We start from the raw sequence: 262,380 nt of genomic DNA on the forward strand, positions 1-262,380 counted from the left end.
GTCACGTGCTGGGCAGTGTTGACAGGAGTGCCGACACCCTCTCCTCGAAGGCAAAGGGCCAGCCCGAGGCCTCAGATGCAAGGTGCTTAAACGTCGTGAAGAGGTGACAGGAAAGTCTGTGGTGCTGAGGCTGCTTTCTGCAGACCAGCTGCTCTCCTGTGCTTCCGAGCTGACAACCTGAGAGAGCACCGCTGTCCTCGCCAAAGCCAGGATGATGAGCGCTGGACACAGGCGCTGGACCACACGAGCGTCCGGTCACAGCCCCCAAGCCTGCCTTCTCTCCCTGGGTCCTCCTGTCCTAAGGGGCTCTCTCCAGCCCCCGTGTCCTCCCATCAGGCTCCTCCCACGCCAACTTCTCCCACAGGCTCCGTCCGTCCAACGCCCTTGATGTTCCACTTTGCTCCTGCTTCCCGGAAAGACTTGTCCCCAAAATCTGTTCCATCAACTCCAACTCTACCCCTGAGATCCACCGCATGGGGGTCTTTAATTATCCAGGGCCGGGCTGGTCCTGCCCTCCTCTGTGTGTGATGCCACACACCAAGGGCCCCACTAGAACGTGACCTCCCCAAGGGCAGGGAGGGACCCGTCTCGTGTGGGTCTATTTACCCAGTGTGTGGCACACACAGTGTGGGTACAGTCTGGTGGCAGCTGAATTAATAAATTAATGTCTCCTAATGTTTCATCCTTCCCATAGGCCAGGTAAGATCTGACCTTAATGGCTGTGGAGTATAACACAATTCAGGTTTACTCGAATTGGGGACAGTGGTTTTCAGGAAGTGCGCCCACCTTCCCAGGACAGGGCCCTCTGCTCTCCTCTTTCCTCCCTGCGGGACTTCTTTCCAGAGGGCATTTCAGGCATTTGTGGAGCTGGCAGACGGGCAGAGCAGGGCACCAGGACAAACCACAACCACTTAGCCGAGGGGCTGTTCTCCTGGGAGTCAGGACGACGCATCTGCCTTCCTGAGAGGCGATGATACCTCGCAGGTATCTTCCAGGAGGGTAAGACCCCTGGTCTCAGAGACAAAGCCCAGTGGGAGGGAGTGGGCCTATGCAGGCCACTGGGCAGCTCCGTCCTAGTCCTGGACACATCCAGCCGGCCGGCCGGGCTACCTGGGACCACACCTCTGCAGGGGGCGTGGCCCGTGTGGCTACTGAGCACTTGAACCCAGGAGGGTCTGAACGGATGGAGAAGTGTGAAGTGCACACGCGATTTCACAGACGTGGTACCAAAAAAGAACATGGAATAGCTCATTTATCATTTTTTAAATTGGTTACACGTTAATATGATAATAATTGGATAATCGGAGCTGAAATGATAGAACCGGGTAATTGCATTAAGTAGAATAGATGATTAAAATATCAAGCTGTCACCTGTTTGTTTTACGGTGTCCAGGGCGACCAGCAGAGGATTTTAAAATACACAGCCGGCGCGTACCGTGCTCCCTTTGGACTGCGCTGGGCTAGAATCTTGCCGACCACACAGGGCTGGCTCCTGTCAGCATCAGGGAGGGACTCGGCTCGCCTGGCTCCAGCCGGACACTCTGTGACACACCACGTCCCCTCACAAACATGAGAAGGAGCCAGGTACAATCTCCTACCGTGCCCTGTCTCCAGGGAAGACACCAAGGACCTTGAAACGTCCTCGACACAGGGGAGTGCAGCCTCACTCCGTGTCCAGCGGGATTTAGCAGGAGAGTCTGCGCGTGTCATCTTCCCCCTGTGGACTCAGCACGCATGCTGCGTGAGTGTCCCTGAGGTGCCACGTGACCCTCTCCCGGGACCGAGCAAGGAGGGGACCTGGTCCGGATAAGGAACTCGCCATGGACCCTCTCGAAGCTGCCACGGGCCTGGCCTCCCCACTCTCGCCTGCACATGGCGGGGCCAGCCATCCGGCCCCGTTACTGGTATGTGGAGCACGGCCCCTGATAACTGGAGAGGCTGGCTTCTCATGCTCACTCACGGCCGTCGGGTCTCCTGGCCTGAGAACCCGCCCTTCCTAACATGTGCCCAATTCCTCTGGGTTTTCTGTCATTTTCCTGTTGATTTGCAGAAGTTTCTCCAATCCCTGGTCAGTGTCAGACTCTGTAGCAGCTTCTCCCAGATGTCTGTCTGTTAGCTGGGTCTGTGACATCCTTTCCCCAAAAGACACACTTACTCTGGTGTATTTAGTCCGTTTACGTGAGGGTGGTTTTCACATTCTCCACTGATTACTACACGTCTCGAATAAGAAACCCCAAACCCGAGAACCGTTGCCACCCGTCCCTGTCTCCTCAGCCCTGTAATTATGCCTTTCACCCCATGTCCGGCCCCCTCAGGCTTCAGAAGGGAGCTGCCTTTGTCCTGGTTCCATTGGTGCAAACCAGAAACCCCCACACCCGGCCACTAGGGAACCAGCCCCCCCACCCCGACACTAGGGAACCAGCCCCACCCTGACATGAGTAGGGGCCCACCCATAAGTCACCCCTTAGCATAAACTGGGTGACATCCAAGGGTCTCATGAACAACAGACTCCTGCCTACCACTCGGGAAAGGCCAAGGATTTAGAGGTGCTCTCCCTGACCAGCGTGCCACACACCCTACCTGTCAGCAGCAGTCACAGGCCACAAGCTTGGGAGGGTGTCACTCACCGGAGCCACCCGGAGTCCGTTCCCTGCTCCCAGCAGGATTTCTTGCTCTTGCCAGCGTCTCCAGGGCAGCTGTCCCCCAGACGGCTCTGACCTCACGGCTCCAACACCTACACTCATGGCTGCTGGCTGCACAGCAGGGCGGGCGGAGCTGGGGGCTGAGCGCTCATTGGAGGGGGTTTGCCCTGTGGGGAGTGTGGTGGCCGTGACTGGCCCAGTGACCAGCCCTGCTGGTCCCCGTTGTCTCAGGGCTGTTTTTCCAACGATTTGGCCTGCACCCCGCAGCCCCATTGTGCCAACCTGGCAGCGTCTTTGCATCTCCCCTGCTGGTGCCACATCTAGAAGTTCTGTGACTGTCTGGAAAACCATTTCTGTGTTGGTGAGGTCAGGATAGGCACACAGAGCTAAAGGTGACCTTGAATTCTCAGCGTGTAACCCCAGCAAGGTTAATTTCCCATCTCACATCCAGGGTCGGGCGGCCCCAGGCAGTTACCCTCCACGCAGGGACTTGTACTCCAAGCTGCTTTGCTCTTGGGGGCCTTCCAGGCTGTACAGCAGGAAAGGACACACTGGGGATTCGTGCACCAGCTTTTAAATGCTCTGCCAAGAAAGGACCCCTCTTAGTGCCAGAGGCAGCCCTGTGGTTTAGCCGCACGGGCTGGGACAGGTCAGGAAGCGGCGGTGACCCTGCCTAGTCGCCCATATCCAGCCAGGTGCAGCGTGTGAGCTGGTTCAAGTGCAGGCAGAGCTGCCAGGTCAGGCTCTGGTGACCTTGGCTTTGCAATGGTCACTCCAGCAGGTCTGCCGAATATAGCGATGGTTGTCTAAGTCACGTGTCCGTTTCTGTGTCCACCCAGGCGGAGCGGCCTCACGGTGACGGGTGACTTAGAAGTCGGACCTGCGGCTTGGGGCTGGCGTCCAAGAACTGCGGGCAGCAGGAGAGTGGGCAGCTCATGGTCAGGGTCCCGCTGTTTCCTGACAATGTCTCCCTCAAAGAGCTGGGGGCTCAGCCACGTCACCCGTACAGGCCACACGGCAGCCCCGGACAGAGGGCTCGTGAAGCTCCGCTGCTGTGCCAGGTGCCGTGACTGACGTTTCTGAGGGTCAGCATTTATCTTCTCTCTCCACCTCCACGAGGTCAGCACTCAGCTGGGCTTTGAACAGACAATGGGCTTTGCTAAGAGAACACGGGGACGTGAGGGAGAGAGAGAGAGGGAGAGAGAGAGAGAGAGAGAGAGAGAGAAATGCATCTCTACATCTCTGTATGTAGGTACATATGTGTACGTGTAGGTATCTACCGACTATCTATCTATCCATCCATCTATTTGTCTATCTATCGTCTAGAGAGAGGCTGATTCTTCCAGCCAATGGTGATTTAGAAGTAAAGTCCTGAGAGCCACACCCTCCAGTCCTGACTCCATGGTGACCCTGGAAAAGGAGGGGGGAGGGTCTCGGAAGAACCCCACTGATGGTATCTGAATCCATAAAAACACAAAATCACGTCTGAAATTTGGGGAAAATAAATAGAGAACACAGATGAATGATTAAAGACGTGTTTAAAGGTAAAAAACAAACTATTAATTTTAAAATAAATTAAATAAACAAGCTGAAAATAATGCCTTCTTTTTCCTGAACTGTCATAGATGAGGAATGAATGTTTTGTTTTAAAGAATGCCTCTCAGTTGACACTATAAATTCCGTTTATATTCTAGTGATTAAACCAAAGTGATTTATTAGAGTTTTATGAAGGCGTTTCCCCCCCGTATCTTAAAACAGAGGCTGCATCAAAAGTACCCATTTACTGCCATTATTTCAGTATGAATGTATTTTATTATCTTATTTTGTGATTTACACTTTGTGTTTCTTGAGATTCTAATCTTCATACATACCGTTGGATCTGTGTGGAAAGCGGGATGCAATATCCTCTTCCGGCTGTATGACAATGCATAGCTCTTCCCGTCTGGGATGCCGGGTGGTGTCCCTACCCTGACGTGGGCCGAGCCCCAGTGGGGAGGGGCCACCCCATGCAGGTGGCAGAGAAGTCTGTTGTCTGAACGCCAGGGGAGGGTGAGATGGACCCCAGGCACCCGTCCTGAGAGGGCAGCAGGCAGACACGAGATGAAATGAGGGTAGTCAGTAAATTCACCCACCTGGCTGCTTCCTGCAGGAACAAGTGCAGCTGGCGAGGCGTCCACTGGCAGCTTTGATCGTTGACTCTGTTCTGGTCTCGACTCATAAACCGATGGACTGACCGAATCAGCCTGAGCACCACTGAGGCAGGAGCAGGTGTGTGTGGGCAGAGGGGGATGGTCAGCTGTACTAGTTAACTCAGTTTCAATAAGGCGCAGACACACACACCCCAGTGTCAAATACACACAAGTGTGTGAGGGTACACACACACACACAATGACTGTCAGGGAAGGCAGCCCCGGCAGTGATCCCAGAGCTGGAATCGCTCCTCACACAGCTTCCCTCTGAGACCGTGATGAACCAGCAGCTCCCGGCCGGCTCCTGCACCCCACAGGTGGCCCCCGGGCTGTCCCGAGGGCGGAGCATGAGGACAGCTGCTATCCCGTCCCATTTCAGGCCTGTTCAGACAGACTTCGCAGCCAGCCTGGCTTCTGCTGCCTTTGCCTCAGTCCCCAAGGTGTCGTCCAGATTCTGTGATGGCCACAGCCGCCTGTCACGCACCCCTTGGCCAAGCCAGTGGGCATCCCCAGCTGCTCCAGACAGCACGAGGCTTTGGGCTCCGCTGACCAGGGCCCTGTCCACACTGCAGGCACCGAGCCCCTGGGGTCAGCGCGGGCTCCCGCCCAGAGCCCCAGCCCTGACTCCTGCCCAGGAAGCTGTGGGCGGTGACTGACGGGGAGCAGCCGGTCCTGCCTGAGCCGTACCCCTCCTTCCAGAAGCCCCCGCGCTGCTCCCCGTACCCCTACGTTTGCAGGAAGCTCTGCATTGGGCAGCCGGCCCGGAACCACTCTCCACACAACAGCGCCGTTGCTCTCAGGATAGGACAAGAGATGGTCAGGTGGGAGGACATGTGGCGGGGGTTCCATGGGGGGGTCCGGGGGGGGGGTCCACAAAGACCCACCCGCTTGTTTTCTTTGGTAGAATTTTTGTGAAAATGAGGTAGGTGCATTCAAAAAATTAAAATATGGGAAACCAAATATCCCCAAACGTCATCATTTTCGAAGAGCTGGTTTTCACACACCAGAAACAGCCTCAGGGAGCTGTGAGGACACACACAGGAGGGAAGCCCAGAGGCCAGACGTCATGCTCGGCACACGTTTTCAGTGAGCTAATTTGATTTCAATTAGAGGTAATACGGAATCATAATTTGAAGCAAAACAGAGGAAATTGCTCACGTACAATTCTTTACAGCAGCAATGTTTGTTCTTTATTCCACACTTACACGTATCGTAATCCGCGCACACGACTGACACGACTGGCATTTTTACCAAATCTCCTTCCGTCACTGATTTCTTGTCGTTGTTTGCTTTTTCACCCAACAGGTAGTTGGCTGGATGATGCCATCGGACGTTTTCTCCAGAGTGGCTTATAACTGCCTGAACTTTCGCTTATGCAGGATTTTATTCATCTTGAACATAGGACATCTGTTCGTCTATTTACCTTCATATGAGAAGGAAACCCGGCTGGCTTTAACATGATCATGTCACATGTCCTGCCCGCGCCTACGCAGGTCACCCCGTGACATCCGGTGACAAGAGCACGCCAGAGGGACTGCTGTCCACTGTCCCCTGCAGCCCAGTATGTCCCTCTTTGACCCTCGCTAAGGCTCTGGGGTGGGCGCTCGTGCCATGCCCTGCACAGGAGGGACCCAGGGACATGCCCAGCCCCAAGCTGGCAAAACTCTAGAGTCTGAGCTCGTCATCTCTAAGCCCATCCGTCCCTTACCTAGACATCAACAACGACCCTTACTTGGTGACACTTCATCATAAAGTGGTGCTTTTGAACAGGATGCAGGGTTGTGCACATCTAAGGTCTGCCATTGGCTGTGCAGTGAACGGCCCTTGGCTCAGGGAACTCTGACACCCCCTCCGCCCCCCACCAGGACCCGCAGACATGTCTCCACTGCCTCAGCAGGAGTGATGCCTGGGGAACAACGGAACAGACTCTCCTGAGAGTCTCCTCCCTGCCCCACCTCCATACCTGATAGTTTCTCTGCCATCCTCCACGGACCATATGGCCACTGGGATGTCTTGCTGTCAGTCACTCTACATCAGCAACTCCCACAGCTCAGCGTTCTTTTCTGGTGAGTGACTCACGTCTTTACTTCGGGGGAGACTTTCTTCTCAGATATCTTTGAAGACATATTCTGTGCCTCTAGTTTATTTCAATCATCTTGGATTGCCTTCATCTGTTTCCAGAGTTATCTTCTCTCCTAGTCTCCGAATTCCCCACTTTATCTGCCTTTTCATTCACTCTGAATAGATCTCCGCAATTTCCTGGGTCAATAACTTAAATTTTCGTTCAAATCCCTTCTTTACGTTGCTCTTTTACATTAGGATTTGAGTTTGGAAACTGTGGCACTTCTCACCTCAGTTTTTCTCCAGAAAAACTCTCTGAAATCTTCACTGTCACCTCGTGTTTTAATCTTCTCATCCTGAGCTCTGGTCTTGTGGAAATTGTGTTCTAATTAAGTCTTTTTTCTTTCATTGGTTACATTTTCTTCCAGTTGTTTTTTTTTCTAATGTTTCTTTCTTATTTTCTTCTTATGTTTTCAATCACTTTCACTTTCTCATCCTTTCTTTTGCCAATAAGATTGTTCAGTTGCCAGACTCTTTCTTTTTCAACTTGACCTTCCTGAAAGGGAGGTCTCTTTGGGCGCCCCGTTTGCTCTGACTCAGTGTGGGGGGCTTTTCATGCCCCTCAGCCTGTCTGAAGCCTGTTTGTTTCCCCTGCAGGTGCACAGCTGGGTCCCTGTGCGTTTTCTGTGTTGGTGTGAGCTTCTCCATCTTGAGCAGACCAAGAACACACAAGACCAAGCAGTGTTCCTCGGAGGGACATAAACTTTTGTGGGCAACCTAAACGCTCACTTCCTTCTAAGAGGTTTCTAAATGACCTTCCCAGGTCTTACCCCTCTACCTTGGTTGGCGTTCATTCTACCTCTTTACGTAAATCCCTCCATCAGTTCAGTATGGAGACGTGGAAAATGGTGAGCCCCAGTGTTCCTTCTGCCACCACTGGGATGGATGGATAGATGAATGGATAAATGAATGGATGGGTGGATGGATGGATAGAATGTGTGGGTGAATGGTTGGGTGGATAGATGGATGGATGAATGAATGGATGAGTGGATAAGTGGATGGATGGATGGGTGGATGGATGAATGATGGAAGGAAGGATGGAGAGAGGAAGGGAGGGCTGATGGAGGGAGAAGCAGAGGGATGGATGGATGGATTCCTACCAGGCAGGCAGGCTCCATGTCAAGCAATGAGAAAACAAGTATGATGCGTAAAAACTGACACACTCTCCATCCTCATGGAGTTCACAATACAGTGGGATAAAAAGGCATTCACATAACCACACAAACAAATGTAAAATTGCAACCTGACATGTGTTGTGCAGGAGAAACACAACTTTATAAGGCTCCATCCCAGGGGATCTGACCTGGTCTTTGAGACCTGAAAAGGCTTCCTTTCATGCAAGATGACTTCAGGGGAAACGTGTGTAGACAAGGAAGGAAGGTGACAGCATTTCTGACTTAGGTTTGGCGTCCCCAGCGTCTCATGAGGGAGGGGGACCAATGCGGCTAGAGCAGCTGTTAGGACATGGAAGTGGCCAAACGTGGTGGTTGGCCAACTGTGGAGCCTGTAAGAGATGGGGTGGGGTCGGGGATGGCCCGCAGGCCCCTGGCATTGTCTGCAGGACAGTGTCGGTGCCGTTCCCTAAGAGGGGGAGGGGGTGTCAAGCTGGGTTTGGGCACGTTGAGCTGGGTGCCACAAGACGTCCATGAAAGGTACTGGAGGGTGGGGCTCAGGCCTGACGAGGAGCTGGAGCCGTCTGTGTGGTTCACACCTGCAGCTGCAGGTACCAGGTCACTCAGAGGGAAGGTGTGGGAGAGACAGGAAGGAGGGCCTCCCGTTATCTTCGAGGAACTCCAACACCCAGGGCTGGACAGAGTATGAGCCAGACAGAGGGAAGAAACCCAGGTGGCAGGAAGCATAGGGGCGTGGGGACGTCAGGCTGTCTCAGGGACGAGCGAGCAGAAGACATGAGGCTGGAAGGAGAGGAGGCAGCGAGCGCTTGCCATGTCCCCATCACTGCTACTCACACACGCACACGCACACACGCATACATATGCACGCACATGCACACACACGTGCAATTTGATCCTTCAGCCTAGTCACTCACTTAAAAACTGTATTTCAAATTGACCTATTGTCAAAAGTCCTCTATGTTACTAGTACAAAAATAATCGCCATGATCTCCATAAATCACGAGGGCACAACTACCGTGGTGAGCGCTGAGGGAACCATGGTTCTGCTGACATGGATGGCTCCCTGCCCACTGGGCCTGGGGAGCGCCACAGCCCTTAGCGGCCGCGCCCGCCCTCGTGCTCCAGAGCCGGCCTCTCTGGCGCCCGGAGGCCATCTCTCCGCCCTCGCCCAAGGCAGGGCCTCGGCCACGCGTGCCCCCCCGTACCCCTCACAGCCTGACCAGCCACGCTGGGCCTGCACGTCCCCTCCGGGCCAGGAGCTCCTGAGAGTGGCATTCCCAGAAGGGGAGGGCTGGGGCTGAGCTCCCACTTGCTCTCTGAGGTGCCCCTGCCCCGTCCCTGCCACCCCAGCAGCGGCAGCACGACCTGCAGCTGTCACCCCCTTTCCAACCATGATTCTGCTTGGGGTCACCCCTGTGCCAGGCCTGTCTCTGTGGCATCACTGTCCACGTTTGGCCCCTTCTGATGGTCCCAGCTGGAGCGACCACTTCCCACACACACTCAGTCCTGGGGGTGGCCCTTCTGACCTGGGCCAGGCAGACAGCCCCCCCGCTGCCCCGGGTTGAGAGGAGGAACAGAAGTTCTGGCGAAAGCTCTGAGCAAGCGATGGAGGAAGGGCTGTGCTGCTCCCCGAGCACCTGCCCCTCCACTCCCTCCTTCCCACGCCCGCTGTTGCCCTGCGGTGCCATCCCAGCTGCCGTGCCCCACCTCTGTGCCACAGCAGGGTCCCTCCCCAGCTGGCAGTGAGGGGACCTGGGAGGAGCAGGGGCTCACAACCAAACCAGGGAAGGCGTGACCCCCACCTCGACCCCTCCCTTCCTCCCTCCCCCGCCCACTCTCATGCCTGGCTCTGCCACTTGGGCTCCACATGTCACAGACTCGTGCCCCCACCCTCTATGGGGTGACAGGCAGGGAGCCCCCACACTGCAGCTGGGCCTCCTGGTGTCCAGAGGGCGTGTGCTGCTGGTGGGGGCCCCGAGCAGGCAGGACTACGGCCACGGCCCTGAGCTGGCAGCTGCCCACTCTGGCCTCTGCTAAGCGAGGAATGGCATTTCTCCGCTGGCCCAGAGACAGTTGGCAGGGTGGTTCTGGGGAGTGTGTGCCAGTTCTCTCTGGGCAGGAGGTCCTGGCCTAGCTGGCTACTGCCCGTCACCAGTGGCCAGGCACGGGCTGGACGCGCAGGCAGGACGGCAGCAGCGATGGGCACATGGTGGCTTGGTGAGGCCCCAGGACCCCAGCGGCTTCTGGGCCTGGGCCCCACGCACCACGTTCTGCCCGCTGGGCAAGTCTTCTGGCTAAAGTCACAAACCCCCCAGGCTTCAGAGACGCAGGGCTGGGGGACCACTTTCCTTTCTGTGCACTCGTCAAGGGGTCACGTGATCTGGCACAGGCGCTGGGAGGGGAAGCTAGCGGCGTTTAACCACTAGGGCTGACAAGTGCTGACATCCCAACGAGGCAGGGCCTCTCCTGGGTAGCAGCCACCGCTCTGCTCCCAGCAGGGACCCTGTTGGTGTCCCGTCATTAACCGTTTACCCTCCCCGCCCTCCAGGAGCGCAGGCCTACGCGGGACCGCGGCTCTGTGCCGGCACAAGCGGCCGTCACCAAGGCCTTGGACCGATGAGGAGAAGTCTTGGCTTCCGTCCTGGGTTCTCCCGCTGCCTGAAGCTGTCCCTGGGGCACAGGGAGCCTGGGGACAGGGAGGGGGCTCTGCAGGCTTGTGCCTTCCGGGAAGGACAGCTGACTTCTGCTGTCACCCAGCACTTTGTCTCATTCACAGAGCTGCCGTCTTCTCTGTGTTCAAAGGTGTGACAGGACACTTGCCTGGCTGACAGGAGGGAGCTGCCTTGGGGGGGGACACACGCTGATGCTTTGGCGGGTCCCTCCCCGTGCTGTCCCCACAGGGGGAGAGCGAGGGGCGGGCTGGTGGGCCGTGAGCGGTCGGCGGCTGCCAGACCCATCCGAGGGTACGTGGGCGTCTGTCAGCAGGCCCTGACGAAGCTTTGATAGGGAACCCCCTCGAGGTGGCTCGGGCCGGCCCTGTTCCCTCCTGGCACCCCAGCTGTGATAACAATAGGAAGGGACACATCGATTTCTGCTGAAAGAACATTAAGATTTATTGACCCAGAGGTTTCCATTGATTCCGGGGAAGCAAGGTCAGATGCCTCCCTCTCTCCGGGACATGAATCGGCCTCTTGCCCGAGGAGCGGGGTCAATATTTGCTCTTTCAGGCTGTCACTCAGTGGCCTGGCCACCACTGTCCATTCTCAAGGTTAGTCCAGCAACAAGGCAGGGAGGCCACAGTCAGAAAAGGAAGCAGCTGCGTCTGGCTGCTGCTCACAGCCACACCCACGGAGATGAGGACGCATGGCCCGGAGCCCAAGGTCCGCCCAAGGTCAGAGGCGCTGTAGGCGGCACAGCCCAGTTTCCTTCTGGACTCAAAGGGCCCCTTCGGTGGACCAGAGGCCTCTCCCCTCACTGCCCACACTTGCTGTCCCCAGCAGACCAGGCCGCATGGATCGCAGGGCCGTATGTGCCCTGACACTCAGGAGGAGCTGAGAGGGCGGCGGGCTGACGGGGAGTCTACTCCCACGTGTCCCCCTCAGGCTGGCACAGGCCCCTTACTCGCATTCGGGAAGATCTGGCTGAGGCCTAGCCAGCACCCCCACAGGCAGGAGTCTTGCTGCTCTCACTTCACCTCGACCATGCCCACCTCCACCTGCTCTGGGGCTCACGCCCCTGGCTTCCGCTGATGCCCGAGGAGTAAACCTTAGGAGTAGGGTACGATGACCACAGGGGGTGCTGGCGCACAGTAGGGGCGCGGAAACTCCCTCTCCTCCGTGCCGTCTCTATCTGAGTGTAGGATGGACGCAGAGACCCCAAGGGGATGAGGGCCCCCTTCCCCAGGCCGGGCCCAGCAGAGCTGAAGGAACTCGTGTGGGGACCAGGCCCGTTGGTGGCAGCTCGAGCTGGACGAGGGGAGCAGGGGCCCGGGCGTGGGCAGCACTGGTGAGTTCACGGAAGGTGCACGGACCGATTCGCTGGTCCAGTCGGGCGGGCGGGGAGGGGGGCATACTGCCTGTCAGAACAAACTGGCCAAACGGCACAGGAAGCCCGGGGTGACTGCAGCCCAGGGAGGGGCCCACGTGGGCTGCCCTGCCAGGCGTCTGGGCCTGGGCAGCCGCTGTGAGGCCTGGGTGGACAGGACTTGTCAACAGGGTGGGCATTTGGGTCTTGCCCCTCACCAGTCACTGCCACTAACCAGCTCTGGGGCCCACAAAGTACTGTCTCCCCTCTGGGCCTGACCTTGCCCACGTGTGAAACAGGCCCCATGATCCTCTCCTCGTGTGCGTCCCCGGTCAGTCTCAGCATACACGTCGGTGTCCGGCGACCTCCCTGCCCTCTCAGCACCCCGTGCGACCCCAGACCCTGCTGACCCCGGGCGCCCCACCCAGGGCCCCTCGAGCTGGTGGTGCTGCTGACGTATCCGCTTGCTCACAGCTGTTCCCCAAACACACGAGCTGACATCTAGACAGCAGCTGGATGGCCTTGGATGGCAGTGAGAGGCTGGACGGCGTTCCATACACCCAGGACAGAATGCACCCCACCTTCCTCTCAAGGGCTGTGGCCCACAGTGTCCAGGATGGGGCCCAGAAGGTCCACTTGTGGGGTCACATCTTCCCAGAGCTGCCTGGGCATCACATGGCTGCTTCTGCTTTCCAGGGACCCGGGGAAGAGGAACCTGTTTGCATAACCGTGGCAACAGCCAGCGGGCACGGCTTAGGCTCCTCTGCTGCTGACCACCCCATGGTTAGCCCGCATGGCGCCTCCCTCACTGAGCTCTGGGCCCCCTGTGCTCCAACCTTCCCTCATTCGGGGCCTGGGCCCAGGGTGCCACCCACAGGCAGAGCGGGGACAACCTCCCCAGGACCAGACACCAGGAAACTGCAGGGGTGGCAGCGCCTTGGCTGAGCCGACCTGGACATTGACCGTGACCCTGTGCCCGGCCCAGCTCTCGCCCTGCCTCTCCGTGCTCCGGCAGCGACGTACAGGTGTGTGTGCACAGGCCCCTCTCCTCCGTGCCGTCTCTATCTGAGTGTAGGATGGACGCAGAGACCCCAAGGGGATGAAGGCCCCCTTCCCCAGGCCGGGCCCAGCAGAGCTGAAGGAACTCGTGTGGGGCCCAGGCCCGTCAGTGGCAGCTCGACTGTCAGCCCGGGAGCAGGGCCTTCCTTGTCCTCCTTCTCTTCTCCCCGGGCCTGGGGCCGCCCGGGCTTTGTGAATATTGGAACAGCTTCCCCCAAACGCTCCCGAAGAAAGGCAGCTGTTTATCCAGCTTCTCCTCACTGCATCCCTGCTTGTGAAAAAGTACTTCTTGTCAGTAAGTGGTTGGAAACTCTAGAACCCTGACAGTACCTCTGCTTTTGATGAGGATGTGTTTGCTAACAACAATGAAAAGAGAAGCCGTCATTACTGCCAACCCCAGGGTGAGCCGCTCCTGGCATCTCAGGAGATGGTTCTGTAATCAAGTGAAGGGCCCTCTGTCTCAAAGGGCAGGACGACAGCCGTGACAGGGACAGGAGACGTGCATGACGTTCTGCTCAGCCCACGGGTGTTCCAACTCCCTCTGAACCAGTCAGCTGCCAACCTTCTCCAGCAGAAGGAGCTTCTCGGACGCCCCGGCTGGGCCACGGCTGGACAGGGCGGCACCTCCCCTACGCCTGAGAAGAGTGGCCTCCATCAGCGCACCTCCCACCCGGAGAAGAAAAGGTTTCCCTTCCTGGTGAAGGCATTCCAGGCGCCCGGGTTTGGGTCAGGCGTACTGAACAGGTGTCTGGGGCCTGAAGTGCCAGCGCCCTGCCTGCCATGCCAGGCACACGAGGGGTCTCTGCAGCTCAGCTCAGCGGTGGGCACTCAGGCCCGCGGCCCACGGCATGTGTAGGAGCGGAGCCAGGAGCTGCTGTCCCCACAGGACATGGGAGACTCTTCACAGGACGTGCGACCTGGTCTGCCCAGACACTGGCCATGAACTAAGGTCTTTATCCACTGCTGGGACCCGAGTGAGCCCTCCTCCTGCTACTCACGCCCAGTGTGACACTCCCCTTGAGTGTGCAATGGACCTGAGGACTCACTTCTAACAAACAGACATGGGTGTCACTTCTGCAATGAGGTTACAAAGGGTCACCGTGGTGGAATCAGCCAGGTGGTAAAGACCAGAGGGGGCCCCTGGCCCACGGCGGGAGAGAGGGGGGTAGCAGTCGAACCTTCAGATGAGACAGCAGCTCCAGCCCCTCCAGGGGTGGGGTGTTGTGTGGAGGCCACGCTGAGCCCCTCACAGAAGCACAGTGTCCTCCTGTCCCGTGACCTCACTCCCGGAAGCTGACCCTGGATTCCAGCCTGAGAGGAGTGAGACTTCCTGTTCCCGGGACACCAAGGAAGTGGTTCCGCCCCTCACTCTGGTTCAGGGTCCAACAGGCCTTTGTCCACGCTGAGCCCGGTTATTGGCCATTCCAGGACAAGTGCCTTGAGGAAGCGTCCGAGGGGCACTGGCCCACCCACTGCGGGGGCTGCCTGGCTCCGTGGGGCTCAGATGTGGGAGACTCAGTTTCGTTGCGCGGACACTCCCCTCAGGCCAGCTCTCCGTTCCTGCACAACACGTGCGAGCTCAGTCCCTCTGTCACAGAGGTCCCTCACGACCCCCACACCCAGTGCCTACACCCAGGGGTACAGCTGGTCAGAACCACGTCCTGGCTGGTCTGGAGGGTCTCGGTGTGTAAACTGAACTTGGCAAGGTGCCCCGACGTGGAGGGCGTGGCTGTCCTTCCTGGCTCCCAGCTGCAGAGCCAAGAAGACAGGAGTGTGGCTGATGGATGAAAGCATCACCCGGGTGCTGATGGGTCTGCAGGGGAGCCGTGCCAGCGCCATCCGGGTGGCACCGGGCAGCTCAGCCTCCTTGAGTCTCGAACCTCCATCAGCCAACGTGATGTCATGATGACACAAGACACTGGTGTGAGTGTCCCTGCTTACCAGTCAGTGGGGGGAGTGCGTGTGCAAATGCGTGACGTGGCCTCGCTGGGATCACGATTCGGAAAGGCCCTGAGAGGCAGGACTGCCCAGCTCGCAGCTCCTCTGCCACCTATCACACCCTTGCCCTGCGGGGCCCTGGGTCTGGGCTGAGAGCTGGTCTCCCTGTAGCCAGAGCCTGTAGGAGGGGAGCGCCAGCCTTCCTGACAGCCTGCGCCCACACTGGCCGGGCGAGGCCCCGGGGAGCTGGGGGGAAGCCAGGGGCGTTCTCCCCCAGGATCCCTCCTTTCTCCAAGGCCCCACCTGGTGCCAGGTCCGTGCTGTCCGCAGGCAAGGGAGGCAGCTGCCTGCGGGGAGCAGGCCCATAGGGGCCCCAGGGCTGCTCCTCCTGCCCACACAGCAGCCCACAGAGCGCTGGCTCCAGCAGCACTGCCACCCGCCTGTGCTTGCACTCCTGCTCCCATCTCCTCCATCACCCCTTCTCCTCCAGCCGACGGCCCTTCCAGCCGGCCATGCAGTCTCCTGACCCCCCGCCCTGCATCCCCGTCCCCGTCCCCCAGATCCCTCGGGTTGCTGCTCCACCTGACCAGCCCTGGCAGAGGAGGCACAGGTGGCCAACACGACCCGCATGTCCTCCTGGCCAGCACTTCCAGGCAGGCAGCCTTGGCCGGGCCTGGGGCAGCAGGTCAGCCGCTGGGCAGTCTGCGCCTGACTCCCCCAGGCTCTGGGGCTGGCGCCATCTGCACAATGCGAATCAACAGCTGATTCTGAGGGTTTTAATGTGCCCGAAGGACGCGTTTCCCTGCTGCAGTGCACGCCAGTGTTATCTGCAGACCACTTCTCGAGGACAAATGGGCTTCAAACGCCGAGGAGAAGGAAGATGTCCCCGCGGCACTCTAACAACCGCACCGTTTTCTCGGCCCTCGGAACGGCCCACGGTCGATCTCAGGCCCTTAATAAAAACGAATGATGACGTGGCCGGACGCTGCTCCCCGCCCGCGTGGGGTGCAGGCCAAGCGGCTGCCGTAGGCGCGTGGGGGGGGCCGGCGGGGGCTGCCAGACTGGGGTCCCGTGTTTGCCCGGCACTGGGAGGACAGGAGGCGGTGGTCTCCACCCCAGCGCCCAGCTCACTGCTGGATAAACACTTGACTAATGAACGAACATTGTCACATCCCAGGGGTGGGCTTAACGGCTGAGGGTGTAGACGAGGTGCACGGAACACACACACGTTCTTACGTAGCAGACGGCGTGTTTAACCCAGCTTACCCTCGCCGTCTGCCGTTATTCCGTGACCCCCAACCAGTGACGGCCGCTGGTCATCTGTCCTGCCCCTCACAGGCTCCTGCCTGGGTGGGGGGCTGCAGGCGGGAGGGAGGTGGGGAGAGGAGCCTGGAGAGGAACTTGGAGGATGCCCGGGTCACGGGGGTTCGGCAAGCTCTGTACCAGTGGCTTACGTAACGGTGACAGCAGAGGAGAAGGGCTGCAAAGGAAGACACTTTGTAAAGGGCTTGGCCACAAAGGAAGAGAGTCTGCTGTGTTGCAGGGACGTGGACGACAGGAGGCTCTAGCTCCTTGGATTGGATTTTAAGGTGGAGAGACGCATGCCCGCTTCACGGCGTGGAGGAAAGAGCCAGGAGATGCGAGAGGCTGAAGACACAGAAGGGAGAAAACTGATGGAACAAGATCCCAGAAAACAGGGCAAGACAGGCTCCTCGGCCCAGGACCCCGACTTGCCCTTCCCGGAAAAACAGCCACCAGGGCAGGAAACAGTTTTGATCCCCTATTGCATACACTGCATGTCAGGGGAGGGCGTGATCCAGCCACGTGTGGGCTGGTGGCCACGCACTGCAAGACACAGTGTGGCACAGCAGGGTCCCAGAATACTGATGGAAGGGAGGGAGGAAGGGACAGAGGAAAGAAGGGAAGGTGGGAGGAAGGGAGGAGGGGAAGGTGGGAGGAAGGGAGAGAGAGAGGGAGGTGGAAGGGAATTGACCTGGTAAATGCAGTTCTGGGCACAGTGCGGTGACATCTGGGGAGGAAGTGGCTGCTTCTGCCCCAGCAACTTGTAACCATCCATCTCTTGGTTACAACATTCACCTGTGTTGGGATGAGAGGGAGTTTCAAGTGACAAGGGAGGGTCAGGGAACCGAGGCGACAGGGCAGCTGGTGCACAGGTGTGGGGTCCTCAGTCGTCCTGTGTCCAGGGAGGTCCACCTGATTGGGGCGGCTGGAAGGAGCTACACGTGGGGAAGGGGCAGGTGTCTACACTGGGCAACATGGTGGGGAGCCCGGTAGGTGACCATACAGGGAACTGGCCAGAGGGGTGGCCCCAGAAGCAGTGTGGCCGGTGTCCAGGGCTGCAGACACCCCACAGTTACCATCCAGAGGCTGCTCTGCCCTGGCCCTGCCACTGGAAAGGACATGGGGCCCTCTCGGGTCTCCTAGGACCCAAGCTGCTCCCACTCTAAGCTCATGGGAAGAGCCGTAGTCATGGAAACCTTTCTGTTGTCTGACTAAATTCTAGAACTGGGAATATTTGAGTTAATGAAGAAATGCAATGTGCCGAGTGACATTTGGTGACGCAGGGCTGTGCCACACAGAGTCCTGCTTTCCAGGAGGTAACGGGTGGGTTGGTGAGGAGCTGAAAGTCAGTACCAGCTGCTGGTGTTCAGTAAATGAACAGTGTGTTAAGATGCTCTCCTTAGGACGTCACCTTTACTCCAAGCTGCTGACGTGTGTGTCCCTCTTTTTGACACCCCCAGGAAATGCACACACAAGGGGCCTAGGGACATCCGGTCCCAAGACCCTCTCACGGAAGGGCAGGGAGGCGGTGCCAGGTAGCCAGCCAAACGTCCTGGGCAGCTCCCAGCCCTTGGGCAGTTTCAGGTCTGTCCTGGAGCTCCAAGTGTCTGGCACGACGGCCAGCACAGGGCACGCGTCTGACCTGCTGTTCTCTGCACAACCAAGGGCCCTGGGCCCCTCCGGGCTGTCCCTGCTTTGCCCGGGGCCACCCCAGGAGCCTGTGCTCAGACGCTGAGCGGTGCAGACAGCTGGGGCCTCTGGGCTGGTGAATTTTAAAATCTGGCTGGCAGGAGCTCTTTCCAGGGATTAAAGACAGCAAGAGCCTCCGATGGCCACACTGGACACAGGGCAGCGGGAAGGGGTATTTTGTATTTTAGAAGAAGAGAGCTGGATGGACACTCCGAGCTACCAGAGGAACGGCTGGAGCTGGACTTCACCAGTGTGTTGACTTGTGAGCAAAGAAGCCAACTGTTGAGACACGTGACTGGTGGCGCAGGCCAGGAAGCAGATCGACCGGCGACCACGGGCTGAGTGAAATAAATAGCTCTTGCTTTTGACAGTGTCCCTGACACACACTGAGGCTCTGAGGTCCCCATCCCTAGAAGGGGGACCCATTCTCGGGGACAGCTCCAGGCACCAGGCTCCCCTTCTAGACGGTCACTGGGCAGAGGCCGTGTGTCCAGTTCCTGGGACCTTGGAGGCAATGCTTCTGGGTCACAGGGCTCCCCACTTGTCCCTGGGCTGCAGGAGCAGGTCTGTGGGTGCAGGCCTGATGGGGTGAGGCAAGAAGCCCCAGGAACCGATAAGGCCATCAGAGAGCTACCACCCCCAGGGACAGGGTCCCTCATTTAACACATTAGTGATCACAGGTCAAGGCCGTGGAGCCTTTGGCAAGGGCTGCAACCTTTGTCTGCATGTGACCAGTCCCTCCCGAGATTGTCAGCTCCCCGAGGTCCACCCACTGCCGTGCCCACCTGCCACAGTGCTGGCACGTGAACAGAGGACACGGCAGGGCAGTCCCATGGTGAGTGTAGGGCCCGGGCAGCCGAGAAACTCACACACACACACACACACACACACACGAGAACTCATGCTCATATGTGCACAGCACCCGCGTGCACACATGCATGATCATGCACGAGAACTCATGCTTGAAGTGTGCATGTGTGTGCACACGTGTACATGCATGCCCGTGTGCACACATGAACACATGGATACGCTCCGTGGAGCCCCGAGGACCAGCCCAGGGGCCCCCAGCCTCCCAGAGCCCAGGACCTGCCTGTCGGAGCTCTCACCCCTGTGGGGACCGTGCCTCTTGGCTTGTCCCTCCCTTCACCAGACCAAGGGCTGGCGCCAAGCAGGATGGACCGTGAGCCCCTTGCACTGTCCCCAGGTGTGAACCATGTGTAAGCGGCGAGTGTATGTCAGTGCTTGGGTTCTGCAGCGTCGGTCACAGATTAGGAAGCTAAGATCCGGCCGACACAAGCCTGCCATCCGAGACCTGACCTCCCGCTTCCTGGTCCACTCCGGAAAGACTTCTCCCTGGTGCAGGCCAGGCTCTCAGCCAGACACCAGGAGGACGGGGGAGGAAGGCGCCTTTTACAGCAGACTAACCTACGCCAGACGAGGCGTAGGCACAAAGCAGGCCACAGCCAGTTAGGGGGACAATGGCGGCAGGATTTCATCAACAACAACAAAAGAGATAAAATACCCATGAATACATTTAACAGAAGACGTGCGAGGCCTGTGTGACGACAATGGTAAGACATTCAAGGAAAAAAAAGTAAATTGGAGCAAATGGAAATTCACATGGTCAGGAAAACAGTATCACAAAGACGTCAGTTTTAAATTAATTTATTAATTTAGTGCAATCACAATAAAAATACTAAAGGGTTGTTCACTCTGGGATTAGTCGAGGTGATTTAAACTTTATTCAGAAAGTTGAAAGCAGAAGTAGGCATGAAAGAAATGGGGTAAGGAGGGGGCGGCGAGGGCTGGCAGACGTGCAACGTGCTGTGAAGACCCCACAGGAAGCCATGGGGTCCTGGCGTGTCGGCAGACACACGGGCGGGGGAGCAGAGCGGGGGCCCAGGAACACAGCAGACCTGTGCCCCGGAGCGAGCGAGCGAGTGAGCGGGTCAGTGTGCAGCATACGGGCGGCCGAGGCAGAAGGGGCACGGAGGAAAGCGACCGCCAGCTGCACATGCACGGGTGTGTTTACACATGTATGTGCATATGCATGTGTGTACATGTGTGTTGTGTATATTGGTGCATGCACATGTGTGTGCACGTGTCCCAGGCTGCCCTGGCTCCAGGGAAGCTGCTTCATGAGTGGCCCTTTCCCTCCAGGAACAGGGTTTGCTCCCAAACTCTGGAAACACCTGTCTGCTCCCAGCAGGAGGTGCTGACAGAAGCCCGCCTCCTGTGCCCTCCACCTGCCACCTCCAGGGGCCCCCCCTACAGAGGACAGTCACTCCCTGCTGGGACGGTTTCTCATGGGGGCAGTGAGTCCAGTCACAGAGAAGACGGTGCGTGAGGGGACCACAGGGCAGTCCCACTGGCTTCTGTGGCGGCAGCAGCTGCTGTCTATGGCAGTCCCACCCCTTGTGTCATAGCAGGGACATGCCAGGTGGGTCTCGGGTCACCTGAACGTCTGTGGGACGTTTTGCCCGGGAGCTTGGGCTCCCACTGTCCTCCCAGCACCCCAGGGGCACTGCCCGTGAGCTGGGGATGGCCTGGAGCTCTGGTCTAGACTGGGGTGGGCAGAGGAGGCCAGGGCAGTGGTGAGGGTGCCAGGGGGTCACACGACAGCGGCCAGAGCTCAGCCTGGGCAGTGCAGGACTCCCACCACCATCACTGACGGGTCTTGTTACCTGTTGTGGTCACGCCTCCCCAGCAGCCGCCCCTCCCACCAGAGGCCTGGACCCCACCCCCTGGGGCGTGGACCTGAGCCTGGCTGGACAGACACGCGGGCGGCTGTGGCCTGGGTCGTTACTGCCCGTGGGCTCCCAAGTCCGTAGCTTTCCTTATATTCACCAGGTTGTGCAAACATCACCTCTCTAGTTCCAGGATGTTTCATCAGCCCAAGGTCACCTGTACCCATGACCGGTACCCCATCTCCCGCCCCCCCTGCACCCCTCCCTCCCCACCCCCGTCTCTGGAAACCTGCATTCTGTCTGTATAGATTTTCTGTATATTTCATACAAAAGGAGTAACACAACAGGTGAATTCTGGTACCTGGTTTCTTCCACTTATGAGATGTTTCGAGGGTCTTCCACGCCTGTCACGTATACCAGCACTTTAGTCACTTGTGTTGCTGAAGAAATACTCCGCGATACGGATGCAGCGCCCGCCCTTCCCCGTTCTAGCCGGGATTGCGCTGCTCCTGGCAACACGCGGTAAAGCCCTCCAGCTTTCATCGACATTCTCACGTCCGCATGAGAATGACCCTCCGTGGCTGTGGGCGATTTAATCTGCTGACAGCCCCATGCGTGTCACTCTTATCACACGTTAGACGACTGGCTGCAGCGCCTTTTCACCACGACAAACAAGGCAGCGGTGAACAGAGTCACACATAACTCTGTGTATCTATCTTACATATTTTTAGGACAAAGCCCTAGAAATGAAATTTCTAGGTCACTTTCTGCCCATCTGAAGGCTTTTTATAGGACTTGCTAATTGCCCTCCTTAAGCATGGGGACCCAGGCCGCGCCTCCCACAGCTGTGTCTGTGTGAGTTTCCCTGCAGGCAGTTTTTACCCCTGTGCAGACACCACAGGTGGCCATGGGGTCTTTGGAGAGGAGCCCAACAGCTTTGCATGCGTCCCAGCTGCCCACACAGACAGCGGAGCTTGGTGGGGAAGCTGACACCACAGAGACACGCAGTAGCTTGGGTCCCAACACCAAGGCCACCTTCCTAGCTGTGTGATTTTGGTCCAATGTTGCAGCCTTTCTGGTGTGTGGGTTCACATCTGCGGTGGGTGGGTACCTCCTGCCGCGTCTAACCAGGTTGAATGAGTTAGTGCCTGGGGACGTGTCCCCTAAGCAATGAGTGACCTGACATGCCTAACAGGGTGACACTGACACCCTCCTCCCCTGCCAGCACCCTCACACCTCTGCCTGGTCTCCTCGCCCTCACACTTTCCAGCGAGAGTCCGGGCCTCAGGGGGTGACTCAGACCCCCCAGGCCGGACACGCACAACCAGCCTTTAAACTAGATCCTCACTTTCCTTCGGGGAGGGCAAGAAAATGGACATTATCATCATTTCACTTCCTTTGCCCTGTGGGTGGGTGGTTTGTAGGGAAGAGGACACTAGGGGACACTGTGGCAATGGGGCCGTGTCCCAGGCTTACGTGCGCCTCCCAGTCTCACAGCCGTGCACAGTCAGAGCTGACAACAGGACGCTGGGTAGAGTGTTGGGTCAATGCCGTGGGCTGCTCAAGGGTCTCGCTGGGCAGCGGCCACAGCCAGGCTTCCTCCCGCATCACCAGAAGGGCCAGAGCAGCCCAGCCAGTCCTGGGAGCAGCACCCCAGGAGCCCCTGGGCACCCCACATCAGTTAGACGAACGGGGTGTGGGAAGGGAGGTCCATCAACCCAAGACGTGATCGTGGCGGAGTCAGCACCCCAGAGGGAACATCCTTGGGAGTAGGGGTCCCCTGAGCACCCCTGAGCCCCAGGAAGCCCCACCTCCAGGACCTGCTGCGGCTCAGGGCTGAGGCCCCTCTCCTCCCCCGTTTTTCTCCTAATATTTATTTTCATGCTGCTATTAATAAATGGAAGTTTAACCAAAGTCATTAGTCTCTGCTTAAAATTGCCGTCGGCGAGGTCCTGTGGAAGCCGTGTCAGCAGAGCCTGCCCTGGGACAGGTCCATCAGTCACCGCTCACAGCGGGTGGGGGCCTCCCTCCTGGGAGAAGCTTCCAGAGGAGCTGGGCGGGGGAAGCACAAGTGCAGGAGGAGGAGAGCAAGCGGCTTTACCAAAATGAGCCGACCCAGCAGGGCCTTCTGGGCGGCTATCCCCTCCCACCACCATTACCCACATGGGGGTGGTTCTGGGCCCAAGCTGCCTGTCCAGCAGAGCGGGACAGAGCTATCCTTCCGTGTAGCAGCCAGCAGAGTGGGCGGGCCACCCTGTCCCTCAGAGGGGATGACACACCCAAGGGGACACTCCCCGGGCGGTGTAGGGACAGCCCCAGCAAGAGGCTGGTGTGAGGACTCCAGGAGGACCCCCTAACTGGGGTGAGCCTCGGGGCCTCGTAGGACACAGGACCTTCACGAGGCGGTTAGGAGGCAGCCAAGAGCAGCCCAGGAGTCACAAGGCCAGAAGGGGGGTAAACAGGCTTTCCGGGGTGTTTGGGCAAAATGGTGGTTCCTGGGCCCCACCTCAGAGCTCGGCTGTGGAAGGGGCCAGGAATCTGCTTTTTATCACGAATCTGTGTGAGGCCCCTGGAGCTACTGTAACAAATGTCTCCAAAGTAGGGGCTTGAAACAACATAGGTGTATCCTCCCACAGTTCTGAGGCCAGAGTCTGAAATCCAGGTGTCACGAGGCACCTCCCTCTGGGGGCCCTAAGAGAGGGTTCGGCGGCTCCCGCTGACCCTTGGCCAGTGGCTGCAGCACCTCGGTCTCTGTCCCTGACGTCACAGGGCCATCGTCTCTTCCTTCTGTCTCCTCCCCTGACCACAGAGGAAGGAAATGAGGAAACGGGACGGGAGCCGCGGCTCACCCCTCACCACGTTCGAAACAGTCCAGCGAGAAGTTCGGGCCGGATAATCGGCCAGTGCGTTTTGCCCTCCAGCCTGTGGCGGAAGGACGGCTGCCCAGACGGCTGAGGACGGGGAGCGGCTGACACGGCCCAGCCTTCTCCTCGCCGTGCTGGGGGACTTGCGTCCTTGTTTGCGGGGTGGCATTAATACCTCATTGATAACGTTTGCTATTGTGTATCTGTCTCTCTCAGTCTAGCGACAGGAGGCGACCGCTAAATCAAGTTAATTTAACCTGCAGCAATAACCTGCAATTGACTTTCCCGAAACTGATATTAGATGAGATCTCGGTCCCGCCCGGCCCGCCTGTCATTAGCTCTTCCCCGGGAAAGGCCTAATGTACAGCATTTAAACATCTCCCCTTGTTGTCAGGTTTCATAAATGCCCTCTTTTATTAAGGAATTAGCGAAGCAGCTGTGGGGCTGGCGGTACTGAGGCAGGTGCCAGGACCTTGCCCCTGACGACCGGGCTCCGTGCACGGACCGAGGCTGGGAGTGGCCCTCGGCACACGGCGATGTCACCTGCCCACAGGGCAGAAGGGTGTGGGGACCCCAACAGAGCAGAGAAGGAAAAGGATGGCTCCCCAAAACCATGGTGGGCACATGGCTGACCAGGCTCTGGGAGGGCTTGGGCTTGTCCCAATACAGGGACACCTGCCTTCCCTGGGGACGCAGGAGGGACACGCCATGCCCACCTAGCCCGTCCACCTTGACCTGCATTCTGGGCTGGAGCTGCATCACACAGATGATGTCACGATGGACATACCCACAGCTCAGGCTTGTAACTGCTTCCGGCAAGAGGCCTGGGATGCCATGTGCTTCTTCAGGTGACTCTGCATGTATTTGCTCCAGATTGGTCGGTGGGGGGACCCCGACGCCAGCGCACCACCCTGGCCCCTGCACTCTCCCAGCTGGCAAGGAGCCTGAGTCCCAGCCATCTCTAAGTGTCAGCGCCCTCTCTTGCTCCCTCCCCATGGCCACGAGTGGGCACAATGGTGGTCCAGCCACACGGGGATGGCAGGAGTCACCAAAGCGACGCCATCCCGATCAGCCCACACCAGGGCTTCCTGCGTGGAGCTTGGATTCTTACTTTCAGGTTCTCAGGAGAGTTCTTGTTGCTCTCACCTCACAGTGTCTGTAAGATGTACAACAGGGATGGGCTTATCTGGGGTCCTGCTGCTCATCTGGGCCTGAGGGGTGGGGGGGAGGGCACTCACAGGTCCCAGCCCAGCGACACGGTCACAGTGCAGTTCTCACCCTGACTTTCGGCCTCGTCTCTGAAGGATGCTGTCACGCACAGTCACCCCGCCGATGGAAGGCGGGCGCTCACCAGAGTCTGCAGGTGCATCTCGCCACAGCCCGCACTTTATCAAGAGCCCCACAGCACTTAGGCTTTATTATTTTGGAAGATAGTTCAGTATCAAAATTACATTTAACATCAACCTTAATGTTTTGAAACTCTGACTTAGCCTTGCTTCATTATTTAAAAATGTACTAGAAACATAGGCGACGTCTCAGATCTAGGGCTTAGCATAGAGCTCAGGCTCACGGGACAGTGACCCAGAGAGAACACACTCAGGGGCCTGAAACACACCTGAGCACATTCAAAAGAACAGAAATCATGCAATGTCTGCTCAGACCACAATGGAATTAAGAAAAAAGTGGCTGGGAAATCTCAAAATACTTGGAGATTAAAATACACACATCTAAGTAACACATGGATCAAAGAAAAAAAATCAAGAAAAAATTTAAAATTTTTGAATTGAATGAAAATGAACATACCTGTTAAAATGCAGAGAAAGCAGTGCTTAGAGGGGAATTTATAGCATTGAATGCATATAGCAGAAAAATCTCAAATCAATTATCTAGGCTTCCACCTTAAGAATGTACGGGGGAAAAGGTCACATACAAAATAAGCAAAAGAAAAAGAAATCATAAAAATTGAACAGAAATCAATGAAATTGAAACACAGGACATCAATAGAGAAAAATCAATGAAATCAGAAGCTGGTTGTTTAAAAAGATCAATAAAATTAATAAGCCTTTAGCTAGGCTAACTAATAAAAAATAACTAAGAAAAAGGAGAGGACACAAATCACTACTATCAGAAATAAAAGAGGTGACATCACTACAGAGCCCACAGACATTAAAAGGATAATAAAAGGAATATGAACGACTCTGTGCTGACATATTTGATAACCTGGGTGAAATGGTCCAATTCCTCGCAAAACACAATCTGCCAAAACTCACACAGTAAGAAACAGACAGTCTGGATAGGCCTGTATCACTTAAAGAAATGGGATCGATAATCAATAACCTCCCAAAACACCGAGCACCAGGCCCAGATGGGTGCACAGGTAAATTCTACCAAACATCTGAGGAAGATATTATATGAATTCTCTTCAATGTGTGTCAGGAGATAGAAGCAGAGGGAATACTTTGTAACTCATCCTGTGAGGACAGAATGACTCTAATTCCAAGACAAAGACAATATTGGGGGGGGAAAACACAACAAAACGAAAACTGCAGATCAACATATTTTATGAACGTAAAAGCAAAAATCTTCAACAAAATAATAAAAAGTGAAATCTGACATTATGTAAAAAGAATTGTATGCCACGACCAAGTGGGATTTGGCTCAGGGGTGCAGGGCTGGCTCAACATTAAAAAATTAATCAGTGCAATCCGTCAGATCAACAGGCGATGGAAGAAACATCACAGATCGTGTCAATAGATGCAGAAAAAGCATCTGACGAAACCCAGCACACACACAATAAAACCCCAGCAAGCTGGGAAAAGAGGGGGCTTTCTCAACTTGGTCAAGAACATGGAAGAAAACCTACAGCTAACACCATCCTCGTGACGAGGTGCTCAGATTGCCCCGAGATCAGGAGCAAAGCAAGCTGCCCCGTCACCACGGCTTTTCAGCATCACACGGGATCCCCAGCTAATCACATGCAGGGATGACATTCCGTTCACTCCTTTTGATACGCTGTCCACCGGAGGAAAGCTCTGATACATGAAGACGTCTTAAGTAGGTTGTTCTATTTTATGACCATGCACACTTTTCCTTATTGCGAAGTGTGATGACGACCTTCTACGCCCTTGTTCAGAACCCAAACTCTGTGCCCCAAATCTACACACCGCCACATGCACGGGTGAATCCTGCCAGTGTCATTCGAGTGAAAAGGCTCACACAAAGTGGCACGTCCTGTGTGACCGGGATGCTGTGTGACCGCTTTCAGGGCTCATTGTTAGGGGCAGATGTGCACGGTTTTGAAAAGTCAATCGAGAGTGTGCTCACTTAGGACAAAAGGAGGTAGACGGGTGAGGGGTATTTGAAGGGTTTTGGAGCAGGAAGGAGTCCCCAGGTGACCTGGTGTGATTACATAGGTGCTCAGTGGACGACATTTCATTAAGGCGCACATTGTTTTCTGTATTACGTGCATTTTATGTGTCATTCATCACACGCGAATGTCAAAAAATGGTGACATCTAAAATTTGTCATAACTAAATAGTTGAAAAATGTGATTTTCATTGTATTTCAGATGTTAAAACAAAACTATTACATTATTATTTAACGTTTTTTCAATAGAATCTAGATATATAGCAATCTGCTATTTTTTGAAGAATTCAGTAAATTCTTGTTTTAGAGTTAAAATGGAAACTGAAGCATTTATTTTTTACCTGCTTTCATACTTCCATTCCCGTCCTCCATGAAACTGCAGCCTAACATAATATATGTTAGACTTGCAAGGTTTTTGGTAGTGTTATTATAATTCCCTATCATAATGTGAATAAATATGTATATAAATGGATATTTTTAATACCCAGGTGCCATTGGGCTTTAAGCACTAAATTTCTTCTGGCTTGAGTTATCGTTCCAATTACTATTAGCAACACTAGATTAAAAGCTCATGACTGTATCATACATTCTGACAACTAATTAGTAAACATAAAAAGTTAGCTTTTTTAAAAAATGCATCCCATCACGTGATGAACGGGGCTTCTCCATATTAAAATCACGCCCCCTTAGAGGACAAACTGCTGGAATGAGGCGGCATCAGCATCAATTTCATTCCTAATTTTGATCCTTATGCTTTAATCTAAAGAACGGAGAAAGTGTCCATGTAAGATGAGAACGGAGGGAAATTTTCATCAACTGTACATCATTCTGTTGAAACTGCGTGTGGAGTTGTGTGTCAGAGAGCACGCTACCCGCCCACATGCCCCCCACACACGCTGTGTCATCATGGCGTGTCCCCACTCTCCTGTTGACCAGGGTCCATGCCCCATTCTCTGGAACCCTGCTGGCTGGGGCCTCTGTGAGGACATAGAAGGTGCTTTATACCTCCTTACCCGCACGGCTGACACCCAAAACCCCAGGAGACGACAAGTGTAGGCGACGATGTGGAGGGTCCTGATGGCAGCCCAAGCTGAGGTCTAGCCCACAGCCATCAGTCACCTGGCCTGTGAGTGAGGAAGCCACCGTGGGTCGGAGGCCGCGTGAGGGCCCCTGAGAGGCAGCCACCCGGCCGAGCCCAGTAAAGGGGGAAGGACAATAGGAACATGACCACACTTGTCTGAAGCCACCAGATTTCAGGGGTTTTGTGACGATTGAGGAACAGATGGTGTGAAACCCACACAGGAGTCTGCAATCAGACATCACGGCTTAAAAATTAAAATGGATGCATGATTAAATCATTAAAAATAAATTGTTACTAGAATGATTTTAAATTTTAATAATTTACGTGACAATCTGAGTTTACTTGAAAGGAAAGAACTTAAAACCTGCCTGAATTGGCAAAAGCATTTGTTACCCAGCACTGGAAAGTCTCACTTTTTGTCTCTCCAAAATCAACAATATTTTGAATTATCTTTGTGTTTATAGATCACTGTTTTATAACAGGGGTCAGAAAACTTGAGCCTAGTGACCAAATCCAGCTTGCTTGGGGTCTTTTTTGCATGGCCCCCCAGCTGACAGTGGTTTTGAAAGGGTTGTACCCAGAGCAAGCATGTGAGAGAGGCACGACGAGGCTGCCAGCTGGGCACCGTGCCACCTGGTCCTGCACAGAGAACCCTGGGGATGTAGGAAAATCCTTGCCCAGGGTTTGGATGGCGAATTCTCTGTTTTTGCCTGAAAACATTTTGTCCTTCCTTTTCTCTTGAACACTAGCTATAACATTATTCATTGACGTGTCTTTTCTCCGGTCCTTCCGAGATTTTACTCCTGTGTCCTCTTGCTCTGCCATTTCTGCTGCGGCCTCTGGCAGTAAAATCGTGGAGCTTTGGAGGGGGGTGTCTTTTTCTCAGGCTGCTTTTGAACTCTTCCTTTCTCATCTTATCTCATCTTATCTCTTCTGATCGGGCCTTGTCTTATCTGTCTTATCTGGGGATCTTTCAGATTGCTTTTCCTGGCTTTCTGTCACTGTGGGACTCTTATTTTTAAACCCACGTGTTTATAGTAAGTCCTCAATACGGGGGTCCACGTCTTTCATCAATTTTAGAAAAATTTCAGCCCTTTTCTCTGGTCTCTTTCTGGAACTACAACTACGTGGGGCCGTGGACATCTGTCCTTTCTGTCCTTTCCTGCCTCTCTGGGGAAATTCAGCTCTAGCTTGATTTTGCCAATTCTTGCTTTAAAAAAAAAAAAAAAAATCAATGATGATTTTGTTTTTCACTTCCTAAGATTTCATTTTTTGTACTGTTCAGAAATTCCTGGTACTTTTCTAGCAGATTTCTGGATTGGAGCCAATTTTCTGATATCCTCTTTTTTTACTTGATTAAACATTCAGACAAACTTATTGTATTCAGCATCTCCCAGCAGGCTTGTCCAGCGTTCTGGCTGCGGTCTGCATGCCGTCCGGGGCTCCCATGGGTACTTGGGATGGCATGTACCCTAGGTCTTGTCCCGCGGGATTGCGAGCTGGTGATCGGCAGGCTTGCCTGGGAGGACCCCACCCCACGCGGGTGGGGGTGGGGAGAGGGCACTTGCATTTGCTGGACCAGGTGACCCGGGACACAGCAACCGAGAAGCACTTCCACCTCCTTTCTTGTCATTTCAGTTTTGCAAATTGTGCAGGAAGCAGAGATGTAAAACCCAGCTGAGGTTGGAGCATCCGTGGTCGTTTCCTTTTGCCTTCCTGCTCCTCATGTCTCCGTCCCACCCTTTCACTGAGCTCACAGCCTTTGAGGACACCCCTGGATTTCCTTAGGCAGCGTCTCCCTGGGGGGTGCCTGCCCCCAGCAGGCCAGGCACACATTCTCATCTCCTCCATCCTTGGAGACAAAGCCCAGCCTTGGCTGCTGAGATGGACAAAAAGCCCCGGAGCCACATGGCTTCCATGGAAACAGCAATTCTGACTGCTGGTCCCTCTTCAGTTTTGGTTCTTAAGTATTTCTTTCACTTTCCTTAGAGCTCAGCCAGCAGTTACAAGGATATTTAATTGTTCTACTCTGCTTTTCTACGTTTTTGGAAGGATATGACATCCACTGCTCTAAGTGGAAGCACCCATGGTCCCCCTGACCAGGATACTGACACCCACCAGTCACCAGGATGGTGGGAGAGCCCACGCTGGCCTGGAACAAAGCCAGTGACGCACACGGCGGAGACAAGGGCTGTGCATGGTGGAGGGGACCCCCAGGGTAGAGCTCTGTGGCCTGCGGCAGTTATTGAGCACCTACTGTGTGCCAGGCTTTCCGCATGGTGCTATCGACACAACAAAGGAGAGGAAACAAACACGACACACGAATAAGGCACGTTCTGTGTTGGAGGTGCGAGTGCCTCAGCAACGCTCGGTGTGTCCTGCCAGTGACCACGTCTGTCAGCTGGCCCTCACCTGCCTGCTCCCTGTCTGTCTGTGTCCCGAGGAGCCCAGACTGCGTGTTATTCCAGCCTGTATTTGCATCTGACTCAGTGTCTGCCGTAGAGCCAGGCTGAACTGCCAGGTGAGTGAATAACTTACTCTGCAAGTTAGGAAGTGGGTCTCACCATGGGGCATCACACTCATGCTGTCATGCCATCCAGCCCCCAGCCCCCAGCGCGTGTCCATCGCACTCTGGTCCTGATGCAAAGTGGCCTGGACCCCCAGCAAGGTGACAACCTCACCACCACCACAGCGGGGCCCTGGGACCACACACCCTGTGACGCCCTCCTGAGGACAGGTAGGCAGTGCACCCTGGAAGTCGAGGGCCACCCAGTGGGTGGGGAGCCCGGGGGCTCAGGATGAGGCAGGTGGTAGAAGGGAGGCCTGGGGCTGGTCCCCAAGCCTGGCTGAACTCAGCACAAAGTACCTGCGCCCTCTGCTCGGCCCTTCCGTCTCCATCCTGGAGTGTAAGTCCCAGGGTCTGCGAGGGCTGAGGGACACAGTCCGTGCCACATGGAAGACGGTGCTGGGTTTCCACTGTGGGCTACAGTGGGGGTCTCCTTCCTCCAATGACAGCTATCTGAATCGATGACATCCCCACCTGGCAGTGCCACCTGACCCTGGGTTCTGTCCCCTCACCTGGGCGTGCCGGGCAGTGTGCCAGAACTCCTGGCGATGGTGTCATTGGCCCACTGACAAACGGGCTAGAACCGCAGGTCCACTGCACCCTGCAGTCTTTCCAGGCACCCCTTTGACAGAACACCCCCAGTGAGTGGGGATGCCTGGCTGTTCACAGCCCTCACCAGGGCTGTGTCCGACCTGGGGGTTGCTAGATGTGCCGGACACGGTCAGGGCCGGGGGGCGGGGGCGGGGAGAGGTAGGGGCAGAAGGGCGGCCTGCCAGGGACCTCCCCCAATCTGAGGTCTGCGGAAGGCCCAGGCCACCCAGGACGCATGGGTGATGGCAGCCGGATGCAGACGGAGGGGGCCTGAGGACGGGGGCCAGGTTAGAGGAGGGGAGAGTCCAGGCAGCAGGTGCTGGGTAAACGGCCCCCAGAGCATCCAGCCTGGGGGTGGGGGGCAAGATGGCCCAGCGAACCCCACCTGCCTCTGCCCTACACTGCCTCCGGCGAATGGGGCTGTCCCAGGACACCTCCAGGAGAAACAAAGACAGATATTTAGGAAAACAAATCTCCCTTCTAATCCCTCTGTGCTCCTAAAGGCACTCAGCGGGCAGGCTTTCTCCCGCTTTAAATAATTCACTCCGACAGCAGAAAACAACAGTCAATGTACTTTCAATGGCCAAAAAAGAGCCCACGAAGCCTCTGAGGTTACAGCCAGGAGGATGGAGACCGTCTGCTCGGACCGCGGCCTCCAGCCTCACACCACCCTGCCCACTGTGTGGTGGCGGCCACTCTGGGAAGACGCCTGAGCTTGCAGACAGGTTAACGGAACCTTTCTCAGGTGACCCCAGCCCAGCCTGTCCTTTGTCTCTGGGGACCAATTCCAGAGGACCCTATGGCCTCATCCATTAAATCTGCAGGAGCCTGGCTGAGCCCACGTGGTCTCGCCACGCCCTTGGCTGCCCCAACCCCCAGGCCGCCCTCCTCCAGCTCCCTGTCCCCCATGGGGCCCTGCACCAAATCCCATCAGACACTCAGGTGCCGGGCCCAAAGCTCAGCTTCGCCTTGGAGCTCCCTGTGACCTGCACCCGCCTGGACCTCACAGAATCCCACCCAGTTGAGGACCGTCCCTGGCAGGCTTGCCAGAAGCGGCCCTCAGAGCCCAGTCCTGCCCAATCTCTGCGGTGGCCCTGCCCTCCCTCTGTGCCGAGCCGGCACAACTCTCACAGCCTGGGCCACACGCAGCCCTGCTCAGAGCCCCACAGCGACTTCATGTCACAGAGAAAGAGACCAGGATCTTTGCATCACGGTCGCAGGGCCTGCCTGACCCTCCCCTGCAGCCTCCGGCCCCTCCCGCCCACTGGCCTTCTTCTGGCCCTCGGGAAATAACACGCTCCCCAAATTCTCAGGCCCTGTACCCCGAGCCTCTTGTCTGGGGCTCCCTCCTCCCATCTAGTCATGTGACTTGCTCTTGCATCTCCATTAGGACTTTTTTCAAAAGACACCTCCTTAGAGAAGCCCTCCGGGTCTATAGGATCTAAGCCAGCCCCCCACCCCCCGCCCTGCTGGGCCCCTCCCCTACTTTTTATTTCTTTCCACACCTGGCCCCATCGACTCCTCACCTGCCCTTCCCTTACTGGTCCAGCCACGCCGTCCCTGCCCCACAGGCTGCACAAGCTCATGGGCCGTCTGCCCTCCTGCCCACTGCGCTGGGGATGCCAGGGGGCCCACAGGTGCTGCCCAGAGTGCGCGGTGGATGAACTGAGGGCAGGCTGCAGGCCACCATGGCAGTGGCGACACCACACCTGAGCCAGGCTCTGCCTCCCTGCGGGAGCTGCAGGGCCCCAAAGGGCGGGGAGGCCCTCCCTGTGCCCCACACCCATCTGGGAACCTGGGTGGAGGCAGGTGAGAAACTCACAATCCTCGGCCACCTTGTGCCCTCATGACACATCTGTCTTCGTATCGCGGTGCCCACAGCCATCCCAATGTCCCCCAGGGAGGCAAACAGGACGCCAGGCTTTCGTTGCTTCGTGGAATCCATCATCCCCCTGACGTGCATTTTACCTGCTCAAGTCATCAGTAACTGCTCGTTTGCTGCCTGGAGATAACACGTCTAACACACTCTGCAACGTGCAGAGTATAGAAAGCGCTTACGGACAAAGCTGCGACAAGGGGTCACCGACCTGGACGGAAGCTGATGAAGAAACGGCCTCCGAAGCCGAAAGAGGAGTCCGGCAAGTTTGTTTATGCAGAGGACGTGTTTGTAAATCTCGGAGAAAGGAGGATCAATGAATTTGCATCTTTCTCTCGCAAAAGCCCACCCCACCTATGTTGTTCGACAGGAGGCACATGTGTCATCCATCACTTAGGCTGACGCACACAGTCGGTCAGGAACCACCAATAATTTAATCTCCTAGACGCACATTCGATGCCAATTTCTAATTACAATTAATGCCAATGTCAGCTGTCAGCTTCGATGAGTGACTTAATAATTGTCACTCAGGGGCGAGGCTGGAAGGCAGAGGCCACTGGGGAGCGGTGGTCTGGATTCTGACTTCACACTCACACACGTGACTGATGACTCTGGAAAGCCTGGGGCTTGAGGCTCGGCTCCCACACTCTGCGCTGGCACTGCTGTCACCACCTCTACCCTCCACGCCACGCCCTCGTCCCTCCTTGCACACCTGCCCCGCCTCCGAGGAGCTCGCGGCCCAGCCTGGTCCCCAGGAAGCTGAGGGGGAAACTTTGTGATGCCGGCTTCGCTCTGATTCCCTGGGCTGGGCCACACCCCCAGGGACTTTCATCTCCGCCTGGGTTGGGTTCCTGCTCAGCCCCAGGGGCTCTGCCATCACAAAGAAAAATCCAGGAACAAAGTCCATTCAGAGCCCCTCAGGTGGTCCCTGGAAGCCCCCAACCTGAGAACGCAGCTGGCACTGGAACGGGGACGCTTGGGGTTGCAGGTGGAGGCGGACGTCTTACCTGTCACTCTGACCGGTGAAAAGGGCCATGACGTAGTGTGGGCGGATGGTGGCCTGGCAGATGGTCACCTCCCTGGAGGCTCTGCTCGAGAGCTGGAGCTAAGCCTCGTCCCCTGGACGCTGCACCTCCCTCGTGACTTGTTCTGACCCCTGGGACACTGAACGAAAGAGGCCATGTCAGTCGTCACCTCGACTATGACAAGCAAGGGAGGTCAGGGTCTTTGGGGAGCCCTGACGCCTGTGCAGACCGTGGAAGACACAGGCCATGTGCAGGACGACCGTTCCCCAGCCCAGCCAAAGCTCCGGGCCCTTCCTGGACTTTCCAGGACAGCCCAGGGGCAGCTGGAATGAGGTGCGACCAGCAGAACAGTGGGGCCAACCCCCAGGGCCATGGGAAATGACAAATTGCTGCTGTTTTACGCCACAATGTCCGTGGGTGATTTGTTTCCCATAACTGTAGAAAAAGCCTGAGAGTTTCGCCCCAGGCCTGGGGCTGTGCTCCTTCTGCCCAGACTCCTGCAGGCACACGCAGGAAAACCCTCGATTGGGGAAGACGCAGGGCTTCTGGCCTTTGCCTCCAGGACAGCAAGGAGGGAGGGGGCAAAGATCTGCACCCCACTCTTATCAGAGCTGTGGGCAGGAAGGGTCCGAGAGCGCTGGGAGATGGCGGGGCTGCAGTCCTGCACCTGCCACGTGCCACCCGCCCCCACACCAGGGGCCTCACCCCCAAGTCCCCTTCAATGTCTGCAGCTCTGCTTTATAATGGGAGCTGACAGAATGCAAATGAATTTCTAAAGGAACCAGCAAAAGTGGCAATTTTTCTCATTTAATCTTCAGATGAGCTGTCTGTCTCTGGGTGCACAGTCTCATTAGAATTTGGGGACTAATTTTCTCCATCAACATGAGATCATTGGCTTAAGTAGGTCTGGGGGGCGTCCTCTGAATGAGGCTGGGGCTCCCCTCCCATCCGGCGCTCTCCCCAGGCTCTCTCTGCAGCCATGTGGGGGAGAAGCGAACACGGTGACCCGGTGGCCTGAGGGACAGCCAGCACAGAGCCCCCTGAATGCACAGGAGGCTGGGGGCCTGGCTACCAGCAGGGGTGTCCTGAGAGATTTCAGTCCTGCGTGGCTCTAGCGACACCATACAATGCGATACCCGGTGTCCTCTAAGTCCCGGCAGAGCCGCTGCGTGAGCAGCCCGAGGAAGGGGAGCCCTGCAGGCCCCACCAACGTGGGGGCCACGGAGCCCCTCCAACAGGTGCTGGGGGGCCCGAGGGGGGGGGCCCGGTGCCAGATCCATCAGTCGCGCCTATGGCCTCTTAGCCTGGCACGTGGTAAACATATCGCTTCCATCACCTCATTTTAGCCGCAGAAACTCCCTGGAGGATGGAAGTCACCCCATTTCCCAGAAGAGGAAACACCGACGCAGACACCTCGCTCCTTCAAGGCCCTTCGCCATGTGAAGGAGCTCGGTGGGACTCGAACCCACGTCTGTGTAATTCTAAAATCCACATCCTGTCCCTTAGGTGTGATTCCTGCCACCAGTGCTGCGGGACCCAAGAGGAGCTGTGAGGAGGACCCGGGGCAAAGACCTGCCCAGCAGGTGTTCCAGGCAGAGCTGGAGGAGGGGCTGGTCAGGCAGCGAAGACGCCACAGGGCCATGCACGGACCGGCCCGTCGGGGACGGAGCGTGCAGCCTCCGCGCCCCCGTACGACACGCTCGGACCCATCCTGAGAGTCACCTGCAGTCAGCGCAGCAGCTCCAACGCCAGGACCCCACACTCGGAAACTCGGAAATCAGCACCATGGGTGGAGGGCGGAATTCCCAGAAAGCTTTGGCACTCTCGCCCCTTCCGCTCTTCCTAACACGCCCCGACTTAGAGACGCCAAGACTGGAGAAGACCAGCAGCCAGGGCAGCTGCAGCCTGAGATGAGGCTCTTGCAGAGGCTCATAGATCTGGAAGCCTGGAAATGGGAAAGAATGCTGCAGACGAGACAACGCGCGGCTGTGCCCCAGGACCAGAAGCCCGGCCCAGCGCTGAACACACTTCCCGTGTCATGGAACAGTCTGCAGCCGCGAACGTGTGTGAATCACAGCTGCTCGCCTCAGTGTGATGGGTCTTGGCAGCATGATACCTGGGGAGAGAAGCAAGTCCCCTGGAAAACGCACAGTAGGACTCCATACCATAAAGTTCAAAATAGGCCCCAAATCCATCGTTTAGGATGATAGTCACAGCCTGCGAGGCCAGACACGAGCCTCACTGAAGTCAGGAGACCATGTCCTCTGGGGTGGGGGGCTTGGAGCCCAGGAGGGGTCGTCAGGAGCCATTAACACAGCGGGGTGCCCACCCCGCCGGAACCTGAGGGGCAGCTGCAGGCACTTATTTCTAATTCTATGAAACGGATGTGTGTGTTGTATCCCCCAGCGTGTGTGAGAAATATCACCATCTTACAAAATAGCATTGGAGCCAATAAGGAGTGAATGTGGAATCAAGGCTACCCAGGGAAGGGACGGTCCAGCTTGAGGCTTCTCGAAGGGCAGAGGGACGTGGCTCAGCTCTGGAGACTCGCCGGCACAGACCCCACCCGGGTCTCTAGTTCAAGGAGCTCGTTCACCACAAATCACACAGTCATCGTCTTACTGATGAAGACAAAGGACATGACAGCTTACAATACATTTCCGTAACACAAACATTCTTATTCGTCTAAGAATAAAAGGGAGTTTTCTTAATTTGATAACGGGTATCTCCCCCCCAAACCCCAATAAACATCACGCTTAGTAGCGAAAAACGTGAACTGTGCCCCTGCGGTCAGGGGTGACACAGGCTGCTCTTGACCAGAACTTCCAGGGGCCATTGCACGGGCTGTGCTGGCCGGTGGGACGTGCCTTGTCCCCAAACATATGCAGATTACGTACGCTCATGCAGCATAATTGGCATTTTATTGTTCACTATAAAACACAGTGGTGTATGAAAACAATTCTCTAGATACACAATTATAAGTAAATCTAAGGTCAATACAAAAATCAATGCTATTACTGTCCACCAGCAAGAGTCTGGAAGTAAACAATTTTCATGGGACAATCCACAACCGCCGGAACGCGGCGACGGCAAAGGGGTGGGCCCTTCAAGTGAAACCCTGCCTCCGCTAACCGCTCCGGGACGGGACGGAATAGACAACGGTGGTTTACAGATACTGGGGAGCGCCTGGTGGGGGGCAAACTGTGTCCCCCAAAGTGATGTGCTGACGTCCATCCTACCTGTGAACGGGACCCCCTTTGGAAATGGGCCCTTTGCCGATGTGAGTAGTTAGGATGGGGTCCTACGAGGGCCGGGGCCCCTCCCATATGAACGGGGTCGTGGTGAGGAGACGAGAGACGTGACAGAGCGGAGAGGCCGTGACAAGACAGGGCGTGCAGGCCGAGTCAGACGGCGTGATGCCACCAAAGCCCAGGACCCGGGGGCCACCAGAAGCTGGAGGGACAGTGCCTCCACTCGTGTCTTTGGAGGGAGGTCGGTCCCACCCACAACCTGATTCTGGACTCGCGGGTTTCGACACTGAGAAAGAATAAATCTCTGTTGTCTTACGCCACCCAGTCTGTGACCATTTGTTCCGACAGGAAACTAGAAGAGGCATCTAGCCCAGTACTGCCCTCCTGGAGAGATGCCCCGGGGAAAGCAAATGCTGGCTCCCAAAACAGTCCCCGTGACGTGAGCACAGGGACAGCGGCACACATCTCAGAACCGGCTAAGTGACGCCAGACAGGACAGGAGAGTGAGTGGATCTGGGCCGCGCGGGGGGAGGGGAACCGGAGCTGCAGCCGCACAGCACACGAGGGCCTCGCCAAGACCGTGTGGACGAGAGCAGCCAGGCACGAAGGGAGGTCACCGCAGCGTTCCACGTCTGTGACGTGCGTGTGAATCCTGCTCACCTACAGTGGGCGGGGTGCGGCCTCCTGGGGGGAGACAGAGGGGCAGCCATCGAAGGAGGTGAAAACGTTCTTGTCTTAACCCCACTGATGGGTGAATGGGCACGTTCACAACAGCTCACCAAACTGTGTATATCACCGGGATGTATTTGCTTTACTCTGTTATACTTGGGTCACACATTTGGACACACAAAAATGAGAAACCTGAAAAGCACCCTGGACGTACCTCCTCCCTCACTTCCCTGCCCACACGGTCCAACAAACCGCCACGCCTTTTTACTACGCCGCCTAAAAATCTAACCTAAGTGTCAAATGAAAATATGGGAAAATTTTTCTAGGAGAAAATCTAAACCACCATGTACTTGGTGATGAGATTTTAGATATAAAACTGAAACCACGGTTCATGAAAGAAAGAAAAGTATTAAGTTGGACTTTATTCAAATTGAAACTGCTCTGCAAAAACATGGTTAAGATACTGAAAAGATAACTAGAAACTGAGAAGGAATGTTTGCAAAACACATATCTGATAAAGAATTTCTACCCAAAATGTACCAAAAGTCTTAAAACTCAACAGTAAGAAAACAACCCAATTAAAATGTGGGCAAAGGATGTGAACAGACACCAAACCAAAGGAGACACACAGACGGCAGATAAGCACATGGAGAAACCCTCCACCCGTGTGTCCTCAGGGAATTGCAATGTAAAGCCACCGTGTGACACCACTGCACGTGTGTTTGGGTGACGAGGTCAGAATGTGGTGGGAGAAACTGGCTGCATCATGGGTGCTCGGGGCAGCAACGCTGAGGGGCCGGGAGGTGGAGCCAAGCAACAAACCACGGGAACCCCAGGGTGTGCGTGGCTCACGGCCCAGGGGCTGACACACCCGTCCTCTGGCTTCCACTGGTTCCCCTGGGGCGAGGCTGAGCGCTGAGCCTGCTGATGTGCTTGGTCACTGGACCATCCAGGACACGCAGGCGGCGGAGTTCCAGGCCGCTCGCTGTCGCAGGGCAGGCTGGACCGGTGACGGAGGAGCCGGGGTGGCCCCGGGCTCACACATGCGGCCTGGAGACTCAGCCAGAACTTGCGCTCGGCCTAGTACAGACACACTGGCCGGCCTGCACAGATGTGTGGACACACTGCACGCCTGCACACGCGCTTTTCCTTGCTCTGTTAGCGGACAGGACCTGGAGGCAACGAGGCTCTTGCAGCATCAGGCCCCTTCCCTGGATCTAACATCTCTGACTACGGAAAGCCGGGCTCCTTGGGACACTGGCAGGTTCTCGGACGGGGGGTTGGGGAGGGAGTACACAGTCTGGAGCATCTTTAGTGCCAGACGGTAAGGAAGTGCTCAAACAAAATAACAGGACAGAACAAGAAAACCCAGGGATGACAGGGAGGCACAGGGACTCACAGGGCCAACTGGAGCTAAATTACTACAGATTGCAGCCCGAGCTCCAAAGTCAGCGACAGCGAGTACGAACTGATGCCAGGAAATGACTGAACAACTACCTAAACAAAAGAGACAAGTCTCTGCAAAACAATGACGAATGATTCACGCAGCGATCTGCCCTAAAGGAGGTGAAACTCAGTGTCACCCCTCAGCTGTGGGCCCTGCAGCGTGACTTCCTCCTGAGGACAGGGAGGGAAGGGGAAGGACAGGAGGTGCCAGTGGGAAGCCTGCAGGGGGTCCAGGTCAAGGTCGCACTGACCAGTCACGTGCCCTCGCCTTGAGCTCCCTCCAAAATAACAGTAACGCCAGTGAAAACGTCCAGGAGAGGGGCGGCTATGAAACTCCCACCCAGTTCTCCCCAACCTGCCAAGGTCATGGAAACAAGGAGAGTCTGGGAAGCTGTCCCAGCCAGGAGGAGCCAGGGACACATGTCGACTAAATATCGTGGGGGACCCTGCATGGGGTCCTGGGACAGAGAAAGTCCCTTCAATAACACTACGCCATTCTGAATAAACTTGGACTTTAGCTAGTAAGAGCCTATCTGTAAGGTCACACGAACTGTCACCATCGTGCTGCCCTAACGGAGGATGATAACAGGGGACCCGGGGCGTGTGGTATGTGGGCCCGCTGCGCCACGCTCACAACTTTCCCGCAAACCTAAAACTGTTCTAAGAACAAAGTCTATTTAAAATACCGAAGCCACGATCCAGTCGAACAACAAGCACCATCTGTCTACAGAGCTCTACCCTGGGTGATGTGGGCCGTTTCCGGGCCTGCCTCTTCCTCCTCAGCGCACGTTTGTCCCCTTGGGACAAGTGAGTCTGTGGCTTCAGGGCATTGCTGCCCCTGAGCTCCTGGCCCTGCTGTCCCACCACCTAGGACCCCTCAGCTCCGGCCTCCCCGCCCTGACCAGCCCGCCCCAGCCCCAGGGCCAGGTGAGGTCACAGACACCAGACCAGGGGCCCACCGGGCACAGTGCAGGCCGTTGGGTGTTCCCAGGAGTGCTGCCAGGGACCACCGACCCCCCGGGGGTGCCCGTTTCTCAGCAGGGTCTCGGGGTCCCATGGAGGAATGGAAGGAGCTGCCTTACCGCCAGGCCCATGTCCCCATCATAGCTACCGATTCCAAGTTCCCGTCAGCAAGACCCTCGCCAACGGCAGGGTTCCCTCGCCCGCCGCCCCCGCCCACTGAGGACCCACCGAGTCTTCCTGCTGCATCAGCCCCAGGGGCCCGCCCGCCCTGATCCGGTGCCACCCACCGGCCTTGGCTGCCTTACTCACCCCTGCCCCCGCACAGCCCCTCCTGCCTCCCTGAGCACCGCCCCCGGCCCAGCAGTGTCCAGTCCCCTCCGAGTGCTTCCACCCGGGTCGGGGGCCCAGCCACCACACTCCTCCCCTCACCCCTTGGTGTGCACTTGCCTCTGCTCAGCCACTGTGTCCCAGCGACACCTGGGCAGGTGGACGGCCTACTGCTGCAAACACATCAGAGCACCTGGCCGCAGGAGGACCCGAGGAGGCAAGTGGACGCCTCAGCTGCGCCTCCAGCGGCCCCCACCCCGTCCCACATGGTGGGGTCTCCGTCCCTCCCCCTGCAGGAGACAGAGCGTGCGCAGCCTGTGCACCGGGCACTGCAGCACTAATGGCAGAAACGCACGCCTTCCACGTGCCACACAGAAATGGCACCCAGTGGCGTGCGCTGGCCGGGTCCCCCAGGGAGGCCCCTCCGTCGTCACTAAGGGTCTGAGCGGTAGCAGGGAGCTATGGTCAGAAGCAGCAGCCAGGCTCGCCGTTGGCCACGGGGACCATGCCGTGCTGAGGACCATCTCCCGGCTGCGGCTGGCTGGGCACCACGGGGCTGGGAGCAGGGGCGGGCTGTGGACGGGGATGGCGGCCCAGCGCTGCGGGGTGGCTGCCCTGAGAACGCCCCCGAGGAGAAGCATTTCTGGGGCCCCTCCCACGCCTCAGACCACCCTGAAGTCCACATCCGGGGAGAAGCGGGTCACCTCACCGACGCTTGTGTCCCCAGGAGGAGAGGAGTGGAAGCCAACGACACAGCACCCACACCGCTGCCGACCCGGCCGGGGGCCCGAGCTGAGGGCGGCGTGAACGGAGAAGGAAGGCGGGAGGGAGCTGCCGCAGGCACCCTGCAGCTGGACGGGGCCTGGCGGGACCCTGTACCCTCCCCTCCCAGCCGCCCCGTCCACAGCCGCTTCGCCAGGGCCTGGATTTCATCTCTGAGGCAGACACTGGGGGAAGCCATCGACCTGTCCTGCAGGTGACTGTGAGCTGGATGACGGTGATGGGCCTGGGGGGCGGGGCAGAACACGTGCCCAGGCGCAGAGAACCACCGTGGGCCCCAAAGCCAGCGGACATCTCAGCACAGGGTCGGAGAATCAGGTCAGCCCTCATCCGAGGAGGAAACCCCTCCCGGCACCCCCCCTCCCCAGGCTGTCAGAACCTCCAGCACACCCACACCCCGGGCTCTGCAGACGGTGCCTGTTCCAAGACGGAAACAGATTACATCTGCCTGGAATGGCCCTCCCTGGGTCCGTCCCCCCTGCTCAGAAAGGCCCTGTTGGATGCAGCGGAAGGGAAGGTGAGCCCCCAGGACCTGCACGCCCCTCCCAGGAGCCTGGCCCCAGCGGTGGTCACAGTAGGTCATGGGCCCACACGGGCAGCTCCTGCAGGAAAGCTTCCCTCCAGGAGGCCCGAGGACTCAGCTGGACCTTCGCGGTCAGGTCCAGAGACGAGATGGACGCCTCCTCTGGGATCCCTCGGCTGTAAACCCACTGCTTGAGACGGTGCATTTTGTGAACAGACAATGCACTTCATGGCTGGGATTATTACTAATTTTGGAATTAGTGATCCAAGACCCCTCTACGTATTTCATGAGAAGCTCTACGTTCCATTTAACGAGCTCCGTGTGACTAATCAGAAAGTGACGCGATTTAGCTGCGGGACGAGAATGCAGGGGAAGGGCGTCAGGTCAGGCGCAGGCGGGCTGATGTGGGCACAGCTGCCTGGGGAAGGTTCAGGGCGGAGGGTCAGCCTGGGGGAGAGGGGACATGACGGCGTGATGCCCGGAGGCGCTGCTTGTCCGGCTGGTCAGGGGCCAGCCTGAGTCCCAGACGCCAGACCCAGCACATGTGTAGGACGGGCAGGTGTCGTGACCCTGGGCCGCAGGGGGTAGGGCACAGTTCATGGCCTAGAGCCACTCAGATGCACCGAGTACCAGCATACGGCAGGGGGTCCATCGTCGCCTCCCCAAACCACACCTGCCAGTGGAGGAGTAGGTGACAAGCTGCCAGCCAACGGGTGTTTGTTGTTGATGTAGATTTAAAGGCTCCAGAGCTAGTCCCCAGCCCAGGTTGGAGGCCTTCCTTCTTTAGCCTGGCACAGAGCTCCCTCCACATGCAAATCTCTCCAAGCTGAGGCCTCGCCAAGCTGCTGTCATCCATCCCAGGGCTGCTGAGACCAGAGGGAGGCTGCTAGGAGACCCGAGGGGACAGGAGCCTGGCACTAGTGACATCCTTGAGGGGCTGCTGGACCGGCATCCAAGGAGCCGTGCCTGGCGTCTGCCCGGGGGCTGGAGCCTGGCTCATCCCGCTGCCCGGGCCCAGGTTCTTAGCAGCCCTGATGTAGGGGGCAGCCTGGCAATTTAAATGGCTTCATAAATGGCCACTTATTTACATAAATGGCCCATAAATGGCCCATAAACATATGAAAAGATGTTCAAACTCAACAGTAATCAAAGATATGCAAATCTGAACAACGAAGGCTGAACTGTATACCCCAAAATCCACATGGTGAATCCCTCACCCCCAAGACCTCAGAATTTGACTGTATTTGGAGATGGGTCTTTAAAGAGGTGATTAAGGTGAAATGAGGTCACTAGAGTGGCCCTAACCCCATAGGACTGGGGTCCCTGTAAGAACAGGAGATGACACAGATACACACAGAGGGACGACCACGTGACGACACGGGGACACGGCCGTCTACACGCCAGGGAGCGAGGCCTCGGGGACCAGCCCTGCCCGCAGTTGGACCTCAGACGTCCGGCTTCCAGCCCTGGGGACCATGAATGTCTGCGGCACATCCGCAGCCTGTGGCATTTGTCACAGCAGCCACAGCTGACAGACACCCCAGCATCACCTTCCCTTCAAGCATAGCCTGATTCTTAGTGAACTCTTTCTGCTTTGGGTCCCAAAATGGTCCATTCTCTTCTGCTGCTTTCTTTTCATCCTCAAGGGGGTCCCATGGCCACTGTTGTGTGATGGTTACTTTTATGGGTCACCTTGACTGGACTGAGGGGCGCCCTGAGAGCCAGGGTGTGTGTGTGAGTGTGTCTGCATGAGGTCAGCATTTGAATGAATGGCCTGAGTAAACCAGGGGGCCCCCCGTGTGCTGCCCTGGGGTGTGGGCGCTGCTGGCTCTGGGCTTCGGACTCACGCTGAGACCCACAGGCCTTCAGATTGACTGAACTACCCCCACCCCCGCTCTCCTGCGTGTCCAGCTGGCAGACAGCTGGCCGGACTTCCCGGCCTCCACAGCCGTGGGAGCCAATCCCTGTAACGAACACCTTACGTGCATGTGTGCACGGGCCCTGCGGCTTCTGCTTGCGTGGGCGACCCCTGCTGACACAGCACTGAGTCATGGGGCCTTCTGCCAGAAGCCCCGTTCCCTCAGGCCAGGGCAAGATCCCGAATCTTCCTGCAAATCGGCGGGGCTCCAGGCTGGCCGCGTGGCCCGGCGGGAGTCGCTGCGTCTCTCTAAGCCTGTTTTCTCCTCTGCAAACAGGGCACCCCCTGGAAGGGTGCCATATACGGTTTAAGAGGTGAGCCCCGAATCCGGCCACACTGCACATACTCCTGGCCTTCACGGCCCTCTTCACCTGGCGAGACTGGGCCACCTCCAGTGTCTTAAAAGCAAGAAGGGGAGCCAGCCAGCCCAGCACCAGCCCATCTTGGGGTGTGTGCACGGCCGCCGGAACCCATGGCAATAGATCAGTGGACAAGAAAAGAGGGGGCCAGCCTTGGGGCCAGTGAGCGCCGCTGAGCTGGACATTGTGCTGACGTCCAGTGAAAATTCAAGTAAGTTGCTCAGAGAACTTTGCAAAGTCCAAGGTTATATGAAAATAAAGGCAAATGGCCCATTTTACGATTTTACATCTGCTGCCATCGTGGGGTAAATGGCATCAAATTGCAGAAACGCGTGGATGACCCTCCCCTGTGCCCACTTGTGTCTTGGCTTGGGGGCAGCTCCCGGCCCAGGCCTTTCACGGCTCTCTTGCCCCTGGTAGGGGTTGGGGTCCCTGTCCCTGGTGGGTGATAGCAAGGCCCTCTCTGAGGACCGTCCCCTGACCGGTCAACAAGTACACAGGCCCCCACCTTGTGCCACATGCTGGTCCGGCCAGGATCCCACCCTACTTCCTGCTGCTGCCGTCCTTGCGGGGTCTGGTCCCTCAACAGCAGCAAGTGAGCCTGGGACCCCCAAGCCAGAGCAGCTGCTTCTGGGCTGCAGCCGCCCTGGCCCCCGGCCCCTCTCCCATCCGTCCTCTGACCTCGCCCCAGCACCCTCCCTTGCAACCCCTCCGTCCATCAACTGCCGTCTCCTGGGTGCACCTGAGCTCGGGGTCCCTCCTGAGGGCCAGTCTGCAGTCATCTGTCCCAGTCTCCCTGGAGCTTTCCTGTTGTCCTCAGGTCTCCTCCCTCGTGCCTCCGGGTCTCTGAGTAAACGCCCGCCCTTAGCTCCGCACCACCTTCCTGTCTCAGGCAGCTCTGAGCCCACCCCACACCGTGTCTGTCCCAGCTCCCCGCCCACAGTGCCCTTTGTCATCGGACACCCATGTCAGCCGCAGAGGGCGTGGGTTTGCTGCCTCCTCGGTGCCCAGGACAGCGGTGGACAGAGGTAGACAGAGCCGACCTGGGTTCTTGCTCCTTTCACGCTGAGGCCTGTGACACCTGGCCCAGGCCCAGTCACCTCTTGGAGACACATAAACACCTGTGACAAGTGTCCTGCACTGTGAGTCACAACAGTGGCAGCCTTCTCTGCTGATGCAAAGGAACACAAGAAGGGAAGAGAAGCGACAGCACCATGCAAGTGTTGACTCCATCACAGGAACTGTGCTCAGCTGCCCCGTCCTCACACGGCAGGTAACAGAAAAGCAGGGAGAAACAGGTGAACCCACCCCCACTCTGGAAGATTCCAATACAGCTTTTGCAATAAGTCAAGAAAGCAAAAATATTTATAAGTGTATAAAAGACTCACATGAGACAAATAACAAATAGATCACATGAAAACAGACTGCAGGACTCCTCACCTCAAAACTGCAGGACACTTTTTTGTTAAGTGTACAGAGAACCCCAGAGACTGACCTGTACTTAGACCATGAGTCAAATCTCAACACGTTTCAAAATGAAAAACAATTTTACCATGAACAGAATATATTTTGTGAACATGATTACATCACAAATCAATGACAAAAAGGTCACTTAAAAACGCAAACATTTATCAATAGATTTGTTACACAGACCGCGGTCTGTCCACGCCATGGATCTCCTCTCACAGACACGGCTTTGCTCACCCAGTGGATCTCAGGGCCCTGCGTGAAGCAAGAGCCAGGCCCAGAGGCTGTGCGCCATCTGAGTCACGTATTAGTGATGCAAAGGAGAAAGTTCAGGAATGGAAGGCGGGTTAGTGTTTGCCAGGGGCTGGAGAAGGAGCAGGCTGGCAGCTGAGAGAGGGCGACTGAGGGCGGCTGGGGCGTGCGCCTGTCTGGTCTCTGACTGTGTGGTTGGTACACGAACCCACACAGGGAGTGTTGTAGTATGGAGCTTGTACACACACACACACACACACACACACACACACACACAACTGAGCACAAGTAAAAGCAGAGAGAGCAGAACAAGGTGGGACAGTGTCACCTGGTTGTGACTGAGCACCTCAGTTCTACGTGATGTCTGCACTGGGGACATCAGGGGAAAGGGCGCGGGGACTGTCTCTGTACTGCTTCTCATAACAGCGTGTGACTCTCCAAGTAGCTCAATAAAAGTTTCAACTAAAAATCCTGCATATTAAGAGATTGTAAACCCACTTTAAAATTACTTATGGTTTAGCGACTACATTGTAATGGAAATGATACAATATTTATATCTGAATAATTAGAAAATACTATGTATCAAAACATGTTAGATGCAGCTGATACAAAGTTTCACAAAAGTTGACAGCAACCAACTGAGTGATCCTGAGAAATCTGAATCCCAAGCAACAATCAGGATGTTAAGAACCACACTGACTTCTCTCAGCCAGAAAATTCAACGGAGGGCGGGAGGGAGGGACGGAGGGAGAAAGGAAGGAAAGAGGGAAGGAGGGACAAGGTTCCCACGGAGGGAGGCAGACAGGTGCTGCGACCTGGCAGCACTACCTCTGACTGGGCGTAAGCACTGAGGCAGAAACTAGAAGCCTTGTCTGGTGACACTGTTTGACACCAAGTGGGATTTCTAGCTTTCCTCTCCCACCTCACAGCTTCTCTACCCCTGCTGGAGAGGTAGTTTCCATAGTTGGCAAACTGAGATGTCGGTACTGCAGAAAACAACTAAAATACAAACTAGAAAGCACCCCATCCCTTTTAGGCATAAAATGAGAAGCCTAATTTCAGGGGAATGTTGCGAACCTAAGAGGAAAGACCTAGAGAACTGCCACCAGGTGGGGATTCCCCAGAAATGGCCCCTCCCAACGCCCTTGTAGTAAAATTCAAAGCCAGGGAGTTTTACCAGGAGCAAAGGGCTGTGCAGACCCCACTCGTCCCAGTGACCCATCAATCAGGGCCCTCAAGCACAAAGCTTCTCATATGGAGGGAAAGGTCAGAGCAGCGAACAGAGCAGCAGCATTCAGAGCAAACGAGGGCTTCACAGACACTAGAAACTTCAAAAAAAAAGTCTTGGAACACCTCAGAATAGTAAGAAAAATACTGAGATAAAACAGGAACAAGAAGGTATCTACTGAACAAGAGGAAAGGCAGAGAACAACTACAAAGTAGCCACTGGAAATGGAAAACATGGCAGTCAAAATGAAACACTGTAGCAAATCTGCAAGATTAAGTGAGACAAATGCCCCGTGTGCCTGGCCAAGGCTGTTCTCTGTGCCATGTGTTCTCTTGGCCATGTGTTCCTTCTCCATCCCAGAATTCTGGGCCAGCCGAGGGTCTGCGTTCACCCCACAGATGTGTCCGCTTTCACCTAATCCTGGGACCGGGACAAAGACATGGCCAGCCAGAGCAGCCTGCACACGTCCTCCTGGCCGTGCAGCCCTGCCAGGGGCCCAGCCTCGTGCACGACCTGCTCACAGAATTCTGCAGGAGGCTCCAACGAACTCTCCAAACCACAGAAGCCAGGCTTCCGCCCACCGACTCTCTCCTGCTTGTTTTCCTTGGATGCCTCCACTTACCTAGTAGTGAAAATACTCATTCCTTATAAAGCTGCTTTCGTCTGTAGTACTCACATTTTACACTACGTGATAGAATGCTTTGGATGCACTGGTAGACCACAAAACTCTAAAGAGATGCAAGAAAATGATTTTCACAAAGTCAGGGCAGTGATAACGTTGGGGAGAGGTGTTAGAGGAAAAGCCTGGGGTGGGAGCATGGGGGCTTCGCCCCATGAGTGTGACTCAGGCGCTGATTCTTAGCAGAGGTGCTGGAGAAGTGGGTGTTTTATGTTTTACTGTTCTTTAGACTGTTCACATACAATGCTGTGTGCATGACAAATTTCATAGAAAAGACATTAAAGAAGAGAGAACAAATCTATAAACAAATCTGTATTGATAAACGTGCAAACTTAAGTAAACTGCAAACATTCCTAGAAAAGTGTAACTTCCAAAAAAGACACAGAAAGTAATGCAAGCCTACAGAGACCTATAACCGTTAAAGAAACTGGATTGGTATTTTAAAGTCCACCCATACTATATTTTCAATTTAAAAAGAGGCACGGATGGTTTTATGGGTCACTTCTACCAAATAGTCAATGAACACATCATTACAGTTTCATAAAGAATTTTCCAGACAATAAAAATGGAAGCACTCATTTTATGAGTTGAGTATAATTTTGATCCCTACCAGGCAAGAACAGTGTAAGAAAACTGTAGGTCAGTATAATTTATGAGCATAGATTTTTTTAAAAATCAATCAAAATATTAACAGTTCAAATGCAGTAATCCATTAAAAATTGCTCACGCCCAAACAGAGTTTTCTTAGGAGTAAAGGGCTACATTAATACCACTTGCTGTAACTCACCACATAAAAACCATACAGTTATTAAAACAGATGCAGGAAAGTGCTTTTAAAAAAAATTAACCCCATTCTTGTTAAAAGCTGGGAGAAAACTATGAGTAGGAGAGTACTTCCTGAATTTGATGGAGCCTATCTATAAAAAATGACAGCAAATATCAGACTTCAGGATAAAACTTCTAGACACATTAAAGTCTGGGACAAGTTAGGATACTTCAATCTAGTGGAGTAAGACAGGAAAAGTAAATAACATAAAGAATAAAAAGAAAAAATTGACATCATTGCCAGACAATTTTTATTGTATCAACAGACATATTATTCAAACGAATAGAAGTTTCCCAAAGTCGCTTTGTGTAAAAATAAAAGGAACAAAACCTAAGGGTGTAAATAGCCAAGACATGGAAACAACCGAAATGCCCATCGGTAGACGACTGGATTAAGAAACTGTGGTACATTTATACAATGGAGTATTACGCAGCCATAAAGAAGAAAGAAATCTTACCATTTGGAACAACATGGATGGACCTAGAGAACATTATGTTAAGTGAAATAAGTCAGACAGAGAAAGACAAATACCATATGGTCTCACTTACATGTGGAATCTAAAGAAAAGAATAAATGAATGAGCTAATCAGAAACAGTCTCAGAGACATAGAGGAAAAACTGAGGGTTGCTAGATGGGAGGGGGGATGGGGATGAGGGAGAAGGTGAGGGGTTTAGAAAGCACAGTCAGTAACCACAAGATGGCCAGGGGATCACAAAAGTCAATTTGGGGAATGTAATCAATAATGTTGTAAAGATTTTGTAGGGTATCCGATGGACACTTGTCTCATTAGGGAGACCACCTCAGGGAAGATATAGATGCCTGATCACTGCACTGCACACCTGAAGCTGAAGCTGAACAATAATGAATGCCAACTACAATTTTATATACTTATATAGTTACAAGAAGCGGAGTACAGCATTAGGAATAGAGACAGTGGAAACATAATGGCTGTGTGCGATGTCAGAGGGCAGTGGATAGGGGAGGGGGTTATCACTGTATGAGGGATATAAATGATAAATGTCTAACTAAAACAAACAAACAAACAAACCTGAGGGTGTAAAACTGTATTAAGGAGAAAATAGTACACATTATCAGAGGACAATAAGAAGATCTAACTAAATGCAGAGATCTGGTCTGTCCTTTATGTAAAGTCTCAATACCTTAAAAATGTCAGTTTGCCACAGTAATTCATAAATTCAGTGCAATTCTTTATTTGGTGGAAATGGACAAACTGAAATTAAAACACTCCTGTTCAGATATGTGGTATTTATAAGAGCCAAGCCTCAAACTTATGGACCTGGAAAATAAAAGGAAAGTAAAAGGATAGAAAAATGACTTATCAGAACAATGCTAACCAAAGAAACCTGGTATACCTACATTAATAACATCTAAGAAAAAACTGAAGACAGAAATATTATTTGCAATACAGAGGGTTACAACATAGAGATAAAAGTTGTAATTTAATGATAAGATATAACAATATTGATCTTAATTGCTAGCTTAAAATAAAATTTCTCTTTAGAGAAATATATCAGAACCCAGAGTCAATACAATATAATATTTTCAGTGTCTGGGATGAAATCTAAAATTAATTTGGCAAGTAACAACAACAGCAAAACAAAATAGGAAAATGTGACACATTCTCAAGGGGAATTAATATCCTGACTTCAATATCCTGAGATGAACATGATATCTGAATTATTAGGAAAGAACTTTTAAAAATCTGCTATTTTATCTATACTTAAAACTAGAGGAAAATATATTTGAAATAAATCAAAACATAGGAAATCTTATCAGATAAATAGCAAATAAAAGAAAGTGAAAAGTCTAGGGCTGAAAAATACAGCATAGGAAATAACTCACTGGATGCACACAATAGCCGAACAGAAATGACAGAGGATATAATCAGTGAACTTGAAGATAAATCCATAAAAAATAAGAGAGATTAAAAGATTTTTTAAAAAATTGACAGTCAGATATTTGAGAAATATCCAAAGTTTTGATATACACATACTTGGAGTCCCAAAGGAAGGAAGAGAGAGACATGATGCAAAAAATGGTATTTTAAAATTCAATAGCCAAAAACTTCCCCAATTTGATGAAAGACATAAGTTTATAAAGTAAATCTCAGCAAACTGCAAACAGAATAAATTAAAAAAAAAAAAATGTCCAGACACACCAAGTCAAATTGTTAAAAACCAGAGATTAAGAGAAAATCTTGAAACTAGAGAAAAATGACACATCCAACAGAGCACAATTCAAGTAACAACCCTTTTCTCTGATGAAGTTGGAAAAACAACAGATCAATATCTCTAAACTCTGTACAAAATAAAACACAAAAAATGTGGAAATCTATAGCCTTCAAAAAATAATCTTAAAGGGAGAAAGATTCAAGATGGCGAAATAGATAAACACTGAGCTTGCATCCTTCCGTGAACACACTAAAATTACAATTAAATTAGAGAACACTCAACCTGGAGAACCAGGTGAGGTCTAGCTGAACAGAAGTGTTATAACCAAGGATAAAAATAAGAAGCCACGTGGAGACTGGTAGGAGGGGCAGAGACACGGAACGGGCCGCGAACCTCCGTGTGGGGGTTGAGAACCCGCAGGGATAGCTCGGCCGTGGGGTCTCCCCAGAGGAGCGAGGAACCCCAGCCCCACACCGGCCTCCACAGCCCAGAGCACTGGTGCCTGGAAGAGGCGGCCCCACAACATTTGCCTGTGAAAAACAGTGGGGATTCTGACCATCCAGGGGGACAGAATGTGGCAGAAAACCTAGACGTCCTCTCAAACGGCCCGCGCACAGACTCACTCACTCGCAGGCACTCACCTTGGGCTCCAGCGACGGGACGGTGACTCGGGGGAGGTCAGAGACATACGGGGGAGCAGGCTGAGAAGTGTGGCTTTGAGGCGAGGGCTGGAGGACAGTCGCCATTGCCCTGTGAGGACGTCCTCCTCCCACGTAGCCGGCAGGCAGGCGCCATCTTTCCCGCATTGAGCCCGCCCCCTACGCTTGCGGCCAAATCTGAATCTGATTGGTCTGGTGAGCTCCAGGGCTCCACCCTGCTGGGACCCCGCCCCAGCCAACTCCCCCAACGCTGGAGGCACTTTCTCTGAGAACAGCCAGCCCCAACTGCATTGCATTCTGCCTTGGAAAATGGCGGACTCCATGGGCCTCAGAGGGGCAGTGACTGATCTCAGTGAGTTCTGTCTGAGACTTTTGCTGAGTCACTCCAGGCTCAGCACTGGCACTGAACCAGAACCTACATTAACCTGGTGACCACCCTCCTCCCACTTTCGTGACTCCCTGAGACCCTGCTCACCCAAGTTGCACACCACACGAGGCTTTGTCAGGGGCTGAGCCGGCAGGTGGCAGCAGGCCTCCGGGTGTCCTGGCTTTTCACAGAACTACCCCAGGCCCGGGGCTGGTGGCAGGCATCCTCGGTTCACAGGTAAAGAATTTCATCATCACCAATATTACGAGACATATTAGAGGGATTTCTTTAAGATGGAGAAAACAAAATCAAAATTATGAATAATGAAATGGCAATAGCTACATATCTATCAACAATTACTTTCAAAGCAAATGGAATAAATGCTTCAATTGAAAAATGAAGGGTGGCTGAATGGATATGAAAATAAGACCCTTACATGTGCTGTCTAGAAGAGATTCACTTCAGATTGAAAGACACACAGAGAATGAAAGTAAAGAGATGGAAAAAGATATTTCATGAAAATGGAAACAATCAAAAAAGCTGGGATAGCCAACTTATACCAGACAAAATAGACTTTAAAACAAAGGCTATAACAAGAGACAAAGAAGGACCCAGTAATTCCACTTCCTGGTATTTACCCAAAGAAACCCCAAATGCTACTTCGAGGGGACGTGTGCATCCATATGCTCATTGCAGCATTGTTTGCAATGGCCAAGACGTGGAGGCAGCCTGGGTGTGTTGATGGAAGAATGGATAAAGAGGTGGTACATATATACAATGGAATATTGCTCGGCCAGGGATGAGAATGGGTTCTTGCCAACTGCGGTAACATGGATGGACCTGGAGGGTATTGTGCTGAGTGGAGCATGTCCAACAGAAAAAGACAGATGCAATGTGATTTTGCTTATATGTGGAATCTAAAGAACAAAATAAACAAACAAAACAGAAACAAACTCATAGATACAGAGAACATTTGATGGTTGCCAGATGGAAGGGGACTTGGGGGTGTGGGTGAAAAAAGGGGAAGGAATTCACAAGTGCAAATTGGTAATTACACAGTAGTCATGGGGATGTAGGAATATAAGGAATATAGTCAATAATATTGTAATAACTATGTATGGGTCAGATGGGTACCAGTTTTGTTGGGGTGATAGATGGGAGGGGGCTGAGGGGCACAGGGTGAAAAAGGTGAAGGAATTAAGAAGTACAAATGGTAGTTACAAAATAGTCATGGGGATGTAAAGTAAACATAGGGAACAATATGGTAATAATTATGTATAGTGACAGGTGGGTACTAACTAGACTAGTCAGGGGGATCACTTCTTAAATTATACAAATGTCTAACCACCATGGTGTACACCTGAAATTAATATAAAATAATATTGAATGTCACCTGTAATTGAAATATTAAAAATGGGTGGAAAAGATGAGGGGAATAAGAAGTCCGAATTTCCAGGCATAAAACAACTGTCACGGGGATGTAATATACAGCAGGGGGAATATAGTCAGTAATATTGCGACAGCATGGTACAGTGTCAAATGGTTGCTGGACTTATGGGGGTCACTTCTTCAGGTAAATAAATGTTGAATAACTGTGGTGTAAACCTGACACTAATATAATATTGTATGTTAGCTGTATTTTCATAAAAATGTTTATAAAAAAATGTAACCTTAAAGAATAAAGGCAAAATAGCAACATTTTCAGATAAAGGAAAACTAAAAAAAATCATTGCCAGTAGACCTTCACTGCAAGACATGCTATAGGGAGTTCTTTGGACTAAAGAGGAGTGATATCAGAGGGAAATTTATATTTTTCAAGAACAAATGAAGACCACTGGAAATGGTACATATCTGGATAAATATAAAAGACTATTTTCCCTTTAAATTAATCTGTAAAACTATATGAAGCCAAAATTTTTGCATTTCTTAAGGGGATTATAATGTTTGGAGATGTAATACATAAGTCACCTATAAGATAAAAGTCTCTGGTGGGTGAGAGAAAAACAGAATTGATATGGCTGCAAATATTCTAGGTTTTATATGAAGTGGTTCAATATAGACTTGAAGTAGAATGTGAGATGTTAGCTATGTATACTCTGATCCATAGAGCAACCTCTAAAAAATACTAAAATAAATAGCTAGAAGCGAAAGGATAATTAAAATGAAATACTTAAAAATGTGGTTTTTAAAAAATATATGTAAAATAATGGAATGTAAAAATAAACAAATTAATAAAATATAAACGAATGTAGGAGATGAACAAGTATGGAATGTTCAAAAAACACACAAAAACTAAAAACAGTAAAATTGGAGACTTATATGTAGGCATATCAATAACTACATTATATGTTAATGGTCTAAAAATTCCAATTAAAAACAGAGGTTATCAGAGTGAATATTTTAAAAGCCAGATCTAACTATATTGTGCCTAGAAAAGAAATAATTTAGATCAAATGACCCAGATAGGTAGAAAGGAAATGGATTGAAAAAGATATAGCATATAAATGGTAAGCATAAAAACACTGGAGTGGTTTCATTAATACCAGATCAAATCGACTTTGATAATATTACCAGAACTAAAGAGGAACGTTTCATTAATGATAAAAGAGTCAATTTTTCAGGAAGAGATAATAATTAGAAATCTGTATGATAGTAATGTAAGAGGCTTTAAATATATAAAACAAACATATAATTAAAGGGAGAAATATACAATTCCACAACAAAGTAGGAGACTTAATACCCACCTCTCAGCGATTTATAAAGCAACTAAGCAGAAAAACAGAGAAGACATCTGGGATTTGAACAAGGAAATCAAACATTTTGACCTAATTGCTACTTATGTACATTAAGCAAAAAATATCAATGTTAAAAGAAATATGAGCAATTTCATATTCATAGAAGATTTTGATACCTGTTCTTTTAGCAATTCATAGAAAACTTTAAAAAAAATTAGTAAAGACAGCATATTTAAACAACATCTTCATCCACCTTGCCCTCATTGATATTTATAAAATTCTACACCTAACATTTACAAAATGCACATTTATTTCAAATTAATATAGTACATTTACCATGATGGATCACATGGTGGGGCATAAAACACTTAGCCTCAATCAATGTGAGAGGATCGAAATCACACAGAATACTTTCTCTGACTACAATGCAATTAATTTAGACATCAATAACACTAAAATATCTAGAAAATCCCAAAATATTTAGAAATTAAATAACACATTTCTGATCAATTAATGGTTTGTTATTTCAGAAAAAAAATAATCAAGGAAATTATTTTAAAATATTTTTAAATATGATGATAAAGAAAATACAACAGATCAAAATGTGTGCAATGTGACAAAACCAATGCCTAGAGGAAAATGTGAAGCTTTAAATGCTTATATTAGAGAAGAAAAGTCTAAATGCAACCTGTCAACTCTCTCCTTAATGAGCCAGAAAACAAGAGCTGGGTAAACCCAAAGGAGAAGAAAGAAAATAATTAAGAACACAGATCAATGAAATAGAAAACAGGCAGATGGGGGAAGGTGTGGAGGGACAGGCGGATACTTGGGGGATATGTTCTTCACCGTGATTGTGGTTGTTACGGCCTGAATTGTGTCCCCTCAAAATTCCCATGTTGAAGCCCTGCACCCCAATGGGTACAATGAGAGGGAGCCCTTGGGAGGTACCCAGGGGTGGATGAGGTCATGAGGGTGGGGCCCTGGTCTGATGAGATCAATGCCTTTATCAGAAGAGACACCAGAGAGCTGTCTCTCTCCAGCACGTGAGGACACAGTAAGAGAAGGGTCCTGTGTGAGCCAGGCACAGAGCCCTCGCCAGGAACCTAATCTGCCAGCACCTTGACCTCGCACCTGTCCAGCCACCAGACGGTGAGAAACCAAGTCCGCTTCTTTCAGCCACCTAGTTCCTGGCAATTTGTGTAGTAGTCTGAGCACACTAAGACAGTAGAGATGGTTTTGAGAGTGTGCATATATGTCAAAACATGTCAAATTGTACTTTTCAAATATGTACAGTTAGTTATATGTCAATAACAAAGCTAAAGCCATTTTTAAATGAGCTTTTGGGTTAATTGCTTTTCTCTATTAATCACTGTCTGTTTCACTGATATCTGCTCTTATCTGTATTAGTTTTTTCCTCATACTTACACTGGATTTACTCTGCTCACTTTTCTAACTTCTTAAGGTGGAAGCTTACACCTATTATTGCAGACTTTTTGTCCCCGCCCCACTACAAGCTTCTAAAGCTATGTATGCATTAGCAACATTGTACAGATTTTTACTATGTTGTGTTTTATTATCTTTCAAGTCAAATATTTAAATGAATTTAAATATATACAGTTTTAGTTTCCCTTTTTTCCTTAATGCATAGATTATTGAGAAGGTATTTCCAAATATTTGGGAATTTACCAGATATTTTCTTATTGATTTCTAATTTAATTCTGTTGTGATCAGAGAAAACACACTGTATGATTTTCATTCTTTGAAATTTTTTGAGATTTGCTTTTTGTCCAACATTTGGTATATTTTGGTTCATTTTTCACGTGTCTTGAAAAGTTATATACAGTTGAAACTATAAAGCTGAGACTCTATATCCATTGAAATTGTTAAAATTAATAAAGACTGATCAGACATGGTAGAATGACTCCTGGAAAGATTTTGGTAATTTAAAACAATATAAGCATACCCATGCCATATGTCCCAGACATTCCACTTCTAGGTGTTCATTCTTGGTTGTTTGGAAAGTTCTAGAAATGTCAGCGATATTGACTGATATTGTCCAAGTTTTCTATATACTTACTGATTTCCTGCCTACTTGTTCTATCAATTACTGATGGAGGAGTAATGAAATCTCCATTTCTAATAGTTAAATTGTCTATTTTTCCTTACATTTCTGTCAGTTTTTGCTTCATGTACTTTATATTTATTTGGGGGGCACATATACATTTATTATTCTTTCATTTTCCTGCTATAGTGACACTTCCTTATTATTAAATGTTCCTTTTGTCTGTAGTAATACTCCTTGTCTGAAAATCCATCTTGTCTACCATTCACAAATCCACTCCAGATTTCTTAGGCATACTGTTTTTTATGGCATATCTTCTCCATTCTTCCACTTTCAATCTACGTGTGTCTGGGTGTTAAAGGGTCTGTTTAAAGCATGTATTTTGTTCTTGCCATTTTATCCCATCTGTCAATTCCTGTCTTTTGACTGGCATGCTTATTCTATTTATACGTGGTGTGACGGCTCAATGGCTTGCATGAAGTGACCTCTTCTTTTCTATTGCCTCATCTCATTGTTCTCTCTATAAACTTCCTTTGCCGTCTTTGTCTGTGGTCATCACATATTTTTAGCATACCACTCTAATTCCACTTCCAGGTTTTCCAGTGAAACTTCTGTGCTATGCACTATATTACATTATCACAATCAACTTAAGGTCAATATTAAATTACTTCTGAAAAATAGGAAGGTTGCAACAGGACATTTTTTATTTGCACAGCTCATCCTTGGGGCTATATGCCTTTATACAGAGATAAACAAAACCTCCGCACATTTCAAACCAACAGCGCAGTGTTGTCATTTTGGTTTTAAACAACCATAGGTATCCTACAGACGTATGAGACTGTGCACGCACGAATTTATTGATATTCATATACTTTACATTTCTTGCAGTGTGGTCTTATGGTCAGTGAATTTTCTCAGTTTTGTTTTACTTGAAATGTCTTTATTTCCCACCCCATTTTGAAGAATAGTTTTTCTGGGTATAGAATCTTTGGTTGACAGATTTTTCTTTTCACCCTCCACACTTTAGATATGTCTCTTCAACATGTCTGGCCTCCACTGTTTCTGTTGGGAAGTCAGCCACTAATAACATTGTCCCCTGAATGACATGTGTCTTTTTCCTCTTGCTGCTTTCAAGAATTTGTCTTTGTCTTTCAGACGTTTGACTATTACACACCTACTTGTGGTTTCTTACACTTCTCCTACTTTGGGTTGTTGATCTGTATGGATCTGTATGTTAATATTTTCACCCAAGTTAGGAAGTCTTGGCCATCTTTCTTCAGATGCTTTTTCTATACCACATTTTCTCCTCTCTCGTTCCAGGGCTCTGATTCCACCTAAGTTGGACTGCTTAATATTGTTCTACAGGTCTCTGAAGCTTTTGTGTTTTTCTTCAATCACTTTTCTATCTGTGTTTCAGATTGGATCATTTTTATTGGTCTATCTCCAGGTTCACCGATTCTCTCTTTTGCTATCTACAATCTGCTGTTGAGCCGATCTGGTAAATTTTTCAATTTATTTTCTGATATTATATTTTTAACCTCTAGAAATACCACTCTATGTTTTTACAGTTTTCATTTCTCTGTTGAAATTCTCTATCACTCTTTAATACCACATTTTTCTTTAATTATTTAGACATATGTGTAAGAGCCTGACACAAAACATTTTTGCCTTCCTGCAGGCTAAGATGACAAAACTGAAGCTATCTTATTTTGGGCCCATCATGAGAAGGCTGGGTTCTTTGAAAAAGACACTAATGCTGGGGAAAAATGAAGGCAGCAGGAAAAGAGGAAGACCCAATATGAGATGGATTGACTCCATAAAAGAAGGCACAGACTGAGTCTCCAGGAGCTGAGACGGGCTTTTGGGGACTGGACACTGTGGACTTCACTCATTCATAGTGTCCCCAGGAATCAGAGCCCACTCAATGGCACATAATACACATTAAAGCTGCTTTGACATCTTCGCTAAATCCAATGGAAGGGCTGACTCAAGAGTTGGCTTCTAAGCCTGAATTTTTTCCCCTGAGTACAGATTACATTTTCCTGCTCTTCTGCATGCCTAATAAATTTTGGCGGAAAACTCATCTTTGTAAGTAATATGTTATGGACACTCTGAAACGTCTTATTTTTCTGAAGGTGGTTGGTTCTTGTCACAGTAGGCAATTATTTTGCCTGCGCTCAACTGTGAAATCTGTCTCGCCTGAAACGTGCAGCAGCTGATGTCTCTGCTTAAGGTTGTTGTTTTTTTCGTTGTGCTTTTGGCTTCCAGCTGTGCTTATTTTTTATCCTGACTGCATGTGTGTGTGTGTGTTTCCTGCACCTGTGTGGTTTACTGTGCACCTGAGTACTTGGACAAGGTTTATAGTTAGATTTGGGGCCTCAACTTTCTAGATCTCTTGCTTCTGAAACTAACATGAATCTTCAGTTACTCTGGCCACTCTGTCTTCCTTCTGACACCTCAAGCTGGGACAACTTCCTTTCTCGGCTGCCGAGACTGTGCAGGGGGGCAACGTCCTTGGGCAAAGGCACAGGATTCTGCACAGAGCAGCAGAGCATCGCCTCTCCAGTGTCTGCCTCTTCTCTCCACTCTCCCATGGTCCTGTGTTCTTGCTGGTCAGCCAGGAATTTGGGCCAAGTTTCCACTCAGATTTTGGATCTTGCCCCGTGTGAGCCTCTGCGCTTACAAACATTCTCCTTCCACTTCCAGCAGCCCTGCTGCTCTGAGCTCTGCCACCTGATGCCTCAAGCTGGCAGGGCTGTGTCTTCTCTGTCACCACAGCTGGGGTTTTTGGGAGCAGCCCCAGGTAAGAAAGCCAAAAAATCTGCAGCTCTTACTTGCCATGATAACATTCTTTCAGAAGTAAATTCTTCTCAATTTCTTCCTGCCTTCATTCATTTTCCAGTGCCTTCAAATAGTTGTTTTGTAGAATGAGGCTCAGATTGTGTAATTGTTATCTAGGGAAGACTTGTCTAACTTCACCATCTCTGTTTGTTACCAGCATTCCCACCTTCCATCGCCCCTTGTCCCTTCTGGAATCTCCAAGATTTCCCATTGGTTCCTTTATTTTCTGTCTCGCCTTTTAATATGTCCAGGAGTAAGAGTGTTTTGGGACTCCATTTCTCAGTTTTTCTATTTCTGCAAGTATCTTTATTTTACCATCATTTTTAAAAGTAAACCTTTTGCTAGATATAGAATTTTAAGTTGGAAAAGGTTGATTTTTCTCCCCCAGAACTCTCCAGATATTCTACTGCTGTCTGGCTTTCATTTCCTGCCAGCCATCTACAAGAGTCACATATCTATCACGTGAGCCTGACACGGGCGGAGCTTGGCTGACTGTTTCTTCTGCTGAAATCAGCTGGGCTCACGATGAGTCCAGAGAGTGGGCGTGGAATGTCAGCCGGCCTCGTCTGCTGTGGTATTCTCCTACCGCATCTCCCAGGCTGGTTCACGTGGTCGGTGGGTGTGAGTACATCAAGAGTGGGCAAATTCCGTAATAATAAGCCAGCACTTGCAACTTACCTGCCTGCATCACGTTTGCTATTGTTTGATTGGCCAAAGGATGTCACATGACCAAGCTCAGAATCAGTGTGGGAGATACAAGGGGTGTGAGTCCATGGGGCCATTACTGCCACAACCCACCACGGCACAGCCCAGCACAGTCGCCCCAACAGTTCATATCCCCCGAGTCTCCTTGCAATAGAACATCAGCTCGTGGTCTGTGGTCACACCCTGCCCCTCATATGCCATGTTGATTGTCTGCCAGTGTCCAGGGTGCGACAGCCATGCTCTGCTGCTCCATAATTAACATGAATCTGCCGTGGTGTATGTGCTGTGGAACCTCCCAGAACACACTAGCTGGCTGGGCAGTGTGAATAGAGAGGGATTCACACACGTTGCTCCCTGGGGATGCCTGCCCTTCACCCAGAGCCCTGCCAAGGATTGTGGCATCCCTCCCACAGAGCCTCCAGCTCGGAGGTCTGAGATGCAGAACCTGGCTGTGCCACGGCCTCCAGAAAAATCCCAGCACCCCAACCATCACACCGTGCTGGTCACGCCCATGTTCCTGCCTGCAGGTTATTCCAACAACCTCAACACTGGAACACACACTTAGCACACACATGACAGGAGCTGACTGTTCCCAAGCTCTGGAGATGCAGGAGAGTTGCACTCCTTCCTGTGGGGCCGGATGTCCCGGGGGAGAAGAGGGACCTGGGAGAGTCACCTGACCGACCGTCGGGTTGGGCAGAGGGAGAGAGAAGAGAAGCCTTAGGGAGCGGCATTGAAAAGCAGCCCCAGATGCAATCTGACAGAGAATGGGAGCATCCTGCCAGTGAAGCGAGAGTTTAAAGAGGATGAATCTGAGCCACACGAGGGAAGGGGCACTGAAAGGGCACCGACGTTGCCGGGCTCTGGTGGCTCTCCCTGCTCCAGGCTCACGTCTGCCGCTGCTCAGCGGGGCTGCGTTTTCTCACATGTCGCGACACCACTCCAGTTCTCACTCAGGGAGGCCCCGTGTGACTTTGGGTTCACAGGACACAGCCTGACACACACGCCTCACACGTTCCATGCCTTCCTTTCTCCAGGCCTCGGGCCCTGGGACCTGGGCACTTGGGGTCTGAGTCTGCCTGCCGGGCTGCTCTCTCCATAGGTGGGAACACAGCCTTCTCTTGGCAGTTCTCGTTCTACGCCGGTTGGAGGAGGAAATGGAACAGAGACCAGACGTGCTTTGGACGGTCATCTCGTTTGCCTGAACCAGCCATCGATGTTAAGGTGGTCACACGAGCACGGCAGAGCTCCCGTGGGTGTCGGGAGGCTGAGGGCGCACCCATGATGTCCTGCCTGTGCCCTGCACGGGAGGGTGGCCGTCCTGAGGGCCCCATGCCCCAGAGGTGTCCCCTGAGAAACGGGTCATCCCCTGGTGCCGTGGGCCTGGGTGACCCTGGTCACTGGCAGGCAGGCCACATGGCAAGCCTCACAGGGGACGTGAGACCGGATTTTCAAGAAGCTGGAATGGACAGGAAAGCAAACGAGAGCCCCAAACTTCTGTCCCCAATGGTCCTAAAGTGGGATGGTCCAGGAGAATGTCCTCTCCTCAGCCAGGTAGGGTAAGTTACGGGTGACAACAGCGACCTCAAACGTTTTGATTGGAGGCTCCAACAAAACGATGTGCTGCCGGTCCCTCTCGTCCCCCATTTCTACTGCTTTTAGCACAGGCAGCTGTGCAACGGCAGGTCTTTGCCAGGTCCCCTTCTGCTGCCCTTTCCAGCTCCGGGCACAGAGCTGTAACTGGGCTGCCCCAGGGCTGCCTCGTCTTGTCCTGGAGACCGGAGTCCGAGGAAACCACACTCAGCCTGTGTTCCAGCGCCAAGGCCAGGGCCAGCCCGCAACCAGAAAGCAGACACACAACCATTTTCTGTCCCGGAATCCACGGCGGGGACAAGCTGAGCACAAGATCTGATGTGTCCCCTAATGCCAGCTGCCCGCCCAGGGAGCAAAGCCTGGGTTGTGTCTATAACCAGCTCCAGGGGCTTTGCTCAAACCACCCCAGCTCCGCGCTCTGCAAACACCAAAGATGACATTGTTTTATCCCCGGAAAGGACCATGTAGACATTTATGAGCAAACGAAAAAGGATTGCTGTGCTGGAAAGCAGTTTCCAGCCTCATCGCCATCCGCAACCCGTTTGCCCATCAATGGCACGTCCCTCCTGGCTGTGAGGGTGCCAGGCGAACCGCGCACTCAGTAATGAGCAGTTTCTCCAGCTCAGAGCCAGACGAGCAAGACCCCGTGGGATGCAGTGGCACCCCGCCCTCACTGTCAACCGTGTCACACGGCTTCCTGTCACTGCAGGCCCAGCCCCCGGCCTGCCTCAGGCCTCCACACCCAGAAACAATCTCCGGATGTGCCCTCCAAGCCCTCATGTCACTCCAGATATCACTGGTCACCGCGGCCTTCCCTGGCCGTCAGGTGCTGACACTCCTGCCCCAGCCGTCTTGCTCTCTCCCTGCTGGAGACTAAAGCTGCGGGTCCCTGGGCGGGGGTGGGGGTAAGGGGTGGGGGGTGGTCTGCCTGTGGCCCCCTAGCCACACTGCATGGGCTCCTGAACTCAGCAGGCCGGGTCCACTGTCCCACACGCCTCTACCAGCCTGAGGGCCTGTCACAGGCTCCTGGGCCTGAGTGAGTGCACGGCGGTGAAGGCATAGTTCCCACGATCAGGGACCTGCAGGTCCCTGGAAGCCGCAGGGCAGGTCGAATGGCAGCGGCTGCTGGTAAAGGTGAGAGGGGAGCCCGTCGGGGCGGGCTCAGGGGAGCAGGGACGGCCCCTCCTGCACAGCAGCCACAGGCCAGAGTTTGGTCCGTCCCCAATGTACCTGCTCCTTAAGAGTATTTTTTCCCTTTTTCACATTTTCTTTCCTTTAAAAACAAATAACAATGTCTTTGGAAGTTTGTGTCTGACAAACCGCCACCCGTATCCCAGGGCTGACTGTGAGGCAGACCCCCTCCCCAGCCCCTGGTCTGTGGGGATCACGTTTGGGGGACGTCCCTGCAGAGGGATCCTGGGCTGTCTCTGCCACACACCCCGGGACTGCATTTATGTCTGGAGCACGTTCCTGTCACAGCCCCGAGGACACACCATGCCCCCTGACAGTGGGGGCCATGGTGACTGCGGGACACCCGCCTCCTGGGGACACAGCTGGCTGGACAGACACTTACACGCAGACACAGACGGACACACAGACGCCTCCCAAGGTCAAACAGCCATTTCACGGCTCGTCTGGTACAACCAGGTCATGGATACAGACCCCGAATTTCCTGGCTGAGCACTTTTTTTTTTTTTTAACAAAAAACAACTCTTACACAGTCTTACATTTCAATTTTTTCTTTAGAAGGAGTGAGTTGTGTACAGCAGTGTTAAATGCTTTATGGAAAAGAAAAGAAAAACTACGCTAAAACTAACTTATTCATCTTCATCTTCTTCATCTTCCTCCTCCTTTTCCTTATCTTCCTTCTTTTCCTTGCTCTTTTTGGCCTTGACAACTCCCTTTCTGGCTGCAGCAGGCTTTCCTTTAGTTCCGTCTGCAGGAGTCTTCGTTTTGTAGTTTTCCTGCAGCTCAGCCACCTCCTTCTCATGAGCTGTCATTGCATCTTTGCAACGTCACCGATGGATGGGCCGGGGTGCGCTCCTTTGATTTGGAGGCGACACTCAGAACAAAATACGTAAAGGCCGGAGGAGGCCTCTTGGGTGCCTTGGATCCTTGAACTTCTCTTTCATTTCCCCTGTAGGAGGGATGTAAGTCCTCATTCCTCTTTCATAACAGGCTGTGTCCGCCTTTGCCAGGTCTTCAGATTTTCCTTTCTCTTCAGCAGACAGTGTCCCCCTCTCTGAGCTCCTCTAAGAAAACTCTGAGAAGAGGACTGAAGCAACTGGCTGCGGGTTCTGTGCTCCTCCCGGCAGCTTTGCACAGAGAATGCACGTGAGGGCAGTCTGCTCTCGGCCTCTTAGGGACTCCTCTGCCCGTGTTAATTATCTGTCCTCAGCGAGCAGTCTCCCAGGCCCGTCTGGCTGGCACTTGCCCCGGTGCTGTCTGTGTGGAGCTCTGTGTCCTGCGATGGCTGCTGAGGACAACCTTGGACATCTGCATTTGCATTGCTTCCCTGGACCAATGAGGGGCCACAGCCCGACACCCGCCCCCTAGACAGAACCCAGGGGGCTGTTTGCCGACAACGCAATGCGGAGCAGACAGGGCACAGGAGCCCCTGCCCCCCTCCTCTGAGACATCATTTCATCCTCACGTCAGTGAACTTTGTCCCAGAGTGAATCACAGCCCCTCCTGGGGGCCGAGCCCACCGCTGGCCCCCATGAGCTTGTGTTCCCCGCCTCCTATGTGGGGTCCAAGGGCCCATAGGGTGGGGGACTCCAGGCCTGAGGGCTGGGCCACCTGAGGCCTGAACAAACACCCAGGGTCCTTGTCCGAAGCCTTTGACCTTGACTATGACACGGAATGCCGAGGCCAAAGCACCCCTGAGCAAGGGCAGAACTCTCTGGATAAAAGCAGTTGGTTGAGAAGTCCCTTGGCCTCCTTCTATAGGGTCACAGAAAAGTCTGGAAGGACCCACACAAGTATAGGGGCAGCACCAGAGGGAAATGTCTTCATTCCATGTTGCTGACGTTTCTTTCCCTTTCACGCGTGGGGAGCAGACAGGCCGGCAGCTGATGGACGGCGCTGTGTGGGGGGTTGGCTGAGTCCTGCACTGGCGGCCGCCCCACACGTCTTGGGGTGTCTGCACCTGTCCGACTTCCCCGTGTCAGGACCCCTCCCAACTTCTCCCCACTCGGGGGCCGCCCAGGCCTCATCTCACCCGCAGTGATTTACGGGCCCTCGCAGCCATAATTAACGCGAAGTTTGTGAATCCAAAGCAGAAAAGTCAGTTTAATTATTTGAGAGTCAGAAGGCTCCTTCTCTCCCGCTGACTTATGACGTCCAGCCGCACAGCCTCGGTCGCCTACGTGACAGTAAAATTGGGTTACATTTTAGGAATTAAATTGATAACTTGACGAAATCGATTTCATTAGCGAATGTGTCATATCTGCAGTTAATGATGGCCAGTGCTGGAACAGGACCTGACGACAACCCTTGAAAAACGGAGCCGATGGAGATGAGATCAGGCTGGCGGTCATGCATTTTAATCGTCCTCACTCTGCAGGACCCGCTCCCCGTACCCCAGGCATCTGCCGTGTTCTGTTGTCCTGGGTCCCCGGGTCCAGAGAGGGAGTGTGCCCACTGTCCAGATCCACGGCAGGTGTCGGGGACGGTGACAGCTGGGGCCACCAAGAGCGGTAAGGGACATCTTCTGGACGGAGTCAGCCAGGTCCCAGGTGCTCCTGGGGGACGAGTGGGCCCTAGAATACTAGATGCTCCTTTAACACCTGTGAGCCCTAAGGCCCCAGCCCTCCCTGCCGGCCTCCCTCCAACCACTGTGGCAGAAGGGGTCCCACGAAGGTGGAAGCAGAGGCCCCCTGCGGGGGTCCGCCGTCCGCAGCCAGCAACACCCTGGGTGCTGGGCCTCATGTGGCCCCGTCCTTCTGAGCCAGTTCGAACATCCCCCAGTGAGTTGTGTGCTGGCAGCCGTTAGCTGACGCCACTCGCGATGCACTTGTCTGGGACAAGACCACGAAGACTCACGTGGCCAGGACTGTGCCCCTGCAGCTCGGGCTTCTGCAGATCTCCAGGGAAGGAGCCCAGAGCATCCCGTCTGCTGGCCCTGCAAGGCCTATGCCTCAGGCTGGGTCCCGGGAACCACGGGCAGGGCGGCCCCCGGAGCTGAAGGTGTGTGTGGGGCGTGTCTTTGGGGTCTGACTCTGGCCACAGCCCTGTCGTTCGTGGCCAGAGTGCCTCCCTGCCCTGGTTCGGAAGGGAAGGGCTTTACGGCCAACCTCTGGCCACGCGCCGACCTTCCCATTCTGGGCAGTATCAGACGGGGTGTGACCCTGCAGGTGGCTTCAAACGACGGCCGTCCTCCGGTCCCCTCTCAGAGGCGCGTCGGAACACCAGCCCTGACCACGGGCTCTGGACAAGTCACGTCATCTCCCAGGAACGAGAGTGTTTCCTTCTCCGTTTGTGATCTGAGGTGAGGCTGGGCTCAGACGACAGGGTCGCTCTGTGGACTTTTGTGTGGAAGGTACCATTTCAACGTTCAGAGAAAATTCGTGGCAAAATGCTTGCCTGGGCTCAATTTTAGTCAGGCCCCTGTGAGCCTTCCGCGGGGCTCGGCCTGACCGTGAATGTCCCATCCACCCACGCGGAGTCCAGTTCTAGGAAGAACCTGCTGCATCGGTTTAGAGAGGAATCCCAGTCTGGATATGTGACCAAGTTCTGCAGCCCCACCTGGGACGTCTGAGCCCCCGACCTGCCTTCAGCAAGGATCCTGCGCCGTCGGTTTGGTGAGAAACCCCCACTCATGTTGTCCCCACTCGCAACTTCCTGCCCACTGGCCACTCACTCTGCTCATCGGCTGTCGGTGCCCAGCTGTCTTGGCTGCATTCGGAATGGAGCCGGTCTCGCCCCGAGTGCAATAGTCCTGCATAAAGTCTGACCATTTCTCAAGTGTCAGAGGAACGTTTTCTCTAATGCTCACTGTGACATTGGATGCCTCTGCAGACTGGACGGCAGTCGCTTCCCCAGGCTCAACTTTCCACCTTTATGAGAGGACCAGGTGGTGTGGCTGGCCCAGGTGGGCAGAACCAGTGAGAAAGGAGGGTCACACCACGGGCAGACCCTCCAGGTGCTGCCAGCTGCGAGGGGCCACCTAGCCACCCACTCACCCACCGAGGAAGGAGACGAATGCCCTCCCTGCTGTTTTGGCTGAAGGAGTAAGCGAGATGACATTCATAAAAGCAGGAAATAAATGTGGTTATTATTGCAGAATAATTCCATGACTGTGGGCACAGAAGGAAGAAATAAAAGATACTTAAGATGCAGTATCCCCTAAAGCAGCTAACAACTAACTGGGGAAAATACACACAACCACAGAACCGGACAAGCCAGCCCAGGAAAGGAGTGTGAGCACGCAGCCTTCACAACAGGAGACCACAGACACCCACCCCGTGCCCACGGCTGGAGACCCAACGGGGTGCTGCTGTGGGGAGGTGACGGGCTATGTGCCAGGCACTCAGACTCCGTGCTTGAGGCCTGAGTGGGGGTGGGGGTGGGGGCGGCTGAGGACAGAGAAACATGCTGACCTCTGGAAACAGACCCCAAGGGGCTGAGCGCTGACCCCGCCTGGGGCTGGCTTGGAATCCGGGACGGTGTGGACACACCTCTAACAAATACGGCACCACAAAGGGCCTGCACACAGGAGGTGCTCCGTGTCTGGGAACGGGTCCAGCCGTGTCCCTGTCTCCCAGTGGCAGCCACCCCCCGGGGCCAGGGCAGTGCAGGGAGCAGCCCCCACAGAGTGGGTGCCCACACGAGCTTTCACTGTAGTGGTGAGACAGTGCAAGGTGGGCCGGGGGACACCTGAGACGGACACTTCAGGACACGAGTGCATGGGGGTGGGCTGCCGTCCCCACCTGGATCCCGTGCCGAGCACTCAGCCCGGGTGCCATGCAGCCCTGCTGCCCCATCCCAGCCGGCATGGCACCCCTCGCCCCACCGCGCTCTGAGCCCACTTCCTCCCCTCTCCCAGCCACCTGCTCCAGTCTGTCCACCTGTGCTCCCCTCCCCTGGCCCCTCTGTCCAGGTGGCCAGTGGCCCCTCTCGCACATCAGTACAGTTTCTCCCGGGCCAGGCTGACCCAGGAGGCCCAGGAAGGGAACAGAGGCAGTGCCCCCTGGGTCCTCTCCACAGCCACACGGGGCCTGGTACCAGCTCGGCCTGGGGTGTGGTGCCATCACCAGCTCAGATCAGCACCACCTGAGGCTCAGCCTGCAGAGAGATGTGCGGGGGCCCCACCTCTTCTCACTGAGCCGAGCACCCCAGAAACCTTCAGGAATCTCCAGGTCCTTACATTCCATGGGCTATTCAAGAGAAGCACACTCTCCATGGGTGGCAGTTTCTCGGGGTGACAGCTTCGGACAAGGGTGCCAACGTGAGGGGTTGCTGTGGCCCCTGGGACTCCCAGCAGGAGAGGACTTGGGATGCAGGGGAGGGGAGGTGCCTGGGGGGCTGGCAAGGTCCAGCAGGACAGCCCGGGGTTTGTGGGTGCCAGCCCATCTCAGTCGCCTCCCGACAGACACCTGAGCGTGACCGTGAGGCCCCTGGAGGTGAGGAGCCGTGTAGGGCTGCTCCTCGGACCCCACTTAAGTGCTCAGCACATGAGGTGACCGTGAAACAGGCAACGTGCACGCATGCCACACGGCACTGAACATACCCTACAACACAGCTGCCCTGGGAGGCTGAGCTGGTCCCTCACCTGGACCGGCCGGACCACAGCTGGTCACAGGAAGGCACACCTGAAGGCTGTGGCCGTGACGATGGGGACCCTCGCTCTGCACCTGGAGCTTCACCTTCCCTGGACGGGGAAACGCTCATAGGATGCCAACCTCCGGCAGCCGAGGCTCACGTCTACACCTCGTGGAGGCAGAGCGAGAACGCAGGCCCACGCGGGGCCTCCGTGAAACGCGGTGCTGTGAGCTGGAGCAGTGTCGGCGGGTGACATGCAGAATCGCCCCAAAAGGGCTGAGGGGTGAAGGAAGCACACCCGCCGCTCTTCACAGGCAACCTGTGCCGGGCCTGTCACGTACAGCGGCCCCTAGACCTTCCGGAAAGACAGCTTGGCACAACTCTGCCTTCCTCCAATGGAGAAGCTGAGGCTCAAAAACGCGGTGCGACTTGCTCATGCCACACAGCTAAGACACGATGACCCGAGTCCCACCCCCCTTATACAGCAGCGTGACCTCCACCAGGCCGGGCCTGTCCTGGCTGCCAGAGCCCAGGCTCAGGAGCCAGGCTGCCCTGCTGGAGTGGCCAGTGGGCGGCTCTGGGTGCAGGGCTGGTGTGGCTGGGGAGGACCGAACAGTCTCCTCTCCCCTCTGGGGGCAGCGTCCACGCATCTGTCAGCCTCAGTGCACAGTATGGCCAGGACAGGGCACCGCGGAGGGAGCAGGAAGACGGACCTCACATGTCCGTCATGCCTGGGAGAGCACTCCAGCCCACAGAGGACTCTTTCCACAGCCTGGAGGCCGGCAGCCACGATGCCCGCCCGTGCAGTGGGTAAGGAAACCGAGGCCAGAAGACCAAGTCAGCAACAGGCAGAAGCAGTGAGCGGGAGCCTCTCAGGGACTCGTACCCGCCAGCAACACTGGCCTGTGGCACGAGGGGAGCCATGTTTGCGGAAGGCCAAGCTCCAAAGGAGGGGCTGTTTGTCACGCAGCGTGTCCCAGCCCTGACTGACAGCCCCGGCTCTGGGTGGCGGCAAGCAGCCTTCCTTCCATGAGTGCCGTGGTCATAGAGCTCTTAATCTTTTTCTCCAGCTTCATGATGTATTGGTCCCTCCGATAAGCCCAGAAGACTCTGGAATAGTGACTGGGGCCCCTACAGACTGGGCGGGCCGCTCTCGGACCGAGCCACCCAGGAGCCCTTGCTTGCACAGCCTGACCCCTGGCACGCGAACACCGCCTGCCCCTTCCAGCCTCTCATTTCTCATGTAGACAGAGAAAGGATCAGTGGGTGGACCCCTGTCCAGGTCACTCGCCCTGCTGTTTGCGCGCTGACTGCAAAGCCCCAAAGCTGTTCACCAAGGTGAGCCCCCCGCACAAGACGCCTGGGCGACCACCGGGGCAGGGGAGCGGCCCTGCTGGGGTCTCTGTGGCAGCTGCTGCCTTCCCTGCCTCCCAGGACAGGCTCAGCTCCGTATCAGTGGGCAGGGGCAGGACTGCTCCAGTCGTCAGTGAAGTCACCTTGAAATCAAACGCAGACTTCTCATGGCCTACGGCTCACCATCTGACCACTTGGAAACTGCTTGCCCTTCGGTGGGGGTCTCTGAACTCCAAACTGCTCCTCAAAGATCTGAGCGGATTTCCCCAGAAAGGGGGTCCTGTGGATGTCGGTCTCCGTCGGGAGTCCCCGAACTCAGTGCTGCTCCTGGGTCGTGAGGGGACAGGTGAAAGCATGTGGTCACTAGCCTTCCCACTGGCACGACCGAGGAGTCCTCGGCCCCAGGAGAGGAATGAAATAGAGTGAGGTGCCTTTTCTCTCCCGTGGCCGCACGCGGACGAGACTGAGGCCCAGGAATCGGCCTCTGCCTGGGGGAGGGGGACTCACATGCAGGCCGAGGGAGGCCCGGTGCCCGGGAAGGACGCCCTGCGGCCAGGTGTGCTCTGAGCCCCTCCCGCTCCGGCCAAGCGGGCTGCAGCCCCTCTCCCAGGACACCACGGCCAGCGAACAAAAGCCATGCTTATCAAAGGAGCTTTTTCTTTATTTTCATAATTTAGCTGAATCAACACAAAATTGAATACTGTAAAACAAGAAAAAAAAAAAGCCGTAACATCTTAAATCCCCCGGTCTCTGCTCTGGAAGATGTCTACACTTGCTGTCAAAAGACACAGGTGAGAGGGAGGTGGTGGGGACGCTGACGGGGTGGCAGAGGTGTGCAGGGCTGGGGGACCCTCCCAGGGCTCCTGCCCGCTGCCTGCCGGAGCGAGGCCAGGCCGTGGAGCCCGGGACTGGCGGCTGGGACAGCACCCTGTGATGAGAAACCAAGATCCCAGGCGTTTCTTTTACTGCGAAACACACATACCTCTAAATCTGTGGTGACTGGAAGGTAAATTAAATAGTCATGGACATTGGAACGGGCCTTAAATAAGTGGTTTTTCGGTCCTATCTTTAGTCTACGGGTGCTGGAACAGTTGCTATATAGTTATTATTATTATTACTTTTTTTTTTTACTTTTTTTTTTAGTAGCATAGAACTAGCATAATATTCCTGTTAATTGGACCCTTAGGTAGTATACTGCATCGGAAACTCAGGAAAACGAAGGAATCTGGCACTGGACGACCAGGGGAGTGAAAAACACAACCGGCCCTCTATTTGCGGGGCCTGGTGACCCCGCTGTACCGGGAGGGACGTGGGCTGGCGGGACGCCTGCCCTTGCCTGTGGCCCAGGCCCCTGGTCTCCACTTTCTCCGTGAAGGCTGAGAACGAGAGGGCCGTCCAAGCGGGGCGCAGAGACGGGCTGCACAGAGCTGTCAAGGTCTGCGAAGGTGACAGGGGTACGAAGAAGGAGACAATCGACCCGAAGAGGCGACATCGAAATACTGCTCACTTGGTGGTCACCAGCCAGAGGCCCCGGGGCTGGACCACCCGACCCAAACCACATGCACAGACACGGCCTCCAGGGGCACTGCCAGCACACGCGTGGCATCACGGCCCTGGCTGTCTGCGCTCGGCTCCCCTAGGTCTGGGGGGGCCATTGTGCCCATCCTGGCAACTTCAAGGAACACCCGGACTCGCCCCGCCTCTCAGGACGGCCGGGGCGACCACAGTAATTGTTAAATAGGATTTTCTACAAATATACAACATATAAAAACTGTTAAATATATAACTTTAGGCTTTGCAAAATACATTTAATGATCTCTTTCAAACAAGTGTTACTTTAGTTTTCTTTAATTTGCTTTCTGGAGCTAAATGGCGAATCGGATGAGACAGCAGTCACGGGACACCCTACATGCTCTTGGCGAATACTGGATTATCCCACTATCGGAAATGGAGCGTGGAGAGGCGTGTTGAACTGGTTAAAACTGGGAGTGAGTTTAGTACGATCGAGTCCATCTAAGTACAGAAGGGCAGGGCGCACGCGTCAGTCTGTGTCCCCAGGGCGGCGGGCTCTGCGTGGGGACTTCGCCGGCCGCGTCCCGCGGGGCTGGCCGGCATCCTCGGCCCTCCCAGGGCGCGCCGCAGTGTCCGTGGGGTGGGGGCCTCTGCCGGGCCGCCCTCTCCGCCCCGCAGGGGCCACCAGCATGTCTCTGCCCCTGGGCCCCCCGTCGACCGGGGACTCTGCCGGCGGGGGCGCATCCGCGGTAAAATAGATTTGTTCTTTGGTCTATTGAGTATATACTGAAAGGATAAGAAAATAAAAGCAATTCGGACAGTCTGGGGCACAAGGAGAGGCCACTTCTTCGCCCAAGAGTCAGTCCTCCCTGGTCCAGTGCCGTCTGCCTCTCTTGCTGGCTCAGCTGCGGCCCATCCGGCCCCCTCCTCGTCCTCTTCTTCAGGACACACAGCCAGCGCCCAGTCAGGGAGGGCGGGCGGGGCCAGGCCCCCAGGGACGCCCGTGCACCCCCACCGTGTCCGGGGCCAGACTCCTCGGTGATGCCGGACAGACTCACTCAGGAGGCTGAGGACACAGGATGAACCTGTCGGGCAGCAGAGAACCGGGGGGCGGGCGGATAGGGAAAGGTGGCGTCCACTGCGGAAGGAGGACTGTGGCCCTGGCGTGGCCTCTCCAGGGAGCCAAGGCCCCTCCCTGTCCCCTCTGGGGCTGCGTTTGTCAGGAGACCTGAGGAGCAAAGAGAAGAGAGCGGTCAGCTCTGCAGACACGAAGCGTCCTTGTCAGGAATGGTGTGAACCCAAGAAACGTCCCCATGGCCAGCCTGGCCAGGATGGCGCCCTCGATACATGTGACCCTCTCTAGGACATGAGCAGATCCAGACTCAAACGCTGGGGGGACATCTATACCTGCCAGTGAGCTGCCCCGAAACACCCAGCCCTCCGTGGCCGGTGGGCACATGGCTGAGCACCGTCCAAAGCAGGTGTGAGCATCCTGGCCAGGGGGTCGGGTCTGGGCCCCCCCCCCAGGTCTCCCTAAGAGTGCCTCCCACTGCACCCCGTACACAGCTGGCACTGAGTAATTACACAGAGAAGAGCGATGGGTGTGTGTGTGTGTGCAGCCCCGGGGAGCCCCTGGGAGGCTGCAGAGCTGGGGGGCGTGCACGTCCCTGGCCCAAGAGGCCCCAGCCCCTGTCACCATCCCAGAGTCCCAGCAAATGTGACAACACACCAGCTCACGGCCAAGGTGGGGATGGATTATCTGCAACAGGCTGTTGCAGACCCAGGGCCACCTACATGTTGGTGGCAGACCTGGGACAGAGCCGAGGGTGTCCAGGGAGAGTCAGAGTATCTGTGCCCCCGGCCCCAAGGGTGGCTGGGATCCACAGGTCCCTGTGCCCGAGGAGGGGCTGTGTGACTGTGGTGACACCCAGGCTGTGAGTGCCACCCTCTTGGCAGGCCCAAGCCTCCCATCGGGCCTGCAGAAGCAAGGACGGCCGGGGGACTGGACTTGGCCGCTAGCACACGTGGAAGTGACCAGGAACCTCTGAGGAAGCCGTGGCTCCTGTCTCCACGTGGATGGGGCTGAGCCTGGCGGAGAGGCCTGTGGGGCAGAGCCTGCATCCCCAAGAGTGACCGCAGGCCGGCTCTTTGTTTTGGCAGAAAACCTGGCAAAGCGCCTGAGCTGGGATAGACAGCTGACGGGCCGTCCGCCCGTCCTCCCACCACTGGAACCCCTGCGACCAGAGCTCCCCCAGCCCCAGCCCTTGGGCCCACACTCCAGGCAGAAGGGGATCAGGTGGGGCCCGTGTGCCCTGTGCCACCTCAGTGCCCGCCTCGGCCTGGGCCATCCTCTGCCTGCTTGCCGTCCGCGCAGCTGGGTCTCAACTGAAAGGCCATCTCCCTTCCTGGAACCCTGTAGGATTCTCAGTGACAGCACCTACCCCACCTGCTGTCCCTACTGGGCTGGCCCCAGGGTAGGTCTGTGCCCAAGTCACCTCGGCCTTCCCATCACACACGGGTGCTGGGGGACGGGCGGCCCACAATGTAGGGGATGAGGAGGGAGGTGGCATGGTCTGGAAGCTCCCCACATGCCCAGGCATGAGCCCCGGTCCTGGGAGTCACAAGGGCACAGCCGGCCGGGCTGTGTCTTCTCAGGCCATCAGCTAAGTGACCAGAAGCCCACTTTCAGGGACACGAGTGCCTGCACCTACTGTGCCAACATCAGCGAGAGGGGCTCTGGGAGGATGCCGGGGCACCTCAGGCGCCAGAGCACATGACAGAAGGTGACGGAGGCACCGCTGGCCCTCAGCCCCGACCCAGACGCAGCTCTGGGCTCATGTCACCAAGGGAGGGGCTGGTACTGACCGGGGCCCCCTGTCCCCTATAACGTGGCCGAGCCCTGGGGGTCAGCGTGGCCTCCTCCAGGGCTCCCCCAGGACTGTACATCGGGTCCCCCCACGGCAGTCCTGGACACGGGAGGTGTGTGTGACGGGATGATGGGGACGGTCACCAACTACCCTGAGCAGTTCACCAGCCAAACCTCATCCTGGAGAGACGGGTGGTGGGAGCTCTGGGGCCCCGCTTGGGGCCTGCCCAGTGCTCAGAAGGTGGTTTTGGGCGATGTGAACAGATGAGACGGCGGGGGGTCTGGGAGAGTACAGACCCTGCAAGTAAACCCCAGAAATGCATTATTTGGTGGCATCTGCTTTCAAAAGAAATGCATTGTTTTAATTTGCTAGGAGAGTGGTGTTTTCTTGCGGCTCCATCTTCACTCTTGGCGACGGCTCGGGAAGTAGATTTCCGCACGTTCACCGGCCGCCCGTAAGTGGCTCCTCTTCTGTGCCGGAATCCGCTTCTCACCGATGGCAATGACAGCGCTGTGCCCGGCGTGTGGTCCGGGCAGCTCCTGTGGGGCCGGCGCCTGCACACTCAGCTTCTGCATCCGGTCAGTCTGGGCAGGGGCGTGTAGCCCGGGCACTGGAAATCCACCAGCTGCTGGACAGTGTGCCCACATGGGCTGAGCAAGTGGGGAAAGCGTGGCCAGTGTCTCAGCAGTGAGCAACTGGGAGACCCCAAGGCCATGGCACCTCTGCCACGGGAGCCGTGGGGGAAGACGGATGACAGGGCTACTGTGAGAACCTGCAAAATGTGCTGTGTGCCTGGCGGGACAGGGGACACGGCCTCGTCCTCACCAGGCAGGGGCCAGCATATGCTTCCGGTGCCTCAGACATGGCCCGGACAGCGCCTGGCCCCACGGACCGGAGGGCCTGCACGGCGTCCAGCGGGGTCGTTCCTGGAAGGGCAGCCTCTGGACGGCCCGCGGTGAGCCACAGCCTGTGGCACTTCATTCTTCAGCCTGAGGATGAGCCTGGACGCGTGTCCTGCAGGCCTGCGGACTTTGTGGTCAGCAGAGTCCGGGTAGAGAGCTGGGATCGCTCCTGAGCTTTCTGGAACCCCCTGAACCCCAGCGAGCCCGTCAAAAGACACGCTGTCTTCACCCTGGACCAAGGCTGGATACGGGCGGGCTGGCCTCACCTCCCCGGGGGCAGGCAGCTGTGGACGTGGGTCCAGGTGACTGACGCCCTTCCTACCCGCCAGTGGATACTGGCTGACGGACCTGGGTGGCTGCGTGCGGGCGTCCCACGTCCAGCTGGATTCTGTGAATCTCCATCGAAATGGGCAGCGTGTGGCCGAGAGGGCTCGCCTGATACACCCGAGAGAAAACGTTCTCCCGCCTGTGAAGCGGGATGCCGCTGGGCGTGGCCACCGTGGGGATGCTTCCGGAAAGGGAAGGCCTGTGGGCGGAAGGATGGCAGCTCGGCGTGGGACCGCCCGTGACCGGGGACGCCTCCGTCCAGCCTGTCCATAGGCCCAGTGCACTGGCCCCGACACCAGGGTCACCCAGCCCCAGGGGTCCACTCCTCCCTTCGGACGAGGGAGCTGGGCTCCCAGGCTGCTCCTGGCCGTGCCCGACCTTGGGGCAGCACCTACCCCCCAGCCCTCTTCCTGGACGAAGAACTAGGAGACGGCACCCTTCCTGCAGGGACAAGAATGGGTAACACTCCTTGTCGGGGGACCGGCAGGTGGTTGGTGACAGTGGCCAGCATTCCTGGGGCCTCAGCACGGGTTCCTGCCCTGGCGGCTGAGCCTTGGTCTCGGACACAGGTGGGCCCACACCCGCTTCGCACTCCTTAGAAGTTTCCACTTGACCGGAGGGTCGGGTGAGCATTCTGGACGAAGGAGCACAGCCTTCTGGATTGCAAACCCAGCAGAAAGCCCTAATGAGCAGCACAGAGCTGGCCGCAGCCTGCCTTGTGGGAGGCTGGGGACCACGAAAGCTGTTACCATGGAAAAACAAATCATAACCAGGGAAGAAGCTTCCGGAAAGCCCTGGCATCATCCTCTCCACGTCCAGCCATCTGTGTGGTTTCTTCTGAGGGACCATTTCCTGATGTTGCACCAGGTCCCACTCAAGGAAACCCTGCTTCCTCCCCAATCCCAAACTGACGAGAGTGGCTGGACGGCCGTTGTCCACTGTGAAATAACCAAAGGAAACATTACGACGCGGCCTGAGCTTGCTCTCTCTGGGAACCAGGGGGTGCGTGTTCTCGGGACCCCACCCCGGTCCCACGGGGCCCTCTGTTCTGCGTCTGAGCCTGGGGAGGTGTGCTCGCGTGACAGACACCCGATGTGTCTCCAGTTGTGTGTGCTCAACACGTCCACTCCCCCGCCTGTCTGGCCGTCACCCATCTGTCCTTCCAGGCAGACACTCACTGCTTCCTGGGCTCCAGCCACCTGTAGCCCACTCTGCAGAGCACTGGGAACGAGGTCCCTGTTCCCAGCTGCTCCAGGGGTCAGGGCTCCAGCCCCGTCAGGCTGCTAACTGATGACACGCTGGTGGCCGGTCGAGCCCGGGGCACTCAGGCCCTTGTCTGGAGTCGACACAGAGATGCAGCCATCAGCAGCCACCTGTTATCTGGGTGACAGACCCTCCCGTGAGCTCTTCTAGGTCGCAGCTCCTGCTCCTGCATAGGTGCCAGCACGCATCCCGCCCTGCAGTGAGTGTTGGGGTGTCTTGGCGGGATTCCCGGTACCCTGTGCCGCACGGCTCCGGCGAGAAGAGGTCTGTCCGACAGGACGCTGCAGCTGGGCTCGGATGGGCACTATCTGTGCCGTCACTGGGCCGTCCCAGGCATCCTTGGGGCTTCCCCCACACAGAGCCTCCTGCTGAGGACACCCTGTGGACCATGGTCCACGGAAGCTCTGTGACTCACCCAAAAAGGCACCCACCGCCGCTGCCCCCAAATGAATGGTCACTTGCTGAGATGGAAATGCAGTTAATCCCAGGACTTGGGGTCATTTCTGCAAATGCCAACACACAGGTCCACCAGGCAGGACAACTGAAAAGCAGTTTCTGTGACGTTTCTGTGACGAGCAGTTTCTGTTTCTGTGCAGTTTCTGTGACGAGCTGCGCTGTGAAGCGCTGTCAGGAGCCCAGGCTCTGGGTAGGGCCGCCGAGTCCCTCACCGGTTACCAGAGCTGGGGCCACGGCAAGACTCGCGGGAGAGATGAATACTGTGAAGTGCTTCGAAACGCGCAGATTTATGTCATCAGAACAGAAAGCACTTAAGTCCACTTCCCTCCCATGAGGACGGTGCCACCCCAGAGTGACATGGTCTATGGCCCCCAAAACGTATTTACTCAAGGCCTAGAGGGGAAAGGTGCCCTGGGGGGGCGGCGGACAGCAGCCTGGACAACAGCTGGTCCCTGGACCACGCTCTTCCCACGGCCTCGGACGTCAGAGAAGTGTGGGGGTCGGGGAGGGACAGGCAGCATGAAGTGGTCAGCCCACCCTTGTGACCAGAGGGCAGACGGGTTCTGCTATGTATTGCCACCCTACGCACAGGGCGGGTCCCACTCTGGGAGCCCTCAAGGTCCCCACAGCCAGGTGACCCCCCGGAGGCTCCTGCCACACTCAGCTGGGCGGGGCTTCTGTGTCCCTCACACGTCCCTCAGGTCAGCAAAGCCTGTGTCTGGGGTTGTGTGTAGAAACGCGGGAAAGGCCGCCTCTCCCAGGGCTGGAGAAGATGGGCCTGGAGTGGACCTTCCCGCCGTGCTGGCAAAGCACCGGCAGCCGGGTGGGCGGCCGCGACACACTGCTTATCCCTACCCCAACCTCAGCAACCCGAACAGGAGGGGCGCGCGTGGATTTTAAAGAATCAGCACATTTGGCCGCTGGTCACACTCCCACTTGTGGTCCGAGGTGGGTTCAGAGGCCGCCCCTGGAGCGGACGCTTCACCGACTCTGTGCTGTTCACCCCCCACCCCCAGGGGTGTGAGGCCGGGGCCACAGATCACACAGTAACTGAAGGCGTGGGAGGGAAGGGACGCACGCAGCAAACACGCCTTAGACCCAGGGACACTTAGCAGAGAAGGGGGATGGGGAGGGGATAAGGGGCAGAGAGGAAGCGAAAACACGCCCACTCGGGACAGGCTGGGGGTGGACAGAGCCCCCACAGGCCCTTCTCCCCAGACCTGTCCCAGAGCCACTATGAACCTGAGCGGGGAGCTCGCAGGTCAGCGGTCACCTGTGGATGCCACTGGCTGCCGCAGACATCTCAGCTGTCTCAGGCATTTCCACGCCTGCTACTCAGCCTGGAGGCGAGGCTGCGGCAGCCGGATGCGCGTGTCCCGGGGGCAGCGGACTGCTCCACCCAGAGAAGCAGCAGGAGTGGATGAGCCCCGCCTGTGCAGCCCTGTGTGCCGCGAGGCAGAGAGCTGGGAGGAAGGGGAGGCGCGTGCGGCCCCACGGAGCTGCTCGCACAGCCAGACTGCAGTCTCGTTATCTGATGCAAGTTGATAGCTGTGAGAATATGTATTTATTAGTTAGCTACACAGTCTTGCTTCTCTCTCCAGAAAACAATGCTTCTTGACTCTGATGTGGGAGAATTCTATTTCTGTCTCTGCAATGCTTCACCTCCCCTCTTTGGCTCACAGCTGTCCTTCCTGGAGTCTGTCTTCCGAGAAAGCCTCCGGGACGTCTGGACCAGGTGGGGCCCAGCGCGGAGGGTTCTCGGGAGCGCTGGACGGCGGTGACGGCAGTGAGCTGTATCTACTGAGAGGCGCTGTTCCGGAGAAGCCCCGCGGTCTCCCCCGCGGGGAAGGGAGCACAGCATCATCCAAGCGCCTGGGTCTGGGTCACTGACACGAGGGTCCGATGCTGACACAGGGGGTGGCTTGGGGTCTCAGTCCTCAGTAAGAGGGGGAGGTGGTGACAAAGAATTTATGCCATCAAGGTGGAAGCCTCCTTGAGCCTTGGCTTCTGAGCAGGGACAGGTCCGTGCTAGGCTGTCCCTGGGATGGCTCTGAAGGGCGGTCAGCCAAGTGGTTGTGACGATTCAGACCACATTTACTCAATGCCACCTGGTGAGCGACCGCCTGGCACCTCAGAAGCACCATGACCTGACCCCCAGCTTTTCTGTGACGAGCACCCCAATTTTAAATAGAGAGTCACTGAGATCTCCAATGGCGGGGACTGACTGAACGCCCGGAGACAAGAGGCTCCGGGGAACATGACAGCCGCCTCCAGAGGCGTTTGCGAGGCAGGCTGTGCATGTGCGTGTGCCTGTGGGTGGGTGTGTGTGCAACGGACACCCCCACCCCTGGGCCTGGAGGGCCTTAGGAGGACGTCCTGACTCTGGGCTCAGACAGGGCGAGAGTGCTGGCCGTCCCAGGACCGGGGGCAGCAGGAGCCTCCTCTGGAGCTACCCCCTGTGCCCTTCCTGCCCCGCCAGCACCCCTCCCTGCAGATCTCTGCCTGGGAACAGCTGGCTGTGCCCTGGGGTCCGTCGCTGGTGAGATTTGGAGTGTAGCAACGTGCGCGGTCACAACGGGCCTCAGCCGTGAACCTCAGCTGGGCTCTTCCTGGTCATCGGACTCAGGAAAGCGCTGTTCCCCGAGCCTCAGTTTCCACGCCCACTAAATGGGGTCTGGAACAGGGCCGGCCGAGAAGCCTCAGAGCAGGCCACAGGATGGTCCCCTCTCCACGAGAGGAGAGAATGTGAACGGCTGCTACCCCGCCGCCGCCCGCCTCGCTGCTCGTCCTCCTTCGGGCGGCTGTGTATCTGCGGAAACGACTGTCCAGGGTTTCGTCAAGGAGCCGTGCTCCCTGGTCCCCACGGCACAGACGACACTCGTGATAGGATGGCACCACAGCAGAGGTTTACCAAGCAGGCCATTTCTGCACAAAAAGTCCCTCCCGAGGCCAGGCCTCCCGTCTCTCGGGAACGGCCTCAGAGCGGCTGGGGGTCCCCGCCGAGCGCACTCTGCCCACCTGACATGGGGCAGCTGGCGAGGGGCTGGTAGTAACAACACGCCTGTGACTATGGGCCAGGAGGCAGGAAGACAGCGAAAGATGGAGAAGGTTCTGCGTGCACATCACTTTAAAGTGTCTCTAGGTTCTTATTCTTACTTTCTAACAATGGGAAGCGGAACTCAGTGGTGGTGCCAACGCGAGAAAGTCCGAGGGAGACCTCAAGGCAGCATGACGAGTGATGTCCTGGGTGAGGCCCGCCCTCCACGTCGGGGGAGGAGGTGACCTCCGGGAGTGGGTAGCCCCTGTGGGCAGCCGCCAGGGAGCAGGACCTCAGTCCTACAGCCGCCAGGACCTGACTTCTGCCACCAACCTGAGCAAGCCTGGAACGTGACCTCTCAGAGCCTCCAGCGAGACCCAGCCCTGCCCACACCTAGGTTCCCACCTGAGACCCTGAGCAGAGAAGCAGCCACATGGGACGAGCTGTGAGACAACACATGTTTTAAGTCACTAAGTCTGTATAACTTGTTACGTAGCACAGAAAACTACTAACACTGTACGTGAGAAAAATCAGCTAAAGTGCATTTAGCGTTTCAGTAAAAGAAGCAAGTTTAAGGAACACGTGTGTCACGTTGCTAAGGCCTCTGCATTTGCCTGCCTTTGTCAGTTAATGGATAACCACCGCGCAGATGTCCCCCAGGAGAAAGTGTGTGACGTGCTTCCCTCAGGGGCCTGCCAGAGGGAGTGAGCTGGGAGACTGTGGGCCCCTGACACACGCCCCCGGGGGCAGTGCCAAGGGTGGGACCCCGGTGGGGGCAGAGCTAAGGGTGGCAGGCCTCGTGTGCGGTCTCCCTGGGGACAGGGCTACCTGGGGGCAGAGGGGCGCCTGCCGGGCGGGAAAGGCTGTGTCTTGCCCTGGGGGTGGTGACGTGGGATTGGGGGGGGCATCACAACCAGTGGAGCCAGACTCTTTAAAAACGTATGCTTTCCTGCTGAGTTACACCCCGATTTAAAAAATGTGGGCCTTCCGGAAAGTTCCTTGCTTCTGGAACTATGATAAGCCCTGTCCCTCGCCTGCCTGGCCGACTCCAGGACGAGTCCTGTACTCGTGGCCGTGTTTACATCCACTCTCGATGCTTCCCCAAGCTGGGCCCCTAGCACGTCTCCCAGATGACCACGGCCTTCCCCTTCACAGAGGGTCTTTCAAACTCCGCCTCTGCCCCAGAAGGGAACCCGTCACTCGGCATCTAGCAGGCAGGGGGCATCCTCCACCTTGAGAGCTTCCCGATGCCAGGCCCCCCAGGGACCACTGGCTGTGTCTGCTGCACAGGCGGGTCTGGGCAGCGGGTCCCTGGACTCAGTCTCACTGCGTCCTGGATTAGGGACCAAGCGGAGAGCTGCAGCCAGTGCCCTGCAGCTTCCAGGGCAGGTTCCGCTCAGCCCCTCTGCTGGGCGCAGCCCCCCCCCCCCACCGGAGACGGCCCCCATCCCCTCACGGTTCAGCCCACCCACGATCTTGGGGCAGCACGAAGCCGCCACCCTGTGTCGATGCCACCATGCCATGTGCCCACCCCAGCCCGTCACCTCCAGCTCTGTACCAGGGCGGGTTCCCAGCCTGCCTGAAGGCCTGTTTGCTTTTGGAGCCACACGCCTTGCCAGGCAGCTTTCCAAAGGGATTGTAGACAAGTGCGGGACGGGCTGTGCAGCCTCTGAGCGTGTCCTCTCCTCTTCCCTCGCCAGGGCTCCCAGGCCAGCACCCTGGCCTGCGCCAATCCCGTGTGGCACCAGAGGACCACAGCCCTGGTCCACGGCAGCTCGCAGCACACTCCTGGTCCCAAGTTCACAGGCTGTGTGATCAAGGTGCCCGGAGGAGACTGTGGGCGGCAGGCAGCTCTTCAAAGGTGGCCTCAGAAATGCTCTGGTGACACCTCGCCGCCCAGTGACCCCAGGATCAAACCCCTTTCCCGTCTCCTTCCTGTGTCCCCTTTCAGGGGCACGGACACTCGGGGTGGGGAGGTCACCTCTGTGCAGCCGGCCTGGGCCTCTGAGCTGCCCCCAGGCACTGTCCTCCCACCACGTCAGCAGGGGCTGCGGTGGCCCCACCAGGTCGCTGTCAGCCAGAGGCGTCCTGACCCCAGGCGGGGACTCTGTCTGAACCTCCATCTGTCGGCTTACAGCAGCTTCTCCGAGATGTACTTCACACACCACGCAATCCACGCTTTCAAAGGGTCAGTTCCGTGCTTTGTAGTCCACTCAGAGCTGTGCAGCCATTGGCACTCAGTCTGGAGCATTTTCATCTCCCGAAAAAGAAGCCTCGCTCCCATGCCTCCCCCAGCCCTGGCCACCGCTCCTCTACGTTCTGCCTCAGCCGGTAACCCGACACCTCACGTCAGTGGGACCACAGGCAGGCACCTTGCGTCTGGCTTCTGTCACCATGCACGACGCTGTCCAGGTCCACGTGTGTGGGAGCGTGTCTACGCGTCACTCCTTTCCCTGGCTGGGTGACTGTCCCCTCAATGGCTGGACCCGTCGGCCACTCACCAGCAGATGGCCACTGGGCTGAGTGGACACACGCTTTCATTCTGTTGCGGACATGCCTGGGATCGCAGGCCACAGCGTGATGCGGGCTTAGCTCTGAGCACCTGCCAGGCGTGTTCCAAAGGGGCCGTGGCGTTTATGTCCCATCTCTTGACGTTTATCACCTAAGCGCTTTCCAGAAATCCACATTCTCCCCAGCACCCTCAAGACGGAGGTAAGTGAGACTAAAACAAGCCCCGACGAGTGACCCCTCGTCCGGTCCCGGTCCAGGTCTTTGGAATCCTCCGGCCCTGGGCTGCAGGCCTGTCATGTGCTGTCCCTGACACAGGCTGGGATTCAGCTCCCGAAGCCCGTTCCCACAATGTCCCCACCTGTGACCTGCCTCTCAGTTTCCGTGAAGGCGTGTGAGACGTTAGGAAGTTCGGGACGCGGAGGTAAGTCAGGGCTGCCCCTCGGGCGGGGCCTCTCGGTCACTGGGTGACCGCTCCTCTGGCCGCACGTGTGGCTGTCACGCACATGCTCCCAACAGTGCCTGGCGTGTACTGAGTGTCGGGCGGGCGTCTCATGGGCACCACGCTCAGACTGACCCTACATACTCGCCCGGCCTTCCTCTCCGCCATCGCCGAGCCGAGCTTCAGGTGTCAGATTTTAGTCTGAAATCCCTGAGGGATTTAATGTGGAACGCAGTGTGACGTGAGGATCCAACTTGCATCGTCACCCGCATACGAAGCCAACTGTCCCAACGCCTGCTGTTGGGGACACATCCCTCCCCCCGCTGGGCGTGTAACGCTCACTGCACCCCACTCCATTCTCATGTGCACCCGGGTTCGTCTCAGGGCCACGTGGTCTGCTCGAGCATCAGAACGGGGTGGTAAGGCAGACACCATAGTCATTCCTCAGAAATACATCCACGGAACAACAGCATTTTCTCAGGTTCAGCTGTCTCCGCGGGACTCTGCCAAACGTCATCCTGTTGGCTCGCAAGGCGGGTCTGGGGTCACACACTCGGCCAGGCAGCCAGCCTCCCTCTCTTACTCACCCACTATTATTTCACTTGGTTACTTTAATTAAAACCATTGCACGTTCTAAACCTATCTGCTCCGAGGAGCACAACTGCCTTCAGTCTACGGTGTCTCTGTAAGGGCTGCCTGCTAACTCACCCATTGCACCTAAGTGGCTCTGTTTGTGACTGCTAATCCCTCCTGGCTGGCAGGGCTGACCCAGTCCGGGGCTGCTGAAGCTGTGCTGGAGGGCCAGCTGGCACACACTTGCAGCCTTGTGGGCCACTACGCCCCTTCTGCAATTCCCGGCTCTGCTATTTCAGCTCAAACACATCCCTGGACCATATGTGGGTGAACAAGCAAGGCTGTGTTCCAATAAAACTTTATTGACAAAAAGAGGTAGGGGGCCGTATTGGCCAGCAGGCCTCGTAGCTAGGCCAGAGCTTGTTTGGATCTATGGAGCGTAGAGTTGAGTACCCGTGGAGAACCTTCCATATTCCTAATTGGTCCAATTTAATGAACCCCTTAATTAGTTTTCATGGCATTTCAGCTGATTCCCCGGAGTTTTGGAAGTACCTGCTCACCTCGTCTGTGAGTAATAATGACTGTATTTCCCTACGTGAAATATTTACGATGGCAGACCTGTCACATAACAGCCGGCCTGGGTTCCAGGACGGACGCCGGGCCGACCTGAGTGCCCTGTGGGCTGCTGGGTTTCAGGGGGACCTCAGGTCTGGGGGGGCCTGCCTTCTCCTCCCAGTTAGGGGGAGGTGTGTGTTCTCCATGCTGTTCTTCCGTTGATATATTTCTGAGGAATGAATATGGTGGCTGCCGGCAATGTTTGGAGCATCTACTGAATTAGAACACATTTTTCATTTATCTCCTTGCAGGGTTTGTTGTTCTACTGATTCTGAAATATTAAAACGTACTTTCATTTCTCACATAAACCTGTGCAGTGGCCACTTTTGGTTCTTGTACAGGACTGCAGGATGCAGTGTGCTGTTATTTTGGGCAGGTACAGGTGATGGGTGTCCCTGTCACCTCTGCCACAGAGGAATGCATATTCCGGGGCAGGAATCCCCGAGGTGTGTCTGCAACTCCAAAACAACGCCGGGTACGGGGCCCCAAGAACACTTTGCTGAGTGACGTCAGAGGCTGGCCTGCTTCTCAGCCTCAGTCTCTGCTGGAGAAGACGACTGGGTTGTGAGCTTGTGACGCTTCTGGAAGGCGGGTGTCACTAGTCGCCACAGAGAGCTGGGCAATGTGCCAGGATTTCGGGAAAAGCTACCTGCCCAGTAAATGTTTTAAGAACATGCCCGTTAAACCTTCACAGTCTGGAATTTTTACTGGAGAATATTAACGCTTTTCTACTTCGTTAGTTATTTTTGTTACTTTTCCCGCCAAAATCATACGCTGGATCAAAATTTCCAGATTCAGTGGCCAGTACACCAGGTAGGCGTGTACTCTTGAGCAGAGACCCCAATAATGCTGACTTTCCCTTCTTCCTTTTAGATGTATTTTATATACATATGACAGAGGTAAAAATGCATTTTTATAGTTTTGCCAGAGATGCAGTGGTCCATTCCACGCCTTACCTCTTAAAATCCGTGCATTTCTTTTTCATCTTTAATAGTTTCCTTCTGCTCTTTTTTGAGGGTGTCTTTTTCTATGGCTTATTTATTTTCATTCTTTCTGATTTGAAAATAAAGTTACTTAAAGGCATCCTTCGCTGAACTCACACACAGTGTGTCCTGCTCATTATATTCTGAAGGGATTTAACAATACCTAAAATACATACGCGTAATTGTCCAGCACTGGCCGGCTCCTCTCCAATTGTGCTATCTCCTTCCATCCTCAAAGCCGTCCCAGGAAGCAGGGAACAGCACTTGGCCCACTTTACAGATACAGAAACTGAGTCATAGAGAGCTACGTGACCTGCTCTACCCAGAGCGGCACCCCCACACACTGACTTCAGACCCTGCACACACCCCCTGCACGCGGGTGTCATTTCCTCTTCCACCGACAAATTACAAGAAGGAACTGGTGGCTAGGATTGCTATTATTTTTTAGGATAGTCTTAAACATACTGTATTATGACAGGAAAGGAAGGCTGGCACGTTTCTCCCCTTAGGGAGGTTTCATTCATGACTTGGATCATGGATGTTTCGGCCGAGATTTCATAAATGACAGAAAATTGGAAGCAGCCTGTTTGTATGTTATAATGTTCAGTATGTCCCTGCAGATTCAATCTTGGTGATTCTATTTTTCAGGCGATCTCTGCCCTGGTTCTTTCTATTGTCGCCACTGGAGGTGTTGACTTGACCTCAGCACGGAGTGAAGAGTTGTTTAAATTTCTGACTAAAAACTGTGTCCTGGTAATTTGTAACGTTTTAATCCAATCGCCTTCGTAGATACTATGCTCGTCAGCGTGTAAAGGTTTCCGAATGCGACACTTGCATTAATTTGAATTGTAACGTATCAAAGCTTGTCAATCACACATGCATCTTATACATATTGATACGTGACATCATGTTGTTTCAATGTAATGTATTTTACCCACTCATTTCCTCTCCATTTCAACTGCTCGCCAAATCTTTCTTTATGCTTTGCTTTCAGTTGTACTGCCGGGTTGTAGGAGAGCTCTTAGAAGGCAACACGTATGGGGCTATTTTATAAAGTTATTTGATAGCCTCTGCTTTCTGGTGGAGGTTCGTGAACGCGTTTACATCCACTGTCAGCGCCGATGCTGAGTTTCCGGCATAACCAGGAGGCTCCATGTTGGTTTCTGGCGAGGCTCCTTTCCTGGTTCATTGCTTTAAACACAAAACCCAGGATGACGGCTTTTCCTTCTGCTGCAGTTTAGAAGGAATCATGTATTTTTCCTACCAGTGCTGGCCTGTAGGTTAATCAAGTGTGCTCTTAATAATTAATCCCAGTCTCTAGAGACCCAAGTCCTTATGGTTCTTTCTACTCCACGAAGACGCAGGACGTGCCTTTTTCTTATGCTGCAGCAGCCCCACCCTCCAGCTTCTGGTAACTTCACCACAGGTGACCAGTCAGCTCATTAGGACACAACGACAATCTTTCACCATATACAGAGTGTATTAAGTAACGACGGTGTGGATTTTGTGTTCCATTTTGTAACCACAGTCACAGCAATGATTTATTTATACCCAGCTCCGTGTGGTACCAGCGGTCCCCAGTGAATCCTAACATACGACCTTTTCCATCGTCAGCTCCTGATTTTAATGTCTTTGGCTCGAGTTCATCTTTTATCCTCCTTTTCAGGAGAGGTATGTGGGTGGCATGCTTTCTGAATCCTTGCAATTTTAAAGCTGTCTTGTTTGTTCCCTTTTCCAAAACAGCTAGAAATAGGACTGGGTTTTAAGTAAAACTATTGTTCAGTCAAATCACTGGAAGCCTCCTCCCTCCCGTTTTCTGGCTCTGGGTCTCGCTGAGTTCAGAGGGCAGCGTGTCTGGGCCTCCGGAGGGTCTGTGGTTTCTTGCCCCCGTGTGTTTCCTGTTTCCTCCACTGTGACCGGGACGATTAAGCAGTTTTCCTTTAGTCTTCCAGTTCTCAGATGTTGCCACGGGATGCTCAGGTACAGGAGCCTTTGTTTTAAATCGGGGGTTCTCACGGCTCCAGAGAGCTCCTAGCCGTCTGTTTTCTCCCTAATCTTATTATTCTTTTGTCCTCGCCACAGAGGCTCCCCTCAGGAGCACCCCAGCTTAGACGCCCATCCTCCTTCCTCACACCTGTCGCTCCTTTCTCCTCCGCTCCATTCCTTCGCTTTCTCCTGCAAACTGTCCCTCATTTAAGGTCGGTCCGTGTCACTGAGCTGATTTTCTGCCGTGACATTTCTTTCATGTGCAGCTTCCAGCCCATGCCAGTCCCATGTCACTGTGCTTGCCCTGAAATTCACCCAGCAGCACTGGATGTCATGCCGGGCCGTTCCTCTCTGTGGTCCCTTGTCCTGGATCGCAGAAGCCACAGCCTCCTGGACTCTGGTACCAACCAGCGATGTTCTTTCTCCAGAAGTCCCACCTGCTTCCTGCACAGAACTATTTGCAGAGCTAACTCTACCCTTCCAGCTTTGGAAAGACTTCCATAGACAGTGATTATATTTTCACAGAATCATGTATGAGTTCTGGCTTTGATGCTTTTTAAAATTATGATTATTTCCTTTTAAACAAGCAGAGGCCAGTCCTGGCCCAGAATTAGCCAACAGGCTCAGCGCGGAGCGATTCTCCATCCTTCCTTTCAGTTCCTGGGGGTGTGGGAGGCTCTGCCTGCTCCAGGCTGGCCGGAAGGTCTGGGTGTCATCTTCATGTGACACCTACCAGGCTTTCACTAGCAGGGGGCGGCTCCCAGTGGGGTCTTCTGTCACCTCCGAGGCCAGTTCTCTGCCTGAGCAGGATGGAAAGCTTCATGCTGGTTGGGAAGGGAGAACGAGTGAGTACGAGGCCTGGGGAAACCGCATCGCTCTGCCCAACAGGAGAGACTCCACCCACCGCCTGTTGCCCTTGTCACACTGTTGCACAGCGTGGAGGGGCTGCCGGGGCACACGCCACTTCTGCCTGCTTGCTTCCTGAGCACTGCAGCCGCCGCAAGGCCCTCTGTCACGGCTGTGTCTGCGTTCTGGGAGGTCGACGTCACAGGTGGAGCTCAGACAGTGTCCCATATTTGTGACATGCCCAAGGGGCTTTCCGCGACCTCAGCACACGCTTCTCTTTTCTTCAAGCCACGAGGCCGTCGCCAGCTGTCCTTTGCTGGGCAGCGGCCACGCAACATGTGTCTGCTTCCGTTTTAATCCAGAAAGCCACGGCCACCGCTCTCGGCCCCAGAGTTGGCAGAAGGAGCCGGGCTTGTCGTGTTTCCTCCAATGTCCGGGCAGCTGGTCTGCTCGTGGCGTGGCTGGCCACGGTCGTGGGGACGAGGGGCGCTGCAGACTCACACTCGTCTGTCCCCTGTTCATTACTCGCCAACCTGCTTCATGAGAGCCTGGAGCCCGTGGCCCATGACCACACGAGGCCACGTGCAACCGAAAACCAGACAAAATCGAGAGACGCAGCCGTACAATCAGGCCCGGGATTTCCTGCTCTGCAGCACCAAGGACCAGATGCCCTGGAGGCTGGCTTCCCAGAAGGGGCAAGCGTATGGCTTCCTTCTGATGCAGTGGGAATATTCCGGAAGGTGCCACATGAGAAAAATAACCATCCTTTTACGTACACAGACTCCCCTGGCTTTTCAGAAAGAACCTGTGAGGTCAGCCTGGGACCCTCTACAGATGAGAAAACTGGGTCTCAGAGAGATGAAAGTGACTCTGCAAGGTCCCCTACCACGTGTATATTACACTGTCACCCTGGGGGGCAACGGGAGGACGACTGGTCCAGAAAGGACAGGACAATGACCCCAGCAAGGGCTCGTCACTGTGGGAGGCCGTGCGCCATCGGATACACACAGAGCCGGTGAGGCCGAGATGCATGTTCTGGTTTGGGGACAGCTGGCACAATGGGGACCTGGGGACAGACCGCAGTGACGACACTGCTGGGTGGTACCACCCCAGAACCTACATCACTGGTACAGCTCGGGCTTCACAGGGCGTTGACACTTAGCATGATTTGGATCGAGACACAAACCCTCCTAGTTCCTTCTTAAAGGCTGGTCTCTGACAAACATCTCTGCCGATGCCACGTCTGGTTCCCACGGTGACGCGCCTAAGCCATACAGACGGGTCGCCTGGTAGAGGCCCTGCCCCACGTGCTGCTGTCTCTGCGGCCGGCGGAGCTGGGCTGAGGACAGGGGTCACATCCGGGCACACTGAGCGGGCAGAGTGGGCAGACACAACCACGGGACGGGCTCGGAGTGACCAGCACCTGGGGGTAAGGGGCCGGCCGGGCGTAGGGGGAGCGACAGCCACGGCCCGTCTGCTCTGGAACACGGAAGAGTGCCGTGTTTGGTGGGAATCGCCGCCTGCCACCGACACCTCTGCTCTGTGCACGTGGCCTTCGTCTTCCGGCTTGCAGGTACAATCTTACTTTTCACAGTGCAGGCAAGGACAAGCTAATCCACCGTTGCCCTTTTACGAAAAAAGAAACCGCTAAGCACAGTCGTCTGTCAGAGCACAGCACAGAGCAAACCAAGAGCACCCAACCTGGGTGCCAGCATGTCCATCAGGACATTCACCAAACCTGGAACCAGAGACAGAGTTAGTTCAAATGACTCTACCGGGAACTTGGGGTCACCTCCTACTCTGTCCGTCCTTGTCACATGCTCACTGTTCGCAGGTGACAATGCTGGTGCTTACAGGATTGCAGGGGTACGCTCATCATTCCGAGTCCGGCATCCCAGGCAAAGGCTCAGGACAAAGGGAGGTGGCAGGCCAAGGACAGCCCAGAGCTGCGTGGCAGGCAGGCTGGCACGGGCAGTGTTGTGTTGGCAGCATGTCTGCTGGCCCTACAACGTCTGTCCCACTCAGGAGCTTTGAAGATTCCTTAGGGGGCATGTCCTGTGTCCTGGGCGGGGCCCAGCCTTCCCGTGGCATAGCTGATTGGGGACCAACAGGCAGGCTTGTGGGACACGGGAAACTGGCCGGCACCCCCTACACAAGTGTTTTCTCCTATTTCTTCAGCAAACGCTTCGGACCTCACATTCTCAGCGATGCACCTGAGCCTGGGGCCATCCTCGTAGGCCCACCGGGCACCCAAAACAGTCCCTGCAGGGCCCGAGATCTGGAGGCCGCGTGGGCTTTGTCCTGCACCCAGAGCACCCAATGTGGAGACAACCAGGGGTGGGGGCGGGGCAGGGTGCGTCTGCTGTGCAGGCCGCCCACCGGTCATTGCTGTGGCATCGGGGCCACCCCCATTGTGGTGGCCGGTTGTCCCCATCACCGGGCCCCTCCCCAGGCGCGTTTACTCCATTGCAGCCACTCCCCGTTTATGTATTTAAAACATTCCCCGAACAACTGCTTTAGGGAAAATTCCGACGAATGCAGCACAGTTGCCGTAAGTCACCACCGCCTGCAATGTCTCCGATTACGGAGCCAAAAGTACCGGCAGAAATAACACAGGCTGGCCCGGCCCATTTTTTTGTGTTTGTTTCTGGGCTCGTTTCTGCCCAGAAAATGAAGAATGTCACCGCTCACGATACTAGCTGATGCCGCGCCAGCCAGATGCGTTTCTGTTTACACACAAAATCTATTAAAATGTCCGGCTATTATTGTGGTGATGAATAGCAGTGATTCAAAGAACACAGAATGGATTACAGCCGGAGCAGAGTAACGATCGGTGCTGCTCCCGGAGCAGGAGAAGGAGCCAGAAGCCGCAGCCGCGCCCCCTCTGGGTGAAGCCCCCCGTCCGCTCCGGCCCGTCCACACCTCCGTCCTGGGCCTGGTCCTCGGGAGGACATCGCACTCAGAGGCCCCAGGTTGCCCCGTGGTGCCACTCGGAGAACAGACCACAGGGTCTATTGTGGGTCGGGGGCCACCGCCGTCTCAGCTGTGTTTGCCGGTGAGAAGGAAGGCGGTTCTTCCGTCTCCTGCTTCTTTCGGCTGTTTTCCTCTGGGTGGCCGCCCTGCCATGCCTCATCCTGAGCCCCACGGCCCTCGTCCTCTGGCCCACGCAGCCATGGTGTCGGGGCTCCAGCAGGACCCGCCAGAAACACCCTCCGGTCAAGTGCTGGGGGGAGGACGGCAGCCTTGGGGCCGCGCCACAGACACAGCACAAAGCCCGGCACCCCCACCAGGACGGACAAGGTGTGTCAAGGAGTCTCCCTGCAGAAGGAGCAACCCCACATGCGGCCACCGGCTAAGTGTTTCTGCTCGTCGGAGCGCTCCACATGGGAAAGGAAGCTTCCGTGTCCTCCCAGGGAACGTCTGGAACCCTCCTGGCCGTGGTCCCACCTGGCACGGGCCGCAGACGGTCCTCATGGGCTTGGCTACTTGCCCCACAGGCAGGACTCAAAGAGAAAACCCCCAGGTGAAAACCCCGTGTGTCCATTCCAGGCACATCCGTTCTGCCCACTGTGACGCTCAGAAGTAAAACCACATCCTGCGAATGGCGGCACGTCGGCTAATTCCCTCCGCGGGACCCACTGCATCTAACGCAGGAGTCCCTTACCGGCCCACACTGGACGTGGGGTCACCTTGTCTCTCCCTGAGTTCCGACGACAAACTCCCTTGAGCCCCAGCCTTCTCTACACCATCTCTGTCCTTCTGCTCCGCTGACCTGCCCAGTGTGGACCAAGGAGGACAGCACAGTCCTGGCTGGAGACATGAGCCCCTGAGGCCCGTTTCCTGAAGGCCCAGCTGGGGTTTCCTCTCCTGCACCCCAGCTCCCTGGGCAGGGGGCCAGGTGTGACACGGCCCGATGTGCCCATAGGGTAAACAGATCAACACAGAACCCAAATTCCCTGTCTGCTATCGTCCGTTCCAGGTACTTTTCCAGGAGGCCCTGTGCCATCTGGACTGGGGGCCAGGCTCAGAGGGCGCTCAGGGTGCACGCAGTGTGTGTTCCTCTGAAACAGGAGAGGCGGGAGCAGAGGCAGCCTGTGGCTGGGCGTGGGAGGAAGCCTTGTCTGCCCTGAGGGGCTGACCAGCCCTGCCCTCCCCATGTAGCGAGGGGAAACCAGGCTGACAGGAGCTGGGCTGGGAGGGGGACAGGGTACATGAGAAGCCCCCAGAGGCCGGGCAGGCTCAGAAGGCCCTCAGCAAACTGGGGGCTCTGCCTGGGGCCCAGGACCGCTAGCTGGCAGGATGATGGCAACCTCCCTGCTCCCCAAGGCGATAAGCAAAGGCAGGTCGGAAGGCGCCGGACTGTGGCCTCCGGTTAATAAAGCCCCACGCTGCCTCATTTGGGCTCAGAATCATTTTTCTTTATTGGTTTTCAGAGTGAGAAGTGGAACACAGCTGAGACTCAGTGCTGTAATAAAAGCTTCTAACTGCTGGGACGGCTCGTTCCGGAGAAGAGATGAACCTCACGTGCCCACTCGCCTGGGAGAGGCCCAGCCCTCCCGGCGGGTGTCCGGATAATCCCGCCTCTGCGGCTCCTTCCCGCTGGGGACAAGCCCGCTGCGCCCTGTGCCCGGTGCCCGGGGGTGGGCTGGCCTGAGCGGGGAGAAGACGAGGCTCAGAATAGGTAGCAGGAGTGATGGATGGATGGCCAGGTGGTGGAGGGGAGAGAAGGGACAAGAGTGAGACCAGGAGGGCGTGTCATGGAGGAAGTGACAACCTGGTGACCACCTGCACCAACATTCCCCAAAGACCAGAGGCTCGGGAAGGAGGAGCCCCTGGCAGCCTGAGCATGAGGGGCACCATGTTCCCAGGCACAGGCAAAGGGAGGAACACATGACCGACAGAAACCCTGGACCTGTGACCCCAGGTGCTGCAGAGGCACCAATGCAACTAGGGGCCCAAAAGGCTACAGGGATCCTGGGAACCCAGGGGCCCGGGAGGAGCCCCCACAGACCAGGGCACTGGCTGCAGGAAGAGGGGAGCCCGGTGCCTGAGCTTGGCTGTGCTCTGGGGGGGAGAGAACCGAGGCTGGGGGCTGGGAAGGGGGCACCCACGGTGCCAAGCGGGGCTACACAGGTTGGCTGCCAACGGCCCCACTGAGGCCAACCATCCAGGGGCACATTTCACCTGCCAGGTCAGCTCTGGGCTTCCCGCCAGGACCTCAGCCACCATCCTCCCCACTTGGGGACCTTTAAGTTGCTCTGCCACACTGCGTCCCTTTGTCTCCAAGAAGGGCTCCCTGACCCCGCTGACCTCTGATGGCCGCTGCAGTGTGGTTCAGTGCCGACCGTGTGCAGGGTGGGAGGTGGTCACGGCATCTCCAGCAGAATCAGGCCAGAAACCACGAGTGCACCCTGACATCCCGCTGCCCTCCCCCTCCCCCGAGCCACACCGTCTGTCACCGAGTCTCCTCAAGTGCCCTGCACACCATCCTGAATCCCGTTCCTGCTGGGACCAGTGTCTCATCAGCAACCTGACGGGTTGCCCTAAACTCCACAGCCCAAACCGGCCTCGAAAGGGCAAAGCTCACCCTGTCTCTCCCCAAGTCCCCCCGTGGCCCCCGGGCCCCTGCCTCAGTCACCCTGGGTGACACTTAGCCCCCTGAATGCCTCAGGAGCCAGTCTCTCGGGAGCTGGCCCTGGGACAGGTCCTGTGTGGACCCCTCTTGGCTGACTGTCCTCTGGCTGACTCAGCTTAGCCGTCACCTCCCTGGGAAGCTGTCCCCAATGACCCAGGCAGGGCCCGGGAGGCAGGGCTTCCATCCGTCGTCCTGTGTCACCTCCGCAGTGGCAGCCACATGCCCATCAGACAACAGGGGCTTAATAATCCGTGTGGAGCAAACCACGCAGTGGATATGTGGGGTCAGGCCCAGAGCTCCCGGACATCCCCATGTCGTATCCTGGAAGCTCCTCAGGTGTTTCTCTCCCTGATGTCCTGGGTATTGGGATTTACCCAGCAGCTCTTCCAGGAGCTTCCAGCAGGGGGCTCCACATGGCCCCGTCCCCTTGGAGAAGCCCCTCTGTGCAGACCTGCCCTAGGTCTCCGTCAGGACACCCCTCACTGTCCTGGAGCATTTCATCCATGGCTCCCTGACGATGGCAGAGCGAAGAGCAGAGCCACTGGTCCCAGAGCATGTCCTCCAATCACTCGGGTATGTGACGCCTCCAGTGACGCAGCCTGGACTCTGGGAGACGTGGCTCAGTGGCTTCCAGGCCCAGAAGCCAGAGGCACTGTGACGTCGGAGTCCTCGCTTGTACCTATTTTTCCCTGAGATTTTAGAATGTTTTCACGTCCAGGGGCCTGCCTCCGAAGTCTTTAGTCACTCGTTCCCGGCCCATGGTGACTGCACTCACACGGGAAACCCACGTCTTCGAGTCCTGGTGTTCTTCTGGAAAACACTGCTTTGAAAATTTCTTCGTTTTTCTCTATTTTTGGATTTTGTATTCTTCAGACCTCCCAAACTGATCTCCTAATCTATCTGTTTCCCTTTCCAGTTTCCTACTTCTTTAAAAACATTCTACTTTCTGGCTTTCTGAGCGGTTTCCTCAATTCTATATCCCACACATTCTACTGGATTTTTAACAAATCCTGTTACACACACACACACACACACACACACACACACACACACTCCTGTAAGTGTATAACAGGCATGCAAATATGTGTGTGTGCGCATACATTCACTTCCCCAAACTGCCATAACTTCTCATTGCAGTCAGCTACTGCTGTGTAACAAACAGGCCCCAGCTCAGTGTGTTGGCACAACCGTGATATGTTACCTGTCACTTGGCTGTGCTACTCTGTCAGATGCTTTTCTTCTGCAGCATCAGTATCCCTGTTTCCTCTGAATTCCTGGCCCCTTTTCTGCGCTTTGTTCCTGTTTTGTCCTCTCTTCAGTGGCCCTGTGCTGTCCCCCAAGGTGAGGAGAGAGGCACTGAAGCATCGACAGGTAGGTGGTGGCTTCACAGAACAGCCTCTGGCACCAACTCACAACACCCCAGTTTCTGTTTCGGGCTTCGTAAGTCCATGGGTGGGATAGGATCTCCCAGAATTCACGTCCACCTGGAACCTCAGAATGCGATCTTGTTTGGAAACTGGGTCTCTTAAGATGTAATTAGCGAAGAACCTTACGATAAAATCATCCTTGATTTAGGGGGTGCCTTAAATCCAAGGTCTGATGTTTCTATGAAGAACAGGATGGGGTCTGGCACCCGGGGGAACAGACGTGTGATGGCAGACTGCACAGCTGGGCCCAGCGAGCACTGCAGGCAGACGCGAGGCAGGGAGGACCCTCCCTACAGCCTCGGGAGTGTGCACGGCCGTGTCCACACCTTCCTCTTGGACTTCTGGCCCCTGGACGGGGAGGGAATGAATCCCTGTCGCTGTGCGATACCCAGCATGTGGCCACCTGCTTTGGCAGCTGCAGGAAACTACACAGTAGGTTTCTCCAGAAAGAAACCCCCTGTCCTGACTGAGCCCTCAGGGCGCTGAGGGGGTCTCCTGACTCAGGACCTGGGTTTTCCCTGATCTCCCGGTTTTCAGGAAACTCCTCCACGGGCGGTGTCCTGGGCCACTCAGCTTTGGCTCCTCTCCGGCCTGAGCCTCTAGTGAGTGGGGACGGGGAGGGGACTCAGGTCTGTCCCACAGCCTTTTCTCTGGCCCCACTGTTTCCGCCTCGCCTTCAGTCCACACTCGGGGGCGCCTGCACCCCGCCTCCTGAGCACCAGGGTCAGAGGGCAGCATCAGCGGCTCCCAGGGGCCCAGCTCTGCCCGGTCTGCCAAGAGCACCCGCTTCCAGCATTCAGGCCCGCGATGCTGCTGCCTGCTCTCCTGCTTGCAGCACGTGGATTGTGCCATGTCCCCTCCTCACGCCCGTCACTTCTCAGGGGTTTCCAGATGGCAGAAGTGGGCAGCACGGGTGTTCCATTGCTTTTAACTGGGAGCCTGGAGCAAGCAATGGCCCCTGAGAATGTGAGTGCCAGTGGGTGCGGCTCACGCTCCTCTCTGGGCACGTCCAGCCCAGGCGAGTGCCAGGCAGTGGGAGGCACTCCTGAGCCCTGGCCTGTCCTCCTCACGGGTCTCTCAGCGGGGCCACATCTGACACACACTAGGCCCTTGGGTGGCACATTTTGAATCCAAGGATGTCGAGACTCCTGGTTGCAGCTTGTTTCCTGCTGACCTCCCGGGCCCGTTAGCTCCTGAGAGCAGAGGCCGCTCCAAGTCAGCAGCCAGTTTAGGACATGGTGGGGGAAGGACAGGTGCTGGCCGGGCCGCTGAGAGGCGGGCAGACCTGGGAACGCCTCCTGTGTCTAACGGAGGCCCTAGGCCACCGCGTCCCTCCACCCCCGCCGCGCTGCCCGCCAGGGTCCCTGGGGCCCAGCGGAACTTGGACACCGGTGCCAATGTGATCACAGGCAGCTGCTGTTTCGCATCGGCTCGGAGTCTGTGCTTTGCTGTAGGGAGTCTGTGAAATCCAGCTGCTGAACAGAGCGTTACCGACTCCCCAGGGACACCCCTCGCCCACAACCGGGTCCGCCAGCAGCAAGGAACTCACAGCTAATTGGAAAAACTGAGCTCAAACCAGCCGGCTGCTTCCGGTTTAGGACACAGCATGGCAGCTCACTGTTGGGCACCTTGCAACCCACAAACGTGACACAACACAGCCGAGTGTGCCCTGATTAGAATGTTCTGGAACGCCAGCAGCACGCACGCACAGCCGCTGACATCTGTGAGGGAGGTGGTGAGTCTGCAGGGGGACGTTCTGCTCACTGTGTGGCCCCGGTTCCCCGCTTCGGGCCCCAGCTGCCCTCTCGCCTCCCACTCAGTGAGCCCTGCTGCAAGGGGCGCATCCCTGGCCGGGCAACGGACGGCTGAGTCTCGGCTCCCAGCCTGTCTCCACGAGCAGGAGAGCCTGCCGTGCCCACCCTGGCCTCACTGCCTGATGCAGACTGAGGCCCACAGAGCAGAGACACAGCGAGGGGACACGGCCTGCAAAACCAAGAGGGACGCCAGGGTCTCCCGAGACCCCTGGCCGGGGGTCCCTGTCACACTGCCACCTCCCTGCGTCTCACGCTGTGACCACATGCATGTGTCTCAATGAATGGCATCCAGCCTTTGACACAGGATGTGCTCTAATATTTTTATTCTGTTTCTTCTTCCTTCTTTTAAAAGCTGGTCACGAACCACTAAATTAATTTCACGACCCACTAATGGGGTGACAACCTGCACTCGGAAAAGCGTGGTCTAGGAAGTGCAGACGTCAGCGTGTGTCTGGGGCTGCACTCAGTTCATCTATTTATCACACGTGTCTCTGGGGTCCTGGGTGGGGGAGTGGGGGTCGCGGGACCCTAAGGCCCAGTGCCTTTCCTGGAAACGCTCACAGCTTAGTGGGGATAGAGAAGTGGGTGGCCACAGCCCCCACGGATGAGGGTGATGAGGGAAGGGGTGACTGCCGCTAACAGACGTGGCTATGGCTGAGGAAGTGCTGGGCTGAGCTGGAATTAACAGCCATGTGGCCAAGTAATCAGGAGGTCTCTTAAAGCCCATCTCACAGAAAACCAATTTGTGGAAAGATGAGAAGCCCCACCGTGCTAATCCACCAGCTATGAGAGCCGAGATGCAATCGGGAAGTGGGGTTGCACGTTCCAGCTCGCCGGTGTTTGGGTCAAGAGCTCCGCGAAGCTTTTAAGAAAGCTTTGAAAAGAGGTCACCGCAGGCCAGGGACTCTGTTAGAGCCACAGGCCCGTCTGCAGGTACTTGGGAAGGCACCAAGCACATCAAGTCCCCGAGCGTCACCGCAGCGCAGCTCGGAGGGACCCACACCCAGCGTGTAGGTCAGAGGTCGCCCAGCAACGCTGCATTCACTTGTCCAAGAGCGAGCAGTGTCCCCTTCGGGGAGTCCAGGGCCCTGAGAGTGAGCCCCTCTGCTGGCTGCCCAGGTGTGGCAGGTGTGCCTCCTGCACCTGGACCAGCAGGTCCACCTGTCTGCGCACCCCCAGCGAGGCTGATCTACGTGTAAGACCAAGAGAAGCTGAGCGTGAGCAGAACAGCCAGCTGCTGAGGGGCGGACCCAGCAGACTGAAAGCCCAGCTCCTGGGCGCATTGACCACCGGCCACCAGCGGCCTCTCAGCCACCCCAGCTGCCGTTTTCACAGCTGTAAAGCAAGACGATGGTGCTGAGGTCCCAGGCCCGTGAGCCTCAGCAGGGTCTGGGAGCAAATGAAGGAACTGATGAGCGTGCATGCAGAGAGGGGGCTGGGCCTGCTGACGGGGCCGTGGGACGGGGTGGGGGCACAGGGTGCCGGGAAGGGCTCGGGGGTCTGATGAGACAGGAAGCGCGACTCCCCGTGACAACGGCTGGTGTCTCCCTGTTCCCAGAGCCACACTGAAGCCTGCAGGGCAGGCCTGACCCCAAGGCCACAGCCCCAGGCCGTCTGCAGCTTCTCTCTCTAAGTCTCACTCCTCCAGGTGTTCAGTCAAAGGTGTCTCCTGCCCTGGACCCCACTAGGCACCCCACACTGACTGCTGCGTCCCACGGGTCTGGGGACGGTGGCCCTAGCAGTCCAGCAGCACACAGACGGGAGCCCTGACGGATGAGCTCCAGGTGGCCCAGGCACACCTTAGAGCGGCGAGGCAGGAGACGAGCCGGCAGGTCCCAGCACACCTCGCAGGTGTGAGGACAGAATCACCAGCCCCCGTGTGGAACACGGACAGACAAGCCTGGCTGGCGGCTCAGACAGGCGCTCGGGGCATAGCTAGAACAGCTCAGTGTGGGGTGGCTGGCGCCAGCCCGGCTCCCACACCTGTCAGACACCATGCTCTGGCCGGAGCGCCCAGGCCCGGCCATCCTCAGGCCAAGCGGCCCGAATTTTCACAAACACGAGAGGCCTCCGGGAAATGAAAACCCAAGGGACAGGCTGGGGAGCACCTGCAGCCAATGTCACGACTTCACAGCTCTGTCCTCAGCATGTGCCCCAGCGGCCTGAGTCCTGCTCACCCCCGGCGTGCCTGACACCTGGGGACTCCTTGTGGCGGCCACACCACACTGGCCTCCTGACCCCATTGCTAGGACGGCCCATGAATCCTCACACGGAGGCTGCCAGGCACGAAGAGAGCAGATGTTGCTGGGGGGGGGCACTCGAGGGGCCGCGGCCCCCAGCTCCCCAGGCCCCCCCCACCCCGTCCGACTTCTCACGTGGCACTGAGGCGGGAACCACGGCCAGGAGACCAGGAATCTATCGGGGTCTCTGCTATAAACGGCCACTTCGCAGTACGTGAGGCAGGAGCAGATGCCCGGATGAGGGCCACCGGCCCTCCCCCTGCCTTTTGCCTCAGGGGAGACATCGGAGGCCAGTCTGCGGGGTTCTAGCGTTTCCCCAGAAACAAGACAACTTCCATCCACCACCAATCTCCTGTGCGTGGGCACTGATGTAGCTTCTGGGCTGACAAGCCTGGGGGCGATTCTGTCCAGCTGCGTGGCACCCATCACACTCAGTGGCCATCTGATGGGCCAAGGACAGTTGGGGACAGAGTGACCTAGCCCCAGGGAGAGGTGGAGAGGGCTGGTGGCCTGCTTCCTCTGACCCTGTCACTGATGGTGTGAGGGCCACCTCCCCGGGCGTGCTCCCCCCCCGGGCCCCCCACGGCCAAGGCGGCCACGTACGTACCGTGGTGGTCTTTATCCGCCCGCCGGGCTGTGTGCACGTCCAGCCTGACCGGTTGATTAACAAGTCACAGCCTTCCCCCTCCAGACAAGGAAGCATATCACACCACTGCTTTGTTCTGATAATCCGTGCTGTGGGAGAGAAGAGAGCCAGTCAGTCGCCACTCGCCCGGGACACGGGAGGCACCCAGTGCAGCTGGGCCAGCAGTGGGTGTTGGCGTGGGACATCCGGGAGGGGAAGCCTGGTGTCAGTCAGGGCGGCCTGGCCTCCCTGGTCGCAGAGGCCCAACCAGAAGGGTGGGGTGGGAAGAGGCCCCAGGGGCTCAGAAGAAGGCACGTTTTGTGCTCTCAGGTGTCCCCCCAGGCACACGGGGACAGTAGAGCGTCACTGGCTCAGACCCCTGTCACCAGGGAAGCCTGGGACCCAACAGCAGTGCTTGTCCCAGGAGCCAAGAGCAGCAACTCGGCTGCCCCAGGCGCAGGCACGGATGGAACGAGGTTCTGAAGGTGGCAGGCCCAGCTCAGCAAGGCCACCACGGAGACCTGTGTCACCCTGAACAGGACGCACAGGGCAGGGCCACCCAGCGAGGCAGCCTCAGAACTCAGGTCCTGACGCCCGCACGGTGCTGGCTGGTCTATGCGACATGCTGTGACGTGGTCAGCTCCAGAAGCTAGCGGGCCAGCTGGGGGCCCACAGGCCTGGGTTCTAATCCTGCACCATCGAGCGCCAGCCAGGGGACCTCGGGCCAGAGGTACTCGCGCTGTGGGCTGGGCCCGCCCAGGGGGACTGAGGAGAAGGCGCAGACTGAGTGCCTGGCAGCACAGGGCTCAGCTGGTCAGTGGCCACATACACGTCGCTCACGGTCACTCGTGGTTACTCGTGGGACTGTGGGGCTGGGGACGGTGGACCAACACCTGGGAGAGCGTGCCACCCTCCCCTGCCTCCCACAGGCTGGGACGCGTCCCTTTGTCCCACTGTGGCCTCAGTTCAACGTGGCTCCACGCCCTCGGCCAAGGCCCCCCTGCCACACGCTGCCTGCGGCCTGTTCCACGTGGGTCCCATTCACGTCCGGAAGCCCATGTGGCGACGGCTGATCCCTGTCCTCCGTTCCCTCCTGCTGTCACACAGTCAGCTGTAAGAGCTGGGAGATGTGGGGCAGGGGACACGTGGTCCCCATGTCATGGGGAGACAGCCCTGTGAACATGTGACACCATGTGACATGGTGCTGAAGGAGGAAGGAGAGAGGGCTTCCGGGTCCTGTTCAAGCTGCAGCCAAGGTGCCTGGCCCCACACGTGTGCACACACGCACATAAACACACACACCAGCTTGTGAAACAGCATGTGTGTGCACGCACACACACACATGCGCACACGGGCGCACAGTGGCCAGGTGGACACGCCTGCAGAACGCGCAGACGAGCAGGTACTGGGGGTCGCCACCCCATCCCCACACGGCCGTGGCCTGGGTGTGCCGGTGCCAGCCCTGCAGAGGGCACTGCAGGCCGCGGCTGAGCACACACTGCCTTTTGTTTCCCGAGGGAGCTTGGCTCACCCAGCCCGAGCCCACTTCCTGCTGGAGGCGGTTGGAGGCCCCGCGCCGGGCCACCACGTCCCAGGGACAAAAGGGCCTTTCATGCCCACGTCACAGCTTCATCTCCTCTGGCCCCTGACAGGGTGGCAGCTCTCGGCCTGGGGACAGCGTCCCCCAAGGGCTGATGGTGCTGAGGAAGCCCGAGTGACAGAGGCTGACAGTTGGGGACACTGGTCACAACCTGCTCACGTGTCACCACCACGGCAGCTCCTGGGCTCCCGGTGGGTCAGAGGCATAGGGTCATTTATGGCCACTCGTGCCCGTCCCCAGGCAAGATAGAGAGCAGGTTGTCCAGACTGTGTCTCAGAGCCGGAAATGGACCAGCTCAGCCCACCTAAGCCTCTGAGGGGACGATGCAGCCCTGGGACCCTATCCGGCATGGCCTTGGGGTGGCACAGCCCCTCCCTCTCCCAGTCTCCCTCCACCTCACCCACACACACCTGTGCACACCCACATGTGCACATACCTGTGCACACGCACACATACCTGTGCACACCCACATGCACACTCCTGTGCACACCCACACACAGCTGTGCACACCCACAAGCATCTATGCACACCCACACTCACACAGTGTGCAGCTACGGTGGGCTTCACCGTTCTCTAGTGGGTGGTCCCCAGGGCCCCGGGCTCCAGCCAGCACGGCCTGCTCCTTTCCCGCCTCTGAGCGTCCCTCTGCCAGGACGTTTAGGTGCTTCTGGGCACACATCGCCAGAATGAAGCCACTGCTGCAGCCTGGACATGTGTGAGTGACAGAGCTGACAAAACAATTTGCAAACTGTACTGGGGTTAAGGCCAGATCGTGGCAGCCACAGGTGACACAGGCCTGGCAGAGGGTCAGCGGGGACACCTCCAAGAAAAGTCGGGGGGCTGGGCTGCACCAGGGCCAGAGCAGCCTCTCCCCAGGGGAGCAGGGCCACACCAGACAGCGGGTGGGACCCAAGGGAGGGTCTGCAAACACCAGGCGCCTCCTCACCCATGTCAGGCGCCCGGGAGGAGCGTCTCCTCCTGAGACAGAAGGAGACCATGTGCTGGAACCCTGGTGGTTTTTATTAGATGAGGACGGACGACGGCGGCCACTGAGCTCTGAAGTTCCAAGTCCTTTCTAGAAAAAGCTAGGGACCTGCCGCTGCCTGGGACCAGCCCGGCCATGGCTTCTTCAGGGAGCGTTCAGAGCCCTAACCGTCTGTCCCTTCTTTCCTCAGGCTGTGCATCCGGCATCATGTGAAGCGATTCCAACAGGAACATGGGCTGGGGCCCAGGTGCCGCATGTCACACTCGGGCGGGTGACCCAGGACCCAGGGACACACACTGCCCCCCTCCCGAACGCAGCGCTCGCTCCCTGCCTCCCTGCGCCCTCCTGGTCCTGGAGCAGTTCACCAGCAAAATGTGCGGCAGAAAACACGCATGCTTCTTTCTGTCCCCAGCCCCCGCCATGACTGGGCCATTCCCTTTAAGGCAGTGGCTGATCACGCTGCAGGACGGAGCTTGACTTCACGGGGACCAGATAGCATGGGGAGATATCAGGGTCCCCATGCGAAGGGCCTCCCGGCCAGCTCTGGTAAATACAAAGTCTGTTTATACCTGGGCAGTCAGCAGCCCGACCTGACACGGCATGCCGCCTGCGGGGAGCTGTCCTCAAGGTCACGCTGTCCCGTGAAGCACAGGAGGAAATGCGACACGGGCGAGCCAGCCAGCAGGCCGTGTCCCAGGGAGCCCACCTCTGCAGCGTGTCTGCACACCTCTGCCTTGCCAAATTAATGCTGCACATCTGAATGCTACTTGTCTTGCTGTTTGTTTGTGTTTACTTTGTAATGAGTTTCGGTTTATTCCAGTCTCTCGTCTAAAGAGGCTCCCACTTGCCGTCTGCTTGTATTCCTGCAACGTTATGCTACAAACGGTCTGGGGCAGCAGTGGGGCTGCAGGCAAGTATCCTTCCCTTAGAAGGAGTTTTCACATGATTGATGTCTCAGGACCGCTTTGTCCACACAAGGCGAGGGGTCAGTGGAGCAGGAGAGGGGCCCGGCCAGGGGGACCTCCGAAGTGGGGGACGCAGCCCTGGACATGTATGGGGCCAGCAGGACCGAGGGGGACGCCCGGGCTGCACGAGGCCCCACCTCCCTGCCCCAGCCAAAGGGGCTGCAGCGTCCTGGGACAGCCTGCTCTGGGGTCGCCCACTGCGGCCCCAGCCCAGAGACACAGGGATCTGGACACAGGCGTGCGCAGTGACCAAGGTGTGGGGTAGCCTTTGATGTCATTTCCCACTGTCCCTTTGGCCCCGCCAAAGGGCCTCACCCACCCCCAAACCTGAGGAATCAGACGGAGAAATGGGACGGCCCTAAGGAGCCCCCGAGTTTGGCCTGGCACGACTTCCACAGACAGCAAGTACAGTGACAGACATGATGCCAGCTGTCGCCTGGACAGAGGGACAGGGACGAGCGGCGGTGACCCTCCTGGAGAGACCATGCTGCTCGCTCGGTGCCCAGGCCCGTCGCGGCTGGTAAACTGCACAGCCCCCTTTGGAATAAACTGTTTCTTCATTTCCATTAACACATGAATCTGCTTACTTTATCAATAGTGTGGAAAAATGAACCAGAACGAGACCAGTTGGGATTCCAGGAGAAGCTCCGGCTATATTTTCAGACGGCATCCAAGGGGCCACGTCCATCTGAGATGGGGAGGTGACTCTCTCTGGTAGCGTCTGGCCCAGAAGTACATGTCCCCAGACCCTCCCAGATACGGCTGGTGACAGAGGGGTCAGGCGGCACCCAGGGGCAGGGGTGGCTGCCATTTAACACGCATGCACACATGCGAATTACATATGTACATTTGTCGCCACACACAACTACATGCACACACTGACCCACAGCGTCAAACGTGAGACGTCCCCCGGGTTCCAGAAGAATCTACCGCATGAAGATTGAGATGTGGCACATGGAGATAGGGTTCCCGCAGCGAACATTTTACAGGACCCAGGAGGCCTGGACTCTCAGCTTCCTGCTCCATGGGGGTGCGTTAAGGCCCCTGTGGCGGGGTGCCCGCTCAGGCAGAAGGCCTATGGGGCTGGGAGGTCAGAGGCCCCCCCAAGCCAGCCTTAGGTCTAGTCTCAGCACCGCTGCTCACAGCTGGGCCCTTAGGCGAGGCACCCACCCTCTCTGAGCCTCCGTTTCCCCATCTGTCAACTAGGGTGACTGCATCTACATGGGGGGCTTTTGCAAGGGCTGAGTTGGTGTGGCCGCAGACCCAATGTGCCTGGCCGAGCGGAAGCCCCACTACGTCATGGCTTAGGGTTTCGTGCTCATGCACCAGGTCAGCGAAGAGCTGAAGGTCACCCAGTGAGAGGCTACTGCCATCAAAGTCTGGCCGAGGCTGAGGCAGGCCACGGGCACGCTGGGGACAGCAGCTGGGTGACAGAAGACAGACCCCGGCCCTGCAGCTCCCGCTGTGGTGGGGCCACAACACAAACGCCGCCTGGCACCAAAGACCCCGGCTAACGGCTCTGGGCCGCTCCTGCCTGGGGCCCACTGGGCCTGGGGTCAGTGCCCAGAACACGTGCCCACCTCAGACTGACCTGCCTGGGAGCACACCCCTCCCACAGCCCCCACAAGGGTTTCCAATGTTAGAACAGATACAGTTATAGATGATATAGGTATGAACATAGTAAATTCTAAAGCTTCTAAATTCTCACACGTTCTACTTAACTTCTAGTAGTTACGATCCCTATTGCGTGTGTCTGCCTCGTCCGGGTTCCAGGGCAGGTGTGTGACACTCATCACAATTTATAGGATTCACTCCATGCCCTCAGCCTTCCCCCAGTGTCAGGCTGAGACTGACTCCTGTTTGGAGAACTGGGTAAATAAAATTGCCCCCAGTGGCCCCAAAATATGCTTCGGATCTTCGCCGCGGGCACGGTCCCCGCTGGCATGGATTAGGGCTGACAGCCAGGCACGGGGTCCGAGGCAGAAGCCTGGCCTGGAGTCATGGGAGCCACGGCTGCTGACCTGGTTCCAGACGCCCAGCTAAGAGCTTGGCACGGATTCTCGTGGCAGCTGGGAGACAGCACGGGGTCCCTGGGGAGAAGGGGCAGAAGGAACCCAGAGAGCCCCTGAGGCCAGATCGGAGCAGCTCTGGGAGGAGAGCCCCCCCCAGGGCTGCCCTGGAGTCAAGGGGGCCTCAGGAGAGAGGCAGCTCCAGCTCAGGGAGCCGTTCTGGTAACGGCCGTGCTGGGTTACGGAGGCCCAGCCTCCGCTCGCAGCCCCACCTGGGATCACCCGGACTTTAGCGTGGCACCGGGACGGAAGGGCATGCAGCCAGCGTCCCCTGTGGGGGAGGTTCTGCTGGGTTGAGTCAGAGGAGGAGAGGTGACATGGGATTGACAGAGCGTGTGTCCCGGGCAGGGGACGCAGCACGAGCCAAAGCAGCCACACCTGGATACTGAGTCCTTTACCCGAGAGCATCTGCTCCAGGGGACAGTGGAAAAGCTACTGCGCCGGGCCCACAGTGGGAACAGGCCCCACACGGCCCCAGGCCCCACGCACCCCACCCTCAGGCAGCAGTTTGTGGGCTGTGGACCCCATTCAACGGGGGCTCTCTAAGGGTTCCAGTATATTCCGTTGCTTCTGCTCAAGGGGTCTGGCAGCCCGGAGTCATTCCCGGAGCAGGCGGGGGTGGAGGTCGGGGGGGGGCCTGGCCCGAGAGCCCGGCCGAGAGTCGCTCCTTGTCAGGGAGAAGGGCCTTCATTTGGCCAGCTCCCCAGACCGCCAGCCTGAGGGCAAGAGCACTGACGTGGCATCGCAGTGCCGAGGGGAGGTGGGGGTGGACACCTCCCTGCTACTGTCAGGTGAGCCCATGTCTCACAAGGAGCTGGGACAACAGCGGGGGAGGCGCCATCCTGCCACGGGCAGTGCCTGTGGGGAAACTGGCCTGGTCCTGGGAGGACCCCTTTCTGACGGACAGCCGCTTAATGGGACAGTCTGCCAGGTCAGCGATGCCTGTCCCACAGTCCTGGAGGGACAAAGAGAAGATGAGACGCCTGAGCCAGGAGGGAGAGGGAGGCACGCAGGAGGCCTGCAGGACAAAGGCTGGGTAGTGTCACCCCCCAGACCGGCCCTTCGGGAAGGAGGATAGAGGCCCTCGGCCAATCACAAACAGCCTGCCCCCACCCTGGGAGTCCGGTGGGAGGGGGCCAGGCCATCTGTGTCTCCCAAGCGCTGCTGGAGGCTCCCCTGAGGCTCCGAGAGGGGGTGGAGCATGAACTCAGCTCAGACTTGGCCGGACAACAAGGCCCAGCCTAGCACCGTGGTCACAGAAAACAGCCAGTGACCGAGCAGCGCTTCTCAGAACCTGGTGTCTCCATGGAGCCTGCGTGTTCTTTGTTCATCAGGAGCGTGGACTCTCCATGGCATTTCCGGCCCTACGACTGGGCTTTGCTGCCTGAACGTGGGTCCCACATATTGGGATGACCAATCCCTCACTACGGAGGTGGAAGGCACAGGGCTGGCAGGCCTGACAGGTCTGGCCTAGCCGGGGTCGAGGAGCGCTCCATCCCGGCACCAGGTGGGCCCTGAGCTAATGCCTGCTGCCTGCCGCACGTCCCACCCTGGAGAAGGGGGCACCCGTGGAGGAAGGGCTCCCATGAGTCTCAGAAGCTTGTGTCCCCCACACAGCACTGTCTGTCCATTGTGCGAATTTGCAGCCGAGAGCATCTCTGAGCGCCGGGTCCTAGGAGGGACATGGGTGGAGGAGGCAGGAAGGACAGGAACCAAGGTCACACACGGCCATCTCCTGTCCTACTGACAGTTAAGCTGGGTCATCTGTGCTCCGGAAACTGGGGACACCAAAAATCTCCTTTTTGCCCCATATACTAAGAAACCCACCCAAGGAGGCAGCCAGGGACCCCGCAGCTTCGGGGGCCCTGCGCTCGCTCCAGGGCGGGTCTCTGAAGGAAGCAAAGGCTGGCTGGGCTTCACTCCCAAGACCCCGAAAGCAGGAAGAAAGGGCACCCCTTTGTCTTCTCAACACTGCACCCTTAATCACATACGAAAAGAAAAATCTGCAAAACCCAGATTACGTCTTAAAATTAGACAAGATATTCTTCCTGCAACTTCCAGACAGCATAATTTAGTGAGAACAGTCTCGATAATTATTTTTTCTTTAAATAGTTACAGTAGAATGTATTAATTTTCAAGTTGGTTCTCTGATTAGTGTGATTCATTAGCTGCCTGGGAACTGTCCCCAGTGGCCCTCAAGAATGGAAAAGTCTCGCTTTGTGATCCGTGTATGGCACCATACCGGTGGGAAACACTCCAAATGTGAGTAATCAAATTAGACTGAGAGAGCGACCTGTTTCATTATTTCATTAGAATTAAGAAATGGAAGTAGAGGGGGGAAAAAAAGAAAAAAAACAAACAAACAATCGTTTTTCTTGGGCAAACTCCCACAAATTGACAGAAGCCACTTGAGAGAAAGCCAAGAGGGCAGCCAGTTTTTAATTTTAATATATGGAGGGAAAGTGTCCACCTCTGGTTCTGGGGACGCCGGGGCCTGCGTGCTGGGGCACGGGTGGCCACTGGGAAAGTCAAGCCTTCAGGATGTGGGCACAGCCACACCTTCCCTTTTTCAAAGATGGGGCATTCCCTCATTAGAGAGGCCACCCCTCAATGAAGTCACCCCCCGCGTGCCCTTGGAGGTGGGGGCTGCGTTGTGGGTCAGTCTTGGGGGAACCGAGGGGCGTGGCTGTGCACGAGTGTGTCCCTGCCTGTACAGGGCAGACACGGGCCACGGCACAGAGACACTCAGGCCAAGAATGCTGAGTGCTCCTCAGGGATTTCAACCCCACCAGGACTTAGAACTATCACCGCTCACACAAGGTTTCACTGTGAGGCCCAGGAAATATGCAGAAAACTACCCCCGTCCATTGATCCCTCTGTCTGTCCATCCATCCATCTATTCATCCATCATCCATCCATCCATCCTCCCATCCATCCATCTATCCATCCATCCATCCATTCAAACCTTTGGGTGCTCGGCACCAGGAAACTCTGAACTTGCCTGAGACTCCTGGTAGCCTCAGACAGTCATGGCTGCTGGGAAGGACCAATGAACCCTCTGCTCAGGGACCCCTCCCCTCCCCCTGCCTGAAACAAGCTTCAGGAGAAGGGGGGGGCTGAGGTGGGTGGCTGTACTGACCCCACACAGCCTCCCTTCTGACGCCCGCAGCATGTACAGCCTACGTGCCGTCCAGTCTAAGCATCCTTGCCCTCCTCTGAGCTTCTCATGCCGTCCACAAAGGTCAGCGGGTAGTGGAAGAGGGAGCCAGGGGCAGCCTGTGGGTTCCAGAGCCTCTGCCAGGGGCTCTTTCTGACCCACTGGGAGTGGGACTGCAGAGAGACAAGCTGTGAGCCCCTCTCGAGAGGTGAACGGTGGGGCAGACGGGTGGGGGCTGTCGCCATATAAATGGGGGAGCCATCCTGTGTCCATGGAACTAGAGGTCCCAGCGGCTCTTGGAGGACTTTCTCCACATCTGACCTCCCTGTCTTCCTGCAGCTCTGCTCTCTCCCCTCCCTGACCAGAGCACCTGCTGGGCAGACCTGATGGCCTCAAGAGCTCATTCCCGACCCGCCCTCAGGCGGAAGGGAGATGGCGAGGCCCATGGAAAGGGAGACAGGCATCTACCCTGCTCCCACGGGGCGTTCGGGGCGTCCAGACTTCTGAGCGGGAAGTGGCGCCGTATTTCTGCACTGTAGTGACGTCTCATTATGACATGAGGAGACTTTAGGCAACCGTTACCAGAAAGTTCCAAGAATCCGGCCCTGCTCTCCTTCCCCAGGAAGGCCGGGAACTCAGGGTTTCTCCAGCTGACACCTCTGATTCCGTGTCCCTCAGAACCCAGCAGCCCCGTCCTTGGAGGCCCCTGTAGGTCACTGTCCCCTATACATCCCTGTCCCCACACAGAGGCCCAGAAGGGCTCATGTCCTGTTTCTCCCCCCAAGAAAGTAAATGCTGCCTTGAACTCACTTAGCGACCTACTCTGGATGAGGAGTGGCTCTTGGGAAAATTACAAAACGTCTGAGAATCTAGTTACTTCAGAAGTATTCTGCATTTCAAAGATTTGGATGCAGTGCTTGGTCCAGCCTGGGGCGTGGGGATGGGCACGATGCCACCGGGCTCCTCGGCAAGATGACACCGAGCATGTGGAAAAGGGGTCCTGGGTGTGACGGGCACTGTCCTCAGGGACTGGGACTCAGGGGAAACCGAGGCAGCTCCGGGAGCCACAGGTGCACGTCCTGGAAGGTCTGGAGCAGCCCCACCATCTCCGGGGGCTGGGTCTCCTCCCCTCGCCGAGCCTTGCCTCCCTTAGTTGTCCAAACACACAGCACATCTGGGGTTGGCATAAGAATGAGACGCAAGAGGGAAGGATAAAAGCACTTCTCCTGCAGAGCAGCTCCACGCAGTGACCCCCGCCCGAGAGGCCATCGGCAATGAGAACCAACGAGCTGGGTGGTCACTCCATGCTGGTGTCTGACGAGGAGAAACGCAAGGGACATAGACAGGCAGAAAGGAGACGCCCTCAGAGGGCACTGTGCAGACCCCAGGGTCCAGGGGCACGAGGGACGCCTCCATCCAGGACGGCCTCCAGCAGTGGCCGCACGGAGCCTTGGAGGGAGGCGCCAAAGTGAGGGCTGCCACCGAGGAGGACGACACTGACCGGCCGGGCTTCCTGCTGACACCCTGCTGTGCACGTCCTTGACCCTCTGTGACCAAGATCCACAGGTGGGTGGTGAGAACAACATCCTCATATCCTCCCACGGTTCTGGAGACTGCAAGTCCAAGCTCAAGGTCTCGGGGAGGCCGACTCCGTCGGAAACCTGCGGGGGAGGGTCCTTCCTGCCTCCTCCACCTTCTAGAGGAGCCAACACCCTTGGCGCGCCTTGTCTGGCGGACCCATCACTCACGTGGCGTTTCGTCTTCCCAGGACCCTGGTCACTGGATCAGACCCCATCCCGATGACCTTCTCTGAGCTTCATTACAGCAACTGTAAAGACCCTATTTGCACCCAAGGCCTCATGCACAGGTACCAGGATGAGAACTCCAATGCCCGTTTCTGATGCCCACCACAGACGCCCCGATGGGGCACGGGGCACATCACACCCCATGTTCTGTGTTCTGATGCCCACTGCACATGCCCTGCATGGAGCACAGGGCAGGGGCCACATCCCACACTCAGGAGTGACCAGCAAAAGGCCTGCGTCTCCAGGAGAGTGGCCTAAACTGTGCAGGGTTGCCCAGAATCCAAGGTCACACGAATTCCACACTGAGCCCCTGTCCCGAGTGCCGCTGGTGGGTGGTGAAGCGCGTGAGAGAGGCTGTGTTTGGACATTGCGCCAGGATCTGTCGTGTTTGCAGAAAGGACGAACTGCTTCAAACTAAGTCAAATAGTTGTGCACATATAGGTTACCTTAGAATCGGAAATGGGTGTCGATGGGAGCTTCTGGCATGTTTTAAAGTTCGCAAAGTTTGATTGAAGTAACGGGAAATAAACATCTCATTCACCCAATTCTCCTCGTTTAGAAAGAGACGGACAGAAGCAGGGCTGGCCTGGGAGGAAGCCCCAGCAGAGGGGAGCAAGCAGAAATCGGACAGCAGAGGAAGCGGACACACCGGTCAGCGTGTTTCAAAGAATACCCTCAGCGGCTGACAAGAAGGTGCTTCCACTAAATGAGGGTAGGTTTCTTCAAAAGGGCTGCAAGGAGGCAACGTACGAGTTCCCAGAAGTTAAAAGCGGGAGGAGAAGATGTGCAGAGTAGCACAGACTCGGCAGCTGAAGACCTAACGCAAAACCCAATGACAAAACTGACACCATCTTCTCTGGGTGGGGTGCTACCAGCCTTAGGGCGTCCCTGGTCCCAGGCACCAACGGTCCTTATGACAGTTACAGACGCTCCACACGTGGCTGGACATCAAGAGTCTAGTTCCACTGAGGACAACAGACCTCACAATAGTTCCCAGGACGGTGCAGACAACGGCGGGAAGGAAACGGAGATTGCAGGGGGGAAGCTCCCTGAGCTGAACTTGAGTGTTCCATGCAAAGTGCCCCTGAGTGTCCACACAGCGGCTTACAACCCACCACCGCTGAATCCGAAATTCCAAAGAAACAATTGACAGGCTCTGGGATGGGATGGGAGCAAAGGCGCGTGGGGAGCAGAGGCCACTGGCCACGGAGGGAACCGTCACCCTGGCGTCCGAACACACAGCCTGGAACGATGTCCTCACAGCTCTGAACGAAGTGACCCTGAGCTGCAATTCACGTGGCACAAACCACGCTCTGAGGAAAGGTTTACCTGACATCCAGAAATTTCTTCAATCTTGGCTTTGTTGTTGTTGTTGTTGTTGTTGTTCCCTGATACATTCAAGGGAAAGTAATGTCTTCAGAAAAGCTAACGGTAGTTCTCTGTGGGTACGAAGAATTGACTTTTTCTTGACGCTATTGTTTTCCACTGTCCAAATCACCTACCACAGACATTTAACATGTGATGCTAGTTTTAAAGATGAGTGTGAAAGTGGGAGGTCCTGTCAGAGGCAAAGGCAGACAGGCCGCCTCTCCCAGGGTCCACCAGCGAGGACCCGATGAGCAGAAGCTGACACCCAAGCAACGGGTAAGCAGTGATGGCGCTCGTGGTCCAGGAGAGGGACGTGTGTGGGGCGGAAGGCTCCCCGTCCACTGAGGGCAGTGCAGACCGTGATTCATCTGCCTCTTACTGATGCTGTCTCGGGTCCTTGAAACAAGTGCTACACCCACTTTACAGATGAGGGAACTGAGGCGTGGACAGGGTAAGGGTTGCTTCAAAGACGCACAGTTACTAAGTGGAAGGCTCGTGACTGGAACCCCAACAACAGGCCCCACGGCACCAGTCATCCTAGGGGCACTGGGAAGCGGCAGCTTGTGTTTTCCTGCAAACGTGGGCTCTGGGCTCTAGGACTGAGTGGCGAGTGAGCCATGTTCCCGGGGGCCCTCCAGGAGGCCCCCCGTCCTGCCTGCGCGTCCAGACCTGGGTCTCAGGCTTCGCACGGCCGGTGGTCGTCTGACGGGCCTGCCCGCAGGTGTCCAGCCTGTGGCGGGTGTCCCCGGAACCTACTCTGCCTCGACAGGGTGCTACCAGGACATGACACTGAAGGTTCAGCTGGGCCGAGAGCTGAAGGAGGAAGGGGGTGCATTCTGACTCCCCCACCAGTGGAGACTGCCCCAAGGCGACAGGTCATCCCCACCGAGCTGCAGGCTTCCACCCTCCTCAGTGGGGCTCCCTGGAAATCAGAAACGCCCCAGGTGGGGTGGGGAAGGCAGCCTCTCCACAAATGTGACGGGTGCGAGGGGCATGTGGGCCAGGAGAAGGGGGCGCCTGCAGTGCAGGGGGGAGGGCGGCAGTGCCCACGGCCCAGGGCCTGTCGGTGCTGTTGCGGTTTTCTTGGCTCCTCACGCTCCTGGGGGGCTGGGGTGACCACTTCACCACCTGGTCGGCACGGAGGGTGAGGTTCTCCATGCTTCTGAGCAACACAAGTGACAAAGGCATGACTTATGAAATGTGTCCAATCCTGGGCGGGCGGTGTCCCCAGAATAAACGGGACCGTCTGGCGTTTCCTGACACACAGCTGTGGGCCATGTTTCGCCCGGCCCCTAATGTATGGGTGCTGAGCAGTGACAGTTGGACTTAACGAGGTTCAGGTTTTTCATCCAAACAGATAAGTCAGTATGACTGTCTCCGACTTTGGAAGTGGCGCTCCCTGCGTATTTATGGCTCAGAATATAGTCGCCGGGGGCCCGTAAAGCCCGCCGCGGAGTAGCGGCCGTTCGTCACTGTCCCCCTGGTAAGCCCCTCCTCCCACACAGCCGGCGCTTCCTTGCCATCAGGGCCCTGGCAGAATGCGTCCACCCAGCGTTCCCTCTGCCTGGACAGGCGGGCAGGTGTGCAGGCCGTGAGCTGCCTCCTACATCACTGTGTGCTGCCCGGAGCTTTGACCTTGGGTTCACCTCTGCCCAGTCACTCTGGCTGCCCCCCACCATGGGCCCCCTCTGTCATGCGGGGTGTCAGGCGGGGTCTCAGCTCCCACTCACCACATAAAAACACGGGACATGGTGAGGCCAAAAAGGAACACCCACGGAGCCACAGATAGGGGAGCCATACCACTATAGTCTCGATAGCGGCTGGTCGAGACACAAAAGCAAACATCCGCAGTACGCCAACAAGGGGTCTTCCTGTGCCCTAGTCTCGCTGGTGACGGGCAAGACACAGGAAGTAGGATCCACACAATCTGCAACCTGCCGCCTGCTTCTCTGCCAACCAACCCCACTTGCTGACTGCACTCCGCACTTACTAGCTCAGCCACGGCAGTTATATCAGTGGCCAGTGGCTCACTGGTTACAGCTGACGGCCAACTAGTCACAGCTGATGGCCATCTAGTACCTGAACCAGCACCTTCCCACGTGAGGCCGAGAGCCTGGAAACTGCTCTCTGGGACTCCGTCCCACACCCTCCATTCTCAGGCCCCGAGGTGCATCCGCGGTGCTGACCCCAGCCAGCCAGGCCTGACCGGAAGCTAACAGGGGCTCATTTATCAAGTGCCCACGAGGCACAGCCTCCCAGCCTCTGAGTGGTCACGCTCAGAGCCTTCCTCCAGCCCCTTCATTAGTGTTCCAAACCCCCGTATACCAAATCGTAACAGCCTCTTAAGAGAAAAATGTCCTCTGATGAAGAACTGTAACCAATACCCATTTATTTGCCATAAAAAACACAATTAAGGACCCAAAAAGTGCAGGGCGGTCGGCAGCCAACCTGGATGATGGCCCCTGGGCACCTCGCAGCCCTAGAGAGGTCACAAAGGGACCCCGAGCAGCTCCTCTGAGAGGATTTAAATGCTTAACCGAAGGCCAGGTCCATGCACCTCACTTGTAAACGCCATCTCCGCGTTTCTGTGGTTCGTACAGACTCAGACACCTGACGGGGACAGGCCCAAGGACACGAAGGAGCGGCCAGAGGCCATGCTTTTCCATGTCTGATCAACTGCACGGGAGAGGCCAGCTCAGGCAGGAGACAGCTGGCCCTGGGGTCGGTGAGATCTGGGTTCAAAACCTGCGCTTTGTGATATTGTGCCAAGCGGCCCGCACAGAGCATGGCTGACTCCTGGGAAAAGGCAGGACGGCTCCAGGGAAGGTGGGCCCAGGGCAGGGTGCGCTGGCTGTCACAGCACGGGCGCCACAAAATGGCCCCCGACCCCCCGGTGCCTGATCCTGGGCCATGTGAGACCATCCTGGTTCGGGCCATTGTGCTAACTCAGTCCTGGGGGTGCCGAAGGCCTGCAGGTTCCTCTTCAAGGAGCCCCCTGCATGTGGCCCTGGGAGTCCCGGGTATCGGGGGGCACTTCAGTGAGACTCACTCTGCTGAGCGGCCCTGAGGCCCATAGGTGGCCGGTGACGCCTCGTCAGGCTGGTGGCGGGAGCCCTCCCCACTCAGGATGGAGCCAGTGTGCAGGTCCACTGAGGAGATGGGCACAGCCACCCTTCCAGAAGTGACACGCTGGAGGGAAGCAAGGGACAGGGCCTGAGGCGGCACCCGGAGGCCCCTTCAGCCTGAGTGGCTCTCGGGCTCCCTGCAGACAAGGCCTGGGGCTGAGCTGTGGGGCCTGCTCCCCTTGTGCAGGGTGTTGGAGATGAGTCAGTGCCCACCTGGCCCCGTCTCGATGATGGCCAACTCCGGACCTCTCTGCAGGGCCTCCGTCAGGCCCGGGGGTGGGGACATGGACCGGGCATCGGGTGGTGTCCTAGGCGCCACCCGGAATCCTGGTCTCACACAGGAGCTGGGGACCACGGAGACGCCTCCAGACCCAGGCTCTCGGTGGAAGCTCTGTGGCCCAGGGGACGTTTGCCAGCAGAGTCAGAATATAAGAGAAACTGAATTGAAAGGGTGGTGAGTTACCAGGCAGGGTGGGTGCTCTGAGGACAGTGCCGTGAGGTAAATCACCGCCGGCAGGAGAGCAGCTCAGGACCCGGGGTCTTCACGCTGAGGACGGCCGCTGACAACAGTACCCGTGTCACTGCCAATAAGTCTGCGGGCACATCCAGGTCACCTTATGCTGTCTCGGGAAATGTAATTTTATTAGCAGTCCTCCGATTTTTCCCTCTGCTTCCGACTCAGGCGCTGAGTCTCAGAGGCCACGTCCCTCTTACCGCAATCGCGCTCAGCTCGTGGGCACAGGTGCCAGATGGATGCAGAATGACACCACTAGGCAACAGTAACTGGGCAGACAGGTGTGTCTCTCACTCGCAGGCAGACTCAGCTCCGGGACCCCCGCTTGCCCTCTGCACCCCAATGTTTGGGTGTCCTAGACAAGACGAAGGCGTCTGGAGGAGCTAAGAAGTCCTTTCCAAGGAGACGCCGGGCAGGACTGTGCCGTGTGCCTCTCTGGTCCCACCTCTGGGGTTTAACCTCGCCCCCAAGGGGTGGCAGCCAGTCTGCGGGGTCTCTGGATGCATGAGGTCACCCTGTGCTTGGATTTCCTGCACCAGCTCTGGCCTGACGACAACACACACTGAGCCCCCTGCCAGGCTGCCTGGGAAGCAGCTGCTCTTCCAAGGCTGGTTCATTCATGGGGGGCTGGTTTGGGGAGGGTGGCCTGCCCGTGGGGGCACAGGCGGGGGCAGCTCCTCACCTCTCACCTCACCGTCTACCTGGCCTCATGAAAGGGAAGAGAGGCAAGAGCTGACTTTGGTCCAGCCTCCCTGCGGACCCAGGGGGAATGACCTCAGGGCTGTCCTGTATGGAGCCAGGTGCCCGTGGCACCCATGTGTGCTCTCAGGCAGGAGCCCCTCCCACCTGCCACAGGGACCCTCTCCCCAGGAATGGCGCCCAGCGTGTCTGTGGGATACCAGCCCACTCCCACTACGGGTGTTAGGGCACTGCAACTATTCTGTCAGATATTGTCATGGAGGGTCCAAGACATGAGGCACTCAGCAAAACCCGTCACCGTCCAACAGAAGGATGGAACCCTGATGCAAGCATGGAATCTGCTGGCATCTGGTTCATAACAGTGTCTCAGTCAGAACAAAGGTAAGACGCTGACAGTCGGGGGAGGGTGTGTGGGAAGACTGCGTACTCGGGGCTGCTTTTCTGTAAACCGGAAGCTTCTCTAAAAGGAAAGTCTATTAATTAAAAACAGAGAAGCAATGCCACTGCAGCCAGACATTGAGGAACAAGACGTGTGGCCCGTCTTGCAGCAGGGATGGCAGAGCAGGTGCAGCCTTGTCAGCACAGAGATGGGGCGACATGGCCTGGGGGTTCTCTGCCTACCTGCCAGACCACCCGGGGCAGGAGAACCCCCCAAATGACCGTGGGGTGCAGCCTGGCAGTTGTCAGCAGGTGCAAGTTCCTGCGAGGGACTGACCATGCTGAAACAGGCTGGACCCGCCTGCTGCCTGTCTGCCTGGCCCTCACCTCAAGTGTCCAGATGCCGGAGTGGCTGCAGGGGCACCACAAGGTGACCAGCTCCCTGGCCTGTGAAGCCAGGCCTGGGCTGGACACAGAGTGGGGGCAGCAGGGGTGTGGGGGGCATCCACTACTCCCTTACTGCAAACTGCACCCTGAGACATCCATGAAGGTGGAATGGAAACGGGGAACAGAAATTCTGTGAGTTCGTTCACAGGCCGGGGGAGGCTCAGCACACACAGGAACCTGTGGGGCCGCAGCCCCAGCTGTCAGCTGACAGGACAGCAGGACACGACCAGCTAATCAGCTATAAGATAATCAAGGAGGAAACCATTCTCTTCCATTCTGCCCCCAAACGGGCTGTAGAACTTTACGGAAAATCATTATGAGTAAATAAGGCTAGAACTTGCCAAGAAGTGACGCCGGACCTGTCGGAATCCACGTGGGGACAAACAAAGGGAACCTTGAGCTCAATCTCACACCCCCTGGAACATTAATCAGAAGGGGGCCCTAGAGCTAAAGGAGCGAGACAAGGCGGAACTCAGAGGACGTCCCACGACCTTGGGATAAAATGTGATTTCCTGCACAATGCGAAACACGTGACTTCAAAAGAAAAGACTGATCAATTTGACTTAGATAAAGTTAAGGATTTCTGTCCATCCAAACACAGCCCTGAGCAAACGAGAAGACCAGACTGGGAGTGGACGTGAGCAGCACAGGGGACCAGCATGGGTCTCAGACGCAGAATACAGAAAGAGCTCCTGCAGTCATTTAAAAAAGACAAGCAACCCACTGAAAACGGGCAGACGGCCTGAACAGACACCCCACAGAAGATGCTGTCCTGCTGACCGACAGCCTGTGGCACCGTGGTCAGCTTCGTTCCCTCCCACCCCCACCCCGAGAAACGCAGCCGACACCCCAGGACAGCAGCACTGCACACCCAGTGGGGTGGCTAAATGTGAATGGCTGACACGAACAAGTGCTGACGAGGACACAGAGCAAGCTGAACTTTCGAGCACTGCTGGGGGCAGGTCCCACGGCCCCGCCCCTGGGAGACACGCTTCGGCAGGACGACGTGCTGAGTCGCCGGTGGGAAATCCCGTGTGCCATCTCGTGCAGGCTGTGCGTTGTACCGTCCCTGCATTTACTCGCAGCCCACACCAGAATGACACTGGGTGCTCACGCTCAGACGAGCATAGAGCAGGGCAGGGGAGGGATGGGGACAGCTCAAGGTCTCTTGGGCAGGCTCAGGACCTGTAAGGGCCAGGGCCAGGGTTACTTAACCACAGTGTGCGACCCCTCAGCCTCCAATGGTGCCCCAGCTGTGACATTCAAGAGCAGCAGGCTTTTCAGGAGTTCATGCATTTAGAACATGAGTGTGTTTACCCGATTTTAAGGAAACGCTGTGAAATCAACTGACTCGCCTACGAGCCAGACACACTTAAAATGGCAAAAAGTGAAAGCCAGGCAAAAACAGCCGTGGCCCCCACAAGGGTCCTTCCGCTGGTCCCGAGAGCCAGCCTGAGCCAGTCGCCCGGAATGAAGGCCCTGGTCCCCCCGCGGCTCCTCCTGATGCCCAGGCTGGGGGTGTGGGGGGCACGGCCGCCCTCCTCTCCCATCTGCCAGGTTCTGTCACAGGATCCCACCAGGCCCTCTGAGTAACTAACTAAAGGGGAACTTTATTCCCGTCTCAGCTTCTGCCCTGGAGGCCTCCTCCTTCCCCACTCAGCCTCGGAGAACAAGGAGGGGTGCCACTGACACCTCAGGGCTTTGCACCCCCACCGCCAGGCTCTGGGCAGCAGTCACGCCCTGGAGGCTGCCACCTGGAGGCCGCATGTAGCCTGATCAGAGCACGCAGCCCGTGCTCTGTCCTGAGCTGCTCCTCCTTCTCCACCGCTGTCACTCACGTTCACGCCCATCCAGGGTGCCTCCCTGCCTGGGGTCCACCACCCACCCCCACTGGGCACCTGTGAGCAGGTCCACAGGTGAGCTTGCACCTGCCAGTGCCTCCAGAATGGCTCATCCCCGGTCACCGCTGCTTCTGTCACCAGCCCCATCTCACCAGCATTCACTTGCTGCTGCCCTGAACTTCCTGTCCAAAGAGCATCAGAGAGAGCTTTCTAGAAGGCTGTCAGATAGCGCCTGCGCGGTCAGCACGAGGGACCCGTCCCTGCCCGGCTGGCCAGGGCACAGACCTGCTCCCAGCTCCCCGCGCCGACCCTGAAGGCTGCGCTGGCCCCTAGGGACATGAAGGGGCTACTTGCAGTGGCCCTGAACGTGACCAGAGTGGCCCCTGTGTCACTCCCAGGGCCGGGAGGACGTGGGACAGGCACACTCCCCAGCACCCCATGTCGCCTGATCAAAGCATCTGCCAAGACAAAATGACAGTTTTGTCCAAATTTTCCTGGCTTGTTTCCCTGGATTGCTTTTCTCACGTTGTTTAATTTACTTTGAAATCTCAAAGAACATCAAAGAGAGCATGAGATTTTGCGTCCATCAAAGGGCCTCCTTTCAGGACGTGCAGATGTGGCTCAGTGGCCAGCAGGTCTGGACCCCAGGGCCGGGTGCTCTGCCCCTAACTGCAAAGGCCTGGGGGTGCCATCCAGCCCCAGGGCCTGTCCCGCTGCACACCCAAAGACCATAGCCGGGGACCTCATGTCAGGAGGACAGGGGGATCACAGGGAGGACAGCAGCACCCCAGCCCAGCTGTGCACCCCCTCCCAGGGGGTCCCACCCACACCCACTTCCTGGCCCGGCCCTGAGCTGTAGCAGTAACGGTGCCCTAGGAGGGGGCTTTGCATCCACTAGAGGGACGTGACCGGCAGTGTCGAGCATCCCGGCGTCGCCCCCTGAGACTCAGCCTGGAAGGGCCGGGACGGCGGCTTGGGCTTCCTGCGCTCTGCCCTCTCCACAGGGTCATCCGGTAGCTGCCTGGGCAGGGCCTCGCAGGGCCAGACCGTGGCAGCTGGGGTAACCTCTCCACTGGCCACGGCCCCATGATGGACCATGGCCAAAGGCAGTGCCAGCCACGACGCTGAGCTTGTGTGACCCTAACTGGACACGTATGTGCTCGGGCCAGAGCTCAGACACGAGGAGGGGACCCTGCCTGTGTCCTTCCTGTGCAGCCACCTCGCCCAGGAAGGATGGGGAACCTCAACCACAGGTCCAGAGGGCACTGTGTCCTCAGCATGGCTCTCAGAGACTCTGCCCAGGATGGCGCCTGCTGCCCAGGGGCTGGCAAGTCCCCTGGACGCACTGCCTGGTGAAGCCCTCCTGCTCCTGACAACCGTGGGCCCATGACGGGCGTGGATGTCACCTCCTCCAGGAAGGCCCCCTTGGACACCACAGCCCGAGTCCTTAGTTTCCTCTGATGGGCTTGTCTCCTGCTCCCTCCACCCCCACACACTTCGGGTCACCACCTGGACCCTTCACCCTGTCTCCACAGGGGTTGTCAATGAGGCCACAGGCCCGGTCCTTTCTCACTGCACCGGCCATGCCAGGCCTAGGCTGGCTCAGAGATGCAGGGGCAATTCCAGGAGGGAAAAGCAACTCCCTCTGTGGCACCGAGACCCCCGTACCCCTGCTCTCTAGCCGTGGGCTTGGGACGAGCCCCCCCTTCATGTGGCCCTGTTTTTGAAGGGGGAAGGTCATAACCCTGCTTCCCTCTAGAGTTTTCTGAGAAAACAACGTGAGAGATTCATTCAGAGCTTCAGTAAGGACCTCGCCACCTTGTGAACTACGTACGTGCTGTGCTGGTGGCTAGTAACCATGTGCAAAGTTGTCACCTCACGTCCACTGTGGCTTTGCTTTGGGGCTGCTGAAAGCACCTGCATTTAGACACCATCCAGAGAGCAGGGCTCTGCAGGTGACACCCTCTCGCTCTGCTTCCCGGAGGCCACCAAGCACCTGCAGTGTCAGGACAGGACCGGCCCCCACCCTCCCGAGCAGAGCGGGCCCCTGACGGACCCTGGGGGCACTCAGTGTAATGGATTTCACTGCCCCCAACGGGGTGGGGGTTCTGCTAAGTCCCTGAGCTACGGACGTGGAACAGGACAGACGCAGCACTGACAGACAGACAGACAGCAGATCTGACCACCCTCCCCCGCACCATTCCCCAAATAATGAGTGTCACACGTGTCCCCACAAACCATCACAATGAGAACACACGCTGGGGTGCATCAGCTCCCGGCTTCCTGGAGAGAATTTCCTCAAAGATGTTTCCAACATGTTCCTTCTCATACAAGCTGATTATTCTCAAAAGCTGATTAAAATGTATACGACGAGGGAAGCGACACGATTAGCACAGCAGGAACTGGACACTTTAAATGATTACCAGGAACCTGGACGGCATCGCAGATCCAGGGGCAGTGGCGTCCCCGTCCTCCCCCTCTGTCCCCACGAGCTTGGCAGGCTCACGGCTGGCTCCACCAGTCTCCAGGTGTCAGGACTCAGTGACAGGGTCTCCGGGCACCTGCCATAGTCCTGGCAGTGGGCTGAGTCCTGGAGACACTGGATGAATGAGGCCGACCCCATCGTGTGGGGAGAGATGCCGGGGGCAGGAGTTTCTGCGAGGCTGGAGAAGCCACACAGTGTGACAGGGACGGCCCCAGCTGGCCTGGCAGGAAAGGGCTCTCCAGCTGATGGTGCCCCAGCTCCGTTTCTTACACGTTTACCGTGAGAATCTGACACTTCTCTCGTTCGGTTTATTCTCGAGTGTTTGGCTCGTTTTGAGGCTACTGTAAAAGGAACTGCTTCCCTAAGGTCACCTGCCACCACTGCAGAGAACTGCAGTTGACTTTATATATCGCTCTAGCAATCCTGCAACCTCGTCAAACTCCTGTGTGAGGACTCCTTACGACGCTCTTTATGAAACACCACGCCACCTGCGGACAGTTGTTTGTCTTCCTCCAAAGTCAGGGTGACTTTTCTTTATTTTTCCTGCCCACCTGCCCCGCTCTAAGCTCCAGGACCACGCCGAGTGGCAGTGTGGAGAGCAGACGTCCTCGTCTTGTCCCTGATCTCAGGGCAAAAGCACCCAGTCTTCCTCCCGTGCCTACGATGTCACCTTTCGGGGCTCCTCAGAGACCTTTGTCACGCTGAGCAGGTCCCTCTTCTCCTAGCTTGCTGAGTGTTTTTATCATGAAAGGGTGTTGGATGCTGTGAGCTGCTGATTCTACAGCCATTGAGATTTCATGACGTGATTTTTGTCCTTTATTCTCATACGACATTCACTGGTTTTCGTGTGCTGAGCAACCTTGAGAGAAACCCCGTTTGGTCGCAATGTGCTACCCTTTAATATGTGGCTGGATTTGTTTGCTAGAATTCGGTTGAGGATTTCTGCATCTATAGTCGTAAGGTCTGTGGTTTTCTTGTGAGGTGTGTGCCTGACACGGGTGCCATCGAGGTGATACGAGCCTCAGCGTGAGGTAAGAAGTGTTTCTTCTTCTACGTTTTGGAAGACGGAGAAAGACCGGTCTTAATTCTTCTTTAAACTTGGTAGCCTGTTCTCGCGGAGAGGTTCTCCGGTCGCCAGCTCACTGTCTTTACTTGTCATAGGTCTGCTCAGACTTTCGTTTCCTCTTGAGTCAGTTTCTACGAATGTGTCCATTTCGTGTAAGTCAGGTAATACGTGGGCACACAGGTGTTCACAGGATTCTTTTAACCCTTTGCATTCTGTAGGGGGCACAGTAACCGTGAAGACGGTGGTCCTTCAGTCCTGAGCTAGTGATTAATCTCTCCCTGTCTGTCTGTCTGTCTTTCCCTCTTCCTCTCCCCATTTCTCTCTCTCTCTCTCTCTCTTTCTCTAGTCTAGCTAGAGATGTCTTCATTTCCTTTATCTTTCAAAGACCTAACTTTTGGTTTAGTTAATTTTTATGGGTTTTCTAGCCTCTGTTTCACTTAATTCCATGTTAAACTTTAATAGTTTATTCCTTCTACTTGATTTGGGTTTAGTTGGCTCTTCTTTTCCTAGTGTCTCAAAGTGGGTCACCTTTGTTCTTAAGGTAATTCAGTTACAGGCAAGTTTATATACAACTTAATTTTTAATAATGACTGTGTTTAACAATCAGCTCACGAAATTTCTGAAAATTTAACCCACGACGCTCGGAAGTTACTGCAGGCTGGCTCCAGCACACCTGAAAGCAGGCAAGGCCGCCCAGGATGTCACCGGCGCAGGAAGCCCGGCCGGCTGTGCCTTCTCACGCCCTTCTGCTGCCTCTGTGCCCACAGCTCAGAGAGCGCAGTGACCTGCTGGAGGCCACACAGCTGCAGAGGACACACACACGCTTCTAAGTGCACACACGTACACACGCTGCTCTAAGTACCGAAATACAATATATTCGAGCTTTGCCCTCAAAAGAGTGAGGCCTGCTGCCCGCCCCTTCAGAGGCCTTTTCCTCTCCGATGGTGGGGCCAGGGGCCTTGGCAATGTCGGGCTTTGGGAGCTTGAGTGGACACGAGGAACCATGTCCCCCAGGCCCGGTGGGGGGGGCGTCCATCCAAGGTCCTGCTGTGCCTGGCCCCCTCTCCAGGCAGCCTGTCCAGCGAGAATAAGCCACCATGGGCTCAGAGGCCCCAGAACAACACTTCACAGGTGAAAGGACGGGGAGTGGAGCAAGGGGACGACCTCCAGCTCCTCCAGCGAAGCCCCACGTGGCTGATGTGGCCAGAGGACCAGGTGTGCCCACCTGTTGGCTCAGCTGTTTCAGACGGCTCCGCCTACCCTCAGACGGCTCCGCCTACCCTCCCCGCAGCTCCTGGAGACGGCAGGACTCGCTGAGCGCAGGGGGGCTCCGACGTCTCCACGTCCTCGCCAGCACTGTGTCGTCTGATGGGCAGACCCTCCCGGTGCTGATGGGTGTGGGCCTGATGGCCTTTTTTTCCTAAAGACGAAGGACACCTGGCACCTTCTCACGTGCTCACTGGCCATCCCCACGCTTGTCTCCTTTGGGGAAAGGTCTACTCAGATCCTTTGTCCATTTCTTAGTTGTGTCATTTACCTTTTCACCGTCAAGTTATATGAGCTCTTCAGATATTCTAAATACCAGTCCCCCATCAAAAGCATGATTTAGAGGATTTTCTCTCATTTCGTGGGCTGTCCTTTCACTTTCTTGATGCGTCCTTTGAAGTACAGAAGTTTTTAGTTTTGAGGATGTCCTGTTTACCCATTTATTTCTCTTGTTGCTTGTACTTTTGGGGTCACCTCTAAGAAGCCTTTGCCAAATGCAATCTTGTGAACATTTACCTGTTTTCTCCTGAGAGTTCTGTAGTTTCAGTCCTTAACATTTAGGTCTTTGATCCACGCTGAATTAGGTTTCCTAAAGAGTGTGAGGTAGGGGTCCGACTTCCTTCTTTTGCACAACGTTCAGTTGTCCCAGTGCCATTTGTTGCAAAGACGGTCCTCTCCCCATGAACTGTTCTGACAGCCTCGGGGACTGCAATGTGGGCGTGTTTCTGGGCTCTTAGTTCCCTGCATCCCCTTCTCAACGAGGACACACCTCAGGGCCCACCCTGTACCCGTCCGTCTCTCTGCTTCCTCGCTGAAGGGCGGGCACCCTTATCCCGAGTGTGGCAGCACCTGAGCACAGACCCACCAAACAGGTGCCCCTTCTGCAGCCCCTCCAGCCGCGTCTGGGACGCCACACCTGTGTCTCATGTGTTGGTGGGAAAACGTCAGCGAGGAGAAAAGCAGTTCCCTCAGCGGCTGCAGCAGGTGTCAGCTTCAAAAGGGCCTCTGGACCTCGTAGGTCACTGCAGGGTGTGATGACGTCGTGACTGCCATCTGTGGATGAAGAGGGCTCGGCCCATGGACCCCCCGCCGAGCACCTGTGGGGTTCGTGGCCACGGCTTCCACTCCACACCCTGTGACTATTTAAACCCCCAGCTCCGCGGGAACGGAAGGCCTGTTCTGAGTTCTAACCCCAACGTGCCAGCACGCGATGCGGGGGTAGTCCCTGCTAAGGGATACAGGCACGGTCACCTAGCAGGCAGGCAGGTCCCAGCAGGAGCCTCCGGTCAATTGCATCAGCCAGGGGGTCCTGGCAAGGTCTTCAGAGAGCCTGGCTGACCATGCACAACTTCCCGAGGCCTCTCTGGACCATGTGCCAGCCCAGTTCCCCTGCCCCAAGCCAGCTCCGCCCTCACCAGGCCTCGGGGAGCTCGCCCACGGCCTGCCCTCCCCCAGGGCTCCCAGGGTCACCAGCCTGGCCCTGGGCCTCAGTCTGTCCTGCCTTCCACCCAGCGAAGCTGCTGCAGAAACAACCCTTTCCTCTCCCAGCTGTCTGCACCTGGCTCCCAGGCACCATGCTACTTTCTCTACTTTGATTTATCACAAAAGAGTTTCGTGGGAACTCAGCTGGTGGGAGGAAGAACCCCCATTTATACAGAAAGATGCTGGTTCAGCAAGAGGAGAGCCGGCCGTGGATGGCTTTCTGGGGCCTGCTGGGCAGGGTCATAGCTGGGGACAGGGCCTCAGGCCTCACGGTGGCGTGCGGAGACATAGGGCAGTGTCTGCTGCGGGCAGAGGGCAAGCGGAGCTCAGAGCTTCACACGGCAGCGGGTGTGGACGAGGCAGCCTTCGGCCGGCCCGCCGGACACTGTGGTGTCTGTGGCTGGGGCGGCCCTAGGGTGAGGAGTTGTTCCTGGATCTTGGGAACACGGAGCCCTGAAGAGACGACTGCAGCTTGTTTCACAACCTGTTCCCCGATGGGTCTCTAAGGTGAAACAGCACCATGCTGCCACACACAGGCTGGGGACAGTTCACCCAAAACGCCTCAGGCTCAGGGACATGACCAGCAGGTCCCCTCCTCTTAGGAAGAGAAGCTTCCTCTTCATCCCTCAATACCCTGCTGAAACGCTCCCTCCTGACGCAACTCTGCCAAGGTCTGGGCAGGAAGAGACAGCTGCGCTCGGGGTCCCACGGTGCCTGCCCCACGCTCTGGACCCCAGCCCCACAGCACTGCTCGCCCTGGGGGTCTTACAACTCACTCTCCCCTTCGCCTCTCCTCCACCCCTGTGACTGATGAACAAGCGAGTGGGAGAATGACTGAATAATAAGCCAATTACTAAATGGATAAACCGGTGCACATATGCAGGTGTGCTCCCGCATTTCAGGCTCATATTTACCAAACACAGGGAGTCAGCATGAAGCACCCCAATTTACACCCTGCTCCCATCAGATCCCACCCTACCTGACGTGACACAAGTTTTCTCTTTAGCAGACAGAATCCACACGCGAGGAAACTTATTATGCACACAGAGCAAGAAAACAGAAAAGCAAAAATTAAATTAGGTGGCAGCCTAGAAAGTGCCCACTGTGCAAAAAACGCAAGCTAGCTAATTTGTATGGCCTCCCTTGAAAATGGCCAGGTTTTAATTTGGGTCTCTGGGACCCAGCTGCTGGGACACCAGCAGGCTCGTGGGGAGAGGGGTGAGGCCCCGGTTTCAGATGCGCCGACCCACATTCAATTATTAATCAACTGTGACCCCACAGCTCCTGCAGGCTCCTGGAGCAATGAGGACACAGAGAGGGGAGGCGGCTGGGAGCTCGGGGCCTGTGCACACTCTTCCCTCCCATCTGGGGAGGAATCAACCCACGTCAGCTGTGGGCACGGTCGCCATCACTCGTGGGCCCATTCCAACCCCAGGGAGCTGGAGACACAGGCGGGCTGTGGCCAGAATTCCTTCAGTTCACTGGGAACCAGGACAGATGCCCCCATGGCCCGAATACACTGGGATGCAGCTTGGCGGGGTGGGGCTCTGGAGTCGCGAGCGGCGGTGGGCGGCTGTCAGCCGGGTGCTTATGGGACACCAACTGATACGAGTGACAGAAAGACTTTTAATAAAGACGGACAACGTTTCCTTACAAACAAATCCAGCTCCACAGCGGCTGCACCACTTTCGGAAGGAAAGCAGACTCGAGGGTGAGCATGCAGCGTACAGACAGGGAATTGTAACGTCACACACCTGAAATTCATACGCCTTACTCACCAATGCTACCTCGATACACTGGAAACACCCCAAAAAACCAGCTGCAGCAACCTGTCCCACATCCTCCACACACCCCAGCCCCCCGATGCTTCCACTCGCCCCCAGCCCCCCAGGTGGCATGGTCAGCCTCCTTCTCACACTCTCCTGAATGGCCCCCAAGTCCACAAAGAGCCCTTGAGGGCTGACAGCACCATGCAGTGGCACCTGCCCAGGGGCTGTGGGGAAGTAAAGGCGGGGCTGGGGGGTCACCTGAGAGCCCTATGGGGCCCCAGAGTACTTCCGGTCACCCCAGGCTCTGCAAGTGAGGCCCCCACTGAGTGGACCTAGGCTTAGCCCCCAAGTGCACAGGACACGTGGGCCCGGAGTGGTGGTGGCAGGGCCTGCTCCCCCCGGCCAGAGCCCTAGGCGCACCCCCATTCTGTCCCTTTCCTGCTGGAGGCCTGTGGGGTGAAAGCTCCTAGCCTTGTCCCTGACAATCCCAGGACACGCTCATCAGTGACACTGGCGGGGTCCCTGAGCCAATCAGCCCCACCGCCAATGTGGCCCCAAGGCTCTGCTGGGTCCTTCCTGGGGGCCTTTCTCGCTTTGGGGGCTGCACTGGGACCCACCCAGCTCCTGGGCAAGCTTCCCTGGTGACCACAGTGCCCTCACACTCCACACGGCCCCCTCACGTCTGCCAGCCTTGTTGAACGCCCAAGAACTCAAGGCACACATGCGGCCCCTCCACCGTGGACGCGCCACTGTCCACGCCCCTGGCCGCTGCAAGGGCCTCCCTGCCTCCTGTTAAAGACCTTTGCTGACCGTTTCCAAAAGGAAGCCTGAAGGTACCACCTCACACAGGTGCCTCCCAGAGTTAACTCCGCCAGGACGCTGACGTGTATCTCACCCACCGACAGCCCGACTGCAGGTGGCCATGAGGAGTTCACCACCGGAACCTGCACAGCCTCGGGGCCCGTGAGGAACAGGGCCTGACGCCTGCCGGACCCCGACGGGGAGGAGCCCACCGCCTGGCTGGCAGCTGCACCAGAAACCCCACGTAACGGACTCAGCGGGCGTACATCTCAGGGCTGTCTGCAGATGGCACAGCTCTGCTCCCCTCTGTCCCCAGCCTCACCGAGGGGCCGCAGCCTCCGGGCCAGTCAATCCCTGTGAGCACATGGGGGACCCCAACCCTGCCGCCTGTGGCACCCTAGAGATCACTCCCATATGCATAGACAACGCTGCCCGCCAGAGCAACAGCGCCGGACAAGACTGCCCAGCCCGAGGCCTGACCCAGAGAGCGCTCTGGAGAGGCTGTGTCAGGTGACGCCCAGCTTGCCGCCCCGTGGCCTTCGCAGGGGACCCAGGCTCTTACCGTCCACACAGGCGGGCCGGGCTCTCGTGGTGCCCGCGATCTGCCCCTTTCTGCATGCACAGCGAGCCGTCTGCCGGGCAATCGTCCTCCGAGGCTGGCTGCTGTCCCGGTCCAGTGTCACAATCTCACAGGTGCCAGCGGCCAGCTGACCTGCAAGAGAGGCACAGACGTGGGCTGAGTGGCCCGGCCCTGGAGACAAGCCACCGGCCACCCAGCCCCACAGCTGGACGCCTGCCCAGTGCCCGCCCGCAGAAGGGCCCAAGGAGGCCGGACGCTGCCTTTTTCAACACCTCAAATGACGCCGTCAGAAACATGCCCTATAAAAGCCAGCACACCAGCTCAGGCCAGCGACCTCCACTTTCACGCAGCCTGGGGCTTGTGGCCCTTCCTGGGCAGACAGGAAATGAAAAGTGGCCTCATCTCAGTCATGGAGGAAATGAAGGGCCGGGTCGTGGAGGAGGGCCCAGTCAGCCGCCAGGCAATGTGATCGAGGGACCTGGGACTGCACAAAGCACGCGGCTGGAGTCCGCGCGGGGCCCCGGAACTCCGTGCCCAAGCTGGCCGAGGGCACTGGACACCAACACAGACGCTCTTACAGAGCTGAGAGCGGTGGGGACCCAGCTGTCACCCTCCACACTGGGCCGTCCAGGTCTCCTCTCCCCTCCACAGGCCACTGCTCACACACACGCACATGAGATGTGCACAGAGACACGCACAGCTGCACAGAAGGCACAGACGTGCACATTCCACACACCTGGCCAACAGGTTCATACAGGTGGGACCCAGGTGTGACCACACCAAGGCCAAGCAGCATAGACTCACAGCTACACAGGCACACACGGAGACGCCCATCCATTGTACACGTGTCCCGTGCAGACACACACGGAGACGTTCACACAGTGCACACGCGTCCTGTGCAGACACACATGGAGATGCTCACACAGTGCACACGTGTCCCGTGCAGACACACATGGAGACGTTCACACAGTGCACATGCGTCCTGTGCAGACACACACGGAGACGTTCACACAGTGCACACGCGTCCCGTGCAGACACACACAAGCACTCACAGGGACCTGGACATGCCCCTTTACTCCTGCTGTGCCATGTGGACGCTGCCCCTGCTCCCCAATTTCGGCCGCCCCAGGACACAGGAGGGTGTGTGGCAAGGCCCCCGCCTTGGTTTGGTTCTGGGCCCAGTGTGCACAGAAGTGACACTTATAGTTTGAAGGTGTCGGCTCAGCAAGGTTGATTTCACAGGCTTCCTCATCCCCCATTTGTCTCCTATGTTCCAGGACAGATGGGACCAGGATCTCAGCAGAGGGACTGTCCTGCGTTCCCTAAGGTGTCACGGTCTCCACATAACACGGCTTGGCCCCCAGCGATAAGCACGGAATATTAACACTGACAAAAACGGCACCAGTGCTGGGCGCAAGGCGGGAAACGTGAAACCTGGCGGTCTCGCCCGGTGGGAGGCCGGAGCTCTTCCCCAGCCCGGCTGGCGCAGCCCCAGCCTGTGCAGAGCGGGGACCCAGGCCCCTCCACGATCCCGGGGACCCCAAGCCGCCCCGCAGCTGGCCAGAACCACCAGCCTGCACCTGGGCGCCCACCCATGGGGAGGCCCCACTCACTCCCTGCCTCGCTCATTCCTGTCCTCAGCCAACAGTACGCACCTACTGTGCGCCAGCCTCGGTGTTGGGCCCTGGGACCACTGTGGGAGCAAAGCAGAGGGCATTCCGCCCCGGGGGCTCCTCCTCGCTGGGGGAGATGGCCTCCTGCAGATGCCCAGAGGCTGGGATCCCGCCCACCTGTCACGCGGGGACACAGGACGGCGAGGGTGGGGTACACGCTGCAGCCCAGAACAGGAAGGAGGAGGAGGTGACACCAGAAGAGAGGCAGGTACAGAAGGACAGCTGCACACGCTTGGTGTCACCACAGCCTTCTTCAGCGCTGGGTACCCTTCCTTATCACACAGCTGCCTCACCTCAGGCCCCCTCCTCCAGGCAGCCCCCTGGGTCTTCCAGGCAGCTCACTGCACAGGGCTGCCTGGACCCTTTGTCATTTGTGTTGGCCCCAGGTCCCCAGCCCAGCCAGCAGGATGAAGTGTGTGGCTAGCTGCTCACTCTTCAGCTCGGCATGGCCCAGGCTGACCCTTGACCCTGGGGTGGGGGTGTGTCTGGGTGTGCCGGCAGTGGCTCCCACGTGCCCGGCCCCGGTGAACCCCCATACCCACCCGGGGCCTCCTGTGCCCCTCCCCCACTGAGCAGAACCCCGTCCCAAGGCCAGTGTCCCCGTGCCACCTCCCCTGAAAGCTTAGGCTGCAGATTCTGACTCACACCAGCTAATTACACACAGAGTCACATACTGTACTAAGAACAAGGCAAAAATAAATAAAGAGACACATAAATAAATAAGCAGATAAATGCAGCAGAGGAGAGAGTCCGGGACAGTGAGGCAGTGGTTTCCTGGTGACCGCGGTGCTTCGGGCCCCACAGATGTGCTTGTGGTAACTGCAGCTGACAGCCCACGAGTGCAGGTCAAAGGTGATGGGTGACGCTGACTTAGAGGGGTAGCTGCGTGGGCTCCGGCTGGCGGCTGTTTTAGGCTCCGTGGGTGGACTCGGGGCTGCCCTGCTATTCCCGGTCCTCGCTGACCAGACTCCTTGGGCTGACGTCAGGGGCCGGTGGAGGCATGTCTCCTGGGGACCGGCTCAGGCTCTCCGGGCACCTGGAGCCCTGCTCGCTAGCTAAACCCACAAGCAGCCCTGCGACCCCCACCTAAGGCATCGACTGACCAGCGTTTCAGGTTCAGCACAGAGCACCCCCTGAGCCTGGACCCCCTGTGGATGTGGATGGCCAGGCAGGGCCACCGCCAGGGCACTGGGGGGTTCTATGTCCAGTGAGCCCCTCTCCCAGGCCACCCCGACCCTAGCAGCTGTCAGCCCCACTCCATCACCCCAGCCACCACGATTCTGGACCACGCCCCGTGGGTAAGACAGGACAAGGCCCCCAACGGCCCCCAAATGTCTCTGCATGTGCGTCCACACTGAGACGCGACTGAGAGCAGGTGCCCCTGACAGCGTGTTAGCGTCCTGGGGCTGCAGGACCCGCAGACTGGGGGGTGGGGGGGCAAAGCACAGCACCTCTTCTTCCCTCGTTCTGGAGGATGGAAACCAAGGGACATGCAGGGCGCGCTCCGAGGCCCAGGGAGGGTCCTTCCTGCCTCCGCTGGCCACCAGTCACGGCGTTTCCTGGCTGTGGCCACAGCAGTGCCACCGCTGCCACCGTCACCGCCTGGCCCTGTCCCACTCTCTCGTCTCCTAAGGTCACAGGTCACACGCGACTAGCAGCCACCCGAGTGACCTCACCTAACCTGACCACATCTACAAAGACCCCCTTTCCAAGGAAGGTCCCATTCACAGCTAGGGTTTAGGACCTGAACCTACCTTTTTGGGGAACAACATTCAATCTATGAAAGGAAAAAGAACAGCCTCGGAGAACAGGGGAAGCCCGACCTGGAACGAGCCCGCAGGTCCGATCTGTGGGGTACATGCCCACACAGCTCCGTGCTCCGGGGATGACATGTCCCAGTTTACTGATGTATTAGCAGCTGACACGATGTCCGGGCTTCAGCCGAAGCGCCCAGACCAGCCCCTCCACCCTCCCCACCCTCATTCCCACGGCTGCCCTGGCTGCTCCTCTCCCAGGTGCCCACCCTTATTTTTCACCCTCTCAATTCCTTGTGTTGGGTGGTTTTCAGCAGACTCCGACTGCTCACCCCTCCGCCCCCACGCCTTCACTCCAGCTGCCTTCACGTCCTGCTCACCCTGCCCTGTGACCATCGACCTAGGCTGGGCAGGGCTGGGGACGCTGTCCCTGCCTTCTGGGGGAGCCACCAGATAACACTCCGAGCCCACCCCGTGCCTGCGGCTCCAGCGTGCTGTCCTTGGATCCAGGCATCCAGCACCCGGGACCACGGTGCTCGCAAACAGCAGGTCTCCTGGCGCCAGGGGGCAGAGCCAGGACGCTCGGAGCACATGTCCAAGGTGAAAGGCATGGGGGTGGGGGGGCAGCAGATCAGCAGACGGGCCCAAAACAGAGGCACAGAGAAACCCGAAGCCCCCAGGGGGCTAGGAAGAGGGAGCACACTGTGACACTCGGTGGCAGGTCACACGGCTGAAGACGGGATCAGGTACCACATGGGTGGTCACCCCGAACGGTGTGGGCGCTCAGTGTCAAGAAGAGCAATCAGCGGGGTCTCAGCGGCCTCCAGGCCTCCCCCTGCCCCGTCCACTCCGGGGCCAGGCGCTGCCGTGGGCGCCACGCCCACCCTGCGGGACCAATCCCTTGTACCGTCTGCTGCTGACCTCACTAGGGACGTGGCGAAGCTGTCACTCGAGCTGACCCACCCCGTCTGTCAAACCTGCCCCACGGCACCAAGCCCCACTCCGCCTGATGGGACCTGCGGCAGCTTAGTCCACTGTGTCCAAGTTCAGAGCCACGGGGGACGGCCAGCCGGCTGGCACTGGGCACAGTGGACACGCTGGCCACTTCAGACTCAGAGCTGAGGCCCGGAACATCACCCACGACGCCCAGCTCCAGGCAGGTGCTCACGCCGGCTCAGACATCACGGTTCCACATGTTTCTAGGTTGTTGTAAAGACCTTACAGCCTCACCCCTCAGCTCCCCTGCCCTCTGACGGGGCCAGTGGCAGGCTGACAGTCCCCAGACCGAGAGCCCATGGCATAGGGCTCAACTGCAGGCCTGGCCCTGTCCACCCAAAGTGGAGGCCGGTGGGCCCCGCAGCTGCCCAGGCCTAGACCCCCGGGCACCGCCGTCCCAGGCCTGCCAGCCCTCCCTTCACCCCCCACTCCTGAAGCTGAGGGCAGCAGGGCGGGCCCAGCTTCGTCCCAACAGGGCTGCCTGTCAGTCCGGAAGCAGAGGGCACATGGGATGGCACCGCAGGTTAGATCCGTGAGCACGCAGCCTAGGGGCTCAGCCAGGGCTCTCCGTGCAGCTGGGGCACAGGCCTGGGAGGGGAGGGCAGGGGATGGATGGGTTCAGCTCACCCCCTCACGAGGTTTGACAGTTAAGGTCGTGCACTCGCCACCGTGCGCTCACATCGGCAGCACTGTGCAAACAACTTGATAAGGTTTCATAACCTTGGCATATAGTGTCGCACAGCTGTGCTCATGTGGACGTGTGGCGGTGTCTTGCTGGGTGGCGTTCATTATTGTTGTTTGTTTTTGTGTGCTGTTGTGAGAATGTCTGAGCTTGAATTAGAGCAACGAACAAACATTAAATTTCTTGTTAAACTTGGCAAGAGTGGAAGTGAAATCAGGGACATGTTAGTCCAAGTCTATGAGGATAATGCCATGAAGAAAACGGCAGTGTACAAATGGATTAAACATTTTTCTGATGGGAGAGAATGTGTCACTGATGAAGAGAGGTCAGGGCAGCCAGTAACCAGCAGAACTGATGAAAACATTGCAAAAATTCATTGAATTGTGTGTCAAAATCATCGGCTGACTGTGAGAAGCACAGCAGACCAAGTAAACATTAATAGAGAAACAGGAAAATCTTAACTGAAAATCGTGGCATAAGAAAGGTGAGTGCAAAAATGGTCCCGAAGGAGCTCACCGATGAACAAAAGCAAAGGAGAGTCAAAGTTTGCCAAGGCCTTTAGGAGAGGCAAGACGATGTTTTGGGCCGTGTTATCACTGGTGATGAAACATGGGTGTACCAATACTACCCTGAAACAAAACATCAAAGTCCACAATGGAAGTCAGCCACTTCTCCACGACCAAAAAAGTTCTGTCAGTCTAAATCAAGAGTCAAAATGTTGTCGCTAACCTTTTTTGATATCAGAGGGATTATTCATTATGAATTTGTACCAAATGGACCAACAATTAACGAAGTTTATTATTTGGAAGTGCTGAAAAGCCTGCATGAAAAAGATGAAAATGACCTGAACTTCTCACCAACAATTCATGGCTCTTGCATCACGACAATGCACCAGCTCACAGGGCACTGTCTGTGAGGGAGTTTTGAGCCAGTAAACAAATAACTGTATTGGAACATCCTCCCTACTCACCTGATCTGGCCCCCAATGACTTCTTTCTTTACCTGAAGATAAAGGAAATATTGAAAGGAAGACATTTTGATGACATTCAGGACATCAAGGGTAATATGACGACAGCTCTGATGGCCACTCCAGAAAAAGAGTTCCAAAATTGCTTTGAAGGGTGGACTAGGCGCTAGCTCAGTGCATAGCTTCCCAAGGGGAGTACTTCGAAGGTGACTGTAGTGATATTCGGCAATGAGGTGTGAAGCGAACTTAATTGTCAAACTTAAAGGAGGATGAGTTTGTGAACTTAATTGTCAAACTTACTGTCAGCCTCGTATACATGCAGATACACACAGTTAGCTCACAGAGAGCCCTGTGTGGAGGGGTCCGGGACAGGCCGGGGCTGGGTGGGGAGGTGGCCTGATCTGTAGGACAGAAACCAGGACCCTCTGGGGTCAGAGATGAATGTCCCAGGGCGCCCAGCCCCCTGACGCCGGAGACAGTGGCAGCCCTGTGCTGGCCCTCCCCCTGCCCAACCAGAGCTCCACCATCTCCCCATTTTCCAGAAGACAAATCACAGGCTCAGGGAGGAGCACCCCACTGTGGCCATGTGCTGGGAGGGGGCACAGCCAGGGCTGGACCAGGTCTGGGCAGCTCCAGGCTGAGGCAGGAGGTGGGGGTAGCACAGGGCCCCTCCCACTGTCTGGACGAACACAGGACGGAGGCTGGGCCCTCAGTCGGGGTTCTCTCGGTCACCGGGGGCCCTGGGTAGATGAAGAGGGGCAGCCCCCAGGGCGCCACTGGGCTGGGCGAGACTTGGGGGCCATGCCAAGCCCTCGATACCCCCGACACGCCAGAGCCACTATTAGCCCTGTTTGCACAGGTTTGACAGAACCAGCTCTCGGGTCACATCGTGTACCCATGGGTCATGACCTAGGACACAGGCTGCTGCAGGCTCTGGGCGGGAGGCCCTGGGAGCCGAGTGTGGATAGACTAGTCCTGCTGCTACTTGCTCACTGAGCCACGTTTTGTCATTTTGCTTATTCTCTGAGTCAGACCAGGGAAGTCAGGCTGCCAGGCAGTATACCAGCCCCTTGAAACTCCCACCCAGTCCCCAAACAAGGGCTGCTAGCACCCAGAGTCTGAGCCCAGGTCACCGTGACGGTGTCCTTAAGGCCAGCTCCTCAGGAGCTGGGTGGTGGATGGGAAGTCATGTCTGCACCGGACGTGGGTATCAGGCGGGCCCAGCCCCAGCCCACCGGCTCCAGACAGGGGTACAGCAGAGGACAGCTCTGGGCAGCCAGTGGCCTGTGGACACCCGGAGGGGCGGAAGGCCCGAGCCCTGTGTCCGTGCCACCCTTCACTCCCAGGGCGCTCAGACAGCTGCTTAATCCTCGTGGGCGATGACATAACCTGGAGGGACGTCTTATATGCTGCATGACAATGAAGATTCAGAGTGACTCTGGCAGGTGCACGCAAGACGGTATCTAGCGATCACAGGGGTCAGGGCTATTTGGATTCGAATGAAAACAAGGGGTCCCCGAGCAGGCCAGCAGGGCCTGAGGCCGGCATGGGGCAGCCGAGCTGACCACGGCTTGGTTACAGCCCAGTGCATGGCACGACTTGGGAGCGGGGGTCGAGGCAGGTCCCCATCAGGAGAGAAGGGGCCCTGTGGGACCCGCCTGGAGCTCAGACGTGGGCTTCCTCGGACAGGTGCTTCCAGCCCAGCCTGCATCCCATGTGGAGCTGGGCCAGGATGGGTCTCAGCGTGCAGTGCCCCCCAAAGCCCTGGGCCTGAGGGCTGTGGGGACCCAGATGAGAAGGCAGGGCCATGGAAACCCACACAGTATTGGGAAGGACGGCACGGAGGGGAGGCCGTGTGCTGGAGAAGCTTATGGAGGAAGGGAAGCCTGGGGCACGGGTCAGCTCTCCTGGCCGGGCCTGCGGCAGCTCACCTGTCCCCAAGCGCCCGTGTGTCTGGTGGGCAGGGCTGCAGCCTAAGGAGAAGCCTGGCGGTCTGGGGTGCACACCGTGTCTGCACACGCCCCCAGCAGCGTGGACAGGGACCTGCTCGGAATGTTCTGGGCCTCGGTGGGCCCTGTAGGAGACACGCTGCTGTGGTTATGGGGACAGATTTCGGTTACGGCTCACAGAGGGCTTGTCACATCAGTGTCAGAAACAAAACCACACGCCTGTCATCTCTGCCCCAGAACGAGCTGCTCTCTGGAGCTGAGGACACCCGAGAATAAGGACGGGCGGGCTTCGCCCTGGGGGAGGCGGGGGAGACCCGTGCTTCTGAACCCCTGTGTCACTACCCACTAAGCACTCAAACTGCGAAATCAAAGGACAGCATTTGAAAAAGTCAACTCTCCAGCATAGTTCACGTGCAAAAAGGGTATCACAGTCACAAACCGGAAAACACAGAGCACTGGCCGGAAATGGTGATGTGGACTTTTCCACGGGTCCCCTTCAGGACACAGGTGCCCTGGCACTGCCCGTGGTGCTGACAGGCACGGTCTCACCATTCAGCAGGATGTCACTCCACCCGCTCTCCCCAGATGGTCACCCTCATGATGCATGTCCCCAGATCTGTGCTGGGCTCACTTTCAAAGTGCTGCACCGTGAGAAAATATGTGCAAAATCGGGAGGAAAGTATTTAACAAAATCACTAATGGTAATAGGGTGGGACTGCTTGGTGGACGAGGACAGGGCACGGGCTCTGGTTGAGCAGGGACGTCACTGCCACCCAGCCCAGACAGCGGGGGGAGGAGGCAAGTCCACTCTCCCTCCCCTGGACACTCAATGTGACTGGGACGTCTCATCAGAAACTCAACTAAAGCAGCGCGGGATGAAGCTGGGCTCACAGAGCCTGGCAAGGCCACCCCGTGTCACGGAGGCGGAGGCACCCAGACTCTCAGCACCCGTGCTGAGATTGCTGTTATTACGATTTTATTATGGGCAGGACTCACCAGCCGATTTGGCCTGAGGCCAAGAAACCAGGTGAGAAGGTAGGAAGGAGCTGGGAGGGGCTGCTCCCAACGTGAAAACGGCAGAGCCAGGGGCCGGGCACCCAGGTCCCAGGACCCACGCTGTCCTTCCCCAAGACCCCCGGGCACCCCAGCCTCACCTGGCACAGGCCTCCACAGCCCTGGCAGGCAGTCAAGCCGGCCCGAGAGAAGACACGTGGCAGAGGTCACCCAGTCTGCTCAAAATCACACCCACACACCCACACGCAGTGAGCTTCCCCTCCCCTCCCAGCTGGTCACAGGGCACCCAGGTGACAACTGGTGATGCCCAGTCAGGAGCATGAACCCTCTGCCCCGGCCTGCCAGAGCCACACTGACACTGGGGCGTCCTGACCCAGTTTTCAGGGACCAGCAAACCCCTTCCTGACACCCGTGGGCTCCAGCCTGCACCCAAGCTGTCCCCAAGCTGCAGGCTCAGGGCCCCTCCACCTGCAGCCCGGGCACAGTGGGGGGCCGGGCCCGACTCTAGTAGGAGGTGCTGGGGAGCAGAGCCCTGGCCTCCCTCACCTGCACCCGCCTTTCCTGCCACAAAAGGTGTCACTCCTGAGTCCCAACTCTGTACATCGTCCCCTCTGTACATCGTCCCCTCGAAACTGTGCACACACAAGTGACCGATGTTTCGTTTTATCCACAGCCACACAGATATTTACGATGAGGATTAAAACACACAGGAAGAAAATGCCCTTTAAGATCAGATGAAGTATTAATCTCAGTATTTGCGCTACATTGAAACTGAGTTTGCAATTAAACCCTAACAGCAAATCCTGTACCTCGGTGTGACTTCAAGGAGCCAATTAAGTACGTGGCAGGTGACCAAGTCCAACTCGCGTGGACCAGTGGCACCAGCCAAGGATTATCTCTGCACGACAGTGTGTGACACAAGATAAAGAAATAAAGTGCAATCGGGACCTCAGGGGAGCCCCCACCACCAGGCCCCATGCGGGTGATGCCAGGCGCTAGCTCTGCAGCTCAGGCCTCCGGGGGTGGCCCGGCCTCCTGGCTGTGGGGCCGCCCTGAGCTTTCCGCAGGCCCAGTGCCTCACTGGAGGAGAGGACCTGGAGGCCCAGGGAGGGGAGGCCACACCAGGGGTCATGGTCGAGGCCAGCGTGGGTGGCCCTGCGGCTGCTGGGTGGCACCTGCCCAGGACAGAAGTGTGTGCCAGATCAAGAGATGCCCCGACACCGTGCAGACAGGATCGGGGGCCACAGCCACAGGAACTTGGCCCTTAAGCCCGCCGGCCCCTCCCTCCCCGCAGCCGACCTTCCCAGGGCATCAGAAGTGAGACTGGAAGGCTCGGATGTGGAGAAAACCGCGAGGCAGGGGGCAGGTTTCCCTCGGGATTCACGGGGTCCAGCGGCTGAGCTGCCCGCTCTGCCTGTGGCATCCTAGTTCTGGCACAGACACCCATGGTCCTGGACAAACCGAGCAGTTGGTGTCACCGCCATCATGCACTGGCTTTGCTTCACAGGGGACGTGTCAGGCAGGACAAGGGTCGCGGGGGTGCTGACCTTGGGATGAGCAGACAGGTCACTTGCAAAGACGGCTGATGGGGCCACTGCTCGGAGACGGCCTCTCCTGCCTCCTCCTGCCTTGAAGACGAGCCTGCAGCTCCCCCTGCTCTGTGGCGGAGCCCCACTTCCCCTGGCTGCCCCACTAACAAACTGGAATACAATCACGGCAAAGTCAGAGGCCTCACGGAAACCGCCCAGGACCCGGAGGACCCCGTCCCAGCCTGCCAGTCCCGTGACCGCCCTCAGTGTCCCCCACTGTGCTGTCACTCCATCTGGGTCTCGTCCTCTGCCCACACCTGGGAGCCAGAAAACCTGGGACAAGAGGGCAGATGGCCCCTCCATGGGCAGATACACCCTTCTGGAACCTTCTGTGCGCTCACCACAGATACGAGCAGCACTGCCACTGAGTGGCCTGTCCCTTGGCCACCTGTAAGTTTGAAAATGTGGGAAGGGCCCCAGGAAAACAGGCTCTTCCAAGCTGTGCAAGCTGGGTCCTCAGAACCAGGCTTTGTCATCTGGATCAGAGCAGGTAGAGGGGACAGTGGCCACAGCAGTGAAGGGGGCCTCCCAGGGCCTCCTAGGACCGGACCGAGAGCAATGCATCTCCAGCTAAGTCCCCGGGTGGCTCCACAGAGAACCTCTAACCAAAGTCAGAGCCGTGTCACCCCCGCCCACGCCCCTTCCTCCTGCCAGGCCCAGGCTCCGGGGCCACACGGAGAAGGGGTGCGATCCTGCCCCTGCTGGCATGGGAACCGGGGTGCTGTGAGCAAGGGGGAGCCACCAGGCAGCTGTCGGGGCCAGGCCTCACCCCGTCCTCACTGCCACTGGGGTCAAGCCTGCCTAGGGCAGGGCAGTGCACACAGCCAGGACACTTGTCCTTGAGACGGGACTTCAGAGCCATCTGCCACCTGGCTGGGATCACAGCTTCACGATGGAAACAGAAACTGATCGGGGCCAGTTAAACATCCTCTGCGGCCAACACCTGGAGAAGCAGCTGTTTCTGGAAGGTTCTGGGCCCCCGCACTCCAGGGAGGGGAAGGTCATTTGAGGCAGCCGAGGCCAGCCTTGCAGAGAGGCAGGGCGTTTGAGGTCAGGCATGTGACCGTCAGGTCTGTGCTTGTTCCTGGAGAAGACCCTGTGGGGTCACCGGGTGGGTGGGCGCCAGGGCCCTGCGGGGTTTATGGTCAGGGCCATGCCAGGCCGCCAGGACCCTGACTGTGACGTCACCTAGGCCCACCTCTGCCTGCGGCCGCAGGGACACCACGCTGGAGCCACGTCCTCTCTGCAATGAGAACAAGAGGAAGAAGTAGTGGCCTGGTCCTCCTTCGGCCACCCCGTCTGTAAAATGAGCCAGTGGGACAAGACCAGGCCACCACCATCCAGAACAGATGCCATAGGGAAAAGGCAGTGGACCCTGAGGACTCAGGGTAACGAGACAGTGGGGAGACGGGGCTTATGTCAGCACGGCCCTCCAACCGCACGGCCGACATCCCCTGGCTAGAAGGGGCTGGAGGACACAGAGCAACACTGACCACCTGGAAAAGGATGTTACCAACATGCCCCTCCCCCCATGAGGCAGGCAGACAGCCTGAGATGTGGGTCCCATACCAGAGGGAGAGCTGACCACAGAGAGGAGGCCAGGTGATGCCCACAAATGCAGAGGCTGGAGCAACGCCCTGAGGAGACAGAGGAAGGGGCCAGGAGCCAAACAATGCACGTGATTCTAGACGCTGGAAGAGGCCAGAACGTCTCCCGGGAGCCTCCAGAAGGAGCCAGCCCCGCCCACACCTGGATGTCAGCTCCTGTTTTGGATGTGGGGCCTACAGCCTGGAAGAGAGTAAATGTGTGTTGTTTTAACCCCCTGGGAGGCCATGGCAAACACGCCCTGGCCAAGGGCTGTGCCTCAGTCACAGACCCAACGGGGGCCGAGGGTTGGGGTCAGCTAGGACACCCAGGATGAAGGACTGACGCTGGGGGTCCCACCACTGCCCGTGGCCACAAGTGGGCAACGCAGGGAGGCTGCATCCAAACTCTGGGTGCCAGCCGCCAGCCAGGGGCCTCTGCTGGCTCCCCAAGTCCTCTCCACGTGACAGCAGGAAAAAGACCAGAGTGAGAAGAACCTGAGTCCCTGCTGGAGCCCAGTCCTTCGGCTGTGTGGTGCACGCTGCCCGAGACCGGTCTGGGTAGAGAGGCCTTCAGGGGCTCTGATCTCAAGTGCTGCAACTATACAGCCAGGGCACCTGGACACATTCAGAGACCCTGCCACACAGGGGGCACGGGACAGCGAGCAGACCCCCGCAGCCAACACGGCCTCCCAGCTCCGGGTTTTGCTGGGGTCCCAAGCACTGGGCCATCAGAGGAACAGGGAGCCGTCCTCTGGGATCCTGGAGAGCTCCCTCCCCATGGAGGACACGCTTCCAGGCCTCTCCTGCTGGAAATGCAGGGAGGGTGTGTGACCAGCCCTGCCCATGAGGAGGCCATGTGCCGCACACCGGGCCGGCTTCAGCTCCTGCCGGGGGAGCCTGAAGCTGCGTGCTTGCCCCCAGCCTGGCCTGCAGAGGAGGCAGGACCCCAGAGGTTGCAGAAGGCTCGCAGGCCAACCGGGTCCCCAGCAGCTGGGCTCACCATGACTTTAGGAAGTGGCTGAGACTCCCAGAGCTCCCGACTGGACCTGTCACCTGGCCCAGCAGCTCCTCCCTCTGGGGGGCGGGGGAGAGGATGCAGACAGGGTGCCTGCAGCCAGACCCTCCCCGGAACTTTCTGGAGGAGAGCTCAGGAATCCCCTTTGCATGCCTAAACGCAGCGCAGACCTGGCTGGCGAGGCCCCATGGCTCCCTGAGACCCCAGCCTCTGCACAGGAGAAGCCCAATTACCTCTGAGAGGCTCAGTGCAGCCCCCTGCCCTATGACCAGTGGCTTCTCCCAGCCACTGCCCTGCTGAACCCCGATTACCAGCAAGGGAGGGTGATTTGGGGGCTCCTTCCGGGTTGGTCCTGGGGCCTGGCTGCCTGGTTTCAGGTGGACAAAGAAAGGCACCGCGTGTCCCACCCATCAGACCTCACGCTGCTTCCCAGGGGGGGGAGGTTCAGGGGGGTGCAGGGGGCTCGCACCGCCCTGCTCCCTGGCTAACCTGCGGGCGTCACAGAGGGACAGAGAGTAGAGGAGACAGGACACTTACTGTCCTCCTCGGGGCAGCGCAGGTGTCTGTCCGTTAGGAAGGCCCCACCACTGTCCGGCTGACGCCCAATTAGCCGCTAACAAGGTCTGGGCCGTGGCGCCAGGGCCCAGGAGCTGGACGGGAACGCTGTTTGCACAGCCTGGCAAACATGCTGCCACGCTGCACCTTACGGGTTTGCAAAGTCATAATAGGTGGCAATACAAGGCCTACCTTATATTCACAGGCCGCGGCCCACAGGGGCCAGAGATGCAGGAAAACCAGGCAGCTCCCGACGTGGGGCCAGGGCCGCTCTTAGATCTTGTCCCCTGCCCCCATGTGGCGCCCTGTGCTGGTCAGAGGCAGGGCCCGGAGACAGCAGTGAGCAGACACAAGACCCTCTCAGCTGGGGGGGGGCTCACGCCCTGCTGCCAGCTGAGCCCGTCAGAAAACCTGGGATTTGCTATGTCAACAGCAAAGGGACGCCCTTGTCACGGTCACCCTGGCTGTGCCCATGTCCCCAACACAGTCCAGTTAGTGCCAGGCCTGGGGGCCCTCACCCCCGGCTGGGTCTGGCTGCTCCCAGGCACACTCCCTGCACGTCCAGCAGGGCGCCCTGGGGGTCCCCAGGCCCCTGGAATCCAAAAGAGCCATCAGGGTCATGGCAGGTGATTCACGGACACAGTGGGGACGTGGGGACAGTCCAGACCACCATCAGAGAGTGGGGGCCCTGGCCATTCCCTGCCCGTGTGGGGGGCAGCTGCCCAGAACACCTGGGACACTCCTGGCCTGTTCTCACACCTACTGTCTCAATACCCAGTGTCACTCTTAGCAGTGGCTCCCCCTGACAACGAAGTGTCCCTGCTGGGTGACGAAAGGTGTGCCCATCTGAGCCATGAGGTCCCAGAAGGGCTGTGCGTCCTCTCTGTCAGGTGACTGTGACCCAGGCCTCCTCCTCCCCCAGGCACTACAGACCCGCGGTCATTCTCGGGGGTGTGGGGGCGTCCTGTGCTCTACAGGGCACCCTGTCCAGCATTGCTGCTGCCTTCCTCCAGGCTGTGAAGACCACGGACATCCCTGGACCCCTGGGCCAGGGCCTGCCAACCCGGCAGTGTCGCCAAACCCGGGACCCCTGCTTCTAAAAACATGTTCCCACTTTGCCCTCAAATACATTCATTTGTCTTTCAGACCATCACTGGACACTTGGGAGGCAGGGACGCGGTGGCTTTGTTGGGGGTTGGGCAGAAGAGCCAGGACCCAGGGGAGACTGGCACTCCCGGGAGGGGGTGGGCAGGCAGGTGTGGCTCCACGCTGTGTGCCAGGGCGAGGAGCGGCGGCTGGGCTTTCTGAGCTGGGGAGGGCGGACCTGCGGGCTCACAGGTTACCTGTGCTCACTCCCCGGTCTGTGCTCACAGTGCAGGAAACGATCCAAAAAGGAGGAGACATGATCTCTACGCATGAGCAGACCGGAGGCCTGGGCACCCACGAGGGCTGGGGTGCTCAGCCAGCAGGGGGCAAGCAGGGAAGCCCTCACTGTCATCTCTGGGGGGAGGGCGCAGAGGGCGTCAGGCCAGAGCCTCGGCTTGCCTTCCCGCCCCGTCCCAGCAGCAGTGCTGAAGTGGAGCCCCTGTGAGGGGCAGCCCCTGGCTCCACACCCCAAGTTATCTCCGGGAGCGTGCCCTCAGTGCTGGGCATCCAGTCCGGGCACGGGGAGCTCTCCGTTGTCTAATTAATGTAACCCCCCACCCTACGCCAAGCACAGCGACATTTGGCTACCTCACGTGCCCCTGACGGTCCTGGAAGTGTCGGCCGTGATGGAGCTGTTTTCGGCAGTGGCTATTTGTCTGAGAAAGAAGCACCGTCAAAGGAACCTGAAATGCTGACCTGGCCTGTCTTCCCCGGCCTCTGGCACCAGTAGGTCAGAAGGTGGCTGCAGGGACAGCTGCTCGCTCTCTGGGAGTGACATCACACAGGGCGTACCCCACCTCCAACAGGCCCAGCCTCCACTGCGGGCGGCCTGGGGGGTCTGCCCACAGCCCTCGCCCGGCTCCCAGGGAGAACAGAGGCGGCTCACTGGGCACAAACAGGGCATCTGCGGACAAAGCTCTCTCCCACACAGGACAGGGCACTGTGTCCCCCCACCCTGCCCCCGAGGACGGCCTGGCTTCCTGGCTGGGAGAAGGGCCACACGCCCTTCTGCCCTGGGGAAGGCAGGTGTGAGCAGGTGGTCCTGGGTCAGGAGCGGCATCTGGAGTCCCGTGAGCAAAGAGCGGATCTAGACACAGACCTGACACCATCCACCAAACCAGCTGAAAATGGGACTCTAAATAAAAAAAACACAGCAACGCAAAACTTCTAGGAGAAAAGACAGGAGAGAAATCTACGTGAACTTTCATTTGGTCTGCTGTTAAATAAGACACCAAAAGCAAGATCCATGGAATTAAAAGAAAAATTATAAATCAGACTTGACTAACACGGACTAACACCTGCTCTCAAAAGACACTGAAGATGAAAAGACAAGCCACGGACCCGGAGAACATACTTGCAAAACCGTACATCGGATGAAGGACCTGTACCTAAAACACACATGAATCCTTAAAACTCAACAACGACAACACAACCCAATTTAAAAGTGGAAAAATGATCTGAACAGACACTGACCCCCACATGGCAGACAGCATGTGACAAGGTGTCACTGTCATCAGGAAATTTCAAATTAAAACAACGACAAATACCAGCACACACCTGTCAGAACGACTAAAATCCAGGAACCTGAGAATAGCGAGGCGTCGGCGAGGGCGTGGGGCAGGAACCGTGGTCACTCTCTGCTGGTGGGGACGCAGCTGGTGCAGCCCTGTTGGACGACGGTTTGGCGAATTCCTCCAAACCAAACGTACTCTGACCGTGCTCTCCGGCCACACACCTTACCATCCTTCTCCTAGATGTTTAAGCTTATTGACTTGAAAACTTGGGTCCACACGAAAATCTGCACACAGATGTTTACTCATAATCTCCAAAACCTGTAATCAGCCACGTGTGCGTCAGTCGACGATGCATAAATAAACGGTGGTCCATCCAGACGATGGAATATAATTGAGTGCTAACAGCCATGAAAACGCATGGAAGAACCTCAAATGCATGTCAGTGAGAGAAGCCAGTCTGACCAGGCCACACACCATGATTCCGTCCAGCTCTTAGACATTCTGGAAAAGGCAGAACTATGGGGACAGTGAAAGGATCCGTGGTTGTCAGGGGTTGGGGGGAGGCGGGAGGAGGGAGGGAGCAGCAGAGGGCAGTTTCCAGCCAGTGAGACTATTCTGTGACGCGGTAATGATGGACACGTAGCATCACGCATTTGTCAAAAGCCATTATTACAACCCAAAGAGGGACAGTTCAGAACATGGAGGTGGATGGTGGAGCCAGGCTTCTCACTGTCACTGTGGGAGGTTGGACTGGCGAGCAAGGAGGCTGACGGCCGAGCTGTGGAACCACCAGGAAGAGCTCGCGTGCAGCCTCGTGCCCACACAGGGGGTCACACACGGTGTGCACGCCCGGGACATCCTCGCTCTGGCAGCTGAAAAGACCCAGCCCACCAGCAAGAAGCACGCCCAATACCAGGGTCTTGGTCTCTAATCACAGTTTCCACTAAAGGAGCCAGGGCCCCCTGGAGAAACGGCTTTAGGTTTGGGGATGAAATATGTGGCCTGAACATGTTGCAGTGACAAGAAGTAAGGAAGCAAACAAACAAACAAAAAACAAACAAAAATTGTCGGGGGTAGGGGTTTGCCAAAGGCATATGTGACCAACCCAACAAGTGAAATATTGAATCATAGTTCACAGTATTAAAAATCTCCAAGGCCATCCTGATATGACGTCTGACAATTAAGTTCGTGAACTCATCCCAGAAAAAGTGCTACACACCTCATGGCTGAATATCACTATGGTCACCCTCGAAGGACTCTCCTTGGGAAGCTATGCAGCGATGCCAGCACCTAGTCCACCCTTCAAAGCAATTCTGGAACTCTCTTTCTGGAACGGCCAGCAGAGCTGTCGTCATATTATCCTTGATGTCTTGAATGTCATCAAAATGTCTCCCTTTCAATATTTCCTTTATCTTTGGGTAAAGAAAGAAGTCATTGGGGGCCAGATCAGGTGAGTAGGGAGGGTGTTCCAATACAGTTATTTGTTTGCTGGCTAAAAACTCCCTCACAGACAGTGCCGTGTGAGCTGGTGCTTTGTCGTGATGCAAGAGCTCCTTCGGGACCATTTTTGCACACACCTTTCTCACACCAAGATTTTCAGTTAAGATTTTCCTAAGTGCTTCTCTATCGATGTTTACTTGTGGTCTGCTATGTTTCTCACAGTCAGCCGATGATTTTGACGCACAGTTCGATGAATTTTTCGTCAGTTCTGCTGGTTACTGGCCGCCCTGTACTCTCTTCATCAGTGACATGTTCTCCCTCCTCAGAAAAACGTTTAACCCATTTGTACACTGCCGTTTTCTTCATGGCATCATCCCCATAAACTTAGACTAACATGTCCCTGATTTCACTTCCACTCTTGCCAAGTTTAATAAGAAATTTAATGTTTGTTCGTTGCTCTAATTCAAGCTCAGACATTCTCGCGACGGCACAGAAAAACACGCAACAACAATAATGAATGTCACTCAGCAAGACACCACCACATGTCGACACGAACACAGCCGTGGGACACTGATGGACCAAGGTTATGAAACCCTCCCGAGCTGTTTGCTCAGTGCTGCCCATGTCAGCACACGGGGGGCAAGTTCACGAACTTAATTGTCAGCCCTCGTGCACTCAAAGGACTGACTCAGTTCATGAAGGGGACAAGAGACAAGCGTGTCTTCCCGACTTTGTGTAGACACTGCCCTCAAGGAGCGGAGCCTAACTACCCACTCGTGAGTGGGCCTCACACACTGACTTCCTTCCAAGGAGGGCTGGAGGGAAAAGGGGGACAGAGGAACTTCTCAGGGGACACAGCCTGACAGACACACCTCGGCCAAGTGGCCAAGGTCCACGCCCTCAACAGTGAGCCCGCACGCTGACAGGATGTGCCCTGACAGGAGATGATGGGGAAGTACTTGACCTGTGTGCCTGCCCCCAAACCTCTGGCCCCAGTCTCACTACCAGACAACACCCGCCACAGGGACCTTCCACAAAACACCTGCCCGGTCCGCCTCACCGCCCAGGCCATCCGAACAAAGGAGGCTGAGAAACGGTCCAGCCAGGCGGAGCCCCGGGGAGACACAACCACTAAACGTCATGTGGTGTCCTGCATGGGATCCTCGCAGGAAGAGGACGGTAGGTACAAAGTACGGAATTCTGAGTACGAGACAGGCTGTAGTTAATGACAACGTACCAGTGTTGGCTTCTTCACTGTGACAAGTGCCCACAGCAGAGGAACAAAGGGTAGTGGGTGCGGGATATGCGGGGGCTTTCTGAACGATCTTCACAGTTTCTCTGTAAATCTACAACTGTTCTGAAACAATGAGGTCCAATAAAATACTGGTGGGACTCTTACGGAAAATGTGCCCTGTCACGCGCCTGCCGAGGAGTCAGCGGACAGTGCCCGGAGCCTGTGCCAACACCCAGTGCCCGTCTGCAGACCTTCCGAGAACCATGCTGAGCCCTGGGAACGTGAGGTCAGCCTTGCCTCCGCAGGGAACGGCCTCGTCCCTTCAGCCACCCCAGGACGAGGTCCACAAACGTGACACTTTCTGGTCAAAACGTGACACCCATCACATAAATGTCCGTGACATGCACCCCACCCTTCACTGAGGGTGAATCTCATGGGGAGAGACCGGTCCACGCACAGGCCATGACAGAGCTGGTGAAAACGCGCACACCCTGTCAAGATGACAGCTGCAGCGGGAGCTCACCCAGGCCCCCAGGAAGGCCCATGGGACAGGGCACTTCCTAGGGGCTGGGCTCCCCTTGAGCTGTGTAGTCACAGGATACAAGGACCACTGGAGGTCAAATGCTGAAAACCAGTTCAGGAGCAGAGGGGGTTGCTGAAGGCCTTGGCAGCGGGCAGCCACCCAGCCCACCCAGCCGTGCTCCATCACACCTGCCGTGGGGACTCACGGAGGCGACCCAACATTCCATTTCATATTATTCCCCAATCATCCAGCTTAAGACATGTCACCCCAACCTGCTGAGTCAGGCCAGCCTATGGCAGGCAGGACACGTGCCTGCTGAGTGTCCTGAGTGTCCTGCTGAGTGTCCACACAGGCTGACCCTGCAGCACCATCTATCCTGCATTTGTGCCACCTCCTCCAGGAAGCCCCCCGTGACTTCACCCTTCTCTGAACATTCACTGTCTCACGTCACAGCCCGTGACTCTGCCCAAACAGGTCAGGCACTGCTGAGCCGTCTTGTCCTCTAGGCCTCGGCCTGGCCTGCTAGGCCCAGTTTTGGCAAACACTCCTGCTAAGCCAATTTACGGGGAATGCCCCACTGAACCCCGTCGCCCTTTGTAAGCTTGTTCCCTCCCAGCTGTCCTTGCTGCACGGAGCTGAGTTCACTCTCTCCCATCGCAGTAGTCACAAAGTCTCCCCGGCCGTTTCTAACAAGGGTGCAGTGTAAATGTTTTTCTTTGACACATGGAAGTGCCTGGATGTGGCCTTGGGGTGCCCAGGGCCTGGCCTCCATGTGCAAGCAGCGACTCGCTGTCACTAAGTCCCCTCACCTCCGACCACTAAAGAATGGAGACAGCAGGGACATAATGGGGGGACACGGCCGTGAGTGGGGCGTTTGGCGTCTCTGACCTTGTAAACCAGCATGCCACTGACAAGAGCACCTGGCCCAGGCTCACGCCGCCTCCCACAGTTTGCACCTGGGACACACACCCCCCGTGAATGGAAGGGGCCTGTCTTAGATGGAGGAGAAAGACGCAGACACGCTGTGGGGGCTGAGCTGTAAGGGCTCCTTCCGGAACAGTCGGCTCAACACACACCTGGGCCTGGCCTGAGACCCGCCCCTGCTTGGCCAGGCAGAGCCCGACTCTGGTCCCAGGAAACAGAGGCGCCCGTGGAGGGCCAGCTGCCTTGGGCCTCAGAGACCCACAGACGTGTCTCTGCTCTGTGGTGAGCACCCCGCTTCACAAGCCCAGCCCCTGGCAGGAGCCCCCAGAGGGCTGGGACGGGAGCAGAGGGGCTCAGCACCCACTCAGCCTCCAGAACCCGGGTCCCCAGGGGGGCCCAGGCCACAAGCACGTGTGTGAGATGTGAGGTCAGAGTCACGGTACACACGCCCCACAAAGACCCAAGACTCTGAGGACGTGGGCTGGGCTTGCTTCAGGCTGCAGCGTGGGGGGCTCAGCATCTGTCACAGCAGGATCCTGGGCCTGCCTTGAACCCCCCAGGCCCAATCTTCCTGCTCTCACCCTGGGATCCAGCCTGCCTTCTCCCTACGCCTGCTGCCAGGCCCCGCACCCTCTACGAAGCCCCTCACCAAGGCTCTGGCCCCATGGCTCTGCCCCAGGCGCACAAACAGGCCTGCGTCTGTGCTCCTGTGCCAGCCTGCCTCCGGCCATGTGTGCTCTGTGCTGCCAGCACAGATCAGGCCCCTGCCACAGGCATGGATGGGTGGGGTGGATGGGTGGGAGGGAGGGAGGGAAGGAGGAGAGAGGGAAGGAAGGACAGAGGGGAGAGGGAGGGAGAGAGGGAGGGAGGAGGAAAGGGGAGAAGGAGGAAAGGGGAGAAGGAGGAAGGGAGAAAAGGGAGGAAGGGAGGACAGATGACTAGACGAATGAAGGCAGGGAGGAAGGGGGAGCAGCCGACCACACAGTGCTTGAGGGTAGGGGTCATTGTGTGGCCATCTCCACGTGTCCTGGGCCTTGAGGCTGGAACAGCATAGGTGTTTCATAAGCAGATGCTGGACAAATAACCACCCAGGACCAGGATTTGCACCTGGGACAGACACGCCCGGTGTGTGGAAGGGGCCTGGCTCTCGGGGATCCTGCCAGCACAGCCTCCCAGGACGCACAGGGGAAGAGCTGAGGACGCCACAGGAAGCAATGCCCTGGGCTTTTCGTCTGGTATTTGGAGATGAAATTAAATTATCCTCCGCAAAAAAACGAAAAACAAAAGACAGGAGGATGAGGGCAGCTCCTCCCTCCCGCCCTCCGAGGAGGAGGAGGCAGCCCCCCCCCACCCGCAGAAGTAACTGATTAGAACCTGTCTGCCTCGTGGATTTTATGAGAATCCGAGAAGTGCAGCCCCACACCGAACCTCGTGAAGATAATGAAGACACAATGCAGGACTCTGGGAGTGAAGGGGAGCTCCTACAGGGGGTGGGGGTGGCAGTTTCTGAGCCAGGCAGGGGCTGGAGACAGGAGGGGCTGGCGGGTTCCCCGAAAGGCCAACAGGGGTCGGAGCAGGTGCCAGGCCCGGGCCTCCTGGGAGTAAGATGGGGTGCACGGCACTGGTGCCCCCGCCAGCCGCACTACCTAGCACGTTGCCTCAGAGAAGGCCCACAGCCCCGGGGCCCAGCCCTGCACAGGCGGGACCCTGGGTGGCTGGGCAGTCAGACGGGAAGAAGGCTCGGCCCTGCTCGCCCGACCTGCTGGGGGCCCTGCTGGGGGCCTTCCGAGACCCTGAGCAGAGGCCAGGACTGTCCACTCCCACCAGGCGCGAGCGGGCGACCGGCGTCTGCTGAGTGACCGAGTGAACAGGTTATGGCCCAGACCCTTCCCCGGGCTCACTCCGTCACCTGGAGGAGCCCCACGCCCTGTGGAGCTGCCTCCACTGGGGGAGACGCCAGAGGCACCAACAGCCCACATGCAGGGACAGCCCAGATCCAGGAGCGTGACCACTCCCGGGGGCAGTGCTGTCCAGGGCTCCCTGCCACAGGGCTGGCAAGGGTGCTCTGAATCCATCAGACAGTCAGAACCTTCTAGAATCTGGGTCCTGGGCTCAGGCCCCAGGCTTCCGGCTCTCGGGAGAGCCTGGGCCATGTGTCAACTCTCTGATGCTTAGTCTAGGCACCATCGAGACAGAAGGAAAACGTCCCAAGGACAGCGAGGCACGCTGTGATGGCAGGCGGGAGGGGCCAGACGCTGGCAGCACTTCCTCCTCCAGTCCTGGGACCTGGCCGCCCTGAACACAGGCTCATGCCTTCTTTCTTTTCTTCCTCCCTCTCCTACTGGATGAGACCTTGGCATCTCAAAAAGATCCTGCGCTGTCTTCTCCACAACAGCCCACATTACAGGATATGGTGCAGGGCCCAGGACTTGGGGTGAAGGTCAGAGACACGAGGAGTGGGGGTGGGGCCACGGGGCAAAAGCCTCTTCCCAGGACAGCGTGCAGCCGGACTGGCTGCTGGGTCCCTGTGTCCCCATCCTGATGCCACCAGTGGTCCTCGCACTATAAACTGAGGGTCCACCGAGGCTCACCAGTGTCCCTCTGACGTGGGTCCTACGAGTCTGGGGTCCCCTCTGTGCCAGGCTACCAGCGACCTCAGGAGAGCCAGGTCTCCAGTGCCTCAGTTTCCCTCTCCGCCACGGCTGGATTCAGGAGGGGAAAACAGACTAGAAAGTCCCAGCAATTCTTACAGATGAGAACACAGAGGCTGGAAGCAGATCAGCCTTGGAAAGCCCAACGGCTAGTGTGTTTACCTGTCCGTCAGTCTTCCCTTCATTCTCAACCACTCAAAGAGCAGCAAAGCGGGGTTCAGGTAGCTGCAGGCAGGCCACCGCCCTCACCGTCAGGGGGCCAGGGGACACACAGTGGGAGCTCCAGGCGCCCACTTCGGCCAGAGGGTCCAGGTGGGGCCCAGCACCCACCGCCCCTCCAGGAGTGCCACGCGCCTGGCTGAGCCGTAGGGACCCTGCCGCGCACGCTGCCAGGCCGAGCGGCCTGATTACAAATGAACAGTAGCCACGCCAATCAGTTACCCGGCACCGGGCACGGCCTTCCAGGAGCTTCATGAGCAAGAAAATCCTGACCTTGTTCCAATAAAGCATTTACAAGGTCTCTTGTTTCAAAACTGCAGGTGGCCTTTATCTAATTCCATCTAACCTGAAAAAGTAAACATGAAGACGGGAGGACGTGGACTCCCGACATAGGGAGTGCCACGCCTGGGGTGGGGCTGGGAGGGTGGGGTGCTGAGAAGCCTGCGGTGGGGGGCCAGCCAGAGGACTCCCGCCCTCACCCCTGTGAAACAGACTTTCAGGTCACATATGCCAGGGTTCCCAGCCATTACGTCACGTTTCCACGTGGCCTGGTGGTTACACACGCACGCCAGGCTCACCGGATCAAATCCTGGCTCTGCCACTTGCCAGCTGCCTCAGTTTCCCTATCTTAAAAATGGGTACAAACAGCACCTATGTGGCAGGACTCTGAGGACCCTGAGGTTACCAGGGGCTCAGGACAGGGCCCCCACCCCTGTCAAATCAGGGGAGGATGTGCTCCACCAGCAGGACCCAGTGTGCCCCCAGGCAGGCTGTTGTAGCAGGGGGCCTTGGGGGCATCTTCCAGAACACATCTGGACAGGTTAGTGCAGACACCTCATGGTGGGGGACAAATTCTGCACATGCAGCCCCAACCTGGGGTGTCCCATGAAGGGCTGAGTTCTGGGTTCCAAGGAGGAGGTGACGGGAAAGTCGGGGGCACCGGGTTTCTCTCTGCATTTCTGCAGATGCTGTCACGGGTCACCCAGTGTGAGGGCTGATGGCAGGGGCATGACGGGCAGGGTGGGGGTCCCTGAGAGGGCTCTTCCTGGGCACGCCTCCCACGAGCTTCTGACAGCGGGTGTGACAGACCAAGGACCGGGAGGCCTGACAACACACACTTAATAGGACACGTTCTGAAGTCAGGGGATCTGAGTGGCTCACGTGGGCCGAGGTCAAGGTGGGGCAGGCGGGTTCCTTCTGCGACTCCAGGGGAGGGTCCCTGCCCTTAACCTCCAGCCTCTCGGTCTCTCCCGCCACTGCCTTCAAGCTCAGCCCTGGTCCAGCCCTGGTCCTGCTCCAGGAAGCATCTCTGGGGCTGTACCCCACTCCCGTCTGGATGGGGTGCCCTGCCTGTGTCCACAGCCCTGGGCCCTACAACTCTGGGTCCCCCGGACCCTCAGCCTCTCTGTGCACAGCCTGGGTGGGCAGACAGCCCCCAGATCCCCTCCACTGAACAGATTCTCTCCCCACGCCCCTCGTCACACTGCCCACCACATCTAAGGTCCTCAGATAGTTACACAGAGGACCACACAGCTCCACGCGGTGCAACCCCACGCACCTTTCCAGCGCACCTGCGCCAGGGGACCAGCAGCCCGGCGAGGGCGGGCATGTCCGGGTGCGGCCTCCCCCTCTCTCTGCAGGACACCTTCCTGCCCCTCGCAGGCGCCCAGTGAATGCTGTGAGCTGCCCTCCATCCCACCATTGCCTCCTTCAGAAGCCACCCAGGGACCCCGCAGTGAGCTTCGGGTTGGTGGGGAAGAAAGTGGGGGGTCTGTGCAGGGTATGTGCTCCTGTCTCTGAAACGTCAGGTGAGTGAGGACCGGCAGGTGACTCCCAGCTGGGCTCACAGGGCCACTGACAGCACTGGGTCCTCTGACCTCCACCCTGGGCTGCTCCCCTGAGGGCGGCCTCCTCCCCTCAAACTGTCTGGGGACATAGAGGAACCGAGTCAGTGCACACTGTCAGGAACGCTGGGGAAAGCGGGAAAAACCGGCCACACGGCGTCAGCACAGGACAGACGTGACCCAAGGGTGTCATCAGGGCACTGCAGGTCCCGACCCCAGACACCAAGGCCCGGATCAGAAGACTGGGGTTTGTAGGAGCCGTTGTGTCTGCTGCTTGGTCAGAACCCAGACCCCGCAGCCAACAGAAACTATGCAGACAGAGACTAATAAATAACAAGTAAATTGGGCATAAAGATGCACCACAGGAAGACGTGTACACGGAAAAGGAGGAGAAAAGACGGAACGAAGAAACTGTGTCTCGGGGATTCCTGTTGGCCAAGCTGCCAAGATGAGGGTCCCAGGGACGAGCAAGAGTGACAGAGCTCACACACTGCCACTCACAGTGGCCCCCCAACCGAACACTGAAGCACGGCTCCACCAGGGGGTGTGGGACGATCCTGCTGCCTGCCCCGTCGCCCTCTGACCGTAACCCGCCCTAGACAGGAAAGCTGTACGTTTTAATGGCAACAGCAACGCTGTTCTTGCCACTCGACCCACCTCAGGATGTGGCTGTTTTCCTGGTGGCACAATGCACAGGACACGACGTTTGCCATCTTCACTTTTTTAAGTCACGGTTCAGTGGCATTAGATACATTCACATTGTTGTGCAGCCACCACGACCATCCAGCGCCAGAACTCTCCATCTTTCAAACTGAAACTGTCCCCCTTAGGTAGTAACTCCCCTCCGCTCCCCCAGCCCCTGGCACCACCACCCTCCTCCCGTCTCCCTGAATCCGACTCCTCTAAGGACCTCCTGTGAGTGAAGTCACACCGTGTGCGTCCTTCTGTGACTGCCATCTCAGACCATAATGTCCTCACAGGCCATCCTTCTGGAGCAGGTGTCAGAATTCCCTCTTTCAGGCTGACTGACCCTCCATGTGTGGGTACACGCTGTGGATTCTCATCCATCTGGGCCACATATTCAAAATGTGCCTTTTAAGGGACCCGGAAGCTGGGTGCGCACATTCCCGGCGTGTCCCAGAGCCCGCAGCGGGCGCCCAGAAAGCAACGCTCACGCGGCCCCCGAGGCCGTGGCCCCTCCGCTTTCCCTCGCCTTCTCTGAAACAACTTTATCGCAATAACTTTCAGGAAAACAGCTTTTTTTTTTTTTTAATTAGAGGAAAAATATCTGCTGGCACACAAACATCACTTCTACAGATCGACCAGCTTTGAAATTCCTCGTGCTTACGCCCTCCTTAAACCCGCGGAAAATAGGCACCGCTTTTAAGATACATTTCAAAAGCTTTGGAACGGGCTTTCCTAATACAAAAGTTAAGATTCAAACAGTAATACACACTAATTCTCCTGGAATCGAGCTTAAACAGAGCAGAAGGGAAGATAATGGATGTCCTGTAAGAACCACAGCGGAAGTTGCATTATCATACTTAAGGATTCTTTTGCATAATCTTGCCACTTAATAAGGCTACAAGATATCATGCAGGAGAAGTTATAATTTATTTGGCTTGGAACTCAGCTGCAGTTGGAGCAAATCTCCGTTCTTAAAGGATTAGGGCCATACTGCCACCATGGCCTGTGCAGACGCCAGACACTAATTAGCCAGCACGGGGGCTTCTGGGCCCCCAGTGGCACAGGGCTGGGGGGCACGTCTGCCAGCGGGAAGACCTCTCACTGTGAGGCTGAGCTCAGCACCCAACCCCGGCTGCGTCACTCCTCGTCCATGACACACTGGGACGGTCCTGGTGGCCCCCATGGAACCCCACTTGGCTCGGCTCGGCCCCTGGAGCAGCTTCTGGCTCCCTGCCTGGCAAGGACCTCATTACCGTTGGCGGCCGCGTGTGATTCCCCCGCCTTTCTTGTAGGCCTGGCGCCTAAGTGATGCCCCCACCCCAGCCATGGGTGCTGGAGGCACAGAGGGACCTAGGGGCAGTCATTTGGGGGCAGGGACTCCCCTGAAGTTGGAGCTGGTCTCCTTTCAAGGCCCCAGGGGGAGGTGTGATGGTAACTCTGCAATCTGGGGCAGGAGGCTGAGGACGAGGCACAGGCGCACGGCGGGGTACGTGCTCGGAGCCCCAAGTCCCAAGTGAGGCGGGCTCACCACCCTGCCAGCGCCTGGGAGGGGGGTGGTGAGGGGCTTCTCTTTGCGGGCATTTATCATAATCAGCCTCCTAGGAAACCATGGCTCTCTAAAGAAGGACTTGAGTAGACAGGAAAAATAACACAAACAGCTAAAAATAATACCAGCACGGTCCGAGCGCTGGGGAGAGGCAGGCACGGGGAGTGCTGGGCGCTGCCCACCCCCTCCTAGCAACCTGGGACTTGGCACCGCTGGAGGCCCCCGCCTGGGCAATAGGACTAGGAGCGGGAATGGCACCGGAGGGGCTGTTCTCAGCCCTACGTGGCAGACTGGGAAATGGCATCCAGGCGAGGCAGTGCCCCCCGCTGGCCGACCTCAGGACCCTGACCTCCAGGACCCCCGAGCGCTGTGTGTGGAACCCCCAGTTGGAAAAACGCTGGGAGTTCCGGGGGGCTGTCACTCAAAATGGGGCTGGGAGAAGACAGTCAGCCCCACACGGTCACGTGGGGTCCTGATCAGATTGGGCCGTTAGAATGTTTTTCTGCAGTTTAGTAACTAGCCAGACGCCCCCTTGGCCACTCCCATCTGTCTACACCGCAGGGTCCCGCCCCCCCAGCCCAGACAGCCAACCTGGAACCCCCAGCTATTGTGTCGGGACAGCCGTCTGCAAGGCTTTGGCCACACCGGCCACCCTGCCTGAAAAACCACGTCCCCCCACCTGCCGGCATCATTAACGGAGACCCACGGTGAAGTCACTGCCCCGCCCGGGGCCTCAGTGTCCCCATCTGTGAGGTGAGGTGGGCCATTGCAGATGCTGTCCCAGCCTCTGCCACCTTCACCTCCAGCAGCTACACTGCTAATCGGTTTCAAGGCTCCTGCTACAGGCCTGCGCGGAATGAGCGTGGGCCCAGGCTGGCCTGTGTACACGGACTGGCTCAGGGAAATGGGGACAGCCATTCCCCAGGTGACACTGTGGATGGAAGAGCGTCTGCAGACCAACCCCAGCGCTGCTCTGGTGCTCACGGGTTCCCCAGGCACAGCTCACTGCCATGGCTGCAGGGAGCGTGGACACCCTACCACACCTCTGTCCCTCGCTCAGCAAGCTCCCAGGAGGCCCCCCAGGTCCAGTTCCTGGGCTGGGGGCTCCGTTCGCTCCAGCCAAATATCACATGGGATTACCCCAAGGGCCCTGACCCAGCGAGTCCCCTGGCCATACTGACAGACCCACCAAGTTCGTCCCACAGAGCACAGGTCCCTGCACGTCCCTTCATCTGCGTGTTCTCTAGGTTTTCCAGAACATTCAGTGTGCACTCCAGCTGTCAGCCAACAAGGGTGCTGCCTCTGTGACAACCTCAGTCTAGGGACCCATCAAGAGCTAAGGGGCCAAGCCCGGCCTCACAGCCCCGAATGGATCAACAGGAAGAGTGAGAAGACGAGGAAGGAGTGGGACCCCAGCTCGCTCCGCTTCCGAGAGTGGGAGGCAGGGGCCCCCACGATGGGCGGCTCAGCCAGAGCCCTGGGCACCGTCCCCAAGCGCGTGCCCACAGCCAAGCACCGCGCTGAGCTCCCTTCCTATATTCACTCATGTCTCCCTCGCCACAACCTTGGGGCACCTGCTGTCACAGCCTCAACCACGCTGCTTCAGAGGAAACCGAAGCACAGAGAACACGTCCCCAGAGTCACACAACCAGGAAGAGTAGAGCCGAGACTCAACCAGGGAGGCCAGGGGCTCTGGGGTCTGTCACCCAGCCAAGAGGGGCGTTTGGTGACTGGTGAGATGGGATGAGCTGGTCCCTGGGGAGCTCATTAGCACAGGGCCTTGTGCACGGTGGGGCTCACCTAGGGACACCCCAGGAGCCACCCAGAGCCCCTCACCCTGCAGGGCTCACGTGGACGCCCTCCCACCTCCCAGGGAGCCCCCGCCTCACATGCAGGCAGACACTCGCTGAGGACTCCTCTTGGACAGCCCTGTGTCACATCCCGGCCACTTCTCCTATGGAGAACGTGTCCGGGGTGTTGTGCTTGGGGAGGGAGATGCTGGCCGGGCCAGCCCCCCACCCACCTGCCTCACAAGTCCTCCGCCCTTGCCCTCAGCCTCACCTCCGAACTCCGGGGAACATTACGTGACGTGGACAAAGGTGGGGCACACACAGAGACCGGTCCTCACCTTACAGAGTAGAGGGGCTGCTGCCAGGAGGTCAAGGGCACAAACAGGCATCTGGCCCACCCCCTTCCCTCCACCCCAAATGGGGTCCGGCCCCTGCAGGCTACCCCTCGCCTCAGACCCCGCCCTCTGGGCACACGCCTGCCCCCATCCTCTCTCGCCTGGACCCCGCCATGGCCACCTCCTGCATCTGCGTCCCCTCCTAATCCAGCAAGCGGCCTCCCTCCACAGCGAGGTCCCCTCAGAACCTCCAGGCACCTGAGTGTCATCCCCCACGGCAAGGTCAGAACTGGACGCATCATGAGCCGGGCTCCAGGTGGGTGCTGCCTGCGAACGACCTATGAGCTGCACTGGCACGAGAGGCTGGGGAGCAGGACCAGGTGGGGGGGGCAGCCTGCAATCTGGCCTGGGGACCCTGTCCTGTCCCCCATGCCTCTGGCTCCAACCGTTCTTTCCACCCACAGGGACCACCTTCCATTCTCAAAGATTCCCCATCCCCTTTCCTGCTCACACCCTCCCAGCAGCAACAGGAAAATAACTCAATACCCTCATCGCCAAGCCACCCACTTAATGGAAAAGAGAAACACACGCGGGCCAACTGACGTGAGTTAACGCATTAAGGGTAAATCAGGAGTAAAGAGAGTCAATGTTACAAACGTATTTTTAATAACATACCGGGTGACTCCTAAACAGGCAACAGCCTATTCCAACTGGAATCAGAAATGCCTTGGAGAAAGCCAGACACAAATGTCAAACTGGTTTTCACAATTTAAAAGGGAGGGAGGGTGGGAGAAAGAGAAAATTATCGTTCGGACGGGCATCTGCCATCAGGTTCCCAGCGCCGGGCTCCCAGTGGCACCGTCCTGGGCCCGTTTGGTCAGCTCAGCCCCCAGAGGGCAGCCCCCACGTAGGTGGGAGACACACGCCCCAAACGGCCCAGGACTCTCCAAGTGCAGGATCCAGGGGCGCCCTGGAGGTTGTCCCTTCCAGCTGCCACTCTACCACCGCCTCCTACAACCGCACCGTCCCACAGCCGCCCAACAGGGGAACTCCCAAACAACGTGGGAACGGACTGCAAGCAGGCCGGAGCTCACTGCTCTGCTCTGTAAGGCTGGGGCCTCCGGCCTGGAGAGCATTCTCCTCCATCCCCCACACCACATGGTACGTTGACTGTGGCCCCCAAGACGGGTCTACACAGGACCTCGAATGTGGCCTTAGCTGGAGTAAGTGTCCTTGCAGATGCAATTAGGGACCTAGAGATGAGGTCATGCTGGATGTGGGATGGGCCCTAACTGCAGTGACTAGAGAGGAGAGAGACACGTGAGACAGGGAGAGAAGAGGTCACGTGACCACAGGCAGCCACAAGCCAAGGGAGGCCAGGCCCACCAGAGGCTGGAGAGGGGCCTGGAAGGACCATGAGCCTCCAGGAGGACCCAACCCTGCCAACATATGGTCTGGACTTCTGGCTTCCAGACCTAGGAGACAACAGACATCCGCTCCTTTAATTTCTCAGCCGTGGTCCCTTGTGACAGCACCCCAGGAAGCTAATGCACCCACTTCTCCATTCCTGGGTCTACTGTGCAGTCCGCACCTCTCACTCGAGGGTTTCTTCATCTTTAGCCAGGCTCGACACCCGAGGGAGTGACCGCCACCCGCCCGCACCTGGAGAGCTCTCCAGAGTGCCCACAGCCCGAGCGCGACAGACCGGCGGCCCACCGCTCCTTGGCCGAGCCCACCCCCACATCCCAGGCTCAGTAGCTGCTCAGGAAACGTGCACTCAACCAGCACCGCGTTCCACCACGATTTCACCATATGGAGCATCACTTAACTACAGAAAGGAACTCTGATCTCCTTGTAAACGAGATGCCAGCACCACTGCCATAAATAGAAGGTAAGCATAAAAATAAATACACAGCCATTAAAATGAAAAATGCCCGTCCGTGCCCCACATAAAGCCATCTTGCATGCCAACGGCGGTTCGTGCCCTCGCCTTGGGAAACACTGAATTTATGCAAGCAGGCGCGGTAAGGATTTCCGGGCCGTCTGCCCCAACCCCGACCTTCTGGGGAGACTGGTTTCTGCCTCAACCTGCAACTCAACAGTCAGCAACTTCACAGTCATCACTTTTGGGGGTCTAGATGCCCCGACAGGAGACCACTGTTGGGGTGCATGTACCGGCCGGCCCCCCTGAGACAGAGGGTGGGAGGACAGAGAGACCCCCTGGCACACGCAGGCTCACGGCGGACGCCCCTCTACCGTGTGTGTGTGTCCTATCAGTTTCCTGCCGTACACATTTCTCAAACCTGTGGCTTAAAACAGAATTTCGTCTCCCACAGTCCTGGACCCCAGAAGTCCAAGAGCAAGGTGGCAGCCAGCACCCAGTCCCTCCCGGGGATCTGGGGGAGAGTCCTTCCTTGTGTCCTGCAGCCTCTGGTGGTGGCAGGCGTCCATTCGCTCGGGGCCACAGGGCTCCAGCCTCTGCCTCCACCTTTACATGGCTTCTCCCTGTGTCTCCTCTCCTATGAGACACTTGCCATTATACTTAGGGCGGGCCCTAATGCGGGATACCTCATCCCGAGATGCTTACCTTCCTCACACCTGCAAAGCCCATTTCTAAGTAAGGCCACGTCCACAGGTTCTGGATGGACCTGTCTTGGTACCTCTACAAGCAGACACTTCCGCTCCAGCTCTGCTCCTCACACAGGGCCCACTGGGTCTCCAGCTCCCCCAGGACACACCAGCCTGGCATACAGCAGGCGCTCAATCTCTGCACATGCAGCTGTGGCCGGCATGTCTGCCTCTCAAGGTTGTCACCCGGGCAACTGGCCCAGGGCGTGGGGCACTGTGGCTGTGCAGGTGCTCCCCGGGGACGGGCGGACACAGACGCTATGGGTCTGCAAAGCACAGAGCTGTTGACAAGCGAGTTCTGGGTCTCTGTCCCAGCGAAACGAATCACAGGGCCTGTCCACAGCTTCTGTACTCGGTGAGAAAGGTAATTGGCTAATAAAATCCACCTTCTCCAGGTAGAAGGCTGTTTTGAAAACAGTGTGTTTTAAAGGCTGCAGGCTTCATCTAAGGATGCACAGGCAGACCACAGGGGTCAGGGATGGTTCTCTGTGGCCTGGGGTTGGGCTGTCCTGCAGGCTCCAAGGACGGCACAGTCACTGGAACCTGGGGCCTTCTGGAACCCCAGTGCTGCCTGAGCTGGGGCTTAGAGGCAGGCGGGCAGGCAGAGGGACCCGCCATCAGCATGTCCAGACCAGGTTCCCAGAAAGACACCACCGTCACTCCAGGAGACCAGGGCTCGGAACCAGCCACTGGCACCCACAGGTCACGGCTGAGTCCCTGTGGTGTCACCCTAAGTCTAACACGGCCAACACTGAGGATGGCATCTGCCCGGCCTGAGACCTCCGATGGGCCCCCTTCCTGCCGGGACACCCACGACCTGGGCTTGGCTTTCCAGCGCATGCAGCTGGGGCCCCATTCAGAAGCAAGCTGTGGCGAGGCGCTCGGCGCAAGGCACTGACGCCCCATCTTCAGGTTCCTGGCCCTGGGGCCTTGGCCCAGACCCTGCACTTTGTCCTTGAGTCTCCTCAAGGAGACAAGTCTCCTTGAGTCTCCTTGAGTCTCCTCAAGTCGTGACACAACCACAGCCTCCTTGCAAGGTGGACGAGGTGACGGGTGGTGACAGCTGAGAGCCATCTGTGGTCACCCCACCAGGTCCACTCCGCCCCAGGACCCCCCACAGGCTCCACACGTAATGCTCTGAGCTCTTAAGACCCGACAAAGCCTGGATGTGTTTCCCAGGTAAAAGAAGAATGAAAGGACAAGTGGACTCCGCCTGGAGTGTGCGGTGTGGCGGGTGGGGGTGTGTGAGAGCGGCACAGGGGGTGCCGCCAGCACCACCACCGCTCGCCAGGGAGCCGTGCCCCGTGGGACTCCACAAGGCCTAGGAGCTAGCAGACCGGGGACCCCCGGGGCCCTGAAAGCCCGGTCCATTGACCAGGAGTCCAGACAAACAGTGGAAGTGAAGGCCTCCAGCGCCCACCTAAGCGCGTGGGCTGTTCTTCCAAATGTCCACCTGCGGCCCACACCTGAGTGGCCGGGCATCGCCAGGACACAACTTTTCACTATAGAGCGGTATTCCTTCTGCCACAAACAGGGGCTGCAAGGGGAGCGAGAACCACCAGTCTGGGGTCCCTGCCCACTGGGGAGGCCAGAAAGGGGAGCCAGGTTTGTGATGGACTCTCGTGCTGCTGGAACCGGTGTGCCCACGGCATCTCACAGCCACGGACACCACCATGTGCCCATACACGAAAGGGCACACCACGTTCTGGGGGAGGCGAGCCCCCACGGACACGGCGTCTCACCAGGCAGAGCCAGTCCTGCCTGCTAAGGAGAATTAGATGCAAAGAATGAAAACTGACCCGCACACGCCACCAGGCAGAAGGAACAGACACACACGCCACCGCTAACAAGTGAAATGCTCCCACCACCAGCCCCACGTGGGTGGACCACGCGCCACAGTCCAGGTGACATGAAGTCAACTAGCTGAGAACAGGCTGGAGACTCAGCCATGACGCCCCTTGGGGTCACCCCCGGGCAGCAGCCTGCAGCTATGACCCATTTTCTCCAACGTCACATGGGACTTCAGAGCTGAAAAGGGGTTTTCAGGTGGTCTGGGTTTTCAGGTGGTCTGGTGCCCACCGACCTCTCCAGGAAGACCGTGAGGGGCCAGGAGTGTGGGGTGACACCCCCTCTGCTTCCTGCAAAACTGTGTTTGGACAAAGGGGCCACGTGCTCGCCGTGGGCTAAGTCAAGGGGACCCAGCTGAGCACAGCAGGTGGACTGGGCAGGTCAGAGTCAAAGACAACACAGGACGGGAAACCAAGCCACACACCCACCCTGAGCAGCCAGTGCTGCTCCACCCGGCAGGCAGGCAGTGTGGACCGGCAGTGTGGACCGGCAGTGTGGACCGGCAGTGTGCACCGGCAGTGTGCACCGGCAGTGTGGACCGGCAGTGTGCACCGGCAGTGTGCACCGGCAGTGTGGACCGGCAGTGTGGACCGGCAGAAGCCAGGCCTCCTGGAGACACACCCTCCCTGCTGCCCACCTGCGGACCTTTGTCAGGCCCTCTCCACACAGGTGTAGCCAAGACAAGCCCGGCACCTGGAAGGAGAGAGCTGCCTCTTGAATTTTCACCAGGTCACCGCCGAGGGACGTCCTTCCACTCCCGGGCCCCTTGGTGCCCAGCTGTGGCCGGCAGCCTGTTAACCGCCCTCCCTGCCTGCACCCTCATCAACAGCATGTGCTGCTCTCATGCTGGCACTGCGCCCCAGCACCCCGTGACTAGGTCATGGCCAGGGGTAGCAGCTCGAGTCCAGCTAACCTGCACCTGACTCCCCATGGCCTCCACGCACCTGGAGAGCCCCGGCCACCCATACCTGCTTCAGGCTTTTTCCTGGCCCCCTCCTCCAGGACTCTGCATGGGTTGGACTTGTGCCCCACCCTTGGCCGCCCTTCCCCCTTCTGCTAGTCTTGGGGCTCCCTTTCCTTATGGGAAGCCCCTCTCTGCAGAGATGTTCTGGAGGGCCTGTGAGTCCCGCCAGAGAGGGCACAGATGTGGGCCAGGCCGCAGTCAGAGCACTCAGGCAGAAGGGGGGGAGGGAGGAAGGGAAGGAGGGAGGGAAAAAGGACAGGAGGGAGGGAGGGAAAGAGTGTGGGGACAGAGCCCCAAAAAGCAGTTTCTAGGCTCTCGGCCTCACATAGAAAGGTGCTGGCTCAGGGAGTAAATGGCCATCGACTGTGATCAAATGGCCATCAGCTGTGGCTAGTTGGCCGTCAGCTGTAACCAGTGAGCCATTGGGCACTAATATAACTGCCGTGGCCACGCTAGCAGAAAATGGGGGCTGGCAAGAAGATGGTGGCTGAGTCTGCAAGCGGCACAGTGAGGGTTGAGAATTGTGTTGCTCCTGGTTCCTGTGTCTCCAACCCAGCCGCCAGCGAGAGTATAGTGGTATGACTCCCCTACTTATGGCTCCGTGGGTGTTCCCTTTTTGGCCTCACCATGTCCTGCGTTCTTGTGTGGGGAGCAGGAGCAGAGACCCCACAGACCCCGCAGGCCGCCCCGCAGGACAAAGAGGAAGGGAAAGAGGGAGAAAGAGAGGGAGGGAGGGAGGGCGGGAAGAGGGCCCTGCCCTTCCCCTTGGGCTCCCTGGGTCCAGGACTCAGCCTTGCAGGGACTGCTGGCGGCTACAGCTGAGCACCCCCCACCCCGCCCTGCTGAGAGTCAGCTGGAAAAAGCAGCCAGATCTCAGGGGGTTGGGAGTGGGGTGGATCCAGACACCATGGTTTCAGCACCTGGAGGCAGCTACATCCGAAGAGGTCAGTTAACATCCTGTTCAGGTCAGTGAGTCAGGGCTGGGGGTCTGCCGCTTGCGCCCTGAGTGCACTCTGCCGTCGTGAGCCCCACCACCTGTCCAACATAACCAGAGGCTCACCTGCCCACGTGTGCTGGCTCAAGCACAACCTGATAGCAATACTCACAGCTACAAAGTGCCTTGCATGGGGCTAGAGGCCCATCTGCCAAGGGACCCTCATGGCCACCCTAAGCTTCAGCTTCTATTATCCTTTCCATCCTGCTGAGGAGGACACTGAGGTTCCTAGTGGCCCAGTGACTTGCCCTATCACAGCAAGCTGGCTGCCTAATCGAAGAGGCCATCCACACCAATATCCTGACCCACGGGCCTGGGAGGTTGCGGGGAGGTGGGTGTGCAAAGAGCCTGGGCGACCCCCATGCTGAGGTCCTGCCTTAGGACCCGCACACAGAGGAAAAAGAAAACACACGAGTCCGTGTGTCAGCGCAAGGCCCTCTGTGACCTCGCAGGGCCTCCCGTGGTTCCTCTGTGAACACGTACCTTCCACAGGCCAGGACACACCCACTGCGTGTGTGGAAGCTTCCAGAGAATCCTCGCCCTGCAGGGAGCCTGTACAGGGGGGACTGACGCCAGGGCGGGGAAGTGGACGTGGGGACCTCTACCCCGGCCTGCGTCCTGCAGGCTAAGATGCTGCAGGGACACAGGTGTGTGCGCGTGTGCGTGTGTGTGAGTGTGCACGTCTGTGAGGGCCTTGTGTGCATGCATGTGCACATGCGTGTGTGTGGGAGGCACGAATGGGCTCCTTCCCCCAGAGCGGCCGGTCCAGTGACAGATGGAGTCTGGATTAAAGGAAGAATTCCCAAGAGGGACAGCTGGTCACCCTGCAGCAGGACGAGGCTGTGGGCTCATTAAGGTCCCTCCCAAAGGAGCCCCACGTCCGGCCACCGACCTCGGTGTGAACGGCAGCCACGTGTTCCAGCCACACGCACACATACACGTTTGACATTATACTCACACACGCTCGTGCTCTAACACACCTCCCACCGGGCACACACTTAAACGTATGCATCACGTGTAGCGATGGGACACAGGGATGCCCCCCAGGATACCATCACCCCGACCCTCTGCTCCCCAGCGAAGCGTATTTGCAGTCAAGCTCACCATGGACTGACTGTCGTTTGCATGCCTGAGCTCTTGACGTATCACCACAGACACACACGTGAGTGTTTAATCAAAAGCGCCACATACACACGTGTACACACAGTGTCAGCAGTGGAGCACCGAGCCCCCGCCTTCCCCAGACACAGTGGCACTGCCAGAGGACGGGGCGTGCCCCCTACTGTGCCCTCTACTCCTGCTGCCAGAGGAGGGCCAACACCGCGATGTGCCGACCCGTGAACGGGGTGCTCAGACTGTCCCCTGCACGGCTCTCAAAGGCCATTTTTGGGACAGAAGCCAGGTGGCAGACGGATGAGTTCCCAGCAATGCCGGTGGGCAGCCAGCCCTCAGTCTCGGCCTCGTGTGGGGGGCCCAGGCAGGCCACCGGGCCTCTCTGAGTTCCTCGGGACACCCGCCATGCAGGCTGTGGTGAGCCACGTCACGTCTGAAAGGTCACCTCCGTTACCAGTCCTTCTATGTTTTAACTTCTACAGCTGTCAGACACTCAGTGACGAGGTTCCCATTACGGTTCGTGGGGGATTTATTTAGATTCTGTCACAAAAGAAACGATAGTAAATGATGACAAAGGAGTGGGTTATTTTTAACGCCTTTTCAATTCCACCCCTCCCCGCATCCATTCATATATACCTGGCCTTTTAAAGAGCCTGCTGGGGGGCTGGGGCACGTGGTGTGGCCCCTCTGCAGGAAGCCTGGAGACTGGGGGACCTGAACAAGCCAGGGGCCCCGCAAGCCCGGGTGAGGTCTCCGTGGGGCTGTCGGGGCAACAGGGCCGAGCGGTGGACCACGGCCTCCTGAACCCTCGGCCACCTGCCAGGCATCCGGTCCCCTACTCTTCTGAAGTCACAGATTCTGAGAATGGGGCAGGCGCAGCCTGGGGCCCACGCTCCACTCCCACAGCCTCATGTGGGTCTCTGCACCTGCAGGCTCCGCCCTGCCGACCCCGCTGGGACGCGCACACGGGTTTTAACTGGGGTGCTTGTCGGCATTCAACCAACATTCCTGGTGCCGAGAGCTCTGCTGTGTCAGCCCTGAGTTCTCTACCCATTTCTTTAAATAAACTGATGGACAGGACTGGCATATGAACGCTCTGTGTCAGCTGCTTATCTTGTGACGCCGACAGCCATTAATGATCAGTGCACAGCACCACGGCGTTAATCACAGAAGGCCATTCAGGGGACCTCAAGGGGTAGAGAGTGCCCTTCTCCAGTCACAGGTTCGCAGAATTCCACTTCGCTGCCAGAATAACCAGCTGACAAAATAAATGCAAGTTGAATCCTGTTTACTCAATGGACAGTCAGCCCTGAGGGCCACAGGACAATTCAGAGGGCACATGTGGAAGGCAGGCCAGGTCCCCCACAGGGCAGCTGGACGCACCTGCTGGCCCAGCTCCCACACTCCCCTGCCACCCAAGCATTTAGAGACTGAAAGCTCCAAGCCACGTCTGCAGGAAAAGTCATGGGAGCTCCCCTTCACCCCGAGGGGAGGGCTGGCCCAGGACGCCCAGGGTCTGCTCCTGCCGCTGTTGGTCCCAGAGCCCCAAAACCTCGCCTCCCAAGCGGCCTGGCCCGCTGAAGCGTCAGTGTCCACATGTCCCCGCTTCTCTGTTGTACTTCTTCATTCTTCCCGGTGCACTAAGCACAAGAGGAAAGGCCTGGGTCTGCACAGTGCTATAATGTTTGGGAAGAGGGAGGCGATAATTCCAGCTGTTTCCTTAACGCCGTGTCTGCGAGCAAATACAGTTAAGGACATGAGAGAATGGCTGCCCTCTGTCCTGTGCTCACAAGTGCTCCACTCCTTACTTACGCTGCTGGATCTTAGATCAGATTCCCAAGACACCCCTCACCCCTTCTGCTTCGACTGTAGCTGACAAACACACAACACTTGCATTCACTGCAAAAGATGCAGGCCCTGGCTTGCCAGAGGAGGACTGGCATGTCCCAGGGGGCAAGCAGGGGCAGGTGCTGCCCAGGCCCCGGGGGGTCCCCACCCCACTCCTCCCGTCGCCATGCCCGGGGCTTCTCCCTGGCCCCCGGCCACCTGGGCCAGGCCTGACACACAGCGGCGGGACCGTTCTTACAAAGGCTGCACCAGCCAGGGCTGTAATTAGGGACCACAAAGCACCTCTCTCCCGGTTCACCGCCCTATTCATCTGCGCAAACACTGGAAGACAGACTGGCCAGAGGGGGACAGATTAGCCACAGGGTGACCTGTTTCTCCACACAAAAGGCGAAGTATGGAGAAACGGCTCCCTGTGATCCCCATTCTTCACCCCAGAAAAAACCCGATTCATGGAAATGGCGATTTAAACAGCTCTTTGCCACTCACCCACAGACAACAAGTCACAATTGTTTGTCCGCCCGCCCCGTCCCCTGCCCCCTCCCTCCCGCTGGCCAGCTCGCTGCTGGAAGAAAGTGGACTGAAGCCTGCAGCCCCAGGCAGGAGCAGCCCTGTGTGCCCCTTCCCTGCCCCGGCAACCAGGGTGGCCCCCCACCCTTCCCAAGGCCTGCCCCGGCCTCCTGACCCCCAGGGGCCAAAAGGGGCATCTCAGAGAGGACAGACTGCCGCTGCAGTCCTGACCTGTCAGAGACAGGTTGAGGGTTCCCAAGCCCACGGAAAAAACGCCAGCATTCGAGATGGACACACAGGGCTCTCCAGGACCCTAGAGGGCTGTGCGGGCAGAGGCTGGGCTCCCCCTGGATGCCGTCTGAAAGACACCAGCCTTCCCTCCGAGCGAGCGCACACCGCTCCAGGCCCCACGCCCCACCTGCCTATTCGCACACTGTCCCCCAGAACACTGACACGGCACTTCACGGTAAATGCCGTGGTTACCGAGAAGAGCTCTCCATAACCCATCCAGAAAAACGCTCCACTCTGCGAGCACGGCCATTCTCTTACATGCTGACCTGCCACACCTGCCATTTTCAAATCCAAGAGACAGACACTCTTCTTCTTGACCAAAACACACCGTCCTTAGGACTTGCAGCTGAGGACGGCAGCGCTTGCAGAAGACACCAGATTGGTCAGTGCCCACCGGCGAGTGGAAAGGCAGCTATCAGAGCTTTACTTTCTTCCTAAATCACAACTTTAAAACCAGGGACAGTTCCCCTCACGGCAGAAAATCCCCACAGGCCCGGCACGGTGGACCTTAGAGAGAAGCACTGAAACTTTAGCACGCGTGCTATTTTCAAAACAAACCTCCTGAAAAAGAAACGTCAGTGGGAAGGGTAAGGAACTTGTAACCCAAACCAGGCCCAGCTGCACAGGGTCCCCCTGGCCAGTGGGTGGGTCCCGGCTCCCCTGGCAGACGACACAGCTGAGAACAGTCCTGGGTGCCAGCCCCAGGGCACCACCAGCCCACACCGACCCACCCACTCCCGGAGCTGGTCTGTGCGCCCGCCCGTGGTGGAGAGGGCTGTCCCCGACTTCACCAAGGCCTCCGGAGCCCTCACGAGCAGGCCAGGCCTGCAGCAAACCCTCGGGACATCCACCTGTCCCTTCAGGGCCCGGACCCAAAATCAAGAGAGGGAAGTGGACACCAGGACAGAAAGGACCAGGCCTGGAGCTGGCCTCCCACTCCTACCTGCTTCGTGAAGCCAGCAGCTCATTAATTAGAAGGGAAGCAGCTGCATGTTACAAACCTTCCTTTGCAGGAACCCAGCACTAATGAGGACCTGCCTGCATTACACAGGCACCAGCTCCCTCCTGTGCCAGAGGGCACGAGGTAGCGCTGGTGGCAGGGTGCCTGGGGTCAAGGGCGCCCCAGCCATGGGCAGGGGGTGGGACTGTGGGCCAGGAGTGCCGGGCCAGCCATCTGCAAGGGCCAGCCAGGCTGAGCTCTGGGTGCACAGGGCACAATCCAGCAGAGCCCAGCCTTCAGGGGCCACAAAGTTTCCAGGAAAGCCCAAGTGCCCAGGGATCACAGCACCCGGTGTCCCTGTCCTGGCCTGTGGTGCCAGAGACCCCTTTCCCAGAGACCCCTCCAACTGCGAGAGTCCCACCAATGTGTGTGCCTCCACCAAGTTCCAAGACTGGGATCCCTGGGCTCTCGCAGGCACTGGGAGGGGAGTGGGGGGCTAAGTCCCTGCTCTCCAGCCCCTGTCCCCTGACTAGGTCCGGAAGGAAGGCGGCTTGGGGAGCGGGGTGCAAGCGCGCAGGCCCCTCCCCGCCCGGGCTCCAACCCGGCCCGGCCCGCCAGCGTGGAGCGCGGGTGCCATCTACCGAGGGCCCGCGGAGAGCGGGCGGGCGCCGCCACCAGTCGGCCGTGCAGGGCAGGCGACTGGCAGCGCGGCCTCGGCGTGGGCCCGGAGTCCCCGGCGGTGCGAGAGGCACCGAGGCCACCGCCACCGGCCGCTGCAGCCCCGCAGTGGCGCTCCGCGAGCCTGGGTGGAGCGCGAGGACAATTACCTTCTTTCAAGAACTGCGCGTGCATCACCAGGACGAGGAAGCAGCAGAGCGCGGCCCCTGCGAGTGCCCAGAGCGCCTTCAGGAGCTGCATCGCGGAGTGCCCACCCGGCGACGCCCCCGAAGTCGCGCAGCGAAGGTCCAGGCGCCGCATCAGCGCCCCGCCGGGTGCCGAGGCCGCCCGCTCGCGCCCTCCATCCGCCGCGACTGGAGGCGCCACTCCGGGCGGCGATCCGCGTCTTTTTGGGCAGGGGGAGGGGAGCGGGGGGCGCGGGGAGGGGCGGGAGGGGGCGGGGAGGCTAGCAGGAAGTCTCGGGCCGCGGCGGCCGCCGCTCCGGCCACTCGGCCACCATCGCGGGCTGCGGGGCGCCGGGGGCCCGGGCGCGGGGGGGTGGCTGCCGCGGCCCCATGGATCAGCCCCGCTGCCGCCCCCGGAGCCGCGCGGCCAGCAGGGCCCGGACGGCGGGCCGCGGACTGCGCAACGGCCCGGGCGTGGGGGTCCTCCCGCCTGGCGCCCGCGCAGCTCCGGCCCGGGGCTCAGGGGGCCGCCGCGCCACCACCACCTCCGCGGAGGGCCGGGGCCGCGCGCACGGCGCTGGGCTGCCGCACCATCGCCACCACCGGTGCCCGCGCGGCCCGGGGCTGGCGGGCCGGTCGCCCCCGGACGGTGCCGGCCTCCGCGCTCCCCGGAGCCCGCGCCTCCGCCGCTGCGGCCGGACGAGGCCCGAGCCGGCGCTCCCGCGGTGCCCGCGCTGCTGGCGCTGCCGGTGGCGGGGCGGCCGCGCCGACAGGTGGGGCCGGCGACACTGCGCGCCTGGCCGCCCGCGGGACGCCGCTGCTCTGGCCGGAGGACGCGCGCCCGCCGCTCGCTCGGCTTAGCCGCTCCTGGTGAGGCGGCGGGAGGAGAACGGAGGCCAGGCCCGCCCGGCGCTCGGACTCCGGCCCGTGCCTGCCGCCGTCTGCGCTCCGCCCGGCCCGCCGATGCGCACTGGGCCGCGGAGGGGACCCGGGGGACCCCCGCCGCCCTGCAGCGCCCCCGCCTGGCGCGCCGGCGGGTCAGGCGGGGCCGGTCCAGCCGAAAACCGCGGGTCGGGCTCCACCTAGGTGCGCAGGGGCCTCACTGCAGAGCCGGCCGTACGGTGGGGGGAGGAGGGGGGGAGCGGGGCTCCGGAGACCTCGCATGCGCCCAGCCCCCTGGAACCCCAGGGCCCCTGGAGGGACGGGGAACGCGGCCCAGGCATCGCCACTGTCCCTGGCCGACCCGAGGTGGCTCCTGAAAAAAACGGCACCTCTTCCAGGAAACACACATAGCACCTCCCGGCCCCGGTGTGTGACATCCTGCAGGCCAGCCGGCACAGAGCGAGTGGGAGCACAGTACATGCCCAGGGACTGCTCCAGATAAACAGCCGGCACCGCTTGCCTCCTGCCTCGGCCTCCCTCCGCCTTCGGAAGGGCCAAATCCCCTCTCTAACCACCCCCTCCACCCCCCACACCCAGCAGCCAAGTCTGTATCCAGCCCAGAGCCCCGGGGAGCAGTGTCCTAGGCCTCAAGGCATTTTTTGCCTGAGTTGAATTTCAAATTCAATTTCAAATGCCCGGCAAGTTGTTTCCAACAGGGGTTGAGGGCTGGAGCCTCTTCCTGAACCTACGCCCCCACCTGGCGCGCCCCCACCTGTGTGGGGTGTGGAGGGTGACAGGGTGCCCGGCAGAGCGTCCTCGGGAGTGTGAGGCAGGCCTGGACAGCACAGCACAAGCTCACACTGCGGCTGTTTGCTTCCTGCACAGATATTTATGTGCCAGGAAGGGCAGAGGCCTGACCTGGAAGGGCTCTTAGAGGACACACAGGTCAAACCCCTCAGTGTACGTCTGGGGTAACTGAGGCCTGCATAAGCATGGACACTGGCACCAAATCCAACAATAAAGGGCAGGCCACGACCAGTGTCAGGCTTGCCACTGTCTGCCTGGCCTGATGCTGCTGTGCCCGGCCCCTGCTCAGAGGTGAGGCCACCTGAGAAGCCATTCCACACTGGCTGCATCATTCCCCAAACTCCCCCCTCACCCCCACTCCTCACCCTGGGAAGTAGTCTGCGATGAGAATGCCAGGTCCAAGCGCTGTCCTGGAGACGTGGCCCCGGCTTTAGTCGGGCCAAACAAGGAGCTCCCTCGGGCTGTCCCTTCTCAGAACCCTGTTTCCTGTAAGCTCCTTACCCTGTTCCTCTGCTGTCACCCCAGAGGCCTTTGCCAGGAAAAGTCCCACCTGCAGTGACCAGACAGGGAGCCGTCCTACCTGGTCCGCAGAGCCTGACCTCTACCAAGGTCACAGCAGAGCTCTCCACTGCTGTCTGAAGGGCCATAGGGGCGCTTATCACACACATACATCCAGGACCAAAAGGACCGCACTCAGGAAACAAAGCCCTCCTCTGACATCGCCGTGTCCCAAGTGCATGTTATTTGAAATTTTGAAAATTGGAAAATATTCTAAATATTCTAAATATCCAGTTCACCACTGGAACTTTTAGAGAATAACCATTTGGGAGCTACTTCTGTAAAGAGAATTGAAGAAAAGAAAAGTTCGCAGAGAGAGGCATGGCGCGGATTTACTTCCCCAAGTGGGGCGGGAGGGCTTTGCGCTGCCCGTTGGGGGCCAGAGCATCCTCCTTGGGGCACCGGGACCCTCTACTAGTAAATGTCCACGGTATGGAGCCTTAGAAGGTGTGGAGGGTGGAAAGTGGGGAGCCCCGTGGCAGGCACCCACAAGAGTCAGTTAGCCGTACACACCACAGGGGCCCCCAGTGCACGGGAAACGTGCCTTTTGTTTATGTGTCTCTAACAGAAATTATTGCAATTGGGCAGTGAACACAGGGGTTTAGGTTTAACCGTGGCTGTGTCAGAAACACGCTACAGGAACCTCCGTGTCCCATCACAGCTCTTGGGGACATCTAAGAATATCACTTAGGTCCCCCTTACTTCAAGTGACATTTTTACGTGAGGTTTTGATAAAGAAGCAAACATTACCTTATCAAAAAAGATTTTTCAACATTTGATGAAAGAGTATTTTGATATATAACTGGTTGTCTTAGCCATCTCTTATATTTTTATTTCCATCCGGGAAGGGTTCCACCAGACCGCACAGGACAGGCTGGGAGCCCTGCTCTAAGACAGAGCCAGAGACAGAGTGGAGATGTGTGGCCTTCCACAGCTAACAGGCCAGGGAGTGAGAAGGACAGTCCCCCCAGGAGTGAAACACCCGACGTGGCAGCTTGCTCACTGCCTCCATCACCACCTCCAGGAGGCCCATCTGTCCACACACCTTTCCCGCTCCCAGAGGACCTACAGTCGGCACTCCTGGTCAGGTAAGAAGCCTGTTGGGCTACACGGGGCGGAGGTGACCCACACGGACCTCTTACTGTGGCCACCTCAGTGTTTATTCCTATACAGAGGACCTGGCAGGCAGGCCTCCAGGTGTTTGCGGAAAGGCAGCAGTGGGAAAGGAGGCAGGCCTGGGACACATGGCCTGTACACATGACCTTTGGGGGGCAGAAATCAGAAATGATTCAGGGAAAAGTAAAATAATAATTCTAAATTGCATCATTCACACAGAACTTGGAGAGAATACAGTACCAGGAAAAGAAAATCAGGCTACTATAAAGAAAAACAAAACAAGAGGAAAAGAAAAAAGAAAAAGACTCTTGGAAATTAATGTAACTAGCCAGTTTTAAGTTACAGGGGACAGACTGAAAGGTACAATGGGAGTGACTGAAACCCAGGCTGTGGAAAATAAAGTCAGAGGTGATTCTCACAGTGAAAAGCAGATGGAAAGAGAGATGGAAAGGTAGATAAAAGTTGAAACACGAGCGTCAAGCTTTCATTTATTAGAAATCCCAAAGGAGAAAATGAAAGGCGACAAAGCTGGGGAAACAGCCAAATAAATGAACACATACATGTCTTCCGGTTACAGGGTCTACCGTACTGTGAATAGATCTAACCGACAGACCTTGACCCAAATAACGCAGAAAACTCTTAAAAGCTTGCAGAATAAAAGGAACACAAACCACAAATAAAATACGTCCTGTGAAGTCAGAAAGAAACGGACGCTGGACTTTTCATCAGCAACACTGGCTCCTAGGAGATACGGGGGCAGGGTCTTCAAGTTCTGAGTGGAAAAGACAGAGCATCGAGAGTGTCACACCTGTGTCTACTGTCTGTAAACTTCACCCAAAAGGCAGTCCATTTGCTTACTAGTCACACACCCTCCATGCAAAGCTGACCTAGGTGACACTGCAGCAGAGAAAGGGGTATCAAGAAGTCAGGCGGACGTGAGCATGTGCGGTAGAGGAGAACTTAACCCCTCTGACGCTTTCCAGTGAAACGCTGTGAAGAACGTGCGTGCAGACACGTTAGGCCCCCGACTGGGCAGAATCTCCTGCAACTGACAGAAACTCCTCAATAAACTTCCATCTCTTTCTCCATAGTCACGGTCGCCAGTCTGGCATCTGTGGCAAACGGCAGATCTGGAGTCATACCGTAAACGCCACGTAGTGCTTCTCGAGTTTTGAAGTCAACATGTCGACACAGCTCACGAAATATTTCTAGTAGAAAGGGAAATACAAATCCTTAAGCCTCAATTAGTTTTTCAACGTGTGAAAAAAGGGAGGTGGAATGTTCCGGCAGGAGGCTTCCTGCTCTCCCAGCACTCCAAAGGGACGGAATGCAGTGCTGACCAGAGGCGATGGGTCAGGAGTCAAAGTTTGAGTATGCACGGCAAGGCATCACGCGAGGGAAAACAAACAAACAAACGAATAGGAATGATGGTGTACGGCCCAGAATGGGGAAAGCACCCTGTCCCCAGCGTTGTCGCTGGGGAAGAAGTCGGGTGTGGGGAGAGGGAGGCAAAACCTTGCCTTCATTTGGATCTTTCCTGTTATTTGAATTTTCCAACGTGAGTCATATAACGTTTGGGGATTTGAGGAAACCTAGTCGTCATAAAACTAATGTAAAGTACGTGCAATCCATGTAATGGAAGTTGTCACCAGCTGAATGGGGAAGGGGCCCAGACATACATACATAAGACAGCACAGCCATTTGCAGACAGGTGGGAGCCCACATGCCATCAAGGCCCTGGCCGCGGAGGGGCGGGGTTTCAGCCTTGACTGACAGGGAAGTCGTCCACTAGGTGGAGACTCAGAGTGGCACCCGGGAGGGAGGAACATGGGGCAGGTGCAGCAGGTCGGGACTTAGCAAGAGGTTTAAGGAGCAGAAGCCTTGAGTCTGGGAATCACGGAGAGGAACAATTTGCAGGTGAGCCTGCCCGATGAGAAGCCCGGACCTCATAGAGGCCTCAGGTGCAGGAAGCCACCTGGGAGAAGAGCTGGGGATCAGGACACTGGGGCAGACCCAGCAGAGTCTCTGAGGGTCCAGAGACACCTGGGACGCCCCGGGGCATAGGAGGAAGGGGGACTCCGCCTCTTCCTAGGTCCCGGGAGGAGACGAGGGCAGTGTCCTGGGGAACAGGCCCCCTCACCCTCACCTGGTTCAAAACAAGGGCTGTGGGGACACTGGTGGAAGTGACCACCACTGTGTGCTGGGGGATGGACATGCATTTGCATGTCACTTACGAGACCGGGCCCCATTCTTGGCGAAGAATAACTAGTGAACACAAGGAACAGGCAGGGCCTGAGCCTGGGAAACAGAACTGAGCTTCAGACTCGTGCCCAGGGCTGGAGGGCTGGGCCTGCTGGCTGAGGAGAACAGACCTTCAGGTCACTAGGAAGGACGCTCGGGCCACCCGTAATAGAGGACGGAGGAAGTAGTGGGGAGAGGCTAGAGTGGTCAGACGGGGGCAGTGTTTAAGCCAGTTCCCACGCGGTCTGCGGAAGGCCTGGCTGTGCGGGGACACGTGCGAGAAGCGGCTGCTGGGCCAGGTGATGAGGTGTGGTGTCTGGTTTCAGACAAGCCTCTTGGCAGACTAGTGTCCAGGGGAGGGGGAGGGGACCGCTGGCTGTGAGCTGAGGGCGGAGACTGGCCCGGCAGGGGCCCCCGGGAGGCAGTGTGCAGGCTGAGGCACCAGCAGGGACTCCTGGGGGCAGTGGGGAGAATGTCAGTGGACAAGAAGGGACTTGGGGGCGAGCCCGGGAGGTGCCCCCGGGCATAAGCCAGGGTGATAAGGAGAGAAGGTGGAGTCTGCAGTGGCCCGGGGGGAGACCCCAGCAGGGTGTCCCATGGCGGCAAGTCAGAGAGGAAAGGACACATGCCCAGCCCCAGCGTGGAGGCAGGAAGTGGCCGGGCATGGTGGGCAATGCCCAATGGGTGCAGGACTCCCCTGGGGGGGCAGATGTAGTCCCATCTGGGGTGAGGCTCCCCTGTGGGCGGGGGCAGAGGCTGAGCTTGAAATGTAGGCTGGAGAAGCCTGGGGCGGACCGAGCACATGTGGCCTGGCCTGGGCCTGTCCCGTGACCGAGTCCCAGGGTCATGACTCAGTGCATCCAACTTCTCTGGTCTTCCTGCAAACAACCAGATCCCTGGCCGGGAAAGGCAGCGGCCAGAATCTCTGTACAGGGAGCATCTCCCGAGTTCCTTTCAATAGCCACAGTATCAAATTCAGCCCCAAGGCCCAGCCTATCTGCTGACTGGCGTGCCAGCACACACACCTGTGCACACGCATACATCATCCAGGTTCCAGGACACACAGGTGTGCTCCAGCCTCCAAGAGTTCAGGGGCCCTTCACTGCCCTGAACTCCCAGGCTGCTCCCCCACAGACCCTGCTCTAAACAGACCCCTTCCTGGTGCCTCTGGCTGTGACCTGGAGAAGGAGCTCAGTGGCTCGGACCACCGCAGCTGTACCAGGCAAATGTGCTGAGGACCACGGAACATCCGAACTCAGCAGAGGGGCGTTGGGCTGAGTGGAGAAAGGACACAAGTGCCCTGCGTGGAGCTGCGGGAGCCTGGAAGCACCACTCAGGAGCCCGGGCACCGGGGCGGGCGGTGCTTTGACCTCAGGCACAGGGTGAGGGAGTGACGGGGGACCAGGGAGGAGGTGCGTGCGTCACAGCTGCTCAGCATCCGGTGGCTTCTGTGTAATGGGCAGTGTGGGCGCAGAGCTACACGTGACATGAGTGAAATGGGCATGTATGGCAGGGTACACACGCGGCAGGGCATGTAACACATGACAGCACATGTGAGACATGACAGGGCACACAGCACGTGATGGGACACATGGAGCACCTGTGACCAGGCACATGTGCCATGCTTATGATAATCATGTGACATTTAACTGGGCACATGTAACATGTACTCTACGCACTGGCGCCATGTGTGATGGACACATGACAAGAGCACAGGAACATATGTGTCAGGCATATGTAACATTTAACATGATGAGCACATGTAAATACAAGACAGATGATACATGACACCTAGACAGAGGGGGATACATGATGTGTGACAGGAGGGCACCTAATACATGTAACGGAAGGGGACACGTGACATCCATCAAAGGCCGTGTAAACACGAGCCACCCTCATGAAAACAGGGAGGAAACAGAAGACGGTCCTGAGGGTGCTAGCTCCTGGACGTGTGTGTGGGTGGGTGTACACGTGCTGACACACGTGTGAAGGCACACACGTGTTGTTCGTGTGTACACGTGTGCACATGTACATGTGTGGTGTGTGCCTCTGTGTAGTGTGTCTGAGTGTGTATGCTTCTGTGCACGAGGGGTCGTCTGTGTGGTGCCACATCTGAAATCCACTCACAGGCAGATCATTTCAAAGGAAAGACGTTTCCCCAGGGGACCAGGCGCTGTCCTCAAGCCTCCAGGCTCCAGGACAGGTCTGTCGACACCAGTAAACTAAATCCTCAAGCAGAACCCTGCCGATTAGGACACACACACAGACACGCGGCCACGCACGGCAGATGGCCTGCGGCCATCCATTCTCTGCTTCTGGCCTGTGAAGGGCTGGGGGTCCTCTCTCGGAGCCTGTGGACACCCCCATGAGTTGCGGGGCACACAATACCTGGCACCACATAACCCACTCCCCAGAGTCTTCATTTTAAACAGCGTGTGACAAGTCCCAGGGCCCCCTCAGTCCAGGACCTCCTGCTAGTGTGGTGGCAGTGTCCGTGGGTCTGGGGCAGGTGGCTTAGTGGTGACCAGGGCAGCTCAGCAGCTGGTTCCTGCGGGATGGGGCCTCCTCCTCCCTCCTCTGTGAGCTGGGCTGAGCTTGAGCCCCTTGAGACTGTTTTCCCGCCTCTAAAATGGGGACAACATGGCCCCGCCTCCAAGGCAGGACGGCTCAGTATGGGGCCCCCAGAGAGGGGGCCACCAACAGAGGGGCTTCTGGGAGTGGGAGGGGGTGGTGTCCTGCTCCTTTATTTTCAATTTTGTTCCAAGATCTGAAGAAGTCTTCCCAGCTGGGTTGAACTTTAGGAAGCCAGAAGTTCGCTCTAAATTAACTATTTCTGAAGAACTGGGGTTAAATACTTGCTTTAAATACTCCGTGGGACTTCTGCCTTCCTTGAACCCCGTGGACAGAGTGAGGCCGCTTACCAAGGAAAGATGAGTCTTCACATCAGAGCCGTGCGTGTGGGCCACCCTCACCAGTCCCGGGTGGAACAACCCAGCCCCCACCCTGCCCCTACATGTGCCCAGAGGTGGGGAAACAAGGCCCCACCGACGCCATGTCGGGGGCACCTGGGCTGTGCTGCAGCCTGTGGGACAGCCCTGCTTCAGGCGTGTGCCAATGCCAGAGGCGTCCGTGAGCCTGCGTGGCCCAGTGGGGACACCGAGAGCAGAGCTGGCTCAGGCTGGACCTCGTCAACTCAGCATTGCACAATCACACTTATTTACAAACACAGGCACGTCCGGCGTCACTTTATCAGCATCATTTTCTAACTATTGCATTAAAATCGTACTCATCTTGATGACTGTCTGGGCACTCCCCAGATTTTGTGCCCAGGGCAGGGCCTCACTGGCCTCACTCTTGTCCCCACCCTGGCCACTGCAGGACCCCCACCACCCAGAGACATCACTTCAAACATCGGAGACAGGCTGGGCCCTGTCGTTGCCAGAAACTTCCAGGGCTACATGTCCCCTCGCTCCTCTGAAGCAAAAGTCTGCATCCACTGAGCCTGGCCACACGTGCACGTTTCCCGATGCCCGGCCCCCTGTAACTGTGACCGCCCTGAGTCCCCGCCACGTCCCAGGGCAGCGCTAAGCTCTCTTATTCACACCCAACAGCACCATCCCTATTGCAGAGAAGAAGGAGCCTCGGAGGGTGGGGCTGCCTGTGCAAGTGCCACCACCGGTTAGGGGGCAGGTGGGGCTGCCCACACCGGCCCTGCCCCTCCTCCCAAGCTGACTGGGGGTTCAGGATCCACAGTCCCCGCACCCCCAGGCAGGAGGGGGAGTACTCACCACTTCCCACAGCTGAAGGCGACCAGAGGCGGTGAAAGGGCCGGGGGGATGAACGGGGAAGGGGCCTGGGCTGCAGCCAGGGGCAGCGGGGTAAGGACACGACAAGGCTCCCGCGGGAAGGCCCTGGCCACAGGCCTGTCCATGTGGCCGCTGGCCGGCCGTCAGTCCCTCTGCACCCCGGCACTCCCTCCTGCTCGGGGCGAGGGCTGGGGCTCATGAGGCAGAGAGTACTGCACACAGCCGGCCCCACCAGCATTTTCTTGCTGCCTTTCCCTCCACAGGCCTGAAGAGGCAGCATCCTGCTCCCGGGTCCATGCTGGGAGACAGGGTGAGGAAGTCTCAGGGAGAAGGCCCCCGGCCCTCAGCTGCAGTCAGCCCCAGAAGGGGCCCCCGCTGAGCTCAAGTGTAGGTTCTAGGGGAAGGCACACCCCCGGCAGGGCCCTCTGAGCTGCCTCGGGTCCTCCCCGCCCCGTGAAGGAGCTCCAGTCCTCTCCAGAGCACAAGGAAGGAAGGGAGCAGAGCAGATGTGGGGAGGAGACAGCGAGGAGGCGGAAGGGAGAGGTGAACAGGGAGACTGAGGCTCGGGCCAGGGGAGGGCAGGTCGGTTTCTCGGGCCAATCAGCTGTGCTTGCTGAGAGCTGAGAGCTGAGAGCTGAGGCCAGAGGCCAGAGGCCAGAGGCCAGAGGCCAGGCAGCACTCAGCTCAGCCACGCAGGTGAAGGCAGTCCTCCTGCCGTCCTGGACGCTGCCTCTTCTACTCATTTCTCTGGGGGTCCCTGTAGGTGCCCCCGAGAATAGCGGCTATGATCTCAGCGGCACTCACCTTCTCATCAACCACAAGCTGACACTCATGTCCCCCGTGATGGGCCCTCATCCCCTCTCCAGTCTCTCTCCAGCTCTGGGACGCATGGGCCACTTAAGTCACACACCAAACCCCTCGGGGTTTCCCAAGCTCACCGTCCTGCCGTGCTCAGCCAGGAATCCAGTGCCAAACAGTCCTCCTGTGACACCCGTTCCGCAGCGGTGGCCTGGGCCCCCGAGAGCAGGGCTTTGCACGCTGAGGCCTGGCCATGCGGGGTGTCGAGCAGACGCTCAGAGGATGCGACACACGGGTGAGCCCTGCTGAGTGGAGGGAGGAAGGAGCCCACGGAGGGGCAGGCACAGTCCCCCCTGTCCCCTCCCACCCTCCCAGGCCACAGCGCACCCTGCTGGCCAGCGCCTGCCCAGCAGTCTGCACAGTTCCGGATCTCCAGACACTGACCACTGTTATCTTGCTCTCCCTTTTAAAATCCTTATCTTTCTCTGCACACATTAGCTCACACTTTAGTTGAACTTAACATATCCTCTTGGCTCCAAGTGGGGATTGTCTCCTGATTGTCTCCCGAGGAGCCCGGGAGGGAACCATGCGGCCTGCGTCCCTGAAGCCGACTCAAGCCCTCCATGGGCCTCGAGTGGGGGCACGCGGCCGGCTCACTGCCTCCACCCAAAGCAGGGCTCCGCCTGGACCGCCCAGAACACACACTGAGACTTTCTTTTCGTTTAAAAAGTTATTTCCTCTTCAAGTTTGAGGAAATGGAATCAAATTAAAGGTACCGCCCCTGCCCCTCAGAACGCGCCCCCAGCAGCCTGAACACAGACTCGGGGCAGCGTCTGTGGGGCAACACTTGGGAAAGTATGACCCTTCCCTCCAGGGAAGGACGATGTGTGCGGGTCCACAGGACCAGCCACTGTGTAGCAGATGAGGAGGAAGGAACTAGACGCAGTGTCAGCACGCCAGAGCCCCACACCACCCAGGTGAGCACCAAAGCCAACCCTGGACCAGGGCTGCTGCAGGCCCGGACCCTGCGAACGTGCCCGGACATCATGGTCATAGCTGAGGCCCTGCTGTGGTCACCGTCCCAGTTAGCCCTCACTGAGGGACAGGTTCTCCACTCACTGCTCAGGGCACTGAGGCTCAGGGAGCTCAGAAACCTGCCCACAGCTGCACAAGAAGGGGCTGGGCTAGGGCTGGGTCTGCCTGGACGGCCCTTGTGACCCCCCGAAGAGCTTATAATGTCCTCCGAGCCCCCTCCATCTTTTCACCCAGCCAGTATCCATATGTACATCCACCCATCCATCTGTTCATCCATCCATCTGTCCATCCATCATCCATCTATTCATCCAGCCATCCACCCATCTACCCGTCATCCATCAATTCATCCATCCATCCATCTACCTGTCATCCATCCATCCAGCTATCCTTCTACCCACTCATCTGTCCATCCATCCATCCATCCATCCATCCTTCATCCATCCATCCATCCATCCATCCATGCATCATCCATCCATCCATCCATCATCCATCCATCCATCCATCCATCCATCCATGCATCATCCATCCATCCATCCATCCATCCATCCATCATCCATCCATCCATCCATCCATCCATCCATCCATCCATGCATCATCCATCCATCATCCATCCATCCATCCATCATCCATCCATCCATCATCCATCCATCCATCCATCCATCCTTCTACCCACTCATCTGTCCATCCATCCATCCCCTACCTGTGTCTGGCTCTGGTCCAGACAAGGAGCATTCTGGAGGGAATATTACCCCCACCTGCTCTCCCAAGCCTGCACCTGGAAGAGATGGACACTGCTCCCAGACCATCCCAGCCCCAGGGGGGCAGAGCTGTGATTGGAGCCACCACGGAGCTCCTGAGAGCTGAGCACAGGGCTGAAAGGATGGCAAGACAGAGGTCTATAGTGGGCAGAGCACTTTCAGAAGGTCAGATAGAATAACACGGCCTCTGTGCAGACACCAGAAGGTGTCCCTCTGAGGGACAGAGGCCCGATTCTGTGCAGCGCAGCCACAGCACGGCAGTCGCGTTGGCAGAGCTGCTGGTGGACAAAGGCTGGCGGCCTCTGCCTTTTAACATTTCTTCAAATGTTGCTGAGCCCGGTAGCTTGTGTTCCCAATGCTAGAGGTTTCCCCAGGCTGCTGTTGTGATAAGGAACTCAGTCTCTTTATTCAGCCTGAGGGCCGGATATGGGGACATCTGTGTTCCTGCTCTTCTACCCACACCTGGCAGAGCTACCGCCCATCCCCTGCAGCCAGCACCCCAGGCGTGCCACCCGTGTACTGCATTCCCGGAACTGGGCCATGAGAGCGGGTCCTCGCGTGTTCCCTGGGCCTGTCCCACACCCGAGTCCACAGGCCCATCCTGGAGCTCAGTCCAGCCTTCCAGCTGTCTCTGACCACAGCCGGTGTTTCCCCAGGGAAGCTCCAGCCCCCAGGAGGGTGTGGCCCCCCACTCTGCCAACCCAGGCGCCAACCTCTAGGGGTCTTCCCACTCCAGCCGCTAGGAGGCAGTGGGGCAGAAGCAAGCAGGTTGCCTCGAGTGCATTCTGCGTCTAACCCCTCTGTGGCTGTGCATGCACCGCACAGCTCGCCGGCCTCAGTTTCCCCATCTTCCTCACAAGGCCTCCACCAAGAGGATTCCCTGCGGCTGCAAAGGTGCAGGATGGGGTCCCCACCCCTGGGCTGCAGTTCTGATGTGATGACGATTATTTTAGGCATGAACCAAGCCAGAACCTTCCTCTGACATGACTTCCTGGCCAGCAGGTGCTCGCCAGTCACTGAAGGAAGCGGAGGTCCTGGGAGCCGGCCCCCCAACCCTCAACCTGCTTCTTCAAAGCTCAGCTACAAATGCACACCCCTCACCACAGCCCATGGCCAGACCTCCCCCAAGTCCCCAGCGGGCTGCCGTGCCCATGGACAGTGGACAACGGCCAGGCCACAATCAGGATGCCACCCCACTGCTCTTGGCCCCAACCTCTGGGCCCTGCCTTGCCCTCACCCCCCAGACCCAGGCCCCGCTAACCAGAGATCCCCTGTCAGTCCAGGACGGCACTGTGAAGAGAATGGGATGGGGCCCCTCAGACCTTGGGAGCTGTGACGGCTCCTGGGAGTCCCTGTCCAGTGTCCAGCTGTCCCTCCCCAGATGAGATGCCAGCCCTGCAGGCGGAGCCAGGCTGTCCCCTCTGAATCACAGGCCACCCTGGGGAACCTCCTTGTATCCCACCCACCCCACGTTTTAGAAAAGGACAAGAAGAGTGAGGCTTTGGAATGTTAGTAATAGTGATTGTGGCAGCTGACGTGTAGTCAGCATTTCCTGGTGCCAGCAGCTGGTCCTAAGGTGGTGACTCACTAATTCCTGAGAAAAGGAGACTGAGCCCCAGAGCCCCAGAGCCCGGGCCAAGGCAGGACTCCCAGGGGCCATCAGCCGAACCCCCACCCTGCAGACCCTCGGGAACCACACAGAAATGGCTTTGGTCCCCTGCCACCTTTGCAGAGTGTGTGAGCGGTCACAGTGAGAACGCAGAACACCAGCTTCTAACTAAGGTCGACACCCCAGCCGGAACATCCGAAATGGCTTATTGATTTTTCAAACGTGGGGGAGCACTGTTTGTGAAAGTGGTTGGTTACCATCTGGCATCGGGACCTTTCTCACAGGGTTGCTGGGTCTCAGTGTTGCAATTGCCACCTCAGTAATAACAAAAGTCAACCGTCCCCCACCCTGGAGGATCTGCAGTGACCGAGTCCCAAGCACGGAGACGGACGCTAAGTGCCTCCCACATGGCCAGGCGCCCGCCCCGGAGGGAGGCCTTGCCAGAGAGACGCGGCCCCCAGCGTTTGGGTGCACTTTCCATCCATTACCCGTGGTGGGGGCCACCCCCTGCTTCCCGCCTGGGACACTCAGCCCGATTGGCCTCACTGTCCACACAGCACTGGAGGACCTCAGCGTCATGCAGCAGGACGAGGTGTCACGGAGAGGAGATCCTGCAGGCCGTGGGGGGAAGGCTTTGGTTTTGTGCTGTCTGTCACGGCCGTGTGTGTCTGTCCTTAAGCAGGAAGGATACTGAGCACCAACAGTGGATGCCGGGCCCCTGGCCCATAGAAACGTCCCCCAGAACCACAGAGCAGAGAGCGATCTGACCTACGTGACCTCCTTAGGACAGCAGCCCCCAGTGACATGTTACCCAGTAGCTCTCCTGACAGGCCAGGTGAAGCATTCTCTGTCATTGGTGTCACACGTGTGCTGTGCCGTGTCGCAGAGCAGAGCTCGGTCATGCCAGAGAGATAGGAGGTGGTGACAGTAAGACTGTGAAAGGTCTTGGCTGGTGACAGGTCACAGGGGCCTGGGTTGGCCAGGTCAGCCGCTCATCCCGGGGAGGGGTCTCTGCCTGAGGCCATGCTGGTCGCCGAGGGGCCTGAGTCCAACAGCACCTGTGAGGTCCACCACCTGTGAGGGCCCAGGTGGGATGACACGAGTGTCCACTGTCCCCATCAGCTCAGGTGGCCATAACAAACGTCACAGCCTGGGCGGCTCTAACAACAGACATTTATTGCTCACAGTTCTGGAGGCCGGAAGTCCAAGTTCAAGCCTTGGGCAGGTCCAGCCTCTGCTGAGGACGCTCCTGGGTGGCAGTGGCTCCCACACAGCGGAGGGGTCACGTCTCCCATGTCTCTTCTTATAAGGTCACTGACCCCATCCTGGGGGCCCACGCCATGACCTAATCCCCTCTCAGAGGCCCCACTTCCAAATACCTTGGGGGTTAGCGCTCCAGGCATAGGAGTTAGGGGGACACGATTCACTCCACAGCACCCCTCATTGTAAATTTTCTACCGGACACCTGTTCTCACACTCTCTCTGGGAGCGTGGTGGCTGTGAGTGGACCCCAGGGCTGGGCCATGCTTCTCAATGCCTCTGGCCCACCTGGGCACTTGGGCTGACTTTCTGGACCTCTCGAAGGGTCAGCCTTTGCATCACATGCTCTTGCACCGTGCTCCTCACTGTCTAGTCCATGCACCCCCTGGGACCTTGCTGGCCTGCAGCTCCTGGCCCATGTCCCCACGTCCATGTCTGCCTATTGCTGCATGTAGAAGATGCTCCAGGCACGGTTCCTGAAAACAAACGAATCAGCGAACGCAGGGCAAACGACAGACTTCTCTCCAAAGTCCCGCCACTCTTAATGGTGCCCTCAAACCAGAGGTGGCGGGAGAGAGAGCGGCAAGGACCCATATGGGTCCAACTCCATCTAATAACTTCATTATGGGCTTTGAGGCTACGTCCCTGTAAGTAATCTGCTGCCTGAAAATGCAGACGATCGCGGGCTCAAAGACCCCGAGAGGTGCCGCGGCCATTAAAACACACCATGTCAGCTCCAGGGGGGGCACATGCAGACCGAGATTTAATTTGTCTATGTGTAAAATGCGGGCCTCTAAGAAACACCCAGGGCAAGGAGCAAATGAGTATGTGCCGCGGAAAAGCAGACGACGATTTGCCGGCTCCCAGCAAATTGAACATAAGCTCATATTATGATGCAGCCACAGAGCGCGAAGGCGCAGTAATGACTGTATTGGGATGTGGCGACAGTGGCACGGAATAAGAATGAAGTGGCACAGGCAGCTCGTTATCCATCTGGGAGTTCCCGTCACCTTCCCTCTGCCCGGAAGTCGGTGCTGGCCTGTTGTGCAGAGAGCGCCTGGTGGGGAACTGGGGGACAAAACGCAGACGGTCCCACCCCGACTTCTGCCATGAGCGCCTAAGTGGGGGAAGGTGAGAGAAGGGGTCGCCGTGGTAGTTGGACCTTTGGAGGGGACTCGTTCATCGGGAGCAGGGGTGGCAAGTGGCCTGTGGCCTGTGAGTGTCTGTGAGGCGTCCGCGTCTTCAGGAACCACGCTGAAGTATACGATACGCCTTGACGAGACCAGGCTTCCCGCCCGCCTGCACGGTGGGAACCCCTCTCATACCTCCATCCCCACAGCCACCTTGCACAGGTCAGCCAGGGCCGCGGGGACGTGCACCAGAGCCATTCATTGTCTCCCAGTGCCAGGGGCTGGACGGCCCTGATCCAGGTATCACAGGGCTGGCTCCTCGGAGACCTCCCTCCTTGGTCTGCAGACGGCCGTCTCCTCCCGTGTCCTCACCTGGTCGACCCCCTGTGCCTCTGCGGGTCTGTGTCCTCATCTCTTCTTGTAAGGACACCGGTCATGTTGAATCAAAGCCCCACCTAGTGACCTCATTTTAATGTAATTACCACTTGAAAAGCCTTATTTCAAATGTAGTCACACTGAGGTGCTGGGTATTAGGACAGCGACATACGACTTTGGAGGCACAGTCAACCCGCCACAGTGACCTTGAAGGCTGTTACTGCTGTTGTCACTTGACCCTGATCCCCAGCCGTGACACTCGTGCCCTGTTCCCCGTGACCAAGGCAGCTGTGGACACACCTGGCCCTGCCAGGCTCTGCTCACAGCTGGGTTTCTGTCAGGCAGGGATGACCCCACCGTGTGGGTGGTCTGCTTCTCCTCCCAGGACTGAGCAAAGGGTCAGTGAACCTAAGCTGTGTCCTGGCTTCCCATGATAAGAGGTGCCCCCAAGGCGAGCGAGCACTGGGGTCCAGGAGTGGACAGACCCCAAGTCAGCTGCTTGGGACCCATGGCCCACTCTGAGCCAACTAAAGGGACACCCCAACCCGGAAGCAGCAGAAGAGCAGGTGACAGATACCCCAGGAGGAACCAGGCACAGTAGCCCAGAAACTGCCAGTGAAACAACCAGCCATGGGGCCAAAGGGGCCCCCGGCCCCCACTGCCTTCACCCCAGGCCTCCATCAACAGACGACTGCGGATTTCACAGAAAGATCCCCCACTTTAAATCTGGGTAGCATCCTCAGACTCAGGGGTGGTCTCCCTGGCTGCCAGCAGGGACCCTCAGGCACACGACCTGACACCTCTCGGCCGGCCGAGTGTTTCAGGAGGGCCCCTCAGGCTGCACCCCTCTTAGCACCGTGCTCCCTGGGGCTAGGTGCTCAGAAGGGAGACCCATGTGCAGCCCCAACCCAGAAACTAACTGGTGTCGGGGCCACGGGAAGTGTGTGTGTGTGGCTACTTCCGGGCAGCTACTCAAGAGGGGCAGGTGCTCGTGTGTCCCTGCAGTGCCATCTCACTGGGGGTCTGTCCTGGGGGCAGCCTCTGAGGGACCCCACATCCCTCCCCTCTGCCCTCTGCCCTCTGTCTGGCAGTCTAGCCCTGGTCACGGTCCCATCACACCTGTGGGGATCCACTCCCCACCATCCCTGCATCCTCAGGACTCCCAGCATTCCTGGCACAAACCAAAGATATTCCAACTCGGGCCTGCCTCGGACACGTGTCCTTCGACGGATACAGATGGCATGGGCTGATTTAAATAAATCTATTAATTCTGCGCAGCTTAGCATGTATATATGTATGTGAGCTGCAGCTTTGAAATCATGTGATTTTGAAAAGGCAGCATCTGTTACATGTAGTCACTTCTCCATGTGGCATGCAGCCTCCAGAGCTTCCAGACACGGCGAGCAGGGTCCAGCCCCGGGAGCCTGGGAACCCCCAGGGCTGGTCTGCAGGAGGGGTGGCCTGCTCCCCCAGGCCCCTCAGACACACCAGTGCCCAGGACACTTCCCGAGACTCCCGTCTGTGCCACTCTAAGGCCCACAAATACCAGCTTCTCTTCCCGAGACTCCCGTCTGTGCCACTCTAAGGCCCACAGATACCAGCTCCACGGGTGGTGCCATAGGTCACAGGCCCCCTTCTCCTCCCATTGACCCTGCTGCCAGGAGCAGACTTCACAGTTTGGGGCCTTAGCTAGTCCCTGGGTCCCTCGCCCACCTGGACACCCGGCACAGTACCAGGATACCAGCTGGGGGCGTCGAGGGTGAGGAGGGTGAGGTCCAGTGCCGTGGTCTGGGAGGACACTGCTCCCAGACAGGCAGAGATTTTTCAGGCTGTGACCTGCAACCCCTGAGCCACCAGCTGCAGCTCCCTCTTGTTACCTTGTGCCCTCCAGCAGGTCTCCTGAGGGCCCTACCCCGACTTCCTCCACTGTGGTGCAGGGGCTCAGACATGGCCGCCCCAGCAAAGCTCACCCCCTTCTCTGAGCCCCTTGAGAATGGATGGGGGGACCCGGCTGCAGGAGGCTCCAACCATGGGGTGCCCACTCAGGGAAGATGCTCCCCATGGCCCCAGGGCACCTGGGCGTTAACTATTTCCTTGTGGCTACGTTTCCTCCTCTCTCTCCAATAAAGACGGCACTTCTGACGACACAGACGCACTTGAACCTCCACCGTGTGCAAACGAGGGGTGCAAGCCCAAGCCAAGGGTGAGCCAGAGGGCACACAGCCTCCCTGGGCGCCGAGGCCCCGGAGGGAGCGGGTCTGGGCCCTGGAGCGGAGGGGCTGCTCAGAGGTCCCAGGAAGACAGAAGGGGTGCCAGGAGGGATGAGCAGGGGCCAGAGGCCCGGGAAGCCAGCCACGCCGCGTGCTGACAGAGTGCTGAGCCGCCAGCACCCCGGGCTCCTGGCCTGCACCCCCTCCTCCCTCCACCCAAAGACATTCATCGGCCCCCACCGTGTGCCCACCGTGTGCCAGGCCCGGGCTGTGCCCAGGAGAGGCAGTGAGCAGACAGTGACAGCGACGGGCGGACGAGGCCCAGCCCCTGCCTCCCTCCCGCTCCCCGCGGACCCGGCGGCTCCTGGAGCGGCCGCCGGCCTCCACCCTGCGGACTCGGAGTCCCAGCCCTGCCCGCCCTCGGCACTGTCCGGCCACCTGCACCATGGCAGCTCTAGGACCCCAGTGGGTGAGACGCTGGCCCAAAAGTGTCTGCAGAGACGATCCCCAAAACGCTGACTTTCGGGGACAGGCACCTACATATTTGTGAAAACTCACACATGCTCAAGGGGATTCCAGGTGTGAGAGGAGCTTGGAATTCAATAATTCCTAAATTATATCCCAGACGCCTGGGAAATTCTGAAATAATAATAATTTGGAGGTCTAATCTGTTAAAACAATAGCTTTTAATATTCATTTGTTACTGGCAATAAATGGCCGTAATAATTTGATGATTAAGTTCCTCTGACCTTCACTGAACCCTAACGATTCTCATTTGCATTCTCATTAAAATGACACTTTCTGTCTCATTCTTTGAAATCCTTAATACTCTCCTTCCTTCCCAGAATTCCCAAAGCCTCCCGAAAGAGTAATTAACTCATGTGATTAAAAATGTAATATGTTGGGACCATTTTTTACTTTTCGGAGGTACCAGGTTAAAAGTTTTAATATGTACGGTATTAATCATAAATCACTTTGATTAAAAAAAAAAAAAACAACCTCACAGAATGAGAAGTAAATGGAAAGCTTCATTGTCAATGTTGGATTATGATAATTTCTTTCCTATCCTAATTTTTATTAATGGGAAAAGATGATGAATGAAACAAGCCCGTCAAACTTCCCCACCTTCAAAGCTCCGGGCGGTCCCTGGAGATGCGGCCCTGCCGGGACGGTTCCAAAACGTGTGTGAGTTGCCTCTTCCCGGCGCCCACGCTTCCAGGGCCCAGCGAGCAGCGCTCCTCTCCAGGCCTGCAAGGAGCACTTCCGAGCGGCCCGAGGACGGGCCTGGGAGAGGACGCAGGGCACAGGCCGCGGGTTTGACCTCGCACCCCCCTTGGGGGGGTTTCACGTCTCTCTCATGCTCACATCACATTCGGACAACAGTGGCCGGAACCAGCATGACCGCGCCCACTTGGCTGGGCAGGCGTGTGAGCACCGGTGGGCGTGAGCGCCCGTGAGGTGCCAAGGTCTAGGCCAGGTTCCGAGGACCACGCAACGTCCTCCGAGCAAGGAAAGGCCTGGGCACAGGAGGCACAGGCACATCAGGGCCGAGAAGGAAGTCAACGGAGCACCGTGGGGGAGGGGACTGGACAGCGGGGGCGTGAGATGGGAGCTCGGGGAGGAACCTGCCAGAGGGCTACCCCTCCCCCCTGCGCCCCCAGGCAGAGGGAGCCATGGGCACAGGAGGTAGGCGGGCGTGTTACAGGACTGCAAGGACGGCACCATGGCTGCCCCATCTACATCCAAAGATCAAATACAGAATATTTGGGAGAAGTGAGTCTCCCCTAAAACACTGATGGGTCCGGCACCAGCCTGCCAGACGCCCTTTGCACGACCCCACAGGTACCCTGCGAACTGCCCCCGGCCTTGCACCCAGTGTGGATGGGAGGGGAGCTGGCACGCTCGTCCCCTCCCTCCAACCTGTTGGGCACCTCGCGAGTGTCCGTCCTTGGTCATGGTCCTGGGGACACCGCAGTGAGCACAGTGACATCCGACCCACCTCTGCTGGGCCCACCGACAACACATACCAACCACAACCCCTGAAATCCTGCCAGGGGAGCCGCATCACCACAGAGACAAATCGAGCATAGAGGGCGGGGACCATCCGAGTCAGGGTGGTCCTTGAGTCTCCCGAGGGGGTGACATCTGTCGGAGCCCAGGAGTGCACAAGCCATGCCCAGACCCTGGAAGCAAGTTCCAGAGGCGGCGGCAACAGCCGTGCCTGATCCGGGACATGGGAGAAGAATGTTCCAGCTTTTAGGAAGGGCAGGACTTCAGAAGGGCTGGGTGGAGGCCAGGTCAAGGGGGAGGCAAGAGTGGTGACGGGACGGGCGGTGACAACTCTGCCAGCTGGATTCAGCTGGGGGAGGGGTGTCCACAGGCCTTGCTGGCGTTGGCTGAGGGCCTCTGTGTGTGGACGGGATCTGAAGCTCAGTTTGTCCGGGTCTCTCTCACCACTGTCTACCCACAAGGCACCACTGGACCCACCTCCCACCCCAGCCAGGGCCTGGCTCGCTGTAGCTTCTAGGGGATGTTGGGTGAGTGAGTGAGTGAGTGAGTGAGGAGCACCGTCTGGTGTGGTCCAGCTGCTCCTTCTCTTCCCCAGGAGCCAAGCCTGGCCCCTCGGAGCACGATAAATATTTATTTAAGGTTCTCCCAGTTGTCAGTGTGATAAACGGACCCTTGACAAAATCAATGAATCAAGTGAGCTGAGTTAATCTACAGGAGACCCTCCTGAGGGCACGTCCCACGCTGCCTGCCACTCAGAGCTCTGCAAAGGGTTGAAGGTGAGTCCCCCATTACGCCCGGAGCTGGGCGCCGAGGCTCCAGGCTGCGGGCCTGAGAAGCCAGTTCCCGTCGCAGGGCTGTCTCAGGAACCCGGAGACCGGGTCACAGTGAGGCCTTAGAAGGACAAGCAGGCACGCGACGGCCCCCAGGTCTGCTGAGCCTCGTCCCGCACCCGCTGGATCAGCTGCCTGCAGGAGGGGCAGACACAGCCCAGGCCCAGGGGTGGGGGGACGTCCCCAAGCGGCACTGCCTCCCACGCTCCAGGCACACGTTCTTAATCGCAGCTTCCACCGTCCACTTTGATTCCGTCACCTGCCCCAGAAGGCCCCTAATTTGATGTCACCACGCTGCCACCCATAGATCCCCCCTGCACGGCCAGGGGTGCAGGTGAGGCGGTGGCCAGCTCGACTGGACGAGCGTTTTCAGGGAGGTGAGAGAGGACGTGTCCCCCTTCTGCCCCCCCTTTCTAGAATGCTGCAGAACGCGAGCGGCGCAGACACTGCCCGCCCTGCTACTACGCCATGCACATAATTACACACGCACCTCAAAGAAAACATTTTGTGACATCCCCAATGGGTTTATATTTAGAGCTGAACTTTAAGGCAAATATCAAGGAGTTCGGAACAGAATTCTTGATGGGCTGGTCCCTTCGGCTGTGCTGAGAAAGCCACTGAGCTGCTGTCACGTGCCCCCCTCTGGGTGGGGCTTCTGCTGCTCGGCTACTCTGGAAACCCTTGCACTGGGCTGTCCCCTGTCCCAGGATGTAAGCAGAGAGCAGATGGCGTCCATGGGCCAGAGGGGTTAGCCTGCATCTGCATCGGCAGGGGCCCCGCCTGGGGGCTCACGGAGACCCCTAGGGAGCAAACTCACCCCTGCACCGTGGGCATGGAGGGCCTCGGACGACATGCACAGGGGACCCCGAGCAGCTGGGATGGGTGTGCGGAGGCGACAGCACCCCAGCAGGCCGGCCAGCCTGTGACTGCCCAAGGCAGGAAGGCGGGCTCAGACTCAGGGCGCCATTCTCCACAACAGCATTTTCTGCACAAATGGAAGTGGCCCAGCTGGGTCTGGACACACTTTAGTCTGAAAGCACCTGCTTCACTCCCTGGGAGGGAGACGGACGGTCAGAGGTGTTTCCATCAGAGGACAGAGCCCTGGACCACGGCTGTGCAGGCTCTGGGGCCTGCTGGCTGTGTGGCCCCGCAAGGCCTCCATCTGTCCCCACAGGGGATCCAAGGAGTTCAACTGAGAGAAGCTCTGCGGCTGGGAGGGATGGTCGGGTGGGTCTGCCTTGGGGTAAGGCTCCAGTGGGCCGGCTGTTAGTCACGGTGGGTCCCGTGACAATGGAGTACTTCACCTTCCGACAAAGTAAGAAGAATGGGGATGGGGGGGTCATCTCAACCTCAGAGAGCTAAGTCAAAGCTCTGCAGACCCTAGGGAGGGAGTGGGGAAGGGCCATCCAGGGCCCCCAGGTCACTGTCCCCTGCAGACCACTGAGGCCCCCTCCTCCTCAAGCCGAGGGAAGACGGGGCCCACCCCTCAGGACACCACGTCCCTTGTTCCTGCTCCTCCAGGAAGTGTGTGCACAGATGGACAAGCAGAGCTCTGTGGGTAGAAGGGGAGGCACCAAGCTTTGGTGACGTCAGCCTTGGGCACCAGAGACGCAGGGCGAGAAGGACCGCCTCCTCCACTGGGCAGTGCCAGCAGGCAGCTCCCAGCTCCGGGACATCACAGCCCACACATTCAGTGCCATCCAGCCTTGGCCGCCTTATCCTGGCTCCAGGGAGCTATCCAGGGTCCCGGACCCGCTGGCCCGCCGCCCTGGGATAGCTAAGGTCCTCACCTGAGTCTTCCACCTGTGCTGCAGCAGACACTGCGAGTCCATCTCCCACCAGGCCCAGAAAAAGGCAGAATCTTCTCAGGAGGGCCCATCACGCATCTAAGACAAAGTGATGGGACCGGTTCCACCGCTGAAGGTCCTCACCACTCACCACACCCGCTCGTCTGCCCTGGCTCACCCGTCTCCTTCCCCAAGCCACTTCCCTGTCTCCTGTGCACGCCCACACCTGTCCTGGCCAGGTGTGCCCTCTGCTCACCTGGGCCCTGGCCTGGCTCCCAACAGCCCAGTCTTTCCATCCCGGACATGAGGCATCTCCTCTGAGCACCACAAAGGGAGTGAGGAGGTGACATGCTTTTCAACTGTGTATCAAGCTCGAAGGGAATCATTCCACACCCTACTTTTAAATCCCCGGAGAAAAGGCAGCTCAAACTGTGGCCTGCACTACCCAAGGCCCTTTGTTGTGAGAAGCTGACACCACGCTCTCCCCGCTCCCTCCACCCAGTGTGTATGTGTGTGTGCCAGACACAGGAGCTGATCGGTCAAGCCCTCTTCTTGGCACAGCCTGCTGTCCCCCGCTCAGCGTAGGCAAAGCCTGGCGTCCCCCACTCCGCGTGGGCACAGCCTGGAGTCCCCTGCTCAGCATGGGCACAGCCTGGCATCCCCCGCTCAGCGTGGGCACAACCTGGTGTCCCCCGCTCAGCGTGGGCAAAGCCTGGTATCCCCTGCTCAGCGTGGGCACAACCTGGTATCCCCTGCTCAGCGTGGGCACAACCTGGTATCCCCTGCTCAGCGTGGGCACAGCCTGGTATCCCCTGCTCAGCGTGGGCACAGCCTGGCGTCCCCCGCTCAGCGTGGGCACAACCTGGTGTCCCCCACTCAGCGTGGGTACAGCCTGGTGTCCCCCGCTCAGCGTGGGCACAGCCTGGTATCCCCTGCTCAGCGTGGGCACAGCCTGGCGTCCCCCGCTCAGTATGGACACAGCCTCGTATCCCCCGTTCAGCGTGGGCACAGCCTGGCGTCCCCCGCTCAGTATGGACACAGCCTCGTATCCCCCGTTCAGCGTGGGCACAGCCTGGTATCCCCCGTTCAGCGTGCGCACAGCCTGGTGTCCCCCACGCAGCATGGGCAGGTTGAGCACTGGCCAATCCAGAAACAGCAGCTTGGGCGGCCTGGCCCCACAGGCGCTGTCTGTGGGAACTTCCCACAGAAGTGTCCCCTTACTGTCTGCCGGGCTCGCTCAGGCTGGAGCTGGGCCATCACTCCCACATTGACAACCTGGGCTGAAGAGTCTGAACTCACAGCTCTGGGCTCCCGGCACAGCCCGTCACAGACAACCAGGAGTTCCCGAGGGTCCCGGCCCTGACGCTCCATCCCCCCTCTGGCCGGTCCCTGCGGCCCCCAGACAGCGAGCTGACAGTCAGGAGGCCTTCTTGGGCCGAGCTCGCTCTGCTTTCAAAAGCCATTTTAGGAGCTTCATTCCGACAATTCCTGGAGGGTTGTGCCCCCTCTGGGTGGTGGGGGCACATATGGACCCCGGGGAGAAGCATCTCCTTCTGACGTCACGCAGCAGTCATGAACCTCACTTACCAGAGTGCTGCTTCAGCACTTACTGAGTGCTGGGTCCCCTCTGGGGTCCTGGGGATGCAGGGGTGGCCCTGCCCTCGCGTGGCCTGCGGTCTCAGGACCAGGCACCGTGCCCAGTTTGGGGAGGCCCTGGAGCCATTCAGAAGGGGCCACAAATGCCGCACGTGCTCAGAGCGTGTGGAGACAGGGAGGGCCCCGCGTGCCCAGTGGGCACCACACGGCTGGCACCAATGTTCCCGGCCTCTGAGACCAGCTGGGACACGCGTCCAGGTTACTTAAATTCTGTGACTCAGTTCTTTCTCGGGGAAAGGGGGCCATGAGAGCACCTGCCAGGGTGTCACAGCCATGAGTGAGTCAGTGTGTGTGAACCAGTTGGACCGGTGCCTGGTGTGTAGTAAGCCGTCCATGCCATTGGTGAGAGCCGGCGCTCGGAGGGCGCACCCGCTCCCAGCAGGGGGCATGGTCAGTCCTTACCGCTGGGCGGGGCCTGGTGCCCTGTCCTCAGCACCCACAGAGGCCTGCAGCCCTGACCACTGTCGAGGTCACACGGACAGTGAGGGCCAGAGGTGGACGCCCACCCACACTGCCCGCGCCGGGCCCTGGTCCTGCCACGCCCCCCCCAGGCACGCCCCGGCCAGCAGTGTTCTCCAGAAGGACGGGCAGACTTGACAAGAGCCAGCCCAACCCCTCGGTGGCACCTGTGCTACTTCTGTTGAGTTCCTGAAGTCTGCTTGGTGAGGCCTGTGTCCCCTTCTCTAAATGTCACCATCTGAATATGATGAATAACGTTTACATTCAAATTGGCCCCTTTCTGAAATGCTCCAGAGTTCTGGACCGGCATACCCTTGGAGCTAGTACCCCACCTGCAGCTCTGTGCCCACACCCGCTGCCCAGGTGACCTGTGGGACGCATACCCACCGTTCATCTTATCGGCAGCATGCATGGACGGCCCCGGTGATACAGAGATGCCGACATCAGGCCGCGGCTGCCAGTGCTCAGCGCCGACAACCTGCAGGCAACTCGGCCATTAATCTCGAAAGACCGTCTCAAGAGAACAAAGGCAGGGGGGTGGCGATGAGTCCTGCATTTGGCTGGAAAAGTCAGGCCCCCTCCAGTCGGGAGAGGAGGGATGTGTGTTTACTCTGCACATTTCCATTTGTGAGACAATTTACGGTGCGACTGACAGTGTCATTTCATGCCAACACATCTACATTTTACATTTGAAAACGCGTCTTTAGGTCAATTTGATTTCTGTAAAGACTGTGTCTTTGGCCAAAGCTCAGCGTGGGTGTGATGATATCATATAATCTCGTTCCCAGAAAGACAATGAAATCAGTGAACACGACTGACTTCAGTCCCGCAATGAGCCAAGCACGTATTAGGCACCTGCTGGATGACAGGTGTTGGGGGCAAGGAGACAAAGGACCGCGGTGAGCTGTTCAGTAGATGGTCCCTTCCACCCCCACTGACACTGCTGGGCTGTGTGGGGTTTTAGGGATAAGGAGCACGACAAGCGCTGTGAGGTGGGGTCCCTTGCAGCCCCGCACTGGGTGGCCCTGGATCCAGAGCATCAACAGCTCTGCCCTGCAGCCCAGGGCCTGGGCCCAGCCCCGCCCCGCGTCCCTGATGCACAGACTCACAGCCAAGCCGCCCAGCGGACCCAGACATGAGTGCCAGCCACCTGGAGCCACGGACTGCCCACCTGGTCAGGTGGCACTGCCGTGGTGCTCGCTTGCTCGCCGACTGGCACCTCATTTCATATGTAGACTGGCTGAGGCCCCAAGCTCATGCGACCAGAAGAACCACGAGTCACGCTCAGCTTCACTGCCCATGGTGAGAGGCGGGGGGGGGGGGCAGGGAAGGGGTGTGGGAGAGCGGGGAGCTTTCAGGAACGTGTGGTGGGGCCTCTGCTGTCATCTCGGAAACCCCTGCCACCTCCTCATTACGTTTTACTTGTGAGAGGACACCCCACCAGGGAGCTTCACCCCACAGCGCTGAAGACAGGCCTGTTCTGGAGTGTCTCGGGGGCGTCCTTGGCTTGAAAGGTGGTCCCGCCCAGACCCAGCACCAGTGGCCAAGTCCCCCAGCACTGGGGACATCAGGGTCCCCACTTCTCCTAGGACACCCAAGAATCTGAGGGGTGAGCTCATACCAGACATGACCATGGAGCCGACCTGCAGGTTAGTTTCTGAATGAAATCACCTTATCTTGGCTTCTGGCTCTGTCACTAAAGAGCCACCAAACACTGGGAAAGTTAGTTACATAAACTTTCTGAATTCCCCCACTTGTAAATGGGCGGGGGGCACAGTATCCACCTCAGAGAAGCGGTTGTCAAACTTGTGTGAGCATCAGACCCCTGGAGGGAGATGGGAGACCGGGCCCAGCAGGAATTTCAGATTCAGGAGGTCCGGTTGGGGCCGGGAGCCTGTGTTTCTAACAGGTCCCAGGACCCCACTCCGAGGACCACTGACTTAGAAGGACGTTGTGAAGAGTAAATGAGGTAACACCTGCAAAGTGGCCAACAAGGGCCAGCATGTGACGTGGAGTCTCCAAATACACGGAGTCAGGTCGTCTACTATTATATTATCACTTCATTAAAGTCCCCCAGCTGCCCAAAGCCAGCCAAGCAACCCATGCCAGCACCCCCACCCCGCCTCGTGACCTGTCAGCACCCCCACTTCTCAACTCGCAGCTCTGGGTTCTGTGCTGACTTTCCAGAGCCTAGAATGTCACAGGCAAACTGTCCTCATTTTCCCCAAAGGCGTATCTTGAAAGGCAAAGTGACAGAAACTCCAGGGGAAGAGCAGGCAGCAGGGCTGGATCATGGGGGACTCCAAAACCAGGGAGCTCCCTTGATGGTCCCAAACTTGCAGGCCTGACATCCCCTCGAGCAGCTCAGTGGTCCCCTTGGTCCAGGTCCAGCGCCACGGGGCTCGGCAGGGGAGGCAGATCACCCCGCGTCCTGGTTCCCACATGCCCGACGCAGTAGGTGACTTCTGGCCGGCGCGTCTTCCCGTAAGTGCCTGGGCTGGAGGACTGCTCTTTCATTCGGAAATGTAGATACCATCAGACATTTTGATCATTTCTATTTTTGTTTCTACACTTCAATTTTGGCAGTCCTCTCCTGGGAGCTGGGGGAAAAACACATTTTTCTCTACCATTTTTAATCTTCTTTTATTTATCAAACTTAGCTCCTCTTTTGGTGGATTAGAACAGATTTGGACAGAGTCTGGGAAAACAAACTCTTCTAAAACAAGACAAAGATTGAGTCTGGCCAATTGGCTATTTTCGATCCTCAGCCAATGAATTGAAGGCAGGTGGCTGGCAGCCTGCTGCGATCACCGTCCGCCCTCCCTCCGACGCGGGGCTTCGCAGGAGCCACCAGAGCCAGAGTCCTGGGACCAACCAGCCGGGCGCCGGCACCACTCACTGGGCTTTTCTAGAACCACAGGTAAGCACCTGATGGCTGAACGTGTGTGCCACACACCGGGTGCCACGCAGGGCAGTGCACACCCCGGGGATTGCTCACAGACGGGCTCAGGAGTCAGTACGAGGCGCTGCCAGGTCCCTCCTCTCGTCCCGTCCTTTTAGGAAACCCGTCCACGCCACGCTGGTCACCTACAGAGCCGCACCACTGCCCCAGGCCGGCACCACAGGAGAAAGGAGATCTCACCACACATGCTCCCCTACCCCGCCCAGAGCTCAAGACGGTGGGCAGTGTCCACGGCACTGAGGTGTCACCACGGGCCAACCCGTGCCTGACACAGGGCCACTGAGTGGTCACAGACTTTACAGCCGCTCGCCTGGCTCAAGTCCCCATGACCCAGGACAGGTGCACACAAAATGAGGAAGGAGCCACCCACAGCCTGCCTGGTATCACCTGGTGTCACCTGGTGTCACTTGGTGCCAGCTGGTGAGGAAGGCCTGAGGAGGGGGAGGCCGGAGGGAGCCCCGCCCACCAGCCCAGGGGTCACTTCCCGCCCTGCCCGCTGCACCTGAAGCCATGGCTCCTCCAGCCTGCCTACCTGGGCTGTCCCAGTGATGTCCCAGTCCTCCGGTGCCCCCAGCACGGCCCAGCTTCCAGGAACCCCAGGAACAGTGGCTCCTCTGGGTACGACCTGCCTTAGTCCCCCAGGCCCTGGAGCTACCTATCCCCAAGCCAATGCGTGACACCTCCATTCACTCACGCTCTCACTCAGCAGATACTGAATGCGTCTGCCCTGCCAGATTTCCAGGTGGTACCCCATTGACAAGGCAACTCTAACAGGGACGGCTGTGGGGACAGTGCTCTGAGCTCCTAGAGGTGCCAGGACAGCAGTCTGTGGGGCTGTCACAGCAGCAGGGATGCCCCCCTCCCAACCCCGCAGACTCGGGGGACCTGCGGCCACACCTCCTCCCAGCCTGCCGTCCTCCCGCTGTCGGCATCCCTGGGGCCCTCCTGGTCCTGTCCGGCCTCAGTCTGGCTGTCGGCCCTGTCTCTCGCGGGGCTCAGACGTCTGGAGAGCAGGGCCAGTCTTTGAAGCCCCTGCTCTCCCAGCATCAGTGCAGGACCTTCAGATGCCCAGTCTGGCCCCCCAAGACGGAGAGGCAGTGCTGGGGGCTAAGGTGCTTGCAACCCACAAACATTCATTAAGCACCTACTGTGTATGGAACGGCCTGTGGAGCATCAGGGACACAAGACACAGGGTTGCTGCCTTTTGGGGACCCCATTCTGGTCACAGAGACAAGTAACACCTTATAATAAAAGATAGTGAGTCTCGAGAGGTAGGTGCACCCTCAGAGATAGGGGTTTCTAAGGCATTGGCACCAGGACAGGTGGCGATCAGGAAAATCGTCCCCAAGAATTTTGAAACCTAGGGGTGTTGGGCCAAGTGGGGGCCTGGCCCTGGTTAGGACGATGGGCTTGAGGACCAGACTGGGCGAGGGTGGACGGAGGGAGAATAGCACGTTCTAAACACTCAAACCACTTCTTTAGGACTTGAAAACTCACTCAGAACCTAGACGTCAGGAGGAACTCTGGACATGGTCATCATTTCTAGGGCTGTCTTCCCTGTGGACCGACCGATATGTGGGGGGCTGGCCGGCCACTGCTCCCCAACAAAAGAGAAGGTCACTCTAGCGGCCAGCTGTTGTCTATGGAAAAGAAGGCCCCAGGTCTCATTCATCTCCTCTGAAACTTTAGGAACTGGGGAGGGTCAGTGGGGGGTCAGGACTCCAGCACTGAGCCTGCCCCCTCCTGGGGGTCCCCTGGAGCTCTCTGAACCCAGATTTTAACATAAGCCCCCAAACCACACCTGGGCCCGGGCCTCGCCCTGTCCAGGGTGCTGAAACCCTCGCAGACTGTTTGTTTCAGGAAGTTTGACAGGTGGCTCTCCCAAGGCCGAGGGGGGTGCCCAAGACCCCCAGCCGTTCTCATCTGCAGAGAGCGCAGACAAGAGCGGAAGTAAATCCTCAACACTGCTGCTCACCGCTCACAGGTCGGGACTTTAAGAAAAGTGGGTAAAAAATGCAGCCACCTCAACGCAGCTGGTGCGGCTTCCTGTAGCCCCCGGGGGAAGGTGGCCTGGTGCTAATGTCATTATCACTGTTGTCACCCCTTATGCTGCTGCTCATCTGAATAAAGCCCAAATTAGCACTCGGTGCAGAGCTCTGCATATTTCACTCAAATGCTGCCTCATCAGATGTCACCTCTGCTGAAGATCTGATGGAGTCCCTGCCAAACCGGGGACAGGCTTTGGGGGGAGGCCGCAGCTGGAAAGGTCCCCCAAACACTGGGCCCACTTGCCTCGTGCCAGTCGTCCTCCCACAAAATGGGCAAAGAGTGAAGAGTGGAGGTCGCCCCTAGGTCCATAGCCATGAGGTGGCCCGGGACCCCTGCCTGCCATTGGAGGACTTCTCACTAGTCCGCCACGGCTGGGAGTTCTGGGGAAAGCTGAGGACAGGGAGGCATTCTGTAAAGCCGCGGGACCCAGCAGGAGCCGTTCCTGGAGGAGACCCTACCCCGGCCATGTGGGTGAGGCACCACCTGTCTGACCGACGGGTCTGGTGCATAAAGCTCAGGAGCGGGTGGTCTCAGAACCGCCGTGCCAGTCCTGCCAAGGACCCATGCACTGCAGTGCGTCTGGGCTGGCCACACCACCATGGCCAGATTCCCACTGGGATGGGCCACCTGGAGTGGGGCCTCCCCTGCCTACCAGAGCCCCTTGACTGTCAGGTCCCTGTGGGCTCTGAGACCAGCCAGGCAAGTTGCTGTTGGGGACAGAGTCCTGCCATGCACTCGGCCCCCTTTCCCGGTAGCTCCTGCTGGAGTCCCGAGAGGGGGACCTCAACCCCTCCAGGCGGCAATCTGCTCAGCCAGGACGCACCAACTGCAGGGGAGTGACCGCCAGGCCCAGACACCAGCCGTCTGGCACCCAAACAACCAGGTCAAGTGAATCCCCCTTTGCCCAGGCTTTGGGCACAGGCAGGCCTGGCAGGCAGGGTCTGGGCCCACACAGGGCCAGCCGCCCAGGAAGGCGAGAGCAAGGGCTGCCCCGGGGCGGGGCCCGACTTCCCGCAGCCACAGGGACAGCTCTGGGACGTCCCACAGGAGGGTGGCTGTTGCTCAGGGCCTGCCTGGCAGGGGCTATCCTCTCCTGGGTGACATTTCCTCCAGAGTGGCTGGAAAGGTCATCTCCCTCCACTGGGGTTGGCGTCACAGCCGTGATTACATTTTATGATCCTTTCATGAAGGTTTTCTCTTTAAGTTCCACAAACGTTATCGCAAAAAATGACCCAGGTGGGTCTCCCACCCGGGAGAGAGTGATTCTCTTGACCGATGGGTGTTTGGGAATAAGAGTGATGCCGTTCCCGAGTCCTCGCATTCAGTAGACCTGAAGGAGAGGTTAAGAACAGGTAGGCGTGACCTGATTGCTCCCCAGAAGTGCTAGATGTGGGGGCCAGCAGCCAGGACCCGGCTAAGGGAGGGGCTGTGGGAGGTGGACCCCCATGTGCCCCTTGCTGTGGGCTCCTAAGCACGTCACCCCACGGACCTGACGGGGCTCAGTCTGAGCAGTGGGCATAGACACAACCCCCACTGGCCTTCCGGGCAGGGATGTGTGGCCGGAGTGGGGGAGGTCCCACTTACAGAGAAGGACAAGGACATGCTGTCCATGCAGTTCTTCTGGGGAACCCAGCGAGCGGGGGTCAGGGTGGAGCTGGGTGGTTCTGGGGAGGCTGAACAGCTGGGGGTGGCACTGGGAATTCCCCAGCCCCCTGAAGGTTGCGTGGCCGCGTGCACCTGCCTGCCCGGGGCCCCCATCTGGGCTCTCACAGCCGCTGGACGTGGGCAGAGCACTGCCCTCCGTCTGGTCCTTCCACACACACACCTGGCGGACTCACCGGGACCTGGGGCTGAACATAGGGTGTCACACACGGGCGAGTGCCCTCTCCTGGGGACAAAGGGAGCGGGAAGCGTATGTCCCTCCATCTGTGCAAGGCGGAGGGTCACCTTCTATGATCCTCAAGGTCCGTTTCCCCAGCGTGGCTGTGCTAGAAGTGGGCCATGGCTGCCCAGTGCCGACCACTCTTCCGTCCTGGCCGAGAGTCACTACAGACCTAGCTGGGACCACTGCCGGGACAGGGGCTGTAGCAACAGGCCTCTGGTCAGCTCAGGGGGCTCCCTCACCCGTGTGTGGGACGTACCATCGGGCAAGTCAGCTGTTTGAATACAGCAGAGGTGGCCTCCCATCTAAGGCACCCCTCCCCCATGGGAAGTGTTTGCAGAAAACACCTCCCAACCAGAAAGAGAGGGCGGTGCTGGACGAGGAAACTCAGGCACAGAGGTCACCCTGCCTTTTACGGGTTGGACTGTGTCCCCTACAAGAGAAGTCGACGTCCTAACCTTAGAAGCCTCAGGTTCCAAATCTCCTTATTGGGAAACAGGGTGTTTGCAGACGTGATTGGTGAAGACAGGCCACGCTGGAGGCGGGTGGGGCCTGGTGCAGTGTGACCGGGGTCCTCCAGGGAAGAGGAGAAGGGACAGGCAGACACAGAAAGAACTCCCTGTGAAGACAGAGGCAGAGGCTGGAGTGACGCAGCCACAGGCCCAAACCCAAGGACGGCAGCAGCCTCGAGCCCGCAGACGGAGCCACCCTGCCTCTCAGGCTTCTGGCGTCCTTACTGCGAGGCAATCAATTGTTGTTGAAGCCACCCATTGTCACAGCAGTCCCAGGACACCCACACAATGCCCAAGGGCACACAGCTTGAAATCAGTGGCCCTGGGCAGGACGCCAGGCGACCTGAGCAAGCAGGCCTGTGTGGGGGCCACACTGCAGCCTGCAGGATACAGCGTCTCCTGGGGACGTGCGAGTCGGCGTGCCACCCCCAGGTGCACAGAGCGGCCCCTGAGACCCAGAGCCTGCTGGCTGCACACCCTGCCGCCCACCGGCTTGGAGCAGAGATTGCACCGTGAAGGGCTTTGAGCCAACACCCAGACAAGGAGTGGCCGTCTGCTGGGGGTGGGGGAGCTGAGCCCCAGCACGGACCACCTGAAGGGACTGCCTGGGCGGGGCCACGGCCGCGTGGTGCAGGCAGGTGCATGTCACCACTGGGCCAAGGGGTCTACCTGAGACTTCACAGCTAGGCCGGAGCACAGACTGTCCTGGGACCGAACGTCAGCTGCCCTCACTGAGAGATGCAGCCTCCCAGGTCCCGACGCTGCGTCTCTGGGCCACAAAAACCCAAACACCCGGGGTCTCTGCCCACATCCAGGAGGCCCGGGATGGTGGGGGGTGGGGGGAGAGGCTCGGACATGCTGGGGCTGGACTGTTAGTCCCACCTCTTCCTGGCCAAGTGTCCTTGGACACGTCCCTCAGCCCGGATCCTGCTGTCCAAGGTTCTTGCAAGGACCGGAGCTGCAGGTCCATGCATAAAGCACCCGCCAGCCCGGCACTACCTGGCTGGCTTTTCATAAATGCCTGCTTTTATTCTTGGTGATGAAAAATGGTCCCACAGGCCAACGCAGAGCAAACCAGTGGCATGGAACGCACATGTCTTCCACTAAACACCGGAAGCTGAAATCGAGGCGGCCTGTGTCATGGCACACCACTGACGACATTCTGAATGACATCATTTTGTAAAGAAGGAGTAACTGGTGAGTTAGGAAATTATTTCAGTGCAGTACGTCGAGGGAGAACTGATAGAAAGGCATCAGGCCTTGGAGAAGGAGGAACAGGACACATCGGAGGCAGCGCAATGCGGGAGCGCCAGGCGCCCTCACATTTCTGGCTGCAGGTGCAACGGCTCCGTTTTGCCTGAGCTGGAGGAGACCCTGGGGGTCATGGTGCAAATGCCCGTTTGACGTGGGGGAGCCCGGGAACAAAGGGCTGGGCACCCTGCTCACTTCCTCGGCCCCAGGTGATCCAGGAAAACTGACCTCTGAAGGGACTCGAGCACCAGGCAGCACCCACCTCCCTCAGCCCCTCCTGACGTCCACAGGCTTTCCACTGCCATGTCAACCCGCCCGGGCAGCCACGCTAGGGCAGCTGGCCGTCCCCAGGGCAGTCCCAGTCAGTGGCTTCTGGCGGTCAGCACCACCCGCTTCCCACCTGTATTCCCAAGTTCGAGAACGGGTGTGTGCCCCACTGGGCCAGGTGGGATAAGCCTCAGCCTCCCCCTGGAGGAGCGGGACCACATCTGTGCTCCCTGCTCGGAGGGGAGGCACAGCCCTAAGTGTAGCTGCAGGCTCCCCGGGAGGTGAGGGAGCCAGCCCAGGAGGGGCAGGGGCGCAGCCCACCTGGCTCTGACCTGATGCTCGCCCCCGGGCTGGGAGCCGATGACACTTTGCCGTTTAAGCTGGTTTGGACTGAGCTCTGTGCCACCTGCACCCAGGAGCATCTCAGAAGCGTCCTGGGGCTCAGCTGCAATGGGTGTCACAGACCGAGGGCATGGGTGGGATAGATGGCACGGGTGCACAGGGCTCCCCTGCTCTCCACGCCCGAGCACCCCATCCTTTGCCCAGACTCTTCTGTCTGCTCCCCACTGGCCTCCCGGTTCCACTCCTGACCCCCAACCCACAATCACCCAGCAGCCGGCGTGAGCATTTACGGCCTAAATCTAATCCTGTGTTCTTTCTGCTTTCTTCTGCCCTCCAGAAACTTCTGTCACACAGGGAGGCAAACCAAACCCTTCTCCAGCCCTCACCACCCCAGGACTGCCTGCCTGCAACCCCCCGTCTGCAGGGCCATAGGCCAGTCTTGGGCTTCCTGCTGATTTGGGGCTTTGCAGCATCCCATGGAAGGCCACTGCTGGCTTGTCACCCAGCACTCGGCTAAAATGCCACCTCCTGGGAGCAACACTCAGTGACCCCTGAGCCTCCTGCCACAACCAGACTCCCCTGTTGCCATCCCTTGAGGGGACCGTCTAGCCACCAGATGTTTCTGCTGCGTACCTAGCCACTTGCTTGTCACCTCTGTCTTCCGTGGGGCAGCAGCTCCCTGTAAGGCCCTTGGCAGCCTATGGAGTGCTGGTCCCGATGGGTTCAGAGGTGCTCTGGCACCGACAGAGCTGTAGGGAGCCTCTGCCAATCTCATGACAGCACAAGATGGTGACACCGGGCACAGAGAGTGCCGGTGACACACGGCAGCACCGAGCACAGAATGGTGACCTGTGTCCCCACAGGGCCCCCTTCTCCACCGCTCCTCCTACTGGGTGGCTCACACCATCCCCAAGTGCTGCTGCGCCCACGTAAACAGAAGCCGGAGCTGGGAGAAGGAAAGCGGCAGCGACAAATGGTACCCACCCTGTTTTCCAGAAACGTCAACATAATAGTTCTTTGTTTCAGACCAGGTGCCAGAAGGGAAATCAAACAGCTTTTCTTGATGGGAAGCTATACAGCCACCTCGGAGTGCCGGCGACCCCACCCGGGCCCATCCCCAGGGCCTGGGCCACACACCGTCTGCACAAGAGCCCATGTCCGCTCGAGATGCCTTCCTTGCCTCTGATTATCTGGCAAATAACCCAATTTGGGGGCCCCCCAGGATCTCCCTGGCCGCCTCTCCAGGGCCCTGGCTGAGTGGGCCACAACTTCATTTCCATACAGCAAGCTTCCTCTGTGACATGGAGAAATGTCATTGTTTACCAAGAAAGCAAGGTCTGAAATGGCAATCACTCAGCAGGTCACCAGAAGGCCCCCAGGTCCTTCTCTCGGCAGACGTCAGCCGGGCCTGACTGGAACCGACTGACGCGGCCATGTTTCTGGCCCGGTCAGCTTACACCGTGTGCGTCCCCTCGATATGTACTGATTCATGCCTGAACGTACGCATCTTTGCACACTGCATGAAACCTTCACTCGTACAGAGCGGCAGGGAAGGGAGCAGCCAGCACACGTGACGGAACTCCCGTTCTCTCTATGGGCCCCAGTGGCTCCGGGTGCCCCCAGGTACACTGCATGGCTTGCTGTCCACTCGTCCACCGGCCCACGACGGTGCAGGGCACACACTGGGTGGAGACCCCTTCCCTGCCCAGTGGGTGTCAGGATGGGCCAGGGGACTTCCTTTAGCTGGTGGACTGTTTGTGGGTGTGACCCACGCAGGAGCCCCACCTGAGCCCGTGTGGTTGAGTTTGGCCTCCTGTGGGCCTGCCATGCACCGTGAGAAAACCCTGCTTGGCAGTCGCTGGTGAGAACGCGTGGACACACGTGAAGGAGACCTGAACCCGACCAGCAGCCTAGAGCCGAGCTGCCGGCCAAATAAGGACGTGTGTCAGGCAGCACTGGGGCAGCAGTGGCTGGAGGTGACACTGACCTAGGCCACTGGTCAGTCCTGGCAGCTGATCCCAGGAGCTCCAACGACACCCATGAAGGATTCTGCATTTCAAAGAGCTCAGGTGAGGGAAGTCTCAGCAGCTAGTGTCTAACTATTCCAAACCACACAGAGCCGAAAACTGGCACACGGATGGGGGCATACAGCACAGCCAGCCTTGGGCAGGAGCCGAGCTGGTCCATCAGCCCTTCGCTGAGGGTCACTGTCCACCGCCTGCCCGCCTGGACCCCATGTCTCCCCCAAGCCAGGAGTCGGCAAACGTTCTGTGTAGGTGGTAAGCAGACATCCAGGCTTTGCCGGCCAACCCGTCTCCGTCCATCATACACTTTTCTTTTTTGTTGTTATAACCCTTTAAGAATGTAAAATGTATTCTTAGCTTCCTGAAAATACAAAAGCAGCCACTAGCAGGAGGTGCCATATAGTTGGTGACAATGACGTCTGTGGGCTGCATGGAAACCGCTGGCATCCACAGAGATGCCCTGTGCCATCCTCGCTCCCTGTGCCAGGTGCGCCCAGCATGTCTGCCGCGTGGGCCTTGCCCGCTGTGCCCGGGATGCATGGCATGACCCATTGGGGAGGGAAGGTCACCATGTCTGCCAACCATCATCCTGACCACCCGCCCAACACCCCCTGGGTCTGTGCACGCTCCCCTGACCCTTCCAGCCAGCTGGCAGTGTGCTCAGCTCTGGGACACGACAGTGACAGTACGGCAAGCTACAGTCTGGGCATAGTCCAGGCCGATGGCTCCCCGGGGGGAGGGGGAGCTGGGGGCAGGCCCCCCCGTTGCAATGCTTTTCCTTGAACAAGAAGGACGTCATGAATCCCCAGTTTGCGCCCACGAGGAGCTGCCCCTTGTCTGGTTCTCATGAGAACACTGTGAGCCCACCTTGATGTGAGTCACTGAGGTTCAGAGGCCACCTGGCCCGGGGCCAGGACCTGAGCCCCGCGGTACCTGCTGGCACACACGTGGACTGCCCCCGGCTTTGGCACAGCCGTCCCAGTACAAGAGCCACAGTCATGACAAGTGGATGGACGTTGGGGGGTCACCAGCCATGGCTCCCCACAGCCAGCCCCACTGTTCCCCCCACGCCGTTCCCTCTTAGATACATGCCGAGGGAAATGCACCTAGGAGACTGAGCAGGAAACAGGGTCCTCAGGTCTTGGGGAGCAGCCACCACCCCGGCCCCGCCGAGTGTCTCACACACAGGACCACCTGTACCGTCCATCCTGCCAGCACCCGGCCTCTGGCTCATGCAGCAGGGGCCTCCCGGTTCCTGCCCAGCCAGAAGCACCTCTGCGTCTAACTTGGGGTGGCATTTCTCACTTGAGCCTGAGCAGGTCCGGTCCTCCCATGGGGAATGGGCGCTGCCAGTCCCAGGTGGAGCCAGGCCCGCGGCCGTTCCCCCCAACCCCCACCCCGCGCTTCACACCTGGAAGGCGTCGTCTGGCCTGTGAGTCCTCCCTCCAGTGTGGACCGCCGACTTCACCTGGTCCACAATGGCCCCGACGTCAGACAATTCTGCCACGTCCCTGCGTGGACCCGTGTGCACCTGTCACTGTGAAAACCAAGGCTGCCTCTCCGGAGAAGACGCCCGGCCAGAAGCCCGGCTGGAAGCCAGGCATGTGGCTGACGTGGAAACCCTGGTTCACAGCTCCTCGGGCAGACCCCAAATGTCAATGTTGATAAGCAGGTCCTTGTTCTCCATCATCAAGTGTTTGGCCAAAAGAGCCCTGCTATGACTTCCCGACAACTCATCACATCGGCCTCACGGCCCCACGCACGGCTGTGCGCGCAGGGGACCGCGGCTCCCTGGGCTGGTCCTCTGCGCACAGAACTCATCAGCGAAACAGAGGACACCCACCTGTGTCCTGGCTCCAGGAAGGGAAAGCCCTCAGCAGACGGTTCCCGCTCACCGAGCCCCGACTGCCAGGGTGGGGCACGTCCAGTCCCTGCTGATTAACTGAAATGTGTGTGTGTGTGCATGCGTGTATGCATGTTTGTACATGTGCATGTGTTGTGTGCACATGTGTGTTTATACATGTGCACACACATATGTGTGCCGGGATGTCGGTGATACATGGAGAAACAGTCCTAGACTAACATATGCACAGTCAGCTCTGCCAAGTTTCAGGAGAAGCCACTGGAAGCTGAAAAACAGTGCTGGTTCTGAGTCAGCTTCACGGTGTGGATTCCAGAGCAGAGGGCACCTGGGGAGCGTGTGTGTGTGCGCGGCCCACGGGGCCCTGCTGTGTGTTGCAGCGCTGAGCACACACTCATGTGTATACCACACATCTCATACCGCCTTTCGCACGTGTGTATCAATACACATCTGCAACGTATACACAGCCATGCAGTATTCAAATCATATATTGCACCTCCACACAAAGGTTGCTTCGTTCTCTTTCGTCCTACTTTTGTGTATACGTGAATTATAAATGTGTCTTACGTGCACAAACACATACGCATGTTAGATTACATGGAGCATGTGCATGTGTGTAGATCACATGCTTTTATGAGTCATGCATACATAAGCCTGTAGGAATGCTCCATGTTCTCAGGACACACACACACACACGCATATAGATCAGAACCAGAAGGTCCCCCTGGGGGAGGAAGGCTCTGTCCCCCACAGCCTATTAGCTCCACCAGGCCCTAAGCCAGCTGCCTGTCCTGTCCAGGCCAAGCACTGAGGGGGTAGGAGCCCCACCCCCAACATCCAGGGAACGGGGGTGGGGGCGGGGAGATATTCCCGGAATGCTCTTGGAAACAGGAGGGACCCGCCTGGCACTGCCTCAGGCTGGGGTGACAGAGCTGGCGAAAGGCCGACAAAGTGACAAGTGAAACTGGGAAGGAAACCAGAGGATGAGAGGAACTCAGGCACCCGCCGTGAGGCCACAGCTCCATCTTGGGGTGCTACCAGGGAATCCACCAGCCAGCACCCCAACTTGCCCTCTATGGCCAAGGGCCTCGCCACTGCGTCCCTGACCCCGTGGTCACCTCACCCCGTCTCCCTCTGCCACCCACTCCCTTAAAACTGGTCCCAGCGATGCACCCCAGAATCCCGTCCCCCTGGGGGCCTGCTGCCCTTCCCCTCTGAACTACTGAACACCAACCTTTCTCCTGGCAGACCTGACCCCAGCAGTCACCAGTCCAGGCCCCCCCTGACCCCCCAGCAGTCAGCACACAGTCCACTTCTCCTCCAACCCCCTATGCCTGGGGCAGGGCACCCCACCTAACGCATGAAGCAGGAGGCACGTTTGGCCTGGGCTCAGCGCCGCGTATGGGCTCTGACCACAGCCCCCCTCACCTAGCCCTCCACGCCCACCCACTCCCTGTCCACCCGCCCCTCAGCTCCCTGCCTGCTGCCTGGCACTCAGGGGCTCTCCTCTCTGCCCCCCACACTCCCGTCAGCGCTAAAGCCGACCAGGCAGCGTCACCTCCATGGAGCCCTCAGAAGACCCCGGGAGGAAGGCCTGGCCCTGCCTCACCGGTCTGTCCCGGCCCCGCCTGGGTGTCTCCCTCTGCCAGGGAAGTGTCAGCTGGAGGGAAGGACTGTGGCTGTCCCCTCCACCAGGCTCTCCATGTCCTCGCCAGCGGCCGCCCCAGGAGCCCTGGCTCTGAGGCCTCCTTGGTAAAGTTTGGGGCGCGGACCCCCACGCCACAAACCACACATCCATCCTCGTACCTCTAGTCTCGTCCCTCCACCAGATAACTGATCACAGCTGTGTCATGCCACACGCTGCTTGGGCCAAATGTCCTCAGATTTGTAGACACTGGCTTCTCTGCCCAGAAAGAAAGCACAGGTGGGGAAGGGAAAATAAATACATGGTACAAGGGAAAGTGGAAAACGCCCTTTCCTTGGCCACAGCACGCCGTGAAATTTCATTTTGGCCGTGACCGAGACGCCCAGAGGGCGGACGCACGCTGGGCAGGATTCCAGACTCCATGTCCTTCTCCAGACCCCTCCTCCGACAGACCAGGCACAGGAGCCCCTTCCTGGCATTTTGGACCTCGCCACGACCCACGGCTTCGGCGGAGCACGTCCGTGCAGCTGGGGGCGTGACGCGCAGACTGAGCACACGGTCTCGCACCTGCGCTGCAGCCACTGCCAGCCACATCGCCTTGTCTTCTCCAGGCACAGGACACATTCTGGGGTGGGGACAGCCAGGACAGGGCTGTGGGCCTGGTGTGAGTGTCAAAGTCCCAGAGCTGTGCCCCTCGCCCACATGGGGTCCCCTCGGGGAGACCCGCCTCTCTGCTCCTTGTATCATCACCCAGGCCCGCCCACCCCCCTCAGGGACCCCCCGCTAACGCGCACCCCAGGTTGGGGCCAGCTCAGCCCCTCTTCAGACGTGCTAGGGCACTCCTGCTTCCCGACGGGGGCAGAACCCCGACTGGCGTTTGCTCTGTTAGCAACTCCCTCACCCTGGGACAGAGCGTGGGACCGTGGCCTGGGCTCCGCATCTTGGGTGTCTTCAGCTGTGCCGACTCACCCTCCTCCCGGTGCCTTCTCCAAGCCCCCACACCTGTCCCTGGATGCAGGGCCTTGTGTGGAGCTGGGCCTCAGGGTGACTGTGGAAGCAGGAACGCGGGCAGAGTGGCATGTGCCTTTGCCGGCCCGGCCTTCCCTCCATCGCCACCCACCTTTCCTCAGCCCTCTCCCTCCTGGATTTGGCTCTCTCTGTACCCACACACACTCGCATGACCCCCGCCCAAAGCCGCCTCTCCTGGGACTCCCTCCACCAAGACGCCCACTGGAGGGTAGGGCCTGGGCAGCTTTGGCCCAGATTGCACAAAGGACGCGGTGCAATCCGAGTCCACCGGGGAGATGGGAGCCTTTGCGCTGGGCCCACGCAGAAAGCAGGGCGTAGGACATGGGCTCTGGGCTCCTAGTCCCACAGCAATTGGGGAGACAAGGAAAACACCTGCCAGCCCTGGTGCCCACTCGGCCTCTGCTTCTCGCTCTGTAAAAACGTAGCTGGTTGAGCTGGACAGTCCCACGGCCCCTGGGAGAGTCTTTGCCAAGGAGCAGAAACTTTTGAGAGACCTGAGGACAGCGCTCGGGTGCCAGGACAGGGAGAGCCCTAGTCCAGGCTCTGATGACCCTGAAGTTGATGTGTCCTTCTCAGGGACACAAGCCGTAGGGCCACAAGTGGCATACCCGTCTGTTAGCACATCCTGCTTGGACATGGAGGCAGGGAGCGCAGGGCACTTACTAAATGTCTCTGCTGTAAAAATGGACATGCAGCCCCTCCTCAAATCTAGGGACACACCCTCCCTCCGCCTGGACACCCTCCCTCCGCCTGGACGCCCTCCCTCCTGCCTGGACGCCCTCACAGCCTCTGACTCTTCTCCCTGCCTTCACACAGGCCTGAGACATGGGAGCCAGAGCAACGTCTTGCAAACTGAAAATGGTTTAACTGGTGTCTTTCCTGTTATGACCCCTCAGAGGCTTGTACTGCTCTGCACAGAGGCCTGGGTCCCCGCAGAAGCACGGTAAGGCCTGTCTCCTGCTCAAAGTCCTGCATGTTCCTGCAGCCGCCTGTGTGGAGTTGGTCTCCACTCCTGTGTGCCTGTTGGTCAGGTGGGTTCACTCTGCCATCTGATCTCCCCTTCTTCCCCCAGGACTGAGACCCCCCTGCCCCTCTGGGCATGACCTCCCTCCTCTGCCCCCATCGCCCACCCCGCCGCCCTCCATTATCTGGGGTCACCAACGTCTTCTAGGAGGCCGGGCTGAGAGCTAGTCCCACAGTGAGAGGGGGAGAGCCCGCTGTCCCTCCCTCAGAGAGATGCAGGAAGTGCCAGCTGCCCTGTAGACAGCAGTCCCGATCCTGCAGGAGCCCACCATGCTTGGCAGTCTACACGGCCAGTTCTGAGGATGAAGAGCAATCCTTTGCCCCCACACCCGCCCTGGAACGTCCCTTCACATCAGTGGCAGCAGCCTCTCCAACAGCCGGCCTGGAGCCTACAAGCTTGAAGGACAGGCTGAGAGCCGCTGGCCAGGAGAGGGGTGCAGGGGGAGGAGCCGGGGACAGGGTGGGGCCTGGGGGGAGGGAGCACGGAGCCCAGGCTGAGTCAGAGCTGCAGAAGGGAGCAGCTTCCTCCACACTCACCCTCACACGTATGCACACACATGTGCACTCACACATGCACTCTCGCCCTCACACATGCACAGACATGCACACCCATATACCGGCACACATGTGCACGTGTGCACACACACTGGACGTCAGCTTCCCCGTGTCCCCCGCCTGGCTGGGCCCTGGCACCCAGGAAGTGCTTGTTGACCTGACACAATGCCGCAGGGGACCCCCAAGCTGGGCCTTCAGAGCTTCTGTGAAAATAAGTCACGCACATGAGGGAGAAAGCCACTTTGCCCTTGGGGGCCTCCTAACGGTGTCCTCCGGGGAGACAAGGCAGTGGCTTCACCTGCGAGCCCGGGAGGAAGGATGTGCTGCCTGAGGCTGAGACAGCAGCCCCCACCCCCTGGCCCACAAGGCGGCCTCCTTGGCTCTCGGGGTGGCGGGTGGCCAGCTGTGTGGGGAGCCCACGTCTCTCTGGGAAGCCCTGGGGAGGGGTGGCCCTGCATCGTGCCCTGAGAAGGCTTCCACCAGCGGCCGAATCCAAATGCACCTGGGGAACGGGGCGGGGGGAGGACACCTCCTACAAGGCCCTGGGGAGGGAGGGTCCCATGAGATGTGGGAAGGGCCCTGTCCCCGGGCTGGCCAGGACTGCACTGTACCCGAGGTGGCCAAGGTAGAAACGTCTAGATGAGGCTCGGGGACCTGGTCCCCTTCTGGAGCATTTGTGTCCCTAACTGTGGTACAATGGTCCATGTTTCCTTCTCACTCTGGAAGAAGAACTCCTGAAAGGCACATACGTGGAACGCCATCCTCGATCTGCCCCGTAGGCCCGACGGCCTTCCTGGCTCCCTCAGGCCCGGCCAGCCGGAGGTCACTGGAGGGGCCCTGGGGGCTGTTGCTCATCTCAGGGTGTCCCTGGCAGGGCCCGCTGGGGGACATGGGCCACCACCTGCACCCCCACCGTCCCCCACAGGCACAGCTCCCCTGAGCCACACCCTGGTCTGCTTTCCGGAAGGTTCCAGGGTAATCCATTCACCAAGAAGAAGGGAGGCAGAGCCTGCGGGCTGCTCAGAGCCGCTCAGCCCACTTCTGCCTGACGCACGTTTCTGGGCCAGCACACAGCCCTCCCCTGCTCTGGGCCTGCCCAGGCCTCTGGGCGGCTCGTCACCAGGGCTCGGTTTCTTCCTGAGACAAGGCTCTCGTGAGCTAAAGTGACAGGACAGAGCGGGGAGCTTTCTGTCATGGAGCCTGACACTGAGACGGCCGCTTCCTTGCCGGAGCTTTCTCAGGAAGAAGTGACATCTGGGTGCTGAGGCATGGTGACAGCTCAGCAGGGCCACAGCTCCTACAGCATTCATTCATCCATTCATTCATTCATGCACCCACTGACGCAGACACACATCTGTCTTCACAGAAAAGTCACGCTTCTGTTCATCCATTCTTGGACACGTTCACACTGCCTTGCGTTCTAAGTGTCAGAGGACAGGGCTCTGCTGGGTCCCCAAACACGGCCACTTTCCAGTGGCCACAGACCTCCCACTTCCTGCCCCCAAGTGCCACCCAGGGCTTGGGGAGCAGGTAGGAGGCCGGCAGGGACCTGAGCGGGGGCTGCTGGGGCCAGAATGCCACCTCGTAGCCTCTCACGTCTCATTTCTCCAAACGCACACACCTGACTTTCCTAACACGGAAAATAAGTTATGATGGACCTTCGTAATAAGAGAGCTAACACTTAAAGGCACAGACACCACTTCTAAAAATCACAAGGACAACCCAACACCCACCCTTCTGGAGCAAATGCATTGGCTGATGTCACTGTTAATTTTTTCCTAATGACACATTCAAGAAACAAAGCAAAACAAAAGAACCATCAAGTCAGCATTTAGAACAACATATTTTGACAGCATATTTTTAAACTAGTTCCCGGCTCCGAATGAAAGTGCCGTCTTGCAATCCTTTTAAGCTGCTCAGTGTACACTAACGTGATTATCTCATTCTTCTCATGACAAAAACGCCCAGATACATAATGGCACCACGATCAACATGTGAATACACTCAGGGACATTGTCTCTTCCTGCAAGGACCAGGAAGGAGGCAACACTGAGAGCTGTCCCCAGGAGCTCTGGGAACAGCGGGTGGTCAGCTGGGCAAAGCCGGCACACACAGAGTTAACAGGAGCCAGTGACTCTCAGACGCCAGGCCTGCCCCTCCCAGGACTGAGGACCCAGGAGCCTTGGCTGTGGGCTGGGTGGCAGTTTGAGGAAGGCTTGGCCACTGCACCTGTTCCCACACTGCCCGTCAGTTTTGGAGTCAGCTGTCCAGGGGCAATGAGGGCCCTGTGGCGGATGTCACCTCGGCTCCTGGCAAGGGTGCCAGGGAGGCGGGTCAGGGCAGCCGTGGGGTCTGGGCTCTGCCCCACAGCACGTGTGCTGCATGTAAGCTCCTGAGCAAGGGAGTGACCATCTGAGACCTGCAGGTCTAAGATCATGGCAGCCTGGTGTGGGGGTGGCAGCGCCCGAGGCAGGGAGACCCGTTAGGAGAATGGTGTACCCATGCAAGACGTGTGCCAGCCTTCTCGTGCCCCAAACCTGCCATCTGTGAGGTGCGGAGCCAGCGCCCAGGCAGCGGTCCCTGGGCCCCGGAACCTGCCTTTGGCTGAGCACGGTACAGCGTGGTGTACGCATGCCTCTATCCCAACCAGGTCAAGTGCCCAGAGGGCAGGAATCATATCCCACCCATCTCCGAATCCCACAGTAGCCCCCACAGGGCACAGGGCGACCTGAGCATCTGGGTAAGAACTCACTGTGTGAGGGGCCCAGGGAGCAAGCTTGCCAAGGGAGCCCAAGGAGTCGTGGTACCCTGGTGTTGGACAGACAAGGGGGTGACAGAGAAGGAGCCCCAGGTGGGGGGCGGCACAGGTTCACACCGATCCCTAGCACAGGGGGCCTGCCGGACCGCCCGTGTCACTGTGTCCACGAGTCACCCACTTGCACACACTTATCTGGCAGCTACTGTGCGCCAGGCAGGGTTCCAGGTGTTGGGACCCCCAGTGAACAAAACCACAGAAGGTATGACCGATCGTCCCTCGGAAACTGGCATTGTCGGCAGGTAGACGGTCAGCAAGAAACCCAACCCCTGTCTCTAGTGCAGAGTCCACAAACCAGCGGCTGCAGCCAAATCTGGCCACGCTTGCCCTGCCCTTGTTAAGTGAAGTTTTGTCCAACGCAGCTGTCCACGTTTCCTGAGGCAGCTGTAAGTAACATCGTCCCACAGATGGGGAAGCTCAGACAATGGATGTTGACGCCTCCCAGGTCTGGAGGCCAGGGATTGAGGTGTTAGCAGGTTGGCACCCCCAGTCCCTGAGGACAGTCTGCTCAGGCCTCTGTCCCAGACTCGGGGGGGGGGGTGTCAGAGACCTCGGTGTTACCTGGCCCTTCTCTGCCTTCATGACCCCATGGTGTTCTCCCCGGGGGTGTGAGGGGCCCCACATGGTTGTTATAAGGACCCCAGTCTTACAGGACCGGCCCCCCCCATTACGACCTCATCTTCACTAATGACATCTGCAGTGACCTGTTTCCAAATGAGGGTCTGGGGTCAGGACTCAGCACAGGAGCTTTGGGGGGACACCGCTCAGCCTGACAGCATCGCCCACCTGCTGAGGGGCCGTGGCTGGTTTTGAGCTACAGGCAGACGGCAGTGGCTGCAGCAGACGCCGCGGGGCCCTCAAAGCTCCTATTTTCTGGTTTTTACAGGAAGAGTGTGCAGCTCCTGACTCAGGACGGAAGCAGGGGATGGTTCTGTGGGAGAGAGGCAGTGGCCAGGGTGAGAGAGGGCGTCAGAAAGCAGCTCCATGGTGTGGCCATCAGGGGCTTAGGCGAGAGGCCACATGGGAGGACACCGGGCAGAGGGGCCGGCGGGCGCAGGGCCCCGAGGCTGGCAGGTGCAGGCAGGGGGACAGTCAGGAGAGGAGGAGCGGAGCTGGGAGCAAGGGGCAGACGCAGGTCTCGGGGGTGCTCGGCCCTCGACCCCCAGGAGCCGCCTGCTCCTGTCCTGTCCTGACCACCCAGACCAGGGCTTCTGGGGGAGGGCGCAAGGCAGGCGTCCTGCTGCTGCGAGGGCACGTAGAAAGGGCTCCAGGAACCTGGGTGACCGTTTCAAGGGACAACGTGTTGACAAGGGAAAGCCTGGGGTCGTCGGGGTCAAGGTCAACTGTGAGTCTCCAGCTGGTGTCTTGTTTCTTTGGGAACAATGATCTCACCTGGCCCCTGCTGCCTCCCTTCCCAGGCAGACTCCACAATATTCACGTTTGAAGGACGCTGCGACTCAAATGTGGGACACGGCACCAGCCCTGGGCGCCATGCCTCTCACGCCCGCACCCCTCCACTGGGGGGCTGTGCACCGTTCTGCTCGAGGTTGTGTCCCATTATGGCAAAATACGATCCCTAAACAGATGAAGGCTAATGGCCACGCAGACCCTGCACACAAACGTCCATAGTGGCTTCATTTGTCATGGCCCCAAACTAGAAGCAGCCGGAAGTCCTAGGAGGGGTGAATGGATGAAAACTGTGGGCCCCCACTTGCCACGGGACACTGCCAAGCAACAAGAACACCCGGACTGTGGTCCACGCAACCACATAGTAAACCTCAAGCGCTTTACGTGAAGTAAATAAGTCAGTCTCATGGACCGCATGAGGTGGATTCCACTCATAGAATATTCTGGAAAAGGCGAAACTACAGGAACGGCGAGCAGGTCAGTGGTTGCCAGGGGCTGGGGTGGGGCGCACCAGGGAGTTCTCCGGGGTGTGGCGAGTGCCCCTCTTACAGTGGCATTTAAAAGAACCTACACAGGTGTCAAACCGCACAGAACTGGGCGCCACAAAAGGGGATTCCATTGTGGGTAAATATTTTTACATCATTAAAAATGATCCTGACCCTCCAGATTGATTTTACATCAACAGAGGCTCATAAGCTGCTGTTTGAGAAATGCTGGGCTTGGCTGATGCCGAGAGGGAGCCTGAGGAAGAGGGACTTGGGGCAGGGGAGTGGGGACTGCATTCAAGGGTCTTCCTCACCGAGGGGCCATGATGCCTGGAGGGGCAGGTGGTCACCACAGTGAGAGACAGGGAGGGAGAGAGAGGGAGAGAGAGAGGGAAGGAGAGAGAGGGAGAGGGAGAGAGAGAGAGAGGGAGGGAGAGAGCAGGGCGCTTACTTATGGGAAGGCTGAAGCCCTGAGCCCCCCCCCCCCCCCCCCCGCGGCCGCTGAGGTGAAAGGGGTGAAGCCCCTGGAGTCCTCCCTGTGGGCCTAGACCTCGGAGGCCACATGAGGGCACCGCGTGCCGCCCAGCCCTGGTGAGTGAGCCCCCTCCCAGCAGCCCACAGGGCTCTCGGTGGCAGCCCTCTCCTTCAACAGGAGCCATGGTGTAATCATTAAGTCACACCTCCCAGGGGCTCCCTCACAGCTCTAACAGACTGTCCTGGGGCCGAATCCATCACAAGGCTCATTGCAGACAGGACTCAGTCGGAAACAGGACTAAAGCCAATGGGTGCGATGTGGGGAGGTGCCCAGACAGCCCGTCCTGGGCGCGGTGCCCCTGAGGGCACTGACTCCCCTGACATCCCTGCCCCAAACCTGCCCACACTATGTCCACCCAGGGCTCTGGGCACAGCTGGGAGTCAGCCATGACCTTGGGCCCCCACCCTCCCCCCACAGGCTCCCATTCACAGCAGCACGGGGACCCTGGGGTGGCACAGGCACACAGCTCTCCCCGTGGGGAAGGGAGGGGTCTCAGGGGGGATCTGGTCCCACACTCTGTAGGGTGTGGGGGTTCCCAGATGCCGTGCCTGGATTTCTGACACAGCTACTTCAAGGACGAGCGCCAGCCACCGGGAGCCTCGTCGTTTCCCTCTGTAGGGGGACCCTGTGTCCATCCCCAGCCTGGCCTCCTGCCCACCTTGGCCAGCCTGCTTTCTGCTGCTGGGGCAGGTTTCCCAATAATGTCTCCTGATGACTTCAGGCTGCCCAGAAATGGGATGGTGGCCAGATGCAGGCTCTTTCCCGGGCCCCTGGTGCCCTTCTTGTCCAGGCTTTCAACCTCAGCTGGGGCTGGGCACCAAGGGGCAGTGAGCAAAGTCACAGGCAGCCAGCCTGGCACACGGGGGCCGAGCCAAGGCAGAGGGGAGGTTCCTGAAGTGCAGGCCTCAGAGGCAGAGCCAGGGGCCAGGAGTGGTGTGCAGAGCCTCTGGGGACAAGGAGGGCATTCAAACAGGGCACCGTCCCTGCCCGCACCACCAAGGGCATAGAAATAACTAATTTGTCCCCATGTCCCAGCCCAATACCAGGAGTCAGCCACATGGAAGGGTCCACTAGAGTTTGCTGACTCCATGGCTTGTTCAAGTCTGCCCCATGGGGTCCCCTGGACAGGCTGGGCATGGACTGGCATGGAGCCCCTGCCCCACCCAAACCCTGTTGTCCAACTACAGAGGACAAGTGGGTCCCAGACCGGCCAACAGGCACAGGGTGTGGCACAGCTAAGACCCCATCCTGGCCCTGCCCGCAGCACAGCCTCTAAGGAACATGAGGCCACGGCCACCTCCTTGGTATCACTGTTGCCCAGGACACTGGCCCTCCAGGACCTGTGTCGGGTCCAGGGTCAACCAGGCACTGGAAAGTTCTGGCACATGAGCTTCAGAGGACAAGACAGAGACCGGAGAGCTGGAGCCCTGTTCTCTGGGTGAACTGTGGTCCAGGTGCTGAAGCTGACCCCAGGCTGTCCGGTCCAGTCCCTGGCTGCCTTCTTCTAAGACCTGCCGGCTCCTGGTCTCCTACTGGGAGGAAACTGACACACAGCTCCTGGTTCCCCAAGGGAGCTTCGTCGTCCATTGCCCCTCCCAGGACAGGCTGGACATGAGGCAGGTCCAGCAGATCCATGGCTGCTTGGAGTCCTGAGGACACTCCCTACCTCACCAAGCCCCTCCCCTGGTCGCACTGCTCAAAGCCCTTCCTCGGGCTGACTGGCCGATGACTCCTGAACTCCACCAGCCCACCCACATCGAGGGGACACAGAACCCACGCTGGACGTCCACGCAGGACCAATTTGATTGCCAGGACGCCCTCCTGCTCATTGCACGTCTCAGCATCTCACTTTCGCTGGGACTTAAAAGGAAGGAGTGACAGTCCCAGGCAGAGAAGGACTCTGGGTTGAGCCTGGGAAAGCTCCCCTCGCCCAGCATGTCTGGGACTCAAGCCCCACCAGGTCCACGCTCACCCTATAAGCATTTCAGCAAATGCAGGATGAGCGTGGGGTTGCACCAGCCACAGCCCGGGCTGTTGGGCGCTGATGGCCGCATGAGGGGAACAGAAGCAAGACGACGTAAGGATGGAGCCAGCTCACAGTGGTGTGGAGAGGAAGGCTGCCCGCAGGTGTGGACCTGCCCTGGGGATGAGGACTCTGTGTCCACTGCCCAGCGTGTCGCAGGGCGAGCGGGATGGGACCGGATGGTCCAGGAGCCTGGACAGGAGGCACTTGGCCGGCTGGCAGGGGCTGAGTCGTGGACTCATTAGGGAGGGTCAGAACATCAGTGCAGAGTGACTGCTTGTGGCAGCCCCGTCCCAGGCCTGCCTGGCCAAGAGAGGGAAGCAGACATCTGCTGGGGGTCCCAGAGGTGGCTGCCATTGCTCATCCCCCCTTCTTCCTGTCTAGACAGAGACAGAGGCTCCCTGTGGCCGAGAGGGCACCAGCTCACCGAACAGGGCAGCAGACATGGAAGGTGGGCATCCTGGGTGACACCAGCCCGCCCTGCGCCAGCTCTGGCTGCCCACCTCCCAGCCTCTTTGTGGGAAAAGAATGAACTGTTGATACCAGTGTCACCCAGCTGGCCCCTTCCTCGCAGATGATGCCATTCCCAAGGAACACACAACAACAGGGGTGTGACAGGTGCCATCCCCTCGTGCCCTCTCTACCCTGAGCTCCTGGCCGGCAGCCAGAGCTCCGTTTCTGGAAGACACTTTCGCCCCAGATGGACCTCCTCAGTGCCCTCTGCGGCCACGCCCCACAGCCTGGCTGGCCCCGAGAGGGAGCGAGGACGCCACCTTCTCCATACGTCATACTCCCAGAGCCCCCCACCCCCCAGGGCTCCGATGCCGGGTGAGGGGACGGCTGACGCCACCCAGAAATGAACAGGATGCTTTAATGACAATCCAGCACAGACAGGGTGATTCCAAGTGCAGTGTCACCTTTTCCTGACCACCCTTTGTGCCCAACGGGTCAGGGCCCCTGCAGCCCCACTGCCTCCTCTGGGCACCGCTGGCCCGCCTGCAGCCCTGACACTCCACATTGGAAATAAACACCATTTGTCGCAGACAGGACGCCCGCCCTGGGATCAGCACTGTAGAATCTCTTTGTTTTTATCCCCAGCTTAATGATGACTAATGCCTGGGTGATTATCTTGTGCTTTTCTTGTGTGGCACGAGAACAAACAATGCCATTAGCGTCGCAGATCAGGGGAGAAAGGGGAGAGAGACGGACGGAAGGAGAGTCTGCACACTTACCCTAGGGTCTGCAGGACAGGATCCGGAACTTTCTATTCCTGTTTGATGTTGCAAAATAAAATAAACGCAAATTGGGAGAAGAGTTCCCCGGAAGCACCAACAGGATGTCTTAAAAGTGCCCAGATGTGCATTTAAGAGCAACATCCTCTGGGGTCAATAAAGCCAGCGGACGATGACAGTCGACACTTGGTGAAACGGGCCAGAGGAAACCCAGTCGCAGCCCTGCTTTCCACACCGGGGCCCTGGATTGCCACAGCCGTGGTGGGAGGAAGTCACCAGGCAATTAATTTCCACGGCAAACGCCGTCCACACCCGAGTTACCCCTACAAATATACATTTTTTTTCCAAACATAAGCGTGCTGCAGCCCACCCACAGGGCTCTTCCAGCCGCTGGCACTGGCATGGGAGCTGGTGGCCCGTGTCATGGGCAGGGGCATGGCCTGCTGGGTCCTGCTCCTCTCTGCCCTTCTCTGCGTCCATCACAGACCCAGCCACGCCCCAGCCTGGGACCTCTGTGGCCCTGGCCTGTGGAACGCACTGAAGCCCAGGGTCTGTCCGATGGAACCTTCCAGACTCAGGGCCACTACAGTCTCCTTCAAGCTGTGTGCTGCCCACCTCTCTCTCCTTGGTACTGTCTACCTGCAGCCCCCACACCTGCAGTCACTCAACAGCCCTGGCTGAAAACTGCGAGACAACTGAAAGGGGCCGCTCTCTTCTCGTTCCCCAGATGTTGCCCAGGATGGTGCCATGGTCTGGGAGGTCAGTATGGTCAGTATGGCCCACGGCCCCGTCCTAAGCGGAACCTCAGAAGCAGCAGTATCCTCAGCAAGCCCAGGTCACAGGTGCCCAGCCGACCGCATGACGTGTTGCCACTTTCCAGACCACATCAGCAAAACCTGCCACTCCGCCGAGTCCCCAGCGCCCAGCGTCTGTGCCCAGCCTCCCGTGGCTCTGCGCCCTGGGAGTCACGCCCCTCTGTGAGCACCGGCCCCTCACTGCCTGTCCCGGTGAGCCCACAGCCCCGACAATGCGAGAGGGTCTGGCCCGCCCCCCTAGAGACACACACGCCGCTCACCGGGGCCCACGCCTCCTCGCAATGGGCTTCTTGTCTGCAGAGCCAGGCTGCCGGTGGTCACTCCACCACCCAGAGCAGAAGCTGTGGCTGCTGACGTGGCCCCTCCCCACCTCCAGGCCCACCACGTTCCCACGTGGAATGGGGGGCTCGGAGCGGAGCTGACTGGCTGTGGCCGTGGCAGGAGGGGATGCAGGTGGTGAGTCAGGAAAAGGAAGGACGGATGAGGTAAGCCTGGGGCCGGGCACGGTCGGTGAGCCACACAGATGTCAGCTCCTGGCACCGTCAGGTCCTTCACTTCCAGGGTGGCCATTACAAAGGGCCACACGCTGGGTGTCTTGCATAGCAGAAGGGGACACTCTCACAGCCTGGAACCAGACGTCCAAGGTCAAGGTGCGGGGAGGGCGGGTTCCTCCCGAGCCCGTGAGGACTCTGCCCCAGGCCCCTCTCCCAGCCTCCCGTGTTTGCTGGCCATTGTTGGCGTCCCTCGGCTTGTGGAGGCGTCTCATTGATGCCCTGTGCCCTTTGTGCATCTGTCTCCCCATCTTATAAGGACTCCGTCACTGGATTAGGGACCCCTACGCCAGCACAACCTCATCTTAACTAACTAGCTCTACAAAGACCCCATCTCCAAATATGGTCACGTTCTGAGGCCCCACGTGGACACGATGCTGAGGGGACCTTCTTCAGCCCAGCACGGTGTTACCACCATTGCCCCTGTTTCAGTGGGGAGACATACACAGAGAGGCTGAGTAAATGATCCAAGGTTGCACAGCTGCTATGTGATCGAGCCAAGACTAGAGTCGGGCGAGAGCCTTGGAGCCCAGCTCTTGTCACTTCCCGCTTTTGGAAAGGTCTGTAGGAGGCTCAGCTGCTCAGGCCGTTGCGGAAAGGGTGACAGAGGCTCCGGGAGGGTGCAGCTTGCCTGCGGGCACCCCGTGTTTGGGCCAAGCTGCTCCTGGGACCTGGGTCTCACGCCTGCCTCCCCTGGGACCGCTCGGTCCCCAGAGCAGAGGGCTACTTCACAGACACTCCGAGCTGCACCACCCCTGCTACATGATTGCATAATAACTAGATTAGGGCATTAGGCACTAGAGTTATTAAAAGTGAAAGATCCTCCAAGAGAAGGTGAGGGATTCTTGGAGCCTCTATCTCCTACAAATATGTAATGAAATTTAAATTGAATCTGGTTTAAAATCATTTACCTTTTGACATCATGTATCAGTACACTAAGCATCGGCTGAGAAAGCAAATAACCTTTCAAGCAGAATGAAAAATTACTCTGTCTCTTTTGATTCCATGTTAATTTTCAAATTGAAACGACCCCAGGACTCTCTGCTTGGGGTTAGCCCCTGGGGCCTGTTGATCGCAGGAGGTGGGTTCATCCCCGAAGCCCTCCTGGCCAGCACTGCGGCCTCAGGCCCTCCATCCCGAGCCCTGGATGGTTCCTGGGGGATCAGCCACTGGACACCTCATCATGCTGGGCCCTCCATCCCTCCTGGGGGTGCAGACACAGCCTCCGAACCCACAAAAACGGCTTCTAGGTTAGGAGATGACAGCATTGTCGACTCTCAGAGTGACTGTCCGTCTGGCTGTGGGGACACTGGGCAGAGCCCCCGTTAGCGGTACAGGGTCCTTGAGGCGATCGTTTTCTTCTGGGGGGGGTCCTTAGTTTTCTCATCTGTAAACTGGCCATAGGGCCCAGCCCAGTGGACTTCGGGAGGACTCCAGGTGCCAGAGTTCCAGCTGGGCAAGACGTGGACTGCAGGTGCCACTGGCTGGGCCTCATGGAGAAAGTAAGGTGCCTGTTGGGCAGGAGGGGTCCCTGGGCCATTCTGCCCACAACCAGGCATCCTCGCCAGGACACATGTCCCCGTGAGGTCACAGGTGGCGATGACGACAACGGGGATGGATGATGACAGTGGCCAGGCAGTCCTTCGAGTGGGAGGTGCCCTGAGCCCATCACTCACCTGCATTAACCCCGAGGTCACACAACGCCTCAGAGTAAGAGCCCGTCTGCGCCCCGCCCCCCCCCGCCCCCGTCAACAGGCCAGTGAACCTGGGCCCGAGAGGCTGAGCAGCACACTGGGTCCCGGCCACCACACGTCCCAGCGGAGAACTGGACCAGCTTCAGTGAGTCCGCGACACGTGGTCCCAGATGTCAGTGTCCCTGTGTTTCCCACGGGCTCTCAAAGGCCGCAAAGCTCTCACTTTGGCCATGTCGGCGAGGGACAAGCTCAGAGGGGACCCCCGACCGGCCCTCGGTGCTGGGCACAGGCCTGCTGCTGCCAACGATCAGGACACCCCGTAACGGTCTGAGGCAGAACCTTTGATTCTGTGCAAGCCTTGCATGAGGATCTCTGTGACGTGTCCGCCGTGCCTGCATGCCCACTCAGCCGGGCAGGACGTGGACTCCAGGTGCCACTTCAGCCACCCCAGCAGGTGCAGAGACCGCGGCCCTGCTGTGTGGACCCCGGGCACTGATGAGCTCGGGTGCCGTGAAGCATGCTTAGCTAGCCCTCTGCCCAGCAGACTCGGCGGCATTACTGCCCCATTTCACAGGTGAGAGAACTGAGCCTCAGGAAGCTGAGTCTGTGCCTGGGCCTCTCAGCAGAGGGAGACTCGGGTCTCAGATCTGAGTCCTGTGTTCATCCCCAGGGTCACCCCAGCTTCCCGGGTTCTGCAGGACAGAATGGCAACGGCGCACTGACCGTGAACTAGAGGCCCCGCGGGAACAGTCAGGATGCTGTGTTGGCCGGGGAGGTCTTCCCTGAATCCTGCCCAATGGCTGGCCGCACTTGCCCCGCCCCTTACGACAGTGGCCAGCGTCCAGGGGAGATGTGGGGCCCAGGCCCCTTTCGAAGCCTGCTGCTACTTCTTAATTAGCCAAATAAACAAAGGCCCTTTTCATGAGGACGGTCCCGTGCTGCCACATGTGAGCATTACTGGGCTGGAAAACACAGGGGGCTTTTCCAGGATCTCCTCCCCACGGTGCCTGCCCAGAGAAGGAAGGCCAGGGAAGAAAGAATGGGAGTCAGGAGGGGAAAGAAGGAGGCCAGCCTGGTCCGGCCCCACGCACTGACCACGGCCCCGGGCCCCGGCCAGGCAGGCCCACCCTTCGGCCTCTCTGCTGCTCCTGGACAAAGGGACGTGGTGTCCAGGCAGCAGGACGGGCAGTGGCAGGCCAACCCAGGGCCTGCTGCTCCCCAGCGAGGGGCTACGTCTCCCTGGGCTCACTGCAAGCCCTGCAAGGAACGGGCCTCCAGAGTGAGGCCACTGGGCAGAAGCCCCAAATGTGCATGTGCTGACACCAGCCACCAGCGGTCCGGGCAGAACCGCGGCCCGAGCCCCAGGGTCCACGCTGGGCGGGAGCTGGCTCCCGGCGAGGCAGCGGCATTTTGCGCAGTCCCCATGGCCTTTGCCCACCCCGCACACAGGGCACAGTCCCAGCAAGGGGTCTGCACACTGCCTGGGGAGGCAGGCCAGCATGGGCCTGGCCAGGGGTGCAGCCCCTGCCCCCAGAAAGCGCTGGCCTCCAGTGGAGGCCATCAAGGGTGAGGCATCCTTGAGGGGCCACCTCTGTCTTTGAGCCCAATGACCCCGGGGAGACAAGGACAAAACAGGTCAGCAGAAGCTCTCAGGGACCCCCAGGAGTTCGGTCCTACCCTGCAAAGCTAATCACACCCCACATCGCCAGGAGAGGCCATCTGACCGAGTTCCTGGCTCCCACCGAGAGCTGGGGTTCCTTCAGCTGCGACTGCCACCCAACAGTGGAGACGTCTGCATGGAATGTACCGCTCTCTTGAATTGCACCAAAACCAAGCGTCCCAGAGGTTTCGGTGACGGGAGACTAGGAACAGCGAGAAGTGAGCGGTGCAGCGGGGAGCTGGGCTGAGATCCCCAAGAAGGGGATTAGGAGAAGCCATTACCACACAGTTACAGAATTCTTCATCACCACGAGCATATGCTGTCCCACCTAATTTTGATCAACTTAAATGTAAAAACATCTCCGCGCCTCCACTTGGGTTTTACCGCCATCTGGTTTAATTAGTCCTCGGGTAGCAGCCACCAAGTTAATGGGGACACAGCCGAGCCCATTGCAGAGCGGCTGCCGCACCAAGTCTCAGCAAGGTTGCCCGTCCTCAACACGCTGACGGCCGGGGCGTGAGGCTGGGGGCTGGCGGGATGGCTGGCGGGCTTGCTCTGGACAGGCGGGGGGTCTCTGTGCTCGGACCCCAGGAGGAAGGACACTGCCCACAATGACTGATGGTGACCTCAGGGGCCCTGGTGGGGTAGGGGGACAGGAGGAGCCCACAGAAACCCCACAAGCCCCCCGTGGAGCCTGGGCACCTCCTGCTTACGCTGAAGGTCATTTCTTCCTTCCGGTTCTGGGTGCTAGTGCTTCGCGAAGGGTGGGTGTGCCGGCTGGGAGGCCTGCAGCAGGTCCACCTTTAATCCTCTGCGGTTTCACCCTAAGAATGGATATAGCAGTGCCGCCCTGCGTGGTTTGAGAGGCTAGAGGTGATGTGTCAAGGTGCCACCAGAGCCAGAGTGACGGCTGGGAGCCAAGAGCCCTGTGGGTGCTGCCTCAACGATCCGAGATGAGTCCTTACGCACAAACATAGCCGCACACCAAGTGGACTTTCCCTTTGTGCCTTGTCAGCCGAGGAGCTCAGCGGTGAGTTCTGTGCTCAAGTCCAGGAGCTCCCTAGAGCCTAGGCTGGTGATTCTCAACTGAGAGGAATCACCTGGCTGACAATGGGGAGGGGACGCACCCAGCACAGAAGCCACCTGGGGAGAGCCACAGGGTTCACGAGGATGGGCCATGTCCCTGGGAAGGGAGCGGTTAGCTGTCCCCTGGACTCCAGCACACGCCTAAGGGACGAGAGCTGGCTGCCACGGCATCTCACATCGCTCTGCTGACACAGGAGAACGCTCACCCCACGAGACGCCCAGACAGAGCCCACACTGAAAGGTCACAGCAAAGCCATACCGACGGCTGACGTTACACCCGTAAGAGGCAACAGGTGTCCCAAGAAGTTATGAATCATTTGACGAGACCTGGGGATTGTAATACAAAAATAATCAGTTGGCCTTCTCGCCGAAGTGTGATGCCAAGAACACGTCATCCACGCACCCACTGCCTACGGCCACCTCTCCTGACTTACTGTTGTTACATTAATTGAGATGAAAGCCTGCAGTCTGGAGCCTCGGAGAAGCACGTGCTCATTCTGCTCTGGACACTCAGAGACACGGGCCTGTGCTAAGCCGTCCGGTAGGAGCCCTGCAGGCCGGCCGCGGAGCAAAGGGGCTTGTCCCCGGGGGAGCGCCCAGGTCCCACGCAGTATCAGCAAGTGCGTCTTATAAAATTGAAATTGAGAAGCGGCTTTTCTGCAGAGTTGGGAGGACAGGCCTCTTGGTGCAAACACAGGGCCCCAGGAAGGACGTCCCTTGAAGGTACCGCGTCAGGCACCAGAGAGAATGACACGCGTTCACCTGTCCGGGGAAGCTCCAGGCAGCTGCGTCAGTTTGCTCAGCAGGAGCCTAGGAGGCCGGCTGCCTGGGTGGGTCTCCTCCAGAGGCCAAGCTGGTGACTTCCCTGCCCGCAAGTGGGGGCAGCTCCCTCACTCCTGTCCCTCGTGAAACAAAAGCACCTGGGGGCACAATGTTGCCAAGGTGGACACGGCCCACTTGGGCACCATGCACAGCACAAGGCTTGCTCACCCCCAGGGCCCTGCCCAGCTGCCCCGCCCCCAGGGGCTCTGCCCTTCTGCTGCCCCCAGGAGCACAGAGCACAGTGGAGCTGTGTGCTTTAGGGTCCTGGCCAACCCTGAAATTGCTTGGTGTCACCTGACGAGCATATCTGCACAACAGCTGACAGCAGTGCCCGTGGGAGCCAGGATGTACCTGGTGCACCCCTCCACTCATGTCAGGGAGGAGCGGTACCAAATGAGGGAGTTCTGCAGACAACTAAAGTGCTTTCTGTAAGTCCCGAGGGCTTCTCAGCATTGGCAGGGGGTCTGTAATGCAGTGCAGTACCCAGACCTCAGCCTGCTCAGGCGGACTTGGGAAACGGCAGGGTCGTCCGTCTCAGTGTCCATGCTTGTCACCCTCTGCCACTCCCTGCTCCACAGACGCCTGAGGCCTCAGGCCACGGGCCAGCAGGGCGCAGAGCAGGGTGGCATTCCTGTCCTCTGGGAGCCATGGCACAGTGGGGAGACCCGGGGGGCTTCCTGGAGGAAGAGGCCTTCCCCCAATTCACAGGGGCCCGAGCAAGACTCAATGATATGGCTGGTTCCCCTCCCCAGATACAGTACAGCCATTCACAGTGGAGTCCCACCCTTCATTTCTTATCAGATCTGAATTCTATTAGTGCCAAATGAAGGTTTGTTCTTACATTTAATCCTAAAGCTATAGTCACTCATGGCAGTTTGGTTTTCAAAAATAGCAACTTCTGAACTTGGGTAAAACATGAACAGTGCCACCCGGCCCACAGGCGCACCCAGATGCCCACTGGGCGGCCAGCACGTCCCTGCCCAGGCAGCCTGTCTTCGAGCCCCAGCCCGGGTCCAGCTGGGCCCTCACTGCTCTCCAGGCAAGTGCCCCCCCTCTCGTAGCCTCAGTTTCCCCTTCTGTGAGGCTATAGGTTCACACTGCCCACTGTGTAGGCTTCTTTGAGCTGCAGCCACACCCTGGACTCCGTGGCCTTGACCCAAATGGTCACTGTGTCAGAGACAATCGGGGGACACATGCTCAGGGCTCCCAGCACGCTAGCACGCTCCTCACCTTAGGACTCGACAAACACGCTCATCCCTGGACACACGGCCGCTCCAGACCCCTGTTTGTACACAGGAAACAGGTGGTGGATGGGGCCGGGGCTGCGCTCCCCCCACGGGGCCCCTCCCGACACCTGGAGAAGGGCCAGAGGTCCCTCAGTTCTGGTTGCAACCGCCTCATGCCCTTCCATGCCCTTCCCACAGGTCCCCCGGCTTTTCCTCCCAGCCATCGGCTTCCTGCATGCCCACCGTCATGTCCCCAACTGGGACCAGCCACCTTTGCATGTTTCCCATCACCCACCTCAAGGACAAAATCCATGCCGCCTTTGAGAGCTTACCAGGCATCTGTCCTCTGAACTGACGGCGTCCCGCGAAAGCCCCGAGAGTCCACTGGTTGGACAAGGGAGGTTACAGACTAGTGAACACAGTCCAGAAAATTCCTCAGGGCCATTCCTTCAAAGGAATCAAGGGCCTGGTTGGTGGCACTGGCTCTGGCTTGGATATTGACCCAATGCTGAAGACACTCCCTTCTCTTCAGCACCGGGAGGGCAGCACAGGGCCAGCCTGGTTTTACAGGTGAGGCCCAGCTAGCGGGCGACCTGCTCAAGGACACCCTTCTAAGCAGTGGTGTGGGGACCCAGCCAGCTCCTTCTCCTTCTCTTCTGTCCTCACCCTCTGGGGGTCTCTGAATATGCAACTCTTGGCCTGAGAAGACCCTCCAACGTGGACACACGTGCTTTCTGAGCAGAATGGAATGGGACAAACACAGAGTTAGTCTGGGCTACAGGTAGGACCAGAAGACAAGGAACGGCCACAAGGACCCCTGTGGCCGTGGCCGAGCTGCCTCCTCCTGCAGGGAGTGGACTGGAATGTGGCTAAAGGCCCTTCTCCCAACCAGGGGGAAAACACCTGCTATGGCTTCTCTTCAAAGTCAGGGTCAACAAGGGGGGCACCTGTGTCCACACAACCCCTAGTCAGCAAAGTCCGCATAGATGCTCATGTACCCACATGTAAATGACTGACAGCAGGAGTCCAGTTGGGGACCCCGTCCTCAGCACCTGCTCTTTGCACGCCCTGACCGAGCACACCTGGGAGAGACGAATGGAGAAACTAGGTCCGCGCCTCAGAGCCTCAGCGCCCTGTAAGAAAGCAGCACCCCCACAGGGTGGAGACAGAGGACAGAGGCCCGACCTTCCCGGAGGAGCTCACCTCTGCCCTTCCCCCTTGAGCACAGGTAGCAGGACCTGGGCGTGGGGCCTGCTGACACGCAGGGAGGCTCCATAAATGCTGGGCCGACGGACCTGGCATCCACAGCCCGCGAAGCCTTGCGAGAGCTGCACGGCCCCCGCCAGCAGGCGCTGTCCCTGGGCCACAGGGGAGCCCATGGGCCGTCTACACCACGCCCACCTGCGCCACACCTGAGAAGTCTGACGGGCCAAGGTTCTGGTTACACACAGCACAGAGATGCAACCGCATGGCGTCACTGGCTCCCCCAACTCCAGGTCAGGGCTGCGCTGAGTGTCTGTAGTGACAGGCGACTGGCCGGCCCGAGGGCCCCTCTAGCCCAGGGCAGCCCCCCACGTGGGTTCCGTCCACGGTGACGCACTTCTGCTCCGTGGTGCTGAATCTTGCTCCTCTGTTTCTCGGAAGCTCCCCGCCTCATCACTGGGGTCAAACCCGGGCGTGACGTGACAGCGGAGGAAGGTCCCAGGCCTCCTCGTGGCTTGCCCGAAGCCGGAGCCCTTCAAGCATGCTCACTGGCCACACCTCCAGGTCACGGTGGGCGGTTGGTGTGCTGAGTGGACAGACCTGTCTCTGGGCGCCCTGGCCACTTCCCAGGGTGTAACAGAAACCATCGGACCACCTGAGAGCGTGACGGTGCTGGGTGTCTTCCACAGTCTCCGTGACGACAGCATCAGTAATGCCGTCCATGCGTCACGTCCACAGGCACCTGTGCTTTGGAGCTGGAGGCGGCCTGGGCCACCGGCTGCCGTGTGGGCTTTGCATTAGGAACCCCGAGACGAAGATGAAAGCAAGACCAGAACGAACGCTGACCTCCTTCAGCAAATGCCGTTCTATTTACAGCGTACTTAACATCCATTTTGATTAAAGCGCAGTCTTTTTACAGAGGCGCGTGGCTTGTCATGTGACAGTGGCCCATGTCACACTGGAGAGGCCACTGGCTGCTCACTTCCAATGTCCCAGATGCTCTGCTGACATGCGTTGCTCTTTTCTTTGATTGAGGAGCTCACGTCACACAGCGTGGGGTTCAGAAACCTTTGCAAGTTCATCAACCCACCCTCTCCAGGTTGGGTCTGGAGGACTTTGTACAGAATCTGTGTGGTTTGGGAGGCCCAGGAAAGCAGGGCAAAGACCTCTGCCCCGGGAGGCAGGATGTGGAGGTCCCCACACACCTGGCACGACGCAGTGCACCCATACCTTGGACTCAGTCACCCAGGGGGACCTCCGGCATGCAACCCCAGTTCTCAGGATGACCATCCCCCCGCCAGGGGAGGCCGAGCACTTGCTCAGGAAACCCGAATCCCTTCGCAGGCGTGCGGGGAGCAGAGCACCTCACCAGCTGCAAGCATGGTGAGCTCAGGTGACGTGCTGGGTCCTCCAACCCCCCGCAGAGGGACCACCTCTGTCTCCCACACAGCTCACCCCAGAGCCGGCCGGGTTCCCCAAAATGGGCCCGTGAAGGAAAGAGACAAGCGGAGTATGTGGCCACACTCTGCAGCCTCAGCCGTGCAGCAGCCGAAGAACATAAATCAGTGTCGATTAATTAACAGGAATCCTATACACCCATTAACGGTGTTCGGCTAAACTGGGGACGCGCCTTCAGGTAACGGAATGGTACAGGAGAAAATTAATTTAAAAATAGAGCCAATGTGTTTTTTCGAAAGAGAGGCTATTCACATGAGTCCAGCCGCCTCTGACAGTTTCTGAGGTGCTGGCATTTTAGCTACTAAAATATCATAACCTGAAAGCCCTCTGCAGGACGGTCCACTCTACCCCAAAACGGAGCCCCAAGGCTTCAGGCCAGGGGCGGGTGCCAAAATGACATTCCTCAATAGGTAATAAAGCAAATACACATCAGACCTCGAAAAGACAGCAAGCGTGTTCCTCTCCCAGCGTCATTCGGTATCTGCGGACCGAGGCCACGGACCCCCGTACAGCTCCAAGCCCACCGGTGTTCCACCAGGTCCACTGCACCTGGAAGAGCCCCTCCCCTCCCTGTCATCTCGTTACCCGAGGGGTTTTACAAGTGAGTGGGTAAACTCAGAGATGGCCATCCACGTAATTGTGGTTTGGAGTTTCCTCGACAGCAGGCGAGCCCCTGGTGCAGAGGTGAGGAGAAGCTGGCCCATCACAGCTGTCGGCAAGGATGCCGGCAGAACCACCCTGATGGCCTGACATTCAGGACCTGACGACAAAGCAGGCGGGACAGCTCAGGGCCCCGGTTACGCACCCCCGTCACGCAGGACTCCATTCCGCCTGTCCTCTCAGAATACCATTCCGGCTGTTCTGGGGGTCCAGGGCTCACCGCCGCGGGAAGTAGCTATGCCCTAAAGAGGCCCACGTGGGGGACGGCAGCCCAATGGTGACAGGACAACAAGGGACTGCAGTGGTACTGGAGCACGGCCTCCGTGGCTGAGCCTACCATCCTGGGGGTACAGACAGCACAGAGGAGCCCAGCCCGCCCCAGCTCACACTGAGGCTCCAGGGCAGGGTAGGTGGCCCTCTTGGGCGGCCCGGCCCTGTTGCCCTAGTCAGGGCCCCGTCATCCCAGCCCAGGACACCCCTCAGACCACGTGGCCGGACCTTCTGGGCCGCTCGCCTGCCCATTGTGGGCCCAGTGGCCGCCCTGTTAGATTTCCCAGCTCAGGAGGGAGAGGCCTGCTTTACACGGTGCGTGTTTGACCTCTGATGTGCACCCACGGCCCCTGTGCCTGGGCATCTCTGCCCTGGAGAGACGAGGCTGGACCACGAGGGCGTCCAGGCAGCGACACTCGGCTCCATTCCAGCAGCATCTGCTGAGCACACCCAACTGCCACGTCTTGTATTAAGGGTGGTGGGCTGAGCACAGGTGCAGACAAACGCACGACACCTGCCAGGTAAAAGGGCCGGGGCTACTCACGGCTGGGCTAGGAGCCAGGCCCAGGCTCACAGGAGGCCGTGAGCGTGGGCCTGGGGCAGAAGGGACCTCTCTAGTCAATCCACAGCATGTCACCATTCCAGAATGTAGCCGTCCTGCGGGCAGCGGGTGGCCCACCAGGACAGAGGCACAGCAACCCAGACAGGGGGCTGCAGGCTGGCAGGCGGCCTGTGTGACACAGAGTGACAGCCCAAGAAATCAGTCACTCTGAATATCTGCAGGGTGGGTGTGACCAACAGGGGCTGGCAAGCAATGCAGGGCTAGAAGCCCGGGAGGGCCTGGCTGGCTGGTTTGGAACCAGGGGCGCCTTGGGCAGTGGTGATGGGTCAGACACAGTGTCACCTAAGGAAGGGGCCTTTGGCAGCAGCAGTGTGGGACGGTGTGGCCGGACCTCTGGGCTGTTCCCCCGCCATGACCCCAAACATGAGCCTCTATTTTCATTTGCATCTTGCAAGGTAAGCAGTGGGCCCAGCAGACACCAGCCACCCCTTGGGCAGACGGGCCGGGCCTGGGCCCACCTCCCGCATTCCGCCAGCCCTGTCTGTGCGGCGGGCGCCCCGAGGTGGCTGTGGCATGGTGCACGGTCAGCCAGGGAAGAGACTGCAGGGAGCTGTGTTGGAACCCAGTTCCCGACTGTTACTCAAGCTAGATCCCGGATGACACACTTCCAAGGAGCGACGTCCTTCCAGGCATTGCCACTACGTCTGCACTGTCAGCGAGTGTTTTCACAGGGCTCACTCTCCAACCCAGTCAGGGCAGACGTGGGCACAGCCACACCCCTCGGGAGCCCCTGCTCACTCGGAGGGTGCCCGCCCAAGGAGGCCACACGCTGTGTGCTCTGGGACCCTGGTCCTCGGGTCTGCCAAACTCATTTGGCATCAGGCGACCTGAGTGACCAGTCCCTTGTCTGAAAGCACGCCGAGGTGTTTATCCAGTGGTTTCAACTTCATCGTGTGCACTACAGGGAAATCCCACTGGCCCTTGAGCTCATGAACTGAGTAGAAAGAAATGTCCCTGTGCCTGGTGTCGCATGGCAGGGGAGGGACTTAGGCCCAGGCAGGCCTGTGCTGTGGTGTGTGGTGCCAGGATTACAGACCCACAAAACTAAGGTCTGCGCTTGTCCTCATACCACGAGCACCTCAACTTCAGGTGGGGAGACTGAGGCCCAAAAAGGGAAGGCAAAGGATGCATTTCCGTGCCATGTGTACACGTGTGCCTGCACAAAAACACAGACACGGCATGAAAGGATGGGCACTGGAGACAGCCGGCACAGGGAGGGGGACCCTAGCTCTGTCTCCAATCTGAGCCCCCCTCCAGGCAAGTCATTTCTAGCCTCCGTCGGCAAAGGAAGCCACCAGCCACAGCGGTGCATCCAACCACGCTGGTTGGGAACTAACCGGTAAGGGAAATCACGTCCCAACCTCGCTCTCCTTACCCAGGACTGCAGACAAGGGGGTTAGCTGAGCACACGCAGAGTCTGAAGGTGAAAAGCAAGGCTGGGTCTGGGGCTGCAGGGAGACGGCACAGGCTGCATGCACGTGCGCCAAGGGACTTCTCCGTGCCCTCCCCATGGATGTGAGGACCACGGCGGGAAGGTCTATTTTCACCCTAAAAAAGGGGGGGAAGACTGGCGGGAAGATGACGCAGGAAACACTGAAGTGAGGACTCACAGGAGGGCGGGCGGGAGGTAGCCCCTTGTGGGAGGCAGCCCCAGGAGGACGGTGGTCCCTGGGAGCCAATGGGACAAAACCAGGCTTCCCACGAGGCCAGTGGCATCCTGGCACATAGTGGGTCTGAGCCCACTCTCCCTGCAGAGGGCCCAGTGACAGGCCGGTGGGAGCAGACTGGACCAGAAAGGGTACCATAGAGCTCCACCAGGGGGTATGTAGCCAACTGTGGCTCCCCTCGCACACACACACCCAAAGACTGAAATAAAGGCAGCTTCTAGGCTAAGGGAAGCTGCCAGCAGAACTTTCTGGAGGGAAAGGCACTTATGACATTTGTTCCAATGGCCTCTAGACAGAACTCTCCAAAATCCTGCCTAGGGAGTGGAGTACCTCTAGCAAAGGCAAGCGTAATTAACAAGTGGGTAGATGGTGGGAAGGGTGAAGGGGCTCCCCTGTCACCGTGGGATCGGGGACGTTTGATTGCCACTAAATAGCTTTACGACCATCGGCAATGCAGTTACGTGTGAGACATGGAAAAATGAAGACACAGAGAAGAGGCTGCAAGGCACTTGAGAACCTGGCACGGGCTCCAAGCTCTGGGAAGCAGAGGTGTGTGGAAGCGTGCAGACACCTTCCCTGCCCAGCAGACAGCCTTTCCAGCAGCCCAGGCTGCCTGGGAGCGTTGGGAAGGGCGGGGAGCGTGTCTGGACAGGAGGAGGAGTCAGGCCAGGACAGCGTGCCCATGGGGGGAGGTGTCTGGGGCTATGTCCCCTCCCTGCGCTGGCCATTCAGCCGCAGAAATGCTATGGGGTTGTCACTGCACCGGCACTGAGCCCCAGGTCCAGGGTCTTCATTCTACAAACCAGGAACACCAGTGCAAGTGGAGACTGGGGACCCACAGACTAAAGCAGGGGTCCCAGCGGTGGTGGGGGGGTGGCGATTCTGCCCCCAGGGCACACACACACACAGCAAGGTCTGGAGACAACCTTGGTTGTCACGCTGGTATGGAGTGGGTGGAGGTCTGGGAAGCTATACCACACCCCACACAATACCCCTCCCCAGAGAGACGTGGCCCCAGTGCTGAGAAATGTCCACAGTGCTGAGGGGCGCAGCCGAGTAGAGGGGCGGCAGAGTAGAGGGGCGCAGCCGAGTAGAGGGGCGGCCTGGTGGAGGTTTCAGAGCTGGAGCCACGTGACTGAGGTGAGGCTCACGGACCGTCTGAAGTCCTGCCAGGGATCCTTTATAATCAGGGAGCATTTCACTGGGATTCCACACATTCTTCTGTTCTTTGCTTTTCAATCAGACAGAGTTAGAACCAGATTGATACTCGGGGACCCTGCAACTCCTCCATTTTTCAGAGGACATCTTTCCAGTCCCACCCCCACCTCTTTAGCCCCACTCCCAGACCTTTGGCCCCGCCCCCAGTCATTTGGCCCCACCCCTAGCCTTTGGGCCCCGCCCCCAGGCCTTCAGCCCCACCCTTAGTCCCTAGTTGTCACCCCTATATCTTCAGCCCCAGCGCTGGCACAGTTCACTGTGGAGGGTGCCAGGCTCAATGAGTGTCTGTCTGGTCAGAGAAGCAGGCATTCAATCCCCTTGGAGCAATAAGCCATGTCCTGGAGAAGCTCAGCCTAAAACAGAGGCAGGAAGTGCTCCCTGACAGGTCCAGATGAACGCAGAGGACGGTGGGGAGGGAGATGAGGTGGGGGTTCCGGGGAGACTTCCTGGAGGAGGGGTTCTCTAGCTGGGGGGCAGCCCCAGGACCAGCCCAGCTCACGGTTCCCTTCCTGCGTCGGGCGGCACTATGGAGGGGCCCTGGAATAGCGCAGGGAGACACGGCGGGTGTGTGGCAAGAACGCGTGCTCACCATGTGCCTACGACCGAAAGCCCCATGACTGAGGCCTCGGGCTGGACTCTGCCGTGCCAGGACGGACGGATACAGAGTCCTAGGAGGGCAGGAAAGGTCCCTGCGCGACATGAGCAGGGGTGACGGTGAGCCACGGGGTGGGGAGGGCTAGTGCAGGGCTTCCATCCTTAGGGGAGCCATGGTGGGGCCGGGGGCCAGCCTGGAGGCAGAGGGACCACCGAGAAGGATGCGAATGTGTCCAGGAGGGCCAGGGGCCCTGATGAAAGCCAGGCAGGGAAAACGAAGGTCCCGGACATGGAAAGGGTATTCCGGCCCAGACGCTGGGCTGTCCGCCACCTGCCACCTCTGGGAGTTACCTGTCGGCCTGAGGTTGGGACGGCTGCAACCAGAGAGCGCAAAGAACCCATCAGAACAGCACGCCCGGCCCAGGCCGGAGGCCCTCCTCACTGCTTTTGCTTTGTGCTGACCCGTCCAGACCCCGACGAGCATGTCAGTGCAGATGGCTGCCACCTTGCCCACGTCTCTGTGACTCATATGACCAAGCTGGAAGCCAGATCTCCTGCCTCACTCAGATGTCGGGCCATCCCTCCAACATACTGCCTCAGACATGCCAGAGGAGCCAGGTCCCCACGTGGGACCCCACCGAGGCCAGGCCCTCCCCCGGGAGGCTGACCCCACAGCAGGTTACCTGCCGGGGGTGGGAAGGCAGGAGGTCTAGGAGATGAGTGAGGCCTCTCCAGGGAGACTCACAGTGGGGCCCGCCCTGCCATTCTGGAGGACAGTGCTGGCACATGAAGCTGGAACCGGGCCTCCTACAAGCCAGGGGCCCAGGGGATTCCGGAGCAGTCCCACTTGCCTAGTTGGAGACAGAAGTTATTCTACACTCGACAACTGCCAGCCATTTTAATAAGTAAGTAAACATTACAGAGCCTCGGGGAGCCCCCACCCCACTCACTGGGGTGACAGAGAGATGAGAAAAGTCCCAGATCCTCTGCCAGCTGCTCGGCTGGCTCTGGAAAGCCAAGCCCCACAGACAGCTCACACTGCCAGCCCGCGCAAGCTCTGGGCCCAGCTCTGGAAACCGTGTGGAGGGAGGAGCAGGCGGGCGCTGGACCAGCAAGCGGGTTCAGGGGTCCATGGCCACCAGGCCAGCCCCAGGGGCCCTCACAGAAGCCACAGGAGCACTGGGGCAGCCCTGGCACCCCAAACTCCAGCTCAGGGCCATGTATGCAAGGCAGCATTTATAAAGGGACGCCACAGACTCTACCAGCCCATGGCCCCGAGAGACCAGCCATGACAGCGCCCCAAACAAGCAGGAACAAGCAGGTGTCCGAGCCCTTCCCCTCTCGGCAGCTCTTCCTCCCACGTCTGGTCCCCCAGCTCACAGGACAGCCTGAGTCGGGTCCTCGTCAATCTCCCCCCCATCGCGTAGGCTGTCACCCATGGTGCTCTGGGTGACAGGTGGCATTCTGTAGAGGTCGTTAACTCCAGAGTACCACATTTCAATGCAAAAAAATGAGCCCTTCTAAATGGGCACAGCTGTGAAGCTATATAAAGAAATGGGGATTCGGCGGCTCTGCTTTTTTTCCCTTTTCTAGGGCCACATTATCATAACGTTTCCCATAATTATGCCCATAAAAGTCACCTGAAAATACTTCAAGCCACAAAAGTTGGTCTGCGCATTTCATTGCAGGCTATGCAGTCCCGAGACGGGATTCCAGGGCCGAATGCAGCCGAGCGCCACGCATCAAGCTGAGCCTTCCACACACAGATCGCTTTTAGGGTGCACTGCGCTGGGGCCTCACTGGGAGGAGTGAGGTGCCAGGGAGAACCATGGAGGGGCATGGACCCTCCTGACAGTGTCTGCAGGGGAAGGGGCAGGAATGGAACTGGGGAGTGGAGAGTGGCATGCAGTCAGCCTGCCTGGCCATCACCCAGAGCTGTCAGCAAGAGGGACACTGTTCTGGACCCTCCCGGATCCTTCCCCCAGGGTTCTCCGCCCCAGAGATGCTTCCAGGGGCAAAGCCACCTCTACCTTGCTGACCCTTCGGCATGGAGTTCAACTCATAGGAACGCCACAAACAGAGGTAACGTGTCTTTATGTGGCTGAACGACAAAAACAACACATTTCTCCTGCCACAGATTCATCAAATAAAAACAGTAGGGGAAAAAAAAAATTAAAAAGATGAGAAATCAACTTCTGAATGGCGCCACTTCATTAAGCCTCCAGTATTTTCAATTTCACCTCTCTGAGAACCCCAGAAATAAAATTTGAACAGCAGGAAAGTGGCATATTCTAATCTCTCTTAAATATGCAATAAATTGTGTTTATAAAAGAAATACGACATCAGAGAGCCTACGCTCGGTTAGTATTCTAATGGATTAAAACAATTTTGAAGTTGTTTGTAATTTCTCCATAGTTGCCGCCGAGGACATGAGATTTTACTTAAAGATACAATTCAATTCTGATGGGATTTATCAGGAAAAAAATCCGTGTCGGAAACATAGTCACACTGCCTCTCCCCACACGGCTCCCTGGTACTTTAACATACAGACTGTCCTTCCCCCACAGCCATGCCAGGGACGTCTATCCACCCAGCTGTCCCAAACAGGGGACATGCAATCTGTGCTAAAGCACCGTGTCTCCACGTTTGAATTAATACTGCGTATGCGTGTCAAAGTCAAGGCTTCGTGTCGTCAAGGCATTCGCCAGGTCATTTCCCCGCTATTAGAGCCAGTCTGTTGTAAGCCAGGGTGGAAGGACCACAGCACACAGGCAAACTGCTCCATCCGAGAAGCACGTCCAGGTCCACCTCTCTGCTCCAGATATGCGAAGGGAGGACGATCTAAATCAGCCCTTTCTCGGCCACAACGACAGAGGTTCCCCCAGACCAGAAGGAAGGGGTTTCCCCTTTCTCGTGCATGGTCCGTGCTCCCGGCCGCAAGTCAAGTCTTCACCAAGTGTCCGGCCCGTCTGTCAACGGGAGGTACACAGAGATGGAATATGCATCTTAAAGAAAGCCATCCAGCCCACATCCCCTTCCTCCTGCTTTTCCTGGCAATTCTTCCCCAACAGGAGAAAATGACAAGGCTGTGTCACTATAGCAACTAACCTAATTGGGGCCTGCAGGTCTTTCTCCAGCCGGAAGGTGGAGCCCATCGCCTTAAACACGGATCTGAGCAGGCTGCAAAGAAGGAAGGTCTTTCACTGGGCCTAGAACAGAATACCTGGCACTGAAAACCAGGCCAGGAAATAATCCGCTTTGCTTCCAGCAGCACCAGGAAGTGAACACCTTATGTGTTGCAGAGAAAGGCACAGATTTAATAGGCAGGATAACGGACTCGTGCATGAGACTTATCACTTTCCCTAATTAACTTGATATAAACATATCTGCTCCATAGCACAAAAACATTTTGGGTAATAGAAATCCTGACTGATACAAAAACAATTTACAAACAAGGATGCTAACTACTCTTCTTCATCCCAGATCTATCGGAAAAGAGAGTGGAAACCACGGGAACTGTTTCGGCTACGTTTTATTTGCTTTGTCAGTGCTAAAATAAATAAATAAATAAATACAAAGTTGGTCTTTTTTCCTCCAGGGCTGCTGTTCCGAGCTATAAATTGTTATTGTGTCTATTTTGTATTTTAGTGAAATGTTTTAATTTCTCCAAGTGCATGTCTGGGGTAATGGGGTGTGTCTGGGACCGTTCGTTATCTTAGTGTCAATTACTCCATGCATGATGGGTATGGAGACAACCATGAAAGTTTGGTGAACTGAATCTTCTGTTGTTACTGGTTTCTGCTGGTCTGGATAAGAGTGTGACCAAATGTCCTAATCCTGGAGGAAGACCTGTTTCCAGGATTCCGGGGAGGCCTCCCAAAGGCAGGCAGAGTGGGACACAGATCTCAGGTTCCACAGCTCATCTGAGCAGCTGCTCTCTGACACCTGACTTGGAACAGGCACCAGTCCTGGAAGGTTTCAGTGTCAGGATGAGCACAGGCGATGCCTCCTTGGGTTCAGGTGGTGGCTGTGGCAGTGGCGGGTGGAGTAGGCAGACTTGTACACACTGTGAAGGTGGGAACGGGAGGCCCCGGCTGGCAGGCGCGCTGGGGGTGTGAAGTGTTGAAGCCACAGGGCGGGGGTGTCGTGTACTTGACAAGGATTATCAGCTGCTCTTTTCCCCACCTGGAGGGCTGCCTCAAGGCCAGCCTGCTGTTGCCGGTTCTCCCATACGCCCCAAGGACGCTGTGGCCAGAGTCGGCCAGGGAGGGCGCCAGGGGCTCGGAGCGCTACAGTCCCTTCCCCCAAACACTGCTGAGTGAGCCCCTCTCCCGTGATGCCACCAGAAAGTGCGTTCAAATGGCACCTCCTCGGTGCGGCGGCAGTTTATCTGCCATTAACCCTTTCCACATCAGCAAGAAAGCCCAGCCCACCTCGGCTCCGACCTGTGAATGCTGCGCGCGGGCCCCAATGGCCTCGGGAGCTGAGGAGCCGGTGCAAACGTCTGTCAACCCCCAGACCCGCTCCCAGCATTGAGCCTGGAAGCGCGTTCCCAGGGGCGCGCCCTGAGCACCTCTGGCGGTGGTGAAGCCTGGGCAGCCGGGTTGACGACCCAGTTGGGAACCTCCCGTTCCAAGACCCCTACCTGCGCGGTGTCCAGCCGTCGCCAGCAATTGTAAGGAAATGCACAACCCGGCTGGAACAAGTAGGACAATTCCCGCCCTGGGCACCGGGCTACCCGCGCGATTCGGGTGGGCTGGGCTGTCCCAGGACTAGGGCGACGGCGCCGTGGCTCCGGGCGGGCTCCGGGCTCCGCTGCAATCTCATTTGGGAGACAGAAGGCTTGGACTGGGAGCGAGGAGGCCCCAGTCTGCGAGGTGGTGGCTGGGGAGCAAGGCTTGGCTCTGGCCTCTCTTATTATTATTATTATTTTAAAGAATCCATATTTTTCCATCACCTTCCGCGCCCGTGGCAATTCTCCATGACAGGTGTTCCCCAGCACCCGTCCTTCTCTCCGGCTGTGATAGGGAAAGGGCCCCGAGCCCGGCCGGTGGCCAGCCTGGGAGAGGAGCAGCCCGCGCCATCCAGGTCGGAGCCTGGACCCGAGCACTCCCCACCCACCCCCACCAGCTGCCGACCTGTGACCGGAGCGCTCACTGACCACCCAACCCCACCCCAGTCCCCAGGCTGTGCCCGGGAACTCTGACCACCCCTCATCCTCCCACACCACCGCCGGCACCCAGGGCACAGCCCACCCCCATTCACCCCAGCCGACCTCCAAGCCTGTTCCTGATCTCCTAGTACCCCACACCCACCCCCGCCCGCAGCCTGAGTCCCTGGCGCTCACAACAAGCCCGCACCACCCCAGCCCTGAGCCCGCAGCCCCGCGCCAGATTCTCTGGGTTGCCGGCTCAGGTCCTCGGACGCGACTCGCGAAATGCCCGCGGTGGTGGTGGACCCTTTCCAGGAACCCCACCCCTCACTTCTCCTTTTTAAGAAAGCTCCTGCACCTTGCTTCCCAGGAAGGCAGAAGCTCCAGCCCCGCGTCTGAGCCCAAGCCCGCTCCTGCCTGAGGCGCCGCGCTCCGGGCTCGGCCTCCGCGTTTCCCCCTCGTCCCCGGCGGGAGTGTCGCCAGCGGAACGCTCTGGACAGGGCGCTTCGCTGACAACCCCAGCAGTGTTGCCCGCCCGCCTCGGACCTGCCGCCGCCCCCGGAGCGCGCGGCTGGGCCGGGAAGTCGCCGACTGGGCTTAGCTCGCCAGCCAGGGCCGGGAGCGGCGGCAGCGCGCTGGGCAGCCGCGGGCATCGCAGCTCAGGGACGCGCCGCGGCACCCGGGGCCTGGCACACGGGCCCTTCCCGGAGTCGGGGGATGGAGACCCGGACAGCTGCGCCCGCCTCCGAAGTACCCGAGAGCCGGGAGGCCGGGCGGACCCTTACCCCCCCCCCCCGGCCCAGAGGAGGACCGGCCGGAATCTGGGGGACGGCGCGCTCCGAGCTCGCAACTCCGCACGGACTCCGGGCGGCCGGCCGGGAGCCCGCCGGGGCCGGGGCTGGGGCTGGGGATGGGGGCCGGGCCGAAGGGCCGTGTGGGGGCCCGGCCGCGCGGTACTCACTGCAGTAGGCGATGAGAAGGCTGGCCAGGATCATGAACGCCCAAAAAGTTGAGGACATGCTGGGCAGGGCGGTCGCATCTTGCCGGCTGCTGGTCCTGGGCGATGGCGCCATTGAAGCCGCGGCGCCCGCGCGGGGGGCAGCAGCGCGTCTCAGCAGCCGGCCCTGCCCGCGCCCCCGCGCCGGCCTCCACGTGCGGGCCCCGCGCGCGCCATCCTCCGCCGCCGCCGCCGCCGCCGCTGCCGCGCCCGGGCTCCGGCCCAATGCGCCCCGCGCCGGCCCGCCCCGCGCCGCTCCCGCGCCCGCGCCCGCGCCCGCCGAGCCCGGGGACGCCGGCCCCGCCGCTCTGGGCGTCGCTGTGTGCCCGGGCTCGGCGCGCCAACTACCAATGAGAGGGGCGCGCCCGACGCGCGTGCCCGGCGCCGCGGGGCCTGGCGTGGGCCCCGGGACTGGCGGGGGAGGCAGGCAGAGGGGGCGCCACGCCGGAGCCGTGCCTCTGGATGGCGACAGAGACGGCTGGGCGCTCCCGCAGCCTGGGCACCTCGCGGGCAGGCCGGGCCAGGGCAGCCGGAAGTTTGTGCACTTGCGCTGCGTGGCCCGAAGGCCCAGCCTGCAACGCTGGGATCCCAGATCTCGCCTGGGCTGTGGGCACCGGAGTTTATCCAAGCATAGCGTGCCTTGGACCCTTTCCCCCGAAGTGACCCCTGTTCTTGGCTGTGCGTTGGAGAACCCAGGCCCACCACGGAGAGCATAGCCTCGGACCCGCACAGAGTCAGCTGAGGTCCAGCTCCCAGGAGGTCCAGGCACTGCCAGGCAGGGACACTTGTCCCCAGGAGCACCTCTCTGTCCCTCTGAGGGCGCCACCTCTGCTCACTGACTGGGCCTCCGTGAGCTGTCTCCTTGTCCGTCATGCCACCAGACCCCAGTCTTGTGTCTCCAAACTCCCTTGTCCAGGGCGGGTCCCTTTATGGTGGATTTTCTGAGCAGAATAACAAAGCTATAATTTATTTTATTTACATAGTTAATTATCATCTGCAAAACTGGTTCATTCCTTCAAACAAGCTGAGGATGGAGAAAATGCATATTTTGAGGTCATTGTCTGTAGGGACAGAGTCCCAGAGAGCAGTTTCCAGGCTCTCAGCCTCACGTGGAAAGGTGCTGGCTCGGGTAGTAGACGGCCATCAGCTGTGGCTGGGTGGACATCAGCTGTTACCGGTTAGCCATTAGCTACTGATGTAACTACCGTGGCTACACTAGCAAGTGCGGATTGTGGCTGGCAGGTGCGGTGAGCAAGCGGATGGCAGAGCGTTACTTCCTGTGTCTCGCCCTGCCGCCCGTGAGACTGGGGTACAGGAAGACCCCGCGTTAGGGTACTGGCGGATGTTTGCTTTTGTGTCTTGACCAGCCGCCAGCGAGAACACAGTGGTATGACTCCCCTATCTATGGCTCCGCGGGTGTTCCTTTTGGCCTCCCTATCTCCTGCCTTCTTGTGTAGGGGGAGCTGGAGCTGAGACCCTGCATTACAGTGTCTCTACTGTCAGGCCTCCTTCTCGTGTTCCCTCAGCAGGCAAGCTTCCAAGGTCAGGTGCACATTAGATGGCCCTGTGGCCCAGAGGGTCTGCAGGTTAGTGGACATGCTAATAGAAACTTGCCCTTCTGGACTCAGAGGGTCTTCTGAGCCTGCGTGAGGAGGGGCAGCCCGGAAGAGCCCCATGAGGTCTTGGGAGAGCTGGGAATCCCTTCCCAGGAGCCACTGGATTCAAAAAGCAGGGAGAAGCAAAGATGGTTGCCCACATCACCCTTCACCTTGAGCCCTGGCCACCGAGCCTCTGAGGGACCACGCAGCTGCCCACAGGGCTGCTGAAGCTCTGCTGAGGGTGGGAGGGGATGGGATACACACATCACACACAGCATACACACACGTGTAAACCACGCACACACACACATTGGAAATGCAAGTCCCACCAGACGACACACATACTCTCCGTTTTCCCTGATGTTGTCTATTCTGTCCTAGTATCACTTCTTAAAATTCCAGTTGCTCACCCAGTCATTTTGTTTACTGTCATTTTCTTTGTTTGACAAATGTTGTTCCAGGAGAGATGGGGTCTCTGTTGAATTTGGGAGGATAAATGGAAGCTGTCAGGCCAAACGATGGAGGGTGATGGTGGGATGGTTGGGGACAGTGCTCCCAGCAGAGGGAGGGGCGTGGTGACTTCAATGGCCTGCTTTGTCTTGGAACTCAGACCATGAGGTTTTTGCAGCTGTAACGTTAGGGGTTTGACAGGTTAAGGGAAAAAAATCAAGTATTAAAGGTGGTAAGGCAGACTTTATTTAGGACCATCAGGATACGTATGGGGACCAATGTGATGGGATTTTGCAATGGAAGAGAGAGATTGGACTCAGCTCTTAGTACAGTATGGTCCAGAGGGGATTTGTGGCCACGGCGCAGGTGGGAGAAATGGATGGAAATTTCCTAAGAGAAAACATCAGCGGTGAGGGCGATTCTGGCTAAACAGACCCAATAAGATTCTTGCTGAAGGCAGGCCAGGTGGTCAGACATCACACCTGGGGGAGCATGGGGACAGGTGAGGAACCTGGTCGGATATGAAGGGTGATCACATGTCGAGGATGGGAGGTTCTGGTTAAACCGACTTAGCAGGGTTCTTGCTAAAACTGGATCTTACGAGGAAGGGCACAGATGGGCCTAGGAGAAGGTTCGGGAGCCTGACTAAAGATGGATCTAGCAAAGACTCTTTGTCGGGTGGGTAGTTGGGGACTGAAAGTCCTGCAGAGATGAGGAAAGGGAACGACAAGGTCCTTGGGGCTTATGACTTGGAACCCAGGATGGCGGAGAGTCTGGAACCCAGTGAGGATGGAAAGAGCAAGGAAGTGGGATCAGAGGTGAGATGGAGACCTCCTGACAAAGGGACGCTGATCTAATTACAAAGACACAGCCAGGATGCAGCCCAGAGGGAAGGGTCTGCTGGTGGTTCTGGGGGGCTGCTGAGAGACCAAGATGGAAACTGAGGGCGGGGGGGGTGAGCAGAGCACGGAATTCTGTTGCTAGGAAACGGGAAGCCGGGTTCTGGATCCCAGCCCTACCACCCAGTGACAATGTGTTGTTGTTGATTGGCTGGTTTTGGTTACTAGCCAGAACTGACAGAATGTTCGGTGTGGATCCCTTATAAGTGTCTCCGAGAATCACAGCACGACCTTCCTCCACGCCAAGCAAAGGAGGGATGGTCATTATTCACTCCTTGAGGAAACCCGTGGGTCTCACCCCACACCAAGGATATAGTCCCTGGGCTGCTGAGACCTGGCTCATGGAAGGGCGGCCTGCATCGTGGATGGCTCAGGGGGCCCTGGAGTGCACCAGGAATGGAGACGCCGCAGAGAAGGTAGGGCGCACGAGGGTGGCGGGCCAAGGCACTCGCTGCAAGTCTGGGCAGGAATCAGCTTCTCCCCCTCGTTTTCCCTGCTCTGCTTTTAAAATGAGGAACGTCGGTGTGGCTTTCCTGGTCTCTCTCCACTGCTCCACATTGAGTTCTCTGTCCTTTTGTCACCGGCTGAGTGTTTCACTGGGAGAGATGTTGGGATGTCTCCACTGGGACAACGGGGAGGCAGCACTGTTTGGTAAAGAACACCTGTGGGTCTGTGTGTGGTAGGCAGTGAAAGGGGTGCACTGTGGTGGGCCTGCCCCATCCTTTCTTCCAGAAAGAATGACAGACCTTCCGTTGAGGGCCTAGCACCTGCCGCACTCATCTCCCACACGCACTTTGCAAAGACACCGTCACTGCGGAGGGAAGGGCAGGTAGGAGGGAGCAGGGCCAGACAGCAGTTGGCAGCAGGTGTAATGGTCAGGTGACAGGTGGGCTGGCCGCTTCTCTCGGAGGCAGCTGTGAGGAGGGGGCCACACCTGTGGATTCAGGACCTCTTTTAGGAGGCGCAATGGCTCAGCCCCAGGAACTGGGACGCTGTGTCACGATAGACGTGTCAGAATGACTCCAGGCTTTGGCTGGAAAAACCGGGAAGACAGCAGTGGTGTCCGTTGAGACAAGACCTGGTCAGGTGCAGGGGACAGACCCCAAAATCAATGAGATCAGCTCCTCCCTGAGTGCTTTCGGGTGGACTGAAAAGCTGCAGCATGGAAGGAGACACACGGCGTAGAAGCACAACACAGGCGGTGGGAAGGGTCCGCGGGGCGGCCAAGTGAGCTCCATGAGGGCACGCAGCAGCCTGGCTCAGCTCTCAGCACCTGAACCCGGGCCCTGCACGGAGCTGGAAGATGGCAGCTGTGTGTCATTTTGAAGAATAACTCCCCATCTTATCATGCAGCTTACTAACGGTGAGTAGCCTTTGTGTATCCCCTAGGACACAGGGGACACTCCTCCATAGAAGCTAAGGGTGGGTCCAGGCCGCCGGGCTGCAGACTGCTCGGAAGCCCTGCTGCTCTCCTGTCTCTCAACACTAAATTAAGTTCATTTAGGGGAAACTTTGGAAAATGGAGATACAAGAAGAAAAACAAAATGTTCCCTCATTCTGCCACTCAGCGTTAACCACATTTAGCATTTGTTAGTAACTTTTACATTTCTTTTTGCATATTCAGTATGTAGACCTGTTGTAAACAGCTTCCTTCGAATGGAGCGAACATGATTTTATGGCATCATATATTCTTCCAGAAAATTGTTTTCACAGCACTGTGAAAGCCTATAATGCATAAATACCACCATTTATGTAATCAATCATTTTTTTAAAAGTTTTTGGACATTTAGACTATATCTGGTGTTTTATTCTTTCTTTTAAACATTTGAGCAATGAGCATTGCTTATACTTAAATCTTTTCCTATAGTTATGGCTATTTGTAGAAAAAAAATGTAGAACTAGAATTGTTAGGTCAAATTTTAAGGCCTAGTTCTTTCTGTATTACCAGATGAAATTCTAAAAAATGGTATATTAGTTTACATCCCTCTGGATGGTAGTGAGTACCCATGTCAGCCTTCCCAGGTCAGCCTGGCTATTATCATTGTCCCAGTATCTGGACAATTGCTTAGGTGATAAACAGTTGTCGTTGTTGTTTTATTTTCATTTGCTCTAATGAGCATCAACAGTTGTCATGTATATGTCATTTTAACGTCTTCTGTGAATCAACTGTTTACATCCTTTGCCAAGTTTTCTCCTCGTGTATTTGTCTTCTTATCATTGACCAGTAAGAATGAATGCTTAATTTTTGGCACGAATTCTTCTAAAATTTTTGAAATGTGGAAAATAGAAAGGTATAAACAAGACAATAACAGGTGTGAACAATCTTCCACATATGTGACAAGGCTTTTATTTTCAACTATGGAATGTATCATGTGGTGACAATTGTTCCTTTTGTAGATTAAATATGCTGTCAGTGGCCATACAGAGAAGGGGTGTCATCTTTTGTGTCTGTTGTTATTTTTAACAGTTGTGGAGAGGTGTGTTAGGGTTCTCCAGAAAAGCAGAACCAATGAGAGAGAGAGAGAGAGAGAGAGAGAGAGAGAGAGAGAGATTTTAAAGAATTGGATCGCGTGACTGTGGAAGCTGGCAGGTCCTGAATTTGCAGGACAGGCAGGCTGGAGACCTAGGAAAGAATTGATGTTGCAGCTCAAGTCCAAAGGCAGACTGGTGGCAGAATCCTCTCTTCTTGGGGGAGCTCAGTCTATTTACTCTTAAGGCCTTCGACCGATAGGACGAGGCCCACCCACGTTCTGGAGAGTCATCTGCTTTACACAAAGTCTACTGAGTTAAACGTTAATCTCATCTAAAAATAGCTTCACAGAAACATCTAGACTGGTGTTGGACCCAACAGCTGGGTACTGTTGTTGACACATAACATCGAACATTGCAGAAGATAAGCTGCATGCAATAAACAGCACATATTTAAAGTGGACAATTGTATACATTTGGTGTGTATGTCGTGGAAACATCACTACAATCGAAAGAATGAACATGTCCATATCTGTCCCCCCCACATGATTCCATTGGCCCTTGGTAATCCCTCCACCCCACACCTCCCTGCTCACCCCATCGCCAGACAACCTGTGGTTTCTATCATTACACAGTAGTTTGCATTTCCTAGATGTCTGCAAACATGGAATCATACAGTGTTTCCTCCTTTTTGTCTGATCTGTTTCACTCAGTAAAATTCTTTTGCGATGCATCCAAGTCATTGTACGTATCAATAGACAGTCAGTCCCTCTTTACTGCTGGGTAGTGCTCCGTCGCATGGGGACTGCAGTTCTCCATGAAGTCCCCCCTGGATGGACATTGGGGCTGTTTACAGTTTGGGCTATTACAAATAAAGCTGCTATGAACATTCACGCATACATTTTCGTATGAGTGCACGTTTCCATTTCTTATGGGTAAATATCACGGAGTAGAATGTCTAGATGATGTCACACAGCCATACACTTCATTTTTTATGGAGCGGTGAACCTCTTTCCCACGTGATTGTGCCGTTTATGTCTGAGAGTTCTGCGTGCTCCGTGCTCTGACCATGTCGCGATGTGGTGCCTTTGTAACTGCCATCATCCTAAAGGGTGTGAGCAGCTAGCCCATGTGATCCTAATTTGCGTTTCCCTAGCGACTACTGATGTTAAGAATCTTTTCATGTGCTTATTTGTGTATATGCAAATAAATACTTCTATGATAAAGTACTCACAATTTTTTTTTGAATTGTTGTTTTTCTTGATTTTTGAGGTTTCTTTGTATATTCTAGATACAAGTCTTCTATCAGGCATGTAATTTGCACATATTTTCTCCCAGTCTGTGGTTTGTATTTTCATTCTCCTAACAATGTTGTTTGAAGAGCAGATGTTTTTAATTTTGATGAAATCCAGTTCATCAACTTCTTGTTCTATGAATTACATTTTTTTTGGTGTCATATTTAAGAGATTTTTGCCTAGCAACAAACTATAAATTTTTCAGGTATGTTTTCTTCGAGAAGTTTTATAGTGTTAGGTTTTATGTTTAGATCTATGATTTATCTTGAGTTAATTTTTGTACATGGTGTGAGTTATAGATACAAGTTTAGTTTTTCTGAATGTGGATATTCAGTTGTTCTGCCATCACTTGTTTGAAAGATCATCCTTTCCCACCGACTTTTCTCTGTACTTTTGTCAAAAATCAGTTGACAATATTCGATGGGCCTATTTATGGACTCTGTTCTGTACCGTTGATCTATTAACCTACCTATATCTACACTGTCCTGATGGCTGTGGCTTTATATATGAAGGCTTAGAATCTGGTGGTGTTAGTCTTTTATCTTTTTTTGTTTAAAAAATGTTTTGACTTTTCCAAATCATTTGCATTTCCCTATGAATATTAGAATCAGTTTGTCAATTTCTATGAAGAAGACTGCTGGGGTTTTTATTGGGATTTCATGTGATATGTAAATCAATTTGGGGGATAATCGTCCCTAAGAGTATCGAATCTTCTAACCCGTGGACTCTGTGTATCTCTCTACTTGGGCTTTATTTAATTTCTCAACAACATTTTGTAGTTTTCAGTATGCAGGTCTTTCCCATCTTCTGCCGCATGTATCATATTTTTGGTACTATGTTAAATGGTAATTGGGGTATTATTTTAAATCATTTTTATTTCAATATTTGAATGTTCCTCGTATATAGAATTCTATTTGTTTTTTATACTGATCTTGTATCCTGCAACCTTGATAAACTCAGATATTAGATCTAGTACCTTTTTGGTTGATTCCATCAAGTTTTCTACATAAACGGTCCTAACATCTGTGAATAAAAATAGTTTCACTTCTGACTTCTGAATCTGGATTACTTTTTTTTTCCCTTGCCTTATTTCACTGGCAGAAACCTCCAGCCCAACATTGAATGTAAGTGGTGGGAACAAACGTCCTTGTCTCACTTCTGATCTTAGAAGGAAAACTTTCAGTCTTTCACCAGTGTGCATGATGTCGGCTGAAGGTTTTGCACAGAAGCTCTTTCAGGTTGAGGAAGTTCCCTTCTACGCTTAGCTTTTTAAGGGTTTTATCAGAAATGGGTATTGAATTTTCCAAATGCTTTTTCTGTTTCTACTGAGAAAATCATATCACCCCACACACATCAATTACGACTTTAGCTGTATTTTCTTTTCCATCCCATACAGAAAATTTCTCATTTCCCTTTGGATTTCTTCTTTGAACCATGATTTATTTAGAAGTGTATTATTTAGTCTCTAAATTTTTGGAAGATTTTCCAAAGATTTTCTGTTACTCATTTCTAATTTAAGTCTATGTTGATATGAACATACTTTGTCTGACTTGAATCCTTTAAAACAATCTGAGAGATTGTTTGTGCCTAGGAAATGGTCTATTGTGCTAATGTTTCATGTGCACTTAAGCACGGGAGCCGTGCCATTGCTGGGTGGGATGTTCCATAAGATTCGATCACGTCGGGTTGGTACAGTGTTCAAATCATCCGAACCCCCATTGATCTGTGTACTTGTTCTGCCAATGACTGAGGGACAGGCATGGTGATCTCTGACTGTAATTGCGGACTTGTCTATTTTGCCTTGCAGTTTGCTCCAAGTGTCTTGAAATTCAGTAATTAAGTATGTGACCGTTCAGGACTGTTGTGTCCTCCTGATAAATTGATCCTTCTGTCATTATAAAATGACCATATTTACAACTAGTAATACTTTTCTATGAAATCAACTTTGCCTGAAATCAATATACCCACTCCATTAATATAACATATCTTTCCCATTCTTTTACTTTTACAAATGTGTGTCTTTATTATTGATTTAACATAGCATACAGTTGGGACTCTTTTTTAAAAAAATCTAATCTGACAATCTCTGTTTTTTTGTTTGATAGGTAGAGAGTTACATTTAATGTGATGATTTAGGTGGTTAGATATATACCCACCACATTGCCAAATGTTTTCTATTTATCTCACTTGTTCTTTTTTCCCATTTCCCTCTTTTTCTGTCTTCCTATGAATTAACTGAATATTTTAGGATGCAGTTTTACTTTTAGGCTTATCAACTATAACTCTTTGTTTTTATTATATTAGCGTTTGCTCCTCCCAGCCTAGCTTCATTATATTATATGAAGGTATATTATTATACCACTTCATTTGCAATGTAAGTAACCCCTGTATTTGCTATTTCTAATGTCCTTATTTGAGTAGACCCATTGTTCCTTTTGGTATTATTTCCTTCTGCTTGAAGGACTATTTTAACAGTTCCTTCAAAGCAGGTCTGTTGGTAGTGGATTTTTTCATCTTTTGAATGTCTTTAAGAGTTTATTTCACTTCCATTTTAGAAGCTCTTTTATCTAAGTATAGAATTCTAGGTTGAGAGTTTTTGTTGTTAGTTTTTTTCCCTGCAGTACTGTAAAGATGTGTCATTGTCTTCTCTCCTGCATTGTTTTCAACAGGATATCTGCTGTTTTTCTCATACATGTTCCTCTGTAATCTGTGTTCTTCTATGTCATCTACGTAAGTCTATGTTCTTCTGTATCCATTCTGTAGGTAACATATCCTTCTTCTCTGGCTGCTTTTGCATTTTCTCTTTATTGGTAGTTTCAGAAGATTACTATGATGTGTGTTGGTGTAGTTTCCTTGTGCTTGGTGTTCTGTGAGCTTCTTGGCTCTATGGGTTCACAGTTTTTCATCAAATTTGAAAATACGTTAGCTGTTATTTTTTCAAATAGTTTTCCTTTTCGTATTACTTGAGGACTCCTATTACACGCTGCTTAAAATTATCCCACAGCTTAATAGTGCTCTGTTTTTCAAATTATTTCCCTCTGTTTCCTTTAGAATAGTTTCTTTTACTATGTCTTCAAATTCATTAATTTTTTTCTTCAGCAATTTCTAATCTGCCGTTACACCCATCAGTGTAGTTTTCATCTCAGACATTATAGTGTTTATCTCGAGCATTTCATTTTGGGCGGTTGAAAAGTATCTCCATGTCTCCAGTTAGCTCCGTGAACATATGGATTACTGTTTTAACAACTATTAAAATGTCTTTGTCTGCTTATTTTAACATCTGTGTCCTTGCTGTGTTGGTTTCAACCGATCCATATACAAGTATCTCCTCGTTATGTTATGTGTTAAATGTCCTGTTTCATAGGAGTCCTGGTGATGTTTAATTGGATGACACACATTATGAGTTTTCCTTGTTGGGTGCTGGGTACGTTTGTAGTTCTGTAAATAGTCTTGAGCCTTGCTCTAGGTTACAGGTGATTTACTTGGAAGCAGTTTGATCCTTCTGGGTCTTGCTTTCTGAGATGTTTTTTTCTTTAGGTGGGACCAGAGCAGTATATGGTCTAGGGCTAATTATTTCCCTCCACGAAGGAAATCTCCAGAGTCTGAGTCCCCACCCTTTCTTATGGGCTTTGAGATTTTGTCACCTGGACCATGGGGATGGGCACTCTTCCTGGCCTTGTCTGAACAACAGGGATGGTACATCTCATCCTTTGGGTGGCTCTTTCTCTGGCCTGCGGCAGATTTCTACATGCATGCACTGATTAATCCTCAGCTGAGCAGTCACGCGGAGCCCTCTGAAGACCTTGGAGGCCTCTCTCTGGACAGGTGTCTCCTCTTTGGCATTTTGTCGGTGATCTCTCACCAATTTGGTCTCTATGAACTCTGGCTCCATCTCCTCAACCCAGAGAGTCCACTGGGTTCCACTGGGTTGCTCCTCTGTGCCCTGCAGCCTGGGGCCTCTTTCCAGGTGGCAGGTTGGGGCAAGCATAGGGTCCACAGTTTGTTTTCCATCTCTCAGAGATCACTGTCCTTTGTTGCCTGATGTCCAGTATCTTGCAGACCATTGTTTCACATATTTCAGTCATTTTTTGGTTGATTCAGGCAAGAGGGTATATTCGCTCACTGTTCCATCATTTTTAGAAGCAAAATTCTTCGTTTTTGTATTTTTCATAATTAAAAGTGTTTTACCCTGTGAAATCTGTGATAAGATAGTTCTCCTTCCAGTTACTCAAAACTCAAAGAATGGGGCAGTCCTAACTACCATTCCCGGTGTGGGGTCCTGGTGAGAAGAGACAGGGCCAGCCCAGCCCCTCACCGCAGGGGTCTTCACAGTGTTGGGGCAGCCACAGGTGTGTCAATAGGGAACACGGGACTATATGGGCACATTGTCGTGTCAGCGAGGAGAAGGGTTCCAGAGCAGGTGACACTGGATGGTTCCGGAATGGACGAGAAGGTTTTCGCCAAGCAGATAACATGCTATGAGGGTACTGAAGGGAGAGGAAACAGTGTGCAAAGGCCCAGAGACAGAGGGATGTCCGGGGAAAGCAGATTGTTTGGCAAGGTCGGACTTCAGGATGTATGGGAAGGAGCAGCAGGGTTGGAAAGTGAAAGGCTTCTGTCTATTCACTGTTGGGCAGGACGTGGGCCTTGAAGCCCGGTGCCCTGGGCAGGACGCCCCAACCTGCAGTCAGAAGGGGCGCCAGGGGCATGTTTGGTACGCTGGGTCCTGAAGAAAGGGCCAGGAGTCAAAGGTGAGGGGGCGGGGGTTGGAGTGTAGAGGGGAGAGGGCTCAGGAGTGGGGCTGTCACCCCGGGGGGGGGGTCCTAAACCAGCGGTCAGAAGAAATCATAATGTACATTGGACATCAAATGACATTCAGGTATTGTTGTCAATCGTGTCAGGTATGCGACGGCATCCTGGTTTTATAAGAAATATGTCATTACTTTTGAGGCACCTACTGAATTGATGAGGGTAAATTAACATGATGTCTGAGACTTAATAGAACATATTCCAGGGGGAAATAAAGGTACGTAAACAGACAAACAAAAGAGTGCAGGGGAAGAGCTAGGTGGATGGCTGTCACTGCCGAGCCCAGCCCAGCCCAGCCCGAAGGGCCAGCCCCGCGGGCCTGAAGGTCCGTGAGAAAGCAGCTCACTGCTGCCCCGCTGCCATGGTCAGACATCTGAGGACCAGAGAGAACAGGCCTGTTGAACCTGAGAGCTGGGCATCTCCGAGGGCCTGCGTCCCACCCTGGACCCCAGGACACGGGGCCCTGAGGGTCTACCCGCTGTGCCCAAAGTCCTCTCTATGGCCCAGAACTTATGGCATCGTCTCCCATCTGGGAAGACGATGACCCCGCCCGTCACCGCCTTGTACACACACGAGCCCCACACACAGCCCCCCATGGCCAGGCCTCCACCCTTGGTCATCCCCAGCCTCAGAGCAGCGTGTCTCAGCCACCCTCCTGGTTTTCTTTGACTTTCATTTTGAACGGTTCCAGGTATACACAGATGCAGACGGTACTCTGAGCCCCTCCCATCGCGGAGCTCCTGCTCGCGGGACCCCTCCCGTGTCTTTCCCTGCACCTCCCACCAGGGACCCTAAGTCGGAAGGTGTGGACCCATGAAGCTGAGGATGTGTCAGCGTGGGGGACACTGGGCTCCATCCAGGTGCCACCATGGGGCCATGGTGCTGGAAGGCCGCTGGCCACAAGCCCTGCCATGGAAGGCTGGCCAATGATGAAGAATTTTGTCCCCCAAACCGCTTTTATTAAGTGCTGTTTAAAATCAACCTTTTATTTTAGGACAGTTTGATTTACAGAGAAATTGGGAGGATACAGAGAGTTGGCATACACCCCGCACTCTCTCCCCGCACTGGTAGCATCTTGGATTAGTAGTAGGTGCAGTGGTTGTTGTGCTGATAACTTGGTTTAAACTAAAATCCGTATTTTCTTCAGGTCTCCTTAGGTGTCATCTAGCGCCTTTTCCTTGTGATTTTGTCATCACAGGGTTCCATCCAGAGCGCACACGACATTCAGTCATCACGTCTCCGTAGGCTCCTCTGGGCTGTGACCGTGTCCCAGACTTTCCTTGTTCCTGATGACCTTGGCAGTTGTGAGCAGACTGGGCAAGTGAACCATCGAATGTAACCCGACTGGGATTTCTCTGCTGTTTTACTCAGCATGAAACTGAGTTTGGGGAGGAAGCCCACAGAGGTCAAGTGCCCTTCTCATCACATCAGGGCTCATCCTGCCCGCGTGACCGATCACTGTGAGGTTGACCTTGGTCACCTGGCCGAGGTGTGTCTGTCAGGTGTCCCCGCTGCAAACTTATGCTTTCTCTCAGTCCGGCCCGTCCTCGGTGGCGGGAAGTCACACGTCAGGGTGGGAGTCATGCCACACCCCCCAGAGGGCAGAAATCTATAAATTATGCGGCATGTTCCTGCATGGGAGATTTGTCTCTTGTCCTTATTGATTTATTCAATTATTTACTTAGATTAGCATGGATTCATGGACATCTACACAGGATTATGATTCAATGTTATGTGGCTTATTTTGTTGCTCAAATTGTTCCAGCGGTGGCCATTGGGGGGGCTCTGCCAGCGGTCCCTGCGTCCCTTTGTCACACCCTCATGGGTGTAGGTGGTTCTTCTTTAGCACTTGCATGAAGTATTTAAAGTTATGCTTTCAGCCGTCTACCCACCTGTCTGCACAGCAGAGCAGCTGTGAGCAGTGGATGGGAAGCTGGGAGGGCGCCCGGAGTGTGGCCAGCCCCAGGAAAGTCACCGCTGGCCGATGGCTTACACGGGCTGGGCGGCCTTCTTGTAGACGAAATTAAATTTTCTGCTGGCTTTCCTCCAGCTTTATGAGCTATAATTGTCATGTAATGTTGTGTAAGCTTAATGTGTGCAACGTCGTGATTTTATATATGTGTGTGTTGCAAACTGATGACCACAATAAGATTAGTTAATATGGAGGTGCCTCAAAAAATTAGGCAGAGCTCCCCCCTGATCCAGCAATCCCACCCCTGGGTGTGCAGTGAAGGAGACTGAGCTCAGAAATGAGAAGAGCTACCCACAACCCTTCTTCACTGCAGCATCAAAGACACGGCAGCAACCCAGCTGCCCCGCAGCGGATGAGTGGACGGAGGAAACATGGTCTGCACATACAGTGGAGAGTCAAACAGCCTCGAGAAAGAAGAAAATCGTGTCATTTGCAACACCACGGATAGACACTGAGGGCATTTTGCTAAATGACATAAATCAGACACAGCAATACCGTATGACCGCACTTACCTGTGGGGTTTGAAAAAGCCAGTCATACGTACAGAGAACATGGCGACACCAGAGCCCAGACTCCACCATGACTCCCCGACGCCCGGCTGCAGGCCCAGGCTGGGTGTCTGCTCTGGTCCATCACTGGGAACCCACACACCCACTCCTCAGGTGAGTACCTCCAGGGCCTGCGCTCCAGGTGCTTCTATCCGGACACTGACTGAGGTGACCTCTCTTCTCTATCACGGTTTTTTATGTGACAATTGGGGGTGGGGAATATTACCGGTGTCACCCTGATTTTCGGAGCCCTGGGGGTTCAGGGGAAGGGCTGTGGCCTCCACAAAAGAGGAAAGGAGGGGTGGATTTGAGGGGCTGAGCGTCCTGCCCTCATGTCGACGAGGCAGCTTCTGTGTCTTCTGAGCGCTGAGCTTTCCTGACACTTTGCTGGATGAGAACTCCAAGGCCACGGATCCAGGTGCGTCCGGGGGCGTCGGTCTCTCTGCAGGGCACACCAGACCCTTTGCTGCCCAGTGCCTGCCCCCCAGCTTCTGGCAGCACCATCCAGTCCCGATTGGATTCTCCAGCAGGGAACTGCCCCCTTTCCTTGCTGGTGTGTTCTGAGGGGAGCTGGTCCCTCCCCTAGCCCCAAAGTTGGCAGGACTCCCACCTGGAGCCAGGGGTCACTTCCAGGATAAGCCAGTGCTGGAGCTTTTGCAGAAATTACTGGAAAGGAGCACTGGTTGTTCACCGGCGCCTCACACGTGTAGGACATCTGCCCGGAACTGTCAAGAGGCAGCTCAAGAAGAGGTCCTGCCTGAGGACCAGTCCCCCAGAGTCCCCGGCAGGGTCGTGGAGGGGCCGCAGAGAGCGTGGGTCAGCCCTCGGTCTCTCAGCCAGGCGTCCTCCTGAGGGAACACTTTTGTTTCTTTTCTTGCAACATTTCCCTTTAGGGAGAAGTGGGTTTGAGTGAGGTCTACCAGGCCCGATGAAAGGTTCTCACCTGACACAGATTGATCCCAGGATTTGCTCTGAGACTGGAGGCGACCGGCACGGAGAACCGACCTCCTGGCCCTTGCTGGCCAGTCGTGTCCTGACGACCTCGTTCCTCACTCCTGCTGGCACTGCACCCCAGCCCTAGGGGGCACTGTCACCGTGGCAGGTCCTGGCTTGCGCACAGCCCAGGGTCCTCCCGCCAGGACCAGTGACCACTCCTGGAGCTGGGCCGCGGACCTCCCAGACCGCCATCCGGGGAGAACCACCCTGGGCCCCACGCCGTGAACCCCGTCCGCCTGGCCCTATCCAGGACGTATCCTTGGAGTCTGTTTCACTTCTTGGACTTTGAGAACCAAAGATTTATGGGCCAGAGTTTTTTCCAGGGGAGCTGTCTTTTGAATTATCGTGTAATTAAGATGCTAATGGCTGTTTATAGAACCTCTCCTCCCAGTCCAACTGCTCTCTGAATAATAAGGATGTCCCCTTTGTTACGGTGGAAAATAGCATTGAGAGCAAAATCCTTCATTAAATCACTGTTTGCATTTTTTCTCCGTACACTAAAAAGGAATTTAATAATGCTCATTAATGTTTTGTTGTGTGAATAAATTGTGGGGAATTCTTCTCCTTACAACCCATTTCCTTGGTGAATAAGCATAAACACCTCCATTCTTTAGTGGGGCATCGGAGGGTACCCTAAGGGAACAGCTTCTTAATCAAAATCTTAACAAAAATGCTCCACCAACCTTGTGTAGGAAAGCAGTTCGTGAGCTGTCAGGACGGGCGTGGGAGCTCAGTGGTGGGAGTGACCGTGGCCAGCAGCCACACCGCCCAGGACCAGCTGAACCTGAAGGTGCAGGCCACGTGCCAACCAGGGGTCTCCCACTCACTCTGCAGGCGGGGCTTGTGGCGAGCCAGGCAGCGTGGCCCATGCAAGGTGACCACAGGACACTGGCAAGCCCCACACCCCACCCCTCACTCCCGGTGCTGAAGCCCGAGAGGACCGCACGTCTGTTGTGTTCAAACCAACCATGTTCCTGCTCAGGTCCTTTCTGCCACCGAATGGGGAGGCAGTGCAGAAAAACCTGCAGGGCCCAGGACTGTTGTATCTGATGGACCAACGGCCATGTGACAGTGTGTGCAGAGCCCAGGAAAACCTCACCTGGGCTGCTGCGCGTGTGGTGGCCTGGACCCGCCCCCACCACCCAGGCAGGTGGGTCCCACCCGTATTTCCATCCAGAGGCCGAGGGGGCCTCAAGCAGGGGTGAGCCTCTGCCCCCCTTGCCTCCTGGGTGTGTTATCTAAAATGTCCACAGTGGAGCCCCAGTATTTGCCAGTGGGAGGAAAGGAGCTGTGTGTTACAGCTGTCGCAGTGAAAGGCAGTCTCTTATCCTCTGATCGGCTCAATGACTGAAGACCTTTCTCAGTCCTTTTGTCTGCCCTTTATGACTCAGGGTGGGTCTCACCTCCTCCAGGATGTCTTCCCCCACCTTCTATATGACCCTGGGCTCCCTGCCCCCAGGCCGAGGTCCCGGAGGGACCTGTAGTCCTGTCTCTTGCTGGGACAGGGCCACCCCGCCTCCTCTGGGAGTGCCCAGCAGGCAACAACTGCCCACACCTGGTCAGGGCCTTCTGAGAAGCCCGGCTTCACCTGCTGGTTTGTCGAGAAAGCCTTTTTCCTCTTTCAATGCTAATATTTCTATTTACTTCTTTTTTTCCATTACAGATGCTGAGATTCTTCTAATTGGTATCTCAATTGCCTGTAGACTTGACCTATTTCTTGCAATTAAAAAAAATCACTTAGTTATTAAATACAATTATTACTTAATTTTTCTATCTCTTCAATCTAGCAAATTATTATATACTCTTCGTTATTGTCATTTGAGTCCAAATAAATATCAAAGAGAAATTTACCCAGAATCCTATAAACCATCACATTGTCTTAATTTTTCTAAGTTCTCTCTTCATCCTTGCCCATATACATACATAATTATTGCTTGTTACATATCAATCTGTATTACTCTTTTCTACTTAATTCTACAAAATAAGCATTCTTCACTTTGCTACATAATCTTTATGATCTACTTTTGCTTGAAAAATTCTGAATAAAAGACAAAAATACAAATCATTTAAAATCATATCACTTAGCAGCAATTACAGAGGCTTCCCACCAAGGCAGTGTAGTGAGTTTGTTACAATAACCCTTTTGCTGCGCGTGGTAGAAACGATCAGAGAAAATGCAAAGACAGACGCAAGCTCCAAAACCTGGATGCATGACTCCAGGCCAGGAGTGGGAGAGGGATCTGAGCCATTGCGGGAGGTGGACTCCAGGGCCGGTGAGTCTCCACACAGGCAGACAAGGGCTGACGCCTGCCAGATAATGGAAGATGGAGACGAGAGCCAGGCTCATTGCCTGTAGCCAGGTGGGGAGGTGGAGTCCTTGACCCCTTGTCTCCTGGGGACACTAGAGCAAACAGACAGAACCACGAGACCAGGATCTGAGCTGAGTCCCTGCTGGCATCATGGGGGGGGGGGACTGCTATGTCTCCAGTGTCCCTGCCAGGATGTCCCATGAACCCTGTGACAAGACCTGGACCGGGCTGTCCCACAGGTAGAGAGGAGGCAACACCCTCAGACAGAGACACGGGCACAGAGACAAAGAGGCAGGAAGGTGAAAGAGGAGAGAGAGAGAGACGCAGAAATAAAGGGGGAAACAACCCCGAGCTCTCCTCCTCAGATCTGGCTTGGAGATAAAACTGAGAAAGGCATGTGCGAATATAACTCTAAGAAATAGAACCAAGAAAATAAACTCCTGGAAAATAAATTGACTGTAGGTGAAAATCATTCATGCCTTTATGTAAAGAAAAGCAAAGGCTTCCAAATAACTATGTTGAAAGTGTTTAACGAGATAATTGGAGTTACAATTGATTTACAAATGAATAAAAACAATGAAAAAAAACACAGAGAATGATATCTGAACTCATTTTTGTGAAAAAGAATTAGTTGGAGATTTTAAACATGAATTAAAAAGGAGTCATTGAAATAAATTGTATTAAAAAACAAGACGCGTGAAACTGGAGCCTGCTTGAATGCAGTCAACATGCGAAGCAGTGAGTTGGGAGATGGTACGAAGGGAATAACCAAATATCACAAAACTGCAGCCGCATTCCGAAGTGAGCCTGTGTTGGTTTTAGCTTGGACACAATGATGATAAATTCTACATTTCAAAGTGAGACCACCATGCATACATTTGAAAGTCAATGGTCAAACACTGGTGGAACAATTCTTAAAAGCATCACCGATATCAAGGCTGCATAAGGTCAGGGAAGTGGACATTGAAGGAAATTTTTTTTTTTTTTTTTAGTTTCAGGTGTACAAACCAATGTAATAGACATTTACACCCCTCACAAAGTTACCCCCTCCCTCAATCTACAACCCCTCTGACATCATATGTGCTGTTACAATTCTATTGACTCTATTCCCTATGCTGTACTCCACATCCTGTGACTATATATATATATATATTAAATTATAGTTGACATTCATTATTATTCAGCTTCAACTTCAGGTGTACAGGCACCTACATCATCCCTGAAGTGGTCGCCCTAATAATACAAGTGTCCATCAGATACCCTACAAAATCTTTACAACATTATTGACTATATTCCTCAAACTGTACTTCCAGCCTTGTGACAATATTGTGAATACCAATTTGTGCTTCCAATCCCTTTACCTTCTCTCCATCCCCACCCCCTCCCATCTAGCAACCATCAATTTTTTCTCTATATCTCTGAGTCTGTTTCTGTTTTGTCTGTTCGTTTATTCTATTCTTTAGATTCCACATATAAGTGAGATCATATGGTATCTGTCTTTCTTCATCTGACTTATTTCACTTAGCATAATGTTCTCTAGGTCCATCCATGTCGTAGCAAATGGTAAGATTTCATTCTTCTTTTTAGCCAAGTAATACTCGATTGTATAAACATACCACAGTTTCTTTATCCAATTGTCTACCCATGGGCATTTCGGTTGTTTTCAAGTTTAGACTATTGTAAATAGCATTGCAATAAACAAAAGAGTGCATATATTTTTCTAATTAGCATCTTGAATTTCTCTGGATAGATACCTAAGCGTAGAATTACTGGGTCATAAGGTAGTTGCATTTCCAGTTTTTTGAGATACCTCCATACTGATTTCCATAGCGGCTGCACCAATCTGCAATCCCACCAACAGTGCATGAGGGTTCCCTTTTCTCCACATCTTCGCCAGCACTTGTTTGTTGATTTATTGATGATAGCCATTCTGACT

At 57.1% G+C, this 262,380-nt stretch overlaps 1 protein-coding gene and 1 long non-coding RNA gene across 3 annotated transcripts; both read right to left on the reverse strand.

Annotated features, from left to right (window-relative positions):
* Window positions 1-71,228: 71,228 nt before the first annotated feature.
* TAFA5 (TAFA chemokine like family member 5) lies at window positions 71,229-243,254 on the reverse strand. Of its 2 annotated transcripts, none has more exons than XM_033118402.1 (4): window positions 243,064-243,254; window positions 128,553-128,702; window positions 100,151-100,278; window positions 71,229-72,850 (listed from the first exon to the last, which is right to left on the reverse strand). In XM_033118402.1, the coding sequence occupies exons 1-4, from the start codon at window positions 243,173-243,175 to the stop codon at window positions 72,842-72,844; spliced, it is 399 nt and encodes a 132-aa protein (XP_032974293.1). In that variant the 5' UTR covers window positions 243,176-243,254; the 3' UTR covers window positions 71,229-72,841. The 2 variants fall into 2 exon arrangements, with proteins under 2 accessions (XP_032974293.1, XP_032974292.1); XM_033118401.1 differs by lacking the exon at window positions 243,064-243,254 and adding an exon at window positions 170,164-170,469.
* On the reverse strand, window positions 165,762-168,791 carry LOC117029262 (uncharacterized). Its single transcript, XR_004424196.1, has 3 exons — window positions 168,663-168,791; window positions 167,134-167,482; window positions 165,762-166,290 (listed from the first exon to the last, which is right to left on the reverse strand). It is a non-coding gene; the product is annotated as an uncharacterized LOC117029262 (long non-coding RNA).
* Window positions 243,255-262,380: the final 19,126 nt, after the last annotated feature.

The sequence above is a fragment of the Rhinolophus ferrumequinum genome, chromosome 10, assembly GCF_004115265.2.
Source record: "Rhinolophus ferrumequinum isolate MPI-CBG mRhiFer1 chromosome 10, mRhiFer1_v1.p, whole genome shotgun sequence".
In the NCBI taxonomy this organism is placed as follows: domain Eukaryota; kingdom Metazoa; phylum Chordata; class Mammalia; order Chiroptera; family Rhinolophidae; genus Rhinolophus; species Rhinolophus ferrumequinum.

Bases quoted from the DNA above. Each gene is read 5' to 3' on its own strand.
- TAFA5 (XM_033118401.1), bottom strand. From the start codon at position 170,314: ATGCGGCGCCTGGACCTTCGCTGCGCGACTTCGGGGGCGTCGCCGGGT. The intron at 128,703-170,163 runs GTAATTGTCCTC...CCTCTCTTGCAG, and splicing joins CGCGCAGTTCTTGAAAGAAG to GTCAGCTGGCCGCTGGCACC. The intron at 100,279-128,552 runs GTAAGAGCCTGG...TCTCTCCCACAG, and splicing joins CCGGCCCGCCTGTGTGGACG to CACGGATTATCAGAACAAAG.